This window comes from Aulonocara stuartgranti (assembly GCF_965226115.1).
Source record: "Aulonocara stuartgranti genome assembly, chromosome: 8".
Lineage (NCBI taxonomy): Eukaryota > Metazoa > Chordata > Actinopteri > Cichliformes > Cichlidae > Aulonocara > Aulonocara stuartgranti.
The window spans coordinates 21710327-21998684 of NC_138959.1; the positions used below are offsets into that span (position 1 = coordinate 21710327).

At 41.0% G+C, this 288358-nt stretch overlaps 6 protein-coding genes and 1 long non-coding RNA gene across 11 annotated transcripts; 1 reads left to right on the forward strand and 6 right to left on the reverse strand.

Annotated features, from left to right (window-relative positions):
* Nucleotides 1-89438: 89438 nt before the first annotated feature.
* Nucleotides 89439-231150, reverse strand: snx29 (sorting nexin 29). 2 transcript variants are annotated; one of them, XM_082543240.1, is made up of 22 exons: nucleotides 230741-231150; nucleotides 229656-229720; nucleotides 226943-226995; nucleotides 225321-225445; nucleotides 224472-224652; nucleotides 224295-224365; nucleotides 222412-222669; nucleotides 220512-220908; nucleotides 218815-218927; nucleotides 218345-218444; nucleotides 218120-218202; nucleotides 213223-213286; nucleotides 211638-211766; nucleotides 198318-198403; nucleotides 154584-154690; nucleotides 133818-133934; nucleotides 132460-132486; nucleotides 132045-132100; nucleotides 131684-131765; nucleotides 113092-113232; nucleotides 99793-99932; nucleotides 89439-93252 (listed from the first exon to the last, which is right to left on the reverse strand). In XM_082543240.1, the coding sequence occupies exons 1-22, from the start codon at nucleotides 230745-230747 to the stop codon at nucleotides 93126-93128; spliced, it is 2529 nt and encodes an 842-aa protein (XP_082399366.1). In that variant the 5' UTR covers nucleotides 230748-231150; the 3' UTR covers nucleotides 89439-93125. The 2 variants fall into 2 exon arrangements, with proteins under 2 accessions (XP_082399366.1, XP_082399367.1); XM_082543241.1 differs by lacking the exon at nucleotides 132460-132486.
* Nucleotides 206943-211631, forward strand: LOC309712454. The gene is made up of 3 exons (XR_014278297.1): nucleotides 206943-207205; nucleotides 210285-210450; nucleotides 210721-211631. It is a non-coding gene; the product is annotated as an uncharacterized lncRNA (long non-coding RNA).
* A 4488-nt stretch (nucleotides 231151-235638) lies between the features above and the next one.
* LOC309713346 (transmembrane protein 238-like) lies at nucleotides 235639-236750 on the reverse strand. The gene has a single exon (XM_082544901.1). It carries the CDS (start codon nucleotides 236584-236586, stop codon nucleotides 236092-236094), a length of 495 nt encoding a protein of 164 aa, XP_082401027.1. The 5' UTR covers nucleotides 236587-236750; the 3' UTR covers nucleotides 235639-236091.
* A 2628-nt stretch (nucleotides 236751-239378) lies between these two features.
* On the reverse strand, nucleotides 239379-245482 carry rsl1d1 (ribosomal L1 domain containing 1). 3 transcript variants are annotated; one of them, XM_082544098.1, is made up of 10 exons: nucleotides 245466-245482; nucleotides 244871-244955; nucleotides 244498-244637; nucleotides 244227-244365; nucleotides 243689-243837; nucleotides 242315-242416; nucleotides 241885-241978; nucleotides 240164-240289; nucleotides 239891-240064; nucleotides 239379-239786 (listed from the first exon to the last, which is right to left on the reverse strand). In XM_082544098.1, the coding sequence occupies exons 2-10, from the start codon at nucleotides 244901-244903 to the stop codon at nucleotides 239658-239660; spliced, it is 1086 nt and encodes a 361-aa protein (XP_082400224.1). In that variant the 5' UTR covers nucleotides 244904-244955; nucleotides 245466-245482; the 3' UTR covers nucleotides 239379-239657. The 3 variants fall into 3 exon arrangements, with proteins under 3 accessions (XP_082400224.1, XP_082400222.1, XP_082400223.1); XM_082544096.1 differs by having other exon boundaries at nucleotides 239379-239789; XM_082544097.1 differs by lacking the exon at nucleotides 245466-245482 and having other exon boundaries at nucleotides 239379-239789; nucleotides 244871-244972.
* A 718-nt stretch (nucleotides 245483-246200) lies between these two features.
* Nucleotides 246201-257024, reverse strand: gspt1 (G1 to S phase transition 1). 2 transcript variants are annotated; one of them, XM_082544094.1, is made up of 14 exons: nucleotides 256626-257024; nucleotides 256322-256366; nucleotides 254731-255003; nucleotides 254617-254650; nucleotides 254333-254410; nucleotides 254057-254237; nucleotides 253784-253938; nucleotides 253402-253542; nucleotides 250514-250607; nucleotides 249010-249090; nucleotides 248691-248864; nucleotides 247302-247391; nucleotides 247038-247206; nucleotides 246201-246944 (listed from the first exon to the last, which is right to left on the reverse strand). In XM_082544094.1, the coding sequence occupies exons 1-14, from the start codon at nucleotides 256819-256821 to the stop codon at nucleotides 246892-246894; spliced, it is 1764 nt and encodes a 587-aa protein (XP_082400220.1). In that variant the 5' UTR covers nucleotides 256822-257024; the 3' UTR covers nucleotides 246201-246891. The 2 variants fall into 2 exon arrangements, with proteins under 2 accessions (XP_082400220.1, XP_082400221.1); XM_082544095.1 differs by lacking the exon at nucleotides 256322-256366.
* dmc1 (DNA meiotic recombinase 1) lies at nucleotides 256897-261988 on the reverse strand. Its single transcript, XM_082544099.1, has 13 exons — nucleotides 261613-261988; nucleotides 261281-261325; nucleotides 261041-261187; nucleotides 260840-260922; nucleotides 259232-259284; nucleotides 259084-259125; nucleotides 258935-259007; nucleotides 258733-258824; nucleotides 258586-258659; nucleotides 258331-258445; nucleotides 257830-257890; nucleotides 257609-257725; nucleotides 256897-257435 (listed from the first exon to the last, which is right to left on the reverse strand). Exons 1-13 carry the CDS (start codon nucleotides 261667-261669, stop codon nucleotides 257366-257368), a joined length of 1029 nt encoding a protein of 342 aa, XP_082400225.1. The 5' UTR covers nucleotides 261670-261988; the 3' UTR covers nucleotides 256897-257365.
* Nucleotides 261989-262462: 474 nt separating this feature from the next.
* tomm22 (translocase of outer mitochondrial membrane 22 homolog (yeast)) lies at nucleotides 262463-264798 on the reverse strand. The gene is made up of 4 exons (XM_082544207.1): nucleotides 264519-264798; nucleotides 264077-264195; nucleotides 263576-263693; nucleotides 262463-263468 (listed from the first exon to the last, which is right to left on the reverse strand). The coding sequence occupies exons 1-4, from the start codon at nucleotides 264606-264608 to the stop codon at nucleotides 263394-263396; spliced, it is 402 nt and encodes a 133-aa protein (XP_082400333.1). The 5' UTR covers nucleotides 264609-264798; the 3' UTR covers nucleotides 262463-263393.
* Nucleotides 264799-288358: the final 23560 nt, after the last annotated feature.

The following is a 288358-nucleotide window of genomic DNA, read 5'->3' on the forward strand; positions in this document are numbered from 1 at the left end:
ACACTACGGCAGAACATCTCATTAGCATTCCGCTTTAGCATACAGTTTCACACATTAATAAACAAATGAAAAGTACATAAAACTGGTGTTGGACATGTGTCCACTAAGCACTTATTACACTCGGTGCTCGTCAGCTAATCAAACATGTTTTATGTGTCTGTACTACTTAGCTATATTGTGTGCGGAACAATACAACTCACCTCTCGTATGGCTACGGCAGACTGGCAGCGATTACTGCAGCCAGCCACACCGAGAGGGGGGGCGCTGTTTCCCCATTACACTGATATTTGTGGCAAGTGGAATAATACCACATAAACACTGTTACACTACCAGAAATTATTTCCACTACTAATTAATTACCGTTGAGCTCAAAGGTTATATTAATAAACTGTTAATGAATGTGTATTTATGAAGACAATTTGTGAGACTGGTAAACTTATGATATGTACAATAGTCTTTAGTTCTACACGGTGCATTTCAAGGTCCTGTACCCATCCGTCGGTAAACTGTACCTGGGCTTGTTGCAGTGACCTGAAGTTACTAAACTTCATGAGTGTATGCACTCACTCCAAGAAGCGTATAATTATAAATCTGAGCGTGGTGAAAGTTGGGCAGCACGCTGACGTCTTTTGTCCACTCTTTCACTCCTTTGATTTTTTCCTCGTATCTTTTCTTTGTCTTTTCGTCGAGTCTGTCTTTGTACGGACCGGCATTGTTCTCCTTTTGTTTTGTACATTCCTTTTTTGTGCGGCAAAGAAAAAAAAAGAAGGTATTGGAACCGGAGAATGAACGTTTTGCGGTGCTGCAAATGTTTGCATTTGATGCGGTACTTGGATTGTTTTGCCACGAGTTCCCGGCATGCAATGCGCGAAAATCACGTGATTGTTGGGAGGGTGCATCCAGCCTCCTCGGCTGTAATTGGTCCAGCCCAGAGTCGATCATGACCAATTGGCCAATCCAACACCTTTCATTATATATACCCTTCCTAAAAAAAACAAAACAAAACAAAACAATAAAAACAAAAAATCGCCAGCGGCCCACCGGGCAAATGCCCGGTATGCCCGATGGCCAGTCCAGCTATGTAGTAATCTGATTACTTTGTTTTAAAGTAACGAGTAAAGATAGGGATTACTATTGCAAAAAAGTAATTCGATTACTGTTACTATCCCGTAAGCACGCTGCGTTACTGCGCTACTAAACTGTGATTTTGTTTGTGAAAGTGTCTCATGACACATGCGACATCCGTGGAAGCAACAGACGTGTGCAGATCAACAGTGGATAATATGGAGTGCGGGAAATTGCTTTGAGTTTGATTCCGTATAAAGTAACAAAAAATTAGCGTCCGCTGTTCACTCTGCGTGGGAAGAAAACTTCTTTCTACAGCGAAAAATTTAGCTTCAAATCTGAGCAAGCACCTAGCAAGCCGCCACGGGAATGTGAGATTCACAGAGAAACCCCACCACTGCACCCCCGCCTGACATGACCGCTGCAGCACCGGGTAAACCTCCACCGGCCCCACTCCTGCTAAACAGGTGAAAATAGATTTAAGAGCGAGTAATCTGTAATTAGTAACTAATTACTTTTTTCAAGTAACTTGACCAACACCGGTAACACAAGCAAGAAAAACACAAGCATGCTGGTACGGGGCTCTAGACTGACTCAGTACCTGATGATCACACTGTGTGCTCCAACAAAAGCTAACTACCTTAGTAGGTCAACTGATGAGTTTACAGTGGGTGAAGATACATACACACACACACACAGTAGGGAGCAATGTATTACGCATCCCTATATCATCCTTCCAGAGTTTTTATCAATTGCGCTTTGGAAAGCAGAAAAAGAGCTCCATGGGAAGTCTTTGCACTTTCTGCCATGTTCACTTGTTGTGTGGGACCTAAATGAATTTGTTGGTTTTGGGAAAAGTAATATACGCCCGTCTTACAGCCCGTCTTAGGGACCCAGACATGACATGAAAAAAAGGCATCCACTTCTCCAAGTCCCAAGCAGCCATGGAAACAGTGTGTCTGTTATAGACCAATGCCACATTTATTATTCAGCAAAACGACAAACACAGGAGTATGAAATTCTCAGGGTGAGGATTAAGAGTAATGAGCCTGCAGGTTGAAAACTTCGAACTTAAACTTTATTTATCATTTTAATTTGTCACAGCATAAAAAGAGAAATAAGACCGGAGCAAAGGCAAGAACCATGAACGACCCAGCAGAAGTTATTTAGGGACAGAAACATTAATAAATGGAAAGAATAGAACAAAAATTAGTAAAATCTAGACTCATCAAAATAAACTGCATGTAAAGGATGGACATGGCTACCAATTCAATTCAATTCAATTCAATTTTATTTATATAGCGCCAAATCACAACATAAGTCGCCTCAAGGTGCTTCATAGATACAGAGAAAAACCCAACAATCATATGACCCCCTATGAGCAAGCACTTTGGCAACAGTGGGAAGGAAAAACTCCCTTTTAACAGGAAGAAACCTGTTAAAAGTCACACACTGACATCATTATGTTGGTTCTTTGGAGCCAGGAATGATCATATTTTTCACTTCTTAACCAGTGTTAACTTTAACTGCATCTAAAGAGTGTAGAAGTGCTTTGCACAGACAAATATAACAGCAAATGAGTACAAATGTGTAAAGTGGTTGGGTTCAGTGGTTCATATTAGCAGAAGGGAAGTCAATTAAAGCAACCGTTATCTTAATAAGGTTTAAAGTGTGACACAAACCCGAAATGGAGACAGTTGAGCTTCAAAGTAAAAGCTGCACCTTTTGAAACATGCTCACTACAGTTTCACTACAGGTCACGGACGGTTGGCAACTCAATATTTTACACCCAAGCACTGCAACCTGCTAGCAACTATAGTGAGATTTCTTTTGGTTTAGCATCCGCTTTGGTCAGGGAATGCATTTTTCCTCTACTGGTGGTTGCCGTGAGTTACTAAGGGGTTTGTAAGCCTGTGTGCCTGAGGCCGGAGAGATGCCAGCTATTCCAAAGATGGCAGTAATTGTCATTTTAATACTTACTTGTTTATTAATTGTTATATTTCAATAAAAATAGGCTAAAAGGGCTTGATTTGGCGAAAAAAAAAAGTTTAAACTGCTTGCTGGAGAGTGACTTTTTGAACACATTAGCTATATATTTCCCCTTGTAATGCCTATATCATGGACTAACCAGGCAAAAACTCACTTGGTGTGTATAACATGCAGCCACTTTTGCCCTGCTGTAGCATTTATAAGTCTATAAGTAAACATATGTCCTTTTTCATGATATTGCTGTTTTCCTATTTTTTTATTTTTAAGTTTATTTAATTAACTGTCATACAGATTTCTATAAACAGGACTGTTATGAACAGAATTGCCAGACGACCACCATTACCCCAGCCCTCCCAGCTCTTTTAAAATTAGCTTTAGAGCTATCACATTATGTGTTTTTGGTAGGTTCTCTGTTTGTGTGTCCAAATTGGAATAAAAAAACAAAATAGATGGCAACAACAGCCACGGCGGAATCATTCCCGACGATGAGATTACCGAAGGAGACGAGAACAAGCTGCCTCCGGAGGTCAAGTAGATTCCCAGGGGTAGAAGTGACTGGAACAGACAGATGTCCTTACGAGGATAGAGCTAACAGGAAAGAGACAGAGGGAGAAAGAGATAGTAATGCACCTGGACAACAGATGGTTCATCAGCAGGTCTCGCTTTGTCCTCACTGACAGGAAATGGATTGCTGAAGGCCAGACTGTTACCTAATTACTACAGGGCTACACGCACACAAACAGAAAACAAGCACTGAGAGACTTACAGTCACATAAACTCACACACATCTGCACACACACATCTGCACACACACATCTGCACACACACACACACACACACACACACACACACACACACACACACACACACACACACACACACACACACACACACACACAACTATATATGAGTCATACTATACACAAAGCAGCAAAAATACACACATGGCCACTCTCATGCTTTTATATGTCAGGGTTCACCCCGCAGACTGAAGCACAGGGCACAGTGGAAAAGTACAGAAGGTTCAATGGACAGAATTGTCCAATTAGGACAACAAGTAACTTTAGCAAAACTTAGACTGAGTGTCTTAAAACAGTGTCTTCACAGGTCTTCAGCAGAGGCCAAACACAGGTTCTATTCTGTCCCCTGCATGCGTGGTTCTGGTACACGAAGTGACAGATAGCTAAACATATGCCGTAAGCACTGAAAGCGTTGAATGATGAGTCAGGTGTGAAAGTAAAGTTGAGGGCTGTTTACTTGTTTGTCTTCATCAACGTACAACTTACAGTGATTTCCCAGAACTTGTGAAACTACAAAAAATACAAAAAGAAATATGCTCAATAAAGAATTATGCATTTGCTTCACATGGCGAACAGATCTAGGCATTTATATAGGGGCAGGGATAGCTCAGTAGGTAAAGTGGTCGCCCCATGATCGGAAGGTCGGCGGTTCGAATCCACTTAACGGCTACCCTGAGGTACCCCTGAGCAAGGTACCGTCCCTACACACTGCTCCCCGGGCGCCTGCTTAGTGGGCTGCCCACTGCTTCACTGAGTGAATGGGTCAAATGCAGAGAAAAACAAGTAATTTCCCCATGGGGATCAATAAAGTATCCATTATTATTATTATTATTATATATACATCTCTCCAAATATGCATAAAATCAATAAAATATACAACACTCACTACTTATAAAGATGAAACACAATTCAAACTTACAAACAAAGCTTCTCCATGGCATAACACAGGTGGATGCTTAAAGGTCAGTGGATGGATGAGGAAGAGATAAGACCAGAGGCGGGCAAGAGCCCAGCAAATATTGTTTTTATATTGCATGCTGAATATGGTGATTTGAATTATCATGGTATCCTCTCAGCAGATGCACATTCTGCCTATAAACTGTGACTGTTTATCTCCAAAGTTATCATTTATTAAAGTGAGATTATCTGATCTTTAGATCAATTAAGATTATCTCTAGAACTCATTGATTAAAAGTTGAGTCCTAGAAAAGCAGCTGTTTGAATAATTTTACAGCGTGGAGAGTCAGAAATGTTATGCTCCTTCACAACCACATCGTGGTTTGGTCATGTCATGAATAACCACAATAACTGAGGTTAACTGAGCAGAGACACACATCGAAATATATATATGTGTTGTATATATTTGTTGTAATGGTTAATGTAGAATTTGATATGCAAGATTTAATTGTGCTAAAAAGTGAAAACACAGGAGAACAGATGGGAAAGAGACACACACAAAAAGAGGAAAGTGAAATTAAAGAGTAAGACTGTGCTTAAGATCAAGGGAAGAGAATAGAAGAGAAGATGCTCAACAAGCTGCCACACAGTTTCATCACTTATTAAAAAACACAAATAAACAGTAAACAGAAAACAAAAAACCCGACATGGAATCCATTATCCTTCATTTAGCGTTCAAATGAAACGTTCTCTGTTTGACCTTTCAAAGAACAAAAGAAAACCCACTAAAGTGGAGTTTAATGACACACAACAGGTATCCTTGGTTGAAAAGCTGTAGTAGTGACTTGACTCATTTTGCCCTTTCGGCAGTGAGTCTTTAAACCAAATCAGCCTTCATTTAGAGCGGAGGAAGGAGGTTCGATGACACACTGCTGCCTCCAGCTGAGTGTTTCGCTGTGTCGCTGCTTCCTTGGCCAGCAGTCTCTGTAATGTGGCAGCAGCTTTTCTCAGCTTACACTCCTGGATTGCATGGTGACGCAGCCCGTTATAGCGTGTCAGCAACATCTCTCACTGAGAAAGTCTAACACAGTTTTCCATCAAATACCAGAATGCACATGCAAAAACCACCAGTAAAAAGCTGCAGGCCTTTCAGCTTGCCCAGCTCCAGTCATTGTTAACTAGAGATGGAGACGCCCTCAAAATAGAGAGAGCTGCCGTCTCTTGTGAAATTAAAACAAGCGCTGCTTTAGGTGACAATAACCGACTGCGGCCACAAGATGAAAGTAATATAAAGGCTGGATGTGCACATCAAGTGACAGCAAGGAGCTTTATGACACTGAGGTGAAAGGAGAGATAGCTTTACTTATGTATGTTTTAATTTCTGTCTATTTTTAGATTTAATAAGGCAAGTACTGCTTGCGTATTACTTATCTTCTTTTAGGTTTTAAGATTTTGGTAAATGGACTTATTCTTATAATCACTTCTAAACCCTATTTGTGCTCTTATGGCACTTTACACAGCATGTCTCATACTACTTTTTATACAAGCACAGCTAAGTGCTTTCTATCTAACATTCACGAAATGTTGCATAAAGTGCAAAATATTCCTAAGCCTAACCTGCATGTCACAAGTATTGTGAGAATGGAGAATTTGTTTTTCCCGACGGGAGCAGGCAACATTCAAATGTACAAAAGCCTTAGCTATTTGGATAATGACAAATTTTGTACTTTTCCCTCTGTAGAGAATCACAGTATAATTAATTCAAGCTATTGAGCTCTGAATGAACTGCAGGTTGTCAACTTTAATTTAAGGGCTTAATGAAAGTTGTGCATTAAACATTTTTATACATATCCTTCCATTTTCACACGATGAAAAGTAATTGGAAAAATTACTGGCTAGCATTTTCATGATAAAGTGAGGACTTCAGTTCAATTCAATTTTATTTATACAGCACAAAGCTTTGAAGACCTAATTCAATTCAACTTGCATTTGATAGCTTTTTACTAAAATTGTCAATATGAGCAGTAAAGATATGCTGATGCAAGTGAAGGGGGCCATTATTAGGCTGATAAACTAAAATAAGCCCATTATTGAATCACTAATTTTGCACAGTCATAAAAAGAAGTAAAGTCTAGCTAAAGTAGACAATTCTTTTTTGGTTAGGAAAAAGTGCGTCCAGACCACGCTCAGGGAGGCAGACATCTCACTGTCAAAGTCAACAATGAAGACAAATGAAACTAACATGAGATTGTACCTGAATCGCGCGAAGATCGGAAGAAAAACAGAAATAGCTCATAATCTATAACAGTATGCCACATTATGGGTCAAACATGGCAGAGGTAGTGTTATGGTTTGGGCATGTATATGGCTGATAGCTGAATCAGGCCACTCGTGTTTACTGATTATGTAACAAGTGACAGAAGCAGCAAGATGAAATAGAAGCGACACTATACTACTATATATTATACGATGCTCAAATTCTGTCAAATGCTGCAAAACCGATCAGACAGTCCTTCACAGTGCAAATGAATAAGGACCCAAAGCAAGTCAAGAGTTTCTCAAATGAATAGAAATGGCACATTCTTCAATAGCCAAGGCAATCACGTGATCTTGATCAATAGAGCATGTTTTCCTATTACAAAATACAATGCAGAAAGACTGAAAAACAAGCTGCAACTGAAGATTCTGCAGTAAAGGCCTGGCAGATCATCAGGCAGATCATCAGTATTTAGTGATGTCCATGAGTTCTAGACTTCAGGCAGTTATTGACTGCAAAAGGATTTGTCCAATTAATTTGGAGCCTCTAAAATGTGGGGGGTTGTGTATAAAAATGTCTGTAATTCTTGAACAGTTAATGCAAAATGTTAGTGCCATTGTCTTTTATACCAAGAGATAGTGTTATAGAATTTAACTGTCAAATAAATCAAAAAGTGTTTATTTGGTTTGCTGCTGATATACATACGAGAAGATGCAGTTAAACACAGAGTGCATACATATGATGAATAAATATAAAAGCCTGAAGCTTAAATATAAAAGATCACAGGAAGAGCACACCTGTCTGATAGTCATAGCTGTGACTGTGTGCATGTATTATATATATCATTTTTTTAAACAGACACAAACACACACACACAGGCTACTTTTTATGCAATATTATTCATAGTTTTTAGTCATGGGGCTGGCACAGAGAACTGGAGAGTAAATACATCATTGGAACATACTGGGGACTTCACAGAACTGCAGCACAGGCCTGTCAATTTCCCATCTGTTTGCAAACTATGAATATTTAGACAAACACACACAAAAAGACTGAACTTCCTGCCATGGTTCAACCTCAGCAATGCTTTACATGCATTTTGTGAACAACCCCTCCCCTGAAAGTGCCACCAGGATGAAAGGTACAGCTAGGTTTATGTATTATGAGCTTAATTAATTCTGGTGTAGGAGAGGTGAGGTGTTAGCTAAATAGCTAATCCATTGATTGCTAGTTTTAGGGGGATCAGTTTAAATGATCAGGCACCAATAACATGAATTGCCCCTGAGAACAGAGAGGTGTATGGATTTGGGCATGATGGAATGTTATTACTACCCAGGAATGCATCTTCATTTTAAAGTAAGTGTAAAACGTTCCTTTTTGATAAAGCTAGTCGGAGGTTACCATGAACCATCTCTTAGTTATGCTCCTACATGCACAGACTGCTGTTGGACTTCCTGTGATACACTGTGCACTCCATCTCACCTCTTCACTCCTAACATGTAAAAACCACTGCAGCACGTCATTATATTTTCATGTTCTCTCTTACTTACACTGTTTCGTGTCTCCCTATGCTCTCATTTGCTGCCCCCCCCCCAACTCTGCTTCTGCTGGAGGTTACTTCCTGTTAAACAGGTGTTTTTCCTTCCTACTGTTGTTTTCTCCAGAATACTGTAGGATCACCTACAGTTCACTCTATACTTTAAAGCACCTTGAGGCGACTGCACTGAACATACCTGGTAAACAAAAAACAAAAAACAAAAAACAACCTGGTAGCAGAAGAAAGCTGTGTTTCATCCTCTATGGCAGGTTTTACTGTAATAAGATGACACTTCATAAAAGCTTTGAATGAAACAGTCTAGTCACTGATCAATCAGTTAGGAATTTAAAACACTACTCTGCAGCACTAATGGAAGCCAAGAACTTGATAGGATGCATTACATTTGCTGAGATTAGTTCTAATGGCTGTTTTTAAAAAAAGAAAGAAATAAAAAGCTGAAGATAAAAAATTATTAGCACACAGCAGAAGTGATTATGGGATATTTGCACAATGTAGAGGAGAAAAAAATTAAAGGGTAATTTTTAAAATATGCAGTGTTTTTGCACTTTTTCCCCTTAATGCATTTATCAGTGTTATGCTTTTTTTGCCGGATTAGTATAGTCAGACTAATAACCATAATACATTATTTTTAGTTAAAAAAAAATAACAAAAAAATTATAATTGTAAATGAGTGCTTTTTCATAATGCCAGTTTGTCAAATGTGTGAGTGCCACTCAGCAGGTGTATTTTGCCTCCTTGGCATCCCTTTTACAGACGTACAATGGTCACATTAGGAGGCTGTGACATAGAAAGGTGAGGTCACTTGGACCTTTCCGTTTTACGCTTTTTCTCAGAGGTTGCTGGAGACATCTCGTTTTTCATTCTGACGGACAGAGTTGTTAGAAATTGTGTTGTGATGTCATTTTACTAGTCATTTTTTTATTTTAATGATAATGGTATGCGTGTAATGCCTTCCATCTTCAAAAACATCTTGATCACAATAACTAACAGAAAAGAGAATACATTTATAAGGAAAAGAGGAGAAAACAATGGTCGGTTTATAGTTGTGCGAAAACACTTCAAGCTGAGAAGTCATTCAAAGTCACTAAAAGTCTCCTACAGGGCAACTTTACAATCCTGCAAGCAAAGAGGAAATCCAGAAGTAGGAGCTCCTTCTGCATGAGGGAGCAGCTACACCTATGGCCCTGTGTAATGTGTAATTAAAAGAGACCCTAACCCTTATCTGGCCGACACTGCTGGCACTATTCTTAAAGGTATGGCATGCGATTTTTTTTTTCTTTTAATGGTACAGCAGCTAAACCGTCATGTTATCTGTCATAATGCCACAGAAGTTTACATCCATTCTTCATGGGCATTAATGTCACTGTAATTTGGGACTTTAAATCGTTTCTTTGAACTGTTCTTTTTCCAAGTTGGAATGATTGCACAACAAAAGTCTTTAAGTGGAAATATTATCTGAATTTCAGGAGTGGGACCACACTTCATTCACGCCCCTTCTGGCCTCAGGATATATATGGTCCCTTCACCAATACCTGCTGTTCTCATTTTCACGCCCCACCCTTCTCCCTCCCCTTTTCCTTCTTTCTTCTCTTCTTCCTTTCCTTCACTTCTCGTTAGTACATGGGGATCTGCCCGGCCCGGGAGCCACTGCCAGTCCCCTTCCAGGCCTTCCCCAAACCGCAGCACCGGTACACGGTCCCTCATCCATCATTGCTCATCGTAACTGAGCCTGTGGTCCCAGCTGGTGAAAGACTTTAAAAAACACAAGTTTGAATTTATTTTGAGTTTTCTCTAATCCACACAGTCAACAAATATATATATATGTTGGTCTCTTCCACAGTTTGCCTTTTTCCCCATCTCCATCCCCTCACCCCCAATCGGTCATTGCAGAGGGCTGCCACTCCCTGAGCCTGGTCGTGCAGGAGGTTTCTTCCTGTTAAAAGGGAGTTTTTCCTTTCCACTGTCACTATGTGCTTGCTCACATGGGTTTGCTGCATTTTGGCATTTTCTCTGTATTATTATAGCATCTTTACCTTACAGTATACAGCACCTTGAGGTGACTGTTGTTGTGGTGCTATATAAATATTATTGAATTGAACTGAATGTCAATAAATTCTGTATGATGAGGCATGCAGACCTTGAGCTGTGAAATCAGAGGCTTAAAAGTTGCAGAGAGAAGAGTAGTCAATTATCCAGCCAGAATTATGTCAGAAACTTGCCGATGGCTAACAAAAGAGTCTGGTTGCGCTGCAACAAGCTGAGGGCCATTTAAGCAAATATTAATGGGTGTGTGTGTGTGTATACTTTTGAAAGAAAATCCAAAGTAAATGCAAAGTTCTGCACCCAGTTCTTCGTTTTTAAAGTCATTAAAAATGTATGTTATATGATAATCCACTCTGGAAAAAGAACAACTCACAGAAATCTTTAAAAGCCCAAAATTACAAAGACATTTATCTCCATCATGAGTGTATGTACATTTTTGATCACAGCTGTATTTATGGACACAGGATTTTTCTATCAATATTGAAATAACTGTCAAAATACTCAGGTAAAGTGGTGAACAAGCTGGTGAATTGTCTTTAGGTGTTAGGTAATGGAGTAAATGTTTGGGGAAAATATGTTCCTTAATCAAATTTAACCCGGCACATTCAAAACTTATGAATTGTGAGTGAAAGACCCATCTCGCTATTGCTGTACCCAGCACTAAGACGCGTCTTAGACAAAACAAAGTTTAGAAAAATTGTGAAACTTTAAGTAGGCTGACATTTGAGCCCTTATACATCAGGTATTTAAATCATTTCTATAATTTGAGCTTATTTAAAGAGGATGTTGTTTTCTAACTTAGGAACAAAGCACATTACATATGCGAGTATACTTGTGATAAGTGAACTGGGCTGTGTAAAATCTTTCACATTTTTCATCATTGTACCCAGCCTGTCACAATAACAGCGAGGATAAGAACTAATCTGTCAAGATGATACCGAGAGACATCCTTTCAATAGTCCTGATATGAAGCAAAGACAACGGGGGAAAAAAATCCATTGACACTCAGACAAAAGACTTGAAACAATTGTACACTGACACTCATAAACGTGATCAGCTGCCATTCCACTGATGCCAGATTTTGTCCTGGTAAATGTATAAAGTCCCATTGCCTGCCAGGCTGCCAAAACACAATCCCATTAGCATGACATCTCTAAAGTGCATTTTACTCATTGGCACAATACATCCTAAATGTCAAGTCTCCTGTTAGTGTTGTAATAAGCCTCTCAGTTGCCAACTGGCTGCTGCGCCTCGCAAGCGGCGCTCAGTTTCAGCACCAGCTGTGCAGCATTAGCATTTGCAGCAATATCTGTGTTCCACCAGCAGGAGTTTAGCAAGCAATTATGGGCCAGCCTCTGCCTGTGCTTCTGCTACGCCTGGTCCGGTCTCAGCCTCTGCTTCTGCCCAGCTTGGTCCGGTCTCAGCCTCTGCTTCTGGTCCAGCTTTGGCTTCTGCTTCTGCTCCGCCTGGCCCAGCTTCGGCTTCAGCCTGTGCTCCCCCTGGTCCAGCCTCAGCCTCTGCAGCTCCGCCTGGTCCAGCCTCAGCCTCTGCAGCTCCGCCTGGTCCAGCCTCAGCCTCTGCAACCTCGTCTGGTCCGGCCTCCGAGTCTTCGTCCTCGTCTGGTCCAGCCTCCGAGTCTTCGTCCTCGTCTGGTCCAGCCTCAGCCTGTGCTTCGCCTGGTCCGGCCCCCGCATCGCCACCGTCTGGTCCTGCCTCGTCTGGTCCTGCCTCGACTGGTCCTGTTTTCTGAGTTGCCCTGTTGTGTTGTTCCCTAAGTGTTTTCCCTTCATGGCTTTTACCCCCTGTGTGCCCCTCTGTGTATCTGTGAGCCCTCGTCTCTCCTTATGTTTTATTCCATGTTTCCCCTGCCCATTATGTCCAAGTTCTCCCCGTGCTCTCTCTCCCCCCTGTGTGCCCTCTATGTATTTATGAGCCCTCGTCTCCCTTTGTGGTTGTTTCATGTTTCCCCAGCCCGTTATGTCTGTGTTTTCCCCGTGCTCTCTCTCCTCCTGTCTGAACCTCTGTGCACTTCCTGTTTACTTTGTGACTCTCACGCCCGTACATGTCATGTTCAGTTCACCCCGCCCTGTCTCGTTATGATTATCAGTGTCACCTGTGTTCCCCGTGTGTTCCCACTTTCCTCGTTAACCCTCTGTGTATTTCTGTCTGCGTCTCCCTCTGTTCGGCGTGACGTCGTCCCTCATGCTGTGTGTGGATCTCCCTGTGTCTCCCTGTGAGTTCTTAGTTTATGGTTTCCCAGTTTAGTCTAGTTTGTATGTTTGTTCTACCAGCAAATAAAGCTGTGTTTTGAGTTCACCTCCCCGAGTCTGTGAGTCCTGCATTTTGGGTCCAACTCCTGCCTGCCGCACAGCGATTCATGACAACTTGTCTCTCCACCATCGTGGTGGATTTTTATCCAAAAGTCAAACAAGTTCTTTGAGAGTCAGCCATCAGACCAAACAATTTCAGCCTCACTATTAATGTTAAACACTATCACAAGTAGTGTCCTACTTGTTTTAGTAAAAAAGTCTTTTAGTTTGTGTAACTTTTTTTAAACTATTACCAGGTTACCATGTTGCTAAAACTGCTTTAACATACCAAGGCATGAGCTCTGTAAGAACATCCCTTGTATTATCTGGCATCGACACACTAGCAACTGTAAGTTCTGTAAGCATCCCAGATCAGACTAGTTCCAGCACATGGCCCAAATAACTACTGACCCTGTCACTGATCAGTAATTTGTCTGTTCTTGGAGTACGGTAGGTGCTCACCAATTCTGACTGGGGGACTCTATAACCATTACTAAAATGGTGCAAAGTAGTCACGGCCAGGTCAGTGGGTCACTCAGATTGTTGCACATGCCTGTTTTTTTTCCACACTCAACATACTAACTTATATCTCTTACCATGTAATATACACTCACTTTTGTTAGGTGTATATCTGTCCATTAATCCAAGTATGTAATCTGACAGTCACGTAGGAGAAAGCTTTTAGGTGTGAACACATGGTCAAGACAATTTGGCCTGTCTGAGTACATCTGTAACTGCTGATCTACTTGGATTTTCCCATGCAACCATCTCTAGGGTTTACAGAGAATGGGCTGAAAAAGAAAATGCCCAGTGCCTCATCAATACTAGGGCCTAGACTGCTTTAAACTGTTAGGAAGGAAACAGTAATAAAACAACTACTTGTTATTTACAAGGTATGCAGAAGACCATCACTGAGCGTTGAACACTGAAGCTGATGGGCTACAACAGCAGAAGAGCACACTGTGTGCTTCTTCTGTCAGCCCAGAACAGAAAACTGAGGATACAGTTTTCACAGATTAACCAGAAATGGACAACAGAGGATTGAAAAACCATTGTCCAGTGTAATGAGTATTAATTTCAGCTGCAGCATTTGTAAGATAGAATCAGAATTTGACACAATGCAAATGCACGGCTCTGTCTTGTATCAGCGCTGTGTAATGGTGTGGGGATATTATCTTGTCACACTTTGGTCCCTTGTTACCAGTTAAGGATCATTTAAACACCATAGCTTATATGAGTATAGTTTCCGACCATGTCCATCCCTTTATCTTCTGTTGGCTGCTTTCAGCACAAACTGGTTTCTTGAACATTACAGTGAGTTCACTGTACTCACATGGCCTTCACAGTCAGCAGATCTCAATCCAACAAAGCACCTTTGGGATTTGGTGGAATGTGAAAGTCGCAACCAAGCAATTCTGCAGCAACTGTGTGATACTATCATGTCAATATGGACCAAAATCTCTTAGTGGAAGCTGCAATCTGATGAATTTAAAAAGCTGTGAAGGTTAAATTTCATTTTGGAGAAGACGACAGACTTAACGAAGCAAAATCTGTGGAGCAGAGAGTCTGGTGAGCAAAGATTACGTTTTTACTCCGCATGGAGTCTCATGACACACCACAGTTTAGGTCGCATGTGCCGAATGTTTTCTCTCAATTTGTTACAACCTGAGCCTGAATTCATTATTTACAATCCAAGACTGTTAAAAAGAAAGAAGAGTAGCATTTTTAGTATTTTCAGTCCTCTACCAAAAACTGCTCTTACTGAAGGTCTTAGCTGGAGAGCCAGCATTTATTACAGGAGATGAAATGATATTAAAGCTAGGTCAGTTAGGTCAAACATCAGTTTCTGAAATGAAGAAGGCAATGAAGCTGGTGTTTGAGGTTCATGGTTAGATCACAGAGAGACAGGCCACCTGTCAAAACAGGACTTCCAAGAAGCCTTTAAATAAATACAAATAATTAAAATGCAACACAAAGTGTGGATTGGCTGTGCTTAAAGAAAGTATGGTTTTGATTTTTGTCAGCCATGATACCTCATATGTATCAAAAATGTAAAACAAAACTTTAAAGTTAACCCTTAACCCTTTAGTCTATTGAACCTTTTTAACATTTTTATTAAATTTGAATTTTTTTATAATTACTTAATAATTCAATTTTAGCTTTGAGTTTTAATTTGTATCATATTTGCTACATTTGTTTCCACATTTATTGCCTAAAAATGTATTTTGCCATTTTTTTTAGGGTCTTCAGGGCAGACTTTAAGATTTCTACATCAGCACAATAATGCAGAAGTCTCAAAAACTCACATAAACTGGTGTATCAAATATGATGCACTAGATATTAAGGGATTAATAACTTGTCACGGTGCTTTTGTTATTCCTTTAAGTTCCTGCAGTTTCTAAGAACATTTGTCTTCTACCGTTTTAGTTTGATGGAACAAACCTCGATGTTATCAAAGATGATAAAGGTCTTCTCTAATCATTACAGCCCAGTTAATGTTACATTTAAGGCTTTAAGTGCTGTAGCGAAGCAAAACACTGCAGCTTAACAACCACAAAAGCTCCGAGTTGGCCCTGATAAGCTGCATCAACATTTAAGCGATTTCCAACCGATGGATAGCCTCTTTCTGACCGTGGTCAGTACAAGCCGCCTGGAGTGGACCGGAAAGAGGTGCACTTCCAACAACAGCCTGGAGGAAAGCCAAGCGTTGCCACGGTGACAGAGCTGTGAAGAAAATCTCTTTGTATTGTTACCAAGGCAACAACTGTGGATAGGTGGGGAGGAAGAGAAGGATAGATGGTTGGCAAAAAAAAAAATCGTGGGGGGGAGTCAGGGAGGGAAGAGAGAGAAAGAAGGGAGGAAAGGGAGTCACTGGGCAGAAGAGGGAATGTAAAAATAACAGGAAGGAGGTGAAAGAAAAGGTGAAGCATGATGAGCTGTTGTCTGAGGGAAGAAGGCATGAGCTCACCCTTTATTGTTCCTCCATCTCTCCCTTGTTTGGGCAGGATGATTCTCGACTGCGTGGGAGAATTTACAGTTTGCTGTAACCTCATCCCAAACAAAGTTACTCAGCAGATTCTTTTGAGTCAGATGGATGCAGCAACGCTGCTTTGAGACGGAAGCTCAGATAGGACACAATGAGTCAATGGTTCCTTTACCTGGAGGCACGTTTAGCACCTCTCCGCTATGGCTGCCTTTTCTCACTATTGCACGCCGCTTCTTCCTCCTTTCCATCTCCTCTTGCTCTCTTTGTCTCTCCGTTTTCCACACAGCAGAGAATTGAGTCCAAGATTTTTTACATTTCTTTTTGCTGCGACTTCAAAACATTTTATTGGAGTCATTTTGATAACTTTTGAACTGTGTTGCTCCAGGGTTTCACTAATTCCCACTGTGTTTGAATAGATTGCATAAATCTAGCAGGGGGAAAAATAACAGTGCTTCTTCTCAGCATTTCTCAATTCAGCATGCATGTGTGAATGGGTGTGAGGCACAAAATAAATTAATAAATGGAAAAAAAAACAGTCTTTTAAGGGGCTCCATTGCAGCTTTAGCTGCACCATAATAAATATGATGAAGAATGTAATAATTTTACATTGTTGCGAGGCCAGAACAGTCCTCAGTCGACAGAAAGACTTGATAGGGAGAGGATGAATGACTTTATTCCGCTATGCTTCCAGATACATTTGAGTTATGTATGCAGATTTATGCAACCCTCCCTCTTTGAGGCTGCTCGTCACTCAAAGGTAACTGGAAATCGCCCCAATTCTGCACTTCGTATGCAGAGCCTCGCATTATAATGTGCATGAGGGAGCGATTAGAGGCAAATTGAATCAAATCAAACCCCCTGAAATTGCACAGAGATTGAAAAGATCCGAAAGGAAAGGTGTGCGTTATCCAAACAGCAACTTCTGCATCTCATCTTTACTGATGGACTGAAGACAATCAGTGATTTGGCAGAATAGAGGACCTCTGCTTGTCGGCCCCTTTTATAAATCTGCTGGTACAAATTCAAACATCCATCGCTTTGTCCACACGAAACGTGTCCTTTTTCCCCCCCACAAAACAATCAGGCCACTGGAGTGACAGAAGCACAGCGGGAAAGCAGAGGAAAAGCTGCCTCGGCTCTATAATTGACATTCAAGGTAAGAAGTCGGAATATTCAAATGTGAGTAAGCTCTGTTATCTCACTTGGGAGTCGGCAGAGATTAGGGGATAGGTGAACGAGCGGCGCCCGGGAGGTATCACACTGTTTAAACTCCTCGTATGCAAACACACAAATTTGCACGAGTGCACTCATGCGTGCTCTATCACAAACATGCACACGCGCAACACCAGACTGGCAGTCCACCACACTCCTACAGAGACGTTTCTCTAACACACACACCTGCACTCAATCACAATAGAAACTTAAATGAACACACACTTTATCTCTGTATTCTTATTACACATAGGCTGGTGAGTGAAGGCTATTAGCTCAGCAGAGTCTTTCCTGCTGTCTGTTTGGGCTCAACTACAAAAGAAGGATTGCTGTTTCAAATCGATACCGCTGTGGCTGGATGCTGGCTTTTATAAAGAGAAAAGTTTGTATTACCTCTCAGCTAATATCCCATTCTAACAGACTCTTCCTGCTCTCGCTCTTGTGTGTTGACTTACTTAAGTAAATACATAGTTATTATCCGCACAAATCAGACTCAAAGCTACTTTCAGCCGCTCCCTTCTTCCCAAGGGGTCGACACAGCGGGTAACCCCATGTGTTTGATTTGGTTACCGTATGTTTTTCCATCTTCATTTCCTCAAAAACAAGCATTCTTTTGCCAAAATGACCCTGCTGTGGAGAGCACAAACTGAAAGCGCCTCTCATCGCCCCTCTCAAACGCTCACGCACGTGCAGAGGCTGCTTGAGGCCCATCTTCTCTGCAGGCCATGAAACTGATCCGCAGGCCATCCCAGCTTTTGAGATGCTCACACAGTTCCACCGAGGCTTACTGGGAAGACAATGAAAGCACAAATAATCATGCAATCGTGCAACACACACACTCTCACACACTCACACACACACACACACACACACACACACACACACACACACACACAGTGTAAACACCTCAGACCTCCTACTACCAATGCACTACAGGAATATATGGTTTATTCCTTCACATTGTTTTTGCTTTTCAGCTGTTTGAATACAGGAAAAAATTTGCACAAATGAAAACACATATTATATATTAATGCAAAGGTGAGACAAGGAATGTAGCGCTACATGATGAAAGCATGCTAATTTGCATTCTGCTGGTTGTGTAGTTCTTCAGCGTATGCCAGGAGCCTTAATCGTGTGGTGCAGTATGTGTGCATAGCTGGTTTCTGCTTCAGCTTCTCCCCATAATATGCAAAAATAAGGCGTAAGGGAAAAGCTGTGTGAAGAAAATAAAGGTGTTATATAGTAAGTAATTTCAGCTTCTCAGTTAGGTTTACAAACACACACTGAAGGACTGATGAAAAGATTGGGTTCTCAAATTTTTATTAACTAAGTCCCAATTTGGGCCAGCAAATATAAAGTAAATGTGGTTTATCATTGTTTATAAAGTGTCTGTGCAGAGAATCATTATTTATTCTTTCATGAGTTCTGTGATGCTTGTCAGGGCCGGGGTAAGTTGGGTTACTCTTCGGTTTTGGTTTCTTTCAGTGAATCTAAGTTGCAGGTGGACGTGGATTCCTTATGGTCCTGTTCTTTTTGCACCTCCTGTGAATCAAAACGGGTAGCCGTCAGATCATCTTGACTTCTGTAGCAGTAACAGGGCTCATTGAGCTAGCAACCAATATTCCTGCTTCTTTGCTCCTTACCTTCTTTGTCCATCTGCCTTCCAGTTTTTACCTCTGTGTGCTTGGATTCCGTTCCGTCACCTGTTCGCTGCTCCCAGGTGATCTGCACTGCCTCAAAGGTTAATGGCTAAAGAGAAGAAATCACCTGGAAGACTTACCTGCACGACCACTCATTTAAAACCCGCTCTCCACCAGACATACCCCCTACTTTGCCTTTGCCTTCCTCGCTACCAAATAAACCGATCTGCTCCTTTCCATAAACACCATGTGATTCCACCTGGACTGCAGCAAATCCTCTCTCTCTCCTCCCTCTGCAGAGAACCTATTGTTGGTCCCATTACAGTGAACTCAAGCTCCTCTTTACAGTCGCCTTTGCACTATTATCTCCAACCATACCAAACATGACCCTCCTCTATTATAATATGACATTAACTGTGCACGATACTGGAGTGTTTTTGCAGGCAGTTTTTTTAAAACATGATGCCAATGTGTAAAACTTAAATGTTCAGTGTTGAAGTCTTGACAGTTTTCTTGTAGTCTGATTTCCTGCCCAAAAAAAGAACTTACACTGACACTAGGGGAAACAGCAGTTTGAGATGGTGGTGTGACCAAAATTATTGAAACAAATTTGCAATCTTGTTGTCTTTGAAATGGTTACATAGATGACAGAGACCAGATTTGCGATCACTCGCAGTGGTTGGTGTCTTCAAAGAGACTTTGGTGCATCAAGACAGCAATTACAGCAATCAGGTGGAGCTGGTTTGTGATATCACAGTGATTAACTGTGATAAACTGGTATAAAAGCAACTCTTTTGCCACCTAGATACAAGGAAATTCACACTGAACACAAACCCACATTACCTACTTACATTCAGGAACAACCAAAACCTGCAGGATGGCAATCAAACTGCAAAATTACAGAGGTGCTCGGCATGATTAAGCTTAATCATGTGTGTTGAGTGCCAAACCATAATCATAAAAACATAATATTCACATTTAATTTTAGTTTAGATGTGAATATTATGTATGAGCGAGTGGTGAGTTGTTGGGTTTTTTTTTTTTAATGTTTTAATATACCCACCAAAATTGGATATGGTTAAATTATTTCTTATTCCAAGTTAAGCAACAGTTTAAGGAAGAAGTATTAACTTGGAGAGAGGTGCTACTGTAGTCTCTAAGCATCTGTCTTCAAGTACTTCTACTGAATTCAGTTGGGAGGCAAAATGAAGCAAACAAACCAAGCAACGAGGTATGAAGTGTCCGGAGTTTTGATTCTTGTTAAAAAGGTGAGAGGACTGAAGCACCCACGAGTTACCAATTAGAGTTTAAAAAAATTACTTCCTGCCACGACAGCAGTGACAACAACTTGTGCACCACAATAACAGGGAAAAAAGTAAAAACAGCAATAATAACATGAAACACACCGATGACATTCCACATCGAGTCTGACAGAAATATTTCTCAGGTCTGGCTCGCTGTGAAGAAGTCCGACTGTGACTTCATTGTTGGCCTGTTTTAATGAGGTTTGCTGGTATCGGGGTAGAAAGTGCAGGTAGATCCAAAGATAATGAAGGCCCTGTAGTTAGCTTTAATTCAAATGAAACCTTAAATGAAAGGTCTGTGCTCGCGGTGCGGCGGGGAGGAGAGAAATTACAAATGACAAGAGTCACAACAAACAGGGTTAGATGACATTTTTGTGGAGCGGCTCATTTTGAAAACTGTGCTTCGAGCTATTTAACACAGTCTGCCTGCTTTTCATCACTGCCATCACAGCAAATTTTAATCTTGGAGCAAAGAATTCAAACAAATCCTCCTGAGTGTCTGGAGTTTAAAAGCACACCTTTCATCATTCTCACTCAGATATTACTCATGAAGTAGTCAGTTGCTCTCTGTGTCCTCACTTTCTCACTAAGTTGGTAATTTACTGTCAGTTTTTGCTGGATTGTGAGTCTACACAGACATACGATGTGCGACTATATTAAGGCCGTGCTGTGGACACCGCTGGTTTCCGTTTTGTCTATCAGGACACTCTACAGATTCATAGTCAAAAACAGTAGGGCTGTGCGTGAAGCCTGTGCTCTGCCCATGTTGCTATTGTGCGTTTGATTTGAGAGTGAAGGCCATTACACATTTTCCAGTTTTTCATATGCAAATACATTTGCCACAGTGTCTATCAGCTCTCTGAAATAGTGGTCAAAGTGAGCTTTGTGCAGACTGTAATCAGCTGACCTGTGCCGTTCCTGCTGCTGCTCTGAAGTTTACTGCTCTCTGTAGATTTAGAGTAGAGTAGAGCAGAGTTAGCATATCTCAGTTTGTTTTGCAGCACATTTCACAATATGAAAAAACATAACTCCACATCTTATGCAGAGCCAGTATCAGATATCAAATGTCACTGAGGAGTACCTACCGTCTCTTCTTTCTCTCCTTTCTTGTCTTTTTGTACATCTCTTTTTCCATCTCTGCGAAGAAGTTATCTCTCATTCCTTTCTCTCCCAGCTGGGCCTCCAGCTTGCAACAAACTGCACACAAATACTTTGTGCGTTTGCTGATATTTGTTGAGCTGATAGAAATGTTCCATTTGAAATAAGCTGCCGCTTAAAAAACGTTTTATGCTCGCCTCTCAACGTAGTGCGAGGTAAGTGCTGAAGTACCAACACAGACACGTGTAACACAGATCGTTCTGGCTCACTTTTACCCCGGAGCGCACTGCTATAAATGATTTGTGTATTTTTGGGCCAAAGACCCAAAATACTGGGTCAACTCAAAATCTTCAGTTTATTTTGTATTCATGATTCTTTCCGTTGCATTATGAAGACATTTTAAGTTCAAATTTATACAGATTAGTTGGTTTAGTTCTTTTTATGTGTCTGAATTTATTTGGATTTCTGCTTCATGTCTTCTTGTTTTTGTCACATCTCTGCGTCTCCTCAGTCTGTCTCATTGCCATGTCTGTTTCTCCCCCGGACCCGGTGTCAAGCCCGTATGTCTTAGTCTGCATCTCAGTGTGTTTCCTGTTTTATTTTGACAGCCTCTCGTCCCTGTTCATTTTCACTTCCCCCACCTCATTATGTTTATTCATTCCAGCTGTGTTCCCAGGTGTTTCTACTTTCCCCAATCACCCTTGTGTATATTTATTCCCTCAGTTCCCCTTTATCAGGTTGTCTGTTCTTCTTGTCTCACGTCACAGGTGTTCATGTTCTATATCCATAGTGTTTGGTAGTGATGGCCAAATGAAGCTTTCCGAAGCACTGAAGCTTGTATTGAAAAACGGTTCATTACTCGAAGCTTTTCAACACAGTCCTCTCCGGTGACATCTGGTGGTGAAAATTTTGAAGAGCAGCTTGAATCTGCAAAATAAAACGGACTGCTCAATCATCACTGCTCACTCAAGAGTGGCGTTCTCTCCGATATTGGGCCACCGTTCCGTTGCTTTGAACATGTAATTGGTTTTGTTTTCTCGATTGGGGGGCTGAAAAAAATGTAATGCGTATTTGCGTAATACATTTTGATCAATAAACTTTCCCTATTTAAACATGCACTATGGTGTGGCCTTTCTTTGCTCATAACTCCTTGATGTTGGTAAATACAATAAGTGAGCAATATATATAATATACATATGATAACGCACAGCACATTATGGAGTATGCCCCTGCTGTGGAGTCCTGCCTCCATCTACTTGTCATTTAATCACAGCTGGACAGGTTCATACAAAATATTAGATGAGGCCAATTGTCCTATACATATTTTTGACCTAGGGGTGGGATTGATTGTGAACTGGAAAGGGAAAATGCTTAGGAAGCTGAGTACGGCTGCATCGTTACTGATTTGTAGAATCATTTTTGATTCGATACAGGATCCGATTCAATTTGATTGGAATCTGGAAAGTTTTGCCTCAGTCAGAAATATTACAAGTCTGATCATTTAACAGTATATATCCATAATTTCGTATCTATTAAAAGAAAGCTGACACATATGAGACTTAATTAGAGATGTAAACAGAGAGTTATGAAACCTGCAGCTGCAGAAGCCAGCGAAAAAAAAAGAGGCAAACACAGCGTGGACCCGCCGACACACCAAAATCGGATTCTGGCGCATCGGGTCCGCGCTCTGTGTTCACGTTTGTATGCAGAATCCGTAAACCTGCTCCCAGTTACTGTTTTAGCTGTATGGTGTTTGACGACATGTTGTGAGGTTTAACCTGAGATGCTGGCGTTTCAGGCATAATAACGTTAATTTACAAATCGACACGGGATTTTAATGAATCAGTATCACTTTATTCCATTTAGCATGGATTGTAATCAGAAAAGCGATAATCAAAACCCACCCCTAATCAAGAACTTGCAAAGTAAAAACATGATCTATGTCAGGTAGCCCTTTTGTTATTTACAGTTAACAAGAGGATTAGTGTTACTGTGCGCTGGCTGAGTCTGTTTCTTTCCTTAGAAATAGTTTCTCCTGCCCTGGAGAAAATCCACTTGCATGGAACAGAAGAGGCTGTGGAGTGCAGGAACTACACTGCAAGTTGGTAGATATGCAGGTATTCCTGGGTCCTGCAGACTATCACCTAAAAACAATAAACAAAATGATTTTCTAAACTGTAGCAATGTCATGTACGTATAGTGTCAAATACATTTTTGTAGTCTTCATTAGCTTTAATTCACATGGACGTGTTCCTAAAGTCATATGCTGTAATGATATTTACATTATGAAAACATGATTTTGGACATTTCAGGTGTTTCACTTCGGCAGATAAAATGAATTGAGCAAAATCAACTCAAAATATTCCCACACGCCAGAACGTCCTCTCTTCCTCGCTGGCTCCATATCTGTCAGTGGAATGATCACCTCTTCGCTCTCTGTCACCATCAACACACTCCACGAATCCCGTGGATGATTCACTTCCTTATATCCGTTTGAATCAGGTACCGAAGCAGTTACGTGCGTAATGAAGCTTCGGACGTCACTGGTCACGTGACTTTTGCCAAACGAAGCAAGCCTCGACACAGTGCTTCTGAACCAGTGTGTTGTTTTTTTCGACACACGCTCCGGAGCGCCAGCTTCAAGCGGGCCATCACTAGTGTTTGGTATTCAGTTTTCACTGTTTGGGTTCTACTTAGTTTAGTCTTAGTTTCCTTCTGCCTTTTATTTTTGTGCTCACTTCTGGGTCCTCACCACAAAATTAGATTAGATAGAACTTTATTAATCCCTCGGGTGGGTTCCTCTGGGAAATTCGATTTCCAAAAAAGCACAGCACCGACAGAAGTTACAGAGTTATACACACACACATATATATAAATACAGAGACAATATAAATAAAATATACGAAGGGGATAAATAGAATAAATAGGAATAAAAATAAAAATACAAGTGAAAAAATACACCACTACTATTCTGCAATGCACTTTGGTGTTATTACAGCATCTCGTGCACCTCCCAGTTTTTTGTAACTTGGATCATTTGCATGAGGATTCCGTTATTGTACAGAGAGTACTACATCACCTGGAAAAAACGAGGCGAAACATGATCACTTTGTTTCTGTTTGGACTTCGTCTATTCCCTTTCTAGTGCTGAAGAATTTATGAGTAGCCTGCAGCCAGTCAAGCACTCCGCACGCAGGATCACAAAAAGCCCAAAACAAAATGCCTCTGAATGAAACTGGATATCCTTACAGCAAACCAGATCAAGAAAACCTCTACTGTAGTTGTGAGTGATGACAAAATATCAGTATTGGTGTGTTCAATCTGCCCCACATTACATAAACAATTAAGATTTGTCTGAAACAGGCAAGCCTCATTAAATCCTTTTCAACATGGAGGGTGGCATCAGTGCATATGAAACACGAGCTCTCAGATTCATCTGATTCCAAGGCCGGAGGACGACTACAACATCCGAATATCTGCCTTCTGAAGCTTTAACAGCACATGTTTTAGGGAACAGTTTATTTAAACATTCAAGAGATACAGCACATCACAGGAGCTTTACTCCCCTTGCTCCCAGACTACACCAAGTTTCATGAAATTCTCTTCTTGGCAGAGGAACAATCAAAAATCCATGAAAATATACACGCCTCGGAAGAAGAACTAAGCTCAGCCAAAAGCTGATTTTTTATTTATTTTATTTTTTATCTTTTTTTGGATTTAATGAATTCCCATACAGCCAGGTTAAATATTTCAATGGAGCTAAGCATGACTGACCTCACTCTTTGCACTTAATGAGCGGTGTTCTTAACAAGCACCTTAACTCCAACCCGCTTAAATCTGCTTGTTATAAAAAAGCAGAACAATAATAATGGATTAAAATCATTAACATCTTGGTGCAAAGGCAGGATTAAAGTCAGCAAAGAGAGAACTAAGGAGATAGCTGGGAAGCGTGACTTGACAGACAGTGAGTGTCAACAGTTCATTACATAAACTGACACTAATTAGCAATGGGGAGCAGCTGTGTGGGCACAGCACAAAGTCAGGTGACAGGTGAGAGCAGCAAACCAATCAGTGGGGACTTGTGGACAGGTGGAGAAATTCCAGCGACAGGAGACAGGTAGAAAAAAATGACACACAGGAGTTGAGGGGGTGAGTATTAAACCATGACCACTGGGTCTGCATTTTATTCCACTCTGTTCTCGATAATCCAAAAAATGGAGATCCAATTTTTCCATAGAGCCTAAAAACTCGTCTTTTTTGCACTTATTTACTGCATATGTCTAGAATGCATTCCTATCTCTTCCCAACAAGCTTAAATTTGCAGGGAAGAGGCTGCTGTTTGGTGCAGGCTGAGCTCAAATAAGCGAATCCCAAACATGCTCTCGTTGACTCAACTCACTTATCTGCTTATGGATTTTATCAGCTATTAACTCGTTTTTATTCACTATGTCACAAAAACACACAGAGATAAACACAGACACACACACACACACACACACACTCGGGGTCCCTAACTGCTTGTCCGTCCTGTTCCGGGCACGGTGCCAGAGCTCGCAGATGGCATTAGTGGAAGATGAAGTGCCCGTCTCTGCAGCCAGTGAAATGTGAATGCCAGTTAGTACCCTAACTGCAATGTGATCAGCCTCACTGAGTGTCAAAGACTTGTTGACAGAAAACAAAAGGAGCTACAGGTATTCTGCAAATATTTCAACAGTGAATGTCAGACTTTGTATGGATTGTGCAGAGGACGTGAGGTGTGTCTCCTAGGTTTGTTGTTGTGACGATACTTTTTCAGCGGCGCTTTTTTTTTTTTTTTTTTTTTTTTTTTTTACCCCTTTTCAGTTCACATGTAAATTTCTGGCAGGAGAGCCAGATACTTGCACAGGGTTTCAATGAATATTATTACACATACAGTTGAAATTAATTTGCCATATTTGCAAACATGTCTCGTTAAATCACTTCAGTGCTTCAAAAGGTTAAATTGCTGCATTTATTATCCATTTAATCCATTGCCTTACAGATACAGGACCAAAAGCATTTATATGGTACTCTCACTCCATACAACAGGTCACATATCACAACAGATCCTTTGACACCGGTCTAATCAATAACACTATTACTGCACACAGTTTAAGTCAGTCACAAGCAATGTTGGTCAAGTTACTTGAAAAAAGTAATTAGTTACTAATTATTGTTTACTTCTCCAAAAAGTTACTCCAAGTCCCGTTACTTTACTGATTGCTTATTTTCAAAAGTAATTAGTTACTCAATTACTTTTCAAAAACATGACACAACCTGAAAAAAGCAACAGACCTTTCAGCCCAGTTCTATCCGGTCGTTCAGTCTGACGTCACTAGCCGTGTCTGGGCCTAATCCCCGCTGCAGGTCCATATATCAAACGATCACTATGGCATTACTGAGAGTTGAAAAACTGTCTAAAGTCTTTCATCTTTAATAAAATGATCAGCGTTCTGCTCTACCAGGTGTAACAATTGAGTTTAACATCCAGGCATCCATGAAAACGGAATTTATGACATTTAACGGAGTTAGAAGTTAGCAGGAAGTTAGCTCGCTAGCTTCTATCTAAATACAATATAGCATGTCCTGACTGCGGGGTTTTGGAAACAAATTAAAACGTACAGCTCTGCTATCACTTCCAGCATAAATGAAGACAGAAAACTAAACAGCAGTGACGTTTGTAGGGTTACTGAAGTTTGGCTAGCTGGTATATAATGATGTGTTACGTGACCGCTAGCGACACAGCTATATTAGCATAATATAAACAAGCTAACTTTTTTTCCACTCGATAAAAGTTACCGTGAGTGTTCTCGGTGGTCAGGTACAAATGTAATCGCATGGCAGGATGCTGTAAAAGAACCAAACTTCAGCCAGGAGGACAACTGAGATAATCCATCCACAATACGAGGTTAGTCATTCATATACTGCTGCATGGGCTGGGCTGTAGCTACATCCTAAGGTTTTAAAAACTGATCTTAAATAAATGATTAGCGGTAATAAAAGCCGAGGGAGGCCAACAGTGTTTTCGTGTTTACGCTCACTCTTTCAAATAGATGCAAGTAAAACACAGCAAAAAATAGATAAAATCAAAGCTTAAGCGACACATAGTCCTGTCGCTCTTAAATCTATTGTCACCTGTTTAGCAGAAGTGGGGCAGGTGGAGGTTTGCCCGGTGCTGCAGTGGTCATGTCAGTGGAGGGATCCACTATGTTGGGGGTTCAGTGGCGGGGTTTCTCTGTGAATTGTGGCTTGTAAGTGGTTGCTCAGATTTGGAAAGTAACAGTAATCCAATTACTTTTTTGCAATAGTAATCCCTAACATTACTTGTTACTTAAAAAAAGTAATCAGATTCTCTGGTCATGAGAGAACATTAACTTTTAGGAATGGCTTTTAACCACCTTCATCGTGAGATGCAGTCAGCAGAAATCCTCCTCACTGTAATGAGTATTTATAATTTACTGAATTTCATGTCATTGACTGCACTGCAGTCATTTATCATCATGCATTACTTCACATCACTCGTGTGTGTGCGCGTGTGTGTATGAGTGCCATTACCTAGCCATCCATACGTCCGGTGTACTTTAAACTTGGGAGGTGCATCACAGGGGACCCAATTAAAAGGCACTGCTGAATTTGAGGTATTTCATATAAGGGCCTCATTATATGTCTGTGTGGGTTCTCAGTCATCCAGGTCACTGTAGATGAAAGCCACTGGACTTATTTTAGATTAGGTTAGTTTTAAAGATCTAAAAACAGATGGAGAGTTCCCGATATTTGATGTAGGTGTGAATGTTTTGTGTCTTACACGTGACCCTTTACTACTCACACTGAGTCAAAGACTATTAAGACACACTGGCGTTTTAGTGCTATGTTCCAAATATCTTGGATAACTTGGATATCACATCTGAGTTGGCATGATCCAGAGAAAGTGAGGAAAAACAGGATTTGTCTCTTGAACATTTGAGTTTTAAGCGCGGTAGAGCCATTCCGGTATCTGAGTCAAAATGGAGCAATCCCTGTTTTGGGTTTTTCTCATTGCTCTGTCCATGACGTCTTTAATGAGTCACAAATACACAACAGTACAGAGGCAGTACAGATTAAAGGTTTACACCGTGTCAGTAGTGTTTACGTTCAGTGCCGCCATTGTGGTTTGGTAACTCGGGCTCTTATAGTCCCTATAAACAGGTCTGACTCACAACAATAGTGTCTGCCTGCATCAGTAACACTGCACTAGCACATGACACGGAGCCAGAAAGTCCACAGAGGCAACAATTATTCAGTAATATCTGCACAGTAAGCAATCAATATGGCCATTATCTTTTCCTTCAATACAAATCCATTTGACCATTAAAACATGTTATCAGGCAGATGTGAGGCACCTATGTTTATCTTGCAGAAGTAACTATATCTTATCTTATTTACTGTTTCTAATGCCACAGGCTTATGCAGTGTCAGTGGTAAATTACTGAAGGGGGCTCGCAGAGATAAGAGTGCACCCAGCAAGAATAATGATGCTGCTCCAGCTAGCAAAGATGGCCTTCTCCAATTATTTTGAAGCTAATAATAACAACAGTGATAATAAGGCTGTGCATTAAAAAAAAAAAATCCAGACATAATAGTACACAGAAAATGCTTCCAATGAACTCTGGCACTGGGTGCACTGACAAAAATCATTAGTAGGATGTGTCTCTTATTTCATTTTTTTTTTTCAATGATATGCAATGGTCAAAACATTGGGTTGTCTGATACAGCACTTCATTTTTTTTAAAATTTCATTTCACTTTATGTGCTTGACGAATGCGAGGCCAGCATTAGGAACATGCACACTTGTGATTGTTGTACATTTTCACAGTCGTGTGAAAAGTGAGTCAAGGCAATTGGGAAATGACTGTGACTGCCAGGCACAACCACTAATCAGTGCAAGGCGGTCCTACTTGCAGATGAGAAGTGGGCTGTTTGTGGTTCTAGAGCAATGCGATTGGCTACTTCTCTTTTATTCCTTCTATCTCTGCTGGTTAATGCCTGATTATGCGTGACTGCGTGGGCGAATTTACAGTTTGCTGAAACCACGTCTCTCTCCCCCCCCCCAAAAAAAAGTTGCTCAGCAGAATAACGAATCGAAAACATAGACCAGCAGTGCATCTTTGAGGCAGAAGCTCAAAAAAATAAAAATACAGTCTGAGTGTGTGCTTTTCTCTCTCTCGCTCTGATTCAGCATATGTCTCCAGGTTGGCTGACAGATTATGTGAGATATTTATGATGAAGTGTACTTTTTTTTTTCCCCCTCTGAGATGACTGTGTCTTCACACTGTCAGAGATCTTCTAATAAATCCACTCATTCTAGAAGGTCACTGATTGCTAATTACAATGGCCTCATACAAGAACTGATCCCTTCACATTACAGCAGAGCATGAGTCTTTTCCACTTCTGCTCCAAAACACACACACACACACACACACACACACACACACACACACACACACACACACACACACACACACACACACACACGTTGCTATGGCAACACACACTCACACCTGGATAGTTTCAGTTGTTCAGCAGCTTGGCAAAAACCTTCCGGATGGGAATGGAATAATACACTAATAAGGCAGGAAGGCCATGGAGCCATGTGGCCAACACACACAAATACACAGATTCCACTGGTCCAAACACCAGAAAAGCGAACTTCTGATTAGATTGGTGGTACCTATTTTTAACCTATTTCCCGATTCCTTCGTCTCAAAGTTGTAGGTGTTCAAGAGAAAAACCTGAACCTTGCGGATTTATTTAAAAAGAAATGTATAGTCTCTCTTTCTGTTCTCCTATATTTCTCTCCTATGTTGGAATTTTTATTGATCTCTCACAGCACTCTTAGGCTTTGAAGGTGATGGGTCACAAGAACGCTGGCAGATAAGACGGCTTTCACTTTTCGAGGAAATTGAGCTAAAATTACTTGTTTGAACTTTGTACCGAGTGCACTTCTTCTACTGCTCAGCTCTCCTGCCGACTCCACACAGTAATGGCTGAATACAGAGGTCACCCACCCAACATCAAATCTATCTGCCATAATGGTCTCTCAGGTAACCTCCTCACCACCTTCACATAAAGGACTTTGGTTAAACCAAAGAGCGGCAATCTATTTTCTAGAGCCTACTGGTTTAAAAGTACAGCAAGTAAATTTTTTAAGGTTATTTAACAGAAAAAAGGAATGTTATACTCATAAATATGCATTGATTAGTTTATATAACTTAGAATTAATCTATCAAGAATATACAAGAGCTGGCGCTGGTTTGCAGAAGCTAACATGTTGCCCTTAATCCAGAGGCATCGATGTTCCATCTAATCTCTAACACACAAAAGCATACATAAACATACTTCCCTATATTATCATAATCATCCACAGATTACAAGGTAGCAAAACAACAAGTTAATTGTTATAAGCTAACATTAAACCAGCTAATGTCAGACTGGAGTGTCCTAAAAATCACACTTTTGATAAACTGTTTGATTACATTGTCACAATGAATGACAGTTTATTCCCCAAGTGTTCAACAATGTAAGATCTATTTGAGAGAAAGTTTTACTAACATTGACAAACATCAGCTAACACGTTAACAGCAGCTAGCAAATTAACATTAGCTAACAGTGGCAAAAACAGCAGTGCTGCTTTCAAACAGAAAAACTCAAGATATCCTCAACAACTCCCATCAGCATTACTGTCATTGGACAGAAGTGAGCTTCACTGACTCATCAATGACTATCGGACTCCTTTTACAAAGTTATACATACTCCTCGACAGTAAATAGCTGTGCACACATATTGGCAGCTAGGTAAACAGTCGACTGACAGGCTAAACCTAGCCAACGATGTCTGTCCTACACCAGTGACCGTATCAAGTAGTGCTTTTGATATCGATCTGATACCAAGTAAATACAGTCATCAAATCAAGCCTGTCTTAAACCAGAGACAATGGTAAAGGCATGTCACCTGGGCTAAAAAAGAACCGGGTTGTTGCTCAGTGGTCCAAAGTCCACCTTTTAAATGAAGGTAGATTTTGCATTTCTGAAGGAAAACTGGAGAGGCACAAAATACAAGGTGTTTGAAGTCCAGTGTGAAGTTCCCACAGTCTGTGATTCTAGGTGCCACAGCCTCTGCTGGTGTTGGTGGTGGTGGTTGGGCCACTGTGTTTTATTACATCCAAAGTTGAAAAGGTTTTCAAGCACTTCGTGCTTTCTTCTGCTGGCAACCTTTATGGAGATGCAAATTTCCTTTACCAGCAGGATTTAGCACCACGGTGCTAATCCAAGTGAGAATCCATGGCTTATTGTCAAGAGGAAAATGTGAAACAACAAATACAGACAAGCTAAAAATCCAAGACCATTAAAGCAACCTGTGCTTCAATAACACATCAACAGTGCCAGAAGCTTATTATCTACATGCTACCCCACAGTGATGCTGTAATTTGTTGTAAACTTTTTAGAAGTCAGATATTGTAAATCATTTTTTCATTAGGAATTCTAGTAATTTGAAATGTGCACATGGCTGATTTTCATGAGCTGTAAGTCATAATCATCAGAATTAAAACAAAAACAGACTTGAAATATTTCACTTCAAACAGGATGAATACAAAATACATAAAAGATAAATGACCAGAATACAAAAGTTAACCTTCGTTATATTAAATTCCAAAACGGAAACTTTTTCACAATATTACAATCGTTTGAGATCCTCTGGTATAGTCCTTTTATAAACCTAACAAAAGCAAGCAGATATCAATGTATGAATGAATAATTTAACCCTAAAATGAACTTATTATCCACTCTGAAGCGTTAAGCGTAAATTCAGCTGTCCTGCACTGAAGAAGGGCACTGAAGTTTGGTGCATACTGCATTGCTTGGCAGATGGGAGCAGAGGGAACAGGATGGATGGCTGGATGACTCAACTCCCTGACGTCATCACTGCTTGGTAGATGTTCGATCGCTCGGCGGGTTCTCGGCGCATATATTCACATGCTGGAAGAATATCCCAAACTCTTACTAGACTAACTGGACTCACAATCGAAGCAGTTTTATGACTTTTCTTTAAGAACCAGTGGCAACATCTGGTTTAGAGGCTGGTTTTAAAATCTTTAACATGTACAAGCATCCAAGGTTTACATTCTGATTGGAAGCAATATTAAGACGTGTCCATGTGTAATCTAGTCCACTCGGAATGATGAATTTTTAATGGGATCTTGCTGTCAAAATAAAGGTAAAGCCAAAATATGCCTTTCTTTGTACAGGCAAAATTGTCAAGTCAGGTTAGTCGATTCTATTTTTGAAAAACTGGGTCTTCATAAGGGTTTCTATATTTTACACATATCTATCTGTTTTTAATTAAAGTTTTACTGGATTTCTCCTAGAGTGCATTCTGAAAAAAAGCAGGTAAACACCCTTGATGAGTCATTAGTCTGGCGCAAGGCCCACAGACAAACCAACACACTCATTCTTAGTGGTGATTAAATTTTTGACATTCACCTGAGTGCAGGGTTTGGGATATGCAGAGACTGATTAATGCAAGTACAGTGGAAGTTTCCAATAAAGCTTTGCTGTGTTTTTTGTTTCTTTTCATTCTTCAAATGCAGTTTAGTTTCACACGTATAGGCTAACCAAATCTGTCTACATGTGTTTGGATTCTCATGACTTCCCTCGTCAGCACAACTGCAACACAATCAACACTTAACACAGAATGCTATCAATATAACGGAGTCAGGCGCAGAATATTACTACACAAGCTTTCACACTTTTCATTCAAATGCCATAAGGACTGGATTTAGTGGAAGTAATTAGTGGCAATATTCCAGCGACGCACACACACACAAAAACATACAAACACGCACATGCACTGTCCTAGAAAAGTAAGTCTTTAAAAGCATTGTGTCTGTTCTTCAGTGACATATTAACTCTTTATTTTTCCAGAGGACGGATTTGTGAATTACAACCAATAATGCTTTGATCGATGGGAGAAAAAATAACGGCCCCATTTTCCATCCGACAGAAAAGCAGCAGCATATGTCAGTGTCATGGCATGTTTCGTAATTCCACGGCTCTGAAAATAGGGAGGAGAAAACATTTGTTTTGTGTTGTCTTAGAGGTGTGTGGAGTCACCGGTAGAAAATAAGTCTGGTGCAAGAAGTATCAATTTATTAAACAGGAATATGGAGCAAACCTTTGCTAGATATGCACACACACACACAATTTATTCGCACATTTCTGTAATATTGTATCTCCTCCAAGAGGTATTCTTTAATTATAATGTAACAGGATGCGTAAATATGAAAAAATAAAACCTTTTCATGTCTTATAAATCCTCTTGGCAAACGTATTCACTCACCCATCAGTTGTTTAATTTCATTGCTATTAAATATTCCACCATCAAATGTTAAACCAAAGCATTATAACAAAGTGGAAGTGATTGGGAATGACAGCAATTCAACCATGAAGTGATTGGCCGTGTAAAATTACAGAGCGGGGTCATACTCCCAACTTTGTAGGAACAGTTTGGGGATGGCCCCTTCCTGTTCCAGCATGACTGCACCAGTGCACAAAGCAAAGTCCATAAAGACATGGATGAGCAGGTTTGGTGTGGAAGTACCTGACTGGCCTGCACAGTGTCCTGACCTCAACTCAATAGTACACCTCTGGGATGAATTGGAGTGGAGACTGTGAGCCAGGCCTTTGGTCCAACAGCGGTGTCTGACCTCAAAAATGTGCAGTTTTCTAAACCGTGTGGAAAGCCTTCCCAAACAAGTTGAAGCTGTTATAGCTGAAAAGGATGTGCTGATGTGAAACTTTTTTCTTTTTCTTTTTTAACCTCTTAAGCCCCAACGCCCCCTGATACGGGGGGCAAAAGGCAGGAGATCAGGTAGGCTTGGGGCTTAAGAGGTTAATATATAATGTATGTATGCACCTATGACCTCAGCATCAACTGAAACTTTTGTTCCAGTAAATACAATACATAGATGGACAGTCAAAACATTTGCCTACTAGCTTTGTGGAGCGTTTCATCACATCTTCAACATGAGCTTGAATCTGCAAAGGGTCCATTCGTTGCCTGTGTCAAAGACATCTTGCCCCACTGTGGCCCTAAGGGCTGCAGACTCATGACACTGACATCACACATCATGAAGACCCTGGAGAAATACAACCAGCTCCATCTCATGGTCAAGCCACAGATGGACACCCTTGGAGCTGAGGACAACATTCGCTTCAGCACCATCAGACCAGCTGTCCTGGTTAATAAACTGAAAGCAATTAAGGTGGCTGTGTCACTAGTGACTTGGATAGTTAACTATCTGCCTAGCAGACGATGCTGCGTGCGCCTGTAGCACTGCACATCGGATCAATATCACCACAGTCCTGCAAGGTGCCATCCTGTGTCCCCCTCTCCTTGCCCTGCACAGAGATCAGGCACCTTAAGGAGTTTTCTGATGACCCAGCTACACTGTTTGAGGAAGACCAGAACACCAGTGATCCCCCCCCCCCCCCCCCCCTTCGTTCCATCGATGCGGTCTGTATTAAAGTAGTGAATGACTACAAATACACTGACAACAATCTGCAATTCACTAAAAACAAAATGCCTTCAACAAGAGGTTAAAGCCATCTCTGTTATAGCTGCTGAGGTCTTTGAAAATATGCTCAGACATCAGCAGACTCAGGAAAAACAAAAACTACAAGGCCAATTGCATTGTGGGTGTGGAGCTTGACTCTCTTGAGTCTCTATCATGTGCTTGAGAGTTACAGCAGCACATTGAGTAATTCATTCCACCAACATGCACCATAGAAAACCACAGGAAATCACTCCTACTTGTGACACCTGGATTATTTTCACTGCCATTATCTTGTAGCTGTACATAATATTTGGGGTATTTATTTGAACATACTGCGATTTATGTTTTTCTATATTTCAGAATAAATACTCTGTAAAGAATGTAATTAGGATACTCTGTTTATGACTCTGATTCAAAGCAAAAACAATATTTATTTTATGACTTATTGCGATCAAAGGGCCAACTGTCTAATTTTGCTTCACCAGCAGCTGCTTCTCTTGCACTGGTATTTAGAAAACAAGACCACCGTGGCCCCAAGTAAGGAACAGACAGTTAGCCTATTAGCTTGACTGCTCAGTAAGCCACAGTATGCTGGAGCACAGCTTCTGATATTGTAGCAAGGGCAGAGATGCCAGTGGAATATGAGGTGGCAGAAGATGAATATGGATGATACTCGAACAGCTGCACACAGTGGAAATGTTATTGGCATGTGCTGCTTAGTGTGCCAAAAAATGCTGTGAATAGAAACCACGATGTGGCTCATTGTGCCAGTTGGAACACTGACTGTGCGCAGGATGGAGATTTTTGTTGTTGTTGTTGTTCTTAACCCTCCTTTTTAGTTAATATGTCTAATAAGACAGCTTCTCCTGACTGAGCCGACTGCGCTTGACTGACGTCTCCCTGAACCATATTCTAGTTTGCATATTACCAATCAAAATAGAACAAGTTGTACTTTTCAATATACTGAGCACCGTGACATCAAGTAATTAGCCGGAATAACTGAAAACACTTGAGCGGGTGTGAAGGATCCACACAAGTGTTATTAAAGTTGGGAGCTCAACGGCGTGCGTACGAGAAGCTGTTTATGGAAACAAATGTTTTGGGGTCACAACTGAAGCTTCATGTATCCTCCCTCTGAAGTTCCTGACTTCTATCTGCAGGATTTTATTGGTCCGACATCATGATTGGCTGATTAAGTATTTTCATTAACATAGGCATGTGCACACATTTCTACATGCTAGTTTAAAAAGGACGATTGTTTAATCTTCTCTTAAATCAATTTTGAGATGTGTTGCATCTGGAAACATTATTCTTTTTACAGCTTAATTTATTTGCTGTCTAATATATATATATATATATATATATATATATATATATTAGGGGTGCTACGATGCACAAAATTCACGGTTCGGTCCGATACTTTGGTGTCACGGTTCGATATTTTTTCGATACAAAAAAATGTTCATGCATTTTTAATTTGTCATTTATTAAAATTATAAATATATATTTTAACTCAAAAGTACAGTTTTTAAATTTAACCCTAACCCTTGTGCGTGTTTTTTATTTTGACAGCGAATGCGCACCTGCGGACCACTTATGTGCAGCCCTGGTTATTTAGCTCATCATATTGCAGCCACAGAAATTCTTTTGTCCATATAAACCATAAAGCTGCACTTTCTTTTTGCCTTATAGTCTGATTTGTCATAACTTCTCCGTTTTGTGGTAAGCTTTTCTTTGGCTGTCACTTCTTCACCCTGACCTGTCTTATTTGGCTCAGCAGAACTGAAATGCTTTTACACACTCACTCACATAAGCTCAGCGATTCTCTGCGCGATCAACCTCTCACATGTTTAAGCTTGCTGCGGGAGATTTCACTTGTCATGTTTGCATAGTAAGCTAACGATTAATAAGACGATGTCAGAGGAATTGGTGCACAAATTATCATCACTCACAGATCAGTGCTGTCGCTCTCTATACACAGTTCGCACGATTGCAAAGTGAAAGCAAAAAACAAGCGCAAATTCAAACGCGACTTCAATATGTCACATATTGACAGTGGCTCACCGATGCCAATGACATAATTACCCAGCTACATTTCTGAAAGAATGCAAAAGCATTGACATATATTTTTCCTACAATAGCCCGACGGGCAGGGAAGAGATAGATTTTGGTAGCCCGACTGAAAAAATCGCTAGCCCCGGGACGTCGGGCTAGCGATATTGCAAGCCCTGTATCTGATTGAGGAATCACTCATCTTTGGAAAAGAGAGTTTATTACAGAGAAATGGCTCTTTCCAAAATAAAAGCTATACTATCAGCTTCTTCTGGGCTATATTCTCAGCAGCATAAGGAGAATCATGTGCTAACGGCTGTCTAAATGACTCGGCTAAAGTTAGTAGCATGCTTGCTTTTTTTTGTCTGCTTCCACTTGTCTTTGCACTAGGATGATGTCGGCGTAAATGTGCAGTCATATTCGTTGTGTTCCCACTAGTGCTTTCAGGTTAATCTCGTTGAAATGACCTTAACGCCACAACACGGCAAATCTCCGTTAACGAGCTACCGCCGATTGCTCCGTGCATGGGGCTAGACGGGCAACACGTTAACGAGCTAACTGCGCTAACACACTAGTTCACACCAATGTAATTGAGCATTGCATGGCACATCCAACATACTGTTTTACTTTGGTCCATGACTCGCTTACCTTCAGGGTCATACGTCACATGAAAACCAAAATAATTCCAAACGCCAGATCTGAATGAGGTTCAATTTGCCTGTTGCAAGGAGAGCTTAACTTCTGTCTCGCTAGCTTGCCCTGCGCTCTTCCTTCTGACTATGCTGTCTGTGTTGAGCGCTCAGTGGATCTGCGCTGGACAGTGCAGCCTAGGCGGAGTAGTCGAACGCAGATTCACTGAGCGCTCAACACAGACAGCATCGTCAGAAGGAAAATTGATAAAATAAATTACAAATGTTGTATTGTTCGATACATATGCGTACCGAACCGAAAGCACTGTATCGAACGGTTCAATATCGATACGAATATCGTTGCACCCCTAATATATATATATATATATATATATATATATATATATAATTACTGTCTACTTATTAAAGTTTACTTTTTTGTTAATTCTTTTATCAGGACCTTGGCCCCTTGCGTATCCATGGTAGATCCGGTTACAGCGTTTGATGAAGTTTTCAAATAAATTTGAGCTCACATCAAAGAGATTCTGTAAATGTTGGAAATTATTCCTTGACACCGAGCGCATGATTACTCCAACAAGTGGCTCTCATTCACTGTCACACACTATCAGAGGTGCTCCTGATCAGTTTTTCCACGTTGTAGCTCTTTGATGTGAAGTGAGAAAGGTGGTTTTCATAAACCAGTGCAGGGCGAACACACGGCTGAATGATGATGAGTCGCAATGTGACGAGGCTGACACGAGTGACTTCAAAGCCACCGGAGGGGAATCTACATTAACTTCCTTACAGCATTTCTGCATACGGCTGGCTGTGCACTGTGCAGGCGGGGCCGCGCAAGAATTGGCACGCGCACGGGCGACACATGCTCATACCCACGGAAAGCAAGAAACGGGCAAACAAACAGATACACAAGCGCACAAACACCCATCAATCTCCTTCCTTTCACCGCCGTGTCCCGTCTCTCCAGCTTGGCTTTTCCCCGCTCCATTCTTGCTTTCACATACAAACACACAGCCACTCAGGTGAGGTAATTGAATGTGACAGCAAATCCTGAGAGGGTTGTTGGCAGGTTATCAGGTTAACCTGTGAAATATAACCCACCTGACACCAGCGGGATGGCTCTGACACCTACAGCAGAAATGGTTGAACCATTCCAGCAGAGACTCCAGGGTAAACACGGTGGGTTCCTTTTCTTCAGAAGATGTATTTTCACTTGGCCCGAGTTCACCGTAACCTCCGAGTAATAAAATTAACATAATCAAGTCCATCTTTGCCATAAAATGCTTAAAAATGGAATCCACACTAAGGCCAGCACACAGACCGGAGTACAGCACCAGGAAAATTACATTCAAGCTTTAAACAGAAAAACAGATATTTAGTTAAGACTTCAATAGCCAATAGTTCTGACACTGCATTCTGGCAAAAGCAGGCCCTTCTTCCTCTGCACCAACTGTTTACCTGCATGCAGCCAAAGCCTGCTCAAACATGACTGGTCAACAGAAGTCAGATTAGAAGCAAGATCCCAACAGATGCTAGAAAGCTTTGAGTACCATTAGTCTTGTGGCTTGCCTGGAGATACCTTTTGACACTCAGGCTCTCCATCAAAGGTCCACACTGTGTCACAACAGTTTCATAATCATCATCTCGTCAGGAGTAGGAGTGAATTAGGTTACTGGTATGCTCTGCGCCTGTTGCTCTATAGCTCTAATTAACAGGTCTTTAGTTGAGTACTCCCATGTCAAATGCTGCAGTCTATTAGAGGGCTTTGCCATGTAAGATAGGCTTACGTGGCAAAGTTGTATTCTCTCCACTCAAATCTTACACCAGATTAAAGGAAGCACATGCGTAGCCTGCTGGAGGTCATTTTGGAAGGCTCTGGCAGTCTTTTCCTGTTGCTCTTCACAAAAAGGAGCAGATACCGGTCCTGCTGCTGGGTTAATGCCCTTTCACGGTTCTGTCAGCTCTCCTTGTGCAATGGCCTGTCTCCCATGATCTCCTCCATGTTCTTGAGCCTGTGCTGGAAGACACAGTAAAACAAAGAGCATGTATTGGATGTGCCATCCTGGAAGAGCTGGACTACCCGTGCAACCAGAATGTTCTGCAAGTGCTGCTTCATGCTAATAACAGCAACTAGAATAGAAAAAATCTGAACTAGAGAAACATCAGTCACCTGGGATCAGGAGAGAACAATGGTGCGTGGCCACCACCTGCTAAACCGTTCCCTTTTTTAGGGGTTGTCTTGTTGTTGCCTCTCCAGTACATGTGCACATAAAAGATTTTCATACTAACCTCATTCAACAGGTGGATGCTTCTTTATGTTTTCCAGAGAAGTAAAAATTCAGCAAATTTATTTCTCCTTTTTTTTCCTGTGGTAAAATCTCTTGAGGAAGGCTTACGTCATTTATGCATCTTTCCAAGTTTGTTCCCGACATAATCAGAGACCCGTGAGTGGGAGCGATTCCAATCAATGATCAAGGCCGCATAATCAACTAGTTGCAGCAGAGCACATGTGTCTGGTGGCCACAAAATCAACCAAGATGTGGGAAAACATTAATCAAAATTCAGGAAGGAAGTGTAGGTCATGTGCGTGGAATAGCATGAGAAGTGTGAGAAGCGGCCTTGATTTTATTTGCATACACATATTAAGGCCTTAGAGACTGAGGGTTCTGCACAGCATTCATGCTGTTCTATTACTGCATTCTTCTCAACAGATATTGCGTTGGGAATCTGCCGGAGCTCCTCTCCCACTTTGCTCCTTTAATCTCTTGCATGCTTTTAACTTCACCTTTCACATCTAAATGTGATTTTGAGTATGGTTCAATCACAAGTTATTAATAATCTCTGGCTCTCTTCCACAGCATGTTTTTTTTGTCCCGTCTTCCTCCCCTCACTCCAAATAAGATGCGGCAGATGGCTGCTCCTCCCTGAGCCTGGTTCTGCCAGAGGTTTCTTCCTGTTAAAAAGGAGTTTTTCCTTCTCACTGTCGCCAAATCATCTGATTGTTGGGGTTTTCTCTGTTTTTTTTTTCTGTAATATTCTTGAGTCTTTTCTTGAAAATAATAAATCTCCTTGAGACTACTGTACATGTGATTTGATGCTACATAAATAAAACTGAATAGAATTGTTGTTTTTTTACTCTGAATTTTATCGGAATTTAGAATTTTGTCTAAATTTGTAATGTAAAGATTTGAAAATTTGATGGGATTTGATCTCACTGTAAAAAAATTTTTTTAAATTTTATGTGTACTAGGTAATAAACTTGGTGTGTTTATTTATTTCTTTTCTTTTATTCTGAAACAGAAGAAATGCCGTTTCCTCCTCTAAGCACAATACTCCGGTCTCATGCATATTAAATCCTTTTTGTGATGTTCAGTGCACTTCGATAGTAAGCACATACAGATGTTGCAGACAATATTGCTCAACGTCAGCATTTAAATCCCTCTTGTATCTGCTGTATGTCTCCTCCATTGGGGAGAGGATGTAGGTAGAAAGGGATTAGGGGCTTTATGCCTGAATTTACAGTGTCAGAAACATAAAGAAATGCTTTGTGAGAAGGGATGTGGTGAAATCTCAATTGTGATTCTTGCTTGGCAGCAGAACAATGTAACAGTTTACATAGAGTTGCAGTTGTCCTTAACTGATGCAGGAGTGTGGTGATGTCTCCTGCCATAGACAGCCATCGCGAGTCAGAGACCTGCCACAGTGTTATTGACAGCTCGAGATTCAAAAAACACCCATAACCAGTCAGTCAGCAATTGTCATTTCAACTTTTAAAATCTATGCGCAAGTCTGCTGCTGTTTAACTGATACCAACAAAGCTCACGCATGATGAAATGCAGCGCAATCGCCAGGAAGGTGGTGCGTTCTTGCTATCAGTCACTTCTTCGACACAATGAAAGCGTTTTAACTCTTAGGGCCACAAACATCAGTCAGTGGTCTTCAGTCGCTCACTGCGACTTTGATCTGCAACGATAAAGGTGACTTTGAGGCTGTAAGGAAGAGGACTCCCTTACTGCATTTATTTATATTGTATTGTCTGTATAGCACTTTAGAGCACACCTTTCACTTTATTAAAAGCACCTTATCAAGCACTTTATGAGCATTGCACTTTAAGCATGGATTTGCACACAAGCAGTTTAAATATTTATTGTCTATTTATTGGGAATTTTAAAATCAGTTGGTAGCCTTATTTCAGATCCTGCACAGCTGCTCCTCGTCAAGGAATGTGGTGGTTGTCTGTCAGGAGAGAAGAATGGTGATTGAGATTGTGATTAAGGTTTACCAATAAGGAAAACTAATGCAAATGTGTGTGTGTGAAATCTAGGGATAAAAGTGGTGCAAATAAGTGTTTGTAAGTTAATGATTACTCACCTTTCTTGCCTGTGTCCTCTTCAAGGTGTTTGGGCAAATGTTTCCCCGGGGGTCCAGACACCATTTAAAGGTTCCGGGAGAGACCATTGGTAAAGAGAGTGTGGTGAATCTTTTTGTGCTTGGGTTTCTGGGTTTTTATAATATTGGGTTTGGTGTAACATTAAAGTGTGAAGTATTTATTAATATGTAAATGTGAAAATGTATTTATGTATTTATTTATTCTTATTGATATATTGTATACTGTGGTGGAAGGTTGGGATTTAAGAATTTACCTGAGAGTGGAATAATGGTTAAGTCTGTGACAGCTGAACATATTTAAGGCTGCCAGTTGTCATTAGAGGATGGATTTTTGTGCTGTGAAGAAGCTCGACAAGTTAATTGTTGTAAGGAGAGCCGTATAGCGAATAAATACTTTGTTCCACTACACTTGCCTTGGTCTGTCTCACTGTGTTTCCAGCCGCTAAGGGCTGCACTGTTACAAGTGGTGTCAGGAGTGTGTCACTCATGCCACAGTGAGAAGATGATGACAAGAGGTGGAAGAAAGCCAGGCCAAGAGGAGCAGCCTGATGAAGGAGTTGGAGCTTCATCTGAGCTAGAGGCCATGGCAGCAACAAGCCCTGAGGACAAATTGGAGGAGTTGACAGGGTTGGTGAAATCTCTTATGCGGTCTCAAGCAGCCAGAGACCAAAAGTGGGAGAAGGATTTGTCACGTCAGGAGCAAAGGTGGAAAGGCATGCAGCATCAATTTCAGCAAATCCAGCTACAAGTTAACGCTGTAACTGATAAGCCTGACCCACCAGAGGCGCCAGCGCCCCCTACAACATCTGAAGAACAAGAACTTGGATTCAATGGTGAAGACATTCCAGTGGCCAGTGGCCAGTTTTGGTTCTTTAATTGAACCAAAACTTTTTCCTCTGTCACCAGAAGATGACATTGAACATTTTCTGACTACGTTTGAAAGAATGGCAAACGTGTGTCGATGGCCCAGAGATGAGTGGGCTATTCGTCTGGTTCCCCTGTTGACAGGTAAAGCCCGCACAGCCTACATTCTTATGGATTTAACAGACTCTGAGAATTATGATAAGGTGAAAGAGGCAATTCTGGCAAAATATGAGATCACTGCTGACACCTACAGATGCCGCTTCAGATCTCTGAAAGTTGAGCCAGGTGAGACGCCACGTGAACTTTATGTAAGATTGAAAGACCTGTTTTCAAGATGGATTAAACCTGAAAAATCAAGTGTAGAAGAAATATCTGAGCAGATAATTCTGGAGCAGTTTTTGAGAATGGTTAATCCAGAGCTGGAGATTTGGATACGTGAGCATGACCCGAAGACTGCAAAGGAAGCAGCTAGCCTCGCAGAGGTTTTCACTTCAGCCAGAAAAGGAAGCAAGAGCACCTACTTCAGCCGGGAGACCCACTACGCCCAACCAAGTAAGTCCATTGGGGGTGAACAGGGTTCTGGTCAAGTTCAGGCTAGAAATCTTTCTAGTTCTAGGCAGCTCCCTTCCCATAGACCTCACAATGTGAAGAAATCCTTTAAGTCTTCAGTTCAGGATATTAAATGTTATCACTGTCATAACTTTGGCCATACACAACAATTTTGCCCTGCACTTAAGTCAAAACCATCTCTTTTATGTGCAGTTCCAAGACCAGCCACAGAGCCAGTAGGAAAGAAAGCTTGTACTGTCCCTGTTTTAATTAATGGGCGTAAAGAGGAAGCTTTGCTTGACTCTGGGTGCTTTCAGACTCTTGTACATTCTAGCATAATTTCAGGAGAAAAGCTAAGTGGGGTTGGGGCTACAATAAGTTGTGTGCATGGAGACGAACACAGGTACCCCACTGCTGAGGTTTACCTGACAGTAGGAGGTCAAACCTACTTGTTAGTGGTAGCTGTTGTTCCCAGTTTGCCATATTCAGTGATACTTGGTAATGACATCCCCACTCTTTTTGATCTAATACATCAGTCGGATTATGACCCTCAAGTGAGTGCTGAGAAAGACATTCAAGGCTTAGGTGATGAATCTGGAAGCTCACTTCCTCTAGATATGACAGTTGAACCATTTAAACCCTGTCATGTAGTCACAAGAGCACAAAGTGCAAAGGAAAGGATGCAAGAACTGCCCTTTTTTGAGGAGTCTCTCGAAACGGAGCCAGGGAAGATTAGGAAGTCTAGGGCTCAGAAAAGAAGAGAAAAGTTCAAAGGCTCAGGGGAAAAAGGTACAGCATTGTTCCCTAAGCCAAATAACCAACTTGAGTTTGATGTTCCCTCAGATTTAGGTGCACTCCAAAGAAGCGACCCTACTCTAAAACCCTGGTTTGAGAAGGTAACAGAGGTAGAGGGGGCTAGTCAAGGTCAGGTAAGCTGTCTTGCAGACACTGTTTACTTGATTAAAGGAGGCATCTTGTACCAGAGAAAGGGGAAGTGCGAAGCTGTGGCACTCCCACAACAGTTCAGAGACAAAGTTACGGATTTGGGTCATTCAATTCCATGGGCAGGTCATATGGCTTTTCACAAAACACTGAATAGGATCAGCAGTCGTTTTGTTTGGCCAGGGATGTATGTCCAGGTTTCTGAGTTTTGCCGTTCCTGTGAAAAATGTCAGTTGACCTCAGGCAAAGGAGTAGCGCGAGCCCAGTTGCAACCACTGCCAATTATTGAAACACCGTTTGAGAGGCTAGGCATGGATATCGTGGGCCCTTTAGAGAGGAGCTCCACAGGTCATCGCTACATATTAGTCATATGTGACTATGCAACACGGTTTCCTGAGGCCTTCCCACTCAGATCAATTAAAGCTCGTCACATTGCTAATTGTCTTCTGCAGCTTTTCTCTAGGGTAGGCATACCAAGAGAAATTCTGACGGACTGTGGAACGAACTTTCTATCCAAGTTGTTGCAGCAGGTTTATAAGTTGTTAGGGATAAAGGGACTTAAGACCACCCCGTATCACCCCCAAACGGACGGGCTAGTGGAGAGATACAACCAGACTCTCAAAAGTATGCTGCGCAAGTTTGTCTCTGACACAGGTTCTGACTGGGATCAATGGCTGCCCTACCTTCTGTTCGCCTACCGGGAGGTCCCGCAGGTTTCCACTGGCTTCTCGCCTTTTGAACTTTTATACGGTCGCCAAGTGAGAGGCCCCCTGGATCTGCTTAAGGACTGCTGGGAGGAATCCAAAGCAGAGGGCGAAAACATCGCAGCCTACGTCATCACCATGAGAGAGAGGTTGGAGAAAATGGCATCATTGATGCAAGACAACATGAAAGCTGCACAAAAACATCAAAAGACTTGGTATGATCAGAAGGCCAGGGATAGGGTCTTCCTTCCAGGTCAGAAAGTACTGTTATTGCTTCCCACCAGCGATAACAAGTTGCTGACAAAATGGCATGGACCATACGAGATCGTCAGACAAGTGAGTAAAGTCACTTATGAGCTGAATATGCCAGAAAGAGTTAAAAAATATCAGACATTTCACGTGAACTTGTTGAAGGCATTCCACAGCCGACAAGAGCCGGTCTATCAGTTACTGGTGCGTTCAGTTAAGGATGAGGAGGTGACTGAGAAGTTCTTTCCAACTAACACTAACATTCAAGTTTGTGCTTCAGTTGACCTTTCTCATTTGTCTCCTACTGAGCAGGCTGATATAAAACCACTCGTGGACCCACAGCTCTTTCGAGAAACACCAGGCTTCACATCACTGGTTCAGCATAAGATACGGGTGAAGGAGGATGCACCCGTTCGACAAAAGAGTTACAGAATTCCTGAACGGTTGGTGCCAGTGCTACAGAAAGAAATAAAACTGATGTTGGACCTGGGAATCATTGAGGTGTCAAGCAGTGAGTGGTGCAGCCCGATTGTTTTGGTACCAAAGAAAGATGACACCCTGAGATTCTGTATTGATTTCAGATATTTGAATGCAGTATCCAAGTTTGATCCCTACCCAATGCCCAGGGTGGATGACCTGCTGGAGAGAGTTGGATCAGCAAGGTACATTACAACACTTGATCTGTGTAAAGGATACTGGCAAGTGGCTTTGGCGCCAGAAGCGAGAGAGCTGACAGCCTTCAAAACTCCTTTTGGTATGTACCAATTTAAAGTCATGCCATTTGGGCTTCAAGGTGCACCAGCGACATTCCAACGATTAATGGACCATGTACTGAGAGATGTGTCAGCATTCTCTGCAGCATATCTGGATGACGTGGTGGTGTACAGCCAGTCCTGGGAAGAGCATGTCATTCACCTACAGAAGGTGCTACACTCCATCAGAATGGCTGGACTGACTATCAATCCCAAGAAGTGCTCCATAGCCAAGAGAGAAGTGGAGTACTTGGGCTTTGTAGTTGGCTCTGGGAAGATAAAGCCGCAGGTTGGAAAGATTGAAGCAATTCAGTCCTTCCCAGTTCCGACAACAAAAAGGAAGGTGAGAGGTTTTCTGGGTCTAGTAGGCTGGTACCGGAAATTCATACCTTCTTTTGCAGAGCGATCCACTGTACTTAATAACCTCACAAAAGGCTCAGCCCCTAACAAAGTGTGTTGGACGGAAGACTGTGAGCGAGCATTCAGAGACCTCAAGGAAGCAGTTTCCACACATCCAGTTCTACACAGTCCAGACTTCAACAAGCCATTCATCTTGCAAACTGATGCTTCGGGAGTTGGCCTTGGTGCTGTCCTTCAGCAAGAGGTGGATGGTGAAAGAAGGCCTGTGGTGTTTCTGAGTCGGAAACTACTCGACAGGGAGACGAGGTACTCGACGGTGGAGAAAGAGTGCTTGGCCATGAAATGGGCTATTGAGGCCTTGAGGTATTATCTTCTGGGACGTCACTTCACTCTGGAGACTGATCATCGTGCCCTCCAGTGGTTGAACCGCATGAGGGATGCGAATGCCCGCATTGCAGGATGGTACCTGTCTCTGCAGCCTTATGACTTTACGGTCCAGTATAGGCCGGGGAAGTCAAATGTGGTTGCTGATTGTTTATCTAGGATGACAGAGGACTGAAGCACTTCGTGCTTAAGAGAGGGAGGAGGAAATGTAAGGAAGAGGACTCCCTTACTGCATTTATTTATATTGTATTGTCTGTATAGCACTTTAGAGCACACCTTTCACTTTATTAAAAGCGCCTTATCAAGCACTTTATGAGCATTGCACTTTAAGCATGGATTTGCACACAAGCAGTTTAAATATTTATTGTCTATTTATTGGGAATTTTAAAATCAGTTGGTGGCCTTATTTCAGATCCTGCACAGCTGCTCCTCGTCAAGGAATGTGGTGGTTGTCTGTCAGGAGAGAAGAATGGTGATTGAGATTGTGATTAAGGTTTACCAATAAGGAAAACTAATGCAAATGTGTGTGTGTGTGAAATCTAGGGATAAAAGTGGTGCAAATAAGTGTTTGTAAGTTAATGATTACTCACCTTTCTTGCCTGTGTCCTCTTCAAGGTGTTTGGGCAAATGTTTTCCCCGGGGGTCCAGACACCATTTAAAGGTTCCGGGAGAGACCATTGGTAAAGAGAGTGTGGTGAATCTTTTTGTGCTTGGGTTTCTGGGTTTTTATAATATTGGGTTTGGTGTAACATTAAAGTGTGAAGTATTTATTAATATGTAAATGTGAAAATGTATTTATGTATTTATTTATTCTTATTGATATATTGTATACTGTGGTGGAAGGTTGGGATTTAAGAATTTACCTGAGAGTGGAATAATGGTTAAGTCTGTGACAGCTGAACATATTTAAGGCTGCCAGTTGTCATTAGAGGATGGATTTTTGTGCTGTGAAGAAGCTCGACAAGTTAATTGTTGTAAGGAGAGCCGTATAGCGAATAAATACTTTGTTCCACTACACTTGCCTTGGTCTGTCTCACTGTGTTTCCAGCCGCTAAGGGCTGCCCTGTTACAGAGGCTATCTGCACGCAATCGTCGCTTGATAACACAACGATGACTGACAGTGTAATGACAGATGACGATCAGGAGAAGGAAAAGATGGAGGGTTGAAAGAGATAACTTTGCTGCTGATCAAAGCGCTACTCATGTGAGGGATAGAAAAGTAAGAAAACGGCCAACCCCCATAGCCCTACTTTTCTACCATTCAACCCACGTGCTGTTTTGTATTCACTGTTGGAGCCAAGTTTCCGTTCTGCCCCACATTCCCTTTGCCCGTATATCATGCAGGAGGATAAGTGAGTGTTTGATCGGGATTATATGATCATGCTGATGGTGCTCATTACAAAGACAGTGAATCCTGGACTCTGAGTTCAAGAGAGAAGTCTAAACATGTTCATTAAACCACACTAGGGATAGGGATATTGATCAGTCGCTTAGTCTGTACATTATTTCGGCCCTGACTGAAATATTTAAACAGAAACTGTATTCAGATTTTATTCATGTTCTCTACAAAGAGTCAATGTTAATCACATCTTAGTAAATGGCCTGTATTTGTATAGCGCTTTTCTAGTCCATAGGACCCCAAAGCACTTTACACTACATTCAGTCATTCACCCATTCACACACACATTCACACACTGGCAATGGCAAGCTACATTGTAGCCACAGCTGCCCTGGGGCGCACTGACAGAGGCGAGGCTGCCGGACACTGGCGCCACCAGGCCCTCTGACCACCACCAGTAGGCAAACATGGGGTTAGTATCTTGCCCAAGGATATTTGACATGCAGCCAGGATGCAGCCTGGGATCGAACCACCGACCTTCTGATTAGTGGCTGACCTGCTCTGCCACCTGAGCTACAGTCACACTAGAGTAAAGCTAGGACAGCAATCTCCCTACTACTAGGAAAAAGTAGTGGTTGACTGATAAATGTATAGAGCCATCCATCCATTTTCTTCGCCTTATCCGGGGCCAGGTCGCAGCGACAGCAGCCCAAGCAGAGAAGCCCAGACCTCCCTCTCCCCAGCTTATCCGGGGGAACACCAAGGCGTTCCCAGGCCAGCCAAGAGATATAATCTCTCCAGCGTGTCCTGGGTCTGCCCCGGGGCCTCCTCCCAGTGGGACATGCCTCACCCAGGAGGCACCCAGGGGACATCTTTGTCAGATGCCCGAACCACCTCAACTGGCTCCTTTCGATGTGGAGGAGCAGCGGCTCTACTCTGAGCCCCTCCCGAATGGCTGAACTTCTCACCCTATCTCTATGGGAGAGGCCAGCCACCCTTCGGAGGAAGCCAATTTCTGCCTCTTGTATTCGCGATCTCGTCTTTTGGTCACTACCCACAGCTCGTGACCATAGGTGAGGGTAGGGGCGTAGGTCGACCGGTAAATTGAGAGCTTCACTTTTACACTCAGCTCTCTCTTCACCACAACAGACCGGCACAGCGTCTGCATCACTGCTGCCACTGCACCAATCCGTCTGTCAATCTCCCGCTCCCTTCTCCCATCACTTGTGAACAAGACCCCGAGATACTTAAGCTCCTCCACTTGGGGCAGGGTCTCGTCCCTGACATGGAGTGGGCACTCCACCCTTTTCCAGCTGAGGACCATGGCCTCAGATTTGGAGGTGCTGACTCTCATTCCCACAGCTTCACACTAGGCTGCGAACCGTTCCAAGGCGAGTTGGAGGTCATCACCTGATGAAGCCAACAGAATCACATCATCTGCAAAAAGCAGAGATGAGATCCTGAGACCACCAAAGTGAAAGCCTTCTGCCACTTGGCTACGCCTAGAAATTCTGTCCATAAAATTTATGAACAGAATCGGCGACAAAGGGCAGCCCTGGCGGAGCCCATCACCCACCAGGAGCAAGCCAGACTTATTGCCGGCTATGCGGACCAAGCTCTTGCAACCGTTTAAGTTTAAGACTGAATGGCCCGTAGCAATGGGCCAGACACCCCATACTCCCAGAGCACTCCCTACAGGACCCCCCGAGGTACACGGTCGAATGCTTTCTCCAAGTCCACAAAACACATGTAGACTGGTTGGGCAAACTCCCATGCATATCCTCCTTGAGTATCCTCGAGAGGATAAAGAGCTGGTCCAGTGTTCCACGATCAGGACGAAAACTGTATAACCATATAAATGTATAGAATTTCTTTGAATTTGACAACTAATTGCAGTTAGTTGCAGACTAACTACCTGGTAGGTAGCAACCAATCACTCAGATTGATGAAGGTTTACAAACTGCTATCTAACTCATTAACGCAGACAGGTTGCCAACATATTGCAATCAGTACGAGTCAGTTGGTTGCCATATGGTTGTAGTGTTTATATTGCAGTTAAATCTCTGTCATGCAGCAACTACGTCACTATTTATGAGGAATTTATGGTTCATATCTATAAAGTTCTGGCAGGATTCAGAATACAAGAAGTTAATGTGAATTTCTGTGTACCGACATGGCAATAGATTAGCAGTTATGAAGATTTTCAACAGTTAATTGTCACTGTAGGAGCCTTAGATGCAGTTTGTGGAGTTTATATGATTAACATAATTTGGATTAATAATTCAAACTAAGTTATGGCTCACTTGCTTAGATATTGGAAGTAATACAGATTGACATATTAAGAATAATGGAATATGTTTGTAACTTGATTTCTTATGCTTAAAACCTTTATTTTGATAGTCTGGTAGAGACAGGAAGTTAGGTGAGAGGAGAGTGGAGCCACAGTTCTTTAAGCTCTCAATCTCTCTGCATCCATTTGAACTGAACTTTGTAAGCCTTTGATAATTCTGGATTCAGTTACAAATGTGCAAAACAGGCATACTGTGAGTTAATATTTAAAAACTATATCAAGGACTCCTGTCAATTTTTGGATAAAGAAAAAAGGGGCTGGTGGAGCGACATTCACTGGAGAGCTACAGTCACAATGTCAAAACCAAATTTGGTTATTGTTCTTTAATCCTGCCCTGTCAGAGTTGTTGTGAGCTATGAGGTCATCATGGTGGTCCTGAACTTGGTACTGCAATATGAGCAAAGAAAGATACAATAGTACACAAAACACAACGGTTGTTGAATAAAACACAAGAGAATTAGGGGGGGGAAAGTCTCACGAAGCACATCTGAAGTGTTTTTTGGGAGATGTTAATATGACGGAAAAGCTGTGGAAGTGACATGTTAAGGATCACAATGCGATATACTTAAAAAAGCGGAGGATTTTTCCATGTTGTGAGGGAGGAAACAATGCAACGTATTGTATGTTTTAATCGCATTACTCAAATAATACTGTAGATACATGTTTTCTATTAGCCTATCACTGTTGGCTCGTTGCTAACTTTACTGTGTGTGTGTGTGTGTGTGTGTGTGTGTGTGTGTGTGTGTGTGTGTGTGTGTGTGTGTGTGTGTATTAGAAACTGTGGAATCACCAAGGGAACGCACCATGAACACTAAGCAGTTTAAATCCATGAATGTTTTTTAGCATTGAATAAAGTATCTGGTGATCTATATGTTTTTTATGCTTTGTTGATGCAAGCAGGTTATTTTTTATGTTATATATTCTAAGGCAAATACGCTCAAACGCCACCAAATTTGCACTTTGCCAACTTAACCCCATTCAATCGCAAACTAATTAACAGACAGACTCGGCCTTATTGCCATTATATTGACATATTGATGCACCAGGGTCACTTTGAAGATGGCAACTGACTGCGAGTGGTTGCACACCTGATCCCCCGTCTTCAAAGCAACCATTTCAAAGGCAAAAAGATAACAAGTTCATTGCACACAGTTGCAATTATTTTGCTCGTGTTGTAATCTGTTACCAAGTGTGACTGCAACATAGGTGATAGCGTACAGGCTGCCAGTCCTGCTTTTAACTTTGCACTAGTATTAGCATGATGTCAACCTTAGTAGACAGATTCAGCATTTGGTCACCACGTCAATACTCTCACCTAACAGTGGTTACACATAATATATTCTACATGTACCCCCCGTCATGGCCGCGATAGCCATGAGTTAGAGGAGTGGACCCAAAACAGATACGGGAGAGAAAACGAAGTATAACAAAAAGCGAGCCGTTTATTAAGGCTGATATCAACAAAAGAAAACAAGGCAAGGCAAACTGGGGAAAAACTGAACTAAAACCTAAACATGAAAACTATGATATGGACCGTTAGACTTGAAGTAGCACGACACAAGACAACACAAGCGACACGACACTGAACAGAGGGAGACAGAGTGGAAACACCTGGGGAAACACAGCAGACGCAAATGAACATGACAGGGGAAGCAAAAGTAAACACAGTGAACATGGAACACAAGACCTTCAAAATAAAACAGGAAACATGGAGAGACATACCCCGGGACGCACAAGCTTGACACAAGAAGGAGCAAGAGAGGGAGAGGGAAACTGAACGACAGGGGACATGAGAAAGAAGGAACGAGACATGACGGGCAGAGGAAAAATACATGGATACACGCAGACATGAAATGCATGACAGATTGGGGAGACACGGAACACAAGGAGAGACACATGGGAACAGATAAGGGAAACTTACACAGAGAACAGACAAACACTCATGAGTAAAGAGACATGGATGATAGCATTGACTAGACTAAGCCCTAACTGAAAATAACACAAGAACTTAACTTTATTCCAATCTATCATAAGAAATCAAAAGTACAAAATAAACTCAAAATGCTGGGTCACAGACCCGGCCCCCTGACACCCCCTTCCTAATGTAGTACCTTTGGGCATAAATTTAAGGCGCTGTATTGTGCCTTAAATTTATGTTTTTTAAATCAACTCAGGTGTACATTACTGCCTTGTATGTGTAGAATTTTGCTGTAATTTTTTCCCCCGCAAAAGAAGTCAGTTCAAGCATTTACAGTTTACTTAGTCTAATCTCTCAGCAAAATCAGTGGTGGGCAGGTATGCTTGAATAGGCAGCAATTTAAGTGTGTGTGTGCATGTGCGTGTGTGTGTTTGTTTGTTCCTTTGCAATTAATATTCTGGTTTCCAAATGCTGCTGTGAATCCTTTCATAATTGTGCATTTTTGTTAAATAAAAAGTGGTTATGACCTCTGAATTATAACCAAAAGCTCAGCTGGATCTGGTCTTGCTGATCAGGCTATACTTAAATCCCTCTTCACAAATGAATGTGAGCGTTGTGACACTATGATATTTCCTCCAGTTCCTCACAGGAGCTCGTGTCTGATAGTCATTGATGTGAGCTCCAAAGAACAGACTGCAAACTTTGTACTGGAATGAATTCTCTGAATTTATTTCGGGCTCCTTTTTCTGTGCATAAAGGAATTGGGTATTTGAGAGTGGATCACAGGTGTTTGAGAGATAGATATGGCTCTTTAACACAATTCCGTACTTTCGTACTTTGCGTACACATACATTAATGTGTAGCCAAGGGCAGCTGGCTCCATTCCTATTCAACAAGCTATTGGTGGCTTTGAAGAGCCATGTGGATTTTGCATATGCATATGTAAACATGCACTCACAATGCAATGCTGATTAAATTTTATCTGCATTAACAGTGTCCTTTTTCTTTAGCACATTTGTGATTTTGGGATGTTTTGCTGTGAAGCTCCTTGCCTGCTAAGATGCACTGATTACATCTATATAATATAAGGCTACAATATACTATAAAATGGATCATTTTTATTATACTAAGTGTTATTTTATTCCTCTTTCAAGCAAGTAGTTTCATACAAAGCGTTCAGCTCCATAACTAATTATAAAGACATTATGTCGTCCTTCTACCCCTGGGGCTAGTGTACTGAATATGATCCTGATCAAAGTCCACCAAGTATCTTGTAGCTTGATTTTCCAGAAAAAAACAAGATTTCTGATAACATAGTATTCATGTGATTGTTGCAGAATTAGGTTTATACCCTGTGGGATGCTCACATGAGAGCAACTGCTTCCACATTACTGTACATAACAGACAACTATAGAGGAGCACAGCAGCCTGCGTGGATGCCAGCTTCTTTGTTTTGGCTTTGATGTCCATGTGAGGCAGTACTCCCGCAGGACATGCTGCGCTCACTCCAGTGTGGATTGGCATTTCTGGCAGTAATATACACAGAATTATTATTTTGATTTCCACAGAGGCAAAGGGAAAATGGAAATATCCATGTGTCTATATAAGGTGGACAGACTTTATGTTTGTTTGTACTTGCATAAAAGAACGTGTGAGTATAGGTTCAAAGTAGAAGCAATAGACTCAGCAGAGAGCCTTTATGAGCCATAGAGTGCAGAGACACACTCCAGGGAATGTACAGATGGAGTATTTCGCTGTCCTCTGGGATTGACACACATGTAACATGTGCACTACACTGTCTAATACGGAATTTGTTGTGGAAAGATTCAAAAGGCTGTTCTGAGGTGCTTCATAAAAAGTAAGTTGACAAGTAAGACTTGGAAAATCATCAGTAAATTATTCATCCACCAAGAAAGTCTAAAGAAGTCAGACAATAATCAATAATCAATCCTACTCTGGGTTTAAACCAGCGTCTAGCTTTTTTTTTTCATTCACACTTAACCTCTTTCTCTTGGTTAGTTAGTAAGTTGAAAATTTCAACTTACTAACTCAAAATTTTGAGAAAATAAGTTAAAATTTTGAGTTAACGCTGCCAATCGCAAAGCTAAATGACACCATGTCTTTGTTATCCAGAAACAAATCGCACAGACACACTGAAAATCAGGTAGCAAAAGCAGCAGTGAGCTACCAATGTATAGTAAACATGAACAAACTGCATACAGTCGTTGTAAAATGAAAGTACATCCTCTTACATATCAGGACAGAATAAAACATTAGCTAGTCCATCCCATGTCTTAAAATTAAGTCAATACATTACAACCACAGATAAACAAATACATATTTATTAAATAAAAAATGAGCCCCACTGCAGAAGCATTGCTTCGGTTCATTGAGGTTTGCAAGTATTTATTCATGAACAGCTCTCCTAAAGTCTCTCTGGACTTTGACTCGGACATCTCAGCATCTGGATTCTTTTGTTTTTCAGCCACTCTGCTGTAGATCTCGTACTATGTTGAGATCACGGCCCTATTTTAATGACCCAGGTTTTAGCTGCCAGGCAGATACCCTCACAATTGACTCGAGAATAGTTTGGTACGCAGAGGAGTTCACAGTTGACTTGGTGACTGCAGGGTGCCTAAGTCTTGTGGCTGCAAAATAAGCCCAAATAATCACCCTTCCACCAACCAAATTGTTTTTCTTCTTGCGGTTTGCTCAGATGCAATGCTGCAAACCTAAGCTGTGCTGTTCTTATAAGAGTGAAGAAGCTTTCTCCTGGCAACGCTTCCAGACAAGCCATACAGGTCTGTTTCTAATTGTATGTTTAACATCCTAACTGAGGCCTGAGCTGGAGATCTGAATTCCAGGCATTTGTTTGCCTAAGTTAAAATTATTATTTAATTATGATTTATCATTTCCATATTGTTTCCCCCAACATTTTTTAAAATGTTTTTAAAATTTTGCTGAAGTTACATTACCATCGTTGTTCAACCAATTTTCCTAAAAGTTCAAGGTGGCAGTGTAATCGCTGCCTGAATTACTTTAATAAAACATTAAGCAACAGCTGGGATGTGCTGTGATAATAAAAAAGCACAGCTCTGCTTTGTATCCTATGCTAAAAATAGCTTAATGTACGGTATGTCAAATGTTGAATCTGCACACAAAGAAAAATGGCAGTCTATGTCAAAGTCTGAATTTCCACTTCCTAGCATACAACAAGATCAGAAAGAGTATAAAGCATAATACCAGAGTTCTGGCTGCATTTCAAAAAACTTCTATGAAGTGTTGGAACATGAAGCCTAAAGGCAGGGAGTTATCTCGTTGGGTGGAAATAAAGGAAGCACTTGTTCTGCTTTGCTCAGTGATGAGACCTGTCACAGTGATGTATTGCTCTATAAGGAGTGAATTGGTGATGCTGGAAAGGATTACTTTTGTGATGATGCATTGGATAAGGTTCAGGATAGAAAGCCAGAGCGTCTTAAATGATTCAAAGCGGCACTAAGCATAGCACTAGTCCAAGTCAGCTTTATCACAGTTATCATTGAAGTTAGGTGGGTGCTGTGTTGGTCTTCTAGGCGAGGCTGGACTAGGCCATTGGCTTTGAGGACCAAACTAGTTAATTTAAAGTGTGTTATAGACTTCTGCTGTTTCAGTAACACTGCCCCAAAAACCCGACTGTGCACAATAATATGCTACTTTAATAATAGAGTACCACTGTGCCTTTATATCGCATATAAAACGGTTGTTAAAGAAAGAAAGTTATTAAAGAAATACCAAACATTAAAAGAAAATTCAGTTTACAGCATTCAGGTTCCTTTTTGGCATTTTTCATCAAGAGTTTTGCGAGATGTGTAAGGCATGCTGAGAATTAATCCATATTATTTTGTTGAAAAGAGTTGGGAAATTCATCAGCAACCAAAGTCAAATTAATTATACAGACTAAGACTTTTGCAAAACAAAAAAGACGTATAACCTCTGAAAATATTCACTGGTAAATGAAACGGCAGCTGCTGTAATATGTAATCACACAGCGAAAACACACAAGGAGCTTCAAGTATAATCTAATTAGTATGGGCAGAAGATCTCAACACTTAATTAATCTGCGGTCAATTGCATATTGTATTACAAGTATTTGTTTTGATCAGCGTATAAATAATGAAAGGGACCAGATCATAAAGCCCCCAAACGTGTTGAAAATAATGTTCATTTTGTAGAGCCGCCAACGCTGATCTTTAAGGTATTGAAAAGCAATCACTTCACTGAAAGAGTGTGGAGATCTGTCATGCTTTATAAAGAAAAAAGGTATTATAACAGAAAAGTCATTATTCCAGTTTTTTTAATAGAAATTCAATTCAGTTCACTCATTTATATAGTGCCAAATCACAACAACAGCAGTCGCCTCAAGGCGCTTTACACTACAGACCCAACAATAATGCAGAGAGAGCCCCAACAATGGCATGTTCCCTGTGTGCAAGCACTGTAGGAAGAAAGAAACCTGCAAAACCAGGCTTGGGTTTGGATACAGAACAAGAAAGCTGTTAGAAAGTAGGATCAGATGACTGATAAGTTACCGAATGCTCAGGGAGATCGGGCATTTGCCTCTGCTACATTAAATGTATACCTATAAAAACTATATAAATAAATAAAAAAAATCAGAGATTCTTTTGTGTTTGGCTCATTAAGCAAAGAGAAAGTGAAAAATTAGCATTATGAATAAGTTTATACATAATTCAATTTGCATTAGGACCTTCTGTGCACAGTGGATTGGAGCAGAGTCAATTTATTGCAGTCCTGCACCATCACTGATTATGCCATCATGGACCGAAACCTCTAACCAGCTATCATCTCCCAACAAGATACAGACACCCTCTGGATCCAAATTCTTATTCTGTTTGGGTGTTCCCTTGAGCAGTAGTCTAAAAAGGCCAGGAGTTATTTCCATTTTTATTGTGCTGCTTCAGTCCCCCGATGAATAAATCAAAGGCGTAGCTAATAGCCTTCTACAGATTCCTTAATAAATCTCTGCTTTAATGCGGATCATTAAGTACTCGCTTGCGTGCGAGGTGGCTCAAAATGCCACAAGTACTTTGTTTTCATTTGCTAAACAGTCATTTCAAACACCTTTCAAAGTCCTTCCTTTCTCTCTTTGACGTTTTTTGCCATGCCTTTACTTCATGGAGGCAGTCTTGGGGCCTTAATCGTGGTACTCTCCCTGATTAAAATCAGTGTACTAAGCCAATTAGCATGCCCACAGGTGGGCAATTAGGAAAGTGAATGTGCAGCACAGAGCTGAAGTGGGTCAGCCAAGGCTACAGGTTGGGGACACGTGCTCCTTTGATTGTGAACACTGCACCAACACCAGCCACAACGTCTGTGCAGCACTCATTAACAGCGGTGCTAAAAATGGCAATTGTTTTCTCTGCTACATGCTATCAAAGAAGCCTTACTTTTACGATTGTCCAGCCACTTTATCAGTCCCATCAGATTTGGCCGTTACCTTGACTACACGATGGCAACATCTGTATCACTGAAATGGATCCTAGCATTAAGTCCTTCACACACCACTGGGAGCACACAGACCTGGCTTGGAAACACTTCAGTTTAGTCCAGGAACAAAGGCCTGGATGGTTGGTCCGTTTGGCTGGCTGTAGAAGGCTGCTCTGATGTAGTACATCTCAAATGAGATGCTGGACTGTTGCATTGCGCAAACAGGAGAGAATAGGTCTGTGATTGGTGACAGAGATGGCAGTTGGAGGTCCTAAATTCTCTGTTTGAGTGTAATATGCTATCCTCTGCTTTGCTCCTCTTTACCCATTTGCTCTCCTTTCGTTCCACCCTGTCCTATCAGAATCATTTTCATTTTCAATCACACTAACACACACACAAACACACACCCTCTGTGCGTATGGGATGATTGTTATGGCACATCTGTTTGAGCAGTAGGGAGAGGACAGCAGTCAGGCTAATGCTTAATGCTATTCTATTGGTCCAGATACCCAGCTTGTGGCTTGGCTGAGAGAAAATAAACCCATCGCACAAACCCTTAACAGCCTCTTCCTCTTCTGCTGCTGCCGCCTTCTCCTCCAATACTGGAGGAGAAAAAAAAAGTTTGAATCCACAGCCTTAACTTCCCTTTTAAATAATTCAAACACTGGACCACAAAAGTTTTTGGAGACAGAAGCTCCTGCCAAGATTTTCTCTCCAAAGTCTCCTGCCGGGAGTCGTTGCGCAGCCTCAGGTATGCACAAAGATGATTCTCAGGAGAAACAGGTTGGAGAAGGGAAGTAAAACTACAGCCACAAACAAGCATCTGCGCTATTCAAAGAAGTGCTCTCCAGAGGACATTAATGTAAACTTAAACTCACGTCCACGTGGTTCAGTATATTAACTTCAACCCGAATCGTCGCTTCTCAGGCGACCGCCAATTTGCTGCGTTTTGACGAGTGCTTCCTCTGATGTGTTCGGTATGATTTAATCAAGCAGAATCCAATTTCCATTCAGCTTCAAAGTGATTACTTTCTCTGCCAGTAAAGTTGGGAAAGAAAAGAAAAAGGTGATTTAAAAAAAATTTAGCTGTCGCATTAAGGGTGATTGTATCAGCATACCAAAGGAAACCGACGTTATCCTTTCACCAGCAACGCTTGGCACAGCAGACCTGACAGTGTTCATTTGTCTCTATAAAAATCACAGTAGCATGTTTAGATTAAGTCCTCACACATCACAGTTAATTTGAACAGCTGCCTCAGAGCCATATCAGCTCCATGAGTGGACAAACAGCCCTCACTGCTGCAAATAACCGTCACCAGGATGACACTGGAAAATTGGCTGCGCTGTGGAACGGACCTCACACAGGCAGCCCACGGATGTTTGCACACAGTGGTGGTTCAAACCTCAGTGGGTTTTTGAATGCTCTCATAGAAAAAAAAAGAAATGACCCAAACTACAACAGATAACTGGCATATGTTCACCTTTTTTAAAGATGCAACAACATGCTCAAGCAGTGCTGCAATGCTTTAGTATCCCAATTTTTAATTTACACTGTTTGCTGTCCCATAAAGGCACAAATGGTAACCACCACAACCTACAATCTGTTCCCATAGAGAGACAGATGTAGGGAGTGGGTCAGATCTACCTCAGATCCATATTTTGCTCAGAAACGTACACATGACTGTGGCGACCATATTTTATATACAGTCATGTTAAAAAGACTGTTTTGCTGCAAAAAAACTCATGAATCCTTGGGTGTACTGTGCATAGAATCCTTTGCTTTGGTTTTCACCAGGCTGTAGAGTGGAGAAGCGGTCCCCAACCCCCGGGCCACGGACCAGTACACCAGTACCGTGAGTTGAGACTCGGGTGTGAAATTTATGGTTTTCGGGCCTTTAATCGTTAACTCTGTCTTTTCCTGTGTTGTAGTTGTGTGTCTTATTTTGAAAGAAATATTTTACGTGTTACCATAGCGACCAGAGAGCATTAACGGGCAGAGAGGAGGATGTCACTCTCAATGTTGTTGACGCATTTCAGGAGGACGCTGCTAATAAAGTTACACAATTACAGAGTGAATTCGGGTTTATTATTATATTTACAAAATACCAGTTTTTGTCTTGGTCGTATCATTTATTTTGTTGTATTTATCCGCGACGCCTTAAAGGCCAGTCTGAGAAAATATTGTCGGACATTAAACTGGTCCGTGGGGCAGAAAAGGTTGGGGACCGCTGGGTTATGGGCTTGTTATTGCTTTATGAATTTAGTGTCTCGTGTCTGTTTGGTCTCTATGTTCATCTTTGATCTGTTTGGGTGTCTTTGTCTCAGTCTCAGTATTAGTTATGTTTCCTGTTTTATTGTTATAGCCTCTTGTCTCATGTGCATTATGTTGAGTTTGACTTCCCTTGTCTCATTAGTCATGATTTACTTCCTGTGTTTCCCATGTGTCTCATCTTCCCCCAATCACCCTCCTGTGTATATGTTGTCCCAGTCTTCCCTGTTGTTTTGGTCAGAGTGTACTCTTTAGTTCCCTGTCTTTGGTCTCTAGTGGTTCCTTCCCCAGGGTTAGTTTAGTGCCTATAGTGCAAATTTTTCATCAGCTGTAGAGTCTATATCTCTTCCAGTTTCTCCCAGATATTCAAACTGGATCAAAACCTTGAGTAAATCTATTGAAGGAGTGTGTCTCAAACTTAAAACACAGTGTTGTAAGTCACCCACCAGCATCCCACCTTTTTATTACTCCGCTTACTTCTCAGCAGTTTCCCTTTCAGACAAATATTTCATAGTTACAACTGGCTTTGGGAACTACTGACCAAGTTTTGACATTCATAAGAGGTGACCAGGGAGCAGGCATTTGGAGGAGCCTTAAATGAGATGACACCATTTTCAATCTAATCACAAATGCCCAACAGAGTATCTGCTTTCCGTGTCCACTAAGTACATCGCGGCTAATTCAATTCTGTCGATCATCACGGTTGACAGCCCCGTGCTTCTGCCTCGCACCACCACGGGTTGCACACAATCAATGAGGGGAAGGATGAAGGAGAAGCGGTCTTCACAGCCACCTGCTCAGAAGAGGATCCTCTATCATCATCTGTCTCCTAGAAAATGTGTTTATACCACTAATTTGCTTTGGCAAATACATTAATGAGTAAACATTAGAGCTCCCTGCCTGAGGCACTGCTTTTCTCAAATTCTGGTAATATTCTTACACTCTGACACCAGAATAAGGCCACAGCAGGCAACTTTGATTACTCGTTGCTCATAAACTCAGCGCAACATTAACATTCAATCAGAGTCCAAACTGGTTTACACTCCACCAAGACTTGATGGAAATACTTCATTAGATCTATTAAAGCCTTAGATATGTTTTTAGTTTGACAAAAAGAAAAAAACAGGTCATCTTTTGCTCCTTTATATTCTATATATAGCATATTTGTTACTGCCTTTCGGCATAGTAAACACTTTGTGTGAAATAATGCTAAAATTTCATCATAAACATACAAAGTACAGTTTAGCCTGGATGGTCCATTTAGTGACCGAATGCTTTCACAAGCAAGCAGCAGATAAAGTTAAATGTAAACTGTAAAGCAGAAACACTTAAAAAAAATTCAAGTGGACCTGATTCAACATGAGCTTTTATCAACTTGTGCTGACTTCAGTCAGATTTCACTAAGATGGAGACACAAGTTCTGACAACTTGGATTTTTTGTTTAACCTTGTGAGGTCACAGGCGCTGTTGTGTTACAGAGTAGTGAAAGCATGCTAGTTGTTCACACAGCAAGTAAACTGGAAGTGCGTCTGGGGCGGTGTGTGGCTTGTGGCTCGGCTGCAGGGGAGGCTGAGACACACCGGAGCTCCATCGGCCAATTACGCCTCCCCGCTTGCCACGCGGACGGCCCCCTGATCCAACTCATTCCTGCCACTGGTCCATGGGCTGGGGACGCAGGTGGTCGTGGCCAATTTCCCCCTCCCCCCATGGGGGTGGGGGTGGAGGGGGGTTGGCTAGGTCGGACAGCTCCCCGACCTAGGTTGGGCGATGGGGTACGTGGTGGGGTGTGGCTCCATCAGCCAATTACGTCTCAAATAAAAACCAAATAAAAACATCAAGCGAACTGTGTGGTTGGTGCCATCATTCGTGTGTCACAACATAATAATATGGAGTTTTATTTTGTTTATTTTTGCTGTGATGCAGGTATGATCAAGGGATCAGGCCTGTCATAAAAAGGGTGCTCCCCTGGGATTTTGTTGTGTTTGTTATTTCTTTCTTCTAAAGAAATACGGCCCAATAATTGAGGTGTTAACATGTGTACTGAAAGCTAAAGTGTGTGTGTGTGTGCATATGCAAGTTAAAACTTGTGGACTGGTTCTTATATAGCGCTTTTCTACTCTTCTGAGCACTCAAAGCGCTTTACACAACTTGTGCATTCACCCATTCACACCAGCACATTTTTCCTAGGTGCTTTCTAACTGACATTCACACACATTCATACTCCGATGAATGCATCGGAGAACAATTTCGGGTTAGTATCTTGCCCAAGGATATTTGGCATGCAGACTAGGGGAAGCCAGGAATCGAACCACCAACCTTCCGATCAGTAGATGACCTGCTCTACCACCTGAGCTACAGCCACCCATTGGGGGCTCGTCCGGGATGACAAGGATTTCTGAGTTACACAGACGACTACGGAAGTTTCCCTTGTATATGCACTCAAGTTTTACCAGCAATCAGTTTGATGCTCAGGCAAATGCAAAAGCTCATGCACATCGCACCCCCGCCACAAGGTGGCGCACACGCATGATGCCGTTAACTGCAAGGCTTCCTCAAGGGAAACTTCCGTAGTCGTCTGTGTAACTCAGAAATCCTTGTCATGCAGCTTTGTGCAACTTCAAATTTGTTGGACTGACAAGCTTTTACTTGCTGCCAGTGACAAATATTTATTTATTGAACGTTTTACTGAGACTAACAAATACTAGTTGTCATTTTTACAGCGCAGACCTGATGACACAATAGTTTGAAAAGTAACAGATTGCCACAGTGCAATTCATCCTAAGAGAAACATTAAACTTTGAATTTCATTCATCTGGTAATTTTTCATTTTCCTCCTACTACATGCTCGTTCTGCTATGGCTGTTTATTACCCACTTGCTTCTTGGATCCATTAGTCTTTTTCTCTTCCACCATCTTTCCCAAATTCTGATCACCACTTACCCTGCTGCTTCTAATTCCTCCCACTTCTGTCTTCTCTCGGTTTCTTATCCCTCAGTCGTTTGCTCCCAGCCCTCCCAAAACAACCTCCAATCCCTCTGTGCTGCCTTCCATCTTCTCTCTCCCCTGCGTTTTCCCACACTGGCTGTTAGAAATGGCAGCAGGTTACATCAGACCTGAGCCAAGTTGTGCTGTTCCAGAATCTGCTATGCCTGGCCAACTGTTCTGCTCTGTTTGGCACACCTGACTGGGCTGGGATCTTTACAACAACCCCACCTTGAAATCCCCATCACGGTCATTCTGCTTCTCCTCCTCCATCTCACAACAATTAAACTGCGAGCCAGTCACTGAGCCCATTCTCAACTGCCATTAGCCTAATTGTCGCACTGCCTGCCTTGTTTTTTACTTACCTGAATGCCAAATAGTAGGGTTCAGTCCAACACCCCCATTGCACTTGGCTAAGGGAAAACTCACTGCTGGGCCAATACATCTTACTTATTCTCTTAACAACTCTGATTTTCCATCAGGGCTTTAGCACAAAAAGTCCCATATCTCTCCGTCCATTAACTGATGATTCTCAGCTAAACTGGACAGAACAGCTTTAATGTGAGCACCTCAAAATGTGTAGCAATTACAGCACTCTGATTCTGCTAAATGTAATTTTTTCAAGAACATCCAGTTTTTGCTTGATGCATCTTTGACTTTACATTATTTGTCCACTGCTTTTATCATAAGGCCAGCATGAACGTCTGGACCAAGTTATGCAACAATCTGTCAAATAGTTGATAAGGCATATTTAAAATACATATATAAATAAACAGCTTCATTCCCACTAACATGAATTTCCTAGTCCTGAATTATTTGAGATGTTTTTGTTCCAAACAAAACATTGAAAAAAGCTTAAAATATATAATTATTGCAATAATACTTGTCGACAGTAATATGGTAATAAGGTACCTGCAAACATTTTAGCACTTAAAGTAAGTGCAAATGATTTTTTGCTTTTTTTAGTAACCTTATGAATACTTTGTCTTCATGAAGTTAAAAACATTGGTATAGCCTACCTGTTCCGAGCATCTTGGAGAACTTGACACAGTTCCTCTGAGGATTTTACATTTTACGGTTAAATATTCCTTTTTGCTTTCTGTCATATCTCCCTTAGCATATGATGCTCTGGAATATTCTTTAAGAAAGTGAAATAATGCCATCTCAGCACCATCCATCCACATGTCAAGATAACATAAATCTAACTATTATGTTCATAGAGGCCAAGATGGTAAATGAGCCGGTTCTAATATAGCGCTATTCTACTCTATTCCAACACTCAAAGCACTTTATACAACACTCCTCATCCACCCAGTTACACACATTCGTACTGTTTTTTACAGTTAAGTGCTGTCTATCTAACATTCACACCCATTTACTGAAGTGTGTCTGATGGATGCATCTCAGACCAACTTCGGGTTCATTATCTTGCCCAAGGATACTTCGGCATGCAGAACCACTAACCCTCTCATTAGTAGATGACCTGCTCTACCTCCTGAGCCCCAGCCTCCCCATCAAGGGTCAATCCCCATAAAACTTTGAAACAGAGATAAACGTATGTGTATAAAAAAACATCTTCAACCCGTCAGTTCAAAGAGAACTAATGGCTAAACTTTTAATAAACAAAAAATGATATTTTCACTTCTATCTCTACATTTTGTGTTTACTTAGTCACTCTAACAAGTTGGCTATTCAGTTTTGTTTTGTTTGTTTTTTTAACTAGACTTCTACATTAAGCTGTAACCTGTAACCAAAACTTTAGCCTCCCAATTTAGTCAACTGTGAACTATAGATGCACCACGCTAAGCTAGCTTATGCTAGCATTAGCTGAAAACTTCCCTCCACTTTGTACTAGCAGCACAGCATTCTTTGCTTTAGCCATTTCAACCATTTTCTCAATGATTTGGAGACAGAGAGAAGACATGTAAGCACAGGAGGAACATGCTAACACCACACAGTAAAGCCCTAGCCTGCTAGTGGATGTAAACAGAATTTTCCTTAGGATTTCTTTTTTCATTGATCCCTTTTATTATTTTTCACTGATGTCAGGAAAAAGTTAATGATATACCATGAACCATAAACAGAGCATCTCCTGTCATTTCTTCATTCTGTCTGGTAAAATACTGTTTAAACTTTTTAAATTCTTTTTTAAATCTTGGTCTGCAGATTGAATTTGACACCACTCAGATCTTTACCAGGTGTTGTGTGATCGATAAGAACCTAAACATATAAAGTGCATATAACTTTTCCATAGTATTCTATCATATAGTGGCTGCAACAAAAATATTTGCCTAACACATTACTCTGTATGCTAAGATAATGCATTGTTATTCAGTATTGCGTTAGTCAATGGTATAATTACATAATCTATTTTTTAAAAAATCATGTAAATTACACCATTATATTTGACATTAAGCAGCAGTGTTGGTCAAGTTACTTGGAAAAAGTAATCAGTAACTAATTACTGATTACTTCCCCAAAAAAGTAATCCCATTACTTTACTGATTACTTATTTTCGAAAGTAATTAATTTCTTAGTTACTTTTTAAAAACACGATTTACAACCTGAATAGGTGATAAAGTGATAGATCTTTCAGCCCAATTCTACATTATCTGCATAATCCATCATACAAAATGTAATCAAATGGAAAAGTGTCTTTTTAAAACTTGTTTTTATTAGTTTTAATCCTTTAACTTTATGCATCAAGCAAACATTAAATTATATGCAACATTCACTGACTGGAAGAAATTAGTTTAACATTTAAATCTATTTTCTGCACATTCCAGCACATAAAATAAAATATTTTTTTGTGTTTACACTCAGTCTTTCAAATAGATGCAAGTGAAACACAGCAGAAAATAAATAAAATAAAAGACTCAGTGGTCCTGTTGCTCTATTTTCACCTGTAAAGCAGGAGTGGCGTAGGCGGAGGTTTGCCCTGGGTCAGGTGTGCCGCAGCGGTCACTGGAAGAATCCGCGAGTTTGTCTGTGAATTTCCCATTACGTGGTAGCGCACTGTCGGTACTTGCTCGGAAGTTTAGGGGTTTTTTCGCTGTAAAAAGAAGTTTTCTTCCCACGCAATGAACAGCGGACGCTAATGTCTGTGAAGGTTCTCAGTCATCCAGGTCATCGTAGTCAAAGGAGCTTGCAAAGAAAAGCGTCTGGACTTCTTTAAGTTGCTTGAAGACGTTTCACCTCTCATCCGAGAAGCTTCTTCAGTTCTAAGGTCAAATGGTGGAGAGTCCCAGATATAAACCTAGTGGGAGAAACCCCCCACAGAGGGACAAAAGGACCCCCTGATGATCCTCTAATCGCCTGAGCCAAGGTGGGAAACTGGGCGTGGGTCCCAATCAGCCAGAGTTTCGGGTGTGTTCCCAGTTTCCCACCTTGGCTCAGGCAATTAGAGGATCATCAGGGGGTCCTTTTGTCCCTCTGTGGGGGGTTTCTCCCACTAGGTTTATATCTGGGACTCTCCACCATTTGACCTTAGAACTGAAGAAGCTTCTCGGATGAGAGGTGAAACGTCTTCAAGCAACTTAAAGAAGTCCAGACGCTTTTCTTTGCAAGCTCCTTTGACAGCGGACGCTAATGTTTTTGTCACTTTTTATGGAATCAAACTCAAAGTAAGGTCAGTACTTCCACGCTTTAAACACTGCACGCTCATACTCTCTCCGCACTCGATATATTATCCATTGTTGATCTGCACACAGCTGTTGCCACGAACGTCGCACTCGCTTATGTCATGAGACATTCTTAGCAACGCAGTAACGCAGCGTGCTTACGGGAAGTAACGGTAATCTAATTACTGTTTTTGCAATAATAATAATGGATTGGAATTATACAGCGCTTTTCTAGGCACCCAAAGCGCTTTACAATACCACTATTCATTCACTCTCACATTCATACACTGGTGGAGGCAAGCTACGGTTGTAGCCACAGCTGCCCTGGGGCAGACTGACAGAAGCGAGGCTGCCATATCGCGCCATCAGCCCCTCTGGCCAACACCAGTAGGCAAGTAGGGTAAAGTGTCTTGCCCAAGGACACAACGACCAGGACAGAGAGCCCAATGATCGAACCGGCGACCTTCCGGTTGCAGATGCGATTCCCAATCCCCTGAGCCACGGTCGCCCCAATAGTAATCCCTTACTTTAATCATTACTTGAAAAAAGTAATCGGATTACATCTCTGTTAAGCAGTGTGGTTTTACTTAGCACTCTATTACACATTTAACATTTGCAGCACATAATGAGAAACATTGTTAGCTGCAATTACAACATGATCATTAGCTACATTAGCTGTTACATTCTATCTGCTGCCGTAATGCACAAGGGATTAGTGTTTTTGCATTTTGTTTTTATGTGTGTGGCGATTCGACTTTAATGTCAGGACTCAAGGGCATCACAGGAAAGGAGAAGCATGGGAGGAGACAGTGGGAGGGCTGGCTTTGACAGGTGGAAGGATGACAACGCTATCTACCTGTATATGAGCCTCTCTACGCTTTGATACACGGCAGACGACTGATTTTCCAACAGACAGATGTTATCATCAACAGGAGATACAGGTGACAAATGACTGTCTGGGAGACGGGACGCGGGTGTGGGTGGAGGGGTAAGATGAAGTGGCACGTCTAGGATGTATAGGCAAGTGAAGCTGAGGTGAAGTGGGAGAAGTTTCAAGGAGAAGGGAGAAGGGTTATGCACATTAGCAGACAGTCCAATAAGTGGCTCAACACCTGGAGGAATACATGTGCACATTTGGTGACAGGTAACTTGAAATAGAGTCAAAAATGACAGAAGCCACAGAGGGAGGATGGGGAAGAGAGTCAGCGGGATATGCCATGCTCGGTAAACTGTGATAACTGGCTGGATGAGAGAGATGTTGTTAGGCAGAGCAGAGCTGCTGCTGTATTGATCAATGCAAATTAAAAAAACAAAACAAAAAAGAAAATGACATGGGGAAGACAAGAAAATAACAGTACATTCACGAGGCAGAGCAGCCATTTGCAGCAGTTTCAGATGTCATTGATAGTCAGCCAGCGTCTCTCGTCTGCACATGCTGACTGGAGACGTGTGGTAATATTCCAGTTATCCTGAAAAGAAACCACAAACCTGCTGCACTCTTTTACCCTGCGCTGCTGTCCTCTGAAGCATGAGACGCAGCTCAGTGCTTGTGAGCATCACAAAATGCAACAAGTCGAGCTGGACACACACACACGCACACACGCAAAAGCCCTTGTTGCTATGGAAACAAGGCCCTCAAAAGGGGCAAAGAGTTTTGGAGGATGCAAAAAAAAATACCCACCGAGGTTCTGACTTGCAGAAAAACAGCAATGTTAGAAACGGGGAAAAAATGTTAGCACTTACGCCATCAGCCGGTTATGACAACGTGTGTTTGATTTATCTGTAAGGTTAGGACGGCTGCTCTGTGGCATTTTTTCCTCAGTGATTATTAGCTTTTCGGCTCTTTCAGCGCACTGAATATGGTTTGGAACGCAGCACGGCAGCAGCCCACTTTGTGTTTCGTTTTTCTCTTCTGGCATTTGACTCGACAAAAGACATTAAAATAGATGTCTTATCCTCCTATGTTCACGTCCTGTCACATAAGCACAGAGGGAGATGTGTTCGCACGAACGCGCACACCGAGGAGAGACATGTAACTTATTCCAGGATTTCAGACAGACCATTGTTATTTAGAGAGCTCCCACCATCAGCCACACCACCCACACGCACACACACACACACACACACACACACACACTCCAGTCATACCCCTCCCACACTGCCGCCCATCATCCTACCTACATCACCACGCACAGAGACACACACAAAATCAATGCATCCTCCAAATATTTCACTCTTGGCAGCGTGGCCAATCCTTCAAAGCAGCATTTAGACATGAAATTCAGAAATTGGGACAAATTTTCAGTTAGTAGCTCTTTAAGAAATATCAACAAAAAACCCGACAACTTTACAATAACCAGGGGAAAATCCTCACACACAGACACACACCAGCCAGACTACCCCTGTTCACCCATCCGGCAGCCAAACAAATTAGCGAAGGAGGCTTGACCCCTGTTAAAAGAGAGGGCATTGCCAGGAAATTGGAATGCAAAACTTGATTAGAGACCCCGCGAGTGCCACGCACAGATGCATGTCACCGATATGCTACATCGCCCCACACGTGTTTAGGGCCCGTAATTAACACACACCACCGATGCTCGTCTGTGACAATGGACATGGGCCAGGGTGAGCAGATTAATTTTTACCCATCAGTACATGAATATGCAATTGTAATCAAAGCTCTCTAATTACTCTCTTTTGGTCCCGAAGCCTCCGGAAAGGACGGAAAGGCTGCGAAACTCAAGAGTTCAGTCCATGTCTGAAGAGCTGAAATGTTATTAATGTTCTGTTCAGCTGTGTAGGAAGCCAAACAAAAATCTGTTGCTGTTCCGCCCACAAAAATTATTCTCAATTCTACCTCCCCCCCAAAAAAACAACAAAATAAAAGTTCACAATCCTCGTTTACCAGAAAGTGCACAATCAAGCTCTCCATTTTTTTATGTAATGGTTTTGTCAAAATTTTTGTTAACTGCATCTTAACATATACCCTGTTTCCACATTTAGCCCTTTTTCAGGTCATTATGCCCTATTTTGTCAATCTGCAGTCTATTGTATCCATCCCCGCGTCTCTCCAGCCACGTCAGAGTACATAAATGCCAGCAAGCAATGAGGAAGCAGGAGTGTTTCTAAACCCGAACAGACAGATAGATTTGGGCTGCTTATTCAATCCATTCGTCTTTGGATTGGCATTAATGAAAGAGCTATTAGACTGAGAACACATTAGGCTCTGTGTGTGTGTGTGTGTGTGTGTGTGTGTGTGTGTGTGTGTGTGTGTGCGTGCGTGCGTGCGTGCGCAAGTCCACAAAGAGAGAGAACATGAGATGGTATCGGCCACTAAAGGCCAATAGTCTTTAAAAAAGGAGTATTAGTCCTTATTACTGTTGAGCTTTTCTTTCAGCAGTTCTCCAGGTGCTATTAGTGTAACATATCACATTAATGCTTCCTTACACACTCGGTGTGACTCATCTTCGCAGATGGGCAAAGGATGTGAAGATGGGTCAGGTCTGTTTGCAGACCTGCGCTAATTACAGTCTTTAAATGTTGTAGTATGAGCTGTTTACTCCAGTAAAATGAGCCGGGCGAGGCCAGCTGTTTTCCTGTCACTTTAGATGAACCACGCTGCACTGCTGCTTCATTCCCCGTTGACATTTAAGAACAGATGAACCGAGCTTCCCTCTTAAGAAATAGGCTCCTCTATTACCTCCACCTGACACAGCGAGTCTGCCCGTCCCTGTCTCTGTCTGCTCCTCACACCACTGCAGTAGCAAACTCAATAAACAAACCACTTGTTCCTGTTCTAATCACTATCCATCTTCCTGAAAAAATAGAGTGTGACTTCAGTGATTGTCTCCAGCTGTTTTGGTGTCTTCTTTCCCCCCCAAAACCTAATTCACTTTAGACTTGATGATATGCTTGGTAAATTGGAGTCTGAATTAGGAATGGAAAGAGTGCCGGGTCAGGTAAAACGTATCAGTGATTGCAAAGAAACAAGCACTGTGTTATCTAAAACGGCTCCCATTAGGGCTCGAATGCAACATTCTCAACAACTTTTGTTCAGAATGTGATTGCGCAACAGGCAACCTGTCTCCAAACAATTGCAGTCCAACTTGGACTGATTGCATTCACCCTCAGACAGCCTGGTGAAGGTTTGAGTCTCTTTGCAATTGGGGACACGACTCAACTGGTTGCCAACTTGTTGCCATTTTGTTTCTATTCCTATGTCAAAGCAAGGTTGCTGAGCACTTGTGCCAGCTTAATTGCTATTCTTTAGCAACTATGTCACTCTTTGTGGAGGAATTTCTGAAGTTCTTATTTTTTATGCTTTTTGCTGATTTATCACAGTAAATCAGTCTCACAAAAATAGTGGATGTATTTGCCAACTTGACCCCATTCAATCATAAACCGATAGCAGACTGTCTCACTACTATTTCTCACTGTTCTCATGCACTAAAGTCACTTTGACGACTTGGACTGACTGTGAGTGATTGCAGGCATGACCCCATCTTCAAAGTAACACTTTCAAAGGCAAGAAGACTGCAAGTTCATTGCACACTGTTGGCACAATTTTCGCCCTGCTGGAGTCTCTAACAACTGTTAGCCCTAGTTTGACTGTAGTATTAGAGATAGGGTGAAGACCTTAGTCATTCACGAGAGGCTTAGAGTAGAACCTCTACTCCTCCACGTTGAAAGGAACCTGTTATGGTCCTTTAGGGATTGAAGTTGGATGACTCTAAGGTGAGGTGCTCTGGGCATGTCCTTCTGGATAGAGGCTCTTTGGCAGACCCAGGACTCACTGGACACCCAAAGAAGAACTGGAGGAGGTGGTGAGGGTAGAGGGAGATTTGTGTATTTGTGTTTAAACCAGGGGTGGGCAACTCAAGGCCTCGAGGGCCGGTGTCCTGCAGGTTTTAGATGTGTCCTTGATCCAACACAGCATATTTAAATGGCTAAATGACCTCCTCAACATGTCTTGAAGTTCTTCAGAGACCTGGTATGAACTAATCATTTGATTCAGGTGTGTTGACCCAGGATGAGATCTAAAACCTGCAGGACGCCGGCCCTTGAGGCCTGGAGTTTTCCACCCCTGGTTTAAACTGCTGCCCCATGACCTGGACCTGGATAAAAAATAAAATAAAATGGATGGACAGTAGGAAGAATTCACTGTCACACTGGTTTTGTAATGAAGGTTACTCCAACATTAAGTCTTTCTTTTTGTGCTGGGCAGCTTTGGTTTCGAAGAAAACTGCTTACTACACCAACTGGACTTGGAAGTTAATGTCCTGGCTGCAAACAGATAACAGCAGGGACTGCTGACATCCTGTCTGTGAGGTGAGACCTTTACCAAACCAAAAGTATGGCTGAATAGAAAGTTTCAACCAGGCAAAAGCACACTGAGGATTGAAATGCCTGAATGCCTTTATAGGCAAATGCGTGTCCTCATAAAACTTCAACAACTCACCAGGCTGTCTGCTAACTGACTTTCTGTGGTATGTCATTGTCAGACTTAATGTGCAAAGCAGTGTCTCATGTCTTACAAAATTAGGCCTTAATGAGTATCTCCAGCCCCCGAAAAAGGTTGCAAAATCCTCCGAAAACTTTCTCCCCTCTAAAACTGCAGACACGCGGACGCCCTCGCTGACAGTACATGAGCATTTGATGAGCTCTATTGTCAAGGCGCTACATGATTTTACAGTGTCTCGCGCTTCCCTTTTGGCAAGCTCTCTTCACCCATCTATTACTGCATGTAACATCATGGACAAGCTGCTTTTCCTCCCCCTCCCTCCCTCCACTCCCCTTTTCTCCAAAAATGCCTCATCAAGGTCTGAGTCAATGTGAGCCTGTGAGAAATTAAATTCCCCTAATTAGGCCAGCAGATTTGCCTACTTTATCCTTCTGCCTCCCAAACCTCCCCTCATCGAGACAAATCTTTAATTAATCGCCGCATGCTGCTGTTGACTATACTTCAGAGGCCGGGCCTCAGTGAATAGTGAAGCTTCACTCTAGAAATAGGATTCTAAAAAAGGCTATTATAATCAGAGCTCTTCTAGTATATATGTGCATATTCTCTCAAGGGTTGTTCAGTGTTTACATCAAAGGAAAACTGATAGATGGCGTAACTGGTGATATATATATACATATATGTGTGTATGTGAATTTAGCAAAGGCTTGTGCATGTTATATAAACCGTGCCTCCCTGTTTGCATCCCATCGGCCGTGATGGACTTTTGAGTATCTCTGGAAACACTGCATGTGGACAAGATGGCTTAATTGCAACAAGAGGGCATAAGATGGGGGGATTTCTGCAGATTTCTTCAACTAATTAAGGATCAAAGTTGCTGGTCCAGACGACTTCAGAAGTTCAGATTGCTAACAACTATGTCATCAGTGCTTCATACTGCTGCTTCAGATCTGCAAATAGGAAAATAAAATCATTTTCTTAGAGGAAATCTGAGTAAGTGAGTGAGAATTTCTGCTAGTTCAGTTCATGAATACTTCTGCTGGTTTCTGTAGGGTTTTGCCTAAATGTGAGTCATGCAACATACAACAAGTAACCAGTGGTGAGAAGAAAATAGTCCAAAATAAGACACACACTGAAATCTCCTGGCTCAGAAACCTCCAAGTGCAGAAGTTGCCACTCTAACCATTATGACCAATATGGCCAATAAATTTGCCAAATAAGATCTTTGCGAGACCAGAACAGCAGTGTTTGATGCCAGGAGATGAAAATGCATTGTCAGCATCCAGAGTCGTGTTCACTTCATTAAAGACAACATTAGATTTCTAAAAATGTTTATATGTTTAACACACACAAGCAAGAGTGTAAATAGTTTTAATAGTTTTTGCGGGTTGGTTCACGGGTTGGTGGTTGCTCTTTTAATTGTATTGTAACGATGGTTAAATGTTATTTTACAGTGACAGGTTGGTTATCTCTGCACGCTGTTGTTATTTCTTTAAGATACATGTTTGTTTGTGCTGCAGGAAAAAGGGAGTTAATGTGTGCAGGAAGGGGAGGGGGGTCCTTGTTGTTGTGTGACTGTATGGGGCTGAAGTGAGGTGTTGTACAAGATCAAAACGTCTGGTTCTTGAGAACGTTACGGTATTAATAGCACTCTCTAATCCTGCCACGGTGTCTTGGGCACCAAAATAATTTCTTAGCGGTATCAGTTCTTGACTTCTTTTGTAGATTTTCTTTCAATGTTATTTCTAAACTTCTAAAACATGACCGATCAATCAAGCATAAAGAAAGTTAAACACAGGAACTGCTAAAACAAAACAATGCTAATGTGCAAACTTGCTGAACAAGAGTCTCGACTGAAATCCAGTCCAAGACGTGTCATTTTATTACTGCTTTCTGTAATCTGTACCTGGGAAATGTCAGAGCAGGTGTCAGAGTGCTCTAAATGTGCTGCTTTAAAAATAATTTTTTAAAAACCTTTAACTCCTGTAGAGAATTTAAGAAGATACTAGTCCCACTGATCAGCCAAAGAACCATGAAAAAACCTGTGTGACTTTGATTTACAAGCAAATACAACAAACCAATTCCTATCTTGTCTCTGTCCTGCGTAGCATTTGTTTATAGATGGTGACTATGTAGATATAGTAGGTGTAATGCATAAGAAAAACCAATATCCCATACCCCACCCCATACATCCTCACACACACAACCACATAGAGTCACCTGCTGTTTACCCGGGCACTGCTCCCATCCCACTAAACCTCAGTTAGAGAGCAATAGAAAATTCATCTCAAACTCTCAGCTAGTCCAAAGCAATCAGTGAGATGGGATTCAGCTAGCTGCTGGCTTTACATATTCAATCTGTCTCTATCCTCTTTAGATAAACATGGCTTGCCAGGGTCTCCAGCTGCAGTCGCAATGTGGCTTCACTGTAATGAGTCGAGGACAGCTGACAGCGATGAGGAAACGGAGACCGTTTCGACTCGTGCACTGATAGAACCGTGTGTAGCTGTAGGTGACTGCTGGACTACACGGGGGGAAATATGTAGGTATACATGCCTGAGCAACTGAAAAATCTGTGTACAGTCAAAGTATGTGAGTGTAATCCATCTTGGAGAGGGCCCATGCATACCCATTTATGTGGAAAAGAGGCACATTTCACCTTTAACCTCCAAACACAAACAGACAAACACAGAGAAGCCTGAAGTTTCGCTTGCAGCTGCCGCATCTCTCAGAGGTTAATGCATTTCCTATGAGTGCAGGGGAAAGACTAAGAAAACACATTGTGTAGATGCATCCTTGTAACAGAAACACACACACATGCGCGCTTCAGATGCATGGAAATTGATTTTCCCAGGGGCCGTCTGGGCGTTTCGTGCTGCTCGACCGTAGTGTTTCTGCAGCTAACTGTTCATTCACGTGTGTCGTGCAGGGATCACAGCAGCACTCTGAAGCCGGAGTCTTTGTGAAGTTCTCAAACAAAATGCGAAACAGTGCCGCTTCCCTCTCCCTGCTCATGTGAAAGTCAGTAGCTGTCCATAGTTATTACTGCAGCAACCAATCAGCATCCTTGGAGGTTTGCTGGACATCACAAATCTGATCTAGCATACCGTTAATAAACACAAACAGCACATCTGTTTGCCATAATCACGCTGATCCAAGTGTTTTTGAGGTCAAAGTCAGTCATTTGCTTGGATATAAACTGGGTTTTCTCATTTTGTCTTAATATCTTCAAACAGAGGGCGAAATTTAATGAACATCAGCGTTTCCATGGTGATGCGCAAAGGAATAAAAAAGCCCTGGTTGCCATGGGGTTTGAGGCGTATATTGAGTTAAAAGCTCCCTAAATACACTGTCAACACACTCAGCAGTCTCCCGGGACATAACAGGGAGGATCCCTCCCTCTCTTTCTCTCTCTCTCTCTCTCTCACACACACACACACGCACACACACACACACGCACACACACACACACACACACACACACGCTGGCTGACTGACAGAGACACAGAGTGAAGACACTTAAATGCATGGGCACGTCAATCACCAGGGGGACAGACAACAGAACAAATATAATTATTGATTTCCATATAATTATCGGTTTGTTTTAAAGTTGCTCCTTACTTCTTCAGTTCACAGTTGCATGTTATGGTGAAGAGAAAAGTGGGGAAAAGTGTGCCTGTTCTGTAACCTTTATTTAATTGGACAGGAGAATAAATTGCTCCTAACAAATGGCGAACGAAGAGTTTAATTTGCTAAAACAAATGTGAAAAAATTCAAATAAAAATGTGGTTCTCTTTATCTTCTTTCTAAATGAAAGTATCTCTGTTTTTTTTCTATTCTGCGGCTGTTGTGTACTCTTTAACATGCAGGACAGGGAATGAGATATGAAAAAACAATTAAATCCTTCAGTTTATTTCATTTGTATAAATCTAATTCATTTTCATATATATATTTAATTGAACTTTTTATTTTATTTTCTGAGTCGCAGTAGAAACATTTCAATTTTAATTTTGACTATATCCTCTCAGCAGAACTCACTCTTCATGCTGCCAAATGCTTGCAGACATCACTTCTTGCCCTTTTTTAACTGTAAACTGTAGCTATACTGTCCTAACTTACACATTATAACATATGTATTTGTGGTGTTTCTGATTTCTTGCTCAGGAACATTCATACCAATGTCCAGCTGGAGGTCATTTTGTAGCTCATCCCTCTTTGTCAAAGGAGCTTGCAAAGAAAAGCGTCTGGACTTCTTTAAGTTACTTGAAGACGTTTCACCTCTCATCCGAGAAGCTTCTTCAGTTCTAAGGTCAAATGGTGGAGAGTCCCAGATATAAACCTAGTGGGAGTATCCCCCCACAGAGGGACAAAAGGACCCCCTGATGATCCTCTAATCACCTGAGCCAAGGTGTGAAACTCATTGTGCTCATTGTGAAACCTGGCCCCACCTTATCATGCGAATTCCTGAGGTCAGATGGCCCAGGATGTGAGTGGGCGTTAAGGCGTCTGGGGAGGGAACTCAAAACTGGATTATAGATGATCAAAGATGGTCGCTCACAGTGGACATAGACGGCTTCTTTCACTCCTCTTTCAAACCATCTGTCCTCTCTGTCCAAAATGTGAACATTGGCATCCTCGAAAGAGTGTCCTTTATCCTTAAGATGCAGATGGACAGCTGAGTCTTGTCCTGTGGAGGTGGCTCTTCTGTGTTTATCACAGAGGACCATCAGGGGGTCCTTTTGTCCCTCTGTGGGGGGTTACTCCCACTAGGTTTATATCTGGGACTCTCCACCATTTGACCTTAGAACTGAAGAAGCTTCTCGGATGAGAGGTGAAACGTCTTCAAGTAACTTAAAGAAGTCCAGACGCTTTTCTTTGCAAGCTCCTTTGACTACGATGACCTGGATGACTGAGAACCTTCACAAACTCATCCCTCTTTGCACAAAGGAGCAGATACTGGTCCTGCTGATGGGTCAAGGACCTTTTACGGCCCTGTCCAGCTGTCTTAGAGTAACTGCCTGGCTCCTGACATCTCCTCCATGTTCTTGAGGCAGTGCTGGGAGACACAGCAAACCTTCTGGCAATGATACGCGTTGATGTGCCCCCCTGGAGGAGCTGAACTACCTGTGCAACCTCTGTAGGGTCCAAGTATCACCTAATGCTTCCAGCAGTGACACTGACCTTAGCCAAAAGCAAAAACCTACTGAAAAAGCAGTTAGAAGAGACAAGAAGGTGCATGTGGAACCACCAAAAATGGGGAAAAAACATTATTATTTGTCTATTCACAAGAGAAGAAAAAACACGAGTATTTGACTTGTATTTGATAGCTTGATTTATTTCATCCCATTTTTCCAGTATTGTTAGTATTCCAGACTTTATCTGAGGATTTAACATTTTCTACCTACTTCTTAGGTAGATAGATGTAAGTTTGCTTAAGACGCTCCACCTGTGACTTTCTGAGCAAACACCTAACAGATATTTCATAAAGACCAGGTCAACGGTCCTCCATAATCCTCTTGATTTCTTATTCATTTGTCTTATATCGTTAACATGCTGGTCTGTGGCTCAGGTGGTAGAGCAGGCTGTCTAGTTAGTTGCAGGGTTTGCTGCCGGTGTCTGACCCTTCCTTTCTATAATCTGAGGTATCCTTGTGCAAGTATTAGTGGAAAGTTTAAATCCCTTGGGCAACTGTTCGGGTAAAATGAAAGTATTTATTGCCAGTAAGTGCCTGATATCTTTGTTTTCGTGATGTTTTCTGATGGGCGAAAAGAAAAAGGAGATATTCTTGTTTTTGCCTTGACCTTGTCTTTGAGAGGTACATTTGGGAACTGAAGCAAACCCGAAATAATTTCAGTAATGCACATTATTCCTGCAGTAAATATACTGCACAACACAGGGGACTATCCAGCCTATCCACTTTACCACGTTGCTCTTGTTGACACATCCGCCCACGGCCACTAAGCAACCCAAATATGAATTGTCTCCGACCAGCTGCTTCTTTATCTGCTCTCAAATCCCATGCACCATGTTGGAGCAGAGACGTCCTCTTCCCGCTGTAGGTGGAGCGGTGGCTGTCTTCCAGATCAGACAGAGAGATGACACCCTCTGCCCTGGGCCACATGTAATTACTCCCACAACAGAAATCACAAGTGGGCAGAACAGAGGCTGCCAGAGATTTGTCTTCTCGCTCCTGACTGGCCCACAGTTTTGTCTTTTTCCTGATATCGTCTCTCTAACTTTCTCTCCTATTTTTGTGTCACCCACGCACAAACGTTAATAATAAACAGTAACAACTTCACCTAAATGTCCACCGAGTCCAAAGCGTACACACAACCCGGACACAGTCAAGCGGATTGCCAGATACTAACAACAGCAGCACCGCTGGGAGTGCTGAAGGTTATGGTTCATGGAGAGATTTATGTCTAGGCAAACAGTCCCAGAACAGAAGTGCGCTCTCTGGTGTCACCGCTGGAGCTACTGTACTTCCAGAAAAGCATCACTGTTTGTTTCTGGGAGTCAATACAGATCGCTTAAAAGTTGCTGAGATTTCTAACTTTCTCTATAATCTAGATTTGAATAAACCTTGGTTGAGACGCTCCCAATCCCCCCTCTGGATTTCCACTTGCATTTCAGCTGCTTAACAAAGGAGGATGAGAAATCACTGCCAGCGTGGGATTTAAAAAAAAAAAAGTTTCTTGCAAACAGAAAGAAAAGAAAGTGCTCTGGGATATCTACTTTCACTGCTATAATGTGGATGTATTCATGGGTGCTAGATGTATAATTGCCAGTCTGCATGGAGATGCCACCTGTTCTGCAAAAGCAGCCACAAACTCGCTAAAAATGGAAGCGAACAGCTAATCACCGGCCGTGAAAGACCTGTGAAAATGAGGCGAGCGGGCTGACCGACCCGTGATGGTGTAATTGTTGCACTTCTCCGAAATAGCAGCAGTCGCCACTGTTGCTGAGAAATGAAGATAATTAGCGCACAAACAACAGAAGGGAGGCGAACGGAGTTAGGTGTGCACATGAGCAAACAGTGGCATCTTCCTTTGCAGTAACACTCGCGCGCACATAGACGCACTTACTTCCAGCAAAGCACCGACACTTAGAGGCATGTGAGGGAAGCCTTACGTAGGCGAGGAGGGAATCTACAGTACCGACAGTGTGATATTTCACAGTTTATCGTGTCGTCCTTCATGGCACTAAATCACAAGGATTCCACCTGTGACTCAGCAGTAAATAAAATTCTGCCATCAGAGGATAAATTGTCACTTTCTTGAGCTGAAGAAATTCTCAGTACATAACTCTAATATTAATAACACACTTAGCATTCATTGTGAGTTGATGGGGGGCTACATGGAGCAGATGCTGGCTGCTTTCAAGATGTTTCTAACCTTGAAGTGTATTGGCTACAACTGCTCCATACTTTTTTCATCTGACGGACTCCCACAACCCTGTTCGACAGACTCAAAAATCCCTTTCTACTCAAAATCTTTTATGTATGAAGCTGTTCAAATAAATTCTGATTTCTTCTCTGGACAAAAGCAGATTTGTTCTTGTACATTTGACATGTTTTCTGTGGTCTATTGTGAGTAAAATGTGGGTTTATGAGATTTCCAAATCATTGCATTTATTTTTATTTGGATTTTACACAACAACCCAACTTCTGGAATTGGGTTTGTACACACATGTTACGTTAGCTGGTCTGAATCTGTTTCTGTTGTATTAGAGGAGGTCATCTTTCCATGAAGCCCCCGTGATGCTTGTAGCTGAATGAACGTCAAACCGACATCAATGATGTTTGTTCAAGGTATGTCTTTAGTGTTGCTTAGCCGTTGTTGTTAGAGCTTCAAGTAACAGAGGAGAGTTGGGTTTTTTACTACTTTTTCTACCAAAATGAAACAAAATAAAAATGTTTCTTGATGATAAGTTCACGAAAACTCCAACTACTTCAAGGGAAATAGAATTTGAAATAAATTACTTAAGTGTGTTTTGTTTTGTTTAGAGAGGCTGAGGTGTACAAAGAAAAAATGTTCTAAGGATGTCTGTTCATATCTGTGCAAAAAACTGGACAAATGTATTCCCTCATTCTTTCTTTGCAGTAATCTGATCTATTATCTGTTCCTCATTTTGTAAGAGACTACATGGAAACATCAACATCCGTCTGTGGTTCTGTTTTTGCTATTGTACCGCAGCGACGGGGGAGATGATGTAGGTGTTTCAACCGTATGTATGCATACACAGAGAACAGAATGATTTAAGATTTGATTGTACTTTGGGAACATTATGCTGGCCGTGTGTTTCACCTATGCGTCTCAGCACTGGACTTTTATAGGATCTGCCAGTCTGTGACTGAGTTGCTGTGGCTTTTGAATGCTTCCACTTTGCAGTAATACCATTTACAGTTGATCCTGGAAAATCAAAAAGCAAAGAAATTCCACAAATGGACTTGTTGCAGTTCAATGCCCAAATTCAGCGAGCTCCTTAGAGCGACTCATTCGTTCACAAATGTTTGTAAAGGCACAGCGAATGGCTAGGTACTTGAGTTTTAAATACCTGTGTCAGTGGAGTAAAAACATGACTTTACACTATAGGATTCAAAGATTAGGAGGTATCAGCTTTCGTCAGTGTAGTGTTTCTAGAGTGCCTCTTGATCAGTTCAGTTGTGTAGAAACCTATAAGTCCTTTAAAAACCTTCTAGAGTTAGAAGCAGTTGGTGAGAAACTGGGAAACCTTTTGATTTTCTAAAAAATCTACATTATTATCTTATTCCCTCCCCTAAAAACATTTGACTTTGAATTAATTGTATTTTGAAAGTAATCTTTGGGTTAACTTTGGGTTCCAAGCATGCAAAACTTGCCTTTTTACATCAGCCTTGAAAAGGCTAAAAAGGCGAGGACTTTCCTGAATGCTGTCAAACCATGTTATTTTTCACCACTGAAGGCCATCCTGTCACTTTCTATTCATATGCAGCGCTGTAACGGCAACACCATTATGAATTCATAAGAAGCACCTGCTTGGCAGTCAAATATATTCCTTTCTGTCACCTGTGTGTCTGTTTACTGGTTACAAGACCTCACAAGATGGGATCAACCTTCATGTTTCCCACTGTGGACAGCCTCATCGCTCTTGCTTTTCTCGCTCTCGCGCTCTCTCATCACATGAGGGACCCTCTTGTCTCTGTGAAGAACAAATGAGGCTGACCTTGTCTGAAGCACATGAGATGGATCCAGTGTGGTGCATTTGCCAACTGCGACTTTGAATTCCATCTCCTCCATGTGCTCCATTTCCGTTTCTGAAGAGGATGGTAGGTGGCTAGCTTCACTCTGTCCACTCCTTTTAATCTTTGCCTCATTCATGGGATCTCTACTTTCTTCGGATCGTTCCACCTACTGTCCTCTTCTCAGTTCATTTCTTGTTACCTCCTGGTCCTGATTGGTCCTTAACCTCTTCTCACTCTCTTCCACTGCTCACATCTCCCCCCCCCTTCATCCTGTGAGCAACACATTTTCTCCTCTCTCTGTGTCCTTCCAACTTTGGCTCTTTTTTTTTGTCTGTGTGCAAAGAAAAGACATCTCAGAAGCAATGACAGGGGTCATAGTCCAGGGTCAGCAATTTCTGCATGGAGCTAACGACTGAAACTGTCAAGCAGCCAGAATCTTGGCTAAAGTAAGACAAAGAAGAAAATAAGTGAAAGGAGGAATTTAAAGGTAAGAGAGAAAAAGTAAATGTAACTTATGTATACCTGTATGTGCAGTCATGCTGCAAAAAGGTGATTAAAGCCAGTCTTCTTCATCTTTTTCCTCCTCCACTAGTACATCCACCCCTTTCTTCCATTAAGGGCCATCAGTTCTAACTGTGAACACCACTTCCTGTGATTAAGTGTCCAATTAAAGCCCCATTTTAGTCCTACGCCTTTTTTTGGCTCATTGTATGAAAGCAGATTTGAAATCATGTCTGAATGATACTCCAATATGAAGAAAAGCCCAAGTAATCACTGACTGACTTCACCTGACTCAGATGTATTTAGGACATTCACGTGTTCTAATGTAATTTTACCTGCTGGGCAGAGCTGATTGTTCCTGTGTGCGCCAGTATGTTTATTTGGAAATTAGTACCACGTAAGTGCTTCTAATTTTGCAACACTCTGCCCAAATCAAAGACTGTGCAAAAGGTGGTTTGGCCTCTGGATCTGAGAGGTTGTAAAAGTGCTTCAAACCTCCTTTCTGCCTGATAACCAGCAGCAGGCAACTCTTCTGAATGAAAATGGAAGTCTGATTGTGTCTATGACAGGATGAGGTGAATTCTTAATAAGAAAGGACACATTGTACTAGCTCAGAAGGACCAAAAGGCCCCAAAGACCACAGATAACAACTCAAGTGCATGACCACAGAATTATTTTTATGGTTAAGACATAATTTCACAACATCTAACCACGTCACAGTATTCAGGAGGCTGGTGCATCACTGTCAAGGTCAACAATTAAGAGACACATTCAAAGGTGCAATATGACACGGTGGACTGATATTGCCTGTATATTAACTCTACTCTATATTTGCTATAGGAAATGGGCACTAGTGTGGGAGTGGTTTTATGTGTCTCACAACTGCTGTAAGCCAGGTTGGGTTAACTGAAGACAGGTTTGCTTACATTCACAGTCTCGTCTACTTGTAGCCCTCACTGCAAACGCTGTATGTGGGACTGTTTCTGTCTCTCTCTGCAGGTATGGCATGTGGTTTTCATTAAAAATATTTATAATGAACAACTTGTTGCTCTGACGTATACAATGAAGATACATTTGAAGGAGAGCATCATCTCTTTGTGCAGGCCAGGGCGTATTATATGCTGCAGCCTAAAGGCAGATTTGGCTTACTGAGGCTGGGATGATTGCCAGCCTACTACTTACATGGTGGTGGCTGTTTGGTCTTGGGTCTTGGAGGACAACTGCTGTTTCCTGTCGAAGTTGTCAGCATGTGAAGTGTAACTAATTTGTGGAATAGCTGGCCGTGACCCTGGACTATGTGTTTTTTCCCCCTTTACATGTGGGACACCGGGCTGTTATAGATTATATTTTAGAATCTTCTCGGTTGTGGTCTTTTGCCCACAGCTGAGGCTGTCGGTCAGACCTAGACTCTGTGTGTGTTACAGCAAACCACCAGCTACACTCAAGCACAACAAGGCCAGATCAGGCTTTTCTGTAAAACATGTCGAAGAGCCAGCGCTGCTCTGTAATTAAAAAAAGATTGAAACAGAGGAAAGCAAGATTAACTTGTACCAGAATGAAGAGAGAAGTATAGAGCAGGAGAGAAATGGCTCACAGTCAAATGCATATCATTGGTCAGAAGTGTTTATTAATGATATGATTGCAAGGGGTTTTCATTGGAGTATTAAAAACAAACCTTTATATTGTCTAAGGAGCTTAGAAAAAAAAGCATCTGGACTTCTTTAAGTTGCTTGAAGACGTTTCACCTCTCATCCAAGAAGCTTCTTCAGTTCAATGCAAAAGGGGTTTAACAAAAACCCCTTTAATTAATGCTGAAAGTCGGCACTTAAAAAAAAACAAACTGATTGCTAAAACTTAAAATTCACTGTGATGGCGTACAGAGGCAAAACTACAGAAACTTTGTCCAGTAGATTAGAGCCCTACTGTAGCTAAGTGAACATTTTCCTGACAAGTCTGGTGTTTTGCCAAGTTTCCAGTCATCTTCAATAAAACATGAAGTTTATTTTGTAATTTAAGATCCCACTGAAATTAAATTAGACAACAAAGGGTATGCTTGAGGGCCCGGATCCTGTGTGATTGGCAAGTCCAGTATTTTTTTCACTTTAGGCGAGCATGAGCTCCGAGTCTGACCTGGATAGTTTATCTTACTTTTGATGAAATGTTTGGTAGATTTTTCTAGGGTCAAGCTGTTAACCTTTGTGGGTTCAATCATGCCTTTCCATGTTCACATGAGTTTTCTTTTGCAGTGACACTGACAGAACGCGTTTCTATCAGTGACCAAAGCACTGATAGAAAGCACATTTTTCTGCCTCACCAGGACCATGAGTGTGGCAGCCCACTGTAATCTTTGATGTAGTTTCAAACACACAGTTTATGTTGGCATAATTTAAAAAAAAAAACCTTTCATTACCGGCTTGAGTATACCACTTGACCTTAGCTATCCATAGCATGAAGTAGAAGACTAGAGAGGAGCTCAGATTTTATTTTTTGTACTTTACACCCAGCTGTGATCTGTGCACACACACTTTTTGCAGTAGCGGTATGAGGTTGTCTCCTTTAAAGCTTTCAAGAGCTGACCTTGAAGTCCACAAGTGTGAATATAACCTGTGTGGTGGCCAGTTATGAAATGACTGTGTCTGCCTCTCCAGTGGAGTCGCCACCTGCCAGGTGTTTCTGTGCCCTCCACACAATAAATGCCAAGAATGACTCCAGCGTACGAATCCCTGCGAGAGTAAGGAATGAGGGGTCGTCTCTTTTTATTCTGAAAAATCAAACAGTGATGTTAGTAATATTTGTAAATGTATTTTAGGGTAAAAGTATACACATACAAATAATTAAATTAATTTGCATTTGTTTACTGAAGTGAGCTGTTATTTCTATGCAGCAGAGGTCAGTTATGCTGTTGAATGCAGCACATCATCAAATGCGGTTTGCTAGCTGTTATATGCTCTTAAAAGCTGTGGGAAGTTGGGCAAAAAAAGACAGGCAGGGGACAAAGACATGCATGTTAGGTTAATTAGTGACTGTAAATTGTAGGTGTAAATGTGAGTGTGAATGAAGTGTTGTCTGTTCGCCCTAAGATAAATTGGCAACCTGTGCAAGGTGTACCCCGCCTCTCACCCCGTTGATACCTGGGATTGCCTCCGACACAACCATAGCTCTGAATGGGATAAGTGAAAGGAAGTGGATTCATCGGTGCTTTTGGAAATCTGTTTTTTCCTATTTCCGTTGTGTTTTGTGTGCTTTTGCAGCGTTTTCCTTATTGCTGGTGTTTCCTGTAAGTTGCAGTCCGTTTGGCCTCTCAGGGCCACCGTACATTCTCTTTCAAAGCGTCTGCAGAGACTAAATGCTAGCACCAAGCTAGTACTGTAGCAAAGAACCTAGGACCCTGAATGATGTTAAAGCTGAGTGCGTGCTGACCTGAGATAATTAGTCAGGCTTGTATTATTGCAGCTTCCATTTCCCACCATACTCGCCATGTACTCTATGATACAATGCAGTGTGTGTTTGGTGGTGGGTACAGCAGTGTAACAGCATTTTTGCCCTCCAGGGCTTCACACCAGTCGCATAACAAAACTATGAAGTAGTGCGAGACATTAAAATGTCCTCCATTGCTTAACATTGCAGTCTATTTAGAGAAATCAGCATTATTTCCACCTCTGAGTTGGAACAAGTTCTCAGACACCTTCAGAAGTCCTTGCCAGCGCTAGCAGCTGCATCGTTAGCGCAACGCAGGTCCCTCTCACCTCCCACTTCCTCCCCTGCTGCAGTTTAAGCACTTCGAGGTGTTCTGATCAAGCTTCTGGGCTGATTAAAAGAGTGCCATGGACTATTGTGGAAAGCCTGCGATAGCTTTGAGAGGCAGGTAAAGCACAGTTCAGGACCTGATTGCATTGTGAGGAGGAGGCAGGTTGCAGTTAAAGGAAAACTCAAATGAAGACAAAAACAAAGGAGGGCCTCGTGAGAGCTGTTGGTTTTCTGCAGTAGGAGCTGAATCCCAACCTGAAGCTGTGAAAATAAATGAGAAATTGTAAGACAATCCATGCTGCTTGTGTACTTTAAGCATTACCATGAAATTAACATACCATGCCGCATGCATATTTGATTCTTTTTTCTTATCTGGCCCCCAACATGATGAGAATCTGCACATCAGTTATGTAATTAACGCTGCTGCATGTTCCCTTCATACCGGAGACGTTTATAAACAGCTTAGGGATAAAGCACACAGTTTATTTCCCATGTTCCCAGAACTGATAGCATATTAATTAACATAATCCATTACAGCTTAACTTGGGATTTCATTTAGATAAGATACAACAGAAATGTATCCTCTGATCAGAGCCTTAAGTGATCGAACCCCTGCTCCCTCCTTATAACTACAGGTTATGTGAACTTTGATGTAACAGGCAGGAGTCTGCACTCAATGCAGAATAAATTGAAAAAGATGAAAGGAGGGGGTGAAGAAAAGCCTGAAACAATCAATTTTCCAAGACACTATTTGAAGATTCAGCGACAGACGGCAGCAGGGAGAGTTGAGAGGAAAATCCTCCGAAGGGCTGGTTCACTCTGTCTCTCCTGCCTCATCGCCAAGTAGGTAATAAATAGAGGCGGCGAGTGACTGGCTGAGTAAATACAATGTGCCAAGCAGGCTCAGTCTCTGAAGGAACAAGGTATGGCAATGGAGAGAGAAAGGATGAGATTGGAAGTGGTGGAGGGCTTGAAGAGACAGGAAGGGATGGGAAGCAGTGTGAGAAGGATAAAGGTAGTCTTAGGGTTTGAGAGGCTAGAGAAGAGCAGGATAAAATCAGCTGCCTATAGGTGGAAAATGGAAGAATGGAAGAAGACATGGAGAGTGAAGATGAGGTGGGGATTGGAGAGCACTGTTAGAAATGAACATCCTCTGAGAGAGGGTGAGGGGCTGAAGGAGGGCAGGATGAACCTGAAGAAAATCAACAATGAAGGAAAAAACGAGGCAGAAAAAGGTATTAAGGTAAAAGGTAAGAAAATAAAAAGACAAAGGTGAGAGAGGGAGCAGAGAGGAGAAGAAAAGACTCAGAGAGAAAGAAGAGAATGAGAGAGCAAAATTTGAGAAGGTGCTGTTCATTGGCAGTGCAGAGGAGGGGCATGGCCCACCTGCAGGGATACAGTGAACATTTAATTTAGCTTTTGCCAGCTGAAGAACAGCAAGACTGTGAACACACACACAAAAAAATGCTCACGCTCAGATGCAGGTCATGCTTTCTGACAAATAATCAAAACCTCCAAACACTGAGAAACACAAACAGCCAAGCTGAATCACAGGCTGCAGGGAACTGAAAACAGTAATAATTGCCACTTATTAACTCGTGCTAATTGAAAGGGCTTATTCTGGTTTTGGCATATTAGAAAATTCTCTGCAATCCTAACAAGCACAGGTAGGGATAAATAAATACAGTGGAGAGGGATGCTAAGTAAAATGCAAAATAACTATGGTGAAGGGTAGAGGTGAGGCTGTTCCATGTCGTTATAAGTAACATGCAATCCGATGCCACGTGTGTCTTGTAAAGAGAGCAGTTCTGCTTATACAGTGATCTTGTTCAAAGCAGGGTCTCTGTCTCCTTGATTCTTCTCACAAATGTAATAGCTGTGTAATTACACGCTGTCCCGTAAAATGATCCCACGAGGATCTCTGTGTCTTCAAGGAAAGGCTGGAGAGGCAAAGAAAAAGTGGACGGGGGATGAAAAGGTGAAACATGGTACATTTCTTTATGAAATTTAAAAAAAAACCCAGGAAAAATGCTAAATTTGCAAATAAACATACTAAATATCTCCCAAAAAGACTTTTGGGAGAACAATGTCGTGCCATTCTCTCATTTCATGATGTAACAGATGTTTTCAACCAGTAAAAGGTCTGCACTGCAGGCAAGTTTGGAGTCTTTGACTATGAAGCCGCACTGATACACTGAAAAAGATGTCATCTGGATGGGAACATGTGTCATCCTAAAACATGTACATACCTTCCAGCACCGATTGTACCTTTCAAGATGTGCAGACTGCCAATTCCATAGATAATGATGCATCTCATCAGAGATGCAGGCTTTTGTTTTACGCGCTTATAACAAGCCGAATGACACGTCTCCTGTTTTTTTTGTCCGATCACGTCACAGATTTTTACTTTGAACCAAATCTAATTTAAAAAGAAGGAGATGGAGAAGTTGGCAGTGTTTATACATATGTGGCATTTTCATTGCATGACAGAGCTTTAACCTACGTTTGTGGCGAGCTGTGTTCACAGACTGATTTCTGAAACCGTTTCTGAGCCCATGCAGTGAATCATGCCTGATTTTAAGGCAGTGCTGCCTGAGGCCCCAAAGATCACAGGCGTCCAATACTGATTTTAAGCCTTGCTTTGGATTCTCTGACTCTTTTGATTATTTCGTGTACTATAGATGATGAGATATTCAAAGTCTGAGACAATCTGCGTGTCTAAGATGCTCTTTTTATACCCAACCATATAACTGACTAATATGACAGTTGAACTAATTCGTTGCACAATTTTTCTCCAGCTGTTTCCTTTTAGTACCACATACTTTCTAGCTTCTTTTTTCTGCCTGATCCTAACATCCCAAAGGGGTTCAGTCTGGTTAAGGTGAAGACTGTGCAGGCCAGTCAAGTTCTCCCGCACAGGACTTGCTCATCCGTGTCTTTATGGACCTTGCTTCGTGCACGGTGCACAGTCATGTTTGAACAGAAAGGGGCCATCCCCAAACTGTTCCCACAAAGTTTGGAGCATTAAATTGTCTTGGTATGGCATGACTCGAATGGCATCCTGGTACCATGCTGGAATTCATTGAGCTTCTAAGAGCGATCCATTCTTTCACAAGTGTTTGTTAAAGGTGTTTGCAAGCCTAGGTGCTTGATTTTCACATGTAGCTGTGAAAGTGAATACATTTGGTAATATAGTGTATATGTAAAACACAGGAACATCCCAATCGTTCAGGTTTGCACCACTTAGGTTTTTTTAATCTCATAAAAGCCAAAGCCAAGCCCGGCAATTTTATTCCATTAAAACAATAGAAATGTTAGAGAACATGTCTCGTGCTCAACGCTCGGTGTTCTTGACTTACATGCATCCAAATGAGTGTAATGTTTAAGCAGCCATCCACATCCTAAACGGGCTTGTAACCAATTTTCCGGTCAATGGACGACAAGCATTTTGTACACCCTTGCTGTTCTTTTTTTAAATTTTCCCTCTATTCCAATTGAGCAAAGCAAACCCAGAAACGGGGAACTGTGTTTCCCAAAAGCTCAGAGAATGCTTAGTGAGGCAGTGAAGGTTAAGTATTCATTAAACCAAGAGGAAAACAGATGCAGCGAAAATCAAATCCACAGCATCCATCCATGTATGCATACGGTTCACAGAGAGAATGTGATGGGAGGACTGATGAGTTCATCTCGCAATATAAACACATCTACGCTTTACTACACACCTAATCTGTATTTAAATTGCACGCACACACCATCTGCATGCGTGCATAAATGCACTCTGACATGACTTCGCATTCTGAGCTTATTATGCAACAAATGTAGTGGCCGATTTGCTTTCATCCGTGAACGCGAGCGACAATGTTAACAATGACAGTAAGTGACACAGAAGTGTTGGTAGCGTAGATGCGATACTCTTTATTGTTCAGTCCCTCTTTGCTGTGACAGTGATGGATAAGGCCAGGCCGCCGACAAAAGGCAAGGACAGAAAAGTACATAAGAACAAACGAGGCATACTACAAAGAGAACAGTTTGGCTGCAACTCAATAAGCCAATTTCACTTTCTTTGCTTGTCATCACTCTTGTTACCAGCCTCAAGGTGCAGCAAGCAATTACGGGGGAAGGAGATGGACTCATTTGAAAGAATACTGATGTACTGAAAACTCTACCCAAAAAGAAGGGAAGCTCCACCACTGAGCATTTTAAGACTACCTGAAATACGTAAAGAAGTGTGTGATGTGCAGCAGTGGTCACAGAGTTTCAGTTTTAAAATAAGCCCTGTGGAGTATTGAGTGCTTTTTCTCCAAAATAAAAGAATTGCAAAGCTTTTTTTTATGTTTTAAATATACTGCATTGTTTACATCAACAGGAGATCGGGAGCCTTGGTCAAAATAGAAACAGCGTGTATATGGATGCTTCATAGTGCTATAAAAACCCCAAAGCGTATCAATCAGCTGCTTTAAGGGTTTCTTAAGTCTTAAATCACAAAAGCTTTTTGTTATTAGCGGGAGCTGCACAAATCTGATAAATTAGCTCCTTGTTTCTGTCTTTTAGGTTATATTAGCCACTAACAGCTAAATGCACCCTAAACTTCAACTGGAGCTGTGTGAGCTGTTTGATTAATGTGGACACCATCCAGTCTAAAGCTCAGTGATGGCGGCTTTCTGATTGATGCTGCATACAGTTGCTGTACAGGACACTACCACATATATCGTATGAATATTTGTGCTGAAAAGTTAAATGATTCCCACCTTCACTGTAAAACTGATGAATGAACAGCTGCTTTTTTATTACTACAATGAACACACGACATGTTTGCTAGCAGTACAGATTACACACAATCATGATCTGTGGGCTTATTTTCTATAAGGCAGTTCTGCACCTGCAGTGTTTTATTGTATCACAGTCATATAAAAGGAATGATAATAACTATCTCAGGGATTAAAAACCTGTATGTATTGATGAAAGTCGTGTGACAGTTTCCTGCCACGACTGGAGTGTTTAGCAGCGGCTCGATACTAGTGAGGGTCGTTTTTTGTGTGTTTTAGAATATCAACTTAATTAAAAACACACGAGGCTTATTCTGTTAACCTCCCATCAACAATAGTCAGGAGTGTTCACCACTTTTGCGAGCCGCCCCCTTTGATACAAGTTTCCCAAAGCCCTTCTAACACAATCACTCATTTGAACGTAGTCCGACTACTCTTGCGTAATCTATGCATATGCATGAGCTCCTGCTTTACACCACACTTGATGCTTGGCAGCACTTTGCTTGCACTCTAACAAGCAGCTTTTCTTCAAGTGTTTAGTCATTTTTAAAACATTCATTTGCAACATAACACCGCATGAAAATCTTGCTAAGACACATTAGCAAAACAATCATTAAATATTGAATTGCAGTTCAGTCAGTCGACCTTTGATAATCACCCATATTTATGTAATGAATAGGAGGGTAAACCTCCAAAACACAGCTATTTCACAATCGTGTTTCCCCCCTCCCAAAAACAAACCAGTTTAAAATATAATTAAAAACAGAGTGCAATGATATGCAAATAATTTAAAGACCCATATTTATTTGAAAATGGATGCAAGGACAACATATCCAATGTTATAACTGGTCATTTTTCTAGATATTTTTGAAAACGTGTCTGTTCTTGTCCCAAAGACACAATGTTTTCCACTAACTTGCATCATTTTAGAACTGAGGACACCAGCTGCTGTAGTTCTAAAAGTGAAATATTTTATTAATCTTACTTTTTAAAAAAATAAGATTTCTAATGTTTCACAGTTTAGAGCCTCCTTTGTCATATCTTTTGTTTTAGTTTAGTAATAGGTCTGCACTGCAGGTTGGTCAGATTAACAGCCGTGCTGTTGTGACAAAATGCATTGTCTTGGAGAAATAATGGGTCAGCATTAATGGTGCTTTATAAATGTGCAAGATGTGCCTCAGTGCTTCCTGTGTACCATTTTCAATATCATGAAATCATTTGCAGATGATCGCGTTCTGTTTATTAGCATTTTACAGAAAAGTCAACTTTTTCGGTAAAAGAGTTATTTGGTAAATTTTAGTGGTATTTTGTTATTTTACCATTTTCTAATCTTAAAATATGTATGACACGAATTGATATTACACAAGGACAAATGTACTGGCCGATCTCATTACATCTATAGGAGCTGCTCTATCATGGGAACCGATGCCATGAAGCTCCTGGTGCACAGTTTCTAAGCTGATGTTAACACCTGCAGATATTGAGTCACTTTTATGCACTGTGTGCCTCAGCACTCGGCAACACTGCTTTGTTACTACACATAGTCTGCAACTTTGTGGCTCGAGTTGCCGTTCTCCTAATGCTTCCTCTTCTAAGTGATACCTCTCACAGTTGGTTGCGTTTGTAAAATTTGCAAAGGTGGAGCACACTGCTAGGTTCTTGATTTTATAGACCTGTGGCAATGGGACTGAAAACCCCTGAATTCGAAAATAAAGAGGTGTGGGCCAATATTTATGTCAATATTATGTTTGCATTTACTCATAAAATGTGGCTGCTTTTATTCTAAGTCACAATCGTGGTTATCCCAAACCTTATAACCGTGCATCAAACTAAGATCACTGGTTATGTGATCATGTACTTTTGAGAGGACATACGAATTTACACTCATTTACAGCAATTCATTCATTTAGCAAGGGGCTATTCAAAAACTATGAAGGAAAGGAAAAAGGAAAGACTTTTTTTTTTTCATTTTTAAGAAAAACTGACTCCCCAGACTTTTTCACAGTCTCTTAGATATTTTAGTTTACCAGTGGTGTTTAAACCAAATCCTTTACCGTGATTATTAAATTGGATTTCTAACTTCTTTTGATAATTACTGCACCCATGGTAACATTAAGTTATGTTACACATATCACAGATTTTCTATAAAAGTCATATAATATATCAGAAGCAGGAAGAAGGAATGCCCGTTGCCTGGTGGTCCACGCCACTGATGGTGAATCAGTGTTGTCCATAAATGTAATGGCACTAAAATGCTGAGACATAAGCAGAGAAAAAAAATCATTTCCAACCAAAGACTTTAATCCCCCCCTTTGACCTCCTTCACATGCAAACCCGTTCCCTACCAACCCAGAGCAGGAATGCAGCTACAAATACTGTAGGCACTGTGACCATGAAATACTTTCACTACAAAACTTAAGAAAAACAACATGTCCCCATCATCCCAGTGTGTTTGAGAAAATAGAGAGGATTCCAAGCTAGTCCATGTGCAGCTTATAGAGTCTTACAAAGAGTCTTGGCAGAGAGTCTTTCAGTCTCTCAGTGAGGTAAAAGACACTATTTGATTGGGTCCATCAATAGGCAGTTTCAGGGGAGCAATTCATCCCTTACTTAGCCAGGCAACACAAAGAAATCTTTTGATATTCTCCTGGAATTGCCTGCAGTGAAGGTTTAGGTGACCCAGGCGTTTTATCTGTAACGCCTTTAGTGTCCTTCAGATGCTCCAAATGTCCTTTCACACATTTGAGCCTGTGGTTCACAGTCCAGAGGCACTGCAACATCGTCCCCAGATCTGAGTTCGAAGGCCCTCGGGTTAAAGGTCACCACTCTGAGGTTCAGGTCTGGCTTCCTGGGTGTTCCTGCGGCCCAGTCTGGGAAAACGTGACGAAGTTTTCGACCGTGGCGTCTTGGCTCCGCCATCGTTGGCTTGGGGTGTGTCTCTAGATAAGAGAGAACAGCAGGAAGGAGAAGAAAGACACGTGGAGTTTAAACGAACATCTGCTGAAGTTTATTACCAAGTTTATTATTCAAACACACCACTGATGCTGCGTCTGGTGGAATAAATGCATCATTTCCCTTCTGCCACAGAACCTCTCCCCTTTGAAAACCAGCTAATAGATACATTTCCATTTTGCTTCTCTAATTGACTGTTTGTTTCCCTTTAGTTACTATTACTACATCTGCCAAGATTCTCTCTTGGATGGCTCATTTGCAGTTTACAAAGGATTCATTATTCAAAATTTGGAGAAATTTTTGAAACATGAGGTCATTGCTTTTAGACAGAGGGTGACAAGAACAGACTTCTCATTTCTAATTAGTGTGGTTTTTTTCTGTGACTAACTGATTAATTCAGGAATACCTGTAAGTACCACTACATGGACTATACACATGATAGTCACATGGGAATAAAATTAAAGAATTGTTTTTCCAATTCAATGCAATTTTATTTATATTGCGCCAAATCACATCAGTCGCCTCAAGGCATTTTGTATTGTAAGGTAAAGACAGTGAAATAATAGCAAGAAAACCCCAACAACTAGCCCCGCCCCCCATAAGCAAACACTTGGCGACAGTGGGAAGAACAAACTCCCTTTTAACAGGAAGCCAGCTTTTGTGTTGTAAAGCCACAGAGTCCTGTCATTAGTTGTGTAATTATAAGAAACGTGAGATCGAGTTCTAAAAGCCTCTTTTTCTTGGCTTACATATTTGCTTGGATTCCTAATCAAATCCTAAAACAAGACAAAATCCTTTAAACTGGATTACATAAACTTTTATAATATAAATTTATATAAACTTCTGCTACAGTGTGAAAAATGTTGCAGTATGTAAAGAAATCCATGGCTTGAGCTTTTGCAATGATTGTATAATCACTGTTAGTTTTACCCTTTTTTAATTTCAACCTGATGACATTGAACGAGAGCCACTTGTCTAACAAAGGAAATCAAAGGCAGGAGACCGAACACATCGAGTCGAACGCTTTCTCTGTGCACCTGTGTTCTCCTGCTCAGATTTGATTCCTTTCAGAAACAACCAGCAGCAACTGCAGCAAATTAATCATTATTTCTAGAATACAGCATATAAGCCAGTCACCTCTCACTGCTGCTGGTGACAAAACTGTGACCATTAAGTGTAAATAAAAAATGGACACAGTCAAAAAAAGTCAGCCATATTTTTTTGACACCTTTAGAAGCTAAAATTCAGCATCTCGGCTGCTTCACAACAAGCAAAAGGTGGATCAGACTGAGAAATCAGGGACACTGTATGCTCATATATACTTGGTCAATTGCAAAGTGGCCTCAACCTAAAGTAGACCCTTGTTTATTGTCAGTTTTGGCCTAAATGGGACCACTATTTATACAATATTTTTGATTAAATACCACATGACACTAACTTTAGGGCTTGAACTCATATCAGAAGAGTGTTTACTGATGTCTTTTTTGCAGTATCCTGCTGCACTTGGTTTCACCTTTGTTACCTGAATGCGCCATCTTTCTCATACACTCTGTGGCAGTGACTCTGTAATAGAAGCAGTGGGTTCAACTGTTCAAGTAGCAATAAGGAAGAGAGCATCTCCTTCTTGATGTCCAATTGGCCCAAATTAATGATGCGCCACAGCTGCTGGAGGTATGATTAAGATTAGCGGGGACATCTGAGCTATTCAATGTCAGGGACTTTCATTTCCACTCGAACAATACAGGCTAAAAATAAACACACTTGTGGCATGGTGAATGGGTGGAAGGCAGCAGGGGCAAAAAAGCTTCATGGTGGCGGATCCCAAAAACTCTGTCATGTTAAAACAGATGTATACATAGAAGGAACAGTCACAGCACAGCCCTGCAAGCATACGTTTGCATTCAAAAATGCAGTATATAAATGCATGGCTCACAAGTGTCTGTGTCATAATCATCAAGATCAGAGAGCTTTGGGCTACAGCGAACTGCCTCAGATCAATTAATATATGGTGAATATTTTTTCCCCCCTCTGGCATAACGTACATTTAGCAGTGGCTCAAGTACCACTTATTCCCAGACCTCCACTGCACCAGGCAGACTCAATCAAACACAGTCACACTATTTGAATTTGACAACGATTGGGAAAAAAACTGATATGATGGGGAGTTTTATCAGCAAAAATCATACTAAATTGAGTGCAGCATGCAGAGTTGAAACTGCAAGCCACCTCATTTATTCATAGCAAACTGTGTAAAATAGCAAAATGTGTCAAATTAATTAGGCCTATAGATTTTTTTTCCTGCCTCTCAGCATGTGTTTGTCCTCCATTTGGACACGATATTGATTTGTGCAGGATAATAACTTTCCCAGGCACTGTTGGAATATTAAAAACTTGAATGAAGAGAAATCTAATTAGAGTAAACAGGAGCACAAATACAAGCACGCAACTAAATGACTGCCTAACCCAAAGGTAGGTTATAATAAACAGTACAGTTTGAATAATTATCAATTCTCGGCCATACACACGCAAACAATGCACCACCGCAGTAAAAGGTTGTATACTTATTCTGAGGTCAAACTGCCTGAAACTCCTCAGCAGTGAGATAAAGGTCTACAAAACTCTTTTTTCCCCCTGATGCAGCAGGTCAGTAAGGCGAGAGCCCAGATTGAGTACCGTGTTCTGAGTAAACTGCAAAAGTGGTGAGGTTGAGCTGCATACTAAGTGGTGGCGAATCTAGGAAGAGGTGTTACCTCGTCACTGTTCCAGACAAGTGAGGAAAATTGCAGCATGCAAGACCGGAGAGAGTGTGGAGAGAGACGAAGAGCTGCGGCCAGATAAGTGTTGGCCACCAAACAAAGTGTGTGCCTTATTTCTTAAAAAAACACAACAACAAAAAACACACTGCTGTAACTGAAATGGTAAATGAACTGCTTTTCTATGGTGCTTTTCAAGTCACAAAGCATTTTACACTACAATCAATGATTCACACACACACACACAAGAAAAAAAAAAAAAATCACAGCTAGGTCTGCCCATGTTCGCCTCATCATCAACAATGAAGGACAGAATCACCGACCTTCTGACTGCTGAACTAGGTGTCTATCACAGTGAAGCTGGTCATTGTTAATAAAACAAGGGTACATCCACGCTAGCAACTTTATAATCCTGCTATCAATTAAGCAAACGTACAGGACATTTATTGGCTCTTCTGAAGTAAGTTTTAATTTGAAAAATGATCTTAAAAACCAAATCAATCAGTAAAAACTCCCATAAAATTGTGCACTTGAAAAATAGACTAAACTGTTTATAAAGCATCTTCTGTTTGCTTTTCTAAACCTTAACTTTAGCATTTTTGCTACCACCATGTTGGTTCATTGGAGCCAGAAGTCTCCAAACTTGAATAAGGTGCCTAAATGCCAAGTTATCAACTGATGCTAGAAAATTCTGTTAAAATGCTCCAAAAAAGCTAAAGAAGTCACTTGAATTAGCTTAGCTTAGAGCAGTGTTTCCCAACCACTGTGCAGCGACATATAGGTGTGCCATGAGAAATGATCAGGTGTGCCGTGGAAGATTATCTGGTTCCACCTGATTGGTACTCTCAGCGATTGGCTGAGTAATGGGCAGAACAATTACATTCTCTTCCACTAGAAGGCAGTACAGCTACCTGCTCTAATTAAGTGAGTTGCCAACTGCCAGTAAAACAAAAGAAGAGGCAGGGCATAATAGCGATAGCTAAATATTTAAAAAGAAAAAATCTGACCTGTGTCCTGGAGACAAACCGAGCTAATTCTGCTATACCTGGTGCACAGGGAAAAATGATCAATGTGCTTTTTGTGATATTTTTGTTTGGTGGTGTGCCGTGTGATTTTTCTAATGTGAAAAATGTACCGCGGCTCCCTTAGGTTGGGAAACGCTGGTTTAGACCTATCAGCTACAGCTAGTCAATCAAAGTGGCCACTGGACTCACTTTAAGCATCAACTAAATCCTAAATGGGTGAGTTAGAAACTAAACCCATTTTCTGGTTTTATTTAGTGAAGACAATCTTTTTAATGGGTTAGATTTATGCATTTTAACATGGGAATCTCTGGAAACGGACTCACTTTTCCTTTTTTTCCCCAATTTCTTCCTACACTTCAACTCCTCATAAACAAAGTTTCAAGTAATATCAAAAAGCACAAAGCGTTTACTTTTAGAGCCTGCCTCATGTAACCACTCGAGGAACACTGCATGTTAATTTAAGTGTGTTGTGCAGTGAAAAAAACAAACAAAAAAACACTGAAGATCACAGAAGATACAGCATACTGACATCAGATAGGATTTAGTTACACAAACTCTTTGTACTCTTTGTTTCGCATTAGAGACGTTTGAGCCTCTGGAAATAAAGACACCGTCCACTGTCACTTTAAAATCTCATCCTGTAACAGACTGCTGTGATCAAACAGATAAGCGTCAGTGCTTATGTCAAAATAATGCTAAGTAACGGGAACACTTCCAGCTCTCCGACACTTCGGACAAACCACAGGAGGAATAGTAGTGTTATAGCTGTTTAATGACTCAGCGATGGTAAACTTATTTTTGAAGTTTGTGACAAACAACCACGAATTTTCAGGTGTTGACGTCACTGCTTCAGCAGCAAAAAGCTGTCATATCAATTCTGGCTTTGATTGATGCATCTCTCTCATAGCGATCTTTGAGCCACTGAATTTTGTGTCTTTTTTCAATGCACTGCAAGATTTGTTATCTTGCATTTGTGGATCTTCAGTCTTAGTGTTTGCCATTGTATCTGCCAAATCAGCAACCATACCTGCTGGCATCTTGTAACCCCAGACAAATATTGGCTGTGCACAGTTAACAGAGGGGGCGGGGAAACAGCTATTAACAAAGTGAGCTGAAAAACTCATGTGCACAAATGCACTGAGTATCTGAAACTGTGAAGTAAACAATCGAGAGCTACTTTTGAGGTGAAGGTCACAGTTTATGTTAATGTTTCTCTCTGACACTGTGGTCAGATAATAGAGTGATGCATGGTTTCTTTAAAGGCCGAGCGCTACTCAACCTTGCGCCTCCTCCACCTCCAACCCCTCCCTCTTCCTCCATCAACAGGTTCATGACCACATTATTCAGGTGCTCATTCCTCACCACAGAGGTTAGACATCGTGAAAACACCAAAGGCAACATTATCAAGGGCTGTTGAGATGCACGGCCCCTTACAAACCCACAGTATGCTGATCTGAGTTGATGAAGTGTCATCTACGATTTCACTGAGTCGTGTGTAAAGACTTCAGCGTCACTACAAATTACAACAAGAAGACAACAGCTATTCAGCAACTGACATATTTAGAGGCTCTCTGCTACATGCTACACGTCTGCTTGCACACCGACTACAAAGCTTAGTTGTGCGATGGTGTCACTACGGTTACACTACAAACCAGAGTTTTTTTACTTGTAGTTTTAATTGAAAACCAGCACAAATGAGCTTGTCAGCACGTTTGTTTTCCCTTTCTGCTCTAATACTTTGTTGTCTAAAAACCACACACAGAAAATATAAAATCTCAAGGACATGCTTTAAATGGGTACACACTGAGATGTACATCAGACACCAAATGACAAGGAAGGACTGCAGAAAGACTGCAGAGTTATACCACACACACAGACACACACAGACTCACTCCTGAGGTGAAAACAATATCATCCACGCTGGAAAAAATGTAGTCGTTTCATTTTGAAAGATGACGCCGATGTCTCGGGAGAAGAAACAGCATTCCACTCGGATGGCGCGACAGGTCAGACATGCTGGCTGATCGCAGTAAGTGGAAACTGATGTGAATATTGACAGGAAACGACTGGAACATCTCATTTTGAAATGTAGCCTGGGCGGTAGGTGGGCATCTGAGGCATCATACATTTTCACACTTGCTAGTCTGAGAGTGTGTGTGTGAGTGTGAGAGAGAGAGAAAGAGGGAGAACATACTGTGTATTTTCCATGTGTGAATATGAGTGTTAAAGTCAGGGAAAGTTTGTTTTCCAGAGACTTCCAGGATTCTGTCTGCTCGCTTGTATCCTGTGCAAACTCTTCACACAACACTAGTGACAGTTAACGCTTCCTACAAAATGTTGTATATTACAATGATATAATAAACAGAGACAAATGCCAGGAAGCTGTTATTTTTTTCTTTTTAGATGTTGTGTATGCAAACAGTGGTTAAACAAAACCTTTAAATAGGTAACCATGGGGACTATATTTGAGCTTCCTGTAGACAAAAAGCTAACACCTGCATTTGATGATAGATGTTATATAAAGGAAACTAGAAAATTATTTACATTACTCCCACTCAAATTAGTTGAGAGTTTCTTAGAAATTTCTGGCAAGATTTCTCTCGGAAGTTTCTATAAGACGACGCCAACCTTTAACAGACACGATGTGCTAGAAGCTGTTACCTGAATCTGTTGCACCTACGCACACAACTGCATGTCATATATTTAAGCTAATATTCTGTTTTTCAGGAGCTTATGTGTGACCACTTACTGACAGAAAGGCAGCAGTGACAGCAGCGTCTCTTTGGTGGGGCTGGCTGTGAACTCTGGCAGCGTCTGGATCAGTTTGTTCATCACCGTGCGAAGGTAGCCCTGCAGCTGCTTCCTTCTTTCCTCCACAAACTTGGCATCCTGAGACAGATGAAGAAGAGTTAGTCTGAAATAGACACTGAGGTTAAAGCTGCACCTGAATACATACATCATGGACTGCGTGTGACAGGATAATATTTCCTCATAGCACCGAAACCACACATGACTCTGCCTTAGAATTCATTTTCTTTTGGACTTCTGACCTGCTGATTTGGGTTCACTTTAACTGCTATTATCAGTATAGCACAATCCCACTGCAAATACAGCAAATTTTATTGGAGGATTTAGCCAAGTGCCAATGAAGGTGGACGTTTTCAATGTTAGGTTTACTGCTGTTCAGCTAATAGTTAGCAAGTGCTTGAAGACTAGCTGGCATCTGACATGAAAACTACATGTGACTGTGGAAACCTGCTAACAACCACAGAAACTCCTCTTCGTGACCAATTTCATCTAGTGACTCGCAGCAATCACTTGCTATCCAGTGGTTGCTCGTGGCCAGTGATTGGTCTTTAGGCTCGTGAAAACTGAGGAAAGGTAAGGAGTTGCAAATTGTGACTTAAAGACATGTAACTGACGTGCCAGATTCAGATCCTTTGCAGGTATCCTCTGTGATGAATGGCTTTCAGTTTTTCTAGCATCCATACAAACCAAAAGCACCCTGCTGACTCTCTGCCAGCGGCCAGGCTGTCCAATCCTTTCCAATCTGCTCTGACAAGAGATATTGCATAATCCAAAAAATAAAAAGCATTTTTTAGGATTACCACATTTATTATTTGTGTTGATTTTGTCGTTTCATTTCTGATGTTGATAAAGCGCAGTGTTCTGAGCATTCAGACCCGCTTCCACTGTGCGACTCTGAAGGCAGAGGCACAGAGCCACATGGCCAATGTGAGCATGGCTAATCGGCATCCAGCAAGGCTCAGAACAAAGCCTGGGCAATGCTCCGTGTTACTCTCTGGTGTTTGGGACTGGAACAAACAGCCATTGAAGGAGGCCAATATTTCCCTTTTTTTTCCCCCAACTACTGCTTCTCTTTTGATCTCAAATCCCAAAACGCATGTGATTTAATTGTTATGGCTTGAAATGCACATGTGGTTCTTTTGAACAAGAAGAATGAATACCAAGGCTGAATATGCAACCATGGGAAAACAACGCTTTATTTTAAGAAGATACAGCATGTGATAACACATCCAAAGAACAACTCACAATTAAAGTGAGAGCACAGGAGTGATACGGTCTTTCTTTTTTAAAAACATCTGGAATGCTTGGTGAGTTTTCTCAAAACTCATTTTCCAAGGAGCAGCCACATTCACACTTCATTCCTATCAATGCTTAAGAAATAACTATGGCAAATGCTTATAAATAAAGACAAAGCAAACACCAGGAGTCTTCCAGCAGTTTTTTTAAGATAGGAAACCGTCTGTATACCTGCGACACGATGCCTTACAGACAAATTGTGACTCAAGATTTGTTCCTTTCACGGGAACAAATCCACACCTCACTGACAACTATATCACTTCTAGTTTGTTAAACAGTGGCACTGATGCTGATAGGACAGCGCAGAGCAGACAGAAAAGTGGGAGACGGTGAGAGAAAGACTCGTAGGTAAGTATTCATGTGCTGTTCCCAACTAAAAATGAACCCGCCTAAAATCTCACATTTGAGTTGCAAGTCCTACATTTCAAAATTGATTAATTTAGATGGATAGTAAAAGGAAAAGAATTCATTTATTTTCCCATCCCAAAGTCAAATTAAATCAGTTTAACCCACAATACACACTTTCAGTCGGATCTTACACGCGACGCACGGCAGTGCTCCGATTACATCAAGTAGCACAGGACGTGGAAGCTAAAACACTGAATCCTCACCGGTTTTGCCAAAATGTTATCATACATTAATTTGAATTCTTCCTATTAAATATGAGAATATATTATATGATTTAATACTGAAAAACTGAACAAACTCAGTTTGGATTTTGTGTTTGAACATGAGAGGCACTCTCAAACCTTTAAAATGTACTTTAATTATTTTTAGATTATTCTTTTATCCTATCCTTCATGTACTTTATTTGAAATTGTTCAATAATGCAATGACTGGATTTTTCAATTATTGCTATTGTGAACTACAGAAAAATGAACTGAGCTGAGCCCAGTTATCTCTTGTTTGCGTGTGCAACCTCGGAAAAGCTCATTTTAATAATAATAATAATGATAATAATAATAATAATGGATTGCATTTATATAGCGCTTTTCAGGACCCCTCAAAGCGCTTACAATTCTACTATTCATTCACACACACATTCACACACTGGTGGAGGCAGCTACAGTTGTAGCCACAGCTGCCCTGGGGCAGACTGACAGAAGCGAGGCTGCCATATCGCGCCATCGGCCCCTCTGGACATCACCAGTAGGCGTTAGGTGAAGTGTCTCGCCCAAAGACACAACGACCGAGACTGTCCGAGCCGGGGCTCGAACCGGCAACCTTCCGGTTACAAGACGAACTGCCAACTCTTTGAGCCACGATCGCCCTTAAATGGGGACCACTGAAACTCACCTCTCTGTCAGCATAAAGAAGTTCACCTACATATTTAATCCCTCAGATTTTTCAAGATTTTTCTACTCACAAAGAAATCCTGTTGTAGCACAGAAAGAAATTGATCAGCAACTCCTTGGGCTTAATTTCTCAGAAATAATAAATGAGTAAAATTACAGGAAAAGTTCTGGCAGCGTTTTTGCTATGTCACAGAAAATGTCCTTTTTTTCCTGTAGTCCCATAGAAAAAACAAAAAACAAAAACAGGAACAGAAACTTTCCTGTCATTTGATTGTTTATCTATTTCGTTGTTGGCTTGGTGTTGTATGATTGACCATGAGGGATCAAAAGTTGCAAAAAATTACAATACAATAAAAAAATTTACAATTAAAAAATACAGTAGGAACTATAAAGTCCTTCAAAGCCATGAAGTGGACCAAATTACGGTGTTTGCCAGGATGATTCTGGCCCTTGGGCCTCGTGTTTGACAGTCCTGTGGTAAAATATGTTTAGAATGAAGATGTTAAAGGTTGGATAACAACAACTAGTTATTATTATTTCAATCATTAATCATTACTAAAATCTCTACATTTCTACCAGTAGTCTTTTTAGCCTTGAGTCACAGCAGAATGGCAACAGTAATAATAACCAAGCTAAGCTGAACTTTGAATAGTACACTATTATTGCATATTTCATACAGGCAGCAAATACTAAAGGACCTCTTTAGGTCTAGCACTGCTCGGCTTAAAACAATTTAAAGAAAATCATCAGCACTTTTCTCTGTGCTGAGTTAGTAACTGTATAAATCACTGCAATAAACACTGTAAATGTGGTGACAAGAAACATCCTCTGTGGGAGGATATGAGCTGCGTTCGGTGCAGCATTTTCAAATTTTTCCTGTCTGAACCTACAAAAGTTAGGTAGATGATATGCAGGGCAACAGCTAGAGAGAACTTTAAAAAAAAGTTCATTGTAGCCCCAAATAGAGGATAAGTATGTAAGTTCAGCAGAGTGGGAGTGGATAACTAAACTCAGCTGCATGCTGGGTAAAGCAGACGGGGGTAAGAGCGGGTAAATCTGATGTGTCAGATTAGGCTGTGCATGCCAGCACGGGTTTCATGCTATGTCGACACAACAAGGGACACCCTGCCTGCTTTCACGGATGTCAGAGCAGTAATAACACTAATGGACATCATGACAGACTCATCCTCTTGTGGAAAAACAGAAGTTTAAAGAGAGGCCAGGTGCTGTGTCTTGTTTGCAGAGATGAACAAGAGGGCAGAGCAGAAACTACTGTGGCATACTGATGCTGGTACAAGGCAGATGCTGTCCTCTTAAATCTGTCCTCTTACCTCCTGCTATCATAACACTGCTCTTTACTTGCTCCCCCACACTACTACACTCGTGTGATATCACAAGGACATATAAACATAAAGGTGATGTTTTATGAGCATCTCAGTTCTAAGCTTTATACTGTGTGTCACACAGACTGTTCAATCAAGATGGAAAAAAGAAGAAGCAGCAAGACCGACTGTTTAGTAAAGTCAAAACTAAGATTTTGCATTTTTGTATGTTATAGAACATCTGTTCACTAGATATTATGAAGCACGTTGGATTGGTACATCTAGAATAAAAGACTAGTCGTGCATCTTGGCATTGCCTTCATTTTAAATTCCTTATTTACATAAAAGGGGAGACAGCAACAATTTTCATTTCTATGGTCCGAAGGACTCGCATTCATGAAATCAAAAGACAGATCTGATTTTTAAAAATGATTTTACATTTTGATGTCGCCCAAAATGAGATTCTTCAAAGCCCACAAGTTATAGTACAACTGCTACAACACAAACACTGCAAAACATTACAGCTTCATTAACTGCTCAGTGCAGAGCGCCGACACATCGACATCTGTGGCTCGTTCCACCACAGCACTAAACTAATGCCATGCTAATTCACATGAATAAGTTAACCAAGTGAAACAATAACTACACCTTCATATATCATTTCTGTGATAAAGAGCAGAGATGCCTTGTAAACTTCAACTGTGTATAAGTCAGTGTGACACTACGGCTGGCCCATATATTTCCTGTTTGGGCTGTTAGCTGGTTCTTTGAGGGCAAAACCAGGACAACCCTCATCTTCTTACTCCTGTAGTTAGCCACATATTACAAAGCAAACTTTTCCCATCTGACTGCTCCCGCCACTGATGATGTAGCTGATATAAGAACTGACAAAGACTTAGAGTGAGTGATCTGCGATCTTAAAACATTTAGTTAGATTAGCTAAAGTGTAAGTGCAGTAACGACCCTGTTTCTGTCCTTTTCATGGTCAACATTAAACCCTTGTTTCTTCTCTGCTGTGGTAGTTAACTCAAGCAATGTCCATTAATAAGTCTCTAAAGTCATTTGTTGCAGGAGAAATTGGGGTTGTGTCAGAAAATGCAATGCAAATGCAAATTCCCACTACTGAGCCATAACGACTCAACAACATGGTCTTAAAGTGCAATCTAGATACATGACATTATAATAGCAGCACTAGCTAACATTTAACTGTCACTTTCCCTAGATGTAATCCTTGTTGTTTATTTGATTCTTAGTGTTATTTATGGTTTATTTTGATTTTCATTCATTGCTGAGCCTTTAGCTCTTCTCAACTCGTAGATCTAGTTCATGTTTTACATTTGTGGAGTCCCTTCTGTGGTTCCACCTTCTGTTACGTTCATGCATGTTCTATGGATCCTTGTTCCAGTGTGGTTGTTATTCGTCTGCTGCTTTGCTTTGCTAGGCCTTCCACTCTTGTGTTTTGCATTTACTTCTACTGCCTCATTGACTTCACCTGCAGGATTATACACCCCTGATTAGCCTTCTGTGTATTGTCCGTCTCTGCTTTTCTTTGTCATCTGTAATCCTACCCTGTCTGTTTCCCTCTGTCTTATCAAGCGGATGTTGTTGCCCTGCAATTCAGTTTACTGGATCTTTTGTTATTGGAATTCTGCATTCTGCATCCTCTCGCTGGACATCTACGCCGATCTGCCCCGATCGGGGATTATGAAATGGTCGTGTAATGACAGACGGAAAAGCTGAATATATAGCACACATATGTACACACAGCACAGCTAAATGTCACCTCCCAGAGAGACAGATAAGCAGGAGACAGGAGCTGCCAATGGAACAGAAGTGTAAAGTAGTCACATATGCGTCAGGGTCTCCACAAGTACTCTGTAAATTTGCTGCCAGCTTTTCGGTATTCAAGTCTGGAGGAGGGAAGGAAAAAAACTCTAAATAGATAGTCGGAACGACGGAATGTTGCCTGGCAACAGAAAAACTCATTTAGAAGTGAAAAGTAACTACACCCTACGGTATCAAACATTCTTACCCCCCTGAGATAAAATCAATGCCTTTGACCAAGACTTCGATCCTGCTTGAGAATCTCGAATTACTGTGTTTACAATGAAATAAATTCCTGCTGTGGTTTTTTCCCCCCTTTTAAAGAGAGAAAGGGCAGATTTAAGGACTTTATATGATAGAAGCCTCAGGCAATGCCGTTTTTTTCTCCCAGCAATTCGCATAGTTATTAGAAGCAACATTTAAACACAGTGCTTTGAAAGCATCTGGCACTTTGTGTCTATCAGGTATTTCCTGGAAAAGAAGGTTTTTCAGCACTACCTACTCAGGTGAAACAAAAAAAATTATCATAATGAGCTACCCTTAGTCATCACATTAAAGAAGAACATCAACCTGGGCTCTGATTTAGCCTGCAGTCCACTTGAATTAAGAGAAAGGACAGCAGTGGTACATGCTGGCAACAAAACAAGGTCAAAATGTTCCACAAAGTCAGCCCACACTGGACCACAGTGGGGCTGAAGAGGCTTCTCTCTTGATGCCTTGTTTAAACACTCTCAAAACTACGGGTCCGGATCATGAATAAAACATCGCATGCAATTCAAGAATGCCCATGCAAGACCTTCACAACGTCTCCTTTGTCATAATTAAAAGCATATAACATGCATATTGCATAATATGCGAGCACAACATACTAAGACTTGTTAATAATTCACTGTGTAGTTTCTGATTAATTAATCAGGCCGGCCTCGGCACTCTACTCACTTTTTGTCACCGTATGCATAGATGGGCCAACCGCCACCAAGGGCCATGCTACTTTCAGGAAACCTAAACAAACGTTGAATGATTGTGATCACTGTTCACACCCTTGAATTCACATCAGACTGTTTTAGCATTTTGTGCATTTTAATGTATCACACTGCTATAAATGAGTAAAGCTCATGACCTGGCTAATATCTGCTGCAGATTTGAGGTATGCTCACCAAACCCAGCGTGACCCATAACTTCACAGCTGTATCTTAAAGATGTAGTTTTTATACATAAGCAAGGAGCTGAATACATTTGGCATCAACAGAGGTCATGGACAATATAAAGAGACCGCTTGCATGGTTTTAGTTGCAGGAGGAACACAGGATACTTAAAAATCACTTAAACCATTTGATGCCAGAGAAACACCACATCTCCCACCTACCCCATGCTGTAGGTGATTCAGTGCCATTAATCAGCAGCACACATGAAATCTGTGTACTCTGGTTCAAAGTTTCAGCTCTGTTGCACTTCTAATCATGCACAACAGTGGCTTCAGAGTACACTCCTTCACCTTTGAGTACACAGTGAATATAATCAAAAATTAAGCTTTTAAGGAGCTCTTAAGTTACACTTTAGAGATACTCTTAAAGCTTTTAATTGCCTTTCTAATAACCAGTGTAGTGCTGTGTGCATATCTTGACAGACTGTAGGATTAAAAGTGACTACCCACCTCTACTGCTCTCTTAGTACTTTGATAATGCTCAATGACCACAGGGGAACTATCCTACTATTAATGCCAGGGTACGCTTGAAACAAGCTACCCTGACAATTATCAGACCTGTTTTCTGACCTCATCTGCAGGAAAAGTTTTCATAGCTCTTCAAAGGGTGCAAACTTTAGGATAACTTTTCCTCAAAGGCATTCATGGGCTCGTGCTCATTTACGCTTCCAGAAATAACAGGCAAAGCATGTTGGTTTACTCGTTTCAGAAAATTCCCAAAACTGTGAAGGTGCTGAACCTCAGAAGTAAATCAGTTTACAGTTTATATCCTATAAAAGTACATATTTTGAACCTTCCTATGGAAAATATTTGTGAATTCCCTGCTGTAGAGAAACTATTTCACCCCTGGACTGTTTGAGCCCTGAAAAACAAACCAAAAAGAAAAAAAGATTTGGGGGTCTGATAATAATGTCTCTTTGATGTCATCACTCTGCCTCCTCTGTGCCTCAACATTAGCAGAAGGGAGGAGGAAGCTGACAGACATGAACAGGGAACACTTAGGCTATAAGCGTGGGCTGGTCCCTGACAAATCAGCTGTTTAAAGGCTGTCATAAGCAGAGAGCGTGCATGTGTGTTACATCTTCTGTTTTACTTAGTTAAACAGCTGGACAGTCTCACCTAAAGCATATGCAGATGCAAGAGTGGGCGGTGGGGGTGTCGCATTAGCTCAATAACAGGACTGAAGAGACACAGAATGAAAACAAAGACTGATCAGGTCCAAACTAGCACTGACTTTGGGTGTTGACACTAAAGGTGAAGATACCATGAACAATATTAAAATCTCTAATTAATGTTTGCCATAATCAATGATCTCTTGAAGACACCAAAAAACCTACTGCATTAGGTTTGCCTACTTTAACAGACTTTGAGTCAGAGTTATGCAACTTAAATGTAACCAGGATGTAATTACAGTCTTTATTTTGTTTATTCCTGGCCTCATCAATCCTGCGTTTCCTTGGGACCTTGTTAGAACAAAGACGCAAAGGTAGGACTTACATGTAAAAGCTTTAGAGTAATTAATTTAGTGAAGTAAGAGGCATTCATCAAGTAACCTTCTGTTATTCACTGTACAGTGAATCTTTAAAGTGATTATGTCAGAGAGTAATGACCCACCTGCAGCCTGACATTGGACAGGAAAAAGCCAGTGATCACATTTAAATGAGACAAAAAAAAAAACAAAAAACCACATGATTTATGTGATGCAGATGAAAGTTACATAAGTGGTCCAATCAGGGTGCTAGTTTAACTGCCCAAAAAGCCAGGCACATACTTGCACATGCAGGGTTAGCTGTTACATGATAGAAGTATGTATCAAAAACTCGTCCATAAGTTTCCCTGCAAACATAAATCCATAGCGTAGCTGATGTTCTTTGACAACTTCAGAAACGTGTCTCTCTGAAATGTCAGTCACGTGTGTGCATTTATGTGCGCTCTTGTTAACAGGCATGAAACAGAGAGTAGGAGCCATGTAATACAGTTAGTAAGGGGTGTGTATTCACCCAGTTCCTCTGTTACCTGATATTCACTGACAGCCGCTGTGTTTCATCCCTAACACAGCGAACCACAGCAGAGCGCATATTCACGGTGCAGATAAAGCGCTTTTGAAGGTCTTTCTCCTTCTCTCTCCCTTGCAACACACCAAGTACCCTATTCCTAACATTAACATTTCTCCATCATTAGCTGGATATAATGGTGTGAGGCTCTGTGTGTGTATGTATCAAAGTCCGCTTTGGATTTGCAAAGTGTGTCTGTGATGGTGGAACCCTTGAATGAGACTAAAAGCACAACAGACAATAGGAAAAACAGATGGACTGGCAGCGTTTGTGAATGCGCGTTTCAATCAAGTCCTGGCATTGTAAACAGACAGGAGACAAATTAAAGGACAAACTACAATACGCTGTCTTAGAGTAAGGTGCCTCCACGCGCATCCAAAACAGCTTTAATACACCTTGACATTGATTTTTCAGGCCTCTGGGGCTTGTCTGGAGGGCAAAGCATCTGTCTGCTAAATGCAAGGTGGTCTATTCAGTGCCCTATGGATAGGAGCACTGTTATGCTAGAATATATCATTCCCATCAGAATAGAAATGTTTCATTAGAGTATTAAAGTTCTAAACGTGAACTATAAAGGCCAAAATGCCCCCATCAGCATAAAGGACCAAGGATCTCCTCACTGTAGGAATGAAGTTCAGGTTTTTTTCTTCCATGCATGTGGCTTAGGACATTTAATCCCTCCATAGCCAATTGTTCTGGGAAAACAACTGTTTTTTAATAAAGTAAAACTACATATTCTGATAGCATTGAGTTAGGGTAATCACCAATAATGACACATGACTCAGAGGGGTAAATTATTATATGTCATCCCCAAGAAATGACACTGCAAAACATTTACATAATCTTTACATTTCAGCTAGATTTACAGCTTCCTTTAAGCCAGATGCTCTGACCACAGGACAGACAGCTACTTCACCTCACACCATATTAGGAGATTAAGCCCAATGTTTCTGCTAGCTAGCTGGATACTGATACATTTTATATGTACACATATTAAGCTCTTATCTATTAATTTGTTCTTTTTTTCATTAACCATAAACAAATACGGTTTAAATGCTGATTAATGCTACACATGTACCTATGAGGGGGTTAGACATAAGGCACATGACTTTTTATAGTAAGTCATGTGCCTTATGACAACTCCATGTAGAAAACTGTGCTACAGCTAAGCAAGCACATGATTGTACAGTCACACCAATCTCTGTTCAATATATGATTCATTTTATGATATATTTAACTTCAACTAGAACAAAATGTATCCAGAAGAAACATCTTTTTTCAGCTTACAGTATATTTTCTTATTTCAATTTGGAACTATTCAATCCAGGGTGTGAGTTTGAGTAAACGCGCTGATATACTCCATTCCTGTTTTCAAAAGCAGCCCTGCTCTGTACTTCACCTGAGGTCATCACTGATACAAAAACTACAAAGTACTCCCAGGGAGCCAGAAACAAACGCTCACTGGACTGAAATAACAGGGAAACTCAACACGGCAGGCCTGCTGCTTACTGATACAACCAGGTACACAGGAACAAATACACAATAAATACACAACTAAATGCCATATACAAACTACATGCACTTACTTTCGCACACATACGCAGACACACGCACACATTTTGTTGTTTCTCTGCTTTGCTTGTACACAGAGACACAAACACTAACAACCACTTAATATTTATCATATTTTGAAGCGGTTCATCCCTCCGCCTGCTGCTGCATTTGATTTTAGTCAAGACCAAAGACTTTGAACTCTGTTTCCTCTCCCAACCTTTGTGCCTGGAACACCGGATTTTAGCATAAATGGTCAAATCAAATGAAATTTACAGACATAACAGAGGTCAAACAAAATGTAACTAATATGAAACAACTACATTTAATGCAAGCAAAAGGTCAAAGACTTTCAGATTTTGAATAAAAACAGAATATTATATATGCAAATCATTTAAACTGCATATCTGATTCAAAATAATCCAACGGCAACATAGAAAATGCTGGATTTGTGACTAAATAAAGGCTCATTTTAAATCAACAATGCCAGAAAACACTTTTTTTTTTTTAAAACTGGGCTGGGCACATGGTAATACGGGAATGAAGCCGTCTTGCATTCGTTGTTTTGCTTCATAATACACTTCTTTTAATGGGTAAGAAGTCTGGACTGCAGCCAGGCCAGTTTAGCACCTGCACTCTTTCACTGCTGTTGGAACACATTTAGAAACTAGGTTTGGCATTTCCTAAAAAATTCTGCCTAGATATGCAGTATATGTTGCTCCAAAAACTTCGGTGTTCATAAAATCTTCACACATATGAGAGTTACCGCACCGAGTCCAGTAACACCCTCCCTGGCGTTTGTGTGCCGATACCAACTGAGCCATTTCCTCTTTAGCCTAAAGGACTATGCTTTCACAATTTCTAGAAGTATTTTAACATTAGCGCGGTAACAGAGTGAGAAAGATCTGCTCTGACACAACTTTTTGGTTGCTGGTGTCAAATTCAAAATAATAAAATGGGGATAAAATCCAAGCATTGGAGTTCTGTAGTGTGTGAACCACTAATTCGTCTCTATGTCGATTCACAGTTGTTGAAAGAGAAACAAAAGCATTTCTACTCATGTGCTGCTTCCAATTAAATATAGGTAATAAACAATATGTAAGTCATTGCATTCTGTTTTTCTTGACATCTACCATCCGAACTTTTTTGGAAGCATGTGTTTCTCTTCGAGAAGAAAGTGGTGTCCCTGCTTTAAAACGTGCTCAGAGTGTAACAAAGCCTGGACTACTTTTTCTGTCATGATGGGCGACTTTCAGGAGGTGGTAAAAACCAATAATTCACACAGACTGCACTGTAATGGGCTTTCAAAGAGCTTTCCAGAACACAATGACACCAACTGTCAAGGCCTTTGATAGACACGTGCACTTCCACATGATACCACATCACAATGTGAGACAGACACACACACACTGATGGCCTCCTGCTTCTTCTTACATATGCAGTGCCTGCAAACACAGCGTTCGGTCTGCTTTCTATCCATGAAAGTGCGCCGTCTTTGAAGGTGGGAAGTCACACCGCATCGTTTTGGCTGTGGCAGCACTAAATCCAACCAGCCACAGAATTGAGGTCAGAGCCAAATTATCCCCCAAAGGTTGTAGGCAGACAGTGGAGAACAGGATGAAGAAGAGTAAGGGAATGGTGCGATGAGGAGAAAGGTGGGGGCTCTCCAACCAGACAGAAGGGACACAAGCTTTGAGAACCCAGGCAAGCAGATGAAACCGGTAAAAGAGGAGGAGTGATAAACTGATGTGGTTGTTAAGGTTGCCTTTTTCCCCTCTACAGAGCTTACCATCTTAAAAGGATCCAATCAGTTTTTACAGTCTGATATAAAATTTTATGAACATTATGCAAGGAAAGACCTCTTTTATGGGGTTTAATGCACAATATATTGAAATATATTTCAGTAGGAGTGCTTCCTATAATCAAATGAATTTGTTTGGGATTTTATTTGGATTCTCTGAAACAAAAAATACACATTTGTTTAAGAGGCCAAGAACACACTGCCTGTATTTCTTAACAGCAGCCGATCCACATCATACTGTATCATACTGCACTGACCACATCACACTTGTCTGTCACCTTTTCATATGACAGACAAACACAGTTTTCTGGATTTATAGTAAATATGCACTTTAATTGTTTATGATAAACAGCTGTTATTATTTGTACAGTTTTTATTGTCTTCTTCATTTTGGTTTAAGAATATTTTGGAGGGAGAAATGTCATGCTTCTGATATTTTTATATGCTTACACTTTAGCTCAGTTCAATTCACAAATTTTGAAGATTCATATTGACAGACATGTTTAGAGTTCAGTTTTTCTGGTTTGTTTTTTTTTGCTTGCGATTCATTTGTTGCACGTTTCTCTGTGATTCTGCTGTGATGTGTTTCTGTAACAGGTTGTGTTGGGTTCTTCTGCAGCTCTGCTGTAATTGATTTTTTTGGTTGTTGCTTGGTATTATTTGTGCGTCTGTTTGCAGGATTATTGAAAAAGTTATGGACAGATGTGAACAACAGTTTTATCAGAGGCAACTTAGCAATGATTAACAAAGTGAAACTGGACATTTCAGCTACCAAACAGCTTAGCAGGGACACACAATTCATCATTGCTGAAGTGGGTAAGTGAGAGACAGAGCGAGGGTTGAGGTGGCTGACAGTGAGACAAAGACACACATTAGATTTACTATCAGCTCACCTTGTTCCCTATGGCTTTCTTGGGTGGGAAGTTGAAGGTGTCCACCTGAGGAAACTGTGATCTCAGATGATTGTGGAGCTCCCTGAATTCGGTGTAACGCCTGTACACATTCCACTCATTGTCCAGGATGCGGATATACACCTGAAGACATGCAGACACATCACCATGGTTGTCATCAGTATCAACACAAAGATAAGTTAGATTAGCATGTCCTGATTTTCAAAAGTTCGATATACAGTTTAGGACCTCCATCTATAATTAAATCTAATTTCAGTTACAACACTATAATATGTAACCTAATTTCGATATTCTTGAAAATGTCAAACACACCAACGACCCGCTGTTATGCAACAGCCATTCTGCAGTTCACATATTGGTCATCAGGCTCTTGACGGTGCTTTACAATAACCCTTGTAAATGTGTATTTTCACTTACATATTGCAGCACATAACAGAAAGAGTCTATAGACGTAGCTGTGCAGTCACCATTTCTATGCGCCATTAGCTGCTTTATTCAGACTCACGAGAGATAGAGGGAGCAGAAAGAAAAGAAAAGATGAGCCTATTACAAGAAAGAGGGGGAGTCGGCTTCCATTTTCACAGCAGAAAACGACTGCACAGAGACAAAAGAAAGAGCAGAACAGCTTTTGAAAATTCAATTTTAAAGTGGCCTACCACAAAAAATACAGCTTTGATTCAAGTATATGAAAACAGAAACTGATTTAAAAATCCACCAAATGAACTTCAGCATAGCCCCCCCACTGCCAAGCAAATCAACAAACGCCCAAACTGTGGTTCAATAATGAACCGCGTCCCTTTCAAACCCACATAATACTGAATGTGTCCATAATGGAAATCACGCTTTTATGTATAAAAGCTGTGATAGAGTACGTTAAAATGATAATGAACACTGAGGCGACCTTAAAAATGGAGAAACCCCGAGTAGAAACATCCACGCTGCAATGCTGTGCAAAAGTCTTGAGCCACCTCACATTTTCAAGTATTCTTCATATTTTCCTAGGAAAACTGGAAATGGGTTCAGTTTGTCATTGAAACGTGGAAAAACATACACAGAAGTAACAGCTTATCATGCAAAAACAGAGTTTGAATAATTTGAACACATTTATTTCTTTAACTAGTCTTCAGGAAGAGTTCTCCAGACTTCTTGGAGGACATTCAAAGCTACTTTGGATGTTGGCTGCCTTGTGTTCTGTTCTGTTGCGATGACTGTAGAAATGGAAACAAATTGTATCGTTGCAAGATGCTGCTAGTAACAAAAGACTAAAGATATCATTTAAAACTGTTTGTCTGTCACGTCTAGACAACACTGAATTATCCTTTGAGTTAGGTGCTATTTTTATGCTTAAATGATTTATAGGTCAGTGTTAAGTGGCTTAACTCTGAAAGACCTTCAGAAAATCAGGAGAACTACTGTTCATGACCACCACAGACTCCTTCAGAGCAGATATAAAGAAATGAAAACATTTTACAGAGTACTATACATTGATGGTTATCTTTAATGTAAACTTTGTATTTACATAACTCAGCTTACTAACTCTAGGTCTGTGATTAGCAGACTGATTTACAGCTACAGGAAATCTTTCTACATTTTGTTCATGTCGGCTTCAAAGGTGGTTTGACAGACAAAGGAGGGAGCAGATAATGACAGAATTTTTTTACTTTGAGGCAACATTTGCTTTACACCACTGAACTTTTGTCAGCATGGATGCTACCGTGCAGTCTAGACTACATAACAAACATAAGAAAATGTGGCACTTTTGACAGCCATTAAGAGCAAACCAGCAGCTGAAGCTCTCCAGAATGTTTCATGGTGAATATCTCAGCAACAGTAATAGGCAGGTCTAGACAGGGTTAAAGTTATAAAGGTAAACTTTAACTAAAACCGCATGATTGTTTAAAAATAGCATTTAATTCATTACAAAAGATATAAATGATAAATATCACACTATGACTCCATCTCCTTCACTTTGTTAATTGATTTCATCTACAGCACAATCACTGACTAGTGTGATAATATGCTTACAAAAAATATGAATTTAATACATTGTATCCCCAATAAAAACTAGTTGGTCAAGGTTCTGTTTAAGCAGCTTGTTGTGTGGAGAGCAGCCGTGCACAAGCAACGACCTAAATCTGGTAAGTGACAGTGGTTCATGACAAGATGGAAGAAGACAAGGCCACTAATGGACCGAAGACCTGTCATCTCAGCACTTCACATCTGACCTACAGAAGCACATTTAAGTTTCCACCAACTTCACTTTTGCAAGTTCAGAGAAGCACTGCCCCGATACAGTACGGTCTAATTGTGTGTGTGCGTTGATCAAAGTGGATGATGGAGACTCAGCTGACAAAACTGGGGCATGATGACGTCCTTATTCAAGACACATTAAAGCTGCTTTGACGTTGTACAGGTCTTCTTTTTGTTTACGGTAGATATTCTGACAGCTGATGGGAAAAACACAGGTGTAATTAATCGCACATCAACAACAACAGCTACTCTGCATTAGATGAGCTAGTTTCTAGTACCTGCTCACTGTCACTACTTTTGCTGACATAATGTGTTCAAGTATAGAAGTTCAAGTACGTATTGATTCTAACACATACATGTTGGAAAATGAGTGAAGAATACAAACGACTTAAACTGTGCTTTGAGCACACCCAACATATCGGGTGTCCTAGCCCAGCTTTCTCAGCATGACCGCTTTCCTTACACAATAGCCTCATAAATATTAGAGGTGGGGAACTAATACAACTAACAGGGCTGAGCATGTAACCCATATCATGCGAGACGACAGAATCTGTGCAGTTTCTCAGCCATCACATGCTCCTTACATATGGCTGTGTGAAGCTTAATCCACTTTACAGCGTCTCATTGGCATACTTATTTATGGCAACGCATTAGCCTTTGCACACAGCTACCAGCTCCTTTCCCTTGACAGGTCACAAATCTCTCTCATTATCTCCAACAAAGATCTTGGCACCATCTAAATTGTATCCCTAATGTTTGAGCACTGGTGGTTTGATATCTCCAATAAAACCAGTTTTCAAACAGTGACGTGGCCTTTAATGATGATTCAGATAGACCTTGTGGAAGAGAGTTGATGGGTTTGCGCTGTTCCTGAAAGCTTAACTGTGATGGACGCAGTCCTATTGTCAGTATTTGAATGGCTTAAAAGAATATCTGAGAAAACATAATAATACGCTTAATAAAAATACGCCCTCAGCGGGTCAACACAAAAAGGAAAGAAAAAGCATTTGGCTGCAAAAGCATAAGAAAGACTTTTTTGTTAGTACTAAAATCCATTCGGTGTGCTGAATATACCAACAAAATTAACTCAGTTACCTCAGTATTAAACTCCCAGCTTTGAGCTTCTGCCTTGAGAAACAGGCTAAAAAGTGCGAGCATTATTCATAATTCTTAACACAACCATAACTTCACATCTTTGCGTACTCTCACTGGTGCAGGTAGAGAAAGTTCCCTGTTTATGCCTGGAATTCCCACTTTTTGGGAACTATATGCACTTGAAACACATTTTTCTCTGGACAGATGCTAATTTTTTAGAAATTATTATTCGTACACAAATATATTAGCATTTTTTTTTTCAAGTTTGCTGCCATTATCCTGTGTACTTTAAGGTTGTGTTTAATTCACATAAATAACTTGTGTTACTTATTTATCTAATTTTCAAATCAAGAGCAGTTCGTCTACAGAAAGTGTGAACACTGCTGATGGTTAACGGTGTTCTCACAGCTGTTTAGACTCTTTTTAACATTCACCACAAGCGTGGTCACTGCTAAACAACTTTCACTATGCTTATATAGTGAATCTCGCTGTGCACTGTATTTTTCCAGAACATTTGTATGTCAAAAGGCTGCCATGTGCTTCCATTTATTCATTAGCATCCCCTTTAACAGACACCTCAGTGACTGAAAGCTGGTCTGAGGTCCCCATAAGTCCACATATCCACAAAAACGTATTCAAAGTTTCTTACAACGTAAATTATCTAGAACATCCAAACAGCACACAGTGACAGAACCATTTCCGCAGTTTATCCAGAGTAGCTGACAGCCGAACATCTTCCTGTGAAAACGAGCCCTTGTATACTATGAAAACCCTTCGGAAACAAAGATCTGAAACAAAGTCTGTGAACAGATAATTGCAGCTATTTCTTTCCTTGACATTTAACTGGATCTTTAGCCTGAGGGTATTCCAACAAGCAGGTTGAAATGGGAGTAACTGTGAGCACAGCTAAGAAATGCAGAAAGTGCGGATGATAATTGATGTATTTCTCCATCTTATATCTTCCAGCACCACAGGAGACCCACAGAGAAAGCCCTGTTGCTCAATTTCCAATTTTAACAATATGCAACTACAGGGCACAGAGAAAAGATGGCTAATTATGGCTTTCATTCAATGTCTGACATCATGAATATCACTGTTTTTTGGAGGCAGCTTAAGCGGCTCACACTTAAGCTCTGAAAGATGGACATAGCCACCCTGACATCACTCGTAGGATAAGTCTCAAAGTGAAGCCTTGAGCTGGTGGTTGTGGTCATCTTGGTGTACTAAGACCAGATGTGATGGGCTAAGGACAGGTGGATCTGACAGTAGAGGTGACATGTACAAAATGAACATGCTATCATTACTTACTCATTAACTCAACACTAGTACTTGAGGTCATACACCCAACTAAGACAGCGTTTGCTAAGGTCGTACATCAAATGTGCCAAACTTTTAAAGTCTGTTTTTCCAATAAAACACTTTAAAAAGAGGTTTAAGGCATTTCTGCATCCTTTTCACATTTCAGACCCAGAACCTCCATCGATCTGTAATAACGTGGCCTCTGCAAACATACAATTTACAATAGCTTTGAGCAAAAACAGATGTAACAAAGACGTTGAAAAAAACAAACAAACAAAAGTGCTTTAATTAAAAAACAAGTACCTGCAAGCTACACGGTTACTGTATGAATTAATGATAAATTTACAAAATAAACAACTAAAGAGGAAACAAATCTTTTGAAGCCTCAGAAAGACACAACAGACACCTGACTGTCATGAAATATTTGTGGATGTATGTTTGTTGAGAAGGGGAGAATAAGAGGTTTGCTCAAACCAAAGGAAAAGCAGCAGAGTTTCATATTATCACCAGTCTCTTGCAGGCCTAACCAGCTGCCCAATTAGGCAGAAAATAGAATCCATTTGGAGGCTTTAGAAGGGAGAAGAGCAGCGAAGGACCATGGAGAAAAGAGGAGTAATGTGCCCTTCCCCCATCTAGGTTAGCAATATAATCTGGTCTCTTCGGCCCAGACTGAAAGTCCAGACTATTGGGTGGACTGGCATTCATGGTCCCCAGAGGATGGCTTGTAATGTTTTTCTTGATTCCTTAACCCAGAGGTATCAAAGATAAGCCTCGGGGGTCATACTCAGCCAGACAAAGACTCCAACCCCGTCCACACTGCTCTTCTTCATGTTTTCCAACATAAGGTCAAAGCAGGCTGTATCTGGCCCACGATGTAAAATGATTTTGACATCCTGCCCTAATCTTTCCAGCTGAAATAATTATGAGGTTCGCACATCTTTGGTTTTGTGCAAAATATCTCAATAATGTACTCTATTGACTACTAAACAAAAGGATGTTTGTATCACCTTCATAAGTTAAAATGACAAGATGAACTCAAAGCACCACCTCCCAAAGGTAGCTGGTAAAATTTGGTCTATCAACAGAGGCCAATGAAAGTTTCTACGAATGGAGACGGGTCTCTCCACTATATGAACGCATAAACTTGCAGAAAGTTCATATTTCTATTATGTTTGCCACATTCTTTTCCAGGACGGTTGGTCTCATTTAATCGCGCTCTGTCACTGTGATTAGTTTCTTTCAATTTTTTAAAAGACACGTAATTATAAAGTAAGCACAACTAACTGTTCTTGAGCCAGTTTTAATTCAGTTAAAATTTGAAAACAGGTTAATCGGAAATGAAAACTCATAAGTAATGACAATTTAAACAGCCATAATTCAAAAAACAAAGAGATCATATAATAAGACAGAACCATTTATGAATCTGTGTTACTTGTTTATCTAAAAAAGGATCAAAGAAGAAGCAAAAACAAACAGAAGGTAGTGAATGGCTGATTATTGTCTTTGAATGCAGCAAAGGCGTTTGTTTTGGAGCGCTGGCATCCTGCAGAATTAGACGCTGAAATAACAAATCAGACGAGGAAGAGATAAGGAGGAGGTGAAGGGGAGGTAGATGAATGTTGGTGAAAGATTAGAGAGGAGGAGGAGGAGGAGGAACTAAAGATGTTCAGGACAAGGGGCAACTACATTTAGACAACTACGAAAACAAAAATCAAGAAACAAGGAAACAGACGCAGGACCAGGGAAAAAAATGGTGACGATTAAGAGAGGACGGAGGTGTGTGGATGGAAAATAAACTATGCATCTCTTTGATGAGTGTGTTTGCTTTTAACCTGTTTAGACCAGATGTGACATGTTTGTATTAAACGATCCGATCACACAATCAAATGGGGAAATTAAGGTTTGACTGAATGATTGATGAATGACCCGGAAAGCAATAGGTGGTGAGAAAATTAATAAGAGATTTTATTTACCTGGTTTTTTAAAACTAGTTTTGTTGATTTGGGTTTCATTTAAACATGGCCATTTCATTGATGGAAAAAATGCATGAATTACTGCCAAACAAGCCAACGCTCTCCTCACCTTTAGCACCCAGTTGTTCTGGGTGCAAATCAATCCAGAATGCTTAACGTGAGTCAGGAAACACTGCAGAGGATGCTACAGTGTAGAAAGCTGCTATCTCAAAGACCAACAGCCTGCTGTGTACACTTTATATTCATTTGCATGGATTAACTGATGAAGCAAAGCACCTTTGCTGCCTCAGTGAGAAAAGTCAACAGGAGATAACTTGAAAAACTGGAAGGAGCTCGTATATATTTGCAACTGACATAAAGATTGAGGGGAAACAAGTTTTCATCATACAATATTGAAAATATTCCTAGAATTCTTATTTGCGGTGCACACATCAATAAGCCACTATTGTGTTGCTCCCATTAGCTGGTAATATGTGACAAAGCCAGTGTTTCATGTAGGATTCTTCTCATTAAAATATAATAACTGAAACTAAAGGCGCCTGCACAGGGAAGGCTTTTCCACCGATTTTACCAAGTACCTGAGCTTCTCTTGCATCTCTGTTTGAAGCAACTCTGGAAAAGGAAAAAGGGGGTTTATATTAAACAGTTCTGTTTTCTATTTATCTGTCACATCACTCGACAAATCAAAGACACAAACACATTTCCATCTGCTACAGAGCATATTGATGCTTTAGGAAAACTAAATTACCTAAGCTAAAACTTGTTGGATTGCAGCATCTGCAACCTAATCAAACTGCATGTGGAGCCCACGCAAACACGAGGAGAACATACAAAGTCCATACAGAACTAGTCAGATGGTGGAGTTGAACTCAGGACTTTCTTGTAGTGAGGCAAGAGTGCCAACCACTATTCCACCGTGCTTTTGATGACTAAAATATAAAAGTTGCCGTCTTTTTTTCTACTGACAGTTGCTCCAAACACTTTACAAAGCATCTTAGTTTCCTTAACATCAAATGCAAAATTTGTTGCATTTTCATGAGAAACAGGGAGCACAGAAGCTAGTTGTACAGTTCCCTGATCAAATGTTTGCATTTAACCTTACTGCACAAGCAGATTAGTTGGGATTGAATCACTTCCAACTCATCCTGCCACGAGTCTCGTTTATATTCGCTGACCAAAGTCGCCGTACATTACATCAGTTTTTGTGCTCGTACATTCGTTTTTATTTAGTTATCGTCGTGTTTCTGTCAGGAAACAAAGGTTGTTGACAAAAAGTATGACGAAACTTACACTGATGGCACAAAGCAGCTTAAAAAGTTGTAGACTTTTAACTCAGAATAGCCATCTCAAGCAACACATGAAAGCAGGGAGAGTGAATCAAACGAGGTAAAGCTGTGGGTCCTAAAACAAAAAGAACGAGTTCAAAGGTTTATAAAGCCTTCATAAAGCACAGAGCTGACAAGGGCAATGACCGGCGACCATTCTCTCTATTTATCATCAGGAACAACCCCTTTCACAAGTGGTCCTGTGATCTATTATTCATATAGAAAATTGGATCGTAGCAGCTTGAAAACAGCATGAGCCAAGATTTAAGGAGGCCTAATCATCTGTGACAAAAGCAGTAACCTCAGAGCTGAAAAATAAAGGCACAACACAAGAACCAAAAACTGCAGTTTCCAGTATCCAAAAAAAGTCAACCCTGATTAAACTCTTCAAACGGATATCTGCATGAGGAAGGGCACACAGTCTGTGTTCTTTGGTACTTTCTTCTGATCTGGGTTAAAAAACAAACAGTAAATATGCTATAATGTGTAATTAGGTGCTAATGGAGCTTTGCTTCCATTCTGGTTTCCACCTGGAGACCACATGTAGTATTGAGTTTTATTAACTCATTCACTGCCAGCCATTTTCAAATCAGGTAACTCCCCACTGCCAGGGTTTTTGAGCATTTTTACTCATTTTTGAAGAGCCACAGAAAACTGTGTTTTATGATCATATAAACGCTGAACCTACCAAAATGAAGAACAGACTCTCTTCTTTCATCCAAAAAAAAAAAAAAGCTTGATTCTACCATTTTCCATTCTTTAGTAATCAGCTGTAGAAGAGAGGTGGGTTCCACCAAAAATGCCTGTTTTGACCAAAAAAAGGGAGAAAACGAGCTTTTTGTGAAAAATACATTTCAAGCAGAAAAGTGCCTTTGACACTAATATTTCTTGCTTTGTGACACCTCTAACATATAAAATAGTTTTTCACTTCTATAAAACAGAAATAACACTGAGAAAGGTTATGTTTTATCAAAACTATTTATTTACAAATATATGAAAAAATAAAATTCACTGACAAGCTGCCCGAGGTTGTATTCTGGCCCCTCCCATTGAAAAACGTAATTGACGTCTATAGACGTCAATGGCAGTGAATGAGTTAATAACTCAGGATTATCAGGACAAAAGCTGCGACCAAAAACTAGCAGAGAAAAAAGCATAAGTGTAACATATACAAAGACAACATAAGCAGGACTTATATGAATACAGTTTTTACATGTTGAGATGATATCAGTCCACTAATTAGAGCAGATTAAATCCATCGCTGAATATGAGCAAGGTCTAATTCTGTGCTCTCGCTGGTATTACCTTTCATCCTGGAAGTGGAAAATAAACCTCCTGGTTTTGTGTTACAGTGGGTGGACAGCTACATTAATTGACTTCAACAGTAAATTGCATCATAGCACAAACTTTTGCCTAGTAACATATGCAAGACAGAGTCGAATCATCTCATCCTTCATTTGTATGTATACTCTGTATTCTTCTTCTTAATCTATACAGTCTGACATGTCCTGTACTTATGGATGCGCCTTGCTAGCCAAGCTAAAACTGCACAAACAAAACTGAAACAAAACATTCAAAATGAAATCAAAACGGATGACACGAAAAGCAAGTAATAACACATGACAATGCCTCAGTGTGGTCTGTAATAAGGTGGTAAAACTCTTGCTATCATCATAAACGTAACCTAAGACTCGTAAGGCCTATAGGAATTATTCCACCGTGTTTTCCAGTCCGAATTGATCTATTCCCAACACAGAACAGCCATCGACACGTCAGACATGGAGCTTTTTAATCACCAGAGCAATCAGCTAAAGTTCTTTCTCGAAAACCGGCAGGTGGTAACCAGATATGAGCACTCAACATCGAAGTTGGAAACTACCCAGGAGAAACTGAGTGACACCACAGCAGGAGGAAAATGGGACATGCCGCAGCTATTATCGCCATCTTTTTATCACAATTGCTTCCCTTACGCTGTTCTCTTCATCTCCCACTTCCTTCACCTGTCAGCGCTCTCCCTCCCACTCTTCGTATTTGTGTGTCCCACACCACCACCACCACTCCTCACTCACACACATACACATACACTCGCATGAACAAATGAGTCACTGACAGTTTGTGAGAAAGGGTTTTCAGCATAGTAAGGAAGTCAGAGATCAAGTGATTGAAGGATAGGCCACGCAGTGGATGATGCAGTGCAAATTAGAGCTGAATGAGACAAAAAAAGAGGGGAGGGGAAAGAGGAGTATCAGGAAAATGGAGCCAAGAGGAAGCGGCAGACAACTGGAGACACAAATAAATGTGTAAATATAAATTGAGGTTATCAGGGGAGAAGAAAGCAGGGAGATGAGGCAGTCTGACAAATTATGTTCCAGCTCAGAGATCTAATCAGATATCTGGAGGCTAAAGCAGAGATTACCACATTCCCTTCTGACTCCTTCCACCAAACGACGTCACCATCCAAATCCTTCCATCAGTCCAACCTCCCCATCACCCTCAGGGAGAAAGTTCCCAGCCCCCCACATCCCATTTCCACCTGCAAAGACACACTTTGAAGTGTTTATTGGCGGGTAGGTCACTGATCAAGTGCCGCAGCAGGGCTTAGCCCATACTGCTGGGTGCCTTTCAAGAACTCAGTGTTGCTTTGCTATGTTTATAAGGGTTAAATCCAGAAACAGGTGCTGTGCAAGCCAAACAGTAAGAGGTGTATGATAAGATAAAATAAAATAAAATAAAAATTCAGCCTATTCTGAACTGCCTTCATAAAGCAGTGTGTGGATTGATCTTTGCAAATAAAAGTGCAACAATATCTTTGTGAGATACAATATCTTTTGTTTGGACAGTTTTAGCAAGGAGGAAACTCCATCCTATAGTTTCTCCTGCAAATGACGCTACCCACAGGCACAGCTAGAGGTAAATCTCCTTCATGGGGGCTTGCAGTTATGATAAATAACGTTTAGTGCAGATAAAACTGAATCGAATAAAACTGCAAGTTGAGAAAATTAATCATCCTAATTCGTTACACCAGAAACCTTTTGCCTTTCCCATCTAAAGATATTTGTACAGGCTCTAGTTGAGGCGAACTGGTAATTCCAGTTTTACTCTTTTCCTATGCATTATGCAGGTGTTGCATTTTCTGTTCTCCCCCTCAAGTCAGAAGGTCACAGCCTCATCCCTACTCCTGCCAATGCCCGTGTCCTTCCACAGAAATGCATTTTATTTAAGTACTATTGAATGAGACACTGAAGCTCAACCTCCCCACTGTGAAATGCTCTGGATAAGAGCACTAACTTAAGTGCCTAAAATGGAAATGTAATGTAAATTACACTGATGCTGAAATTGATGAGGTGCCTGTGCTGCAGTGTACAGCAGCAAAAGCAGCCTCTGCGTCTTCCCGAGGGTGTTTAATCTATGACTGATGGATGTAAGACGAAGACAACGATTGTAATTATCATCATCATCTTTGTAAAACATTCATCATTACCATCATCAACATAACCGTTATCTCGCTCTTTCACCAACCAGCCATTATCATAACCATAATCACTCACGTGCACATCCATACAGAGTCCAATACGTGTGTGTGTGTGACAATACACACACACAAAAAAATCCTGCAAGCTCATGATCAGCGATATTCATGTGTCTTTAAATGCAACACCAACAAACATGCACAGCTATCTGCACATGCTCAAAGATCACATTAATACATATGGATGTACTATCTCATCTGCACAGGGAAAGCAGTCCAGCAATGCAGATTAAGCCTCCGGCTAATCAGAGCTGCTCACGTGGAGCAGGTCTGGATGTAGGGCATGCCGGCTCAGTAGCCATGAGTCTTCCTAGCTATATCCAGTGGATAACACAGAAATTAAAGGTGTTAACACAGTTCCCAGTTTGCATGTCTCTGGGGGATAGCAGTCCATTGAAGGCAGCTGTGCACACATCTGAAAGAGTTTCAAGGACGTATCAAAGATTCACAGATGCGCTGATTTATATAGTTTATATACATTAAAGTCTTTGAGAGAAGCAAGTTAAACAAGGTTTATGTAACTGCTATTTCTGTAATTGAGACTCTGCTTGAACAGGCTTGAAGATGAGCATACGCAAAGTAGATAATAACAAATATAATTAATGAACTTTAATGAACTGCAGTAAAATTAATGGACTTAATGATAATTACATATTACTTTTAGAGATGCATCCCTTGTAATCAGATTAACAGTCGATGTGGTCAGTTAACTAACAACCGTAATCTGTAATTTATCACCATCAACAGTATTTTCTGGGATCATTTTTAAGCATTTTCTGGCCTTTGTTACAGTTTAAAGTGGACTTGAAAGCTGAGAGAGAGCAGGGGGAAGACACAGGGCTGGAGCAGATGGCAGCATGGAAACGGTATCATCACTTTAACTTAGCTTTGAGTGCACTACAAAGCAGGTAAGGTTATATTTACTTACCGATGTTTTGAGTGTCTAGCATTGTTGTGTCTGCATTATCGTTGCTGTTTATCTGCTGACATTTGAGATCTGTTTTATTAGTTCCAGTTGCCATAAATGGCAAAGCAAGCTTTGTAGCTCAAGCAGTTTTAACTAGCTATGGTCTGTTTAAAAACTTCTCAGGAAAAGAAGCCTGTAAATTTAACTGCAAAACAGCTTTTCAACCCAGGAGAGTGGAGCAGCAATGACCAGTGGACCCAATCCGAGCCTCCCTGTTACCCAACTAATAGGAAAAAAAAAGAAAAAGAAAAAAAGAGCAACACTATTTCTCATTTCTTATGGTGTGTACAGTCTACACCTCATCTCCATCACACCCTCTTCTAATTATCTTGAGCTCAAGAAATACACAAGACCTCTGAAGCAGGCAGAACCTTCTGCTGAATAAAATTACCTCTGATGGCTTAGAGTGCATACGCGCACACACACACACACGCACACACACACACACACACACACACACACACACACACACACACACACACACACACACACACACAGCCTCGCTGCTTGCAAAAAATATATTTCATTCATAATTTAATGCCGTTTTGTGGAAAAAGAGCAACAGTGTGAGGGACAGACGAAAGAAGAGAACAGTAGATGTTTCCAGTCAGATTAGGATAACTGAGTTTTCAGCACTGCAATTATAGGTGCAGCATTTGGCTGATCAAAGAGACGTGCTCCTCTTGTATGTGCAGATACTGTATATCTATTGAATCTATATGTGAAACGGCTAACGCGGACTGGAGACACCAGCTCTCAACTCCAGCATTTTCCATTGGACTCACTTCAAACTACAGGATGCTACATTTGTTCTTGATGCCTGGATTGTGTTTGAGTTTATGGATGGACGCACAGATGTAGGCATCTGTGCATCTACTTTGCAGTTTTGTCAGTTTGCCGTCCCCCCTGTTCATGTTATCTTTGTCTCATCTGGGAAGTTGTATGAGTTTAAAATTATGATGCATTAGTATCAAATTGCTGTGGAGGTGGAAAGATCCCAAGCATTTTGTCCTGGACTTCAGCAGCACTAGAATCAATGAATAGAAAATTAATAGGTGAAAGAGGATTAAACCAGTAAAGGAGAAAAATAGTAATTGGAGGAAAAGTAAAACAGCAAGACTGATGAAAAGAAAAAGAACAACAGATAGATAATAAAGCAAAGGAGAGGAAAGCAGAAAGAGCAATTTTTAAAAAGAGATTTGGAAAGGAAGATGATGAGGGGCTATATTCAAAAACTTTGAAGTGAACGGTGCATTTGTTGGACTATTTCCAGCTAAAACCCCAAGAAAAAAAACAACTTAAGAATCTTCTTGCCTTTGGAGTTACAAAAGTGGTGTTTAAAAAGCTCCTTTTATGCAACTTTTCTCCTTCTTTTGATGTAAACTGAGGTGTAACTTCCCATTTTCAGCATTTTGGTTGGAAAGGTCCCAGACTAGCTTTCGCAATTATATGTCACAGCCCATGCAAATTTACTGAAGTTATTGCTTTACTGAAAAAAAGTCAGCTCATGATGATAATACCCGTTTCTGCTTTGTTAGCAGATAAAACTTTATCATAGGTAAATGCTGCTGTGATACAAAGACCATATCTTTCATCTACACCACAGGTATGACGCCTCATAATCAACAAACTGAAAGCTCCCATCAGACAGCAGCAAGCTTCTCAGCAGGACTACTTTAGAGTGTCTGACAAGAAATAACATAAAATACTTTTGAGCTAAATGGCACAAGGCTTTTATCTTTTATTGTATGTGAGCAAAAAATGAGCTATGGCGCCTAACCTAAGGCTAAAAGCTTCCCAGCTTCACTCTTGTCACACTTTGCCATGAAAATGATGTGTTAAAAACTTTATTGCAAAAAGAGGCATAGTATGGCACAGTCGTAGTGTGCAGCACGTTGCATCATCTGATACCTCACAGATTGCACAACAGACTGCAAGAGAACAAATATGATTGTCAGAATGTCCCAATGCAATGCATGCGATGAATTTGTTATTTCTCTATAGCCCCTGCTCTCATACCCTGACCCATCATGACACATCTTTATTACATCCTATTAGATTAATTTGTGGAACTGCATTGAAAACAACAACACTTATTTTATCTGGCCTAAGTAATATCTCCAAAAGGCACAGTAACTTTTTTTGAATTGAAAGATCAATAGGGTGTTATGTCCCTGAACATTTCTTGGTCAGGACCCGTAACTAGGCAACCAGTGAAGAATCCACAAAGTTAGTGCTTTCAGCAATGACAAAGGTGCGCCATTAGTTTTGCAGGTATTTGGTTGCCTGGGTCCACACGTTTTAATCCGTCTACTCTGATGTATCTGGCATTGTTAAATGTAACAGCAGTCTCTCCATTACAAAAAAAAAAAGAAAAGAAAAAACAGTCCAATGAAAGCCGCAGACAAAAAGTGGCGGACCAATTTACCAAACCACTGACACCGCCATCTCCAGAGGCAAATACCTTACATTTAGTTCTAAGATGTCTTTCCCAGAGTGTTTGTTTCTTCTACTTTTCGCTGACAGCCTTGTTGCAAGCACAAGGATCCCATAACACACAAGCAGCCAGCACAGACACTTCTTTGGAGGAGAGTTCCTCATCAGCCTCTGACTGATGCTCTTTTCACAACACAATGCTGGTCCAGGATACACAGGTAATGAAAAGCACAGACGTTCACGCGCACACAGAAATCACCGCTTGTGCTCGCTGCCGGTGTGCAAACCATGCGTTCTCTCATTCTCTTTTAATAGCCTCTATTGTTGGGATTGTGTGGGAGCGAGTCAGTGATTTGCCACGGCCGGTATAATTCTCTCATTATGAGTTCAGAAGGGGAAAGTAAAGGGACGGAATGATGGAAGAATAAAGGCCCAGAGGCGCACAAAGAGCAGAACCCAACTTATAATGGAGCAAATCCATCAGTCTCTCTCTTCATCTCTGTCTGTCTGTCCAATGGCCGTACCACACTTCAGATGGAAGTCATTTTAGAAATCTTGGAGGGGGGAAAAAGGGGCTCTGAGGACATGCAAAGACGAAAATGGAGTACAAGTAGGCTTACCCCTGTCATAATGGTATGCAATCTGGCAGGGGGAGTGAGACAGATATGCAGGCTGAAAAGGAGGACAGTGAGAATGAAGCAAGGAGGCAGACGCGCTATGAGATGCGATGGTTAGATCAGCGCTTCCACCTCTCTGGATGGGTTTAGCAGCAGTATAGAGCTCCTAGCGAGCTTATTTTCACCACAAGGTTGCCGTGACCTAACTCGGGCTCAGGCTTCTGAAATCCCATTCACTCTCCAAGCCTTACAAAAGCCAGCTTTGGCTATGGCTCATTGCTCGCATCATTGGTTCAATTTTGCAAGCATATGAGTGTGTGCGCGAGTGCAACAATGAAGGAAAAAAAGACCCAAAAAAATCTTTGCACTCGCTTGAGGGTAATTTAAAGAGACCCCTGCCATTTCCTCATGATACCCTCAGGTCTTTAAGACTGTTGGCTCAGTGTTCAATCACCACAACAGCCTCACCTTAACAACAATGACTCCAGTAACCTTGGCCATCCATTAACCTGTCTAAGAACAAAAGCCGTTTCCACAGGGAGCCATTAGACGAATATAGCTCTGTGAATGGAAGTATCCAATACACCAGATGGGTTGTGCTTTATACCAGCTCCAGGGCTGGACAGTAGTCTCTCAGAGATCATTTTTCAGATGGAGAAATTAGGCTAAATTAGCACAACACATGGAAAATGCTCAGCTTCAATACTGGAGTCCATCCATAAGTCCGCAACTGCAGGTGGATGCTAATAATTGCCTGCAGCGCTGTACATGCCTGTGTGCGGTTCACCTACTTTTAACCAACCATTACATCGCATTCAGTTGAAAGCGTGGGATTCCCACAGGCAAAAAAAAATATCTTTAGACTCTCGTAAAGACTACGACTTTTTTTATTGTTTGTTGAACAATATATCCAGAAACGAGAGGCTCAAACTGGGTGTAGTGCTTAACAGTCTGTAATTATTTCTTGCAAAAAATAACAACAACCTGCCTTTATGGGAGCACAATTACAAAGCAGTCACCCGAATATAAAAGTTACCAACTGCATTGAACGACTCACTTCACCCAACACTGCACAGCAGTTTGAATGTGGGCCACTTTCCACTGAGCATTTTACTAGCAGCAAATGATAATTCTAAATTATTGCCATCATGTGTTTGGTGGTACATTTATTACTGTGCATGCATAATGCAGAATAAAGGCACTGCCCCGTGCGCCGTGAAGCTGCGAGCGGGTAGGAGAGAAATTAAAACAATGCGTCTCATTTGCCTTTGTCGCGCATCAGTCCTGCTGAGAGGACGGAGACAGTCTGGCTCAAAAAGATGTCACACAGCTAAAAGTTTGAGTCCTGAATTGGGAATTTACATCTATTATGTATAAGTTGAGCCAAGCTGAGATGGTAGCCAGTCACTCCTGCCTATCCGTTACAGCTAAGGATGTGTCACCTGTCTCTTCCTGTCCCATATGGTTTTCACTGACTAACATTACAGCTGTACCTCCTGGCTACAGAGCAGATAATACCAGTGTGTACACACATGCACTTTTCTGTCTGACAGGTGTATTTGTGCAGCGTGAAGGAGGTGTCCACTGTAGCAGCACTTGTGTGTGTGTGTGCGCATCAGTTTTTGTCTCATCTCCAATAGTGCAGGTTTGTGTAAACACCTGAGCAGGCAGGTGTGTGTGTGTGTGTGTGAGTTTGTCTGTCTGATGAAGCTCAACCATGGGACTTAATGTCTGAGTATGTGTGTGTTTCTGTCTCACATGGGGGAAGCAGGGGACAGCCACGGCGAGAGAGCTGAGGTGTAACACCTTGTTAATGTGACAGACACAGTAAAACAGCCACAGAGGGAATGAGGTGCCGTTGTCTACTTTGCTCGATAACTTGACAGATACAAGAAGCAGCAGCAGTTCGGTTTGTTAAGCTGCTCTCGAGTCCAGTTCCCAACACACCTTACTTAGATAAGTACCTGGCCCAGAGCTCTGGAAACACTATTTTAGTTAAGTGGAGTTGCTTTATTATTATCGGTGTAAACGCTTAAAGTTCTGACCAAACTTGATTGCAAACTCAGAAATGGCAGGCTCGAGTGGGAAGCGCAGTGAGCATTCTGGGACTTATTTAGGTCTGCAACAGTTCTGGCAGGGCACCAATCGATGACGAGGGACACACAGCCATCTTGGAGCACAGACTGCCCCCCAAAAAAAGCGACAGCTAGCCTTTTATTTCTTGGCGTTTCTAGACAAACCTTTTCTAAGCTTAAAGAGCAACTCACAGGTTGAATTTGTCACAGGATTTATACTCGTATGTATGATTGCAGAAGCTCAGTAACTTTATGTTCCTGAAGATGGAGTTCAGATGTGATGATGATGAAGCCAGGACCATGTTAGATTGATATCCGGTACAGACGCCCACCATGTACCAACATTAGAAATGATCCCAGATTCATCGGATAATTAGTTTCAACAAAAATGTGAACTATGCGATTTTTTTCCTGATGTATGCCAGCTTCTACCTTAGTCATCTCCCACTCTTTCTGATGAGGCACAGTATTGATTTATGTGGTCAACGAATCCCAGCTGAAGCATTCGTTTCTGTTATGGACTGTTAGAGTTGTTACAGTTTTGTATTTTCTGACCTTTTTACTTTTTGTTTCCGCGGTGGATTTACTCGTTTCTGTTCAGTTTTTATTAATTTCAGTGTATTTTTTTCTAGTACTCTTGTATGGCAGGCACAAACCAATGAAAACAGATTTTTAGGTATTAAAAAACTTTCAAACAAAACAATTTGAATAAAAACAGATGATGAGCTATTAATGCTCACGTGAGCGAATGTGTAATTATTTCAGAGCTTTCTCATTTTGTTCCTTCGCTCTGTGCCTCCATGAACTTTTAACTTCTTGTTCTGTCCATTACTTCCTTCCACCGTTTCTATTCCAATTAAAACGTTATTTTTGTCTTATAACTACAGCAGTCTGTACATCAGACATCAAAGTCAATGTTTAAATCGGTATATTTTGATGAAATGACTCGTTTTGCCTGGTAAACACAACGCGTGGCTCAGACAGAGATATTAATGTGGCTGTGTGTACCTGATAGACGTGGTAGGCGTTGGCAGCTCTGCCTTGCAGGAACACAGAGGGGATCCATACGTTGATGAGAGCGCGATGAGCCCTGAGTGACACAAACAACAAACAGTTCTCACCGCCGTCTTCATTATCATCATCATTATCCCGAGCAGCGGCAACATTAACAGTATGTCAGCACTGTGTTTGGACAGCTACCATTGTTTGCAGTTCACTCTGGTAAAACACCTGAAAATCTAATTTAGTTGTAAACTCAGAGGAAACAGTGCAAAGGGAGAAAAAGGGGTGAGAGACATCAAACTATGAGAGGATAGAAAGGGGTGAGAGAAAGATGCGTTGGACGGGGGATATAGAGAAATGTTCTTACGTCTCAAAATCTGACAGGCTAGGGTCATCTGACGTCTGGCTTAAATCACCTGGAACCTGGAAAAAAAATGAATGAGAGGAAGAACGCTAAAGAGCAGGGAACAAACAAAAGGAGGACTTTCATTTCAAATACAGGACAAACTCCTGCACAAATATGTTATCAGATACGCACAAAAAAACACTGAATCCATCTACCAGTGATCCCTACACCAGTGTGTTCCCTGTGTATGTATTCATCAAGCATGCATGCCTCCAGGTTGGTGAAGTAACCACATTAAACGTGCTACATGTTGGCCTTGTGGATGAGAAAGAGTATGTGTGTACATGGCCGTGGGAAAGAAAGGAGACAGCAACTGCCCCTGCCCAACAATATGTATCAACATGCGAAACGAATAACCAAGATATACACAGCATACCCATGCATCCATACACGCAGGATGTTCCTGCAATTCATACATACAGTGTGTAATCACTATGTAATCAATCTTAAACTTCTAATACTATTCAATTTACTGCTATTGTGCAATGTCCAAACACTCAGACAAATTACATTTTGATGCTTTGGCAATTTTGTCTCTTGACACTTTCATGCCAATAAAAGCCTCGAGAAATGAAGTCAATCGAATTGAGAAAGAGAGTGAGTGTACTTGTGTTACTCATGTTGTGTGTGTGTGTGTGTGTGTGTGTGTGGGAGGGGGGGGGGGGGGGGGGGGGGTGTCTAAATCTGTTTAGAAAATCATGTTGCCGGGATAAAGCAAGAGCCCGTAACAAAAATCATCAAATTTCACGGTGCGACAGCTTGGTTTTGATAAGGTTATGGTTGGGTGAGTAGTGCTTATATCTAAGGTTAGGGTAAGTCTCCAGGGAATCAATGCAAGTTAATGTAATGTCGCCTGAAGTGTTGGGAATATGATAGCTTGTGTGTCTTCCCCCAACCTGTCTCTCCCAGAGCTGGCATGTCAGCTATTCAGATTTCCCAGAGAGCCTATCTAAACCTGAGCAAAAACACTGTCACCACAGCCAGTGCAATTGGGCCGCCAGCCTCCAGGCTTTCATCAAACACACACACACACACACACACACACGCACGCACGCACGCACGCACGCACGCACGCACAGAGAGAAGGTAATAGATGAGCAAGACCAAGAAAGGGATCAGTGAGGCAGCGACCCTGGTTTGGCTGTCTGCAGCAGCTCTGAGTTGTAGCAAGCACGGAGCACTTAGGAAACAGAGATGGACATGCACAAAACACACACACGCCCACAGGAGTCCAGTACAGCAGGGCTGAAGCTCAGGGATAAGAGCTCCTATCTGCTACCTGGGGCTCCCTTCACTGAAGCTATACCAACTCAAACTGTGGGCAGGCTGTGTGTGTGCACGTCTAGACAGCTTTAGGCTCTCCAGAGCATGACCAGACGTTGGTAATCTGTGCGTTTTTCTTGTTAGTGTAGAAAGTAGTGAGAAAAAGTAGCTCTGTCTGTGTACTGTCTAACAAGAACAATGGATACTTAGTATTAACATCGATAGCCATCAAGATCAGGAGAAAGTCTCCCGGAGAAAATCAAATCTCACCAACAGAAAATAAGAAAGAAGATAACTATTATTGACGCTGCCGACTGTTGGGGAAAATGAACCGAGGGATGGACAAACAAACAGGACCAAGTAGAAATGAAAATCAAACAGAATCAGTGGGCAAGTCAAAGAAGAGAAAAGGAGAAAACCCGCAGAGAAATCAGACGAGACAGGATGCGTCTGTTGCTGTGTGCCACTCACCGGTCCTCTCAGGTCAATGAGCTCCTGTCTCATCTGGATTATGAGGTGGTCTTTGGCCATGAGCAAACGGTACAGGCGCTCATTAAACTCTATCAATTCACCATGCATCTCAGCCACCTAAAAAACACACACACACACACACACACACACACACACACACACACACACACACACACACACACACACACACACGAAGAAAACTTGAATTAATCAAACCGTGGACCACTCTTCTGCAGGACACAATTATGTACAGTGTAAAATCATTTAAACATCATTGTAGGAGTCAGAAAACAAAAAATTAATTGTCAGTTTATATGAAAATCACACAAAAGGCAAACACACTCCAGTTAAGACATAATGGATAAGGACAGCAGGACAATTTCCAACAGAGATAGGAATGATGGAGGGAGAGGAGGTGAAATTTGTTCCCATCCTATGTGTTCTCCTTCCTCCCTGCTATTCAAATGTCATGAGCTCTAACTAACCTTGACACAATGTTATTCCGTGTGTGTGCGTGCGTGTGTTCATGCAAATACAGCCAAGCTATCCAGTGTGTCTGTGTGTGTGTTCCCCAGCCTGTCTGCCTAACCAGGCTGGACGCTGTGGACAGGTCTCTGTCAGGAGACTGACAGCTGTGACACACACTGTGCTGTATGGAGGACACCTGCTGTCACAGCCACTTGGAAAGAGCGCCGTTGCCGGCTGACAGGTGAGCTGAGCATCAGTGTTGCTCCAGTGCTGACCTTCATACATTAACTTTATCCCATCGCATTTAGAAGCCACACACTGCCATAAAGAAGAGGGGAGATTTCTCGAGTAATAAAGACAAGAGTGTTGACGACGATATTAAATCTGTGGTTCCCTGAATATTTTACAAAATAGCTTTATGCCAAAGTCGGTTTGTGTTCTCGTACCAGGCAAGGTATATGAAAACTGCAATATTACCAAAGGAAAACAGTGAAAAGAGCAACAGGAAAGGCTCATTTCAAACAAAGGTGACAGTGAAAGTAGCCAGAAAATGTTTTTAACCAAGAAAAATGAAATATTGCAGCTTTATTTATAGAGTATGTGTGGCACTGAAAAACATTTACACAGTAGTTCTGATGCTGGTTGGCTGCGGTCTTTGCTGGCTGTGAGGACAACAACTCTGTTTCTCATTTAAGTTTTTCTTCAACTAGGTGAAATCGACTGAGGTTTAGGGGTGGGTTTTAATAATCGATTCATCGATTAAAAACGATTCTGGCTTGGAGAACGTGATATCGATTCATTAAAATCCTGAATAGATTTTTTTATATAAATTTATTTTGCCCGAAAATTTCAGAATCTCAGGTGAAACGTCACAAAATTTTGACAACCACCAAACATTTAAAACAGTAAATGAGAGCAGGAACACGGCTTCTGCACAAAGACGTAAACACAAAGCGCGCATCAGACTTAGTGAGATGTCGCCTTTCTCACCCGACGGCACGGACACGCTCGGGGCTGAAAGCCAACAGCTCGCTGATTCCGATGTTTCGGCGGGTCCGCGCTTTGTGTTCATGCCCTTTTTGCGCTGATTCTAAAGCTGTTAGTTTTATCTCTCTCCAAACAATATTGACCGAACCAGCAGCAAAAGAAGATCCAAACTAAGCTTCACATAAACATCGTCATGAATTCACTCTGACTTTTGCTGTTTTGCTGCCACCACAATAAAATCACACTTCATGCACAGCTCGCTCTCTCTCTCAGTGTACTTCAAGAACAGTTTCCCGTCTATCCCCAAAATCTGTTTTCTGCATCATTCGCTTGCTTGTTACGCGCAAGTCTACCGCTGTTTACAGCGCTGTCGGACGATGTTTTTTTTAACTTTTACTTACTTCCGAAAAGAAAACCTAATTTCTGCCGTTCAATAGGCTTTTGAGCAAATTTAAACTTTTTAAAATGAAACAAAATGCAAAATGCTGTGTATCTAATAAAACCGCTGTAACTTCAGAGGTAATGTTCATAAGTTGATTAATGGTTTTCTTTCGTTTTTGATGTACTGCAGAATATTTTTATAAAATCCCAGACCAGGAAAATCACCTTCATGTTTTTCTGTGTTTTATCTTCAGCTACTTTGACACAAAGGCATCTGCTGTGATGCTCACACCTTTGATAAAGTCTGGAACGTGTCAGCTTCCTTTTTATAGATACAAAAATATGTAAATGTACTGATCTGAGTTATAATATTTCTGACTGTCTGAGGCAAAATTTCCCAGATTCAAATCGAATTGAATCGAATCGTGGATCGAATCGATTCAGGACCTTGTGAATCGGAATCGAATCAATTCTAGAAATCAGTGACGATACCCAGCCCTACTGAGGTTGCAGCCCACTTTTACAAGCGTCTGCCATTTAAACTTGAGTTTGTCACTTTATCGGTTTGTAACAATGATTGAAATTAAAGGGGCAGTATTATGATTTCTCTTCCTCAATACAATACAGTAGATGTACTGTTACGGCACATCTTTCATGCTCTATAAGGTCATGAGAGTGGATATCACCAATTTGGTCTGAGAAACTGAGCATGAGCTCACAAGCCCAACCTACTTGCTGTTTAAACCTTGCATTTGTAAGAGAGAACCAATTAGGAGACAGCTGGCTTACAATCAGTGAAAAAAAAAAGCTTGTTTTACCAGTGACTACCACTGCCAGAGACAACAGTGCTGTCTGTCAGGGAACAACTGACGCATTCTATAGGTAATTTGTCAACATTTATTGAACGTTTCAAAATTGTATCAAATTTACTTTTCAGTTGCCATGACAACCACAAGACAACAGCAAAGACAGCAAAGCTGCAGTGGAGCAGAGACGAGTTCTGCCACAAGAACAAATAACGAATCTCCTTGAAATCTGACTGCATTCAACTGGACAAAAGAATGAAATACAAATAAATAAATGAAAAAGAAGAAGATCACGCAGAATAAGCTAGTCTTAAGTATTCAATAGTGATAATGGGTTTTTCCTTGATTGCAAAAGACTTTACAGGTTTTGTCTTAATTGTCATTTGCTGTATTCATCTCAGTAAGGCCGCGGAGCACAAATCACACTGAGTCATGATGCCTGCCGTGTATTTGGTATAAACCGTGAGCAGGAAAAGATCATTTTGCCAACGTAGGTGGAGATGTTAAAATGCTCTTTTAGGTGATACTGCTGTTCACTTCTGTCACAGCTTTGTTATTTTCAGGCAAACAAATAAAGTCATGTGTTAGACTACTATTAGATTGAGAAAGACAACTACACAAAGTAGACACGATTCATTTTGTGTTATATGCACAATCTCAGCACATTTGTAGACTTCAAATGTAAAAAGGGAAACATGAACAACAAATGCACACGTCCAGGAAAAAATGAAGCCACTCCATGGTTTATTTTGATAAGTTATCGTGTTGACGTCGCCAAAGTTTGTGTTTCAGTTTTGCTATTACTTAGCACTCATTAGCATCATGTGGTGTGTGTGCCAGTGTAGTCTATAGATGTAGCTTGCTAGCGTTAGCTCATAAATTTGTATTCTCACTTCTCATCCAAACATGGCCACTCGTGCCAGAAAAAAGGACTAAACTGGTGAAACTCTGATTTTCTCAAGCTTTGTGCCAGGGCTTGTTTTTGTTTTCAGGTATTCCACGTTGAATAATTTTGGTCTGGCATTACAAATGTATGTATAATTTCAGAGATATTATCAGTACTGCAGATTTCATCCAGGGTGATGCAACAAATAAGTACTGTATGCAACTCTACAGTCACAACGACTGTTATCTACATAGTCGTAAAAGTATATTATATATATCTTTTTTATTTACCTGTGAAAAACAGACTGTTAGGGGGGCTGGGTCGTCGACCCAGTGGTTTTGTGTTTTTGGTCCTTTGATTGGATTAATTATATCTGATGGTTTGTAGGGTTGTTCTGAGTTTAGGTTCTCTGTGTGGTTTATGTTAGAGTTTTAGTCTTTTGGCTTCTGTCTGTATTCCTTAGTTGCTGTATCCCCTTCTCAAGTCTGCATCTCTGTGTTATGTTTCCTGTTTTACTTTGAAGTCCGTATCTCGGGTTAATGTATCAGGTTTTGCTTCCCTTGCCTCGTTAGCCCTGATTTGCCCCAGCTGTGTTTCCCGTCTGTCTCTCATTCACTGATTGCTCCCTCTGTTTTTAAGCCCTGTGTTTTCCTCTGTCCGTGTCGCGATCTACCCTCATTCTGTACTGTGTGTTCTGTTTGCCAGCCTGGTTAGTTTTTTGTATTTTTTCAGTTTAGTTTTTGGTCTGGTTCACCATTAAAGCTGTTTTCAAGTGCACCTTTTTCGTATCCAAGAGTCTGCACTTTGGGTCCACCATTCCAGTCCTGCCTGCATACAGCCACACATGACACAGACTCATTTTTCTTCAGAATTCTGTTTGAGCTCGGTTGATACTCTGCCTTGACGCTTTTTGTTTAAGCAGGTATACCAGTGCTCTCAGTCAATATAAAAATGTCTCTAAATACCCGAGGCAGTATAAATCACTGGATCAGACAGTGCTGCAAAGCAATAAAAACAGCTGATGCTAATCTTTAAACATAAAACATAACTGACAGTGGCTCAAAAATTAATCCCCCAACCCTTAAAGTTTCCATCTCTCTCCCGAGCCCAGACATTTGTGATGAGACGAGATGAAGATGCGACATGATTTGTACGAATGAGAAACACAAACGCACACTTTGAACTTCAATTTTATTTGGTAAGCCCAGGTCAGACAGGGAAGAGTAAGGGACCCCGCACATGTATGCTTAACACCTTTGACTGCCATGCAAGCCATTCATCACCTCTATTTATTTAGCTGCCATGACTCTTAAATAGGACATTATAAAGGAGGGAATTAATTTTAAGCGTGAGGAAACCCAATTAATTCTCAGTGAGAGTGTGCTAATAAGTTTTTCTCTGGCTGTAGATGTGTGCGTGTGTACAGTAGTGTATGTAGTATAGAGTATCCAAGTGTGCATGTGAAAATGTGAATTGCAATTTTACACGCCAAACACGGGTCTGCATTAAGCAGTAGCTACGTGCTAGCATTGCCAATTTGTTTCACCAGGCAAGGTCATCTCCTCTGTGTTATTAACGCTTCATTAAAATGCACAACTAAGTTTCAGCGTTCATTCACTCATATCTGGACCTCACATGCAATGGGCATTACTCAGTGGGCATTATCACATTCTTTAGCTGACCTTTCTCTAGACAAGGCCACCCAAAGCCTCACTTCAGTGTTGCATCAGCCAATAAATATCTACTGGGTAGCAGCTAATTAGTGGCTTTTGAAATTTCATCAGAAAAAAGACAAAAAAATCTGTACTTCATTATGGAGATTCCAGAAGTTAGCTTTAGAGTTCAATTTGATGCCGTAAATGGTTTAAAAGGAAAGTATATACATACGGTGTGGTAACATGCCAAACAGTAATAAGCAAACTAGGGATATGATGCAATTTAACCCTTGCAGAGAGTGTACTGCTAGACAATACACAAAGAACAGCAATAAAACCACTGTTGCATATGTCGCCCCTACTCTTCCTTGGCTGACCCGGGCTTAAAAAAAATCAGGTTAAAACAATGTCCTTCTGGCAAACCTCAGACATGGATTCATGTGGATGTTAGACAACCAACTAAACACTGCTGCAGACACAAGAGGACAGGACAATGCGCCTCACCACAGTACAACAACATGACATGACAAAGAGCCCTCCAGCGTTTCCAGTGTTACCCAGTGTGAGTGAGAATCCATAGAATCCAACCCAAAATACCCCAGGACAGCATCAGAGGTCTCTTGCGTCAAAGCTATTGTGGGTGGCACCTCCAGAGTTAGGAAGGTGGCAGGGATCTGTGTGTATGACATGTATGTCCTCTTTCTCCACCTTTATTTTCCTCCTAGTACCTTCTTAGCCTCAAGGCTGATGGACTAGCTGACAATTTCCATCAAGCAGCTTCAAACTCTAAAACCTTCAGTGTGGAACCATAAAACACAAGGAAAAGCCCTGACAACTCAAAAAGTCTGAAAAATGGAAGCCTGACAGGCAGCTGTTGTAGAGCTTTGTACAACTTAAAGTCATGGCTCAGGTAGGGATATCCAGAGGATATCCTATAATCAAAACTGAGAACCAAAAGTGACCAGAATGAGCTGCAATGGCCTGCCTGAGGAGGTAGGACATGTGATAACTGCACTCCCTTGCTCCGAACTAGGATGACTTAAAGGTGCTTAGGTTTGATGAATAGGCCACAATTCTGAATACTGTGCATGATAACAATATCAGACATATACTTGCTGACAGTTTCAAGCTATTGCACTGTTGGTTATGGCAATACCTTGGGAGCCGAGGACACACACAAAGCATTTTAATGACAAGCTGTGAACGTGAAACATTACTTTACAAGGTGCTTTTAATAAGCCATGAAGCCGAAGTTTAATTGCTCATTTTGCAGAATTTCATTTGCAAGCAATTAGATTTACTTATTGTAGGAATAAACACATTCATGGCTCGTTGCATTTCCTGGAAGCTGTGCTAATCAGATTAAAAATGATCTAGCAAAAACTCTGAAGGACAATATGCCTTCTCTAATTATAATCTTGCAGTATAACAGTATACAGTACCATACTTTTACGCATTTGTAAAAATAAGTGGAAATTAAACTGCAACTCACGCTGTGATTTTTCTGGGCTGAACGAGTCTATTATTTTAATTTTCTACAAAACTGATATAATTTGTACCGTTAGCAGCACTTAAGTGGGATTAACAGCTGGAACCTTTAAATAAAACAAACGAAAAATCTGATTCAACTGATTCTCTTCCTCTACCATTAATAATGACAAATATACTAAAGCTCCGTGATTAAAACAAATACCTTTGTTGGTTATTGTGTATGTAAGAAAGACAAATTGCTTTCTTTTATTCCAACTCTGCGACTCTGCGAAGTTGAAGTGTACGGCTTAAAAGCAAATACAAGGCAACCTAACTAATCACATCAAATATTTGAATAAATTAATCAGTCATGTTTTATGTAAGGATGTCATAAAAATAGCCAACAGCTTCAAAAAACGAAAACAATCTCATCTTAGCTTCAAATGCCTCATCCGATGCAGATATATCCAAAATACCGTAATGACTGACTGTGACTGAAAACTGGACTACAGAAGAGCAGAAGTCTCTCTATCAGGCATGCAGGGCTGGTTTAGTAAGATGCACTGCCTCACTTCAGCAAAACTGCCACCCAAGTGATGTCGACCCCATACAGTAAAGACTCCCCGCTCGAGTGCTCAAAGGCCCGCTCGCACAAGGACAAAAATCTCATGGAGGAGGATAACGCCTTATTCTTCTCTGCTTCTCTCCACTCCCATCTCTACAGAATCTCTCCGTGCGCCTCTCCCTCTCCTCTCCTCCCGTTTATGATCTGATCTGTGCCAAGCTGAGCTGGCCTGAATAAAAAATGCCATCGTGAGCTGAAACCCCCAAAAGAAGAAAACAGACGGGGGGAGCAGTGGTACAGCTGACCCAAAACCTCATAACCTTAATTACACATACTATAAATGGGGTGGAGCAAAATTAGATGGAGAGGAGGAAAAGCTCATCAGGACAAGAGGAAACAAAAGGGAAAGCTGATATCAGGGTTTGGAGGTCACAGGCTGTGGTACGGTGACCTCCACACTGAGTAAAACAGGCATAGTGGGTGTAGGGTAATGTGTGGCTACATACTGACTAACAACTCACTACCACATGAGTGTGCGTTGTCCCTCAGTTTGAGTCATATCAAGCCCTCTATTAAGCTATGAGGTACCAGCTGTTCAGTTTTTACAGCAAGTACATTTTGTTTAACGTCGCCAAAATCGTCATCCGAATTAACATTATAGTGATTACAGGGATGTCAATGGGCAAAAAGTCAAACTCTAGCCTTCACCAGTGGGTGATGTTGAGGTTTTATTTGCATACCATTTATGGATTCAATAAGTAAAATTGTTTTAGGAGTTGCTGTCTGATACTGACCTAGAAACCATCATCAGAGGACTGTCTATGGACGCCAGCAGGGTGTGCTGTGATGGAGTACACCCAGACTTCTCCTTTCTTTTTAATACTTGATTTTAAGTGGGTTTCTGCTGAAGTGGAGGCCTGTTAATTGGAGTGACAACTTGACATGAATACTCTGATCACAGAAGACAGAGAAGCAGGTGCAGCAGCACAAACTGAACCTGTTGTCTATGAACACAACACCCTTTTTTCATGTTACACTTATCCACTTTTTGAAGTTCGCACATTAGTATGTGCTCAGTTCGAAGCCAAGCCCGAGTGTTTCCTCTTAAATAACAGAAAGCACTTTCATAAACGATAATGTTCATACTATTTTGCTTTTCCGGGAGATTGGAAGGTAGTGAGCAGCTGGAGACACAAAGAAAGGGGATGAGCATGAGTCAAAGTGGCACCGGTGTCCCTGTTATTTAGCAACTACACTGCATCAATACAAGCAAACAAACAATGCAAAAATCATACGTGGTTAAAGATATTATGAATCAGTAACAGACATTGTTTTTGTTCATTTGTGTCCTTCCCAGTGCGTCTGAATCATTTTAAAAATAGGACTTTGACTGTGAGATTACATAAACTGTTCATCAGATAGGAAACCTAATAAAAGGCATCAAAGGTTCATTTAAATGTTAAACCTGGGTGAGACCTTAACCATAACAGGGCCGGTACTGGGCTTCTTTGTACATCTAATAAATGCAGCTTGGGTCTCTATGTGCATCTCTGAGTCACTTCAGCACAGCTGCTCCTTAAGAGGAAGAGACACAGCTGAGAAATGAGGGAGGGGGGGCAAGAAAGAGTGTGAGAGAGGACAAATATAGACATCACAAGCTGTGCTGTCCACTCTGAACTGAGGTGGAAAAAAACAACAACATACAAATAGAGATGGAGAGATGCGTTAAGAAGTGTGAGCTCATGAGAGCGGAAGATGGGCCGATAGAAAAGCTAGAAATAGAAGTTTATGGGGAAAAAAAAAGAAGCTAAATCTGTCCTGTGGTACAGACGTGGGTTTTTGTCACTGCGGCATCACACGGCGAGCTGCCTGTGCACTTGGATCACACATTTTTTTGATTATGCAGTATTATTACTTTGAGACGCTACAGTGATGACAATGTTAAAATACAGTCTGTCAGCTTTAATTTTAGGGGTGTTTTCATCACATGCGGATGAGCATTCAGGAAATGAAAGCCCTGTCTTGGTAAATGTTCTCGTGGCCTACACATGCCAGAAGTATTTGGGTGGATTAAGATTAGGTTTACATTGGAAAAGTTGTCACTTTCACCATCAAAACTTAACATTTTAATATACACTGACAGGAATTTGTCGGGATGAAGATTGTGGATTAAAAGAACACTCAGCTGGTAGTTATAGATTATTGCAACACATAATAAATGTTTTCTCTTTTTTGTGGACTTCTGTTCTTCCATGAATCTGAAGGGCTGATCTGTGTTTGCTGTGTGGTGTAAAACCAGCAGAATGAGACATATATTATGTACGCTGTGGTGAAAAAGTATTTTCTCCATTTAATAGGTTTTTTTTTTTTGCATATTTGTCAAATTTCAATATAAAGATAATCCAGGTTAAAGCCAAGCGTTTCATATTTGATACAAGCTTTGTGAGTTTTTGAGACTTTTACATCATCATCCTCATCAGTATGATTAAATCATGGCATAATGTGCTGATTTTAGAGATGTTTTAGCCTATTTCACTGTTTAAGAACACACCTCTCACGTGTCAGGTGATAGTTGTAACTTTCAGGCAACAAAATAAATGTTGTGAACCACTGAAATAATCCAGTTGTTTTAAAAAACTGCAAAGAAGTTCAGTGATAAATCTGCCAGTGTCTTTAATATAAACAGCATCGTGTGAAGATCAGCAGGCAAAATGATGGAAACTTGGAGGAACCTGTCCTTGGTGAAAAGATAATAAGACTGGCTAAATAAATTCTGTTAATCCTTTTAGAGTCTGGCTCAACCAGCTTTTCAAATCTTACTCTGGTGCTGCAGAGCTTCTGTACAGTAGCAACGCTCAGGACTCCAGGATTCATCAGCCGAGTTCGATAGTAACAGAGACGAGCTGCGTAGCATTAATATACTTTGGCATATTGAAGACCCGCATCAGGTACGCTGTGTTTTAATGCTGGTCTGGTGTTCGACTGCGTTACAGGTCTTGAATGATTCATCTGAAGATGAATAAAAATGCCCACAAATAGTAACTGAAATCATTAGTGCATTAAGGTTATGCAATCGAAGACATGAGAGAGCTTACCAGTCCAATCTGAACAAAGAAATCCATAATTCCTATAAAAGAGAGAATTTAATGCTCTGAAAGGCTTTTGTGCTCAGAGCCTGTCTGAACACTTCAAAGCAGATTCACCTGCATTATTTGAGAAAGAATAATATGCATTATGCAATATCTGGGCTACTCAAGGGTCACATTCACTTGCATTACACAGCAAAGACAAGGAGAATTATAGAAGCATGCTGGTTCATATTTTTCTGGTTATTAATATCGCTCTTGTGAGTCAGTAGCTTGTAATTGTTGCACTTGTTCTTGATGTTGTTTATGGTTAATTAATGAGCTTGTGGATCAAAGGGAGAATCCCTGATCCCACTGGAAGTTTCGACCTATATGTCTTTTCTACCCTGCAACAGCAATCTCATTCTACTTATCAATGCAGTACAGCAGATAGAAAATACTCAACACACTGCGTACTGAAACAAGATGAAAAATATCTGTAGTGTAAGACGTGACAGATCACTACTGAACAATCTGGCTAATGATGACAGAGGATTAGCCTAGTTAGATTACAGCACTACTGTATGATGTACCAAGCTCTCAAAATGAGGACAAAACTTGGCTGTTTAAATTAAAAATGAGCAATTTTCAAACTACTTTCAAACTCAAAAGAAATATTAAATGTTTCCAAAGACTAATTACTACATAATTATTAATCTCACCTTCCAGTTTGATTAATGGTTATCAAAATTAAAATGCCTGTTTTGGATTTTTATCAAATACATTTTGTTAACAAAACAAATAATTTTATGGTTTTTTAAAACATAAGTAGTTAAATCTCTGTCTATAACGTGCAATTATATGCCTAAATATGGGATATTTAAATGAAATGAAAAAAGAAATCTCTACATATCTGATCTGCTTCAGCAGCACTTGTTGGATTTAATTAAACTGACATTTGAAAAGTGCCCTTGTGTCCATTTTTTAAAATTTAATCTGGGTAAAGATTTCTTATCACTAGCGTACAAATTCAGTGGTTATGGCTAACAAGGTGTTTTATGAAGTCACAGTGACCTTGACCTTTGACCGAAAGATTCTCATCAGTTCTCCGATTTCAAGATTTTAAGAAATTACCAAAAGTTGTTCTTGAAACATTAAACGTATGGATGCAGTAATAATGCTTTTGCCTTATGAATGAAACTGCAGGACACTATGTACATATTGCAGAGTTAGATGTGGCTGTTCTCATGAAAAGGATCATCACTGGGCTGGGTTGTCAGGTGACAGGTGGGAACGTTATAAAAAGAGCATCTTCATATGATAAAAAGAGACGCAGCAGTCTGTTGTTGCCCACCGGTTCCACTTTTTTAAATGAGACTTCAGCCTATTCGTAGGCGACATTAAGAGGTTCTTAAAAAGATCCAAATTGGTTTTCAGAAACACAAAGAACTGATTTTACTCAAAGGAGTATTTGAACATCTCCTACTGGCTTAGAGGTTTCCAGGTATAAATCTGAATTGCCTAAAGAGAAGTAGCCTTTAAACTCTCCCTTTTTAAAATCATAACTAAGGAAGAGTTTTTCTTTAAAAATCTTTTCCTTTATTTATTTATTTTTTTAATAGGAGGACATTTTGTGCAAAATGTTCAATAAAAACATCCTGAATGGCTGAGTTAAGTTAACTTTAAGTGAACTAAAGTACTGCGCAAAAGCCCCAAGTCTCTCTTCATTTCTTTATAGTTTGCTTTAAGAAAATGGGAAATGGTTGCAGTGATTTATTGAAATGTGCAAAAATATTAAAACCTAGTATGAAAGGCAAAGATTCAGAGAGGTTTTTGGAATTCTAACAAACTTGAGTCAGTATGTGGTACGACCACATGTATTTTTCAACACAGCCTGAACTCTTAGGCATCTTTCTGGTCATTTCAGTAAGGATCGGCTGCAAGAATAGTTTTCCAGGCTTCTTCCCTGTCAAGATAATTCCCACACTGTTCCAGTAATGTTAAGGTTGGGCTCTGGAGGAAGCCAATCCATGACTGATAGCATGTTTTTCTACCCAGGTATGCTTGGACTGCATTGGGAGATAGTATTGCATAGGATCAAAAATTTTTAAAAAGTGGCGATTTTCTCTGCAGTTTTGCAATTTTGACAGATTGGCCAACACCCCTGGCTGAAGTTGGAGTCCCAAACCATTTTATTCTAAATTTACAGCCACTGGTTCTTTGGGAATCACCCCATTGCTGCCTGCAAAAATACTATTTTATGCCTGTCAAACTGTTACCTCTGGTATTATTTGCTTATTCATCTAAAGGTATGATTGCACTGTTTGCTCAAGGCCATTTAAAGAGATTACATGAAACTCTGCTTCTTTGGAAGCAAAATACAAGGACATGAAAGCTGGCTCGAGACTTTTGCAAAGTGCTCTGTCGGATCAGCTTCACAATTGATAAAAAAATATAATTAAAAATGAACAGTCACATCCTGGTGAGTGTGCATGACTGGAAGCCTGATAAGTTCATAGAGGTGTTTCTGTACTGTACACCTTCAGCCTGCCACCAACAGCCTGCGTGCGCTGATAAGACGATGTGTTACATCATCGCCTGCCCACCTTTTCCTTATCGCCCAACACTCACAGATCGGTGTCATGCAGTTTGGGTGTTTCTCAGAAACCTCGGTGGAAATCTTTACTGCATTATGCAAAGCATTTTTGTTGTTGTTGTTTTTTTATTATTCACAAACAAAGAGAAGTACAATGCCATAAAGATGCAAATTAAAATGGTTATGTCTTTATTCCCTGGAGTTGTTGCACTTGCTCCCCCCTCGTTTTCATCTCTCTGCATCTGTCTGTCTTTCATGTCCTTTTTGTTTATTTCACTCAGAAACAGATCCACTGGGATACGGTGACGTGCTTGCACACTGATAGCTTTTTTTAAACCAGCTTTGATCAGACATTCATGAAGATTTATGATAGGGATTCACGCAGTTGGCGAATGCAAGCGCACACGAACACGCCAGCATCACCCTCTGATTGACACGGCAAAGAATGAAAGGAAATAAGAGAAGAATGAGAGAAAACAGATTGTGGCACCAAAAACAAAGGCTTCTTACTCACTGAGACCGTTTGGTTATAGGTTGAATGAGTAAAACCAAAAACATTTTAAACAGATGATTTAAAGAGATGATTTCAAAACTGAGATGGGAAAAGCACACGCACAGCTAGCTGTTAGTCAAAGAGCAGACAGGCAAACGCAACCATACCAAAGAATTTCCAGATTTTTGACCTACATTACATAATTATTTAAGACACTTTTCTTGTTTATATTCATATTCATCATGCAAGACCATATAAAATGTGAAAAATTAGTACATGGAAACTTACCATTTAACCATGGCAACCAAGAACATAGAGTGGCATCCCATTATTGATAACACAAACCGTGATCATCTTCTGTCCCTACACAACTGTCTCTAGTTTAACACCTGGCTCATGGACCAGCAACAGCACAAGTAAGAATGACCAACAGACCAGCTGTCCCACAAACTGTGTATATCGTGTATATTTGTGTTTGGGTGGTTAAAAAAAACAACTACAACTCCCTATTCAATGTGTGTGCTGACATATAATGGCACACACCACAGCTGAGGTCATTTCCTGACAGATGTTGCCCCTCAGGCACCTCAGGATGTTACAGCAGGACTCTGCGTTGAGTGTCCAACACAGTGCATTAACATTCCTGACGGTGGTCTGGGCCTGAACGCAACACCTTCAAATTACTGCAGAAACTTTTGCCTATTTCACAGATAAATCCTGTTCGGTCTATAAAAGCTGGAAACTCAGCTCTCATCGCTGGTGATGATCCTCAAAGCAAAAGCTGGTCACTGAGATACAGAAACTGATGTTTGCAAGGTGCATATTCTAAATCTAAGAATGCGTCTTGCAGGGATCAATCTCAAACTAGCAGCCACGCTGGGAGGAAGTTCAGAGGTGTTCAAGGAAACTACCTTAAGGAGAGATCTGCAAAGTTTACATCTGGTAAGATTTTTGTTTCCTGTGGGCATCATCGTGGATCTTTTTGATCATACTAATAGAATCAGTAACAACAGAGTATATCAGGCTGCTGTCGGTGTATTTCTCTTCACAGCCTTTTAGACTCTTGTAGCTCATTGTTTGATTTAATGGTCCACAAACTGTCAGTATGTTCATTTGTAGCCCCAGAAGGCAGGCGCTTTCAGAGGAAGTCTGATAAACCCACTGTATACTACCTGCTTAGGCTTTACAAGCAGAGTTGGTAGAAACTAAAATTCAGAAACAAAAGTCCAAATGAATGCCAGTATGGCTCCATATCTGTGTAAATTACTTAATGATCCATTGAAACTGCCATAATAAGGCTCTAAGGTGATTATGTTCTTCTGTCTAATCTGCATCTGCATTATCAGAACACCAGCTAATGCAGCTTTAAAAACATTTAATAAAAGTGGTTTTATTGTAATGATAAACTGAACTAAAGTGAGCTCACTGAAACTATAACAAATGGATTTTTGTAGCAGCAGTAAGAAATACTTCTTCTTTGGAGTCATCAGCAACCAGCCAGTCATATTTGCTGCCTTGAATGGTGCAATCAGTAGCTTCAGTGGAATGGCCATATGAGGCTTCATTGCCCTTCATGCCTTTACAAGACATCACAAGCTTGGTTCTGGTAAAAGATGCCAAGCCCAAAACCAAACTCACAGGCCATCATTACCTGCATGTCAGGAAAAAGCTACCCTGTTGAGCAACCACTAAATTACTTTCATTTGTTGAGGTTTGCCTTGTGCACAGCTTCAAAGGCAACATGAAAAGGAAACGAGCATCGAGTTCTGAGTGCAAAGTTAAAGTCAATACAAGGCATTTGCATCATTAAATTAAAACTCAAATAGGTCAGAAACACGGGCGTGTTTCACAGGTTAATGAAGGTTGAGCCCCCATCCAGTATTTATTTGTCTCAGTGAGGCCTTTATGTATCAAACAAGGCTTGATGTGACATTTTCAAAAATCAATAACTTGGCTGCTCAGATTTTGTCTCAGTCACCGAGTGGAGACAGTGGAATCAGGAGTGTTGACAGCTGCTCGTGTAAATCACAAAATGTCAAATTCTTATATCAGGAGAAGCTGCGCTGCAGTTTCAGCTCGTGTGAGCGGTGCATTTATCACACTGCTAAAAGATGGACTGAGCTGTCAGGACTGAAAAGTATGGTCAATATGGAAGTGCCTTTACTCTATTTTTTTATTAAAACAGATTATTTTAATAAAAGTAAATTCAATTATTTTTATTGCTCACCAGCCATGAGCCCAGTTGTTGCTTTTTGTATCGTTTGAGTTTATTGGGAAAACGACCCTCATCTCCATTTGTCTGTGAATACAGCAAACAACTTCCTGATGAGTTTATGGGCTCAGTCTCCATTTTGAAGTTTATTGAATATAACATTAAGTGCGTTTTGTAATTTCTGGCCATGCTAGGAGGCAGAAAAGTGGATTATTCAGGAATTGCTGAAGTGTGTGTTTTTACAATCAGATCCACACCTCACTCATCACATTCGGCTTCAAAATGCAAAGACACAGCTTAACAAACCAGCGTTTTGTTAAGCTGTGTATACACTAAATCTAAGTTACGGTGAGATTAGGGTTGCAAAGGCCCAGGCACCTTTTGAGATTTCCTGCGGCCAGTCACTCTATTCATCTGTATTTGTTCTCCCAGAACAAACACTGTAGACTGCAAACTCCACCTTGAATTTATTAGAGGATTTCTTCTCAGCTATAGCATGCTAGCATGGTTAGCACTAAAAGTAAGCTGATACCATGTTACGTGCAATGCACACAGAGTTTGGATTTTTTATGTGTGTGTTTGCTTCAACTGTCGTTCCTGTGTGATTGATGCTGTGCCTGACAATCAATTAGTCGCAACTAGGGATGGGTACCGGTATTCTGACATAAACGGTAGTAACCAGACCGAAAAGCAGCGCACATTTCGGTGCTTTTTTTCCCTGAGATGTCATACACTTTGGATTCTAGCCAATCTGTCTGTGAAGGTTCCCAGTCATCCAGGTCATCGTAGTCAAAGGAGCTTGCAAAGAAAAGCGTCTGGACTTCTTTAAGTTACTTGAAGACGTTTCACCTCTCATCCGAGAAGCTTCTTCAGGATCATCAGGGGGTCCTTTTGTCCCTCTGTGGGGGGATACTCCCACTAGGTTTATATCTGGGACTCTTATAGCATTTTGTTAAAAGCCGAGAAATGCACCGTATTTGATAGCTTGCTGCGAGACCTCACATCGAGCACATCTACTGCGGGTGTGGTGCCTGTTATTGGACCCGGAGTTAGCAACATCCCCCAAAAACCCGACCGGGAGAGTCCTGGCCCCTAGCCCTGCCAGTGTAGCAGAAATGATGACGGACGATGGCAGCAGCAGCCGTTCTTCTCTGCGTGAGTAGCTTAATGTTGTCCCTGTGTAATTTACATTGAGTAGGCTAACCACGTTATTACATTAATGCACGTAAGGTGAACTAGCAAACATCACCATAGCTACATGCTGCTGTCTTCTTGTTTGATGGCAGATGCTCCCTTCACCCTGGCCAAAAAGGCTAAAACGACCAAAGAAAAAGTGGAAAACAGCTAAACATGAGAGGTTTTTGGACAAAGTTTGTGTTGTTTCCATTGATTAAGCACTGCTTCCAGCCAAGAGTGATGCCATAAATCCCCTATAGCTGCAGAAAAGGCTAACATTGTTACCTTTTTACAAAAAAAACAGCTAAACATAAGAGGTTTTTGGACAAAGTGTGTGTTCTCCATTCTTTAAGCACCGGTTCGGGCACCGGTTCGAGCACCGTTTAAGCACCGGCACCGTTTCAAAAGTACCGGTTTGGTACTGGTATCGGATAAAACCTAAACGATACCCTTCCCTAGTCGCCACATGAAGCCCAGACAGGATGCTCGTGTCCTGTGACAATTCCAATAATCACTCTGCATGTTGCTGTCTTCATTGTGCACAGAAAAGGCAGAATGTTGGCGCAAGATTGGACCGGCTCTGCCATCTTACTCCACCTAGCTTAACCCAAACCAGCAATCACAGCACTCCAGTGATTGCTGGACTTTTCTTGTTGGCAATATGTTGAATAAGAATAACTTAACTATTATGTCATGGCTCAAGTTTCTTATTTAAATAAAAATTTATAAAAAAAATTGTGCCATTTTTCTTCTTTTCAAAGACACTGAACTGGGACCAGTTCAGCCCACACATCACAACTCTGCTATTTCCGTTCATGAAAACACACACACACACACACACACACACACACACACACACACACACACACACACACACACACACACACACACAGTTTTCCATTAAAAGCCATTTTTCTGCTTTGCCCCTCTCTATTTCACACTAATATCCCACTGCACTGAATATTATGGTAAGTCCTATTAAGGGAGACAGCTGACAGCACTGGTGATGAACAATAATAAGAACATTCTGTATCTCCTGTTAGCTGCAAGTCTTTCTTGTTCCATTTTCCTCTGTGGTTTGCTGTTATCTAAAGAGCAAGCACTAGCCTCACCAGAGCAGTCACACTCACATTTTACAAGATCCCTACTCTGCAACTTATTACCAAACAGGGACGAGAAAAATACCTGCATCCTGCACGACAGGATAATTTATACCAAGTTGGATGAAGGACAGAGTCTGCAGGGTGATTGTGCTCCACACTGTCCTCCGGGCTTGCTGTAAAGGCCCAAATGACACTGACAGCTCGGTAAACGAACAAATAAATAAGTAAACATCATTAAAAATGCACCATACATGCATGTGCATAAATAAGTGAGGACACAGTTTGGGGAAACACAGACTGAATTATTTCTTATTAAAAAAATATAAAACCTCAGATGAATTATTCATGCAGACACCCTCACACGTGTCACTACCCATTAGAATACACTCTTACTGGGAGTGTTGTCATATTGGTCAATCTAACAGTAAACTGGACACAGCTCTCATCATTACTCAGACAGCAGGCAGAGTTATGCCTTATGTCCTATTATTATAGAGCTTCCTGAGATCCTCAATTGATGTTTTTGTAAAGAACCTGCTCGGGGAAAAGCTCTGTTGGCACTGTTATGGGTTTTAAATCAATGCAAATGCAGAAAGTCCAATTTCTCTACTTTATTTAGTTGGAGTAGCCTGGGGACATTTTTCCCCAAAACTAAAAGCTCTGAATGCAGGTATTAACGCAAATCATGACCTCATTTACTTTGATAATATATACAGTAAGTGAACACTTTGTATTGTGAAGTAGAAGCTGTGACTTCCCCCGTTCGTTTAAAGCAAACAGAAGCTTTCTGAAACTCGGGCACCGGCAGATGATCCTGAGAGTGAAATGCAGACGGGAACGTCGTGTTTATCCTTCCGAGTAAAATAAACAAAATAAAACTCAGAGTGAAAAATCAACTTCTTTGAATTGAGGCGCAACAAGGTTTATGTGGTTGGAATTTCAAAAGCTTCATTTCAAAGACAGACACAGCCACAGTCACAGCACATTACAGTTTCTGTACTACAGCGTGGCAGTCACGGTCATTTTTTTGAAGATGGGTGGAACTGGTTACCTAATCCTACAAATACAAGACTGAACAAACAGCGTAGCCCAAGGCATGTGTGTGGGAAAACCCTAAAACCTTCCCCACTTTATCAACTACTTTAGTCTAAACAGGACCATCATCATTTACTAAATTCAATAATATACTGTAGGGAAGTCAGAAGTGATGTGAAGTTTATGTAGAAGCACATTTAAGTGCAAACTGTTCGACAAACAAAAGAATATGAAATAAGATAACAACAAAACTGATCAACCTCAGTCTGTATGTCTGGGTGGTGGCGGTTAGTAATACTGGGTTACCACCTGTAGAAGTTCTTTGATGACCCTGCAGTGGTTGGCTGCACTAAGGGTGGGCAGGAGTTGAAGTACAGAAAGCTGGTCACTGCAATGAATGGCAGAATGGACTGGAGGACCAACAGCAATGCTCCGTACAAGAAGGGGATGAGTAAACTCTACTTTCTAAGGAAGCTCAGATCCTTTAATGTGTGCAGCAAGATGCTGGAGATCTTCTACTAGTCTGTGGTTGTAACTCCCATCTACTTTGCTGCTTTCTGCTGGGGGGAGCAGCATCAGTGCCAGAGATGCCATCGTTTAAGTCACTGAGGGCCAGCACGTAACTGAAGATTTGTACATATTATTTATTACTACTCTTTTGAAAATTCTCAAAAGTCTTATTTTTATTTTACTTCTCTATATGTAAATTTTTGGACTCTCTCACAGTATAACGCCCTCATTATGTGCTTTAACAAGAAAGAAAGAACCCACCTTCTGACAAAAATGGGGTGAAACATAAATCCAACAGCAGTAAACAGAAATCAGTATTCAGTCTGCTTTAAAAGCCAAATAATGCTCATACGAGTTTCAGAAATGAGTAATTTTGGAAAGCTCCTGATGTGAAGGTGCAGTTTGGTCCACTGCAAAGGCCTGATCTCCTTTATGTTTTAATCAGGACCTTGGGACAGCTAGGAGCATCTGCTCAGCAGACCTCATTGATCTAGTTGGAGTGAGCAAAGTTAAAAGATCAGAGACGTAAACAAGTGCCAACCCATGTAATGGCTTAAAAACAAACAAGAAAATCTTCAAATCAATTCTAAAACTCAGCAGGAGGCAGATCTAAGGAAGCCAACACGAGTGATATCTGGTCTTGCTCGCATGAGCCAGTTTAACAGCTGAGCAGCTGCAGTCGGCCAAGCAGTGACAGACTGAATAAAGACGCAACAGTAGAGACAAACTGAGGCCATGGATGCCCTCTGAAGCAGAGCAAAGAAGCTCGTTTTAACAACAGCATGGATCCGTTTATCAAACGCAAAAAGTGCCGTGCAGACCACTCCCAGGTTCCTCACACAGAGTTTTATAGATCCTTAAAGGCCTGAAGCAGTAGAAAAAAAATGAACATGTGAAACTAGTGGTCGAGCAAAAGCTTAGCAGAAAACGTTAACTGAGGTCACAAATCGAGTGATTATTTTCTCATAGACCTCAATAAATCTGACTACTTTTCACAACCACAGGAGTCGCCCCTTGCTAACGATGAGATAAACACAAATTGAAATGGCAGTTTAGCTACAATTAATCTTATCCGTATTTATTAATGTGGTAGAAAACACAGGGAACCGCTCTGGAACTAAACCCAGAGATACAATTTGTTATTTTATCTCTCCTGTTAGCACAATAATTGTCTTGAAGTGTGAAAATTGAGAGCAATGCAATGTCTCAAACATGAGGAACTAACATTTACAGTATGTCGCTCATGTGATGAACTGGAGGGAACCTGGAAACTTCCTGGATTTTATTATAAACAAGCTTTAAAAACATTTGACGCTGATCCTTCTCTCTGTAGCAGTATGAATGAGGACAACACTCACCTCGATGAGTTTGCGTTCATAGCTAGCAGCCAGCTCCTCAATGTCGCCCATGAACTTATTCTGTGGAATTGGAGTCTGCTCTTCGCTTGACCGCAACACGGACAGGGCTGCAGCAGACAGAGAAAGAGAGAGAAGGAGCATTGACAAAGATGAAAAGATACTGAGACATGTCCAAAGGACACGCTGTGGTGAAAAACTCTTATTACAGAGTCATCTTCTGTGGTGAGCTTTGACACTGGCAGCTGTTCCATGTCTTGTTTTGAACAACGCAACCATGCAAACACAATGAATCTCAATTTGGAATGTGATATGAGTATAACAATATAGTCTGCTTGAAAGACAACAACACGTCCACAGAGTATGCACTCTCTTAGAGTATGCATATATACTTCCTTTCATGTGCACTTAAAACCACATTTTTCTTTCTCAGAAATCTTCTTACTGTTCTGTCAAAATGATAAACTCCCCTTCTCTCACCATTGCCTGTTCTACTCCGACTTCCTCTTCAGATAGAGTTTATTGTTTCTTTGCACTACTGTAGCTTGCTAACTTGCTAAAGTCATCCCAGCAGAGCCTGAAGCGGCGCTTCTGAGCCTATTAACGTCAACTAATCCAGTTCCCTCAGCAAAGAACGGCAGAACACGCTAAAGTCAGAGCACTGAATCTTTTTCCTTCTTTTTTCCAGAAGGTGGGTGTAAGATGGATTGTTTTTTCACCTCAGCAAAAGCAAATGAACAGTGTTATTTCACTGCCACCACACATAACAAACACAGAGACTAATAGACTGAGGCTAGAAGGAGGGAGAGACAGGGAGAGAGACATGAGCCAAGACAAATAAAAGAGGTTGAAAATAAATTACACAGGAACATATTCAGCATGTCCAAAGGCCCGACAGAGCTCAAATAAACTCGTGGCAATGGCTCTTTAGGGGGAGGTTTTAGAAAATCTACAGCTAGACTGTAATTATAGAGAGAACCTCCAGCAAGTGTCTGAACGTCTAGACAGAGTGAGACAGGTATTGATGAAGGAGCTTCCTGTGGTTCCAAACAAAGGTACCGTAGGGAGAACAGCTGCTGAGAATCACAGGCAGGTACAAGTTCACAAATAAGAGGAGTAAAGTTATCCAAGTGGACTGCTGGTACGCACACATAGCTGTTCACATACTGTAAACATGTGCATGTTATTCTCTGGAGCAATAGTTCTCCAGGTTTTTTAAAGGTATTTCTTTGTTTTCCTTTGGACATTGGCTGCTTTTTTCATTGATTTCCAGTCCAGTCCTTGTACCTGACCATTTTTACAGAAATGCCTTTCACAAAATAAGCTTGTAGCTAAAAAAGCTTAAACACTAGAGCCTATGAACACAAAAAAGTACCATCAGCTGAGTGACAATGATCCCAAACACACTTGCAATGCAATAAAAGCAAATAAAAACCTGGATAGAAAAACACAATGGAACGCTATCCTTCATGGATCAGCATGAATTATTTTCTCGCTGAAACTGAACTGACCTGTCTTCCCCATGTGATGTTTGTGTAATGTATGTATGGTATGTATGGCAGCCTTAACCCAATTTTGGGATGAATAAAGTATCATCAATCAATCAAAAACTGTTCACTTGTATACCATGTTTCTATGTATGTTGCCAAAAGTTTCAATAAATCACTGCAGCTCTCTGCCAAGTGCAGTGATTACTTTGCCCAGCAATGTCTGGCAGAAATCACCATTTGTAATAATGTACCACTTTAACAAACAAGTCATCTGCAAAAAAGAAATCAAGGAATTGTGAGGTGGCCTTTAACGAGGAGAAACAGGAATAAGGATGGGAAAATATCTTCTCCATATTCTCCATATTTTCATTAAACGTTTCCAACAGCAGTTTACACCCAAAATTAGTACATACAAGTGAACATATACAACAAACAAACAATTATGTGCAAGTAAATATCAGCAAAAAATAGAGTCAGGAAACCCTGAGCTGGGACCATTCTCATTGTAGAGTCACCGCATAAAAACCAGTGAACAACTTTTATAACAAAAAGCAACCTGTGACATTTTTAATGAGGTTTGTGAGTCCACTTAAAGAGTCACTCAGAGCTTCAAACCGGTGGTGTCTAGCCTCCTGCTGCTGTCTCGTAACAGCTCCAGTTTTAGATAAAACATTCATGGCTGCAGAGCTGCACATTTTAAATTATCAAGGTAAATTTTATAAAAGGCCAAAGTGTTTAATTAACTTATTTTCTGAGTAACATTTAAAAAGCCTAAAGGGATTCAAAGGAAAGCATAAGCACCCCACGGACTTGACAAAATCTTCATATTTCTCTTATATAAAGATGTATGTACGCATGCAACAACAGAAACACCTCAGGAGGCTGACAGAAGCACATCATCACAGCTCCAACAAAGCGGCAGCGGCAAAGCAATCCCCCAGCTTATCTCTGGCCCGCCAACAGCACTGTACTGTATACAACAGTCAGCAGCCTAATAGCCTAGAAAGCTACAGTACACCGATATACACGGAGATAGAGAGAATGAAAATGTATAAATACTATAAAAAATACTGAAAGACATATTTCCCCAGAGAGGAATCCAAGATGCGCACGCACACACACACACACACACACACACACACACACACACACACACACACACTATCAAGCATAAAGAGGCAAACACACACACACAGAAAAATGCACATACATAGAGGACTGCTGACGGTGGAGCTTGCCATACCAATTTAACTCAGCTCTGAGGGGGTTTTTCCCCTTAAGTTGGATTTCTGTTACCTGTCACACTGATACGCTCTTAATAATGAAAATACAAGGAGTGTGTGGGCAGACGACAGAGGAGAGATAGTGAGAGGGGATTAGGAGGGAGGGCACACACAGATGTTCCTGACTCTAGGAAATTGAGCAGACAGCTGGTTTGGAATAACAAAACTAACTGAGCAACCGACCAAGCAGCTGTGTGTGTGTGTGTGTGTGTGTGTGCGTGCGTGTGTGCGTGCGCGCGTGTGTCCTGAAGAAAACCTCCAAAATATTGAGCTCTATGTAAGCAGATGCTTCAGCAGAACGAGCATTAGACATCGTCATAAGACTGTTTACTGGTGTTTGTGAGTGCCCTGTCCCACTCCCAGGAGTGTGAGTCTCCAGAGACATCTCTGAAATGATCACAGCGTGTGAGATAATTAGTCACTTAAGTGACGAGGTCCACTGAGACACACACATTGGGGAAAGACGGTGGAGTAAAGTTTTGGGTTTGGTTGTTAGGAGTGTTTTTGTGTTTTCAGTTACAAAGCAAGTTCATGTTTATAGGGAAGTCCATGTCATTTAGTCCATTGAGTTACTTTGCCTAAAATAAATGATTTAGTAATAAATGCATGAGAGGCTAAAATAATTCTGACCTTGCAGTACAAGGTAATGTGGAACATATATAATCTTTACTCTGACCCTGCACATATGATTGTTCTTACAGACAGACTTCCCGGTTAGCTGTGTCTTATGTTCACAGGACACAGATGGATGCGTGTATTTTCATAAAGCTTCCAATTAAGGTTCCAATTCAAGCAAAACAAAAGTACTCATTGCTGAATGACTCAATAACATCATGCCAAGTATTCTATTAGATGTGCAGTTTTGTATTTGTAAGTTCTTTTTGCTAATTCTTCAATCCTTGATAAGTAGGGCTAACACAAGTTAACCCCCTTTGTTAACTTTCCCTATCACGCACAAGGCCACAAGTCCAGACACGCCTGAGGCCACGTCCACACTAATACGTTTCGTTTGAAAACGCATCTTTTTCTCTCCGTTTTGGCTTTACGTCCACACTGAGACGACGTTTTCGGTCAAGGAAAACAGAGTGTTTTGAAAATGCTCTCCAAAGCATATACATTTGAAAACGTCGTTTTCGCGTCGCAGTGTGGCCAGCGAACCAAGCCTTTTCGAAAACGATGACACATTTAAGTCATGTGATGCAGTCATGTGACCAATTAACCTAAGATAGAGGGCATTATACAGCAGTTGTTTTGCTTGCTCTCAATTTTGACAGCCCTATTAAAGATTAATATCAGTCTGAACATGCTCCACATAGCTTTTCTTCTAATTCTTTAATTCTCACTCGCTTTTGCAACTTTGTACTTTAGTGTTAGTCACAGCAACAACTCCACCTCATTGTGAGTCCGTTTAAAAAACTCGGTGCTTTTCTTCAACATTTTGCCGCCACGTTTCAAAGAGTTAGTAAATAAACGGCAGACAGAAATGAGGCAGGTCGAATCGTCTTGCGCTTCATGCATGCGCAGTACAGGAACATAAGCATTTTTGGTCGTTTCAGCGTGTACGTACAACTCTGTGAAAACGACTGAAAACGATAGTGTGGACGAGGAGCGTTTTCAGAAGAAAACGCCGTTTTCAAAATATCCTGGCTAGTGTGGACGTAGCCTGAGAGCAAGAGCCACACAGCCGCCTCCCTTAGTAATATAGTACCTAAAAATTGAGCTACATCAACCACCAGTGTGCAGTACTTTGCAAAATATGCCAAGAAACTGTTCATGCTAAAAGTGAAAACGACAAACCTGTTTCCAAAAACACATCGCCAAGTACAACCAGGAAGAGATACCAGGAGGTGTTGGCGTGGATTGTGTAGCTCCTGAAGATGTACAAGTTCCTCCAATGACAGTTATTGTTAGACTAAAATGTTAACCCATGATTTTATTAAATTTTCCAGTGAAAACACTACCTTGGCTACTTTGGTGCTTACACTTGACTGATAATACTGCTGTTGTATCCTTGTGGCTATAGAGTCATCCAGGTAGTCTGTCAGCATTTTGTTCAAATGAATGCTGCTGCTTACAAGCTGCAATCACTGAGAAAATATTCACTATATCACAATAAACATCATTATAGGAAATTTTCCATGAAAGATCATAACCTTGAGGCTATATTGCCCAACCCTACTTAATAGAAATCCTGGGAACAAGACCATGCTCCATATTTTGTTTTAAATTCAATGGTCCCTGAAACATCATCCTGTTAAAATTGGTGTCAAACCTGATTTAGAAAAAAAAACCTTTGAAAAACTTGGTTACTTTGGATCAATAGAAGTTTTTGATGGCTGTATGAAGCAAATGAAACTATATACAATCTCCCAGTGAAACACAGACGAGCAGAAATATTTCCTCTCTCCTTCAGCCTGATGTCGCCACAAGCTCAAACTATGCATAAGAAGAGTTGCCAGATAAACTCCATCTGGCCTTGAAGCACTTCAAAAGCAGGTTCATATGTACTGCGTATGAAATACAGAAAGCTCCCATAAAGAATGACCTAAACCTTCTGTGAAATCAAGGAAATCCTGAAATATCCTTTCTAAAGTGGGAGCTTTGACTGGTGATAATAACATCAGTGCCAGCAGTCGAGAAAGCGGGGCAGAGCCTGACACACTTGACTAATGCTGCTCCGTCCATTAGCAGTAAGGAGACGTGGCTCTGCATCCACGACCCTGAGCACGCAGCAGACTGAAGAACAAACAAATGTCCATCCTGCTACAGATGAGCTGCTGAATAAAACATGCGAAGTGCTCCCACTACAACAGGACTTATGTGCAATCAAGTGAAGCGCTCCTTGTAATGCCGTAACGGCACAAACCTGCGGCACTCACACCACTGTGAAATTGGGGCTCTTCTGAATCTTCCATTTCTTATCTCTGTATGAAATCGCTCCATCCCTCCCAGCTCCCGTTTCCCATCCTTTGTTCTTACTGTTTTTGTGCCATTAACTTTCTTTCATCTCTTTGCACTTAAAAAAAATATGCGCGTCCTTGTTTTGCTTGAGTCTTCTCCTCTATTAAGAATTGATTTGGTTTCTCTTTTTCTCGTCTTTGCCGCGTCCTTCTTCCCAACTTTCTGCTCTTTCGTGCTGCCTTCATTCATCTCCTCTCACCTGCTTCTTCTTTTAAATCTTACTCATCATTCTTCCTTCACCTTAATGTCTGGCATCCTCTTTTGTGCAGGTAACTTTTAATCATGCATATGCACGAAAACTATAATTTAAAATGCACACACACACACACACTTGGACATCAACAGAAACATAAGAAAGAAAGATCAAAAGATGAGCTGATAAAAAGGGGGGGAAAAAAAACATGTTTTTTTTTCTCTACTAATGACAACATGCCTTTCTCCAACTCACACAAACACACACAGCTGAGTTAATCACACAGCCAGGCCATGTATTGTGGATGGGCTGGCTGGGGAGCAGGCAGGCGGCTGACTGCGTTAATTAATGAGTGCTAATCAAAAGCAATCTTCTTTCATTTTCTAATCGTTCATACTTCATTTCTCCCGTTCTCCTCCTTCCTTTGTGTATCAGCACTAAGAAAGAAAAGACAGAGGGGAAAGATCAGAGCCGCCTTGCTCCCGTTACACGGGACAAATAGCACAAGATTTTCATTCACCCAAACGAGAGGCAGAAGGTGTGGAAATCACTATTCTCCTCGCTCTGATGGGTCCAATCAGGGGAGCTCTGTGCCAGCCTGGCTCAGTCAGGGGTTCGCTGATCATGAGTGGAGAACCGACGACATCCTGATCCCACATGCGCCCCACAAGAGCACACGCTAGCTTTCTCTCTCTTACTTGTCTTTAGCCTTCCTGAGTTGTCTGAAGTGGCATAAAAGGAGCCGCTCCAATTATAATGAGCAGAAAGAAAGCGAAGGAGGAAAGGGTTTTTGTTTTCTTTAGTATGAGCTTTGTATAGGACTTCACTTCAACAAAGACAAATGAGAAACGTGAACAAACGACTAAATGTTGTGCGCTTAAACTGACAATCAGATTATCCTCTGAGTAAGCTATCAAACACAAAGGTTCAGGATTTTAATTTAAACGTTAAACAGCAACAACGTGCGCCATTCTCCTGGTTTAACCCAGAAAAAGTTGTTCATAAAAACACTGAAATCTGCAGCACAACTTTGAAAATATCTGTCTGCTTGCATTTATTCCTTTGCTTTCAATGGTAGTATTTGAGTTTGTTTTTTTTCCCTCCAGGAAGAGTCCAGAATTGCTCCAATCATAGCAAACCACCATCTATCACACCAAACTGCACTTTCCAGCCTTGCACGACACAAAAGGAGAGAAACAGTTCAAAGTCCTTTTCTTTTACCCTTGCGATATCTTTTGATTCGCAAACAACACGTCAACTTCTCTCACAGCCGTTTTAACAGAAATCTAAAATCATTCTTCTTCCTAAAATGGAACAGAGAAAGTTACTTGTTGTCCGCAAGCCGACCTGACCTCCAAACAATGCCTTTTTTTCTTGGTCTAGTTTCAAACAATCAGCTGGACGCTGTCAGATAGAACTTTAAAGCGTAAAATCAGATGCGGTGAAACGGACAAAAACATTTACAGCGAGGAGAAGAAATGTCACATGCCTGGTGGTGTAATGGCAACAACAGTATGGTCGTGACTCATGCAGAACATTTGCAACGGTGACGGCATGCAGGGGAGTTTTTGGTCACGATATTGTGGGACAATCACACATTGAAACACCGGTTTGATACACCTTTGCATTTGGATATTTATTAAAGTTTTAAAAGGTAAAGGTTTCAATATTCTTATATTTAATAATATAATATCACCCTGATCACTTGCATTTACAGCTTTAGTGAGAAGCTGTTTTAAGTAAAAAGCTCACCAGTTGTGTTTTGTTTGTTTTTTAAAAAAAAGAAGAGAAAAGGAGCCGTTTGTTGGACAAAAGTGGCCAGAGGCATTAAGATGTGAGGCATCAACAACAAGAAATAAAGTGAAAAGTAAGACGCAAACAGTAGACGTGACATTCGCCTTTTATTATCGTGTGGAGAATTCAGAAAGCTATATGTAACATTATTATTTTGAAAGTGACTTAGCTGGCTGAAATAGCTTGTAACACCTGTTAAAATAAGGTTTTAAAGGCTAACTAGATGCCGGGTGCTAAAATCGTCCTCTGACATGTGCATTTTTTAAGCGAATCAACATCAGCTTGTTAATGTTTTTAGTTCTGAACAGCAGCTAATGGAGCAGACTATTTTTTCCCAGTGGGCGTAGTTTTCAGAGAATGATACATGTGCTCTGTCATGGCGGCACATTTAGCAGCAAGAGCCTCGGGCAAAGGGTTGGTCGACACAAAATAATGACGGGGCTGGTAAATTGTAATGTCCCTCTGTGGCTGCGGGAAATGTAATGTGAGAACGAACATGTTTCAACATAAACATGGAGATGATATGAAATCGTGGATATCAACAGAATTGGTAGACAAGGAACTAACTTTTTGTTAGTCTTTCTGGTTTCCACTTGTACTCAGTGTTCTGACTACTATTAACCAATCACGGAGCAGGATTTAGTCTACTTATCTGCAACTAGCTAAAAATGCCAGTATGTTTTACTATCAATCTGATTTGGTATTTATGTTGAGTATTGAGGTTTAGCAGTCATGTGATCATTAAAAGCATTAAATCATTTTGTCCGTCATTTTGGAGTAAAGTGAATGAGGTTCCATAGACCTGGAGACCTGTCAGTGGGTGTTGTCCTTGATTTGTTAGGAAAAGCCTCCTTGCGACTGGTTTGGTCTTTATCAGATTTCTGCAGCTGCATGAAATTTGCATGGACAACAGCTATTTGTTTGCAAACAACTAAAAACTCTCAGCGATAGTGAAACTGTGAGAAATGCAATACAAATCCTACAAGACGGCTGCAACTTTCACTTGATCCGTTTCTGGATTGCGTCACATTTTTAGAAGTTTTACTACTTGGCTAATAGTTAGCGAGTGTTTGAAAGTCAGAGTCTTGTGTGCAAATCGCAGGTGAGTGCAGGAATCTAGGGACCAAAGCAATCACAGGCAGGTTTTTGGTGCAGCTTCCTGTTTGCAGCCAATTTCACCCAGCAACAACCAGGATTCTCCAGGAACCACTCAAAAACCAGTTGGGGAACACACATTTGTCACTAACGAACAGTGATTGTGTTGCACCCAACATGGCGGACAACTTTCAAGAGACTTCAAGTATGTGCACCTGAAATCGCACGAAAAACCTGTCTCCCCCCCTCAAGAAGATGAGGGGAGAAAAAAAAAACACTCAAATGCAGGCAAACATTTTTTTAATAGTAGTATTACTACAGTTTTGTGACAATAGCAAGAAATGTTAAATATTAAGAATCGTATGCAGTGAATATTGTGCAGGATTGTGTAGAATGAGAATAAGAACAAAGGTTTTTCAGTATGAGACTCCTCACAGTGCAGAAGATACAGAAGCCTGTGAATTTCTCCTCAGGAATCAGAAAACATGTTTTGTTTTATGTACTCTACAAATTGCCTTTTCTGAAATGACCCAATTTAGCTGCCAGGATCAATAAAGTTCATCTGACACTCTTAAAAGGACTCAGGCGATTAAATCTGATTATGTTAGCGCAGGTAATAATGAGAGTTTCAATCTGCAATCAAACTGTGCCATGTCTGCTACAACACTGATCAAATCAGCACTGATTGTTTGGACAAGCGCATAATCCGAGTAAGCCTGTCAGAGTGACCCGAACACGTTGCCACGCCGTATTCTCGTTTTTTGACGAGATTATTGCTTTTTCCAAGCGAGGCATTACATCTCTGAACGTGTGTTTTGAGCACGTATTTTCAGCACTGTCCTGATAAACAGCACATTTGTAAACAACCTGCTGCCTCAAATGTTCCCTTTATTCTGTGTTTTATTGTCAGCGCGGCATGTTCTTTGGTTGTAATTACTTGTATTACCGTCAAGTCTCCATTTGCTCTTCTCTTGTCTTTGGTTCTCTGCTTCTGAATGACCCAGTTTCACCGCTTAGATTATTAAAGTTTCATTTTATCATCTGCTCTAATCTGAGGTACTCCGCCTTTGTTTCAGCTCGACACCTCTCCGCATTACGTGAGCATCCACTGAGGTTTGCGAGCACGACGCTGTGCGAGCAGTGTGAGGTACAAATAATAAGATGGGACACCACTCGTGTAGGAGAGAGGAGAGGGATGATCAATATTTGGATAATGTGCAGCGGAAGGATTGAATAAATATTCATAAGAAGTGTGAAAGCATATAAATGGCTTAATCATAGAATCTCGTAGTCTGAATCAAAACAAAAATGGCATTGCAGTGTGCACATGTCACGGTGATGAAGTTATGAATGCATAAACCATCACAAGAAAATGTTTCACACACAAACACACAGAGAAGAGGCTTACAGGCAAAACACACACACAGAACCCACTGCTCCCTTCTCCATGAAAAATCTCATTTTACAAAATTAAACCTGAGTTAGAGACTTCCTCACCCGGTGCATATTTTGTACCTGAAAATCACCACAGGGAAAACTCGAGTTGAGTCAACATCCTGTCCACAGAACAAACAAATAAGCCAATTTCTTACGGTGGTCAAACTTTTACAACCCAGAAATGTGTTTTCCTCACTACTGATGGTTCGCTTGCCGTAAACTCAGACATGCAGAGGAGGGGGATCATCTTAATAACTATTTACTGCCCCAAAACAAACCAAGCTCCACAGCAACTAACTGAAACTTCCCTCCACATTCAAGTTCAACTTTAGTTATTCATAGGATCACTTGAGATAAAAAGACTCGGAAGGACAGAATCACTGCTGTGGGGGGCGGGTAATTGAATTTGGGCTTCTTAAGTCTGCACCTTCAGCACAGCATGCCAAGGTCTATTCTACAAATGGGTAGCTGTTAGTACAGCAGTTTCAAAAGAGTGACTATCCCTTCTTATCCTGGAACAGTTAAGCACAGGTTGCGTTTGAAATTCACATTATCTCGACGGAGCACAATCTGAGTGAATCTTTGATCTGACAGCGCGTCACTTGTTTTGTAGCCCATTCCTCCATCTCCTGTCAGTGTATGTTAACTGTATGTTACTGTACACTGAAGGCTGGAAGAAAAATCTGTGTGAACAGGTGACTGAGCCTGCTAATGCGTGTTTTCAGATGAGACAAGAAGAAAACCTAATTATTCCTATGATCAAAGCAATTATTAGGAGAAAGAAGGGGGGAAAAAACTCTGACCCAAAAACGTCTCAGCTGGAAAGCATCACAGCTCAATCTGCCGCGGCCTATTAAAAGAGTTATTAAGCATTCGCGGAGCGCTTACAGACACTCATGCATGACAAAATTTGCACATTTACAGAACCAATTCCGTGCAAAAATGTGAGCCAGCTCGCGTAAAATAATACTGACACACACAGTTATCACCCTTTTACTTACAGACTGACAAACAAAGGGACCTGCCAAAGACCTGGAGAAGAAGGCTGAAACAAAATATTTTTATTGAAATGTTTAACACCAGTTTAATTGCCATTTAGCATCCTGAACATTTGGCTAAAAGCTCTGCTATAGTTGGGTTGTTTTCTGTGTAAACAGAGGAGCCAATTTCTTATCTGATGGCTTCCCAACCTCCATGAAACTGAGCAAAATAAAAAATGACAAGCTGCTGTAGAATAAGCAGTTTGAACACATGCACTGCAGCCCTGAAACTCTTCGGTTACCTGAATTTAAAAAACACAGACAGATTAAAAGAGAATTCAATCTGCCGGCTCCGTGGTGGAAGCTCTGCGTGATGCCTGAATTTGGAGATTTGCACAGGTGAGAATGTGAGAACAGCAAAGATGATGTTTATTTGGATTAGAGGTCGGTGTCCTAAGCTATCAGCCAACTTGGTTAGAAAGCTGCATGCATGAACTGTATGCGCGCATAATAGTGTCGCAAACTTGCTAAATAAGATGCAAATACAAAAAAAGTCTGTGCAGCACAGCTGAAGCACAGACTTTACAAATGTCCATTTGGTAGAAGTAGGAATATCATTTATTAGATCATTTCAGAAATGCTCCAAATAAACAATGTCACAGTTTAGTTGAACATAACATCAAATACGGAGACTGAATTATTTTGTTGTCATTGTAACATGTGTCTGTGGGGACCGAATGGCTTTTGGAACCAGCCATAAGTGACCACTAGAGGAGCTGCAGTTCTTTGATGCTGGATTCATAGATATTTCTCACTATATATGAATGTATGATTACTACCAAGATATCAGAGCATCTACTATTTATCTGTATATAAACATATCCATTTACTGTACGAGTAGATTAATGCCTAGTGACCGCTGTGACAACTACAAATAGCCAGCCAACCTTCAAAATGTGTATCAACATTTGAGGTCTGCACAGACAAAAACCACCTACTATCTTGTCTATTCCCATGACAACATGGCTTTCTTGTTTCCAGTCAAGTCTGCTTTCTTATAGCAGCAGAGTGCACGGTGTGAGACATACTTATATACTGTATATACAAATAGCATAAAATCTGCCTCAAGATGTCCTGATATAATGGTTCTTCATTCTCTCTTCAAGTCAGAGAGCTCTCTTACATCCTAACAACATACAACCAAAACATCTCATGAGTAAGTACCTTTAATCTGTTTGGCAGGAAGACTGGCTTTTCACCGTTTTCCATGGAAATGTGTACTTTTACTGAATAACAAACAGACTGGGCTTTAGAGAGAGACTGGCACTCTTCAGGTTAAATATTTTCACACGGCGAACTTAACAGATACCTCATTTGAAATTTCAAGGATTAGAATCAGCACAGCCCATGTCTGTCAATCTGGTCTTCCCTTTGTTTCAACAGGAGACATAAGGCAAACCCAGATGTCTCACAAACAAAGAAAGTTTGTCGGAGAAAGCCCGGTGAAGCTTACTTTTATGATTAAACAGCATGCTTTGTTCTTCAGCGTAACTCTAAGCCTGCTTATGATGTGTGACCGGACACAGATGGATAAAAAAAAAATGAAAACCAGAACTTAATACGACTTTTAAGAGTGAAAGAGGGATCAAAGTATAACTATACTAAATGGTGAAAGAATCTAAAAGATGAGATCAGACTTGAGAGCAAGGGGTCAGAAGGCCAGTTCCCATAACAACCAACTGATGTCATACATACCGATTGCATATAATAGACGGATGTAGCTACCCTCATGTCACCCTGTGATTTGTAGTTATAAAGTATCAAATTTGGAATTCACACATGAAGAAGAAGCTTTAGCCACACCCCTAGCAGCGATACCTCGTTAGCTTGGTAAGAAAGGTGCATCTGTTATTTACCTCAATATTAAGTGAAAATATCACCTGAGGAGAATAAAAGCTTTTAAATCACAGGGTAGCCCTACTTTATTAACTGTTTTACTTTGAACGAGGCAATAATTTAGAAAAAAGACCCGCGAGAAGTGGTGAAAGTAACAATTAAGACTATAAATCTTTAGTGAGGTCATAAATCAAATGAGCAGTAGGGCCATGTTCTTAACACACAACACTTCCTCCAGAATTACTGAATGACTGACTCACAGCTGAATTCTATTAAAGCTACTTTACACTCAATCATGAAAAAGGGGAGGGGGGGGGATTCACTGGTGAATGAAAACTTGACATTTACTGGATGCTGTTGGTCCGAAGGAATTTATATTGTTAAAAAATAAACATGACACTAAATGTATCAAGCGCACAAAGTGCTGAGGTTGCATTTTCTGTGAAGCAGAGGAAAACCTGGATTAAAGGCACGTTTCTGATATAAGATTCTTCATAAGTAGCAGAAATTGGATTTGCTTTTTTAAAATAACATCTTTGTCTCCACTGCACGAGATGAAAAGGTGTAATTAGAGGTTTGCCTCTGTGTGACATCACAGCTACTTTCCTGAAAACGTCAGCAGCCGCACAGCAGGCCATTTCCTTCTCATCACTTAAAGTAGAGGCAGCCAGCAGCACTTTCTCCGTCTCCAAGTATCTCTCTCACCTCTCCCACCATGCAGCTCAGCAGCTTTGCTAATTGACTGCCATTTTAGAAAGTCAATCTAATTGCTTTTTGGTTATCGTGCTAATAGTCTCTGTGCTGCTAAAGAGCACCTGAGCTTTCTAACATTCGACTTAATCACACAGACCATTCCTTTGCTCTTGGAGCCGCCCACTGACCAACTATCGTTTAACACCAGTGATTAATGAACTGTTAAAGGGGTCAAATTATGATATTATGTAACCTCACAGCAGCTAAACCTCAAAACCACAATTGGACGGTAGGTACTGGAAGCATATGAGATACTAGCAAGATACTTGGTGTATAAACGCTCACTTGGAAAACTTAGGGCTAATTGCTTTGAACTGGCTCAGCATGGTGGTGTGCTAACCACCACACCACCATAAATTGACCATAGATGTGGATGTGAATGGTTGTCTGTCTCTCTGTGTTATCCTTGCCACAGACTGACAACATGGCCTATGCCCATGCATGGATGGATGCATGGATGCATGCATGCATGCATGGATGGATGCATGGATGGATGCATGCATGGATGGATGCATGGATGGATGCATGGATGGATGCATGGCTGGATGGATGGCTGGATGGCTGGATGGATGGATGGATGGATGGATGGGAAATGGGCTACCATGTATTCAAGGTGGCCTTGGTCTGATGAATAAATAAATAAAGCATTACTGAGTAACACAAAAACATAAAGAGTTTTCTCTCAATCAGCCTTCGGTGGTGAAATAAAGACTGTAATAGTTGTCGGACTGAAAGGAAGAAAGAGTCAGAGAAGTCTGCTCGGTGCGATCTGTTTGCTTTGACAACAGTGAGAATGATTCTCTACTTGTCTCAGATTAATTACAGAGAAAGCAAACAGTGTCGACGGTGAAAAGAAAACATCCATTTAAAGTGCAATGGCAAAGTAAATGCACTAAACATAGCTAAAGTAGCACTGTCACTAAAGTAGCATTGCCAAACATTTAGCCCTGACATCCTGGTGTGTAAAGGACCAGCGTCCCATATACTTAAAATAATAATTAAAAAATGACAGAAAACCAGAGAAACAAAGAAGCCCATGTTGCCATCCTGTCTGCCATGGATCACTGCCCAAACATGCACTGAGGTTTCAGAGACCTGAAGAAAGCCAGAAATAATGAATGATTTAGCACAGTATGATTTTCAGACTCTGCCCATACACTAAGCTGTGATAGATATACTAGTTTTGCTAGCAGCTGTACTCAATGTAATGCTCTCAAAAGGATGCTAATATGTTTATAATCACCATGTTTAACAGGTGTTGGCTGTTGGTGTCACTATTTACAGAATACAGGACTCTTTTACCATTTCAGTTTGGCTTGTTAACATGCTAATCTCTGTAAACTTGCACTAAATTCAAAGTGTAGCTGAGGCTTATGGGTGTTAGTCATAATCGAAGTTTCACATAATCAAGTATGTGAAACAACGAAAGGTTGACTTAATTATCGTGCTTGATGAAAAGGGTAACATCATCCTGAAGAAAAAATTTATGTATATTTGATGTATAAATGTATAACTTTTCCAACAGTCACCATCAAAAAAACATTTTTGAACCCATCAGAGGAAAAGCCTGTGGTTCATGAAGGAGATTAAAAGTTATCCTTTGGGATGCCTGGGAAAAAAATTCTGCTGCACTTCCTCCAGTTATTGCTGAGATATTTCAATCTCAACTCGCTGACCATCAAACTGTCATTTCAATCCTCATAAAATAAAAAAGTAATAATATCATGAGGATGTTTGAGGTCCTCTTTTCTCAGTCTTCCAGCATACAGACACAGTTAAGTATTGCACTGCTTGTTCTGCAGGGCTAAACATTAATGTTTTTGTTTGAACATGCAGCCGCTTTAACAATAACAACATACTGTGATAATATCTGAGCAATCTGTGATTCCCACTCCTACAACAGTGCACGGCACAACACAGCACAGAGAAACCTTAAATCCGTGGAGGTCAGCAACAACAACACTGCATTACGTATTTCTATACAGAAAAAACTGTGCTCCTCAAAGCTGTTTTAGCATCACTTCAAAACTACTTTATTTATTAATCATTTCACTTCAAAACTATGTCTTTTATTTCAAGCAACAAAAAAGTGGAAATAAAATCCTCCTCCGTGACGAAATAAAGTCAAGTTCCCCAAAAGTGAAAGCAATGAGCATGTAATACAGAATCCACCGTAGAAGCCAAAGGAGGCTGCCAGTTATCTCAGTGATTGCCTCGTTTGTTGAAAGTAGTTATTTTAATGTCTCAAAATTAATATGTTAATGATCTGTTGATGTGCATGCGCTGCATGAAGTACTCTTAATGAGGATTTGGCTCAGGTGTCTTGGGAGGGTTTATTTAAAAAATGAGAAGCCTCGATATTCTTCTAGGTGTTTCAGATGAGCCAAGTGAGAGGAGACCCTGTGCTCTGGTTTTGCATGCTGGAAGGGGGGGGGGGGGGGGGACCAATATGGCAGAATGAGCATTAAAAATTGATGTTTCCATCTGGAAGCAGAGGAGAGGGAGGAATTTTGTCCTTCTTTCAATAGTTGATAGGAACAATCCTTACATTTAGCATTAAATGAAATGTGTTCTGTCTCTAACACTGAATTATAAAGACGGAGATAAAGGACAGAGAAAGAAAGAGTGGAAAAGTAAGGGCTGCTAGCAAGTGTAATTTAGACATTTCCTATTTTAGAGCTGAAGGAAAGCCGAGGGGACGGTGACAGAGCGAGGCTACTCAGACATACGTGACACACAGAGAGACAGAGACGAGAAAAAGACAGAAAAGAGAGCCGTGAATGAAAGACAACGAGGAAAGGAGGCAGAGAAGACAATATTACACACAGAGGTCATCTTGAGCGAGAGAGGTCTTTGATTCGGAAGCCACCTGTGGGCTGTTACGACCTGCTTGAAACTAGCACATACAGACGCACACACTGAGGTACAAACTAATCTGCCCCAACAAAATGAGTCTAGCCTACAACTTAAGCCATCTTATCTAAACGCATACAGATTCATTTAAGTCCCCAAAAACGTGATAAAATGGGGCAAAATACTCAGACTCATTACAAAACGCATAAAAAAGGCTCACCTGTGCGAGCAAAAGAGACAAGTCCTGAAGTCTAGAGCAGGCAACAACTGATTTGATTACACTGTCAAATATTCATTTACGCTCCAGACAGAACTGGTGACAAACAGCAACACCAGTAGCATTCAAGCACACGTTCTCCAGTTACACAGCAGTCAGAAAAACAAATGCCAGCTGTTACTCAACAGAGCTCAGAAAAACCCACCAACACTCAGTCCAAGATGACTGTACCTCAGGTGACCGAGAGAACTCGCAGTGATATTCTCGCATGGCTTCTGTGGATTAGTCTAGCAATCTTTAGCAGGTTAGACAGTTTTATAACTGAGACTGGACACCATGTTGGCCAGTACCACCAAATAACAAAAAAAAAAACCCCAAAAAACTGGAACACCTGGCTCAAACTTTGTGGTTACCTACATGTAATCATGTTCTGGTGCTGTGGGATTGGCACAATTTCCCATAATTGCTTTTCCAAATAATTTCTTCTCAGCAAAATCTTTAACAGCTTCTGCAAGTTAAGTGGATCGATACAGTCTCCTATTATTTTGAGCAACAAACACAAATCTTAATCTGAAACTTTTTGTAATGTGTGTTTAAATTTAATACACTGAGTGGTTCATGATAAAAATAAAACGAATCAATCCTCATATTTTTTTTCTGAATATCAGCTGTAGTCACAGCAGTCGCAGACACAGCCTGCTAGCAGAGATAAGACATTGACGTATCTGTGTTAAAACATCGAAAATGCACATCTTACTCCTCCTGGTGCTCATCCATTATGAATGAGGAGTGTGACATAGGCGGCAGCTCCATATGAGCTTCAGGAAAAAAGAGCCATGAAGAGGAAAGAAAGAGGTTGTGGAGCAAAGAGGTGGTACATTCACACCAGACAGGCAGGGGAGCGTGCGAGCATGTGTCGATAGTGCTCGGTAATGCAAATCCGCTCTCCTAGTGCGAAATCAACAGGTTCTGATCACTTTGCGTTTTAACAAAAGCAGCATTAAAAAAAAAAAGGCAAAGACCAAGTTTCGCAGAGTTTTTCTTTGTCCTTACTTCCATAGCTCTTAACTAGTATCATTAGTCAAAGCTGTCTGCAAATCAGTGATGTAGTCTGGTGTTACACTCGCTCTTGGAGCGAGGTCAGGCTGCCGCGGAGTGGAGCAAGATGTCTTTCCAAACTATTTAACAGTGTACATCTCATTTCCTTGCAGGCCATTACAGTAAATCTACATTACAGAGTGCTGTCAGTGGTCGTCTGCCTCTTCTCATGCTATTACAGAAAGGCAGCCACACTAAGAGCGTGCTACAGACTCATGGACACACACTGCCATCTATGGGTAAAGGTTTTAGCCCTGCAGAGATCTAATGCATAAACAGCACAAAACTGTACTCACATAAAGTGGAGTCTTGTGTTTTACCCTCATAAGAACCACCAATACGCACAGCTTAGTCTCGCTACTGGCGACAGTACCTGTGGCTGTCTGTGTCAACACAGACGCACGGCAGACATAACTGTGTTGGTTTTTTTGTTTTTGTTTTGTTTTGTTTGTTTGTTTGTTTTGGGGGGGGGGGGGGGGGGGGGGGGGGGGGGCTTAAAAGACAAAATGATGAAATTTAGCCAAATTGGATATTATTTCAATAAAAAAGTGATAAACACTGCCACTACTACCACTCTCATATCTGCTGCTGTAAGTAAACAAATTTGCTGTGAGCCAAATCACTCACAGCACATCCAAAATGACCCCAAAGTTCATTTAGTTTTTTTAGTAGTGCTGAATTTTTAGGCCTACCAAAATAACTCCAGTAAGGCTGTAGTGAGGCAGTTTGTGATCACTGTCCATGGTGCTGAATCCAGAGCTGACCAGGGTGCTGCTTAAGATTAATGCTGTTAAACTTCCCACAGTAAATATTGAAGCTTTTACTGATACCTTAGTGCTGCTCTGTTGGTTTCCTTCACTTAGCTTTTTAGTTATTTTTCTGCCAAGGCCTGAGCAAAGGTGGAGGTACTTATTGTCTGTTTTATTATTTTTCTGCAGGATTACACAAAAAAAAAACTCCTAAGTAAATTTCATAAAAACCTGATGGAGAGGAATAAAAAAGGAAAGATTTCATTATATATTTGGTGTGGATCCAGATCATTTTTGATTTTTTTTAAAAGTGCATAATAGGCCAAAGGCTTTAACGGCAGATCTGCCGAGTGCCCTAGTTTTATAAGTTAATTTCCTCTTGATTACATTTGGGCCGTAGAACGTGTCTTCTGGCCAACGTGATACATAAAATTAGAACTTGTTACAGAGAGTCTCTCTCTGTGCAGGATGAAGTCACAGTGTGAAGCCCTGTGAATGCCGGAAAAAATGTCAAGCACGCTCCTGGTCGCACTCCTAACCAGATGCATCCTCCTTCAAGCTTACAAAGTGACTCAAAAAACTATAGTTTGGTCTCTGGGTCATACCTGCAGACTTCACAGTAGTGAGGATCGCTGACATGAAAGTCAGATTAGCTTGACACAGATTCTGGTGTATGCTCTCTGCTTAAAACCTAGATCCAGGAGGAAATCATCGCATGTCAAACATTTGAATCCAATCTTGTATACCCCCCCCCCCAAAAAAAATTAGAAAACAATCACACCAGCCTGCTTTAGAGGAAACTGTAGCCTTAGCTATAGTCTTTACAGTAATCACTGCATCGACTATAAATAGATGAAGCATTTATAGTTGATCGAGTAAGCCACAGATATAAAATTACCATCGTTTGCATTGAACACATTTAAAAGAAGTTCAAGAACTTCAACTTCCCAAGTTCCTAAACAAACATGAACAAATGCATACCTTATTTAATCAATACGAGAGCCAATTACACAGGAGATGAGGGTGCCATTACACACTGTAGTTCAGACACAGCTAATCACTTGAGGTGACAGCAGGTTTCAATCAGCGCCACCTGCTTCTCACTTATTGCTCTTGAAAACAACAGTGCCATGGTGGATTTTGTTTTTGTAAACTCTTCAACTTCCCCGTGTGTGTGTGTGTGTGTGTGTCTCTATGTGCCAAGCTCCTGACTCATTTATAACCACAGATCAGATCAGTGTGCTGTAACTAATAAGTTCTGACACCTAAACTTGTCAAAGTTTATTAGATGGCCTTTAATCACCAACTTATCTGCAGACATCTGAGCTTTTTTTGTTTGTCGAGCCTAATAAGCAGCGGTAGCCCTGCAGGAAACAGGAGGGGGAAAAACAAAGCCTGAGAGCTGCTGAAACAGTGAAGTGACCCCCGCCGCTGCGACGATGCGAGTCATCCACGTTACGCTGAAGATTCCGACAACACAAACGCAAACCGCATCACCTGTCTTGTCCCCGCCGTATGCAAAACACACACAGACGACTCCACACGCAGTCATTAAGAAGTGAACTTCCAGGAAGTAGTCTTCAACTTGTGTGATGTAAACCGCTTCCTCCAAAACATCCTGACACTCCTTTCCATATTCATATTTACACAATGAGGAAAAGCTTAAAGGGGGGGAAAAAACCTTTAGAAGCCTTTTCCACATGCAGGGGATGAAAGGGACGCAGAGAGCAGCAAAAACTCTCTGAAGTGTACTTTTGTGTTTGCTCTTTTTTTTCCTCTCTCCATTATTCTCTCTGGGATGACTGCTCAGCCACGGCAGCAGCTCCAAACACAGGTGATATTAGCTCTCTATAGCCGCTTTCAATGGGCGGTCGAAGGTTTGGAAGCCGATCAAAAACATACAGTGGTGTGAAAAAGTGTTTGCCCACTTCCTAATTTCCTATTTTTCGCATGTTTGTCAGACTTAAATGTGTCAGATCATCAAACAAATTTAAATATTAGACAAAGATACATGACGCTGTTTATTATTAATGGGGGAAAAAAGCAATTGCCGAACTGTGGTGTATCACATCTTTGTAAAGCTGAGTTCATTTTGTCTCTAGCCACACCGAGGCCTGATTACTGCCACACCTGCTCCCGATCAAGAAATCACTTAAATAGCACCTGCCTTACAAAGTGGAGTGACCCAAAAGATCCTCAAAAACCAGACATCATGCTGCAATCCAAGGAAATTCAGGAACAAATGAAAAGGTTACAAAAGGTTACAAAGCCATTTCTAAAGCTGTGGGACTCCAGCAAAACACAGTGAGTGCTATTTTCCACAAATGGTGAAAACATGGAACAGTGGTGAACCTTCCCAGGAGTGGTCAGTTAACCAAAATTACCCCAAGACCACAGTGACGACACAAAAGACCCAGATTTCCGAGACGAAAACCACTGCTGAGCGAAAGGAACATAGAGGCTTGTCTCAGTTTTGCAAGAAAACATCTTGATGATCCCCAAGACGTTTGGGAACTTTTTGGAAGGTGTGAGTTTTATTACATGTGGTGTAAAAGTAAAACAGCATTTAAGAAAAGGAACATCATACCAACAGTAAAATATGATGGTGGTAGTGTGTGGTATGGGGCTGATTTTCAGCGCTTGGAAGACTTACAGTGGGGCAAAAAAGTATTTAGTCAGCCACCGATTGTGCAAGTTCCCCCACTTAAAATGATGACAGAGGTCAGTAATTTGCACCAGAGGTACACTTCAACTGTGAGAGACAGAATGTGAAAAAAAAAATCCATGAATTCACATGGTAGGATTTGTAAAGAATTTATTCGTAAATCAGGGTGGAAAATAAGTATTTGGTCAATAACAAAAATACAACTCAATACTTTGTAACATAACCTTTGTTGGCAATAACAGAGGTCAAACGTTTACTATAGGTCTTTACCAGGTTTGCACACACAGTAGCTGGTGTTTTGGCCCATTCCTCCATGCAGATCTTCTCGAGAGCAGTGATGTTTTGGGGCTGTCGCCGAGCAACACGGACTTTCAACTCCCGCCACAGATTTTCTATGGGGTTGAGGTCTGGAGACTGGCTAGGCCACTCCAGGACTTTCAAATGCTTCTTACGGAGCCACTCCTTTGTTGCCCGGGCGGTGTGTTTTGGATCATTGTCATGTTGGAAGACCCAGCCTCGTTTCATCTTCAAAGTTCTCACTGATGGAAGGAGGTTTTGGCTCAAAATCTCACGATACATGGCCCCATTCATTCTGTCCTTAACACGGATCAGTCGTCCTGTCCCCTTGGCAGAAAAACAGCCCCATAGCATGATGTTTCCACCCCCATGCTTCACAGTAGGTATGGTGTTCTTGGGATGCAACTCGGTATTCTTCTTCCTCCAAACACGACGAGTTGAGTTTATACCAAAAAGTTCTACTTTGGTTTCATCTGACCACATGACATTCTCCCAATCCTCTGCTGTATCATCCATGTGCTCTCTGGCAAACTTCAGACGGGCCTGGACATGCACTGGCTTCAGCAGCGGAACACGTCTGGCACTGCGGGATTTGATTCCCTGCCGTTGTAGTGTGTTACTGATGGTGACCTTTGTTACTTTGGTCCCAGCTCTCTGCAGGTCATTCACCAGGTCCCCCCGTGTGGTTCTGGGATCTTTGCTCACCGTTCTCATGATCATTTTGACCCCACGGGATGAGATCTTGCGTGGAGCCCCAGATCGAGGGAGATTATCAGTGGTCTTGTATGTCTTCTATTTTCTGATGATTGCTCCCACAGTTGATTTTTCACACCAAGCTGCTTGCCTATTGTAGATTCACTCTTCCCAGTCTGGTGCAGGTCTACAATACTTTTCCTGGTGTCCTTCGAAAGCTCTTTGGTCTTGGCCATGGCGGAGTTTGGAGTCTGACTGTTTGAGGCTGTGGACAGGTGTCTTTTATACAGATGATGAGTTCAAACAGGTGCCATTCATACAGGTAACGAGTGGGGGACAGAAAAGCTTCTTACAGAAGACGTTACAGGTCTGTGAGAGCCAGAGATTTTCCATGTTTGAGGTGACCAAATACTTATTTTCCACCCTGATTTACGAATAAATTCTTTACAAATCCTACCATGTGAATTCATGGATTTTTTTTTCACATTCTGTCTCTCACAGTTGAAGTGTACCTCTGGTGCAAATTACTGACCTCTGTCATCATTTTAGGTGGGGGAACTTGCACAATCGGTGGCTGACTAAATACTTTTTTGCCCCACTGTAGTGTCATAAATGGAACCACGAGTTCTGCTGTCTACCAAAACATCCTGAAGGAGAATGTCCGGCCATCAGTTCATGACCTCAAACTAAAGCGCTCTTTGGTTCTGGAGCAGGACAATGATCCAAAACACACCAGCAAGTCCACCTCTGAATGCGTTAAGAAAAATAAAACGAAGACTTTGGAGTGGCCTAGTCAAAGTCCTGGCCTGATTCCAATAGATGTGCTTTGGAATGACTTTAAAAAGATGGTTCATGCTCGAAAACCATCCAACAGGGATGAATTACAGCAATTGCAAAAAGATGAGTGGGCCAAATTTCTCCACAGCGCTGTAAAAGACTCACTGGCAGTTATGGCAAACACTTGATTTCAGTTGTTGCTGCCAAGGATGGCCCAACCAGTTATTAGGTTTAGGGGCCAATCACTTTTTCACACAGGCCCAAGTACGTTTGTATTGTTTTCCCCTTAATAATAAACACCTTCATTTAAAAACTGCATTTATGTGTTTACTTGTGTCACCTTTGTCTAATATTAAAATTTGTTTAATGCTTTGAAACATTTAAGTGTGACAAAAGTTGAAAAAAAAAAAAAAAAGGAAATCAAGAAAGGGGCAAACACTTTCACACCACTATATATACTCAGCCTCTTATTTCTATCTCTACATCTGCTCTGCATTTGTGTGAATTGCTAATGCAACAAGACGAGCAGCTAGATGAGAATAAAAGTGAGAGTAAAGATAAAAGACGGTGAAATGGCAAAGGAAAGAAAATAGGAGGTACCAAATGTAAAAGAGAGGAAACAAGAGTGAGTGAAGAAAGCTGCCACGCACGAGGCTCCGTGCCAGTATTAAATATTTCAATCACAGATTGAGCTGCTATGAAAATGCTTTTGATCCAGACTCCAAAGGACTTTTACAAAACAAGCATTTCTTTGAGTTGGCTGCAGCACAGTGGGATTCACCAAGGGAGCAAGTCCAAAAAAATCTGTGTTCGAGCAAGAAAAAAAAACCTTTCACATTACGTGGATCCTCTCTAAGCGAGTTATCTTGATTATGATGTTGAAACCATTTCCCCCCTTTAGCATTACACTGTGCAAGCCCGCAGATATTGAAGCACAAAAGGTTAAAGCATGGAATGTCTGACTTTTTCTTTGTGAGGGGAAACTTAAGGGTTGTTTAACAAAAATAAAAATATATTTTAAAAAAAACCTTTTCCAGCCTAAACTACGCTAAACTAACTGGAGGCTGGCTGCAGCTTCATATCGAGAATATATAAATAATGCCGATCTTATAGTTTGACTCAAGGCAGGAAAACAAAAACTTTTTTCTCAGTGTCTCCCCTCTGAATCTGGCAGCTTGACTTTGCAGTGTTTTTGGGGATGTGATTACCTTTTCGTTCATTTGTGAAGATTTACAGTCTGGAAGTCAGATTTTTTTTTTGAGTTGGTTAATTTGTTCGCTTTCAGGGCAGACTCATAAAGATGTTGGTGAAGTGATCTCTACAAAAAAAAATGAGGAAAGTAACTCCAGTTAATTTTTTTTTCAGAGGTGACAGGGACGAAGGTCCTGATCCCCTGAGGTCCAGTCCACAGCTGATGAATCTGGCTACAGCAGAGCGTCAAGTCTCTGATGGAAAAGGAGGTTGGGCTAGAGCTTAATGTAGAGAAGTACTGGCTACTGGTATGCAGCCTGGGCCTGTCCCACTAAGGCGGGCAGGGATGGGTATACTTGAATCCCGCGGTTCAGTCCCTGTTTGTTAGGGTTTTCCCTGAAAAAAAGAGAGGGTTATTTCTCTGCACTTTTGGGTGGGGCAGCAGATCCTTTTTATATGATAAATGGCAGTTCAGTGAATCAGTCTTTCTTGAAGTTGCCCTACTGGGGACTCCATTCTCCTGCTGGGCCACTTCAATGCTCGTCCCAATCTTTTGTGTGGAAAACGCCAGTCACACGAATACAAGGGCGAACAAGACAGAGATGGACTGTCAATGCAAGAACGGTACTTTGATGCTAAAAGAGGCTAAACCATTAACAAAGGTCCAACAAGAGCCAACAAGGAAAAACAACAACCCAAAAGTCAGAAAAGTGGAAAAGAAAACACAGACCAAGAGAGAGATAATAAAGGCACAGGCAAACGGAATCAAGACAATAACGAGTGTGAGAAAAGTAACACAGAAGGCAAGAGAAAGCACAAAAAGTCACAAGAAGAACCTGCAAAAAAAAGCAGTAAACTGTAAAAAGGGACCAAGAATAAACTCAAAGAGACCGAGAGATCAGACAGGATGAACATGGAAAAGGAAGATACCTGAGAAAGATGAGAGCAAAAACGCAGCTATAAACCGGATCAACACAAAGACAATGACAACAGGCACACATGGATTGAGCAGTCATCTATTTTTTAACAGTTGGAGGGTGTTTACTGCAATTCTGAGGGCAGGATTAGTGAAGAGCTATGTGCAGAGGCTGAAGCATCCTGCCTATTACACTGCAGTGTCTTGTTGTCTTTCTCTACACGTTTTAAATACAAAAGAGGCAGAGTGTGGGTGCAGAGAATTTAGAGTCATTAAAAGGCTCTTTTTATGAGTAAAGTAACATATACTTGTTTTTTACCTAGCAAAGAGTGACTGAGCGCTCCAGAGACCATTTCAATATCTATGCTCATTGCTTCCATTTCATTATTTATATCCTTCTGGGATATCGTTTGATCATTGCAATCTCCAAGCATATCTGAGATGCAATTATGACACTGAAAAAAGGGCCTGTTTGCATTTGTATGCATGTGAAAGCTGCCACAGATGATGTAAGATGTGACTGCTGAGCATGATGCGAAAGCAAAAATTGCAATTTAATTTTGAATACTTAAACCCAAAGATATATGGACCTCATTGTCATGCTAAAAACAAACTGAGGATTAAGTTAATCTTAACTCCCCCCATCTCTAAAGCCGTTGATCTAAACTAATATCACAATCAGGCACACGCCAAGACAGAAATTATATTTATCTCCATCTCATTCACAAGCCTCGACAAACAACAGTGTAGTCTATTCAGATCCATGAACTGATGAATCACATACTGCGTGCTGGCTGCCCAGAATCAAAGCAAGGCTGTTCACTTTATAAAAAAAAAAAAATGACTTTTGATGAACTTCATTTTCTTCCTCCATCCCAGTTTTTGTGATGCATCTTTATGGATTTGGTTTTTTTTTTAAAAAAACAAGAAAATTTTAACATTTGATTTATTAGGTTTGTGCTGTTTTCAGATTGCACTTGGGATTTTTCCATTCATCCATTCGCTTATGCAAAGTGGGGTCAGGAGAGGGGTCGGCCTATCCTAGCTGTTATAGGGGAAAGGGGGGGGGGGGGGGGGAATAGTCTAACACAGGGCTAACACGGAGACAGCTATCCAAAGCTCACATTCACAACTGCTTTTTTTTTTTTTTAAAGAACGGCCAGCTAGCCTAACCCATGCAAACTCCTAACCAGGTCAAGGTTCCGGTGCATTTGGACCCCAGACCTTACCCCTCTGAGGTATCCACTAACCACTGTATCCCCGTGCCTAAGATGTAGAGATTTAATAATGGGGGGGGGGGGGGGTATTCATTCCTCAGCTGATAAATTAAAATGCAGAAGCTAAGTTGCCCTGATTTTCTGCTCTGAGTTGCTGCAGAATATGCTGCTCAGCCCACAAACCATTTCACCTTCATCAGTATTCTGCCTCTGATGTGGTACAGCTTGCTTGAAAGACAGGTAAAGCCCGTGTCTTCCCCCAGAGGAAGAAAGAGAGGCACAGCTAAGGACTTTAGAGACCTCTCCTTATGCTCTGCAAAGGTATTTGGCCAACACAAAAGAGACTAGTGGAGTGAAGATGAGAAGGCTGTTAGTATGTGGTTAGTATGAAAAACCCTCTGCAGCATCCCTCATCTCCTGAGTTGTTCCACTCTCTGCCTCTGCTCATCCTTCTGTCTTCTGTCTACTATCATCAGGAAACGCGTCATGTCAATACTGCTTTCATGCTGCTGCAAAAGACTGAATTCAATATTATTTCTAAGCACATTTGATTCGTTTACGAACTGTGCTCTGCAAGCTTAAATTCTTTTTCAGCTGCAAACTTCTACAAACTTGTAAGTTCAGGTGTAAGATGTATTGGAATAGTTTTAAATCGACTGCAGACTGAAATGACTTTTCATAGTAGAGCACTCAGGATTTTACAACTAGAAATCACTGCAATGCTTGGCAAAACACAAATTAATTGCATTTATTTCAATTGGATCTGCATCCAGAGTGGGAATGTCAGGAAAGTCCTAGGTTTGCAGAAGGAAATAATAACTATAGGTGTTCTGCAATACTGTGTTTGTTCAGCAATACATTTTTGTTACTTCTTAGCAGAACAGGAAATATGTGACAGCATAAGTGAAGTAGGTTGCTGGATTCATGGACTCATCAGACAAGTCCCCCCAAAAGGCAGAAGAGGGACAGGACGAGGCAAGATAGTATTACTTGAGCGGGTGAAAAACAGGCTGCTTAAAGTACCAAAAGAAAAACTTCTCAACAAATATGAGTTGATCTAAAACCAAAGCTGGACAGATGCCAGCCAAGAGCAATCTGGAACGCTGCTACAGAAGCTCTGCTATAATACCCAACAAACAGAACAGGCTTTCAAATGTACTTCATTTCAAGATGTGAATGGAACAATGCTCAACTGCCCAGTTTTCTTTTATACAAACTAAGACAATGAAGACAAAATATCACCAAAAACTGAAAAACAAATGCTGACTGCAGGTCTATCAGAGGAGATGTAGACACTGCCGACCACCAGCTCTCCAACAAAGCACAGAAACCACAGTGCTTCAACACCTCTGTGTAAATGATAACATAAGGGTCTATAGAAGGTTTAAAAATTGAAATCTGGACTTAAGTTCATAAACTGAAAAGCTTTCAGTAAAATTAAGGCAATCGGTTGCCTTAATTTTACTGCATTTGCAGCATACTGGCAGATTTGTCTTTTTGAGGGATTCAGCAAAGAGACTCTCTTAACCACAGAACACTGCACACAAAGTAATATCACACATGCAGACTAAATTAAATACAGAGTAGCTAATAAGTTACCATCAACAAGAGAAGCACGGCATGACGCAAACATGAGTTGGAAAGCGTCTCCAAACTTTATGGCCATTAAATTTATTATTATTTGGGGTTTTCTGGAGAAGAAATGGAAGAAAATCAGTGAAATGTACACTTTTGAAATGACAAGTTTGCTCCTCAGCAATACTGAATCAAATTTAAAAAAAACAAACTTCTTTACTGATGTGCTCATTCCAATCTATGCTCCTCTGACAATTTCCTGATACTGCTCACTCTCACCTCCTCTTCCATGCAACCAAACTCATATCCATGCGTATGCAGACCCACCCCCGCTCACCTTCACCTCTCCTCTTAAGCCTGCGGGTCTTTGAAAGAGCGGAGAGCATTGCTCTCCGGCACATAAGAAGCAGGATTAAGTTGTTTATAGAGCCGGGCTGTTATCACATTGCACATTAACAAGCCGAACGCACAGACACCAGACAAACATGCACTCTCACACACAGAGGCACACGTACAGAGGGGAGTTCAGAGGAACAGCCACACGACTGGTGATTCGCTGCGAAGGGAGGGGGTGAAGTGCTCTGAGGCGGCGATAAAGAGATAGAGATTTGCTGGTTTGCTGGTGGCACTTATTCAGCAGAGAGTTGCTGCGGCTTCTCAAAGGCTCCATGGGGTTTCGAATGAAAAGGCTCCAAACAAGCGTGGATAGTTATCTGTGTAAGACTCTAAATATTCATATCCAAATCCCAGCAGTGCTCCAAAAAAGAAAAATAAAACTCATAATCAAGCCGAGACATATCACTCAAAACAGATTACTCCCACATGTTTGGAGACTCGATTTGAAACTAGACAAGAAGAATGCTTCTTTTGTTCTGTGCAGCATACTTGGGTTCCTTGAAAGGCACTCCAAGCTAAATTATTATTACTATTATTTTCACAGAGATGCTGGTGAGCAGCACTGCAACTTGTTTTCCTCTGTAGCTGTTATTTTGGTGCACTTTCGCAGCATTTACTCCACGACTCCACACTTACCGACTACACCTGCTCTGTTGTCTGAAATTTGTGGTGGCACTGTAGCGCTGACCTTTGCAGCATCTTGTAATATCACTTATCAAAGAATAACTGCTCATCCCTCTGTACTCACTGGGAAGATGTAAGGCAGTGGATAAAGCCAGGAGGATTATAAAGACAGTTTTCAATCTTGACATTCTTTTCCTTGTGCCCACCAATTAATTCTAATTATGTTCTATGTCACTGTGCAATTATCCCACAGCGACTCTGCAGTGAACGCTGTTCTCCAATAAAATCTACCACGGAAAACTGGAGCTGTCATATAAACAAAAGTACTGAAATCTTCTGTTTGTAGCACAGAAGAATTACAGAGAACTCAATAAGAGATTACAGGATTCTGACCCATTTATCTGACTAAGCTTTGATAGAGAAAAAGGAAAACTCTTGTAAAAGTATTCCAAGCATCTTCCATGGATGTTCCACAGGCTTCCATAAATTCTCCGCCTAGCGAGCAAGGACATTAGCCTGCTGAATCATACCCATATACACCGTGCATGCCGTAATTCCCACTAACTGGACTGGTTGATTTCATGCACACATGAATGAGTTTTAATTAAAAGCAAAAATCATATTTTTAAATGTTCCTCATTAGTAGTATTTAGTTCACATAATGGGTTGGATTCATAACTCATTTGATGAATCAGTGTTTATAACTTTGCTTTCTGTAGAGATAACATGGTCTCTGATTTTTAGGGTCAGTCTGTTTTAAGTAATTTGCAAGTAAAGCACTGATCTGAGTCTATGCTTTTCATTTTAATTATCATATAGATTTAGAGAGGATATAAACTAAAAATAGGTTGTAAATTAAAAGAGTTTAAATGATCCAAACATTTGGACCACTGTGGGTTAATAAAAACAAAACAAAACTTAAAACCTGCTGAACTTTACCCTCGACTATCATGATTTGTGTCTCATTAAATACATCTGGCAGTAGTTCAAACACAAATGCGATCGACTCTAAATTATAAACCTAAATATAGAATTTTTGCAGCTTTACTCCATCCATGTGAGGCTGGAAGCATTTATTAAACACAATATTAAATATTGTACGACTTAGACATCTGATTAATTGCTGAAACTGTCCGTGTGTGCGCGCACTGCCGAGAAAAGCCACACACTAACTTTTTCGTTATGAATGATCTTGTGGACAAAATGCAAACTTATCACTCATGCTAACAATTTACTTGGTTGGCATATAAATTTAATAGTCTGTGAAGACTGCAACTCTAATTTAAAACCAAAGCACATCTGTTTTATCTAAACGTGAGCATCATTTTCATAAACAAATCATCAGAAAACTGATGAATATGTCTTGTTGATTAAATATGAAGAAACAACATGACCTGCGTTTCTTATTTATTATTGTGACTAAACATTTTATTCTCATAACTATGAATGATCTTACTGTGTTCTGGGCAGACTCATCTGTAATAAAGACGTCTGTGACCTTAAAAAACAAAAACAAAAAAAACAATCCTTACTTAAAAATTGGCCTTGAAGGAAAGAAGCTGATGTACAACGTCACAGAGCAAAAGCCATATATTTAATATGTAAGGCAATTGTTCTGACAGCTCTGTAATTAAACTGATCATAAGATAAGATGTACTGTAATCGATCAAACTGACTGCTTTTTAATCTGATTAATAAACTCCAGTTATTAATCAGAGCACGAGAACCTGTAGTTAAAGCAGAGGCAAATGTGTATCTGAGGTTGTTTAGCTGCTCTTGAAATTCTCCACCCAGTGCCATTAACTGTGGAAATACAACAAAAAGACAGAAGAAAAAATAACTTAATAAGGAGCACAGGGAGTGCACGTTCTCTATCAAGGTTACCTACTGCAAACTTCAAACAAATTTATCTAAATACTACAATGTCTGGTACAGTTCATTTATGGTTCACAACAGTTCTACATTTTTCTGATGCTGCATAGGGCTGTTCAATATAACGATATATATTGGATGATGATATAAAAACACCTATCGTTTCATTTTACGCTATCGTTTGTTTCGTGGTGTCGCAAAATAAACTGTTTACGGCAATATTTGTTCATCGTTTTGATGGTCACTGTAGTGGCTATATTGATTTCTTAAAGTTCTCTCTTTCTCTTATATTTAATATAACCACACTACGGTCGGACAAGCGCCTGTTTTTATGCGTTGTGGTTAGCAACAACGACGGTAACACCATCGCATGTCCGCTTGTTTATGTTCCACACAAACCTTTCACAATAAAGCTCAAGATCCTGTTGAGACTTTTCAAAATAAACTGAATCACGTGAAAGAGCAGATTATTTACGGATGAGAAGTAAAAAAGAGCCGCCAGGTGCTAAAAAATAAATAAATGTTAGACTCAAACGTTAGAACAGGCTTTTCCCCGCAGCACGGCGTGTAATAAATACTCACAAAGAAACAGCGGCCTTTACAACTTATGTCTAAAAATGTATAGTTTCATGCATCTGTTAAAACACTCGATCTGCATACTATTACTATGCTACTAGCAGCAGGTGCCTTTTAAACTTAACCTGCAGAGTGTTTAATTCAATTATTTGCCACAGACGGAGCAGTTTTAATAACAGGAAATGTAAAAACTGAAATGTTCAAAATGCTCATGGACATGATGGACAAAAATAAAAAGAGAAAGGACACAAGTGACAGATGCTCCAACAATTTCATTATCAGCTCCATGTGTGGGAAACCACGTAGGCTGGCTGTCGCAGGGCACTGATGAACTGAGCCAATGTTGTTATTGCTACTAAAGTATGCTTGTAAGCCTCCACCTCCTACCCAGAGTGCACTGCAGCAACTGTGGGAGGTGTGAAATCGGCGGAACCGCCGCTGGTATCCGACATACAGCTGTAGTAATTAAAAACCACCCCCTTTAAACAAGTCCACAGTCACTCAACCTCAAACTCTCCGTCTGTCATTCAAAACACAAACACGCGCTTAACTTCAAAACTTTCCTCCTGTGCTTTGTGATGCACAAACCTGATTGTCACGCTACATCACAGCACCGTCAGACACTGGCGAGGCAAAAACATGCGAGTAAAACAGCAGCCGACATAACAAATGGGATACATGTCTGCACCCAACATCTGCTCGCAGCTGCCCAGACTGTTTCGCTCCTGACACCAGGCAGCATGTTAAAGTAAGTCGGCACTGGGTTATTGTCAGCACGGGCAGTCACACGGTAAATGAGTGGCTAATAGAGCACCAGGTCATGCACGGGCTGAAAGGCACGCAGGCGGACGAGCTCGTAACAGATGTAATCTGTTATGAGCAGATGAGTTTGCCAGTGCATCGTTGCAGGAAAGGAGAATCCTTGCAGCTTCACATACAAGTAAGCCGATGTGGTTGAAAGATAGCAAGATACATGATGAGAGACCATGAGGTAAGAGAGGCGATGAATCTCCAGATGTATCGCTTAAAGCCTTCCAACTCCCTCTGACTCGTCTCTATTCACACCCCATACCCACTCTCTCTCTCTCTCAACTTAATCCAGTCTCAGAGACGGCGCCTCACTCCATTACAAAGCTTCGAGAGGATTGAACCAAATATCAGAACTGTCCTCCTTAAATTGAGTTGCTCTCAAATTTTCCACACAATGCCTCAGTTGCCTGAAAGACTGAAAATCCCTCAGTAAGCTCATTCCCGATCCTTTCTGAAGGTGATTTGATAGTTGAAACAAGTACAAAATCTCAGCTTCCATGTAGATTTACAGAATAGAGCTATTTTGGGGAACATTTAAAGACTCTCTGAGAGCAGCAAATGTGCAATATTTATGAAACAATCTCAGTGCGCAGTGTTATTGGGATTTTAAATAAAGCTCATAAGAACTTAAAGTTCTTTATTTTACATGTATGCGGGGTGCTTTATGTGATGCAGGAAAACAGTGATCTCTGAAAGTTGAAATGTATGTTTTTCTTTTTAAATTTTCAAACTCAGGTACCGCTGAGAAATGTTCTTACTCTTCCTCTGGGCTGGGAATTTTCTTTTTTAATTCAATTAAAAATATGGCTTTCAGTGACTGTTAAAACAATATAAGATAATCAAGACAAACGTATTCTTGTTCTTCAGTCATTTTTGTAACGACGCTCTCATTTTGTTTTGTGCTTCAAGGTCTGGGGATCGCTTGGCTCTGCAGCAGTGTCTGCAGCCTCTCCTTAGCTGCTCAGTTTTTCTCCACCAGAGATGATGGTGGTCAACAAAATCAACAAAATTTATGAAAAGAAACAAAAGCTCTAACAGATTTTTTAGCGGAAAAAATGGACGATCAGTCGAATAAAATAACTGTCATCTCCTCGGTCGTATGATTTTTGCCATAACCGAGCAGCTGTCAATCAAAAACACTGACAAGCAGTGAGCAGGTCATCTTCTTTAAGGCGCTGCTCTTTTCTTGGGTTGTTGAACCTTGGTGGTTATCACTGACCATTTTGTTTACCCACTTATTCTTAATGTTCCTGTATTTATATTTAGTTCTGTGACTCCTCAAACATGCCGCGTGCTCTTGCTGTCCATGTGCAGCATCTTGGTGTGAATGCATGTGTGTAGAAACTGTACTGAACACTGAGCAGCACTTAGCTGTTGTAGGTCAGCTACTAATCGGAAGGCTGGTGGTTTAATCTCTGGCTGCTGCAGTCAAATATAACCCCAAGTTGCTCTCCAATGTATCCATCAGTATAAGTGTGTTTAAATGCTAGAAAGCACTTAAAAGCATGATTCTTGTATGAATCGGTGTGAATGAGGCAAGCTGTATAAGGCACTTTGAGTGCTTAGAATGAGTAGAAAAGCACTATATGAGAACCCAACAATTTAGTAATGTAACACAACAGTACAACAATCAAAAAATGACTATTAGAGCTAGCAATGAAAGTACCTGAGTACATATTTTCATTCCTCACCTGAGTCTGAGTTAAGTGTAAAAACATTTTTTTCCCCACTAAAAGCTAGAAGGCTGTGGTTTCATGTATTTTTTAAAAAGAATTTGGGAACTGCTCAGAACAGCCGAATAACATTTAACTGGTGTGTGAAAATCATGTTTATCTATTTGTTTTGTGACATTTTAACAGCTTGCAGCGAACACAACCAAACACAGAAATGTTTGGGTTATCAAATCTTGCAACAAAATGGCAAACGCTCCAACAAACGCTTCGATTTGGTTGCCTGAAAGCCAAAAAACGTCTCCGATGGGAATCCACACCCCGCTGGAGTGCTTTCCCACTTCAGCAGCGCCCTTCCATATTTATCTTTGGGAAAGGCGGATGATGACACCCAGCAGGCTCTGGCACTCCGCGAGATGATTAAAATGTTCATTAACACCGATCCGTCCAGGTGATGAAATCTGTCACACACCCCTGCTGCGCCCACATGGAATCGCCTGCGAGATATGACGCTGCCGACGCATAAATCTATACGCGCGCGCACAAAGGTGCCGCACTCACTCCGACGTTGACCACCTGGCCCCACCTGTGACAAACAATACGCAATGTCACCTCTCTCGTGCCAGGTAAATAAGCAGTGTGTTAAATCCATTGTCATATACACACATACAAACAGACCACCCTCTGCTGAAAGTCCCTCACACCTCTGAGACAGTAAACATGCCCAAGCTGTTGGATGAAGACCTAAAAGGCTAAACAATGCGAGCTGCCGCCTGGCTTCTCTTCTGATGATCTGAAGCTCCGGCTGTACGTGTGGGCACAATTAAGTTCAATTCACATAGAGAATGACTCATCATTTGCGCTTTTTACGGTGGGCCTACAGGGACGCAAATAACTTTATAACATAAACCACACCAGTTACAACAGTTTCATATCCACCTACAGCCGCTAATGCACAGTTTAATTTAGTCTCCTCACACTAACGTCCGTATACACCACGTCTCACCTACACTCACACGGGGGGATATGATACTCGAAAAGACAATTAGCACAAATACGAGAGTATATTATGTAAATGTGCACACATATGCACAAAAAACACATAGCTAAACACAAATTTTCAAATTATGACTCCCCTCTTGTCACTGTGACCTGCTTTCCACACATTAACCCCCCCAAACACACTCAGCAGCTTATTTGTTAACAACTAATCAAAGTCCACCTCCATATTAACACACACACACAAATCAAAAAGTTTGTACTGGCACAGCTTCACACTTTTATGCATACAGAAGGCAGGTTTATGCAGACAAACAAAAGCACAGGGCACACACACACACACACACACACGGCTGACAGCTCTCAGCAAGATGACCGACCTCCCCGGGGCCCTACAAGGGCAAAGTGTAGCACACACAGGGCCAGCGAATGCAGATCTATGTGTGTAATGAATAAGTTACACACTCCTATTAGGCCAGGCAGCAGTGACAAATGCCTCTCATTCACTCATTAGGCTGCTGGCTGTCAGAGGAAGGAGAAGGGAGCAAGGCACAGCAAGGGAAGCTTATTGGGTTTTAAATGGCCATGTAATCCATTTCCTTATTGGAGATGAATAAGCTGCTGTCCACGGTGGGTTTATTTATGGGCGAATTAAACACGTACGCAGAGACAGGCAAAACGTAGAATGAATCAAAGTGCCGGGATGCCATCCGTGTAAAATTCGTGGACGGAAAACACAGCTGACATGCAAAAATGAAAAAAAAAAGAAGTCAAAAATGAGGAGGTGTAGGGGATTGGACAGAACGGGCTGTAGAAAAGTAGGAATCATTATATTGCAGTTGCAGAGGTGGGCTGGAGGATTGTAGGAGTCACGCTGTAAATATTTTTGAATCATGAAGGGACTCATTGTGCTTTACTTTTGTTTCTGTCATGTGTATACGATTATATGTATTTTATTGTATTCTATATATTCTTATGTCAAACTTTGTCATGAATAAAAAGCGTGTTCTCCCATCTGGTCTCTACTTTTTAAATTTTCATTTATTGTCTGCTATACCTGCAAATAGATCGGCAAGTCGGTGCTCTGGGAATCCATCCTACCCGACAAACCATCCTACCCGTTGTTTCTATGCATGCGCACAACACAAAATTAACTGGCGAACCCTCCTACCTTTGAGAATATGGGCTACAAACATACTCTGACGGGTAAAATTAAGTGCCAAACCGTCCTACCTTTGAGAATATGAGCTAGAAACATACTCTGATGGGCAAAGTTAAGCGGCAAACCGTCATACCTACTTAAATTTGTGCTGGAATTTCTCTGTGACAGCAGAAATGTGCATAAACTACTTACGGTGGGACGTTTTGCCAAAGTAGGATGGTTTGTCAGGGTTCAATAATCTTGAAGACACACCTCTTGCACCAAGCTTCACCTACCAACTGTTAAGACTAGCCAGCCAATCAGAAAAGAGCTGGCTTAAAGAGAGCTAAAGAAGGTAACCCCTTCACGTTTATAAGTCCCAATACGTCCGGCATAAACCTAACATAGCAGTTCCATGATTTCTACCAGGAAATCCTGAAGAAGAATATCTGGATATCGGTTCATGTCCTAAAGCTTAAGCACACTTGAGTTATGCAGAAAGACAATGAGATAAGCAGACACGTATGATGTTTCAGCGCGACCTTAGAATGGCTCAAAAACCCTCCAGTGTGGCTGAATTTTAAAAAAAAATCTTCAAAGAAGAGTGGGTCAAAATTCCAGTTCTTGCTGCCAAAGGTGGTACAGCCAGTTATTAGGTTTAACTGGCAATTATTTTTCCCACATAGAGCCAGGTAGGCTTGAATAGCTTTTTTTTCCTTAATAAATGAAATCAGCCAGTTTCACCGGCCCACAGGGGACCATCAGTTATCTTAGTGGTGCTGAAACTCCCAGAATCCCCACATCTGCCCAGATTCATTTACTGCCCCCCTCGGAGAGGCCGTTCCCTCAGGTAAAGGAGTCAGTCAAACATCAGCGAGTCGACCAGGCATAAAACCTCCACCTGGGATAATGAAACAATATCGCACGTCAAGTGAGAAAGCATCCATGTTCCGGGAAATGTAAAGTTTTAGTAATTCAGTCAAGCCCCTGATTTCATCATGTGACTTCACACCACAGCAATCCATCACAGTGCCAGCATTAACTCACTATTTTTCACCCGCTCACTACAGTTAAGAACAGACTGCCACCACCAGAGCTTTCTTTTTGAAGTCACCTGTATAGTTGGAGAGAAGAGCCACATGCTTTAATAAAGACTAGCTTGACAATAGTTTATGAGATATGTCAGTGTGCATTACAGTATTTTTGGCATTTTGTTGTGCGTTTGCCACAATGACAATAAAATGATTCTGATCCTGATATGTTCCACGACGCAGGTCACTGCACTGCTTGGTGCCTGTAGCACAGAAATTCAGAACAAATGTACTCAAAACCAAACTAGATATGCTCGAGTCAAATCAGTTCTGAGTAACCTAGATGCATCACATTCCCCAAGTAAGGCCACAAACAAATAGATTGTAATTGGGTCAGTTTAATGGGGTTGTGTAGCGCCCCACTGTATTGGTCTGGGTATTAGATTACCCTCAGAGGATCCGAATATACTTGCCCTTAGCTTAAAGTGTGTATGGCATCATAACCGTCGCCAGCGGCATCTCTCCGTTTGGTTGGCTTCACTTTCAAGCAGGTCCTTTTATTCCTGACTCTATTCAGATCCAATCTGACTAATCCCTTTCCCTTTCATTTTGGATCTCTATATTCACGCAGGTCAGATTCAGATACGTTACAGTGATTCAAGAGGGTGACGCTAAAACTGAAAGAATGAATTTGGGGTTTTTGCATATCTTACAAATGTCTTAAAGCCAAAGCAAAAACTAGCTTTCAATCTCACTACTGTGAATATATTATTTGAAAATCACTGCAAGACATCAACCTGCAACATCTCTGCACAAGAGATATTCAAGACCCGGAGACCAGGGCGCTAGAAGCTGTTTGGGCCATTAAATGAATGTTTACTGTAGGTCGACGTATTCTTATAGCTTTTGTCACACTTTCTGACTTATTCTTTCAGCTGGTAATCTTCAAAAATGTTCTGAACAAATAAAAACCTTTTACTAAAATCAGTAAAAAGGTTTAACTTGGACTTTTAATTCAAAGTCAAAAAGTAGGAGACTTTAGTGCTCTCCATTTTAGGATTATGCTGCCGTAGCCCAGAGATCAATGAAAAGGTTTGAAATTGTTTGATGCTGGCAGTAAAAATAAATAAAGAAGTAAATCTCCCTCCGCTGAGAATCTAAATCTCTCATTGATGCTCGTCAGGGAAAGGGTTTTTTCCCCCCTCTTTTCCCTCACCTGCGTAACGCCCGCGAGAAATAGATTTAGACCTCAAATGTTCGTTCACTGGGAGAACTTCCAGGAATGAATGGTAGTGATTGGTCATTAGACTGTATTTTTATACATTTATAGAGCTGTTACGGAAACACAACCTCTTTGACACATGTTAGAGAGGTTCAGCATCACTACAAATGGTGATGAACCCGATAATGTTAGTAGTAAACCATGTTCTTGACACTAAAAAAATCCAGGGATAAACCAGAAGTGAACCTCATCAAGCCCCAAATCCTGCAAGTAACGTCCACAGAATGACAAAAACTAACCAAAGGAAAACTTCCACCTAGAGCTGGGCGATATGAGATTTTTTCATATCACGATATGTTTTTTTCATTTCAGGCGATAACGATATCTATCACGATATAAGCCAAATAACTATATTTGTAAGATTTAAATGTGCCGTTGCTCACAAGTAAAATGTGAAATAATCAGCAGCTTGTTTTTATTTAAATATTTATTTCCCATAATAAGTTCAACAGGGTAGATGTACTTAAGGAACATGAGACTTTTTCAGATAAATAAAGGCAAATATTGCAAACTACACAAAAGGCAGCCGCTAAAGCGTTTAAGTTTCAAAATAGAACAAACGAAACAGACTAAATTGTCAATTCCACTTAGAAACAAAATATTAATTCTAAAAATAAATCTTAGTTTGTTTTACAGAAGAACAGACAAAACTGACTAACTTTTGTCAATATCAAATAAACTGAGAACTAAAAGGAAATTCTCAATCTCTCCTTGTTGTATAGCTTAGCTTTTCAAACAGTTGTAACAGTTACTTTAGTCTGACAAAAGCCGAATGACGAATTAGCGCTTCCAGTCAGAGACTGAGGCTACGTCCACACGTACACGGGTATTTTTGAAAACTGAGATTTTCCGTTTTAAAAAATAATCCCGTCCACACATAAAGGCAGAAATGAAGGAAAACGCTGCTATGAACATGCCAAAGCAGCAGGTGGCGTTAGATTCCTAACCGTACCGAAATGTTGGCCAATCAGAAGTCTAGAAGCCTCGGTGGGAAAAAGTAAACAAAGCTGGGGCATAGAAGCAGAACTGAGTCGTATGTGTGGACGGACAGTAACTGTGTGTATATGTAAGCATTTAAACACTGCAGAGAGTAGAATTAACAGTAACAGTATTGTAGAAATCCATTTCACCGAAACAATAACGTGGCGCACAGTGTGACGCATGCACCAGTTTATTGTATTTCCAGACTTGCTTTCGGCACAATTTACAGTGCACGCTACTCTGTTTTTTGTCAGACTTGAAATAGCCGAAATACCTTCACACTACGGAACTTCTATGGCTCTTCCGTTCAACAATCTCTCCGGCATTGGAACCATCATCTGTTTTCTCTTCGGTCACGCTCGGTTGATTTTTCTAGTCGGCACACTCATTTCCTCCATTACCCGCTGGCTCCATTACCCGCTGGCTGCTTCCCAAACAAACACACGTGCGGCTTGGCACTTGTGCTGTACCTAACAAGCCACGCGACGTGACGCTGCGAGGTCTATCGCGATAGCTTAATTTCTCTATCGAGTAAAAGTTATATCGCGATACATATCGTTATATCGCCCAGCTCTACTTCCACCACAAAACACTGAAGCAAAGGGAAAAACAAGGAGAAAGGTCAGACTATCCTTACAAAAAAGTGGGAATGAAATGAAAGCAGGAAGTAAACCCAACATAACATAAGTCAGTGACGAATTAAAACAGGAGCTTTTTCTCTTGTGCACAAGTATGTCTAGTATATCTACCACTTATGCAACATATGCATATATTCAAACAGCATTCATGCATGTGAAATGATTTGCAATCAACACTCTGTAATAAAATCGCACTGCTCCTTCATATCCAAGTATAAGTGGTGTGGGGATATCCCCCCAAACAAACAGGGACACACAGCATCACACATGGAAACAACAATTATCGCTTCTCTGAAACAGAAGGAAAGGAAAACCATCTTTTGTGGGATGTCAGTGGGTCCGACAGCGCCTGAGGAGCATTTGAGAGATCAAGTCTGCTTCGCTATCATTAGACAGGAGGGGTTTCAAAAACGCAGCACACTGATCAGGGGGAAACATGCTGACAGCTCATAAAAAAGGGGGTGCTTGTGTATCAATTGAAACCCCCCCAGCAGCCGTGATTTTCTGCTCCCCTTAAACTCCTCGCACGTTATTTTGCCTCCTTCATTCCCAACACACAACGGCAGGCTCTGGTAGTCGACATCAAAGCACGATGGAACGAGGCGCATCATTAGCAGGAGAAGACAGAGGCAAGGGAGGATGAAATCATTTAGACGCCGCTGCGGAGGGGGAATTACTATGCCTGTCGGGACGACGGTGGTGTGAATGGAGCGAGCGGGAGTGTGGATGGGTGGAGAGGAGCGAGAAATGGTACAAACGACAAGAAACTGAAAAGTCAACATGAGCAGGTAAGGTAATGAGTGGCGGCAAAACAAGAAGAGTGCAAAAGAAACAAGAGGAAGCCACAAAGTGAGGAGGAAATTTTTGATTGAGAAACTGCAGCGGGTGAGGGCTATTTCCTGATAACGCACACGCGTGAGAAAATCACCATTGCTCTTTCCAATCATCTCTCATCGTACGGTTCCTCCCCGCCATGGTCTCCAGTGTCAGCCGCTCAGGCGGCCGTGTTTCACAGGCTGAACACAGTAATTGCAGGAACCAGAAAGATGAAATGTGAACTGTTGTGATGTTTTAAACATGACTCTGTTGTAGGTCGAACTCGCACAGGTCTGTGCCTGCTTAACAACCGCAGACTCTCAGTGATCATCAGTTCAATTCTTCTGAATAGAAGCATCTTTTTGGTAATTAATATAAAACAAGTTTTTAAAAACCATCAGATTTTTTTTTTTATTGCAATTGAGATTAAAACTGCATGACAAGAAAAACTAAATGCAGTTTCATGCAGGGGTCATTCCATCCAAAACCAGCCAATATTTAGAACATTAGATGAAAAACTTATGGTGCAAAGCCTGAACACGAGTGCTGTGAAATTTTAGCTTCATATTTCAAATAGTTTTCAAGATCCATTTCTTTTAAGTGATTTATCGACCGACTTTCAGGCATTTTATTCACACACTGAAATCTGAGGCAATGTTTGAACATGAATATCTCAAAGACTATCAGAGATAAAAGCCTGAAAATTTTCGCTGCTGTTTCGTACCTTAAAAATGAAACGGGCTCTGTAATTTGGAACAGACAAATCAAAAATGTATCTGCCTGAGTACTCATAACTTAAAATAAAACTAAAAGGCCAGCATGCCCACAAAGTCCCATATTTGAGTACAAGCTAACTAAAAACAGGCAACTAGTGACAATTTCTACATGATAAATAGCAGAATTATACACTACAGTAAACAAAAGCATGTAGAACACTATCGTGGGATTAGTCACAAAAATGAAAAGATGCCATTTTTATTTAAATTTCATGCTGGATTGAACAAATATGACAAGTTGAAACACACAAAAAATATCAGTGTATCCCATTCGCTTCCACTTCCTTTATCAGGGTCGCGGGGGGCTGGAGCCTATTCCAGATGTCATATGGCGAGAGGCGGTGCACACCCTGAGCAAGTCACCAGTCCATCACAGGGCTAACACATAGACTCAGACAACCATTCGTACTCACATTCACTCCTGCATTCACACCTATGGGCAATTTTCCAATTAACCTACCCCCACTAAGTGCATGTCTTTGGACTGTGAGCGGACCGGAGAGAATATAACTTAGAAAATAATGTTGTTAAACATGTTCATATATTTTATTTTAGAGACCTGAGTCAAATATTTTAGAATATTTACTGCTCCAATTTGCACAAAAATTGTATAGTCCAAAGTTTAAATATGCAATATACAATGATTGCCTCAGTCTGTGTTTATTTTGTGACTGGATGGCGAGCGGGTGCTGGTGGTTCCTTGCTAATGCGAAGTCAAAGAGGTATACGGTGCAGCGCCAAAAACCTCTTTGCAATTTCTTTGGCTGCTAGCAGGTTTCCATGGTCGCCCATAGTTTGCATGGAGGAGTTTGCAAACCTGCAATGAAACTCTGACACAAACAAAAGGACAAAGTTCACCTTCAAAGTAAAAGCTGCCCCTTTGAAATGTGTTGCTTTCGGTGGAAGGCCACACGTTTTAGTCTGAAGGCCACCCTTTTTTTTTTCCAGTTTCAAGTGTCTACAGTTCACAGAATAAAAGGCAGATTCAACATATTCATGAATCAAACAGTTTATTATTGCTAAGGACAGACGACCTTTAACTAGTTAATAACCTCCAGTTTTAAAAGTCATATGATAGCCTCAATGTTAATTAAATATAATGCAAAGTTAAGCCTTTTTATGTTTTATTCAAGGTGCTGAGGCACACTATGGCTGATTTATCACCCATGATTACATCATTGCTCACACACAAACTTTGACCTTTCCGTGTATCGTTGGGCCTAACTGTCCATCTGGTCATTGGACTTTATAGTGCGGATGCTGACATGTTTTATCACTGATATAAATAATTAAAAAGACCCACATTTTAATACAAATTGAATTTTCCTCAAAATAAAGATAATATTCATCTAGGCTCAGGTTTCGTGTTGGTGATAGTGTAGCGTAGACGCTGTAGTGCATTATTAGAAGGGTTACTGTTAAGAAAAACATCATAAAACATGAATTTAATAGGGAAAAGATGCACCGAACAAAAGCACAAAAACCTCAATGAACCCTCTGGGTTTTAAAGATAACCACTCCCCATTTTGTCCCATAGATTGCAATTGACCTAATATATGGCCCTCTGTTATCTGCAGTGTTCATTTTATTTGCATTTGACACAACAGAGGCTTATCTTGCTAGTTTTCACACAAAGCCTCGCTAACATCCCTCTGCAACACAAAAACAAAGTCAGAGATATCGAATCTTTTCAAAAACTAAAACTCTGGATAAATGAAAGTGAGCAGGACTGAGAGGGAAACCAGCTCTCTCTGTCTGACAGGGTCTCGTACTGTAAAAATAGAGGGTAGTCATCAGAGCCCCTGAGAAAAGCACCAGAACTGATCTGGCATATGAAAGAAAACCGATGACCTTATTTTTCGCTGTTTGCATCCATGTGCGCTGCTGTTTGAGAGCAAAATAGATGGACTGGGACGCTGATACGAAATCTAATTTCAGCTCATAATGATGCACGGAGAGAGCGCGCACACGTGTGTGTGTGTGTTTGCATTTTACCGTCATTGCCTTGGCTTCCTTCTCTCTTCAACATCTGTACCGCCCCCACATATTTCTTCAGCTGGACCTTCAGGACCTCATTCTCCCTGCACAAACAGACACACAAAGCTTAAACAGAAGAAAACAGAGGGCTAAAACAAGAAGGTTATAGCTACAACGCATTGTATGCAGGTCGTTTTCAATGCCAAATATCCTTAGTGTCATTAAGTAAGGACACTTAAAGATAATGTACTGATTAATGGAGAGCTAGGATGGCAATATAAGTGCAAAAATATACTGCGTATGACCGGAAGGTTCTCTGACAAAGTTTCTAGAAATTGTTTTTTCCTCTGTTTCGAGCTGGGCCCTTTAGTTCCCATTAAGGGAAACATTAATGATACAGCGTATAGTGATATTTTAGATAATGTGCGCTTCCAATAGTGTGACAATAATTTGGTGGGAAATGTCCCTTAGCGTTTCAATATGAGCTCTTCCTCACAATGCAAATGTAGATGAATTTAATAAACTTCTAATGTTCTCATTCAAATATCTGATGGATCGTCTTGGCTTTAGCTCCAGTCTGACTCTGCATGGCGTGATTTGAATGCAATCATATGGAAATCTTTTCACTCATGCAGAAATGATCATTCTGGAGCAAATTTAAAAATTATCAGACTAATTACTGCAAAGGTACTTGATGTAAAAGAGAAAAGAGATCGTGTGTCTCGAGCTCATGAATCTCAGTTCTGAATTTTTTGTTTCTTCTTCTAGGTTTACTCTCTATCCAGACAAAGCAATACAGTTAGGTGCTTTACTATCTCCCAAATGAGGAAGAAGTCAGGCTGGCCTTGAGGCCTCTCTACAGACTGAAATAGAAGATGCCTGAGAAGAAAACACGAGGCCAAATACAGGGTCAGATCAGTGCACTGTAGTAAAGCTAGTAAAGCTAGGCATGGCCTTTTCAAACCTCCCCAAAACAGTGAGACCCCAACAAATAAAGAGACCTACTTTTCCCACCCTTCACAATTGTTATAACTTACAATTCCCTCAAACAACTGCACTGCAAGCTTTGTGCCATCTTTTAGAAACGCAGTTACTTGTAAATTTGGCGAGAATCCACTGTTACCTGGAGAAAAGAAACCACTTCAGCTGTTTCTAAATTACAGGCACATGTAATCATACTGCTTGACTATCCCACACAGATTCAGCACCAGTTGGATAAACCGGAACACTACTTATAGGTATATCAGGGCCTCTGATAGTTCGGAGATGCATCTTAAGAGCCCTTGAAAATGTAAACGCACATGTTGTACTGTGACCGAGGACACAGGCACAAAGACGCGGTGACAAAGAAAGGGACTGAGAGACAGACGCAGTCTCCTTACAAGCCGTAGCCGGCTGAGCATCGTCGACTTTGGGGAAGAAATCAATCAGAACTGGAAGTGCGGCTTTATGCCCTTGGCAGTTACATCTAACAGTCTTTGTCTTGCACCGCCGTCGCGCCCCCACACCGCCACCCAAACCCTCATTCTCCACGGGTGATGTTTGGTGCCCTGCTTATCAGCCCTCATTCACAACCAACAAAAGAGGGACCTCCGGGGAAACTTCCTGAAACCCAGCTCCACGTAAGAGATAATGTTATCTCTATAATAAGATATCTGCACATCCGCAGGCCAGGGGTGGAAGCTTTCCGGCTTGTCATCTATTGATCAATCATGCTGCAGGCTTTGATTGCATGTAGGTGAACAGTCTGAGTTTACAGGAAAAGAGAAATTAAATTTGCTCAAACTTTTTTGTTTGTTTTTTTATAAATAATAACCCACGAATGGAGCAGGAAGTCATGGTCCTTAAAAATTAGCTGTGGCCTTCAGAAGCAGTTAAGTATACAAGCTAATGGACTGCAGATGAGATTGCAGTATTGACTTACAAAAAGACATGGCCACTTTATAAAACCCCTAATCACAGAGCTTGCCAAACAACGAGAAATTCATAGTAGAGTTTAACCAGTGTCACTATCTGGAAGCGACAAGAAAACGGTTCTTTTCTTTGTTCTTTTTTAAATGTTTACTCAGGAAACCCTAAGTTAAGTTTATCGACATAGAAGTGGTGAATAAGTGAAGAAAAGCCCCACATCACTGGGGCCCATTTACTACTTATGTCACTGTAATTTTATTCAATTACATTTGAAAAACTATAAATCATATACGGTGGCTCTGAAAGGTCAAATGCACTGCAAGTTTAAGAAATCACCAGAACAGATAATGAGAAGTGACAGAAACCAAAACGTGAAGGACTCCACTGGGACACTTTAAAGAAGCAGATGATTCGTCGGTGCTGTGCAGGTAATGTTGATTTTAACCGCATGATTCATATTATACTACAGATACAAGTTTGCTATTAGCATGTGTTCCACAGCTGATCCGTCATGTTGTTGTCTCCCCCAAAACACTTCTTATTTAAAAAACACACTTTTTGTGAGTTTTTGCAACATTTTTTGTACCATTTCCATTTTGTTTAGTTTTGTATTTTGCGCTTTTAAAGCTTTTTGTTTTTGTTTTGTTTTTTTTAAAGTTGCAGTGCGTTTGACCTCTCAGGGCCACCGTAATAACACCCATCTAATAGACTACAGAAAACTAAATAACTGTATAAATATTAATTTTTTTTTTTCCAATAGGTGTTTTATAATTAGATGCCAGTTTGCATGTTTTCTAACAAAGAATTTATCCAGGTTTTTCTTTTTTGTTGTTGTTGCCAAAAATACCACAAGAGAAAAAAAAAGTTTTAGCTTCTCGGTCATGTAAAATGTAATCAGACAGGCACCAAACAGCAGACAGACAAAGCCCATCGGACTCAGCAGTGAAGAATTTAGCAGGTAAAAAATTAGCTCTTACCCAGAGGAGTCGATGACGACAACAGAGCACAAAGCGTGAGTGTTTAGCAGGAGCCTCGTTACTGTTATTAAATACACCTGTGCTTTTCTGCCAGGTATGTAATACAGGTGTAGTAACAAAGGTTAATCAGGCTGCTTGCTCTCTTGCTTTCTTATGACTACATTAAATGTTGCTCTTATGGGCGATCGTGGCTCAAGAGTTGGGAGTTCGCCTTGTAATCGGAAGGTTGCCGGTTCGAGCCCCGGCTTGGACAGTCTCGGTCGTTGTGTCCTTGGGCGAGACACTTCACCCGTTGCCTACTGGTGGTGGTCAGAGGGCCCGGTGGCGCCAGTGTTCGGCAGCCTCGCCTCTGTCAGTGCGCCCCAGGGTGGCTGTGGCTACAATGTAGCTGCCATCACCAGTGTGTGAACATGTGGATGACTGGATGTGTAAAGTGCTTTGGGGTCCTTAGGGACTAGTAAAGCGCTATACAAATACAGACCATTTACCATTTATTACTTGTTGCATTATTATTATTGGTGTTATATAAAACATAATACTGGGGAATTATTTTCCCAAAGAAAAAAATCCAAACTGACTAAGTATTGATTTCAAGCCTTGACTATCTTCAGCAGGTGCCGTCGCTGCCTGTCATCTACTGTGAGCCTTTTCAAATCTCCACCGTCATTCTGCTTTTTTTATACCATTTAAATTATTATGCACTCACAATCGTTTCAACAGTTGTTATTGCAAGCTGTCAATAGAAAATAATAACCAGATGCCTGTCAGCTATTCAAGAATAAAATAAATAAAAAGAAACACACACACACACACACACACAGTTTTGTTTGTTCTCGAACAGCCGTTCCGAAAAATCATTCGGCAAGATTTGTCTGCTCTGAATAAACGATTCTTTGAACAAACAATACTTAGCACGCTTGAAATTGAATTCCTTTCTCAGGTTACAACAGCACGATAATGAACACATTTTGCTGAATTATTGATCACTCTGATACAAGTAAAACACTTTGTGCCCGTGTAATGTGCTTGCTTTTGGAAAACAATGCCTGGGCCGGGAAAAACAAACAATCTTTCAACGGGATAAAATGTCACCTTGGTAAATACACTGCATCTGTCAACCTCAGCTGTGCTCTCCGCTGACAAGGAATTGTTGGTAATCAAGTGCATCAAGCTTGGAATTATTTGGCTCAGGTTTTGGGGACTGATTCGAATTGCTGATTAATTAAACTTGAGCGAACTTTGCAAAGTACACTGAACAATGTGTACAACTCCCTCCATTAAGAGCTGAGCATGTCTTTAGCATGGTAACATATAAGATAATATAAGTGGCCTGGTGGGGAATTTAGGGGAACGTACCCAAGCACTCGATAACACAGCAGCTGTCAGCGTGAGGATGATTCTGACCAAAGCCCCAATAACTGAACTGTTTTCAACTGAGTATTTTCAAATCCAATTTCAGGGCAGAGGAATAAAACACAGCCTGGAGGTGTGATAAACACCCTAGGTGTCCAGTATTGTGTCTGCAGTGGAGCAGCTTCCCTCAGGTCGTACCACAGCTCAGCCTCCCACATGCAATAAAAAATAATCCACCTGCTTAACACACAGCTCCTCTGTTTTTGCAAATACTTTTACATTTTTACTGGTTTATTTCAGGTTGTTTCTAAGTGTTGCGCCCCCTCAGCTTGATCCTTCCATGCAGGGCAGCAACCACACACTGTATTTTAAATATCCACTAAGACTGAACTCGTTGACTTTTGGTTTGCAGGAACTTCCTCAATGCCTTCAGTGAGTCTATCAAAACAAACTCAGTTCAGCGCGCCAGATATGTTCAGAACCACAGGACGAGAATTAAATAATGGATACGGAACAAAATTAAACAACAAAGCCAGAAGGGAGGAACGCCGCACAATTTCTCAATTCCAAAACTGAGAGCGATCCATTAAATTATCTGGTGCTTCTACTGGTGAGCAGGACGTGTAAACGTGACACATTCAAACTCATCTAAAACTCGAAGTGGGTTGTCTGCCTTGAGGGATGCTAAAGTTTTAAATTAGCGTGTTGAAAGTTAAGGACTCGGCATCTCTGTTAAATAAACTGCATCCTTCATCCAGCAGATATGGGACCAGCCACACACTGCTTTCTCATTAGGGGCAAACGTCTGCTCTAGAAACATTTAGTGTAAACGTCTGCTTAGAGGATAAGCCTATTAACTACACTGGGCAGTAAAACTGTTGAAGTCATGTCATCTTCCTCAGTGCGAGATAAGTAAGAAGGATAAACCGTGTGCGTGCAAAAGATTTAGAAAAAAGCAGGATTGTTTTGTGCGTGAAGGAAACAGCGGGGGAAAAGAAAAGCTACGTGGCTTAGAAACATTTAGAAAAGTATTTTATGTGCAAGTGAATGGGAGTGGGGAAAGAGCAAAAAACAATGTGTGCTTAAGAGATAAAGAAATTATGAATATTTTGTTTAAAAGAAAGCAAAGAATGTGAAGTCTGAGAATGGGTTTTATATAATGGAAACACTGTAAGACACTGTTAGAAAGCCAGTAAAAAAAGGAGGGGGGGGGCTCTTATCTTCTCTTAGAGTACAAGCAAAAAAACTATCTGAAAAGGAAAGCTTTAAACTCAAACTACATACAGTAATTACTTAAACTGAATAGATGCCCTGAAGTGATTTTTTTCGTATTACATTTCCACATCCCTCCGTTTATTATCCCATGGTCTAAAGCCATCTTAATGTGCAATAAACACAGCATAAATTGGCTCTTCTTCAGGTACAGTCTGGCTCTGTTTGGAAGTAGTGAATGAGAGGTTCAAAGACGCCTTCAGAGATCAGCAGCTCAGTCGCTAGGTAATGCTCCCGAGTGCAATTTACTGTAGGGCTGCTCGATTATGGCAAAAATGATAATCATGATTATTTTCACTGAAATTGAGATCACGATTATTTGACGATATTTATTTAACCCTTTAAGACCTACTATAGAACCAAGTCCACCAGAGCTTATATTATTTTTTTTTACATGCTGTAGTGCCATTTGTGGGAGCATTTCAAGTTGCTATACATCAATACAACTGTTATAGCCCATATTTTAATAATATGTATGCATTAAGTCCATAGTAATTACATAAATTGCAAAAAAGTGCAATAAACTACAAAAAAAATTGAAAATCGCTTTTGTTTTGTTTACATATATTTCTACTTGGAGAAATTTAAGAGGTTTATCCCTCAAAACTTTAAATACAATAAAGTTGCAAAAAATAGTTTCCCACCACAGGAAATTTATTTTGAGTGTCTTCATAGTTTTATTTTGGAGATACAGCAATTTTTATATACTGCAGGAAAAACAAAAAACAATCCTATGATGCAAATTTGCAAAGAAAACAGCATGTGCATCATTTCACTGTGGGAAGTGTTACGAACAGCTGATAGGAACGGCAAAGCGTGTTTCTGGAATATTATGTTTTTGTTCCTGCAAGCGCTTTTTATGCAATTTTTGCAAAGCTATATGTGGAACGAAACCGTGACCGAGGACAAGCTGATGGCATCAGATGTAAGTACAACTCCTCCGGTTTCATATGCAAAACAAATTATTGCGCTAGCTTACACGGTTCAGGTTCTACAGGGATTTAAAAATAGTTACGCAAAACGGAGCGTGCTGCTCTGACCGGCTTTAAAGGGTTAACAATGACTTTAAAAAATAATATAAAATGGTGTGCAACACCACTGAAGTTTTTTTTTTTTTTAAACTCTCTTTTCAACCAACAGCAGTCACTCTCCTCTCCAAATAACTTCTGCTTAGCTTTCCGAGCTTCCCTCGGGTCCTCTTAATCAGCGGTCTCCAACCTTTTTTGCGCCACGGACGGTTTATGCCCGACAATATTTTCACGGACCAGCCTTTAAGGTGTCGCGGATAAATTAGGGAGGGGCTAATAATCGGCTCAGTCATTTTTAATGATCGTTGAAAGCCCAGATCGTAATCGTGATTAAAATTCGATTAATTGAGCAGCCCTAATTTACTGCACTGCCATCTTTAAAAAAACATAAATAAAAAGCCCTTAAAGCATACATTCTCTCTCCTGACACACTTCTAGAGGCACATATATGCATTAAACATATAGATAAATCCACGCAGAGGCACAGCATGGCTGTGGGGTGGAGGACTGGGTTGTTAAAACTTCCGTTTGGGCAGAATGACATAACTGACTAAACACCTCCAACAAATAAACCGGGCAAACATCACAGCCGCTTGCTCTGCCACTTTTTTTTTTTTTTTTTTTTTTTTTTAGAAAAGCCGTACCAGACTGCTTGGAGAAAGGCGGCTCTGCCAGCTAAGAAAAAGGCATCTGCTCTCGTTTCTTTTGCATGCGAGTGTGTGCGCGCACGTATGTGTCCGCCTGTCCAACCACCCCCTCTCCCTGTGACGAGGAACTGCTAGCTGGCCCGAGCCCACTCGACTGGCCACCTTCCCGTCTTCCTGCTGCGAGAGGCCTGCTTTCTGCTCTGCCAACTGTCGCATGAAGAGGGGGGCAAGAAATAGTTGAGGGGAAAGATTTTCTGTGTGTCTGTCTCACTATTCTCTGAGGAATGAGCTTGAGGGTTAGACATTTAGAGCAAGGTCAATTGGTGTGGGACATTGCTATTTAGCAACAGCTTTCTGGTGACTTAATGCCTTGTGTCATTAGAAATGAAGAAATTAATATTAATCACAGTATTAATTAATAATATTCCAATATGCATTGCCATTAGGGAGTCATCATATTGATAACAAATTCATTTTACGGTGTAATAATGACGAGGATCATCTTAAGTGACAACAAAAACAAGGAGGCATCCAGATGGTAAGAGGAAAGGGCAACCAGTTTCAAAGTGCAGATCCTCCAGACTTTTTTGTTTGTTTGTTTTTGCCACAGTAGCTACTGAAGATAAAAGTCTGAAGCTTTTACTTTCGTTCTTATCAAGAAGATAATTCAGGACCTGTAATTTGGGACAGATACATTAAAAAATGCTTGAGTATTGGCTAGTTAAAAATGTCAAGTAAAAACTCGAGCACTATTGCAAAATCCCACATTTGAGTACAAATTAGCAAAAAACTTTTTACACTCTTTTGAAATATAACTATATGAAATTTAGCACTCGTCACTAGTTGTCTTTTGATGTATGAAGTTTCTTTTTTATTAAGGTGTACTCAAATATAACTAGTCAATGCACAGAGATTTTTTAATGTATCCATCCCAAATTACAGGTCCTGATTCATTTTGATCATAAGAAAGAGCAGTGAAAATTTCAGGCTTTTACCTTTAATGGTTTTTGAGACACTGATGTTCAAATATTGCCTCAGATTTTAATGTGCTGACAGTAGGTCGATGGACCATATTTCTAAAAAGAATGTGTCCTGAAAAATATTTGATATATGAAGCTGAAATTTCACAGCACTCGTTATATAAATTCAACTTTTGGACCATAAAATTGTCACAAATAAGAGAAGGTTGAGCATAAGGCCCATGTTGATTTCATATGGAAGGACCCAATTATAAGAATCAGTCTAAACTCACTGGACGGTCACACCAAAAACTACGACTTTTATCTATTAGCTCCAATTTATATGAAGCAAAACATTTAAGATTTGACTTGCTACATGTGCAATATTCCTTCATAGGAAATCCAACAGGTGATGGAAATACAAAGAATGCAAATTCTTGGTGTGCGTACAGGAGCACAAGAGAGGACTATTACATATGCGCTTGGGTTGTGGGTAGGGCTGCTCAATTAATCGAATTTTAATCACGATTACGATCTGGGCTTTCAACGATCATTAAAAATGACTGAGCCGATTATTAGCCCCTCCCTCATTTATCCGCGACACCTTAAAGGCCGGTCCGTGAAAATATTGTCGGGCATAAACCATCCGTGGCGCAAAAAAGGTTGGAGACCGCTGATTAAGAGGACCCGAGGGAAGCTCGGAAAGCTAAGCAGAAGTTATTTGGAGAGGAGAGTGACTGCTGTTGGTTGAAAAGAGAGGTAAAAAAAAAAAAAAAACTTCAGTGGTGTTGCACACTATTTTATATTATTTTTTAAAGTCATTGTTAACCCTTTAAAGCCGGTCAGAGCAGCACGCTCCGTTTTGTGTAACTATTTTTAAATCCCTGTAGAACCTGAACCGCGTAAGCTAGCGCAATAATTTGTTTTGCATATGAAACCGGAGGAGTTGTACTTACATCTGATGCCATCAGCTTGTCCTCGGTCACGGTTTCCTTCCACATAAAGCTTTGCAAAAATTGCATAAAAAGCGCTTGCAGGAACAAAAACATAATATTCCAGAAACACGCTTTGCCGTTCCTATCAGCTGTTCGTAACACTTCCCACATTGAAAAAGTCGTCAGCCCGAACTGTTGCATGTCCGCCATTTCCTGGCCGAAACCGGACGTGACATCATTTTCGCGGAAATGTAGTTTTTTACTTGTAGGCCTTAAAAGCCTACACTGGTCATGTTTGACTTTTCTGAATAGTTGCTGGGATGCTTAGAGCTCGAATTGCACTCCTGGAAATAGTTTATTTTGATGCACCTGCTGTTTTCTTTGCAAATTTGCATCATAGGATTGTTTTTTTTGTTTTTCCTGCAGTATATAAAAATTGGTGTATCTCCAAGATAAAACTATGAAGACACTCAAAATAAATTTCCTGTTGTTGTAAACTATTTTTTGCAACTTTTTTGTATTTAAAGTTTTGAGGGATAAACCTCTTAAATTTCTCCAAGTAGAAATATATGTAAAAAAAAAAAAAAAAAACGATTTTCAATTTTTTTTGTAATTTATTGCACTTTTTTGCAATTAATGTAGTTACTATGGACTTAATGCATACATATTATTAAAATATGGGCTATAACAGTTATTTAGCAACTTGAAATGCTCCCACAAATGGCACTACAACATGTAAAAAAATAATATAAGCTCTGGCGGACTTGGTTCTACAGTAGGTCTTAAAGGGTTAAATAAATATCGTCAAATAATCGAGATCTCAATTTCAGTGAAAATAATCGTGATTACCATTTTTGCCATAATCGAGCAGCCCTAGTTGTGGGTTGCAATGTCACAATGTGTGAGTATGGGTCTTACACTCTCGTGTTATATGTGGATGGATCTGTGAGTAAGTCGGTAAAGTGGGCAGCTGCTCGTTTTAGCCCACTCCCCTCTGCCTGAGTCTACGTCAGCCGGAATCTATGTATGGAGGCTTGCTCATCCTCCGCCACCCCCATGTACGACCAGGCTCACACACACGCAGGCATCCATACACGCTTTGTGTATATAAGACACTTCCTTTAGTATGGGTATCACTCTACTATGTAAGAAGGATCGTTCAGAAGATTTCTAAAATAAGATGACTTCCTCAAACAGCAGGACCATCTGGTGGTAAAGATAAAAAGTTAACCTGCACAGTGCCAGAGGCAGCAAAGTGATTCCTCTCAAATTAATCTCAGATTAAACAATGTCTCGATTAATTAAACGGGAGTAAAGCACTTCCATCGGGTCAACAAGAAAAGCAGTCGTTCTTATGAGTGTTAAGATGTTACCATTTCAGTGTCAAAACTGACTCAATTCACCATTAACGCAGTAATGATGAAGAATTGTGGGGCACATAGCAACAGTTGCCAGTAGCCGCTTTCACAGAATGATGCCGACAGCTCCAAGCCCTCATTCAGCGGCTAGCTGCTCCTTCAACGGTATTTATAGCCGCTATTGATCGAGACAGATTTGGCTGAGAAGGAAAAGCAGCACTTGAGATTTAGCAGCAGACTACAGAAACGGATTTATGTGTCTGAGTGCGATTGATTGTGTGAAAATGCAAACTGTAGGTCACAGTCCTCTCTTGTTCTCACTGCCTCTCTACCTCGTGTCATTTCCACCCCATTAAAGTGCTCCATATGAACATCATCACATATTAAACGGCTCAGTCAGCTGCTGCCCTGTCCGCTCCCAACAACAAACCCATCAGATTCAGTCTCCACACACTTAACTTGAGTCACCCAATCAATCCCAGCTAGTGGATTGATTTACTGTGGGAGGCTACAATCTTGCTTGCTGGGGCTTTCTGTTTCGACTGCTGCAGGATGACTAGTCATCTATTTAAAGGGCTCAGGGCTTGACTGAGGACTCTGGGCACATGCCAAGGTGATAGAGGCCACTTTCAGTGAACCGTAGATGGCCAATTATTGGGATAACACTGACTGTATCTGCGATTTAGGAAAAGGAAATCTCACACACAGAGTATGAATGGGGTAAAGTTTCCTACTCTGCTCTGACGTGTATCCTCTAGTTCTTTTAATCATGAGTAGACTGAACTCGATGGGGAAACTTAACAGTGCACAAATATAGTTTCCTTTTCCTGTCTGCGTAAAGCTCTTGCCATTAGTGGTAATTACTGTTATTATGTGTAAAACAGTGACGCAGGTACAGCAGGTCTAAACACAGTGTTTCTTCTGCTCTGCTGACTGAAAACTTTTTGGTTTAAATATGTGGATCCATACAGCTAATGAATGGAGCAGTCAATAACACGCCTGTATCTTTGACTCCAGTCCTACTGAAGTGTAAAACACAGGTGTAACTGCTTAGGACTATATTCAGTTGCAGTCAGTGTTTTTGCTGCACTGCCCCATCTGGAGACACTCTGTTTACATGACTTGGATGATCATGCAGTTCCACCTGCATTCTACTGACAGTGTCAGTGCAAACAAAAAGCCAAAATGCATTGTTTTTAACGCATTAAGCGGTTAATGCTCAATGTGCCAGAATATAAAATATTTAAATGTCATGTAGCTCCATTTCTGGAATTTTAAAAGTGTTTTCAAACACTGGTGTGACAAATCCTCCCACCACAACATCATCCATACACCATTTGTCCTTAAACTACAATCAGCAGCCATTTGGGTTTTTATGTTTGTTTGGGTGCACTTTGCTGGCGCTGGGCTGGGTGCCCTTTTGCTTTTAGAACAGACGTAATTCTTCATGACATAGATTTAGCAAGGTGCTGATAACATAATAGCATCACACAGTTGCTGCACATTTGTCAGCTGCACATCCATGATGTGAATCTCTCGTTTCAGTCCAGACGACTGGATTGAGATCTGGTGACTGTGGAGGCCATTTGAACATGACACAGGACCTGAGGGATACACATGGCCCTGAAGCCTCATCAGAAATGATCTCAGTGGAAGGGTGGCTGTCAAGAAGCCATTCTTAAGGAGGGGAAACCAGGAGAAAAAGGCTGAGGTATGAAAAATTACACAAGAACTGGACTCAAAATATTCTTTTATGGACTCAAAATGTATGAAGGAGAGGTACAACAGTGTCTACAGCCATCTGTAAAGCATAGTGGAGGCTCTGTCATGGTTTGGGGACGCGTTTCAGCCAGTGGTGTTGGGGATTTTGTTAAAAGTGACAGAATTATGAATGCAGAAAAATGCAGTCAGATTTTGAGCCACCATGCAATGCCATCTGTCATCTGTGACGCGTGCCATTAGAAATTGTTTTATTTTTCAGCGTGACACTGATTCCAAACACACTGCCAACGGAGTGAAAGCATACCTGGATAGAAAAACAAACACTGGAACATTATCAGTCAACATTACTGAAGCAGTGTGGGATCGTCCTGACAGAGAACAGAACAAAAGCCAACATCAAAGAGCTTTGAATGTCCTTCAAGAAACCTGGAGAACAATTCCACAAGACTACCTAAAGAAATGACAAGAAAGCTGCCTGACAGAGTTCAGACTGTGTTAAAGCACAAAAGGTGGTCCTAACAAGTATTGACTTTCAAACTCATTAGAATTGTGCAAACTGTTTTTCCCCTCTTCCATACATGTGCGCACACTTTTCAATCCATGACTGCACCTATTTCTCATTTTCCCCGCAAAATATATTGACTCAAGAATATATAAATTTAAAACTACTGTATGGGTAAATATGTGCCAGAAAATCATAAATGTTACAATTTCTTGCTAGAGGTGAAACCAGAAGATCATTTGACATCATATTCTGCCACTATTTTGTGTGCCCAAAGGGTTATAGTGTGGAAGCTTCGAATGGGACTTCATTTGTTATATCAGAGGTGCCATTAACAATTTTCTGACTGAAAGTCAACAAATTGAATAACCTGTGGTCCAAAGTGTCAATAAGAGTAAAAAATGAGTTTTCTGACCAGTAGACAAAAACAAATAAATCGTCTGTTTACGTCAGCGTGCAAATGCTTTGGCGCACACAATAATCTAAATTTACTGTCACCTGAAATCAAAAGCAGTATTTTTAAATCTGCACTCTTTGCTCTCATTCATTTGTTAAGAGTGCATTAACTTGTTAAACGTTAATAGAATAAGTCCCCTGCTACGTGCAGTTTCAATCATCCACTGTGCAGGCAGATGTTACGTATTAACGTATGGTCCGCAGTCATCACGTGTTACCTGGCCAGCGCCTGGACCTTCGCTGAGTGCCTCTCTTCCAGTTCTGCCAGCTTCTTCTTCAGCAGATCGGTTTCCTGCCTCAGGCCTGCTGAGTGCTCCATCTCCCCATCCAGCAGACTGCGAAGAGACCTAAAGAAAAAAACAATTTAAAAAGCAGCTGCCATGCATGTTTATGCATAAATAACACAGGCTTCTATCACTATCACATTCAGGTAGCATCCCATACACAGGCTTAATCCTCTAAATGTTAAAATACTGGGGACGTTATTTTCATAAACATTAGATAAACTGACGATACTTGCTTTAATTGCAGCACTAACTGACAGACTGATTTACATTTAGCTCTGATATAAAATATTTAATCAGCACTTAATCTGTGCCTGTGTCGTTAATTTAATACCCTAAATTTAAATCATTTAGTATGAAATTCTAACCTCTGCTTGGCAGGAGATTCACTTTAATTATATAGAGAGATCCTCGCCTCTCATCTTCTTAAGGAAACCCTTCATAATATTCAGGCTAGTAAATCCTTCTTTGTCATCGGGTTGTGTATCACCTGCTTTCATATGCGCTGTTGTGCAGCTTTTTTTCCAAAAAGAAAACTTCTTAAAATCGACTTTAATCATCAGACCTTTTTAGACACTTGTGGTATTTGTATTTTAATGGTCTTTTCTTAACTGCTGACTCGGGTTTTTCTGCTCTTTTAGTTATTTTAGATTTGTTGTGGCGTACCTCAGGGGTCCATGTTGGGTCCTACTCAGTTTTCATTATATATGCTGCCTTTGGGATCGATCTTCAGGAAGTACAAAATTCACTTCCATTGTTACGCTGACACCATCCAGATTTATTTTCCTGTCTACGAGATGTTAGAGACGGGTTAACACAGCTTTTATCACCTGCGTCAGATTCCCAAAGCAAAATCCCATCTTCCTCCAAAAGGCCTTAAAAATCCATATTTATGCTTTCATCAGCTCTAGATTGGACTACTGCAATAGCTTGTATCTGTTTGTTGCTCGCAGGCAGTCAAAATGCTGCTCGTTTAACAGATTTTGCATCACTCCAGTTTCATCAGGTCTATAAAGGCTCCCTGTCCATTTTTTATATTAGAAAATGTGAGATCCTTTTACTTACTTTTTATTTTTAAATGGCAACCAACTATTTAACCAGGCAGTGCAACTTAAACAACTCCAAATTCTCATAGTACAGCCATGGTTCCCATTAAAGCAGTTTAGTCTATTTTATTGTATTTTTGGTTTTTATGTTTTATTTCACTGTATCGTTTTTAATTTATTGATCAGTTGTTTCATCTTGTTTTCTTTAACTAACTTGTAAAGTACTTCAGTCAACCTTTTTGCTTTCAAATCTATAAGAGAAATAAATATGTATTGTATTTTTGAGCTTATCAATAGGACTATTGACCTTTGACTTTCAGCATGCTTAACTTCTTTTTTAGCATCTATTAAATCGCTGCAAGTCACAGTCTCTGGAGGCTAATAAGAGAAGTTCTTCCAGCCTAAGTACGTGTGTGTGATGGAGCATTTGAAAGTTTGCAAGCAGCAGGTAAGAGGAGTGAATCCCAACGTACGTGTTTTGTTCTTCCAGTTCGTCCTTCCTGTTCATCATGGCTACAATGGCCTGACGCAGCTCCACTGCAGAAGAGACACTGCGGTGAGATTTCTGCATAGAAACTGCTTCCAATGCATCACAGACACACAAAGACTACACACAGTAATATGCATAAACTCATATCATACAGCTTTCAAATGTAGAAATAACAGCATCCCACACGCCGCACTTGCTGTATTAATGTGAGATTTTTGTTCTGTCACAAAGATGAACTGCTTTGATAAAATCAGGTTTAACTTTTTTTTTTTTATTCAGCTGACAGGAGTTATACAGAATGAGATCCATCGGACTCACAGAGAGCAGCACTTTTATTGCCACAATAAAACATACTTTTGTGGTAGCTACTAAAGACTTTGACGAAAGAAACAAAGCCAAGAAAATCTAAGAGTGAATCCAGGTTTAGATTTGGGTTCATGTAAACTCTGCTCTGCCGTGCTAGTAAACAAAAACACAATTACCTCACAAATATCTAATAATTACAATCATCTGAACATAATTTGCTTTTATTTTACTGAGCAGGCATTCCCTCTTTTGTACTCGATTCTCACAAGGGAATAAGGGATTACAGTACCAAGGTTATACTAGGTTTTCTACCTTCTGAACTTCTCTCCGACTGTGTTGATCAGTAATACAGACCTTTATTAGCCAACAGTAGCCTGACTGCTGTTACCAAGAAATCCTCAGACCTGAAAATGCAGCAGGCCTCGGGTTCCCTGGTGTAGGAAAGTGCTCGGCCATCGATGCCACTGACTGGACCTAACATACCCCACAATGCATCCAACTAGGAACCTCTGGGATATTATGTGTCATGCATCCAAAGCCATACATAGCACCACAGTCTGTCCAAGAGCTCACTGATGCTCGGATCCATGTCTGGGAGGGGATCCCCCGGGACAACATCCACAGGAGTGTGCCCAGATGTTATGATGAGTGCGTACAGGCATACGGTCTACTTAGCCACAGGATCACCTGATGACTTCATCCAGCCCTCACACTGTTGGTGGTTTCGCTTTGACTGACTGTTAAAATCAGTAAAGATTTTAAGCTTCAATATTTAGTTCATCAAGATGTGCGATTTAAGTGTTCCATTATTTATGTATTTGTTTTCGAGCAGTGTATTAACACAAATCCATGGGATCAAATTTAGATTGTTTATATCTTCATAGTGGCAGGAAGGCAATAATAACAGAATGGTGGCTGTCAAGTGCCAGGAGCAAAACTGTGCGACTAAAACTCGGGAACAACTCAAGAAAAGATTGAAACGAATCACTGAAAATCAGAGTTTGAGTGCACAGCAAAATATCTGAAACTGGGCAGGACCACTCGAAATTTTGGATACTGTCGCTCTAAAGTTTGGCTAAAACAAAAAAAGAGAGCAAGCTGAAGCAGTGAAAAATTCTTGACCTTATGAATTATATATGTCTATGGAGTTACATCAAAAAAGACAAATCAAATAGCTCTGAGGAAAACAGTTTTTTTTCTTCCAATTTCTGACATTTCATAGACCGGAAAATCAATTCACAGAAAAAATAACCGACAGATTAATCCCTAATAAATATAACGGTGACATTTGTGTCATATGTGTGGCAGCAACTTCAGTTTAAAGGTCTCCGGGTCTTTTTCTTCCAGCTTAAAGCGTCAGTCAGTGGAACTGTATCAGTCGCAGCCAAAGTCTGCCAGCAGTCTGCTGCCGGGTGATGTTAATCTCCATCCTGATGTTGAGGACAGATTTGGGCCAAGCTGCGCAGTTGCACGGTGACTCATCTCCATAGTTACGCTCGGAGGTGAGCGTTGAGGTTTCAAAGTGCCTAACTAGGCTGTTACCAGGACTTCCATAAATATTAACCGTGAGACACAGAGCTAATCCATCCTGCATTTTGCATGTCCTGAATTACACACATGCAAAGACCTTAGCTTTGTTTTCATGGCTAATGTAGGGTGTCGATATAGCCACAGACATGAGCAGGTCTCTCATCTAACCCCGGGATAAGTGCCTGTTTGGAGGAGGACGAGGAAAAAGGAAAGGCGAAGAAGAAAAGCGATGACAAGCACAACAGTGAGGAGAAAGGGGAAAAACTCGATTATCTCCACAGCTCCATTCTCCACATCAGCAGGCCAGAAATAAACGTGACCTTTAGTCCAACCACGCGTTCACAGCGGCTGCCACGGACGAGCCATTAGGGACTTCAGTAGAGCCAGACGCCCCTCTGTCCGCACAAGAGGACGTGAACAAATTACAGCACAAGTCTGTGTGCAGCAAGACAGACGCACGCACCTCTGTGCTCAGGCTCTGCGTGGAAGAGCCATCTTTCCAGGAAAACAAGACAGCGTGCACTTCCGCCAGCACGTGCACGCCCCGGCTCAATCGTTCCAATAACAGATGCATTAGGCGAGAGCTACGCCTTGTAATAAGGGAGTCTTGTGAATTACAAACTCCATACTCTCCAATCAGTGGACCGCTTGGCCTCATGAGCTGTCAGACCCAGAAGGAAATCACTGAGGCCGAGCTCACACTGCACCCCTCATCCTTCTTTTTTCTCCTAACACAGTTTTTCCTTCAGGTTCTCCAGCACGCCTTTAAATAAATCCAGCACCTTCTGAATTTATCAAAAATGTACTCACTAAACAGGCAAACAACATCATGGGCTGTTTTTACTGCCCTTCAGTGTGCTCTAATAACATAGTACAAATGTATAACACAATCTAAACCTAATCAGTTCGAGTAATTTAGTATTTTGCATGCATCACTCTGGTGTTTTCACAGGCTCACCGTTACTCTTGTTGACAAGTCCACTCAATTCCACGTATGAAATGGTGGCACGTCTCTATGGAAAGTTTAACCTGCAGTTTAGATCAATACAAAGTGGATTTTACCTAAAGGCAAAACCCAGAGTGAAACGCTATAAAATCAAGGTTTAATCAGACATGTTCTGCGTATTTTTCCTTCTCCTTTCAGACGATTCTGCACAAATCTCAGGGGGAACTGTTGTTTTGGCTTAGGTGCAAAAGCAACAGAGCCAGGGAGAGCAAAGTGAATAGGAGTTTTTCAGCTGAGAAGAAGCTCTGATCTTTTACTGAAAATATAAAAACTGAATCAAGTCAAAAACGGTATCTCTGCCTCTGTCCACTGGTTTCCTCCTTGTGTGATGTGACTCAGTCTGGAGAGAAGCTCTTTTGCTCTTTAAGGTCTGATACCTAAATGTGACGTTAGAGTTTCAGGCAGGATTTGTCTTTGAAGGAAGAAGAAGCTATTGAAATCTGCTATTCTACATCTTTTAAAGGCCTTGTGTAACCATGAAAACCATCCTCTCTGCTCTTTGCCTCTATGAGAGAAATTTCAGATCAGCAGCTCTCTCCCCTTCTCTCTCTTTGACCCTCTGGCCTCCTCTTACTGAGGACTAATAGACTAGACGACCACTCAGTCCCGGTGCTTAAGAGCAGTTCCCCCTCACCTTCCCTCCTCTGGCTTTCTCCGTCTTTCTCTCTCTCTCACACACACACTAAATCCCAAAATCTCAAACAGCATCCGTCTGGGTGTCTAAGGGTCTAAGCTCTGATTAGCTCCGGGGCACTGAGCAGAACACCAAGCAGACTCCAGGCAAGAGGAAAAAAAGTCTGTGTGTTCAGTGAGCTGGTCGCACACACCAAAATGTCCATCATGTGATTTCATTTTAGTTTTCTGTGTTTTTGTTTTTTGTTTTCTTACAGATCAGAAATTTGATGTGAACTACAGGCATTCTCACAATCTGATTTTTGCCATGCTCCCAAGCAAACAGCGACTCCATAGAGTACATACAGTAACATGTCAGAACACTGGAACAACAGCGCCACCTGGTGGATGATTTGACATAATCAAAACACAATGAACAGTCTCTGGACGAAGGGCTTAACTCACTGCAATTAGATCAGTTTATCCGCCAAGAGAAATGACAACAAGGTTTGAAAACACTAATCAGGAAGTTCAATTTCATTTGCTCCGGGTTCCACAGCTGTGGAGAAATTTCCCAAGAAAGACATGTCAGGACTTTCAAAGGATTCATTACGGTCACAAACTTCTGGGCCTACAGCTTGAAATCTGATCATCTTCTGGGTGAAGCCTCTTGAGGAACAGATAATTTGACAAGTGAGTTTCCTGCAGTCAAATCTAATGTAAGGCGTTTGTATGTTTCATTCAATTTAGGAGAGGTTTGTGGCGTTTTGGGCCACTCGTTATTCAGCTGCGCAAACTCAAATTTCTCACACACACATTTTGCTGATAAAAGCAAGTTTAAATGTATGTTTTGAGGTTAGACAAAGTGTGTGTGTGTGTGTGTGTGTGTAATGCACATATCACCTTTTGGGCTGAAGAGAGTCTCATGCATGTTGTTTTTCTTGCATGCATCAGTGCACAATTTTACAAATTCTACAATCATGCATGCAAGAAAATAAAAATATTAATTGAAAACATTTTTCTTTATCTGAAGTTTTGCTAGCTAAATGAGTATTTTGTTGTGTATCCAGCAGGTGCTTCTTAGCAATTTGTAATTAACTCTTCTGTTCCTCTTAAGGCGTTTTTTACTCGTACTCCCAAGAAACTAATTGAGGGTCACGAATAAATGCGCGAGTAACAACATGTTTTTGTTTGGCAACCAACCCACAGCTCCGCACCAAAAGAGATCAAATCCATCTTGTTCGTGGGCATGTTTGAACCTTTCTTGTCAGAGTGACTGAATAAAATATGCTGCTCAGCTGTCGTGAATACCATGCGTCAAACGCCGCAATGATTCATATCACTGAACAGTTTTGGGAACATTAAGAAGAGAGGGGAGGCGAGAAATAGTAAGAGACAGACAGACGGATAAAGAAAGCACACTCACCCACTGTCATGGACTCGGGCAAAGCAGATGTTGACAGCGCGCTGGAGAGCGGAGCAGGCTGCGTTGTTGGACTGGACTCCATACTGAAAGAATTCGAAAGAGGAATCACATCTTGGAATTGCTTCTTATTTTATTTTGCACATTAAGCTGCAGCACAACGTCACATTGAGGAGGCCTGGAAGTGAAGAATGTTTCACAGCACTTCTGCCTGAAACGACAGCTTACTTGAACGTGAGCTGAGATCTGCTGCTGCTCTCGCAGTTTCCCACTGATCCTGCCGACTCACACTGAACAGGAAATGCGGCCGTGTCTTCCACGGAGCTCACTGAAACAAAGTGAAAGTAAAGCTGGAAGCCAAAAGAGAAAGTCCCTGCGTTTCATTCGATGAAATAAATCCTTCACGGAAAGCCGCTCTGATCAGCAGTAAAAACACAGCATGCCTACTGCAAGAGAAATAAGGACCATTTCCCTTTATGGCCTTTCAGGTCCCCCATCAAAGACTGCCAGAGGCACTGATGTGTGAATGTTATGTTTGCCTAGATTGCATGAAATTGTGTACTCCTGATTGATCCTCGTGATATCATTTTGGGACAAGAAATTTCATGAGTTCCCACAGAACTACAATCAATCTTTGGCTATTTGTGTGAATTGTGCATTTCCACTGTGACGTGAGCCACTAACCGCTGCTGCAGTACCTGACTGAGGATCGGCAGGGTTCACAGGAATGAGGATGTCTGCGCTGCTGTGTCCAGCCATGACTTGTAGAGGGCTCCACGTGGACACGCTGGACAGGCTGCCCACCACCACCCTAAAACAGCACAATTTCACTCTTGGTCAGTTTGCTGCTTGAGGAATCAGTGAATAAATTGACCTACAGGTCAGTTTATTGTGGTGTGTTCAAAGTCTGACACACCTGTAACAGACACACCTGTTAACACAGCATAATAATGATAATCAGCCAATCACACAGCATAAACCAAGTGCATGTAAGCATACAGACATGGCCAAAATGAGAGGTTGAAATTAAACCAAGCTTTTTCTGGGGCAGAAGATAATTTAAGTGACTTTGAATGTGGCAGGGTTGTTGGTGCCAAATGATGGTTTGACTAACTCAGAGACTGCTGATCTGCTGGGACTTTCCCACACAACCACCTCTAGAATCTAAAGAGAACGGTCCAAAAAAGAGGAAATAATCATCCAGTGGCATTTCTCTACAACAGTAACCACTCTGTCCAGCCTACAGATGGACTACAAAAGCAGCAATAACTGCACCAGCTGCCACTACTGTCAGTTAAAAACAGGAAACTGAGGCTACAATTAACACAGGCTTGCCAAAACTGGACAATATGAGACTGGAAAAGTTGCCTGGTCTGTTGAGTCTCGATTAACTGCTCAATGTTTGCATGTGCGAGTCAGAATTTGACATAAAACCATGGGGTATCAAGGGTTCAGAGTGATGATGGTGGTGGTATAATTTAATTTAATAACTCTCTACCCGAGTATTGTTTCTGACCATGTCCATCTCTGTTCGACCACAGTGCACCATCTTCTGATGCTCAACTCAAGCAGGATAACGCACCACCTCAAATCATCTCAAACCCATTAGCTGAACATGACAGTGAGCTCAGTGTACTCCACATGTGCAGCCGACAGTGTGATGTTGTCAAGTCAATATGGACCAAAATCTCTGAGGAATGTTTCCAGCACCTTGCTGAATCTCTGCCATGAAGATTGAAGACAGTTCAAGTTGAAAAAGGGATCCAGCTCAGGACCAGCAAGGTGTGCCTAATAAAGTGGCTGGGGAATGTGTATCTATTTGAAAACTACAAATTAGAACTTTCTGCTGTTCATGTACGTCTCCGCCACCCTGGGAAGGCGCGGCTCACAGTTTGAAAACCTTTGGTATAAATAAATTCTATATCTTTTTGTGGTATTATACATGCATACATTTTATACATACATTTAAAATTGAGTGCTAAAAGTATAAAAATGCAATCTAACTGAAGTAATTTTCTTCTGGTCTGTAGATGGCAAGTTTTGTAGAAAACAATTACAGAAAAAGGGCACCGATCTCTCTTTCCAGAAGTCATGATCATGACCCGAACTATTTTTATTTTCTACCAAAACTAAACAACCCGCAGCCGGATCACCGTGCAGGAGCAGCGATGCATCTAGCTGTGACGAAAGGCTTATGCTCATGACAGTGTGACAGTCAACAGTCCTTCAGCTCAAATGTAATGTTAGCGAGCTGCACGCAGAAAGAAGAAATCTCCTGCATTCAAACTGCTCACATGCTGCTTTTTGCTGAATTTCTCAAATATATTTTTTCTGCTGTGAGCACCAGAGTCTAAAGTACAACTACTACTAGTCTACTTCGGTTCTTTTCACTTACTGATCACTCGGTATCCTCTCTTCCTCTTGGGTTTGTGCTCTAGGCTTATATATCTCCTCCTCTTCCTCCTCGTTGTCTACACTCTTGGTGTCAGGCAGCGGAGGCGCCGTTATGGGAGGTGTGCGGCAGGGATGCGGGGACCCCACCCAATTGACTATGCCCGGCTCAGACATGCCATTCTGGGCAAGCGACTCCGAGAAGACCGGCTCCAAAGGGTCAATCCCTTCCTCCACACTGCTCTGAGCAGGAGCGGTGTGACTTTTCCTCATCCCGCCAATCTTCTGGGAGTCGTCTTCCCCGTCCTCCTCATCCTCAGCTCCTCCATCCAGATCATCATCAAAGGAAATGATGTTGGTGATCTTCTTTTTCTTCCGCCGCTCCTTCCTCAGCCCTGAGTCTGGGTGGAAAAATATATTTCTTTTTACAAAGGAGTGAACAAAAACTTATATATTTTTAAGGTTTATACTTTCATCTTACAAACAGCTGTAATGCTTAAAAGATTAAAACGCTAACTTAGACTTAGATAACCTGCATACTGACATTTTTATCATGTGTAATAACTGAGACACAGGACACATAACAGTCATTTTATTCATCTTCTATAGAGAAAGCAGTAAAAGCTAAAAAATCAGCACTAAAATATCTATGGATTACAAGCTGTAGCTACTGTGATGCCGCTCACTGATCAGTGAAGTCCCATTTGATGCCTCAAACTGAGTATTTTGGCCAGAGGTCGAAGACTGCATGAAAAATTTAAGGTCATCACCTATTCAATAATGGTTGAAACACTTGACCGAGACGAAAAATGTTTACCGATGTCATAGACTGAACGAGAAGTCGGCTTGTTTTCTCATAGACCTCTATATAATCTCTTTGCAACCAGAGCGCATCTATCTTTTATATACAGTCTATGTTATCAACGTAGCACACTGCGATTACCAGCTGCTTTTGCAGATTTTGCATTCATGATTTAAGTGTAAGGTGAAAGAACTGTTTACAGTTTAGTTTAAGTGCTTTTAACTGGTATTTGTGCAATGCAAAACTCAAAAATTGGACTGAGAGGAGAGAGGGAGAGGACTGGCAACAGAATTGGGAGCAGTCCTGTTTGCAAATTACAGAACATGTGCACTTCTATCCATCCTCAACTGTGCATAATGAGGAAAAAAAAAACAATTATGTGTATTATCTGCCGATTCTGCCTCTGCTGACAAAAGTGATGAATTTCCTGGCGCCGTGTCTTCATACTTGAGACCAACACTGGCTTTGGTTTTTCCTCCTCGTTTGGAAAGTAGCTGATATGCTAGACTCATGATGACTGTTAAGCAATTATCGTCATTTTGAAGGCTTTTGTGAGGAACAGATGAATGACGATAAAAGAAAGTCTGTCTCCTTCCTCTCAGAGCCAAAGAGGCTGGCTGTGCATTAGCAAGTCTTCTAGCGGTGAATAATCTGAATAGGCTTTCCCACTCAGAGGAGCCGGCGCAGCAGCTTAGAATTTCATTTACATTCATTTCAGCAGAAAGTTTCAGCAGCGCACAGTTAAAAGTCTAAAGGCGCTTTAGTCCCGTTGAGGAGAACATATGGAGAGAAAATGGTGTGAGTTTCCCCCCGACGGGACAGACTGGGGCAGACTTCTAAATGAGGTCAGACTTCACGGTGGGATTCTTCTCTGCTGCAGATGCCTCGAGCTGCATCCTTGTTTAAGCATCCATTATGGAAGCACAAACTGAGCCATATGTTGCTTTTTGCTGGTTTTGTGACACTTACAAAAACACATATACTGCAATACTAAAACAAAGCAAATAAACAGAAAGTGTTTGGATCAATCAAGTGCAAAACTAAAACAAAAATCACCAGTTTCTTGCATATAAGAGCAAGTCAAACACTGCTGTTGCCCTACCAGCAGAGGTGCTGCGTGGCACCACAGGGAGCGGGTCGGAGGCCCCATCCACTTTAGGGGTGAAGCCAGGCACCACAGCTGTGGCTGTGCCGATCTCTCGCAGCAGGCTGCTAACCCCCTGAGTGGACTCTTTCCACAGGCTGCCGATGCCCTGCGTGGACTCCTTGAGGAGGTGCGACACTGAGGACCCTCCGCGTGTTACGGCGCCGTTCAGGTCGCTGTTGTCAATGTTGATGGCAAACAGAATGGAGTTCAAACCTGAGCACAGCAGATGGAGAGAGAAGGAAGTGAAATGTACTTTAGTTCCACTAGAACACATGAAGCTTTTGAACTTTCTTTGTGCTTGCTAAGTATTTCTGGGTGCACACACCAAATCTGCCCGAGATGTAAAAAAGAAGAAGAAGAAGAAGAAGAAGAAGAAGAGAGGAGAAATGCTCTGGCACAAGATCAGTGGTTTACATTCTAAATAATTTTATGGTTTGTTTTCATCCGAGTTGTGCTCATCAATAGTTCAACAGCACCAGTGCGCCCATTAACATAAATGGGGTTGGAGCTTAAACTGTCAGCAAAAACCCACTCATGCTTAACAAGTAAAGTGCAAAGTCAGTCAGTTTCCTGTGTTTTACAGCGGCTCCGTTTGTGTGAAGTCATTTCAGAGAGACTGAGTGTGGTTAGTAACACACGAGAACACAACATTTAAAGACTAAAAATGCAGCCATAAGTTGGCTGAATTTAAATCTTCCAGTGTGTAAATTCTAATAATGGGGCAACAAATATAGCCCAGCAAAAGGACCATATTTTAAAAGGGAATTTTAAACCTCGGGCTTAGGTGTATGAGAGGGGCCACAGAAGAAGCTGAAAAACGAAACCAGTGTGGAAATGCAGCAAACTGCACGTCCTAGAGTGGAGTTTTATTTTATGAGTCTCCAACAATCTGAATGCCGGATGGGAACTGACATGGACATCCGTAGCTCCCTGGCTGCCTGTTAGGCATTATCTGAGTCGCTGAGCTGACCTTTTTAACCTTGTTTATCAGACATAATATGCCCTGCTGTGTGGCTAATTACACCAACAGGCCATCCAACAAGTTGGTGCTTTGTTTTAAGCTGTGGTGAAATGTATGCAGATGTGTTTGGGCTATGCAGGCATACAGTCTGTGGATGCATTCAAGCTACCTAGAGCCTTCTGTCTGCAACTAAATAGCTTTAGCCAAAATGCTAATATTCAGGTGGCAGTAAAGAGGCTACTGTCTGATGTCAGAGTGGCTACATCCAGCTTTAACAGTTTGAGTTGCTTCCACTTATGTTACTTAAGCTTAACTTATAACCAACTCATAAAGCACTGTGCAAAAGTCTTGCACCACTCCTCATTTCTTTATATTTTGCTTGAAAAAATAATTTTTACAATTATCATGAGCATGAAAATGAAAACTTGGTATGATCACCTTTATTGTTAAATGGAGCAAACTAATACTGAGCAGAACAGTACAGCTTATTGGTCTTCTGGAATAGTTCTCCAGGCTTCTTAAAGGACATTCAAAGCTCTTCTTTGGATGTTGGCTGCTTTTTGTTCTGTTCTCTGTCAAGAGATGTTTAGGCCCGGGCTCTGGGGAGGCCAATCCATGGCTGATAGTGTCCTGTTATGCGTTTTTCTATCCGGGTATGCTTTATATGTACTGGAGGTGTGTTTGAAATCATGTTCATGCTGAAAAATGAAGCTGTTACCAATCAGATGCTTGTGAAATGATGACGTATGGCTGATCAAAAATCCGATTACAAGAACTTCCTGGGTGACTCGAGACTTTTGCACAGTGCTGAAAGTCTGTATTAAAGTTTGAACCCTATACTCTCCACCAATAATTTAATGCCAAAACACAAGCTCACCTGCAGCCATGGTGGGAAGCATACTAGCTCTCTCTTCATCAAGCACAAAAGCCCAGTCTTCATAGTAAGATCTAGAAAACACAAAAGATCTATAAACAAGCGAAAAAGAAAGAAAAAATCCCACCTAGCTGAGAAAATGTGTGCGGAGCATAACTGACGAGGGGGCTTGTCACTAACCCGAGACGGGGGCGGTCAGCCAGCAACGTGTGCAGGTAGCGCTCCAGCGAGTGCTCATTGAGGGCGCAGCGCAGCCAGGCACGACCTCGGCCGAGCTCTGAGGAGATCTGGCGCAGGGAGTAAAACCGCTGGAGCTCGTGGCGGTTCAGGTGCTCCTTCACGTAGAACCAGAAAGTCAACTCTAGCGAGCGGGACAAAAGGAAAGAGGAAGAATAAGCTCCACCTCCATTGTGAAAAACAACTGCTCTGGAGTTAAGTAAGAGTTCAAAAGGGCAGAAAAGAAGCTGCAAAAGACTCTCTCAGCACATCCCCCCTCTCATTAACAGAAGAGGGGACCCTTCACGCACCACTCACACAGCTCCATCCCGACTGTCTCCATCCTTTGTTCTCTCCTCAGAACTCAAACTAGGTCTGTTTTAATGTTGTGTTTTCTGAGGTGTGGTAATTAATAGGGATGAGCGTTATGCTGCTGGTTTGCATACAATCACCATGTGACCTCAGAGAAAATTGAAACTCTGGCTATTATTGTATTTCTAGCATTGTCAGAGGCCCTAGCTTCATTAGTAAGCTCTAAATCCTCAGGTTCAGGCACAATCCTGTCTTCTAACTGCCTGTGAAATACAGAAAAGCATTGCATATGGTAATAGATATACATGACAGAAGTCACGCATTTGTCCTCAATAGCAACACTGTCTTAATATTCCACAGAATAAGCTGTGTGGTTGTAGTTTTTAAGGATACCTTCCGCAAGTCTGCTTATCCAAGGTCACAGAGGGCTAAAGTGAAGTTTCTGCTCCACTTTTCAAGTCTAAACCCACAATTTCACAGCCGTACGGGAACCTGGCGTACCTGTTTCAGTCTTGCTGCTGAAGCCTGCGGCCTGTTTGAGAGCGGCAGCTGTGAGGGCCAGACCTCTGCTCTTCCTCAGACCGTGCTGCAGCACCGCTTCAAACTGTGCGCACAGACAAATCACCCTGCAGAGACAAAGACAGGTTAGGATAACATGAAGACAAGCGGGTGGGGGTGTCGCCTAATAGTCAGAACAGCCCAGTTCACCCTGCTGTGCTTTTTATGCTGCACTGGAAATGTTGCTTTGGCTGTACATTCAGATGAAACTACAACTAATCCATGTTAATGTTAATGTTCAATTAACTGAGTGCATCACATATCAAATGATTCTCCTAATGCAGATAGTCTGAAAGGCCTGAGGTTAAACCCAGCTTCACTTTATGGGATTTGGCCTCACATTTGAATCTCATAAATCTACTATAGATATAAGATTTCTCTCATACAAGACTGCAGTAGCTCTCACACGCCTTCTCTGGATGACCTCCAGGCTCTGTTTGTGTATCCCTTTTCTACTGAGCTCTCCAAGACCCTAATGTGGCAGCTTTACCTGAGGTTATCTCTGCAGCTTCAACTCTCCGCCCTTTTAGCTCCTGAACTTTCTGAGCTTTAGTGTCCGAGAATGAGAGAAAGCGACATTCCCTTGTGTCCCATGTTTGCGCTACGCACCTATACTGAATGTACTCCGACTATGTGTTTTTCTGTTTTGTTAGTTCTGCCAGAGGCAAAGTTCTCTGTAAGCAGAGGCCCTCTCGCTGGATTGTGGAGGCCATCTGCCGAGCAGGGGCACGGTAACATCACAGTTTTACATTTAAAGCGCCGTTTGTGCTGCAACCAGCTGGTCACTGCCACACACTTTTTCCAGCTCTACTATTATGATGTGATGACGGGGAGGGGGGTCCTTTTCTGCTGGGTATACCATGCATCACGGTACTGGTCGCCAACTTTAAGATGAACTGAGGAGAGGTGGAAAACTATACTGTGGACCATACAGTAAAAACAAATTCCTTTTGGAAGTCGTGGCTACAGCATCCTCTGACCTAGAGAGGAGACAGGTCATTCATCCTACTACTAGCACGCAGTTTTAAAAACAGGTGCATTAGTGCCACTAACCAGTCTTTTATAAATGCTCTTCATCTACAAGGCGGACATAATATTGAATCTTAAAAACCAGTACTCAGAGCTGAAAATGAGATCTGAGCAGCACAGAACATGAATCAATAGTATTCTCTCTCAGCGTGAAGCTCTAATGAAACAAAGTTGGTACATCATTTTTCTTACATAGCCACCATTAACATCACAAAGGAGAACATTCTCACTGCTCGGATATGATGGAAAGTCTGCTAAAGCTCTCAGACCGAAAACAACAACAACAACAAAAAACAACAATTATTTTCCATCTAAAAAAATGATTTTGCTGTTTAGAAAGTAACCCTCAAAGCTGGGCGTACAGCCAGATCGCTGCACTGAAAAAGCTGGAGGTAGCGCGAGCACATACTGGAGCCTAAAGCACTACATCATCTATGACCTGGAGCTCCACACGTAAAACAAAGCACCTTTTAGAATGATAAATAACCATCGTGATAAAGCAAAAGAATTTCTGGGTAACAGGCAGCTCCTCTTACCTGCTGTCTGAGTCTGTGGCGATCTCCTTTCTTCCTCCAAAGCGGATTTGGCACTGGGAAGATATGAGGAAATTGCTTTTTTTTCCTTCATGTATGTCTGCTAAGTTAAAAAAGTCTAACAGCACTTTTCAAAGCCTTAAATTGCAGATCGGGTCCTCCTTTAGTCCTCTACGGACACTACAGAGGGTATCTGTGCTACATCTCCTGGCCTGTGGTTACAAGGTTACAGACAAAATAAAGGAATTACAGAAAATGATTTAAAGGTCAAACTGTGTTTCTGATCTGACCTTCAAGAATTAACTGTAGGGGCTTGGCTGGTGCTGCAAACCTGAGAAGGAAGCTTGTCTGACTGGCAGCACTGGTCTCAGTTTTGATATTTACATTTGACACAGTGTCAGAGTCCAGCCCAGCTCCGATACCGTACATGCAGTTTCATCTTCCCTCAAAGCATCAAGCCAAACCCGATCCAGTAGAATAAGAGTTAAGGGGTTTTTTTCTCCTCGGACGTTAAAAAGTATCCCGTGTCAAAATGAGTTGAAACACTCTGTAAGGTATAGATAAAAATCGAAAAACACTCCGCACCCATTTCGGAATTGAGAGCAGCAGCTGCTGTGTAGACAGTGAAACAGTATATTTCATTTCCATATATTTGCTTACTGTGGGACTTCAGCTGCTAAACGGACATGTTTTAAATGCAACCACACTGTGCAGCCCTGCTGTTATGAGACAGGGAGGACGTGATCTGGCACTGTCAGTCAAACAGGTACGGCCTTCTCTGGCAAAGACCTCGCCCGGACGGCACCATATGTGGCACCAAATAAAATAAGGAATAACTATGAACAGGGTGGAGAAGCTTCCTACATCTTCACTTATGAAAGACACCGATCATTTTAGTCACACTAGAGTAAAAACAGAACAAAAATAGAGCACATTTGTGAGAGTTTTTCAGTCTTTTATTGGTCCTGTGCCAGCTTTTTGAAACTGATTCCTGGCATTTAATACAAAACGTGTACTAGGGCTGTTCGATATAACGATATATATTGGATGACGATATAAAAACACCTATCGTTTCATTTTACACTATCGTTTGTTTCCTGGTGTTGCAAAATAAACTGTTTACGGCAATATTTTTTCATCGTTTTGATGGTCACTGTAGCGGCTATATTAACTTCTTAAAGTTCTCTCTTTCTCTTATATTTAATATAACCACACTACAGACGGACAAGCGCCTGTTTTTATGCGTTGTCGTTAGCAACAAGGATGGTAACATCGGTGTCCGCTTGTTTATGTTCCACATAAACCTTTCACAATAAAGCTCAAGATCCTGTTGAGACTTTTCAAAATAAACGGAATCATGTGAAAGAGCAGCTTATTTATGGATGAGAATTAAAAAAGAGCCGCCAGGTGCTAAAAAATAAACCTTAGACTCAAACGTTAGAACAGGCTTTTCCCTGCAGCACCCTGTGTAATAAATACTCACAAAGAAAACAGCGGCCTTTACAACTTATGTCTAAAAATGTATCGTTTCATGCATCTGTTAAAACACTCGACTCCAGCTACATGATGCGCAGCTGGAAACACTTCCTGCAAGACGAGCTGCAGAATTTACAGAAAATGTTACATTTTTGTGATTTATATCGTTATCAGGACGATAAAATTCCTATATCGGGATATGAGATTTTGGTCATATCGCACAGCCCTAACGTGTACCGTAGTTTTCGGGTCATAAGCCACTACTTTTTCCCCACACTGTGAACACTGCGGCTTATACTGACGTGCAGCTAATGCATTTTTTTTTTCATGCAGCCAAAAACATTTTGCCTGGTAACAGTAGACCAATAAAATTGATAAGTAGTATATATTCGGTATATATTTTTACCGGTTGTTAAGAGATGTTGTAATGTTGTTTGTGCACTGTTCCGTAAAAAAACCATAAGCAACGTAATTTGTGTGTTACTGATACGTATGTATACTTAAAGGTAGCGCTGTTCGAGGAAAAAAAGCATTTGCAGTATGTATTTTTGTATGTTAGCATAACGTTTATGTTACCTTACGGATTAAATTAAACATTAAAAAGCCTCACGTGTAATATTTCTGTGTAAATATCTCATATTACAAGTGAAACGCATACAGCTTAAAATCGGGTGCGGCCTGTACAAGTACAAAATTGATTTTCTTTCTAAAATTAGAGCATGCAGCTTTTTATCAGGTGCGCTCTGTAGTCCGGGAATTACGGTATATATTTTTTCATGTTTTTCAACTACTTTCAATTAAGCATCCTAGGTTTGACTCTGTCTTTATTCATATTTTACAAACAACCGCAGCTTTTTTGGAATGGGGTTTGTATTCATGGTCATTGTGTTCTTTTAGGTAGGACTCTACCCATGTTTTTAACTTTGTTCTACAGAATATTGGGTTACAGAGGCCGTCAACAGAACTCGGTTTTACTTCCTCCATTGTGTTTATAGAAAGGGAGATAGAAGGAACTGTAACAAATTCAGTCACCACAAAAATGTTGACCGGGAATTTAAAAAAAGCCTGTTCCAAAGAAAAGATCACTCACAACTAGTCACACATTTAATGTGAGCTGATTTCCTGACCATAAAAGCAGAGGCTTAAAATTATTAAACCTCGCTCAGTCTATGTGGACTGCAGCACTGATGATAAGTTGTCGTCTCCAGCATAAAGAACGTCCAGATAACCGGTAGCTCACCTGCTTCACAGCATCCAGCAGCCTCTCCAGGAGGTTCTGCCTCTTTGTATCAGTCTGCTGGGTGCCTGCGGAGGGTAACACAAACAAAAACAAGAGGAATGAGGAAAATGACGTTGCCACAGATTAAATTTCCCATCATTTATCGTTACTCCATTCATTATTCATGACAATGAAGAAGGAAATGAAGTTGTGTGGCAAGTAATGGCTGCTCGGAATCAACATAAATAATCAAAACTGACTGCGAAGTTCTGCGTTTAAGGACTGCTGAGCTCCAACTGCGACAGGAAGCGCCTATGGACGTTAATATTACAGGGTACTGTGAGGATTCTTTAACCTCTAGAAGCACTGTGGAACAATGTTTTATATTAACATTTTATGGGCTGAGTGAATTATCCAGAAAAAAAGAGCAGACGAATCAACATTAGTAATCATTAACCCTGCAGCCCAGACAGCATATTCACAATGGCAATGATGATGCTCCTTGTCTCAAAGGTTTTAAGTCATCGAAGAGCTGCCAACCCACTGGAGCAGCTCCCCGGTCATGTGTTTCCTCTGGAGCACCTGTGAGTTTGCAAAGGGACTTAAGTTACTTTCATCCACCAGCTTGTTTACCTGTGAATTTAGGCCAGGAGCTTGTTAAACACACACCTCTTACCATAAGCTTCAAGGCTTTCCAGAGACTTCAAGCATACTTCCCTCATATAAAAACTATTAGGTGCTTTCCAGCTTCCAGTCACAGTTGGCCTAAGCATTATGGGGTTTCCAGTTGTTTACACACTGGAAACATTTGCAAAAATAAGACCGTTTTAACACTTTCATTCCTGAGAAACCCCACTTACATTGTGCGGAACTGCTTCGTTTTCCTGGAGCATTCTTGACCTCGATCTATCGTTTCAACAAAGCTAGCAAAAAGGGGGGAAAGCCATGTGTCGAACAATATCAGACATTATGGAAACCAACTAAAAGGCCCCCAAATGAAACTTAGAAAGTCTCGCCAAGTTTCTGAGCAATCTCCTGCAGGCGTGATTTGACATGTTGTGATTTTATGGGTAAGAAACAGAAAGCAGTGAAACAGCAAATCTTACCGTTCATCCTTATAAACAGACTCCAGTAGCATCCAAGCTAAACACTTCCCCACTGATACCATTCATCCCTTGATGTCGCCTTTAATCACAAGAGGCTAGCGATGCACCGGGACCATGCTGTCTCTTTGGCCGAGCCGGACCCACCCAAGGGCGGCGTGAGGACTGATGCTTAGTCGGTGAACAGCGAGGCCTGCCGGTAAGCTGCAGAGCTGTGAGTCTACCACTCTGACATGTAGGAGTTGCACACAGCCAAATACACGGGTAAAGTGCGACAAGCACGAACCGGAGTGTGTTTTCTAACCAGCTACAGGACGGGTCTAAGGTGTGTTGGGCCGTTTCGGACAGAAACGGACTGTTTTCGGTTTGCTGCCTGCGACACTGCGAAAAAGGGAAACGGAGGACTGACATAGCAGCGCCAGGGTCACATGACAAAACACACAGTCGTCATATGACGGCTAAGCGGAAGTGGGAGTTGTAGTCTTTTGTAATATAACTCTAGCGTTTGAAACAGACGTAAAAAGCATTAAATATTTTATCTGAAATCAAAAGTGTAGAAAACGTTTTACACCAGCCCTGCCACAAGGGTGCACAAGCTGGTTTTCCCCCAGAGATGTCCCTAATTCAATTCAGTTTTAATTATATAGCCCCAAATCACAACAATGGTTGTAGGGTAAAGACCCCATAATAATACAGAGAAAATCCCAACAGTCGTATGTATCCCCTATGAGCAAGCACCTGGCGACAGTGGGAAGGAAAAACTCCCTTTTAACAGGATGTTAACATGCAGCAGAAGCAAGTTCAGGTTTGGGTGGGGTCCGTGTTAACAATGGCTGCTTCAGGTGCTGTTGGCCAACAAGGTGCCTGCAGAAACTAGTCCACCGCAGGATCATAAGGTCACATGAAAAAAGAAAAGTTTTCAGAGGGTAGTTTTCAAGCTAAAGCTCAGCCAAAATCAGTTCGTGCAAGAAAGCAATGATCTCAAACACAGCAGCAAATCTACAACAGAACGGCTGGAAAACTAAATAATGAATGTGCTCCAATGACCCAGTTATTTCAGTCCAGACCTCAGCACCCCTGAAATGCTGTGGTGCCACCTTAAGAGTGCCGTGCATTAATGAAAACTCCTCCAGTGTGACAGCCTCATAAAGCAATACAGAAAACAGTTGCTTCATGTAATCGCTGATAAAACTGGTTCTACAAGTTATCGAATCATTGGGCGCACATAAAACTTTCTTTTTCACATGACTGTAAAATAGATCTCTTACGACAAGAATAACCAACTAAAGCTTTAAAATAAGTGGTATGGAGTCCAAAGAACAATATCTATACCCGTAATGCAGTGGGGTATAAGCAAAAGAAAATGGTTTATTGTACTTGGTTAAATTGTGTGCAAAAAGGGTGCCATGATTAAATTGTGTTCATCCAACAACAGATTTTTTTGAGTGTACTAACAGCAGTAGGAGAAAACACGAAAACATAGAAATACTTGAATAAAGTAAGAGTACATTAATAATGCACTTTAATAAAGTACATTCGATCACCACATCCTGTGGTGCTCTACTTTGCAAGGTTAACAGTAACCTTGTTTCTAGTTTAAACTGCTGCATTTGTATCAGCTGACATCAACTAAGCACATACTGTAAATACCCAGGTGTTTGTAGAATGAATAAACAGTTAAACTGCTATGTAAACTGGCATCTAAAAAGTATCAAGCAAAACTGATGATTGAATATGAGACTTACCTGAGGACAGCACTGGGGAGAGATGAAAATTCCACATAGCCACTTATTGCAGGCCATGCAGTGTCAGGTGGAGCAAATGCTGTATGCAGTCTTGTGAACACGAGTCATGTGAAAGAATTTACAGATTTTATGTATGCACAGCTAAAAAGTCTGAAGGACCTGATGTAATGATCAACTTCAGCTGTCATAAAAAAACTACTCTTGCATGTTTGACATTCAGCCTGCAACAAAGGTTCACAATGATAGACTTTCATGGTTCTATGACTCAGAAGACTCCATAACTGCATTTATCTTTGACTGTGCCTATTATATGTTTTATAGCAAATCAGGGTATGTGTTTAGGCAGGTGGACAGAGAGTCTGGGACAATAACGTGGCAAAACGAGCACCAACATACTAATTTATGGTATTACTACTTGTGTATGATTAACATGATATCAGTATTATTATTATTATTTGATTTAACATGGGTGGTTCAGAGTTTAGCACCCTGAAATTCATACTTTGAACAGAGTTTATGAGCTCACAGCTGGTCCTGGACCAAAAGATAACTGGGAGTCGAAACACTGGGAGGTGATCGCTGTAGGTTTTTTGGATAAAGGAGGAGGTGTTGGTGGCATTTAACAGCTCTCCAGCCCAGTCATTTACTCTGGGCTTTGTTTTTTATCCAAGAAGAGGTAAATCTTCAGTCATGTCTGAAGTAGATCTTCGAGCTAACAAAACTCAAGTAGAATCGCTTACAAAATAAGATATTGGCAATGTAAAAAGTTACTGGAAACCTACGCTCATGTCCAACTCAGTATTTTTTTTTCACAGTTAAAAGAAAAAAACATCTTCTTTGTCTTATACTGAGCCTTAGTGCAGCTTTTCACACCATCCTCTAAAAGAAGCTGTTTTAGCTTTAAGTCTTCTTTCTTCTGATTGGCTCGTCCAAATAAAAAAAAGTTCTAAACAGCAGGTTTGTCCTCACAGCCATTACTCAAATGACCATATTAAAGATGTTTTTAGCCAGTAGTAGAAAGAAAAGAAAGAAACACACCTGATATCGAGCATTCAGAGCACCTTTTCTTTTGCTCATAGTGATAACTTGTCCGTATGCTCAGCAACCTTTTTCAAACTTTGGGTATGTTTAATGTAAGCATCTGCAGACGTTTACAAAATTGTTGGTACCCTTCGGTAAATGAAAGAAAAACTCACAATGGTCACAGAAATAACTTTAATCTGACTAAAGTAATAATAAATAAAAATTCTATAAATCTTAACCAGTAAAAGTCAGACATTGCTTTTCAACCATGCGTCAACTGAATTATTTAAAAAAATAAATGCATGAAACAGGCCTGGACACAAATGATGGTACCCCTAGAAAAGAATGAAAATAATGTGTCCAGTAATCAGCATCACAGGTGTCTAAAATCTTGTAATCAGTCAGTGGGCCTATATATAGGACTCCAGATAGTCACTGTGTTGTTTGGTGACATGGTGTGTACCACACTTAACATGGACCAGAGGAAGCAAAGGAAAGAGTTGTCTCAGGTGATTAGAAAGAAAATCATAAAATCAAAATCATAAATCATCCAAGCAGCTAGATGTTCCTGTGACTACAGTTGCACATGTCATTCAGAAATTTAAGATCTGCAGGAGGAAAATTGATGACAGATCAAAGAGACGGATAATCCGAATGGTAACAAAAGAGCCCAGAAAGACTTCTAAAGAGATCAAAGCTGAACTTCATGCTCAACGAACATCAGTGTTAGTTCACACCATCTGTTGTTGTTTGAGCCAAAGTAGGCTACATGGGAGACGACCGAGGAGGACACCATTGTTGAAAACAAATCATAAAAAAGCCAGACTGGAATATGCCAAACTACAGTTGACAAGCCACAGAGCTTCTGGGAGAATGTCCTGTGGACAGATGAGACAAAAATTGAACTTTTTGCCAAGGCACATCAGCTCTATATTCACTGACGGAAAAATGAAGCATATCAAGAAAAGAACACTGTCCCAAATGTGAAACATGGAGGAGGCTCGGTTATGTTCTGGGGCTGCTTTGCAGCACAGGGTGTCTTGAATCTGTGCGGGGTACAATGAAATCTCAAGATTATCAAAGGATTCTAGAGAGAAATGTGCTGGCCAGTGTCAGAAAGCTTGGTCTCAGTTGCAGGTCATGGGTCTTACAACAGGACAATGACCCAAAACAAGCAGCTAAAAACACCCAAGAATGGCTAAGAGGAAAACATTGGACTATTTTAAAGTGGCCTTCTATGATCCCTGACCTCAATCCTGTTGCGCATCTTTGGAAGGAGCTGAAACATGCAGTCTGGAAAAGGTGCCCTTCAAACCTAAACAACTGGAGCAGTTTGCTCATGAGGAGTGGGCCAAAATACCTGCTGAGAGTTGCAGAAGTCTCACTGACAGTTACAGGATTCGTTTGGTTGCAGTGATTGGCTCAAAAGGTTGTGCAACAAAATATATAAAAGTTGTGGGTAACATCATTTTTGTCCAGGCCTGTTTCATGCATTTATTTTTTTTTTAAATAATTCAGTTGAAGCATGGTTGAAAAAGCAATGTCTGACTTTCACTGGTTAAGATTTATAGAATTTTTATTTATTATTACTTTTGTCAGATTAAAGTTATTTCTGTGACCATTGTGAGTTTTTCTTTCATTGACCGAAGGGTACCAACAATTTTGTCCACGTCTGTACTACTGTAACTGTAACATACGAAAAAAAATGTGGAAAGTCATAATAAGTCGTCTTATATTTGTAACAAAACCTTCTTTGACAGAAGGTCAGACCTGCACAATGTTAAAGAATTTGTGTACCTTCATAACTGCAAGGCTTCAGTTGAACCACACTCTGGGCTGAATCGCTTTCTTGGGGTCATCCCGTCACATGGTTTATTGATTTATTGTCTGTGCCTCTATAAAAGGTCTAAGTTCTTAGTTTGAAGCCAATCTGTGATCGATTTTATTTACCATGTAGGGCCATTGATTGTTGCAACACATATAAGCACACAGGGGGACCTGAAACCAGACAGCTGGTAGCAAATAGCTGAATGATCTAAACTTAGCTTGACTTATCACTTTCATGACGCATAAACAAGCATGGAACTTTCCTGTGTCATCAAAACTACAATGTGTTTATTTTGGGTGACGACATTGAAGCTTTTTTAACATAAAATATTAATTTGAGTAAATGTTATAAATTTAACTTGTTACAAAAACCATAAAAACCACACATCATTCCTCTGATCGTGTTTAGCACACTTCTACTGCCGTTCTTTTACAATAAAAGGCTGTCCGTAACACATTTATCAATATACCTTTTCATTTTCTATTTACAGTCAAAATCTGTGACGCGAATAATATCAGAAATAGTGATAAGTGAGGAGGCTGTTGTCTCTTAATCGGTGTCATGTAAAAACACTGTTATAGTGTGCAAAGTTTGCATCTTATCAGCAAGGTACAATCATGTGGCTCTTGTCAGGGCAGCACTTCATTGTTACCTAATCATTAGTTGTGCATGTTGGTAGAGCAAACACAAAATCCTTTTCAACAAAAGGCAAATATAATGATCGCAGTCCGTGTCTCTGTGTTCTGCCGTGGAGCAGCTCACACTGACAGTGTCTCTCTCACAAATTCGTTTGAAGTAGAAGCCAGGGTGCCGTCGTAGATTGTAGAGAGCGACACATCTGCACCGGCGTTTACAACTCCGTTGTCGGCCGGGGGGCCCTGTCTAACCAGCCTGCCGCTCTTTCTGAAGGAGTTCCTGATCCCGCTGGCGAGGCGATCAGACAAGCGCCTCACCGCCCGGCTCAGTCCACGGTTCTTCTGCTTCGTCAAGCCCACGTCGTCCTCCAGCTCCTCCGGCGGCACGTCGATGTTCCCCGTGTACCAGAACACCCACCAGATCAGGCTGAGGAAGAGGATAATGGCCCCGCCGTAGACAAACAGATCGTGGATAACCAGTCCTCCAAACACCCCAATCATTATAATCAAGACACCGAGTATGTCGTGGGCCACTGCGAACCAAAATGAGCACTTGCAGCGGCCAACTCCTCCGTACCTCTTCTCCATGATGGGCTCCACCTGTACAGGTGTTGACATGATAACTTATCCAAAGAGTTTATCCAGACATGGAAGAAAATCCAAAGCGACAAACTTTAGCAGCCGGTGTAAAAGCAAAGACAATCAAGTCTGATCCTCGCTGAGAGAAACATAAAACAACCTGCTGTGACACGGTCAAAGTACAGTGTACTCAGGCCATTATCAGCAAGAGCCACACCAGCTTGACTGTACTGGATGTGTCAGAGCACTATAAAGAGCATTTAATAGCATTTTATCTTTGACATCATCAAGTCTTTTCCATCTTCTGCTCAAGCCCCCTGGCTGATCCGTTTCCGCCTTTCCTTCTCTTTCAGAATGGGGACCCACACCAGCCCCATCGCCACAAACATCAGCCCTAAAGACAGGCAGGCCGAGGCTACAGAGCGGGACGCTTCAGTCACCCCTGAGTACTGGAGCAGTAAAAGTACTGCGCCTGCTACAGACATCAGAGATCCCATCACAATCACGATGATAGGTTTGTGGAGGTAAGCACGGCCCGGGCCTTCAGCAGCTGCTGGCTGTGTGTCTGGGTACAACCGCTGGCTCCCAAAGTCACCCGAAAAAGAAGTTTCCATAGTTGAAACAAAGCCTTGTACCTTTGATGTACAGAGAAGGGAGATGATAGCAAGTGGACCTCAACAGGACACCGATTGTCTTCTTTAAATCAGTCCCGAGCCGTTCTGTTCATTCTCTCAGTCCATGCAGACATCTGTCAAGAATGCAGCACCTCCCAAAAGTCACATGAAAGAGTTGTATCATCTGCACGATGACCAAGTGTGTGACTGCCTGATGCATCTCTTAATCTGCTGCTCAGTAACCCGTGAACACGCTGTAATTCCAGATGGGCCACCACACCCACACAGCTGAGTGAGGACAGACAGTCGCAGCCCACCTGATGACAACAATGTCATCACCTCTCATTAGCTTGCTGTCAGGACGATCTTGTTACAGTACACTTCCAAAACAAAGGCTGTCTATTCGAAAGCAGGGAAAAAACAACCCAAAACTGCTTATTGTCACAAGAATCAGATGGTGTGTAGAATGTTATGCATGCTTGCAGTTTCTGACATTATTATGTTGCAAAGAAATGCAGAGTTTCATATATTGGATATACTCCACCCTCTCCACTCTCTCTCTCTCACACACACACACACACACACAACGCACTATTACTTGCTGACAGCTGCTGCACAGGCTAGGTATTATAGGTATTATTCCCATTAACAATGGGGATGTCATCTGATACAGCTGGATGGCTTTGCAAGCACAGAGCCATATCCAGCACAAGCAAACAAGGCTAATACATGTTAGAGCAAACAACTGTTCATACATATAGATAGATAGTCTGTATAAATCCTCAACCATGTAAGCCACATGATTATTCCTTGCTGATGTACGAGCTAATCCTCCTTGATGTAAGGTGGATGGTGTTCCGGTCTCCTCTGAGACCTGAGTGAGCTCCTTGGACAGTCTGTGTAATTTGTGGCATAGATGCACTGATAAATCATGTCCCAGAGGTTCCCAAACAGAGTGCAGTTTAGCAGTGTAGTTGCCTATTCACAATTATTTTGCTGCCATTTGACCAACAAGTGCAGCTGTAAATAACAGGAGTAGCTGAAAATACTCATCTTTCCAGGCCTAAAAAAGCAGCATCTCATTATCTTCTCTAAATTGTTCACAGGATTACACATCAGGCTTCATCCACTGCTCGATTACTTTATGCATCTTTGCAAGTTTCCAAATATTAGAGAAATTGAAAAAAAAAATCCACCTTTCAGAACTAATGAATGTCATAATAAAGAACTGTGATTCATTTACAATAAGCAAGGCTGTGCCTGCACGTGATAGCAAAAACATTCTGAATATGAGGTTGGCAAACAGTTAAATTCAAGTGTTTTATTCACATTGCTGCCTTATTATAGCTTTTAAATGGAGACTCGGGTTTGATAGGTTGAGCAACAATGATTTTTTATAGTGGAGGAATTAATCCATTTTTGTGTGCACACTCCTCTACTTTCAGGAAGTCATTGTAATTGGGCAAATTAGCATCACTGTACATAAAATCTTCATTTTAACTTGTCATGAATCCTTTGAGGGCATTGAATCTGCTGACATCACGGAGCAGCGGGGTTTCTCGTTTGTGAGGTTACTGCCATTAGCGTCACGTTCAACAAGTAAAATGCACCAATAGATTGACTCACCTGCTGCACAATATTCCCCCCACAATTTTCAAAAACTCACCGAGTGCCTTTTTCAGCACATTTTGGATCGTTGTCAAAATTATACACTCATCAACATTTCCCACCAGCCAAACCACTCAAACACTGTTACTAGTGAAGTGTCTGTAATTGAACACTTGAATCTTAGCAGAAAATGGCTGTAAGCCTTCAACAACAAACTTTTAACATCTCCAATTGAAGCTGAATTTTATAATCCCATATTAATCATATAAATATAATTTGAATGCATTTCCATTTGTCAGTGGCAACAAGTAATCATATTAACCAACTACAGCCCTTAACCCTGTAATACCATGTGTATTGTATTTGAGCTTGTGTAATGTTTTCACCCACAAAACGTAAAAGAATTGCACATTTTTTTTGCAATAAATTGCATAAAAACCATTAGGTGCATTGACAACAGTACACATGAAAACTAATGCACCACACTTTAGCCCTGCATCAGGCGGTGACTGGTCCAGGACGTACCCCGCCTCCGCCCTATTGTAGCTGGGATAGGCTCCAGCCTCCGCTGCAACTCCTCCAGTTTCAAACACATTTAATGACAAAATATTTCAGCGTTCAGGTTTTATTACAACAGCACGTAACCCCAACACTGTATATGAAAACTGGGAATTGTGAGAGAATCTTTCACACGTTAGCTGCTTGATTAGGTCGAGTCCAAGGCACTGACACTGTATGATGACTCAGCACAAGATGGGCTTGAATCAAACACATGAGTAGTTTTGTCTCTGTCATCAAACAGTGACATTACATTCACAGAATACAACAAAACTAGAGGGAAAAAGAAGAACAGAGAAAAAAAAAATAATTCAATGTCCACGTTAACGATCATTTCACTTTAGGTACTTTTCTTTTTACTTTGGAGTCGGTCTTCTTGATCAGTTTGCTCTGAGCTTTTGTTCCTTTCTTCAGCGCTGCGGGTTTGGGGGCTTTCTCCAGCTTCTTCTTTTTGGACGCCTTCCACAAAAAACAGAGGAAACGTTAACGATGCCAAAGAAAAACAAAACCTGAATCATCTGCTGAGGTTCCCTTCAACTCAAACAGCTGTGAAAAGTACTGACCTCCAGTTTAGGCTTTTTGACAGGGGTTTCTATGGGAACCAGCTGTGGGATTTCTTCCTCCTCTTCAGCTGCTGCTTTATTTTTCTTCACCTTCTTCACCTTCCTCTTGCCCTCTGCAGTAGCATCTGCTTGCTCTTTGTCCTCCGTCTTATTTTTCTTTGTGGATGCAGATTCCTGAAATGCACACAAACTTGTTACTTTTCCGAATGTTTCAACAAATGCAGCTTATACAAAAAAAATAATAATACATTTTGAGTGCTAACTTGTACTCACCTTGTCTTTAGGCGTCTGAGCTTGTTTAGACTCCAGGACAGAGAGATGGCCCAAGTCTGAGGTGTAGACAGGCAGAGCCACCGACGTTTGACTCTTAATGTGGATGAGTTTAATCACTGGTCCTTTCTGTAAAACAGCGATCAAATCAGACACGGCAAGAAAAACTTGCATCGATACATAAAAGAACGCTGTGCAACTTTTTGAATTCCAAACTGAAATTGCAAACTCTAAATAGTGTTGGACGATATACTCGATGTATCGTAAGTTTGTCCACGTACCATGGTTAAAATAGCTTTATCGTAACCATCGAGTATAGGTTGCCATGGAAATATTAAGCTGTCTGCACATAATTCACTGAGTTTTTTTTCTCCCACAAGCTGCGAATGCATCATTAATCCCCCCTCCCAACCGGAAAGTTTTCTACCCGGCACACTGCACTGAGCATGCGCGTTTATACACCATCAGAAAGGAGAAATATGGCGACGGCAGGCGATTCAGACTTGGATTTCACGAGGACGACGTTAAACAAAATGCGGTAATTTGCAAATCATGCCGTTAAACTATTGCCGGAAAAGGTCGAAGAACCACAAAGTTATTCCACCAGCTGAAAAGTGATCCACTGCAAAATGAAAAATGTTTTAAACTCCACGTGTGAACGTCTCCCCGCACACCAAAGAAAACTTTAAATAAACCAGCTGTGACCCGACCTACGACTGCGATCGGCGAGAGAAAAACAGCACGGTAAGTTTAATTCCATGTTATTTTTTATCAAACATAAAGTTATTTTGGTCTGAATCTGTGAGATCTCTACACGTGCTGTTTGCTTGGTTACGTAAAGTCAAGTGAGTTTGTAGCTTCCTTGTTTGTGTTTAGGCACATTTCACGACATTGCGTAACTGCGTTTTTAATAGTTTGCCGTTTTCGCTGTTCGATGGTTGTTGAAATGGTTTATTTGAGCTTTTAGCTGAGATTCGGATGTTTCTGTGGATCCACACACGCTGACTTCACTTAGGCTTAAACTGCAGCTCACTCCCTTTGTCCCCGGTGCTGGGGACACTGAGGCTCAGGACATATTGTGATATTTTATCGCGTATTGCAACATAGCCACAAAATAATCGGAATATTAGATTTTCCTCACATTGCCCAACCCTAACGCTGATCAGTGCCCATTTTGCTGCACAAAAATTGTGCCGTTTGATACCGAGAGGTGCGTTTTCTTCCATACACGAAACAATCAATTAACAACTGACTGCACGAAAGACCCGATCCCACTGAACGCATCATCCATCACGTTTAATCACAGGCAAAATAAAAACTGCTGAAGCCAATGAAACAAATCAGCTGTTATCTACATGCTATTATGACACGTACGACTCAAAACTCTTCATTTCTGCACCGAGACGCTGGATTTTTGTTTTTCTCACCAGTAGACTGGTGCTGGAACCAGTTGTGGGGACTTCCCTCCCACGCTAAAGAGGCAGAGCCTTACTGGGGATTTATGTTGCCATCACTTTGATGCAACTACAAAGCCTTCTAAAACTACTGCGGCTTCAAACTACTGTGATTTGCACATTTCTACACAGCTACTTTTCCTATCAGTGAGAGAATAACAATTACCATCTCAATATCAGGAATATTATTGAGAGCTGGCATAGATCAGCTCAGTCGGGGTGTGATAAGTCTAAAATCTAACAACCAAATGTAAAACAAAAAGTTCTCACCATGCGCAGTTTGGTGACCACTGTTTGCACGGCAGCCTCGATGTTTTCCGTCACCTCGTCTGCAGTCATGCCCGAGTGGGCAACACGTGCCATACTGCAACACAGGCAGAGTGCACGAAAACACAGTGTTACCAAACACACAGATCACAGCAGCAGTATATGAAGCACCAATGTGACTGTTTCTTATTTTTTAACCGAGTAAGATGCTAAACATTGTGTATCAAAGTTGTAGAGACAGGCTCCACAGAAAGAGGAGGTCCATCTGGATTTACTTTGAGTTTCTATAGCACCAGTCTGACCCGTATCGATTACAGAGAATCGACAAGGTTGTACTGAGGTGCAGTTAAGATCATCTGCTACCGAAGAGTTTTTAATAAAGGGGAATTTCTGCACAAAAAGCTGAAACCAGGGACACGTGAATAAATCTCACCAGCAGCAGCCCTTGTTGGTAACCTTCAGGCTGGTCCCCTGGATGACTCTCTCGATGTCTCTGGCCAGATGCTTGCTCTGCAGGTTCACGCACAGCGGCTCTCTGGAAAAGAAAGCAAAAGGGTAAGAATAGAACCGTCGCAGCTACACGACACCTTAAAGTCATTTGCAGCAAAGTATCCAAAACAGAGAAACGTTCAGAGAACACAAGTGGGGGTGAAAAATTGTGGGAATAAGGGGCTTTGCTTTCAATAATGTTTCAAATGACATTAAGCTCTTATCTTCTTTGGATACCTGGGTTTGCTCTTTTCTCCTCTGCTGCTGAATTTTTTTTAATGTGATAGTTTGTATTGCTTTGGCATGTTCTCCCTCCACGCTTCTTAGTGGCTTCTGTGGCTCAATGCTATATTTTCAAATCCAATTTCTTGCATTCATCCTCATACAGAAGCACGAGCAGCTGCATTGCCAAGGGCTCGGAGAATCACCTGCAGTGAGTTTCTGAGGAAGCCGACGCGAAAAGAGAGGCAAGTAACATGATTGGTCAATCTGTTTGTATTGGGGCACTTTTACACTGGTCTATCATCTCGAAATGAGAAAAGACATATGGAGGGCGTTTCAGTCTGTTGGCTGATTTGGAATTAGAGTTTAATGTTACAGTGTTCGCACAGACGCAAGTTTATCTCCCATCTTCCACTGTCTTTTTCCTCCCCAATAGGTGTTTGTTGCTCCAAGACTCGACTGCATGCCAGGATGGCACAGCAAAGAGTGGAGGTGAGCCCACGACTTGCCACGGCCGGCCGTGGCGTTTGGGTACGATGCCACGACTGGCCAGTCTGCCAGAATGTTTGGGTACGATGCCACGACTGGCCAGTCTGCCAGAATGTTTGGGTGCGATGCCGCGACTTGCTACGACCTGCCGCGGCGTTTGGGAGTGATGCTGCAGCTTACCACGACTTGCTGCGGTGTTTGGGTGCAATGGTGCGACTGGCTACGACCTGCCGCGGCGTTTGGGAGTGATGTCGCGTTCAGGGGTGAGACTGGGACTTGCCACTGCATTTGAGAGGGATGCTGCAATCTGCCACAGTGTTTGGGAGTGATGCCGTAACTTGCCACGACCTGCCACTGCGTTTGACAGTGATGCCGCAAATTGCCAAGGTCTGCCGTGGCGTTTGGGGGTTATACTGCAATCTGCCACAGTGTTTGGGGGTGAGGCCGCGGTTTGCCAGTCTGCTGCTGCGTTTGGGGGTGATGTCATGACCTGGCATAAACCCATGAAGTAAAAAACCTTGTATATATAGTATAGTTTACAGTCAAACCGTAGTTCTTATTTTTCTAACACACACACTAAACAGGACAAACTGAAAAGCGCTCTCACTTTTTACTTTTGTAGAAATGTTTCCCGAGGTGCGATGGCAGCAGTCGGCGGATGCGGTCATCAGAAATGAACAGGTCAAAGTTTCCCAGCAGGCGGCGCTTGGCTTCGTATGGTTTGTACTCCGTCTTCAGGACCTTATACGGTATGATCTGCCACAGGCAAACACATCCCTGAATGTTTCTTACCACTGACAAGACGGTTTAAAGCAGAAAAATGTACACTCAGGATAGCAAAAAAAACAAAAAACCTTGCCCATGTCTACTTAGGAAAAATTCCCAAAAAGGTGGCAGTTAAGCCCTTCTTCCTTTATACCTACTCTGAGCAGTTTAAGTGGACTTGACTCCTCTTTGCCAGATTTCAATGAGGGTGGGAACATGATCATGGTTAGGATTAGGGTTGTGGGACTATAGTTATGGTTATTGTGTTAGGTGAGTGGTGTGATGTGATGGCTTTTCCATATGCTACTATGACCTCACACCAATATGATTGGTTGCTTGCAATGCTGAACCTGGACCAACATCAGTTTAGAACAGCGTACCTCTGATATGCCTTTGACACCTCTCTCCTGCAGAAGCTTCTTATAAAACCTCTGGGTCTGCTCTGAGGTCATGTTGGGCTCATCTCTGGTGAAGAGGCAAATCTCTTCTGTGTCTGACCGCTGGCCATGGGGCAAGGGACTGCGGATAACAAAAAGAAAACAAAAGAAACACAATGACTCTGGGGGAATGCCATTATCAACGAATTACTTTAAATTTGGAAAACATTTGCTGCGACGGAGGAACTAAAATTCAGTCGCCTGGGCTGCTCACATGCGTATGGTCTGCGCTTCTTTGGGTATCTTCCACAGGGTGAAGAGCAGGCTGATATGCTGAGTCTCATCCAGAAACGGGGCTTCACCACTAGCTTTGTTTTTTAGGAAGGCCTGCAGGGCCTGGACGGCCTTCTTTACCTGTCAGACACATTAAGTTAAGACACCACAATACAAATGAGGCAGCTTAATACCTGAGCTAAAAGTTAGCATTTGCTAACGCCAAACGTGTTAGCATGTTGAAGAAGCTAGTTGGAACCAGCTGGCTCATTAGATACGTGGTAACAAACTTTATTAACAAGCAGCGTAACCCAAACATTCTAAAAACGACTAATTCAAACAAATCTGAAATCACAAATCAATCAAACTTTTACCTGCGATCGGTCCAGTAGAGCTTTCTCTGCCATTCTTCACACGTGGACCCCAAAAAACACCAGGGCGCATGCGTTGAGCGTCATGCTATGACGTAAAATATATGTGTACATAAAATCAATATCGGATTCCACCAACAAAAAGGCTCTCAAAACAATACATATATGTGGATTTTGGGGTGTATTTATATAATCATTATTATTTTTACCCCTGGTTATTTGTATTCATGTTCTATTCTTTTGTATATTTCATCTGTTTATATGTTTTATACTCATTGTTTGTTCAATAAAGTTCCTGTAAAAAACAAAACAAAAAACAAACATCTCACCTATGGAGACAGCTCAGGATGGACTAATCCTGTCTATCCTAATGAAAATCCTAGTCTGTGAAATGCTTCTAAAATATCTGCTGCCCTATTGGCCTTATCTATCTTGAAAAATAAAGTTTTAATGTCAGTGTGAATTTTACATCCAAAAATAAAGGATATATAAAAGTAGCTTTGCCAAAAAAAATTTTTCTCTCTGGCTTAAAATGGAACTGATATCATTCACGGGAAATATGTTCAACAAGTATTTCACAGCTCAGGCCAGCAAATACCGGAAATCCCTTTTTTGCACATCGGTCTTTCTGCTTCCGGATCTGTGACTCGTCACATGACTCTTCTTCCGGCTGAAACGAAGTGCCACCAACTCCAATCAGAGACATAACAGATGATGACGCTAACGATAAAATGGTGATTCAAAAACTGTAAGGAAAATTATAATATAAATAAAAGCATAAAATATAACAGTAAAATGCAGCACTGTGGCAAATAAGAGATTAGTGCAGAGCAAATCGTTAATCACGTGATTTAGCCAGGTTTTTTTTTAAAAGTCACTTTCCTCACTTGCAAAACTCTGACGTTAAGCTCAACATAGCTCGTTAAGACATTAATCTGGCTTCGTAATATACCTCAGATCTCACTACCACCTGATAAACTTTCCCTTTCTGTTGCTGCTACCATTACTTCACTCTTCTCCACCCTGATATCTTTTTCTCACCTTGAACCCGTCCACCTCCCTGCCCTCACACCTGTCCTGCATCTCTGCCACTTCAGACTTCCTTAATCTACCCTCAAACACTCTGCATAGAACATTTACATATTAAAAACCTAAATTAAAAGTGCATCAAACAGATTTGTAAGGTCATGGGTCTTTTACTGTTAGACATTTGTTATTTGGTTAAATAAGGAACAAATCTAAAAGAAATGTGGTGTATGAGTGCAGTCGTTTAACCTGACAATACATCCCTGCTGTAAACCTGTGGTACAAATCAGACAAATACACCTTTCAGTTACAGCTTGATCTTTTATTTTCCATTTCGATTATGTAACAGCTGTGTGGGTCTGTCCGTGTGAGTGTGTTTACCCTTGGTTCATCAGAGTAGTATGTGAGCTCAGTCCAATTAAACCATCTCATGTGGAGAGAGACCAAACTAAAGACTCTGGCACAGCAATCCTTAAAATCAAATAAAAATGTCCTCTCTGGACTCTAAATCCTGCTCTTGAGATGGGAGAAGCACTTAGCAAATGATAATTATAGACTAACTCTGCTCTTTTTGCAGGATATGAAATCATTCTGGACTTTATTTGTTTTTGTTGTTTTTTTTCCCTTCCCCAAACTCAACAACACTGCATCCATCTCCATTCAAAAAACAAATGGCGCGGCCAGCAGACCGTACGGTCAGGCCTGGGAGTACAGAAAGGGGCGGGGCATGTAGCTACATTAGTGGCATAGCTGAGCTCTCAATATGAGAAAGCTGACACACTGGACTTGGTCTCTCATTTCATATGGTTCATCATAAAAACTGATTCAGTCATGTTTTCTTCATTTGACATGATTTTATTCTTCCCTCCTTTTTTGTCGTTGTTCGTCTCTTCAGCATAGTTGTGTGTAAAGAGAGAGTAGCTGTTTGGGTCGGCTCTAGCAGCATTTCTCCTCTGGGAACGAGTGGAAGAACTCCATGCATGCTGCCATTGTTGCATTTAGTCCTTTTCTGGCACCAGCTTCAGCACTTTGCCAATGGCGATTGTTTTGCCTAATAGTATCAAGAGAATTGAGGGACAAAAGGGCGATTCAAAGATGCCTGAAAACAAATCCAGCTAACTTCAAGCCTGCACGGTGTCCTTACCTTCGTCTCTCAGTGTGAATCGCCCCATCTGAGGGAAGTCTTTGAAGGTCTCTAAGCAGATGACTCCTGCTGCCCGGAGCCTGGCGATACAAACCTGGTCCTGCTTCACAAAGCGTGGTCGTGTTTTGCTTTTCTCTCCCGTCTTCTTGTCCACCAGACAGATTAAGGCCTGTGGTGAGAATTGCACAAGTTTAGCACGAGTAATCAAATAATTAAAGAATGAAATAACCAAATAACTAATATGTAAGCCCAACAGTAACTTACTGTAATTTGCACTTCTTCGATGCAGGTGTGGATGTGAAGGACTGCATTGTAACCAGGACAAATGATGGATTTGTGCTCGATGATGACGATCTAAAAAAAACCCCAAAAGAACATTTCAGAGGACTTGAAAACCAGATTGTGTCTTTAGATACTTTGCTGTTAGTAGCCTGTTACAAAAGCACATCATTTGTTTTAATTTCTTGAATATAAGAAAAATAAAGAGTAAAAAACTGAAAAAAAGGCAGTCAACATCCAAAGAGCAGCGTTGATGTCCTTCAAGAAGCCTAGAGAACTATTCCTGAAGATTACTTTAAGAAATTATAAGAAAATTTGCCTTCTTCTGACTCTTTTTTTTGCCTTATATGCTGTATTTTCCATGTGTGTTTGGAGATGTTTCAATACATACAGTACAGGAAAAGCTGACAAAAGATTCTGCCCGAGAATCCCAGCTGTGCATGAAAACAGCCAAGGAATGACACAATCAACAACAAGCAGGCTTCGCAGTATTCCCAGTGTTTGTTATCTTAACTTCAACCGAGCCACGGGGGGGTCCCAAGCCCGGATGAAATGCATCTTTGATCTTTTCCAGATCAAAAATGCAGATAATCAACAACTAAAAGTGAGACCCGAGTCTCACTAGAGACTACTAAATGGGAAAATCATTTTTTGCATGTTAACAATCTCTTGAAGCTTTGAAATTTTAGGAAACATTTGGTAAAAAAATGAACGTTTTGGACTACAGGTGGGTTTTTGCATGCTGCGTCACATATTCTCTTATAATACCAGAAAAGATCCTTTGAACCTTGTGACCCCTTAATATAAAGCGGTGTGTATACTACGATGTTTAAATGGATGTCTTGCCTAAGCTTATTTTCAGACCTGAAGGTAAGCATTTCACAAAGAAAAGTACAGATTATCAACACATAAGTAACTATTTGTCTGGCAAAAGTCTTACTTTATAAGCCTGTGTCTGCTCAACTTGTCCAAAGCAAGCTCCATCAGACAACTCTGCAATTAACACAGGCTTGAAAAATGTGTCTCCAAAGCTCTTATGGAGAAATGCCTCATCTTTGATAATTACTTCTGCTGGTCTGTGTAGACCTGCTGTGAACACATGATCATCAACCAGAGTGGCGACTGCTTTCTAACATAGCCAACCTGCAAAAGGATGCATTTAGTTTTGTTTTTAATATGAGACACAGCAGAGACACGGGAGCGGATTCATTACAGGAGCCTGTGGTGAGGAGTTTATTTGCTGGCATTAAATTAAATAAATGGCATCACCTGTGGTTACCTCACCCCCCTTCATCCCCCCAACTTCTCCCCACAGTTAACGACTGTCAAAGTCAGGAGTTAGAAGCCAGCATGCAGTAATTATCCAGTCTTTACCTGCGCATCAAAGGTGCGCCCAGAGTGGCAGAGGTTGTCGGGGCTGCAGAGGATAAAACCAGGAAGGATCTCTTCCTCCTCTATGCCCTTCAGCCGCAACTTCAGGTTCTCCCCAGGACTTGCGTCGTCCGTCTCCACATCGTCACTCAGCAGGCTCAAAACCTCCACCGTGTGCTGCAACACACACATGCATACAGCTACACGTGAAGTGAGGAAAGACTATTTCTGCATTGATGCAGAAATATATATGACTGGCAATGAAAATGAAACTGAGTATTTGTGGTTACAGGATCCTCTTTCAATCAAGAAGAGGACTCACCCTGTTTGGCATCATGACCAGCTGCTGGGCTTTACTAATGGATCCAGATTCCAGCTTTCCAAGGATAACAGTACCCATATCCTACAAACAAGGAAACCCACAGTTAGAGGCAATATTCAAGTAAATGCACTATACTTTGCTAACCGCTAATACACCCATGTGTCCAAATAACATCTGCCATATAGATAATTTTACACTGGTGGAATGTCATATCAAATATGGTCAAAGTTTCTTTGCTGTTTGCAAATAATCCCTGTGAGCACAGAAGCTCCGCCCCCCTTCTGTCCAAATCTCCTGTTTACGAGGAGCAGCCAATCACAGGAAAGTTGGCTTAAAGGGAAGGTGGGTGAACTGAAGGAATGCACCATAGCTCAGAACAAGATTATAATAAGGATTATCTTGAACTTTGAATCATGCAAAGCTACTCTAGTAGAGTCCAAAAATAAAAATATACAGTTCAAATATATAAGTTCACTTTAAACAGTCAGTAAATCCATTCTGACTGTGGTGGGTGTGGCTCAGGAGGTAGAGTGGAAGGTCAGAGGACTGTTTCTCCAGCGACTCAAGTCTGCATGTCAGACTATGGTTGGGGAAAGATACTGGGCCAGAGTTACCCCCGACACATGTGTGAGTGCAGGAATGTTAAACAAACCCTTAGGTACAAACAAAAGTGCTATATAAATGTGTAAGTGCCAGTCCATATCCCATTTACTTTAGTCTTAAATACTGCATTTCCTCATACTTTCAATAAGCACATAGTTCTAATGCAAGCCTTAGAAAAACATGGACTCTTGGAAGAAGCAGCTTGCTGTATAAGATATGATACTTTTCTTTTGGCAGTAAAAAAATGAAATAATGATCATGACTGTGAGCTTTCAGACACCACCAAAATAATGCACAGTGTTTTCTCCACAGCTGAAAGGTTGCTGTATCAAAGTCCTGGCAGTCTCGGTGACCATTAGTATGCAGCATCCAGTTGACTGAACCATAATCCCATTACTTCAGGAGAACATCAATTGAGGCTACTTAGTCATATAACTGCTACATAAGGCTCTTATGCAATCGCTGGGAGAGAAAGACAACAGGATAAAGACAGATGATGACATATGAAGAAAGGAAGAAGAGCCGATGGTCAATTTTTGTTTCAAAATAATTCAATTCCAACAACGCTTACAGTGTGTGATGAACTGCTTCCAACATCTAAACCAAGCTGAGCGCCAAGGAGCTCAATTATCTCAAAGAGGAATGGCTGTGCGGAGGCCACAGTGTGTGTGTGTGTGGCTCATTGTGTGACTGTCTGTGTGTTCTGGGAAAAAAACTCAAGAGGAAGCAAAATGACAAACTGACAAGAGAGCGAAAAAGGATTTTGGCAAAGTGAGCACGAACCAAAAGAAATTTTACACCCACTCATCCTCTGAGAGCGGAGCTGTGCAGAACACAAGCTGCCAATGGTTTTGGTTTTCTTCTTACAGGAAATGAGGATCAAAAGCTTCCAGTTGCTCACCTTGTATTTGTCTACGATAGGTAGTCTGACAGGCCCGTCGCTTGATCTGGTGAAGTTTGGCAAACTGTCCAGGTGGGCAATAAATGGCAAACCCCTGTTAGAAAAAGAAATAAGCAAAACAAAAGTAAACAGTAAAGGTTTTTATTGTAGTCAGCATTTGCTTCACACAAATCAATGCACAAAAAAAACAAACAACACTACAGAAAACAGAACAAATCTGTGCAGTCTTATTTCTCTATGACTTATGAGTTCTGTAAAGCAAAAAGTCAAAGAAACACCGCACACACCGGCTTCCTTCATTATAAATGCTGGAAATATTTAAATCAGCATGTGTAAACAAGCCTTACCTCCATCTTTTCATTATTACCCATCATTTATGCATACTGTTACAATTACAGATAGTCAAACACAGCCAAAGCTAGCATATAAATGTGACTTTAATGCTCCGGCTTCAGACCTTTTTTTCCACTTTTTTCCGATTTGCATATTATGAAGTGTGCATGTAGAAAGCAACACATTTGAAATGTTCCCCAATTTATCGCAGTTAACTGCCACGTTATCAAAAACACATTGCATCCAACTGCCAACTTGACCGCCCATTCAATGGCAAACTGATAGCAGACGTTTTATCGCCGTCTTGAAGCGCCAGTCTCTTTAAAGATGGCAGCTGAACACAGGTGGTTGCAAACCTGGTCCCTGTCTTTGAAGCAACCATTTCAAAGGCAACAACATCCCAGATTCACTGCACACTTTTGTAATAATGTTGTTTATGCTGCAGTGCCCAACCTCTGTAGAGGGCCAAATGGAGAAGAAATTTAAATGGAGAGGTTATGAAGCGCTAACGCAGCGTGCTTCAAAGAGTTCATTAACTAAGTGGCTGCCTCAAGGCCTAGGGTAAAATACATAAGTCTGATTTTAAACTACTTTGACAGATTACAACAGAGAACTGTGGAGTTTGAACTCAGCATAATAGATCACCTCCTTTAATTCAAACAAATTGTCTTTTTGGCCTCAGAATTTTGATCCTCTGATTCTCCCAAAGTCACCAGAGGCTGAAGGAGTGTGAGCTGAACACTACATATTGATTCTTTCTTCACACATAATTATCAACTTATGCAGCAAAGCAACTATCCTATCACCCCAGCTAAGCTTTAACATGGCCATTATGATCACTGTGTACTTCAGAATCACTGTTATTATTGTTATTTATAGATTATTATACTGTAAGAGATGATTAAGGCAGTGACCAGTTGGATGACGGGGACTAATTAGTATATTTATGTGCTTAAAGTCAGTAAGGTTGACACAGTGTTGTGGTTTTTTTGGTACTGACCCTTCTCTCTGGTGAGGTCTCACTTTATCTTATAAAGGTTCAAGCCTGGTGATGCCGTTCAGAGCACAATGACCTAACTGTGTTCTGTTTGTCTTGTGTTCTCGCGCTGTGAAGGCTTTCAAGGGCAGCCTGTCTGCTTGTTGACAGTGCAGGACGTCACCATGTGTCTTTACATCCAGAGGGGTATAATGAAAACTCTCTACTCTACACAGTAATATAATAATATAACCTGAAGTGTTGACAGAACACCTAGTGCCCCTCTAGTTGTTGCTCATCATAATCATTCATATGGTCAGCACCATAATTACAAAGAATCAAAGAATCCTCCTCACTCGACGGCTCATTTATTCATTTTTTTAATTCACTCACATATTTAAATTACCGTATTTCCCGGACTACAAAGCGCACCTGAATATTAGCCGCACAAGCTAAAATCAGGGGAAAATCCTGTTTTGTACATACATTAGCCGCACCTGACTACAAGCCGCAGGTGTTTCAATGTTGACTTATCATATGTAAGAGAATATGCACAAAGCGAATTGTCAGGAAAGAGATGGCTGTTTGGAGACACATCTCTTTTATTAATATTTTGAAAAACAAGTTATGGGTACATATTTGCACAACTTTTTAGGTATATGTACAAGTAGCGGTAATTACAAGTACGAAACATGTGCTGTGCTTCAAAAACGAGTAACAAATGTAGTACATAACAATAACCTACACACCAGAAAAATAGATTCAGACTACCTTTTAGGCTCAGGTGGATGGATGGATGTTTTCACACTTTTCCACGCTGTCAGATTCCACCAGTGGAGTTGAGCATAACTTGCTTTTCGCAAGTTTATTGCCGCACATCATCCACGACTCCCGCTGAACGCGTAGCGCTACTTTGAAGTTTGTTTTTCGAGCTACTTGTACGGCACTATGTTGCCTGGCGGATGGACATGTGACCAACATACCACTCTTGAACCCCGATACTGTGTGTCTGATCACATGCCCTTCCGCCAGGCAACGTAGTGCCGTACAACAGCGGAACAAACAAAACAAATCGTCTTACGATATGACAAAAATCATGGACAATCCATAGAAAAGCTGCACCTGACTAAAAGCCGCAGGGTTCAAAGCTTGTGCAAAAAGTAGCGGCTTATAGCCCGACAATTACGGTAGTACCCTTAACTTTATTTTTTCTTAAAAAGCCACGTGTTTAAATATTCATTCTTTCTTTCTTCCCCTTTTATCACTCCAAACATAACATTTATTCACAGGCTTTGTGTCAGCTACTAATCTGCATATCTGTGTAATCTATCCCTTTGTTGTCTTTCTCTTTGATTTGTCTTCCTGCAAAGCACTTAGCGTGCATTTTAAATAAACTCTCGCACGCAAATAATAGGCCGAGCCGGGCACTCATCATTTTGTACTCGTCATAGAGCAGGAAATACAGACTGCAAGAACTATATTTGAATTCGCTGAAATATAAATAAGCGTGACATACTCAGAAAGAGCTCACGCGTTCAACGCCTGATGACTTCAGGGGCCGTTCAGAGAGCTGACTTACGTGTACCAGGGGCATTCGGATACAGGGTCCTTGAGGTTGGCACCTGTGAGTCCAGAGCAAGGCATAAAGTGGATGTCCTTCTTAGGGTTGAAGCCCACCTTCTTTAGAAATGGCACCAGCTTCTCCTTACACTCCTCATACCTGCGAGAAGAAAACAAAAAAATTATTAAAATATTTCTTAACATTGTGTTTGACATAAATATCACACTGGAATCATTAATGAACAAATAAAACAAATAAAATCAGTCACTTAACCACAACTGGTGATGCTTTAAATGCCAAAATTAATACTAACACTTTCCTGGAGATACTGCATGTTTTTCTTTTTTAAATAAAGTCCGAAATAAACATTAAAATTCCCAAATTATCCATTTTAAATCACCTTTCTAGGCTCCAGTTGACAGTGGGGTCATCCATCTTGTTGATGAGGACAATGAGATGTTTAACTCCTGCCGTTTTAGCCAGCATGGCATGCTCCCGCGTCTGCCCACCCTTTTCGAATCCCGTCTCAAACTCGCCCTTTCTTGCCGAAATCACCTGGCAAAAACCAATAAGGCAAGAGAGAAATATTTAGAGAGCGCCTTTTATATTAAATCAACCCGTGAAAGAACCGGGTGATATGTTTCTGAGGTTCAGGGATAAAGATCTGTCTCACCAGGACTGCTAGGTCAGCTTGTGACGCCCCACCGATCATGTTGGGGACAAAGCTCTTGTGTCCGGGGGCATCGAGGATGGTGAAGTGTTTTTTCTCCGTCTCGAAGTAAGCTCTTCCAACCTCGACCGTCTTCCCTTTGTCTCTCTCCTCCTGATTTGTATCCAGAGCCCACGACAGGTACCTGCAACAACCGCGCTCGTGCATTCATTTATGTTTTACAAAAAGGTGCGTACGGCACAAAGAAGGTAAATGCCGTCAAAACACGACGCCCCTCACCATGTCTCCCTGTTTTTTTCTTTCGCTTCTCTTTCATATTTCTCCAGGGTTCGTTTGTCCACCATTCCAGTTAAGTACCTTTCAATGAGGGCACAAAGGGAGGAAACGTTAACAAAACGTGCAGCCCAGCGCACGTCCGAGACGGCCACAGGCTTCGGCTGTTGTAACAGATGATTCAACTCTGTGTTTTTATTCTCCTGTATCGCTAGTTGAGCTAAAAACAACTCCATAAAGAAACGAATCAAAAACAACACAAAACATTTAAAAAGAAATGGATCACTCACATGATCTGTCCTCCGATCGTCGATTTCCCGGCATCTGGCAAGTACAACCAATTTTTTAGTGAACATAACTTTGCATAAACAGCCTTAGATGAAACACAACCGAATGCAACGCACCAACATGACCAATGAAGACCACGTTAACGTGTTCTTTCTTAGGAGCGTCTGGTGGCGCCGGAGCCACTTTAGGCAGGGGCATCTCCTCCTCTTCCTCCTCCATCATCTCCTCGTCCTCTTTCCCTGCTGCGCCTCCCTCCTCCGCGCAGGTCTCCCCAGACCCCAGATCCTCCTGTCCGCCACCTCCTTCGTCTCCCCCGGGCTCCTCCTTCTGCTCCCACGTCTCTTCCTCTGTGGGCATGTCTGCCTCTGTGCTTCCATTCTCCACTGGAGCTGGAAGCACACATTTTGCACATTTCTAGTTATCTAACTCCGCTGTAATAACCGGCATCGCACCGACAACTTGGGGGCTGCTTTTCATTTGCTGGGAGGAACTTTAAAGACGCTGTATGATAGGAATAAAATCAAAAGTGACAACTGACTTATTGCAGATCCTGGGCTTCAGTCAAGCTGATGTACATCTTGCCAGATCTTTTAGCAAACTTAAATCTTTTCAAGCACATTTGCACAAAGATTTCAATCAAACAACTTCAAAGACAGGCCTCACCTCCATTTATCTACATCTCCTGCATAGTCTATTGCTTTAATTCAGCATGCTTTGTAATATGTGCTGCAGGACTTTCTAAATAACCTAAAAAGCACCCTATTGCTACATATCCGTGCTCTGCCCACTTTATAAAGACAAAATCAATGCAATGTTCTGCAACGCAAGCGCGTCAAAAATAAATAAATCAGGAGCAAGAGGACGCTGAAAATGTGCTGTGCCTTGCAGAAGAAGAAGCATCTTCCCTTGGCAACACACAAATAAGCCTCCAGTTTCCGTCACTATGAAATTATGCGGCCCAGCAGTTGAGTACAATGTCTATTTTCTTCTCCACGCCCTTCATTTATAATCAGCTGACTTTGTAGGCTGTCTCGTCAAGCTGTACTTATATTTTGAGACATGTTCGGGGACATCTGAAGGAACAAATGTTGCAGCAACCATCTCCATGAATGTGTCTGCAGGCAATGGGACTAAGGGAGGTGACTGCAGAGCTCGCTCACTTATCTGTCCTTATGTACACTACACGGTCATCTGGTTTTGTGTCCCTGCCTCAGCCACTCTTTGAAAAGCAAAAATGAGTTCCCCATAACTCAAGCAGAGGTGTATGACATCCGGGCAAAAGGCCAAATATGAGGGAAATAAAGCCTCACCAGAACAAAGTTAATATGTTCCTGGTGTAACCAAACACAGTGCACTGACACAGAGCAGGCCGGGGCCTTGGACGGGCAGCTCTTGACACATACGAATCACGGCATGTGCCAGTAGGAGATCTATTTTGGGCAGGAGCGAGTGAGGTTGCACCACATTCTACCTAGGCCCATGCACGTGGGTTTCTACCAATGACAGAAAACCAAATATGGCTCAGTAACTACTTACAAGTAGTGAGCATCCAAGCTTTAAAAACTGCATGAGGTCTGGTGTGATACTTATAACGTGGATGTTAAATCTTGCACACCTGAGCCTGTATCTACCCCCTGAAGCCTGAGCTAGAGCTGTAACTTAACCAAGTGAACATGCAGTGCACTGGAGTACACTGTGGATGCGTACCGACTGTTTCTGACACCTCCATACTGGCAGCTGGATCAGGGGTACCTTAAAGATAAGAAAACAAAAAATACTTTCGTAACTACTCATTAGAAAAGATTGCCCGCGGCTCACATATTCGTTACTACTACGTCATGAATCAGCTATTGCACCACAGCCGCACTTGTGCCGACTTGTTGATGAGTTAGAGGGTATGCTGTGCTGTTCAGCACAGCGAGTTACACACAGGAAGGCTAACTTAGCTGGACTAGCAAGCAAGCTAGCAAGTTAAGCTAACTTCCAGCCAGCTGTCTGGAATTTAACCTACCATCTGAAGCCGGCATTTCCACAGCGCTGGCTTGAAGGAAGCTTGGTACAAACACCGGGGCGTTAACGTTGGGGACAAACGGCTTGGCGTTGACGTTAAGGGCGGCGAAGGCGGTTGGGAGTCCCGCCGCGGCAGCAGGGGCCTCGGCATCCTCTTCCAGCTCCCACGAATCCGGGGCTGTGTCTCTCGTGTCCATCGCTGCTTTTTCCAGAGTTGACAGGCTTCCCACCACCGGGCAAGGCGAATGATTTTTGTGGTTCCGTTTATACGGGTTTAGTTGCTGGTGTGTTTTAGACTCTTAGCAGCACGCTCGGTGAAGTTCCCATTGCTTTGTTAAGCCTTGCCTTGACAAGCATATGGATCCCGTAGCTGACGAGAAGTGGTGCACGGCAGCTGCACGTCCCTCGCACACCGCCAGAGGGCAGCACCGGACACCTGCAAACCCGCTAAGTCTACAGTCAGTCTTGCAGCCCCCCCCCCCCAATGAAACCCAAGTATGAAACATCAGAAAAGGGATTTTTATTCTTTATTAATTTCATAACAATCTCTCAAACAGAAACAACACCACCACCAAATAGTACAATACTATATGTCAGACTTTAATCTTTAACAAATTACACAAGGTTAATGAAGCTATTAATAAATAAATAAATAATATAACTAACAAGTTGACGGGTTAGCAAGGAACAGTGTTAACATGCAAGTCTCATCTTTTCCTTTTATTATACTTCAATTATACTTCAATCTTTGGCATCAGTAACTCCTCCAGCAGAGATGGCAAAGGTTGCCTCATTCTCAGGCATATCAGGACTGGAAGCAAACACGAAGAGACAGATGAGTGTAGAACATTTATCTAAGACTTTTCACGCTTTGCTCACGTTCACATCTTTGTCACTACAGTGTCATATCATGTCTTATACTTGATCCAAGTCATTAATAATTAAACTGATCACTATGAAAATTGCCCTTGAACTGCTAAATACCTGTCAAATATCTTGGCGATTCTCATCTCCCCACGCCCCTTCCTCAAGCTGATGCGTGTGGTGGAAGCGTGGGCCAGGATGTGCCCACCAATTGGCTTCTTGGGATCAGCTTGAAACCTGAAATGGGTGAGAAACTTAAGAACATCTCAGCAGTGTTTCACACGGCGTTTTTATCAGAAAACCTCCTATTTGTAAGCATGAGGGAATCTGCGCTATCTTACGTCATTCCGGCTCCAGGATCAGCTGTCATTTGGTTGGTAATAAACACAGCTACGTTGTACTCTGACGAAAACATAGAACATAGAAAACATAAACATAGAAGCCAAAGTGGAAGTGCTTTAAACCTACAGTCTATATAAGGTCACCAGATGGTGAGAGTTGTAGGTGCAAAAAAACTTCTGGTCCTCATCTGTCAAAATGGAAGATTTTTTGTGGCTAAGGAGTTACAAATCACAAGTCATTGGCCCAATTAGCGCACTGTTTCACAGTCAGTTCACAGTCAGTGGAAACACTCATCTCAAAGCTTTAAAAACATTCTGTCTCCATGTTGATGATTGTTTATCCGACATTCCTTATACATAAAGGTTACTATATGAGGAAAATGATCAGGGTGCTATTTCCAGTCAACCACCAGCAACTTCTGTTTCCAACAGTTCGTGTAAAAGATAAGGTGTTAATGGCATAAATATTTACACACAAAAACCGAGAATCCTGATTCAGACCTTCAGAGATTTTCTGCAGCCTTGAAAGCATCTGGGCCAGTTTCTGCTGCCGCTCAGCGAGCTCCCCTCTGCCAGAGAAGTCCACTCTGAACAGAGCCATGATGGAGTCGATAATCTACCAACGACGAGCACACAAGCAGAGTGAAAGGCCAGAGAAACAGGGAAACCCGGTTTCTAGGTGTTGTTCTCCACCTTGATTAGATTTACAGAGTTGATGACTAAAACCAATATCAGAAGAAAAGTTCTCTTGCTTACCAACAGCTTGAACACGCCTCCTTCTTCATGAAATTTGGCTGCTACAAAGTCCAACAGCTCCATCTGGTGTTCACCTGCAGAGTTTTCAGTTCTTTATAAAATGCTCTAAAAAAGTCAGTCTAAATCAACTGTAATGCATGTTCGTACTAGTGTAGGCTCGGGCGTAAAGCACGTTGTCCAGCACGGCATCATGGTCCACGTTAAACCTGTCAGCGATGTCTCTCAGTCTGTCCGGGCGACTCAAATCAGACAAGTACAAGTCAAGGAAAATAGGAGGCAGATTACCATCAGCGTTACATGGCAGCGTTTCAGCTGGTATATATTTGTGCCGTGCTCATTCCAAGGATACAAGGTGTTCTCCGTGTCAATGAAGATTACTTTTCCGCCCGAGTATCCATCCTCGCCCGGCAACTGAGCAGTGACTGAATGACAAAGAACGCGTTTTAAACTACTCTGTATCAGGAAGCTAAAAACCAACAAAAAAGATTCTTTACTCACCACAGAGCGTGTGAGACAGCTGGGTTTTTCCTGTGCGAAACTCTAGAAGAAGACATACTGAGAGTAAATTCATGAATTTGAAATGTATTCATGAATTTAGATGAGAAAACATCAGAGAGGAACGCATTACAGGGGGGCGTCTGCTCACCTCCAAAGGCCTCTGTGATCGCCATACTCTCTACACCTCCACCCAGCAATTTACTGCAGAGACACAGTTCACATACATGTAAAATCATCGGTTTAATCAATACTAACGCTGCTGTTGATAAATCTCAAAATCCTCCTATATCCTCCATGTTACTGCCAATTTATCTATTAATATGCTAAAGCTATGAAGCAAAGAAGAAAGTCTAGTGTGATTACTGCGTGCACAAAGTTCAGTGAAAAATAACCCTGAGATTCACAACTGTGTGTATTTTATTGAACTACAAGCATTCTGAGCCAGTAGACGACCGCTCGCTACCTGTTATCTGCGTGAACTGCGGGGAAGTTGAAAAAAACAAACAAACAAAACTGGATAATTTATGACTGAAGGAACTGAAACAGTGCCTGAGGAGGAAGCCAGAAAGTGCACAGCTTTTAAAAAGAGTCAGCTGAGAAGGGACAATGGTTAATAACAAAAGGGAGGTTTCGGGTTAAACAAATAAACAAAGTGATGAACTTTATCTCCCCTGAGACAAGAAGTCTTCTAGGGTAAGAAAAGGAAAAGTTTCGACATAAAAAATTATACAAAACAAACAGAACAACCTAACGGAAGAAAATGTGCAGTCTGAATGTGTGCTCTGAACACAGACCACACAAAAGGAAGAAGAGTGAGGATCTGAGGAGTGTCTGATCTGTCAGCTCAACAATGTCAATGACTTTTTTGTTTAAATAGCACAACTGATTATACTTAAACTCAGTCTGATGAACACGGGAGACAAAAACATAAAAACCTATGTAGGTTTTAAGGCAGTGAAAACAAAATAAAAGCTCAATTACAACAAAAGCTCAATTAAACTTTACAAAGAACACACATGCACCGCTAATTAATGTAACAAAAACATTTTGAGGGTTTTTTTTTAATGTCGGCACAGATGCATATGACCTCTGGTCAGCAGGCAGCTTGTTCCAAAGAACAGGACCACAGTAACCAAAGCAACCTCAGCACAGTGAGAGGTTTGACCGGGTTATAAACAATTAGTAAGTCAAAGACACATTGGAGGGGTCAAGCAACAGAGAGGCTTATGAACTAGCACTGAAAGCCAATGAAGTGACTTCAATAGTGGGGTCACATTTTCACATCTATAAGAACTGATTCGTCCTACTGATGACCTGGAGACTCCTGCAAATTGAGCGTTACAATAATTCAACCTGCTTGTTTGCTAACCTAAAAGCATGGATCAATTTCTCACCAATCTTAAGTTTTAATATTTTCTGAATATGATTATCAAATCTAAGATCATTCTCCAAAATAATTTCAAGGTTCCTGACTTGAGAAAGGGATGATAAATATGAGCAAATTTTCTGTCTCTGACTTTTTGGACTAATACCAAAAACAAAGACGTTTGTTTACATTTTTTGTGACCTTCTAGCCTTCATCCAAGTGGCGAGAATTTATGCATAAAGATAGTTTGAGGGAGTTCTTAATTAAGGTATGGACGAATTCAGGTGAGAAACTACTGATGAATGCTGGACTTGCGTGTAAAATGAAAATAGGGTACACACGGTTTTGTCCACTGTTTGTGAATGAGGCCCAATATGAGGAAAACTTAACTCAAACTCTTGGCTCCCAGTTGTGACGTGGAACACCTGCTTCCTCCTTGCGCTGTATTCAAAAGCCGTCTGGAAACCGACATTCTACAACATAAAGAGAATCAACTATAACACAAATCGTCTTTTCAGTCACGTTTTGATCCCACTACAGACATAAACAGGACAGAGCAGATATTTAAGGATTCAAAACGTAGTGTCTTACCAGCAATTTTCCAGCAGCTTCCTTGATTTTTTCCACTTTTGCTTCTGACAGGCCCTTGATGTTACACAGAGCTTTGCGGGTAGTCATCTGGATCCCCTTAACAGTGCAGATGCCCACTGACTTCAGCTTTTTGATGTCTGCCATGTTCTGTGATCACACGGCAGGAGGGTCAGATTGATGCTCACACACTCAAATTGCTTTTTGTTAGATGAGTGATTTTGAGCTCAGCTGTTTACTCACTATCCCATGTTTCTGCAGGAGATCAATGTCTTGGAAGAAAGACTCCTGTGAGGTTCAGAGGAAAAATCTATATGAGCTAACTGATCAAGAGTAAATATAACATTAAAAAGCCTGCAGATTATAGCTTTTCATAATGTTTTAATCTACTCTTCTGTATTATCTTTATACAATATTTGTAACCAAAATATAATATAGCTTAAACTTTAAGTTATTTAAACATTGTTGTTTTTTTTTATCTTAAGGAAAATCTTCATTTAACATATTTTTTTCCTCTTTAAAGAGGGACACTATAATATTAACACGCACTGAATAAAATAATACTCAAATCTTACCTCATCATCCTGGAAACTAGAATCATCTTCAACAACTTGATCCTCTGCAACTTTCATTTTAATGCAGAATGAGGTCAGAATTAAAGATGAAAGGTATTTTGATTACTCAGCTAAGATATTTAGCCAGTCTAAAATCAAGCTAACTCTTTGCTAACCATACACCGCTCTTTCAAGGCAAACAAACAAACAAAGAAAAACAGGTTAAACTACAAAACAAGACTGTCAGATTATCGTATGATTATTAGCTATCGGACGCCAACTACAGTACGCTCATGGATGAAAAACAAATATAGTGTCTAAAGTTTAAAAGATAGCTTTTTTGTGTTCATGACAAAACTGGCCTTTTGTCACCGGCGGGAATTTCTGACTCTTCAGGTGCAAGCGGAAATTTCTATTTTGACCAGTTAAATGAACGTGACCAAACAATAGTTAGTATTAATGTTGCGTTTAAGTGTTCCCAATTACATCATCGGACGTTAAGGCTTTAAACAAATATCCCCATAAAATATCTGAAGGAGTTATGTCTCTCGAAATCTTTGGAACACATTCCTATCTTAATCCTTTGGAAACAACACGTGAATGCAGCATTGTCCTAAATACTACTTTCTAAACTTCTGAATTTCTAATCATTTGTATACAATAAAAACATTTTTCTATGACAATGGAACTTTTTATCTGAAGACAAGTTACTGATTGTCAGAATCAGTATTGTTAGATGGTTCTTACAAGCTAAAATATCTCATGTAAATAATAACCAATATCAAGACTTTATGATCAAAATGTGGTGAAATAAATACAGACTCTATGATGATTACAAAAATAAATGAATGACGATAATTTCAACGATACCTCTTGTTGATTATTTAATACATTTGACAAACACCTCAAAATATTTGATCTTACACACAAAAACAAGGTGAAAGTAGACACAAGGCTTTCTATTTGATTTGGTGTTTTAATTGTGGCAGTAATGTTGAACACAAAACAAAATCATGGGGTTGCTCAGTGGAGATTATAAAATACTGTCATATGAATGACAACAGAGGAAAACTAAATTACATTCAATTAAGACTGGACACATCAGCGTCATTTAACCAGGAGGACACGATAAAACCAATAACTGTGGAAAGTTCAAAGCGAGAGGCATTACACTCTGACATACTATACACATATAGTACACTGGTGATCTGAGACAAAGACGGAACCACAGCACGTGGTCAATGTAGACACCAATCTTATAATTTAATAAAACTTGTCACATATGATCAGATATTCTAACTTCATTCTTCACATGCAAGGGGAACCAATAAGCATATGAAGATGAACTGAACAACCAATGAGAGTACCATTCTTCTGACTACAAACACCGAGCTATACCACCGCTAACCTCCACACTTCTCTTTTCACTGTATCCAACTTCAACTGATATCCCCTATGAAGAAATTATTTATGCTGATATAAGTATTTTTTAAAAAAAAAAAAAAAAAAAAAAAAGGAAAAAAAAGAACCCAAAAAAGAAAAATAACAGAAGCTGTGCTTCTGGAAATCAGTCTCTGCATGATCCTGGGAGTAAGGAGAGACAGCGAGAGGGAAGTGTTGGACACACATCACATCCTCCTCCACAATATTGCTGGAGTGAGCTGAACGCTGCTGACATACAGCCTCTGCCTTTTTTTCTTTAAACTTCAGGTCTTCGCTCTTCTCTCTTGTCTCTCCTTCCGAGTGACTCTGCTGCCTCTCCAACAGCAGATCTCAGGCTCCTGTCGGCCCTTCCTGCCCCCTCACATCTTGCCGGGTGCAGGAGGCATCATGCCCGGCATCCCACCGGACATTCCAGTGTTAGGTCCCAACAGGATCTAAAGGGGGAAGAATCGATTATTCAGGCTGCACACTGAAATTTCCCAGTAAATGCTTTTCCCCTGAACAACTACCAATTAACGCTCAAGTGCCCCATAACACTCACCTGTCTCTGCTGTTGTAGCTGCTGCTGCTCCAGCTGTAGTCTTTCTGTCTCAAACACAACAGGCAGCACCAGGATCATGAAGGAGGTAGTGCCGACCCAGAGCGCAGAGCGGGAAAAACTGTAACAGAACACCAACCTGATTAGTACCTGCAGTTTAAAATGTGTTATACGGTACCCTTTAGTTACTCTAATACTCCTTTTAGTTAGACTCTAATATGCAAAGACTGGAATAATATTAGTTCACCCCCAGACCCTGTAAGCTGTAGAAAATCCATGGATGGATATTGCATTTTGCTATATGTAAATCTGTGATTTGGTGTTTTTCCATTCTTTATGTTGTAGCATTTACCCAATGCATACTTGAACCAACAGATTTAAGTTAAGAGTTGACTTAATTGGCACGAGCAAAGAATTTGTACCTGTTATATCCTTTACTGTGGCCTCTTAACAAACACATTCGTGCAATTACTAATGAAAAGCAACAGACGGGGAGAGACATACCTGTAGAACTTTTTAATCAATGAGACTGAGCAGTGTGCAGACACCTCTGCAGCTGTGCGCATCGTTTCAGGAAACATCTCAGTCAGGCCCCACAATCTCTCCATCAGCGTCTCATCCAGCTTATGGACGACCACAAAAAGCAAACATTTGAGCCGTGCATTAGAAAATAAAGAAGCATCTCTAATGAGTAAGAACATACAGGAAAATTAGCTAACATCTAAGTGGGAACATGAAATACATTCGTGTACAGTGAAACTGGTTTTTAGCTTGCAGCATTGTTAGACAGACCGTATACCTCAGGTAGGTAGCTAGCTAGTTAGCTTTGGTGTTGCCCTATTTAGGCAGGGGAACTAACACAGCAAACAAAACAGTGCAACACACTGCTAAAGTCCCATTTTCATTCAATCTTTTTTCAAGAGCCCATGAATAATAAGGGAATTACATCTTCATCTTCGTCGTCGTCAATCTCGTCCTCTGGGGGCCGTACAGACACCGAACTCGTAGCGGGGGACAGTTCCTCGACTCCGGCCATTTTTTCCTTCCTGTTAAATCCGCGACTAAATCAGAACAATGAGAGTCACTGCGGCCAGAACAATGTGTTTCTGAGGTTTTACCTGCTGCTAAAGGTAAAGCTCGGAAGTGTGCTGACTGTCTGAGGTCACAGTAGGAAAACGTGAGACTCAGGGTCGGATGACGACAGGAGGTCAGGGGTCAATTTGTACGTGAAGAGAAACGTAGTGCGCCCCTTGCTGTATGGACTGTCTAATGGCAAGCTCGGGAGTATTACTGCCACTTGCAGGATCAGCCGCTTAGGTTAACTCTGTGAGGTCTAAGTCAAGTCTTTGGTAATCAGGGGACAATAAAAATAATTATTCTATGTGACTCGCATCAAAAATTAAAAATTTCCAACAATAAATATTTCTTTCATTTCTCCAAAGCACAGGGTTAAGGTGTTGGCTATGGGTGGGGTTATCGATCAATGATGGCAAAGACCTCATTAGGTTATCCTTGTGTTCAGGGGTTAAAGTGAGATTTGGTAACCCTAAGGTCCAATGGAGCGACTCATTTGTGAATACAGTGTGACAAATGCAGCGCATATGCACATCAGACTGTGTGATCAACCTCATCCTCAGTGCGCCAGAGAGGAGGAGATGCTGCTAATGGGGATAATCCCACTTTCCACATCAAAATATTCACAATCATATTTTGAGAGTTTAAAAAACACTGCATTGTTGTCTTAGTGAGCAATGCTGTGATAAGCAATTCTTCTGTGTGTTCTAAACATTTGTGTCATGGTGCTGGGTCTGTGACTCAGTGTTTTGTGTTTTTTAGATGAAGTTATATTCTTTGATTTGTTGTTTTTCATGGTTTATGTTTTCTTTATTGTTTTCTGCTTGTGTTATATTTATAATTCCTAGTGTTTAATTTTCTGTCACTGTGCTTTCCCTGTGTTCCATGGTTAGTTACTCATGTCTCCATGTTTCAGGTTCCCTAGTCAGTCATGTCACTGTGTCAAGTCTGCGTCTTTGTGTATGTCTCTTGTTTCCTGTTTTACTTTGACAGTCTTGTGTCCCATGCTCAGTGTTTTCAGTTTTGTTTCCTCCCTGTCTTGTTTTATCAGATTAGTCCCAACTGTGTTTCCTTCCTGTTTCCCATTCCCTTTTTACTCTCTTGTGTATTTAATAGAATAGAATAGAATAGAATAGAATAGAATTCAACTTTATTGTCATTGCACATGCACAGGTACAGGGCAACGAAATGCAGTTTGCATCCATCCAGAAGTGCTTTAGTGATATAGATATATTACAATATATATTAGCAATAATATAGATATGTGAGTATATTACAGAAATGGGTCTATTATGGTATGTTATAATGTACACGGTATGAAGTATGTTGTGAATATTCTATAACTATAAGTATGTACAGGCTGTAGTGAGTACAAGCTATGTACAGGATATGAACAGGATATAAATATGAAAAACTATACAGAATATGAAATAAATAACTTTACAGAATCTGAGATATACAGCTATACAGAAATAGGAACTATGCAAGTTGTAAACAGTTGTAGGATTAAAGATTATCGAATGTACAGAATGATTATTTACACAGAGCTATACAGTAGTGCAGTTAAGATAAGTGAGGGTGTAGATAGTTTCTACAGAGGCTATATAAAGTGCTAGTGGTTGTGAGTGGTGGTTCAGTCCATGTTATTATTGTGTTTGAGGGTACAGTTGTCCATTGTGGGTGTGTGTATGTTCAGTCCATGAGTTTAACGTGGGTCAGATGTCAGGAGGCAGAGTTCAGGAGTCTGACAGCTGTGGGGAAGAAGCTGTTCCGGTACCTGGTGGTCTTAGTCCGGAGGCTCCTGTGGCGCCTCCCAGAGGGCAGGAGGGTGAAGAGTCCATGTGATGGGTGACTGGGGTCTTTGATGATTTTCCCAGCCCTTTTCAGACACCGCTTCCTGTAGATGTCTTTTATGGCAGGAAGTGGTGCTCCGGCGATGCGCTGGGCAGTTTTCACGACCCTCTGCAACGCCTTCCGGTCCGAGGCAGAGCAGTTCCCGTACCAGACTGTTATACAGTTGGTCAGGATGCTCTCGATGGTGCAGCGATAGAAGTTCACCAGGATGTCTGAGGACAGGTGGTTCTTCCTCAGAGTCCTCAAGAAGAAGAGGCGCTGGTGAGCCTTCTTGACCAGCTTGGAGCAGTTAGTCGTCCAGGTGAGATCCTCGGAGATGTGGACTCCCAGGAACTTGAAGCTGCTCACACGCTCCACAGCCGTCCCCTTAATGTGGATGGGTGGATGTGGGTCAGCATTCCTCCTGTAGTCCACGATGAGCTCCTTGGTCTTCTCGGTGTTAAGCAGCAGGTTGTTTCTGTCGCACCACTCAGCCAGACGATCCACCTCCTCCCTGTAGGCGGCCTCATCGTTGTCACTGATAAGCCCTGTGTTTTCCTCTGTCCGTTGTTGCGTTGTTACCTTATAAAATGTTTTTATAGCTCAGTAAAGCTGCCTTTTTGTGGTTATTCCTCCGTGTTTGTGAGTCCTGCATTTGGTCCTTCATCCTGTAGCTGCCGCAGCCACACGATAGAACGACGCAGCCATCACACGAACCTAGCAAACAGCCTGACATGGGGACCTCCTCCGCACCGCGCAACCACCTGCAGGAATGAGCTGCGGGAACCACCAGTGGAACCGCCTGCTCCTGCCATGCTGCCACCTACTCAACTACACCAACGTCTGTGGAACCGCCTGCTCAATCGCCTGCTCAACCGCATGCAGCTGCCGCGGCGCCACCTGCTCTACCATCTGTGGCTGCCGCGCCACTGCTTGCCCAACCGCGCCGCTGCCTGCTGGAACTGCATCTGAATGGCCTGCTCAACCACCTGCAGATGCCGCGCCACCACCTGCTCAACAGCCTGCGGCTGCCACACCACTGCTTGCCCAACCGTGCTGCCGCCGGCAGAAACTGTCTGTGGAACCGTCTGTGCAACCGCCTGCTGAGCTCCCTGTGGCTGCTGCACCGCCACCTGCTCAACCACCTGTGGCTGCCGCGAAAACCTCCTGCTCAACCACTCGCAGTTGACATGCCGCCACCTGCTCAGCCACCTGCCCCTGCTGCGCCGCCACCTGCTCAACTGCCTGAAGGTGCCGCACCACTGCTTGCCCAACCGTGCCGCCTCCAGCAGGAACTGCCTGTGGAACCATCTTTGCGACTGCCTGCAGGCGGCCTGCGGCTGCAGCACCGCCACCTGCTTGATTGCCAGCGGCTGCCACATCACTTCCTGCTCAACCGTTCACAGTTGCCGTGCCGCCACCTGCTCAGCCCCTGCTCCTGCCACACCGCCACCTGCTCAACCACACCACCGCCTTTGGAACCGCCTGCTCCTGCCGTGCTGCCACCTACTTAACCGCACCACCTTCTGTGGAACCGCTTGCTCAACCGCTTGTAGCTGCCATGGTGCCACCTACTCAACCGCCTGCGGCTGCCGTGCCACTGCTTGCTCAACCACGCCACCTGCTTCACCGCCGCCTCCCATGCAGTCAGTCTCCTGAACTGTTTTGGCACTGGAGCCAGGCGGGTGACCACCAGAACTGTTCCCCCCCCCCCCCCCCCCCCATTGTGGACTGTTGTGGCCTCCTGTTTTGATGTCTCTTGTTTCCTGTTTTACTTGGTTTTGGTTTTCTCAAGTTTATTTTATAGAATGTTTTTACAACACAATAAAGCTGCCTTTTTGTGTTGATCACTCTGTGTCTGTGAGTCCTGCATTTGGGTCCTTCATCCTTCCTGTCACCGTCCCCTGTACCCCTGATATATACGTGAGGATGTTAAATTACATACATAAACAATCCAGCAATACAGGGTTGAAATAATGAGCTGGATTTGGATATTTTGGATAATAATGAGACACATTTTATTTAATTTTTCAGACATTTTAGAGTCATAGCAAAAAGAAAGGACACCCTATTTTAGTGCTAAGGTTTGTATCAGGTATCATAGCAGATCTTCAAATTAGGTAACTACAACCTCAAAAAACAATAATCATCAGATTACACTGTCATTATTTATTTAACAACAACTGAGCCAAAATGGAGAAGCATTGTATGAAAAACTAAGTACAGTGGTCCTTCATTTATTGCGGGAGTTACGTTCCAAAAATAACCTGCGATAGGTGAAATCTGCAAAGTAGCCAACTTTAGTTTTTATAATTATTATAGAGATTTTAAGGCTGCAAAACCCTTCACTACACACATTTTTCTCAGACAGGCATGGATATTTTAACACTTTTCTCTCTTGTTTAAACATTCTCAAAGTTCAAACCTTCGTAGAAAAATAAGTCCAGTATTACAGAATGAAACCAAAGGCACCCGTGGTTGCCTTTGGTTTCATTCATTCTCGGTGCAAAACATTTTGTCGACATTGTTGTGTTACAAACATACAGTACCGCACTTCAGAGTCACGCTGTTAGCGATCGAAGATTTATCTAAATTCCGCTCTCTCAGATCTTTATCTGCCACTCATCTTGTTGTTCCTTCTGCTTGCCTTACCACTTTAGGGCAGAGAGCTTTCAGTCGCTCCGCTACTCGGCTTTGGAACTCACTCCCTTAAGAAATATAAGCTGTGTCCCAAAACGTCGGCTGCATCCTTCGGAGGACCCGGCCTTCGCGGTCTACGTGGGCCGGGTTTAATCTGAGTAGCGAAAGACAGCGGGAGTCTGAAAACGATGAAGCCGGGAGTCCGCTGCTCTCGCCGGCTCGAGTGACCATTGAACCCCCCGGCTAGCTATCAAGCGGGCGGGTAACAGACGTCTCCGAAAACATCGGCGCACCTTTGCAAATATGTGATGTCTTGATAAACCAAGCAGATATTTGAAGTTTACACACCTTCTCGCCTGAAAATATGTTAAAAGTTTATTTTGTGACCCAGAAAGATTAATAAGAGTAATTTTAAAACTTAGTAGCGGCCGCCATTGTTGGAAACTGAAATTGGCTGGGCCACGCTATGAATTCTGGGATATGGTGGGCCACGAAGGACACACCCGACCCATCCTTCAAATTCGAGGAAGGTCAAAAAACAATATGGGCTTTGTAGATAATTGAGAAACTTTCTAGAGGAAACCTGGTCTTGTTAGGAGAGACGGCATCCATCCCACTTTGGATGGAGCAGCTCTTATTTCTAGAAATCTGGCTAAATTTATTAAACTCCCCAAAATATGACTATCCAAATTTGGGACCAGGAGGCAGAGTTGCAGTCTTACACACCTCGCTGCAGCTTCTCTCCTCCTGTTATCCCCCCAAAACCCCATCCCCTTAGAGACTGTTTCAGCTCCCAAACAGACGAAAAACAAACTAAAAACCAGCAAAAAAAATGACTTAAACACTTTAAAAACTTTTTAAAAAAATCACAAAGAACGAACAATACAGTATCCTCAACAGCACCAAAGAGTAAAACAGTGAAATGTGATTATTAAATATTAGGTCTCTCTCTTCCAAGTCACTGTTAGTACATGACTTAATAATTGATCAACAAATCAATTTACTCTGCCTTACAGAAACCTGGTTACAGCAGGGCGATTATGTTAGTTTAAATGAATCAGCACACCCAAGTCATTCTAACTATCAGAAACCTTGAAGCACAGGCCGGGGGGGCAGGGGCAGCAATTTTCCACACCAGCCTATTAATCAACCAAAGACCCAGACAGACTTTTAATCCCTTTGAAAGCCTGATGCTTAGCCTTGTCCACCCCAGCTGTAAAACTCAGAAACCAGTCTTACTTGTTATCATCTATCGTCCACCTGGGCCTTACACAGAGTTTCTCTCTGATTTCTCAGACTTTTTATCGGATGTAGTGCTCATCTCAGATAAAAAAAATTTTGTGGGTGATTTTACCATCCATGTAGATGCTAAAAATGACAGCCTCAACATGGCATTTAGTCTGTTATTAGACTCAATTGGCTTCTCTCAAAATGTAAAAGAACCAACCCACCACTTTAATCACACTCTAGATCTTGTTTTAACATATGGCATAGAAACTGAACATTTAACAGTGTTTCCTGAAAACCTTCTCCTGTCTGATCATTTCTTGATAACATTTAAATTTAAAATAATTGATTACACAGCAGTGGGGAGTAGACTTCATCACAGTACATGTCTTTCTGAAAGCGCTGTAACTATGTTTAAGAATGTAATCCACTCACTGTTATCAAACACGTAGCCTAAACCAGATAACTTGTAAGCTGGAGAGGAAATGACGTGTCATAAATTTAGAAGATCATTTAGCCTGGAGAAATAGTTTGTTGCCTTTTAAGAAAGCCCTCCAGAAAGCTAGAACATCTTACTATTCATCACTGATAGAATAAAATAAGAACAACCCCAGGTTTCTCTTCAGCACTGTAGCCAGGCTGACAAAAAGTCAGAACTCTGTTGAGCCAAACATTCCTTTAACGTTGCCTAGTAATGACTTCATGAACTTCTTCACAAATAAAATTCTCATCATTAGAGTAAAAAAAAAATACTCATAATCATCTCACAGTGTGACATTGTCTACAGCTTCTTTCAGTACCGTTGATATTCTTTTTCTCAAACTGATCTTTCTGAGTTAACTTCAATAATTACTTCCTCCAAACCATCAACGTGTCTTTTAGACCCCATTCCTACAAAACTGCTCAAAGAACTCCTACCATTAATTAATGCTTCATTCTTAAAAATGATCAACCTATGTCTAATAATCGGCTATGTACCAAAGGCCTTCAAGCTCGCACTATTTAAACTGTTACTTAAAAAGCCATCTCTAGACCTAGCTATCTTAGCTATTTAAAGGCCAATCTCTAACCTTCCTTTCATATCAAAAATACAACTTCACCTACTTCCAAGGTGCAAAAATTCTTGTCAAACAGCTAACAGATCATCTGCAGAGGAATGGTTTATTTGAAGAGTTTCAGTCAGGTTTCAGAGTTCATCACAGCACAGAAACAGCTTTAGTGAAGGTTACAAATGATCTTCTTATGGCCTCTGACAGTGGACTCATCTCTGTGCTTGTCCTGCTAGACCTCAGTGCAGCGTTCGATACTGTTGACCATAATATTCTGTTAGAGCGATGCGAGCATGCTGTAGGTATTACAGGTACTGCGCTGCAGTGGTTTGTATCACATCTATCCAACAGACTCATGTTTGTTCATGTAAATGGAGAGTCTTCACACACTGAGGTTAATTATGGAGTTCCACAGGGTTCAGTGCTAAGACCAATTCTGTTTACATTATAAATGCTTCTGTTAGGCAGTATCAAGTCAAATCAAGTGGCTTTTAATGTAATTTCAACCATGTACAGCCGGATTTCCAAACCTCCCCCTCTTGTTAGTCCTCCACCTGCAAAGATTGTCTTGTTTGTCCCTTTCTGGATCACTGGGATTTTATCATTGAAACACTTCTCCTTTACTTGCAGTGCGCCGAGACTCCCGATTGCATTTTCTGGTGCCCGTGCCCGCCTTCCCTGCCTCAAGCCAAAATCCCCTAGAGAATTAACGTTTCTCTTGTTAGAAGTGTTTTTGTGGTAAGTCCTAGTTGTAGGTTCTCATTTAAATCATAGACCCAAGGTAGCTAAATTCATAGTTCACAGTTCGAATTTCTCGTTTCCTTTTGGATTCTCAGTTGATAGTTCAGGGTCTTGACCTTTTGCAATTTGCTTAAAGCCTATGTCTGTACTGGACCACAGAGGCAGAGCATCATTCAATCCTGCCAGCTGCCTATCTTGGTAGCATTTCAAGGATGACAGACTCCACTTTCTCTGCAGCAAGACAGCTCATAACGTTTTAACAGTCTCTCCCTGTCCTCATGCTCCTATATCATCTGCTATAATCAAGAGCCATACACTATCATTGCATCTACACTACAGCTCAAAAGTTTGAAATTAAATAGAAATGTCTGATTTTCTAAAAACACTGAAATTCATGTTCCAATTTTTTATTAATTCATTAATCAGAAATGTCAAGAAATATGAATGTTTAAAAGTGACATTGATCACAGTTGATGAATGAGGTTCAGTGGAATATCTACATAGGTATACAGAGGCCCAGTTTCAGCAATAATACTGTAAATGTTGGCTGAAGGAGGACCCAAACGCAAGACTTTCTGGTTGGAGAAAGTGCATTTATTTACAATGAAAACGTATCAAACAGTGCCAAAAATCCACAGCATGTCCCAATCCAGGTGCCATGATTCGTGAAGTGTTTTGTCTTAGTCGTTGCTTCTGTACTATAGTGCGCTGCTCCCTTCACACCTTTCTACAAACGACCGGGAAACAATGCCACAATGAGTACAGTCCCCGCCACCGGCCGGCAAAAACACCTTCACCATTTCAGCAAGAGAATGATTGAAAACATGATAATACGAGCTAGAGAACTAACTGAAGTTCTGGTGTAAAGAACCAGCGCCGACTGCCGCTCCACTGCTCTCTTAAGTAGGACTCCGTGACTATGCAGATCAGCAACAGGTGAGTGACGATCCTCAGGTATGTCTGGCTCAAAGGAGGGAGACTCTCCAGGCTTGATGTGGCATGAAAATCTTATTCTTTGTCTGTCTGTCTGTCTCTCTCTCTCTCTCTCACACACACACACACACACACACACACGAAAGTGTGGGGACAAAGAGCAGATCACAACAATGAACAGTCATACTGTAAGCGATCTGGAAAGACCAAAACATTAATAATATTCAATGCGCCAAAAATGAGCCCTGGGTCTCCTGACAGGTATCAGCTGTGTTTCAGTGGTACATTGTGTTAACTACTGTCAGTTTCTCATGTGAAATCCTGAACTTGTCAGTCAAGACATAAGCATAGACCAAAATCATTGTGCAGATTCAAAACACAGCACAATCTGCAACATTCATGTCAGATCATCCCATTTTCACTTTGTAACCTGATTAAACCAAGTTTGAGCTTTTCTATAACAACAGTGGCACACCCAGATGTTCAACACCTTCAACTGTTTTTTTCACTTTTATGTATAGAATAAATTTCATTTCCTATAATCATATTTCATCAAACCAGTTCTTAGAAAAAAAAAAGTTTTTTCTTTCGTTCACTTTCAGACTGATTGAACCCATAAAGTTGAATTTCCAGACCCCAACTAACCAAATTTAGTGTTTTTTAAGCTGCAGAGTAGTTTTCAGCTCTACTTGTCAGTAAGATGATTCGAATCATATATTAACCATCTGACCTGATACATTTGCATTAAGTACCACCATGTGACCTGTAAATACAGGAGTCATTGTTACTGAAAAGTGGGCCCCTGTATTACTGTGTAGAGACTTTCTAAAACAACATAACTGATTTATGTAAAAAACAACATCTGTGCAAACATTACTGTTAAACCTCATGTAATATTACATGTAAACCAACGGAAATTTGTCTTTTAAACAAGGACTTTTCAAACTGTTGAGCAGTAGTGTGTATTGTATGCATGTATCTGTCTGTATCTGATCAGGATTTTCTCCTAACTTCCAATCCAAGGTTACATTTTTAAACTGTGTCCTTCTTTAAAAAGTGACTTCAAGTGTTTCAAGGCTGATGGGAAACTCTCCCTAACAAGTCCACTTTATTGCGTGCTCATTTATTCTCTCCTATAAGTGGCTCATAGGTACTAGTCCACTTTCTGCATGCTTCCTAATCTGTCACGCTTATCAGTGGCTCATGGTTGCTTAAAGCCTATGTCTGTACTGGACCACAGAGGCAGAGCATCATTCAATCCTGCCAGCTGCCTATCTTGGTAGCATTTCAAGGATGACAGACTCCACTTTCTCTGCAGCAAGACAGCTCATAACGTTTTCACAGTCTCTCCCTGTCCTCATACTCCTATATCATCTGCTATAATCAAGAGCCATACACTATCATTGCATCTATACTGCAGCTCAAAAGCTTGAAGTGCATTAGAAACATCTGATTTTCTAAAAACACTGAAATTCATGTTCATATTTTTGTTAAATTAATCAGAAATGTCAAGAAATATGAATGTTTAAAAGTGACATTGATCACAGTTGATGAATGAGGTTCAGTGGAATATCTACATAGGTATACAGAGGCCCAGTTTCAGCAATAATATCTGCTGTGTTTCAGTGGTACATTGTGTTAACTACTGTCAGTTTCTCATGTGAAATCCTGAACTTGTCAGTCAAGACATAAGCATAGACCAAAATCATTGTGCAGATTCAAAACACAGCACAATCTGCAACATTCATGTCAGATCATCCCATTTTCACTTTGTAACCTGATTAAACCAAGTTTGAGCTTTTCTATAACAACAGTGGCACACCCAGATGTTCAACACCTTCAACTGTTTTTTCACTTTTATGTATGGAATAATTTTCATTTCCTATAATCATATTTCATCAAACCAAATCTTAAAAAAGTTTTTTCTTTCGTTCACTTTCAGACTGATTGAACCCATAAAGTTGAATTTCCAGACCCCAACTAACCAAATTTAGTGTTTTTTAAGCTGCAGAGTAGTTTTCAGCTCTACTTGTCAGTAAGATGATTCGAATCATATATTAACCATCTGACCTGATACATTTGCATTAAGTACCACCATGTGACCTGTAAATACAGGAGTCATTGTTACTGAAAAGTGGGCCCCTGTATTACTGTGTAGAGATTTTCTAAAACAACATAACTGATTTATGTAAAAAACAACATCTGTGCAAACATTACTGTTAAACCTCATGTAATATTACATGTAAACCAACGGAAATTTTTCTTTTAAACAAGGACTTTTCAAACTGTTGAGCAGTAGTGTGTATTGTATGCATGTATCTGTCTGTATCTGATCAGGATTTTCTCCTCACTTCCAATCCAAGGTTACATTTTTAAACTGTGTCCTTCTTTAAAAAGTGACTTCAAGTGTTTCAAGGCTGATGGGAAACTCTCCCTAACAAGTCCACTTTATTGCGTGCTCATTTATTCTCTCCTATAAGTGGCTCAAAGGTACTAGTTCACTTTCTGCATGCTTCCTAATCTGTCACGCTTATCAGTGGCTCATGGTTGCTTAAAGCCTATGTCTGTACTGGACCACAGAGGCAGAGCATCATTCAATCCTGCCAGCTGCCTATCTTGGTAGCATTTCAAGGATGACAGACTCCACTTTCTCTGCAGCAAGACAGCTCATAACGTTTTCACAGTCTCTCCCTGTCCTCATACTCCTATATCATCTGCTATAATCAAGAGCCATACACTATCATTGCATCTACACTGCAGCTCAAAAGCTTGAAGTGCATTAGAAACATCTGATTTTCTAAAAACACTGAAATTCATGTTCATATTTTTGTTAAATTAATCAGAAATGTCAAGAAATATGAATGTTTAAAAGTGACATTGATCACAGTTGATGAATGAGGTTCAGTGGAATATCTACATAGGTATACAGAGGCCCAGTTTCAGCAATAATACCTGCTGTGTTTCAGTGGTACATTGTGTTAACTACTGTCAGTTTCTCATGTGAAATCCTGAACTTGTCAGTCAAGACATAAGCATAGACCAAAATCATTGTGCAGATTCAAAACACAGCACAATCTGCAACATTCATGTCAGATCATCCCATTTTCACTTTGTAACCTGATTAAACCAAGTTTGAGCTTTTCTATAACAACAGTGGCACACCCAGATGTTCAACACCTTCAACTGTTTTTTCACTTTTATGTATAGAATAAATTTCATTTCCTATAATCATATTTCATCAAACCAGTTCTTAGAAAAAAAAAGTTTTTTCTTTCGTTCACTTTCAGACTGATTGAACCCATAAAGTTGAATTTCCAGACCCCAACTAACCAAATTTAGTGTTTTTTAAGCTGCAGAGTAGTTTTCAGCTCTGCTTGTCAGTAAGATGATTCGAATCATATATTAACCATCTGACCTGATACATTTGCATTAAGTACCACCATGTGACCTGTAAATACAGGAGTCATTGTTACTGAAAAGTGGGCCCCTGTATTACTGTGTAGAGATTTTCTAAAACAACATAACTGATTTATGTAAAAAACAACATCTGTGCAAACATTACTGTTAAACCTCATGTAATATTACATGTAAACCAACGGAAATTTTTCTTTTAAACAAGGACTTTTCAAACTGTTGAGCAGTAGTGTGTATTGTATGCATGTATCTGTCTGTATCTGATCAGGATTTTCTCCTCACTTCCAATCCAAGGTTACATTTTTAAACTGTGTCCTTCTTTAAAAAGTGACTTCAAGTGTTTCAAGGCTGATGGGAAACTCTCCCTAACAAGTCCACTTTATTGCGTGCTCATTTATTGTCTCCTATAAGTGGCTCATAGGTACTAGTTCACTTTCTGCATGCTTCCTAATCTGTCACGCTTATCAGTGGCTCATGGTTGCTTAAAGCCTATGTCTGTACTGGACCACAGAGGCAGAGCATCATTCAATCCTGCCAGCTGCCTATCTTGGTAGCATTTCAAGGATGACAGACTCCACTTTCTCTGCAGCAAGACAGCTCATAACGTTTCACAGTCTCTCCCTGTCCTCATACTCCTATATCATCTGCTATAATCAAGAGCCATACACTATCATTGCATCTACACTGCAGCTCAAAAGCTTGAAGTGCATTAGAAACATCTGATTTTCTAAAAACACTGAAATTCATGTTCATATTTTTGTTAAATTAATCAGAAATGTCAAGAAATATGAATGTTTAAAAGTGACATTGATCACAGTTGATGAATGAGGTTCAGTGGAATATCTACATAGGTATACAGAGGCCCAGTTTCAGCAATAATACCTGCTGTGTTTCAGTGGTACATCCTGAACTTGTCAGTCAAGACATAAGCATAGACCAAAATCATTGTGCAGATTCAAAACACAGCACAATCTGCAACATTCATGTCAGATCATCCCATTTTCACTTTGTAACCTGATTAAACCAAGTTTGAGCTTTTCTATAACAACAGTGGCACACCCAGATGTTCAACACCTTCAACTGTTTTTTTCACTTTTATGTATAGAATAAATTTCATTTCCTATAATCATATTTCATCAAACCAGTTCTTAGAAAAAAAAAAGTTTTTTCTTTCGTTCACTTTCAGACTGATTGAACCCATAAAGTTGAATTTCCAGACCCCAACTAACCAAATTTAGTGTTTTTTAAGCTGCAGAGTAGTTTTCAGCTCTACTTGTCAGTAAGATGATTCGAATCATATATTAACCATCTGACCTGATACATTTGCATTAAGTACCACCATGTGACCTGTAAATACAGGAGTCATTGTTACTGAAAAGTGGGCCCCTGTATTACTGTGTAGAGACTTTCTAAAACAACATAACTGATTTATGTAAAAAACAACATCTGTGCAAACATTACTGTTAAACCTCATGTAATATTACATGTAAACCAACGGAAATTTGTCTTTTAAACAAGGACTTTTCAAACTGTTGAGCAGTAGTGTGTATTGTATGCATGTATCTGTCTGTATCTGATCAGGATTTTCTCCTAACTTCCAATCCAAGGTTACATTTTTAAACTGTGTCCTTCTTTAAAAAGTGACTTCAAGTGTTTCAAGGCTGATGGGAAACTCTCCCTAACAAGTCCACTTTATTGCGTGCTCATTTATTCTCTCCTATAAGTGGCTCATAGGTACTAGTCCACTTTCTGCATGCTTCCTAATCTGTCACGCTTATCAGTGGCTCATGGTTGCTTAAAGCCTATGTCTGTACTGGACCACAGAGGCAGAACATCATTCAATCCTGCCAGCTGCCTATCTTGGTAGCATTTCAAGGATGACAGACTCCACTTTCTCTGCAGCAAGACAGCTCATAACGTTTTCACAGTCTCTCCCTGTCCTCATACTCCTATATCATCTGCTATAATCAAGAGCCATACACTATCATTGCATCTATACTGCAGCTCAAAAGCTTGAAGTGCATTAGAAACATCTGATTTTCTAAAAACACTGAAATTCATGTTCATATTTTTGTTAAATTAATCAGAAATGTCAAGAAATATGAATGTTTAAAAGTGACATTGATCACAGTTGATGAATGAGGTTCAGTGGAATATCTACATAGGTATACAGAGGCCCAGTTTCAGCAATAATATCTGCTGTGTTTCAGTGGTACATTGTGTTAACTACTGTCAGTTTCTCATGTGAAATCCTGAACTTGTCAGTCAAGACATAAGCATAGACCAAAATCATTGTGCAGATTCAAAACACAGCACAATCTGCAACATTCATGTCAGATCATCCCATTTTCACTTTGTAACCTGATTAAACCAAGTTTGAGCTTTTCTATAACAACAGTGGCACACCCAGATGTTCAACACCTTCAACTGTTTTTTCACTTTTATGTATGGAATAATTTTCATTTCCTATAATCATATTTCATCAAACCAAATCTTAAAAAAGTTTTTTCTTTCGTTCACTTTCAGACTGATTGAACCCATAAAGTTGAATTTCCAGACCCCAACTAACCAAATTTAGTGTTTTTTAAGCTGCAGAGTAGTTTTCAGCTCTACTTGTCAGTAAGATGATTCGAATCATATATTAACCATCTGACCTGATACATTTGCATTAAGTACCACCATGTGACCTGTAAATACAGGAGTCATTGTTACTGAAAAGTGGGCCCCTGTATTACTGTGTAGAGATTTTCTAAAACAACATAACTGATTTATGTAAAAAACAACATCTGTGCAAACATTACTGTTAAACCTCATGTAATATTACATGTAAACCAACGGAAATTTTTCTTTTAAACAAGGACTTTTCAAACTGTTGAGCAGTAGTGTGTATTGTATGCATGTATCTGTCTGTATCTGATCAGGATTTTCTCCTAACTTCCAATCCAAGGTTACATTTTTAAACTGTGTCCTTCTTTAAAAAGTGACTTCAAGTGTTTCAAGGCTGATGGGAAACTCTCCCTAACAAGTCCACTTTATTGCGTGCTCATTTATTGTCTCCTATAAGTGGCTCATAGGTACTAGTTCACTTTCTGCATGCTTCCTAATCTGTCACGCTTATCAGTGGCTCATGGTTGCTTAAAGCCTATGTCTGTACTGGACCACAGAGGCAGAGCATCATTCAATCCTGCCAGCTGCCTATCTTGGTAGCATTTCAAGGATGACAGACTCCACTTTCTCTGCAGCAAGACAGCTCATAACGTTTCACAGTCTCTCCCTGTCCTCATACTCCTATATCATCTGCTATAATCAAGAGCCATACACTATCATTGCATCTACACTGCAGCTCAAAAGCTTGAAGTGCATTAGAAACATCTGATTTTCTAAAAACACTGAAATTCATGTTCATATTTTTGTTAAATTAATCAGAAATGTCAAGAAATATGAATGTTTAAAAGTGACATTGATCACAGTTGATGAATGAGGTTCAGTGGAATATCTACATAGGTATACAGAGGCCCAGTTTCAGCAATAATACCTGCTGTGTTTCAGTGGTACATCCTGAACTTGTCAGTCAAGACATAAGCATAGACCAAAATCATTGTGCAGATTCAAAACACAGCACAATCTGCAACATTCATGTCAGATCATCCCATTTTCACTTTGTAACCTGATTAAACCAAGTTTGAGCTTTTCTATAACAACAGTGGCACACCCAGATGTTCAACACCTTCAACTGTTTTTTTCACTTTTATGTATGGAATAAATTTCATTTCCTATAATCATATTTCATCAAACCAGTTCTTAGAAAAAAAACGTTTTTTCTTTCGTTCACTTTCAGACTGATTGAACCCATAAAGTTGAATTTCCAGACCCCAACTAACCAAATTTAGTGTTTTTTAAGCTGCAGAGTAGTTTTCAGCTCTACTTGTCAGTAAGATGATTCGAATCATATATTAACCATCTGACCTGATACATTTGCATTAAGTACCACCATGTGACCTGTAAATACAGGAGTCATTGTTACTGAAAAGTGGGCCCCTGTATTACTGTGTAGAGATTTTCTAAAACAACATAACTGATTTATGTAAAAAACAACATCTGTGCAAACATTACTGTTAAACCTCATGTAATATTACATGTAAACCAACGGAAATTTGTCTTTTAAACAAGGACTTTTCAAACTGTTGAGCAGTAGTGTGTATTGTATGCATGTATCTGTCTGTATCTGATCAGGATTTTCTCCTCACTTCCAATCCAAGGTTACATTTTTAAACTGTGTCCTTCTTTAAAAAGTGACTTCAAGTGTTTCAAGGCTGATGGGAAACTCTCCCTAACAAGTCCACTTTATTGCGTGCTCATTTATTCTCTCCTATAAGTGGCTCAAAGGTACTAGTTCACTTTCTGCATGCTTCCTAATCTGTCACGCTTATCAGTGGCTCATGGTTGCTTAAAGCCTATGTCTGTACTGGACCACAGAGGCAGAGCATCATTCAATCCTGCCAGCTGCCTATCTTGGTAGCATTTCAAGGATGACAGACTCCACTTTCTCTGCAGCAAGACAGCTCATAACGTTTTCACAGTCTCTCCCTGTCCTCATACTCCTATATCATCTGCTATAATCAAGAGCCATACACTATCATTGCATCTACACTGCAGCTCAAAAGCTTGAAGTGCATTAGAAACATCTGATTTTCTAAAAACACTGAAATTCATGTTCATATTTTTGTTAAATTAATCAGAAATGTCAAGAAATATGAATGTTTAAAAGTGACATTGATCACAGTTGATGAATGAGGTTCAGTGGAATATCTACATAGGTATACAGAGGCCCAGTTTCAGCAATAATACCTGCTGTGTTTCAGTGGTACATTGTGTTAACTACTGTCAGTTTCTCATGTGAAATCCTGAACTTGTCAGTCAAGACATAAGCATAGACCAAAATCATTGTGCAGATTCAAAACACAGCACAATCTGCAACATTCATGTCAGATCATCCCATTTTCACTTTGTAACCTGATTAAACCAAGTTTGAGCTTTTCTATAACAACAGTGGCACACCCAGATGTTCAACACCTTCAACTGTTTTTTCACTTTTATGTATAGAATAAATTTCATTTCCTATAATCATATTTCATCAAACCAGTTCTTAGAAAAAAAAAGTTTTTTCTTTCGTTCACTTTCAGACTGATTGAACCCATAAAGTTGAATTTCCAGACCCCAACTAACCAAATTTAGTGTTTTTTAAGCTGCAGAGTAGTTTTCAGCTCTGCTTGTCAGTAAGATGATTCGAATCATATATTAACCATCTGACCTGATACATTTGCATTAAGTACCACCATGTGACCTGTAAATACAGGAGTCATTGTTACTGAAAAGTGGGCCCCTGTATTACTGTGTAGAGATTTTCTAAAACAACATAACTGATTTATGTAAAAAACAACATCTGTGCAAACATTACTGTTAAACCTCATGTAATATTACATGTAAACCAACGGAAATTTTTCTTTTAAACAAGGACTTTTCAAACTGTTGAGCAGTAGTGTGTATTGTATGCATGTATCTGTCTGTATCTGATCAGGATTTTCTCCTCACTTCCAATCCAAGGTTACATTTTTAAACTGTGTCCTTCTTTAAAAAGTGACTTCAAGTGTTTCAAGGCTGATGGGAAACTCTCCCTAACAAGTCCACTTTATTGCTTGCTCATTTATTCTCTCCTATAAGTGGCTCATAGGTACTAGTCCACTTTCTGCATGCTTCCTAATCTGTCACGCTTATCAGTGGCTCATGGTTGCTTAAAGCCTATGTCTGTACTGGACCACAGAGGCAGAGCATCATTCAATCCTGCCAGCTGCCTATCTTGGTAGCATTTCAAGGATGACAGACTCCACTTTCTCTGCAGCAAGACAGCTCATAACGTTTTCACAGTCTCTCCCTGTCCTCATACTCCTATATCATCTGCTATAATCAAGAGCCATACACTATCATTGCATCTACACTGCAGCTCAAAAGCTTGAAGTGCATTAGAAACATCAGATTTTCTAAAAACACTGAAATTCATGTTCATATTTTTGTTAAATTAATCAGAAATGTCAAGAAATATGAATGTTTAAAAGTGACATTGATCACAGTTGATGAATGAGGTTCAGTGGAATATCTACATAGGTATACAGAGGCCCAGTTTCAGCAATAATACCTGCTGTGTTTCAGTGGTACATTGTGTTAACTACTGTCAGTTTCTCATGTGAAATCCTGAACTTGTCAGTCAAGACATAAGCATAGACCAAAATCATTGTGCAGATTCAAAACACAGCACAATCTGCAACATTCATGTCAGATCATCCCATTTTCACTTTGTAACCTGATTAAACCAAGTTTGAGCTTTTCTATAACAACAGTGGCACACCCAGATGTTCAACACCTTCAACTGTTTTTTTCACTTTTATGTATGGAATAAATTTCATTTCCTATAATCATATTTCATCAAACCAGTTCTTAGAAAAAAAACGTTTTTTCTTTCGTTCACTTTCAGACTGATTGAACCCATAAAGTTGAATTTCCAGACCCCAACTAACCAAATTTAGTGTTTTTTAAGCTGCAGAGTAGTTTTCAGCTCTACTTGTCAGTAAGATGATTCGAATCATATATTAACCATCTGACCTGATACATTTGCATTAAGTACCACCATGTGACCTGTAAATACAGGAGTCATTGTTACTGAAAAGTGGGCCCCTGTATTACTGTGTAGAGATTTTCTAAAACAACATAACTGATTTATGTAAAAAACAACATCTGTGCAAACATTACTGTTAAACCTCATGTAATATTACATGTAAACCAACGGAAATTTGTCTTTTAAACAAGGACTTTTCAAACTGTTGAGCAGTAGTGTGTATTGTATGCATGTATCTGTCTGTATCTGATCAGGATTTTCTCCTCACTTCCAATCCAAGGTTACATTTTTAAACTGTGTCCTTCTTTAAAAAGTGACTTCAAGTGTTTCAAGGCTGATGGGAAACTCTCCCTAACAAGTCCACTTTATTGCTTGCTCATTTATTCTCTCCTATAAGTGGCTCATAGGTACTAGTCCACTTTCTGCATGCTTCCTAATCTGTCACGCTTATCAGTGGCTCATGGTTGCTTAAAGCCTATGTCTGTACTGGACCACAGAGGCAGAGCATCATTCAATCCTGCCAGCTGCCTATCTTGGTAGCATTTCAAGGATGACAGACTCCACTTTCTCTGCAGCAAGACAGCTCATAACGTTTTCACAGTCTCTCCCTGTCCTCATACTCCTATATCATCTGCTATAATCAAGAGCCATACACTATCATTGCATCTACACTGCAGCTCAAAAGCTTGAAGTGCATTAGAAACATCAGATTTTCTAAAAACACTGAAATTCATGTTCATATTTTTGTTAAATTAATCAGAAATGTCAAGAAATATGAATGTTTAAAAGTGACATTGATCACAGTTGATGAATGAGGTTCAGTGGAATATCTACATAGGTATACAGAGGCCCAGTTTCAGCAATAATACCTGCTGTGTTTCAGTGGTACATTGTGTTAACTACTGTCAGTTTCTCATGTGAAATCCTGAACTTGTCAGTCAAGACATAAGCATAGACCAAAATCATTGTGCAGATTCAAAACACAGCAGAATCTGCAACATTCATGTCAGATCATCCCATTTTCACTTTGTAACCTGATTAAACCAAGTTTGAGCTTTTCTATAACAACAGTGGCACACCCAGATGTTCAACACCTTCAACTGTTTTTTTCACTTTTATGTATAGAATAAATTTCATTTCCTATAATCATATTTCATCAAACCAGTTCTTAGAAAAAAAAGTTTTTTCTTTCGTTCACTTTCAGACTGATTGAACCCATAAAGTTGAATTTCCAGACCCCAACTAACCAAATTTAGTGTTTTTTAAGCTGCAGAGTAGTTTTCAGCTCTACTTGTCAGTAAGATGATTCGAATCATATATTAACCATCTGACCTGATACATTTGCATTAAGTACCACCATGTGACCTGTAAATACAGGAGTCATTGTTACTGAAAAGTGGGCCCCTGTATTACTGTGTAGAGACTTTCTGAAACAACATAACTGATTTATGTAAAAAACAACATCTGTGCAAACATTACTGTTAAACCTCATGTAATATTACATGTAAACCAACGGAAATTTTTCTTTTAAACAAGGACTTTTCAAACTGTTGAGCAGTAGTGTGTATTGTATGCATGTATCTGTCTGTATCTGATCAGGATTTTCTCCTAACTTCCAATCCAAGGTTACATTTTTAAACTGTGTCCTTCTTTAAAAAGTGACTTCAAGTGTTTCAAGGCTGATGGGAAACTCTCCCTAACAAGTCCACTTTATTGCGTGCTCATTTATTCTCTCCTATAAGTGGCTCATAGGTACTAGTCCACTTTCTGCATGCTTCCTAATCTGTCACGCTTATCAGTGGCTCATGGTTGCTTAAAGCCTATGTCTGTACTGGACCACAGAGGCAGAGCATCATTCAATCCTGCCAGCTGCCTATCTTGGTAGCATTTCAAGGATGACAGACTCCACTTTCTCTGCAGCAAGACAGCTCATAACGTTTTCACAGTCTCTCCCTGTCCTCATACTCCTATATCATCTGCTATAATCAAGAGCCATACACTATCATTGCATCTACACTGCAGCTCAAAAGCTTGAAGTGCATTAGAAACATCTGATTTTCTAAAAACACTGAAATTCATGTTCATATTTTTGTTAAATTAATCAGAAATGTCAAGAAATATGAATGTTTAAAAGTGACATTGATCACAGTTGATGAATGAGGTTCAGTGGAATATCTACATAGGTATACAGAGGCCCAGTTTCAGCAATAATATCTGCTGTGTTTCAGTGGTACATTGTGTTAACTACTGTCAGTTTCTCATGTGAAATCCTGAACTTGTCAGTCAAGACATAAGCATAGACCAAAATCATTGTGCAGATTCAAAACACAGCACAATCTGCAACATTCATGTCAGATCATCCCATTTTCACTTTGTAACCTGATTAAACCAAGTTTGAGCTTTTCTATAACAACAGTGGCACACCCAGATGTTCAACACCTTCAACTGTTTTTTTCACTTTTATGTATAGAATAAATTTCATTTCCTATAATCATATTTCATCAAACCAGTTCTTAGAAAAAAAAGTTTTTTCTTTCGTTCACTTTCAGACTGATTGAACCCATAAAGTTGAATTTCCAGACCCCAACTAACCAAATTTAGTGTTTTTTAAGCTGCAGAGTAGTTTTCAGCTCTACTTGTCAGTAAGATGATTCGAATCATATATTAACCATCTGACCTGATACATTTGCATTAAGTACCACCATGTGACCTGTAAATACAGGAGTCATTGTTACTGAAAAGTGGGCCCCTGTATTACTGTGTAGAGACTTTCTGAAACAACATAACTGATTTATGTAAAAAACAACATCTGTGCAAACATTACTGTTAAACCTCATGTAATATTACATGTAAACCAACGGAAATTTTTCTTTTAAACAAGGACTTTTCAAACTGTTGAGCAGTAGTGTGTATTGTATGCATGTATCTGTCTGTATCTGATCAGGATTTTCTCCTCACTTCCAATCCAAGGTTACATTTTTAAACTGTGTCCTTCTTTAAAAAGTGACTTCAAGTGTTTCAAGGCTGATGGGAAACTCTCCCTAACAAGTCCACTTTATTGCGTGCTCATTTATTGTCTCCTATAAGTGGCTCATAGGTACCAGTTCACTTTCTGCATGCTTCCTAATCTGTCACGCTTATCAGTGGCTCATGGTTGCTTAAAGCCTATGTCTGTACTGGACCACAGAGGCAGAGCATCATTCAATCCTGCCAGCTGCCTATCTTGGTAGCATTTCAAGGATGACAGACTCCACTTTCTCTGCAGCAAGACAGCTCATAACGTTTCACAGTCTCTCCCTGTCCTCATGCTCCTATATCATCTGCTATAATCAAGAGCCATACACTATCATTGCATCTACACTGCAGCTCAAAAGCTTGAAGTGCATTAGAAACATCAGATTTTCTAAAAACACTGAAATTCATGTTCATATTTTTGTTAAATTAATCAGAAATGTCAAGAAATATGAATGTTTAAAAGTGACATTGATCACAGTTGATGAATGAGGTTCAGTGGAATATCTACATAGGTATACAGAGGCCCAGTTTCAGCAATAATACCTGCTGTGTTTCAGTGATACATTGTGTTAACTACTGTCAGTTTCTCATGTGAAATCCTGAACTTGTCAGTCAAGACATAAGCATAGACCAAAATCATTGTGCAGATTCAAAACACAGCACAATCTGCAACATTCATGTCAGATCATCCCATTTTCACTTTGTAACCTGATTAAACCAAGTTTGAGCTTTTCTATAACAACAGTGGCACACCCAGATGTTCAACACCTTCAACTGTTTTTTTCACTTTTATGTATGGAATAAATTTCATTTCCTATAATCATATTTCATCAAACCAGTTCTTAGAAAAAAAACGTTTTTTCTTTCGTTCACTTTCAGACTGATTGAACCCATAAAGTTGAATTTCCAGACCCCAACTAACCAAATTTAGTGTTTTTTAAGCTGCAGAGTAGTTTTCAGCTCTACTTGTCAGTAAGATGATTCGAATCATATATTAACCATCTGACCTGATACATTTGCATTAAGTACCACCATGTGACCTGTAAATACAGGAGTCATTGTTACTGAAAAGTGGGCCCCTGTATTACTGTGTAGAGATTTTCTAAAACAACATAACTGATTTATGTAAAAAACAACATCTGTGCAAACATTACTGTTAAACCTCATGTAATATTACATGTAAACCAACGGAAATTTGTCTTTTAAACAAGGACTTTTCAAACTGTTGAGCAGTAGTGTGTATTGTATGCATGTATCTGTCTGTATCTGATCAGGATTTTCTCCTCACTTCCAATCCAAGGTTACATTTTTAAACTGTGTCCTTCTTTAAAAAGTGACTTCAAGTGTTTCAAGGCTGATGGGAAACTCTCCCTAACAAGTCCACTTTATTGCGTGCTCATTTATTCTCTCCTATAAGTGGCTCAAAGGTACTAGTTCACTTTCTGCATGCTTCCTAATCTGTCACGCTTATCAGTGGCTCATGGTTGCTTAAAGCCTATGTCTGTACTGGACCACAGAGGCAGAGCATCATTCAATCCTGCCAGCTGCCTATCTTGGTAGCATTTCAAGGATGACAGACTCCACTTTCTCTGCAGCAAGACAGCTCATAACGTTTTCACAGTCTCTCCCTGTCCTCATACTCCTATATCATCTGCTATAATCAAGAGCCATACACTATCATTGCATCTACACTGCAGCTCAAAAGCTTGAAGTGCATTAGAAACATCTGATTTTCTAAAAACACTGAAATTCATGTTCATATTTTTGTTAAATTAATCAGAAATGTCAAGAAATATGAATGTTTAAAAGTGACATTGATCACAGTTGATGAATGAGGTTCAGTGGAATATCTACATAGGTATACAGAGGCCCAGTTTCAGCAATAATACCTGCTGTGTTTCAGTGGTACATTGTGTTAACTACTGTCAGTTTCTCATGTGAAATCCTGAACTTGTCAGTCAAGACATAAGCATAGACCAAAATCATTGTGCAGATTCAAAACACAGCACAATCTGCAACATTCATGTCAGATCATCCCATTTTCACTTTGTAACCTGATTAAACCAAGTTTGAGCTTTTCTATAACAACAGTGGCACACCCAGATGTTCAACACCTTCAACTGTTTTTTCACTTTTATGTATAGAATAAATTTCATTTCCTATAATCATATTTCATCAAACCAGTTCTTA

Bases quoted from the DNA above. Each gene is read 5' to 3' on its own strand.
- snx29 (XM_082543240.1), bottom strand. The intron at 211,767-213,222 runs GTACGTTGGGAT...TTTTTTCTTTAG, and splicing joins GAACTGGAAGAACAAAACAC to GTCTCTTCGCAGTCTGCTGG. The intron at 113,233-131,683 runs GTACACACAGCC...GCATGTCTTCAG, and splicing joins ACGCCTACCACGTCTATCAG to GTGTATATCCGCATCCTGGA.
- LOC309713346 (XM_082544901.1), bottom strand. From the start codon at position 236,586: ATGTCAACACCTGTACAGGTGGAGCCCATCATGGAGAAGAGGTACGGA.
- rsl1d1 (XM_082544096.1), bottom strand. From the start codon at position 244,903: ATGGCAGAGAAAGCTCTACTGGACCGATCGCAG. The intron at 243,838-244,226 runs GTACGCTGTTCT...TGCCTGTGGCAG, and splicing joins GTGTCAAAGGCATATCAGAG to ATCATACCGTATAAGGTCCT. The intron at 240,290-241,884 runs GTGAGAACTTTT...GCTGTTTTACAG, and splicing joins TGGTCACCAAACTGCGCATG to AAAGGACCAGTGATTAAACT.
- gspt1 (XM_082544094.1), bottom strand. From the start codon at position 256,821: ATGGACACGAGAGACACAGCCCCGGATTCGTGGGAGCTGGAAGAGGAT. The intron at 248,865-249,009 runs GTGAGTCCTCTT...TGTGTGTTGCAG, and splicing joins TGGTCATGATGCCAAACAGG to CACACGGTGGAGGTTTTGAG. The intron at 247,207-247,301 runs GTAAGTTACTGT...TTCTCACCACAG, and splicing joins TCGAAGAAGTGCAAATTACA to GCCTTAATCTGTCTGGTGGA.
- dmc1 (XM_082544099.1), bottom strand. From the start codon at position 261,669: ATGAAAGTTGCAGAGGATCAAGTTGTTGAAGATGATTCTAGTTTCCAG. The intron at 259,285-260,839 runs GTTAAGTTTTCC...GTGTCTCTGCAG, and splicing joins ACTGGGAGCCAAGAGTTTGA to TAAATTGCTGGGTGGAGGTG. The intron at 258,446-258,585 runs GTAAGCAAGAGA...CGTCGTTGGTAG, and splicing joins GAGGCGTGTTCAAGCTGTTG to ATTATCGACTCCATCATGGC.
- tomm22 (XM_082544207.1), bottom strand. From the start codon at position 264,608: ATGGCCGGAGTCGAGGAACTGTCCCCCGCTACGAGTTCGGTGTCTGTA. The intron at 264,196-264,518 runs GTAATTCCCTTA...GTCGTCCATAAG, and splicing joins ACGACGACGAAGATGAAGAT to CTGGATGAGACGCTGATGGA. The intron at 263,469-263,575 runs GTGAGTGTTATG...TTCCCCCTTTAG, and splicing joins AGCTACAACAGCAGAGACAG to ATCCTGTTGGGACCTAACAC.